We start from the raw sequence: 267,544 nt of genomic DNA, 5'->3' as shown, positions 1-267,544 counted from the left end.
GCCACTGCTGTCACCAAAGAAGCATGCAGAATTGAAATGCATCCATCAGCCCATGATCTCTCAAGCTCTTGGGAGAGGCTGGCTGGAGACCAGCTAAGGCAATACACTATCTGCAGAAAAGCAGCAGCCTTATGTTACAGGAGTGTGACATTCAAAGCTGCTGATTATGGCATTGCTGTAAATGACATACTCAGAGCTTGTCTTCCTATAGTGAAACAAGTATCATTATACTTTTTGTCATCATCCACTGGTGCCCGTTCTCATGAAAATCTTTGTTCTGACAGCTCCACATAAGCTAAGCCAGAGCTAGTCATTTGGCTTGGCATTAAGGACAAGGTGTTCCAACACTAAAATTACTTCCATTTACAGAGTGGTTGTTAGATAGGTAAGTAGCAGGGATTAGACCACATTTGGTAGTGTAAACCCAAAAGTGCCACACTGACAGTGACATTTTCATGAACTACAGATGTTGTGGAGTTAATAAATTCTGCATCAAAAGAAGTGTGACCAGAAAGATGAGGGAGGTGATTCTTCTCCTCTATTCTGCTCTTGTGAGACCCCACCTGGAGTGCTTTGTCCAGTTCTGGTGCCCCCAAGAAGGACATTAAACTGCTGGAGCACGTCCAGAGGAGGGCCACAAAGATGATCAGATGTCTGGAGCACCTCCCTGTGGGGACAGGCTATAAGAGTTGGGGCTGTTCAGCCTGGAGTAAAGAAGGTCCGGGGACACCTTACAGCAGCCTTCCAGTACCTGAAGGGGGCTTACAAGAAAGTTGGGAAGGGATTTTTTACAAGTGCTTGTTGTGATAGGATGAGACTGAATGGATTGAAGCTTGAGGAGGGTAGATTTAGACTAGATATTTGAAAAAATTCTTTACAGTGAGGGTAGTGAGACACTGGAACAGGTGGCCCTGTGGGGTTGTGGAGGTGTTCTGTCCCTGGAGGTGTTCACAGACAGGTTGGATGAGGCCTTGAGCAACCTGGTCTGGAGGAAGGTGTGGCTGCCCACGGCAGGAGGATTTAAACTAGATGACCTTTAAGGTCTCTTCCAACACAAACCATTCTATGACAACAGAATTAATCTAATTCTAAGGAAAGAAGGGGCAAAAACAAACAATGAAAAAACAGGAAATGTCGGAACAAACAGATGAGTCCAAAATACTGGGCAGAACTGGACTAAAACAGAAGCAAAAGGGGGGAAAAAGATCAAACTAAAGCAGTGAAGTGAAACACTAATGCTAAAAAGTTACTCATTTTCATTAGAGGAATACAGATGCTCTTACCATTTGCTGTGGGGGTTTACGCCATTTTTCTTTCACATCCTTTTGCTTGTCAGCAGAAATTCAATAAATAACATAGCTTTTGGGAAGGATATAAAGAGAAGACAAAAATGTCAATACGGAAGTGGTATGACTTCTTAAAGAAAGATGTCACTATAAACAATAATAGAGTGGGTTAAGAAGGTCAATCTTTTCTACTTAATCTTGCCCAAAATAATGCATAACATGACTCTTAAAAAGGAACACACCTAATCCAAATTAAAGAATGTTTCTTTCTCACATATATGATGAATTTGGAGAGCTGATCATGTGTGGGACATGAGTTTTTTAATACATTACCTGCATATATGTCTACCAAAAGCTACTGGTACACTGGCTAAAATAAAATTATGAAGGCTGTCAGTCCTTGTATTCCAGAGTACATTAAGGTTGTTTGGAATGCTGGGGATGGGAGGATATGCTGACAAAAGAGCAGAAGGGGTGGAGTGTATTATATAACATAGCCTCCCACTGAAGCCTTTGGGTGAGTGGGAGAAGGGGACAGGAGCCAAAACCAAAGAATGTAACAGAAAGAAGAACAATCTAAAGCACAAAAGGATATTCTGCTTCCAAACAGTAGTGTAGGTGGCTGGGAGAAAGACAGATAGACGGAAAGAAAGAAAGAGAGAAAGAGAGAAAGAAAGAAAGAAAGAAAGAAAGAAAGAAAGAAAGAAAGAAAGAAAGAAAGAAAGAAAGAAAGAAAGAAAGAAAGAAAGAAAGAAAGAAAGAAAGAAAGAAAGAAAGAAAGAAAAGAAAGAAAGAAAGAAAGAAAGAAAGAAAGAAAGAAAGAAAGAAAGAAAGAAAGAAAGAAAGAAAGAGAGAGAAAGAAAGAAAGAAAGAAAAAGAAAGAAAGAAAGAAAGAAAGAAAGAAAGAAAGAAAGAAAGAAAGAAAGAAAGAAAGAAAGAAAGAAAGAAAGAAAGAAAGAAAGAGAAAGAAAGAAAGAAAGAAAGAAGGAAAGAAAGAGAAAGAAAGAAAGAAAGAAAGAAAGAAAGAAAGAAAAGAAAGAAAGAAGAAAGAAAGAAAGAAAAAGAAAAGAAAGAAAGAAAAGAAAGAAAGAAAGAAAGAAAGAAAGAAAGAAAGAAAGAAAGAAAGAAAGAAAGAAAGAAAAGAAAGAAAGAAAGAAAGAAGAAAGAAAGAAAGAAAGAAAGAAAAGAAAAGAAAGAAAGAAAGAAAGAAAGAAAGAAAGAAAGAAAGAAAGAAAGAAAGAAAGAAAGAAAGAAAGAAAGAAAGAAAGAAAGAAAGAAAGAAAGAAAGAAAGAAAGAAAGAAAGAAAGAAAGAAAGAAAGAAAGAAAGAAAGAGAGAAAAAGGGGAAAAGGAGAAACTGAAAACAGAAAGAATTAGTTTGAGAATAAGACAGTGAACTGGATCTCATGGGATTTATGTTCAACCACAACTTTGCTATGCATTCCTTGTACAACCTTGAGCAAGTGACCTCGAGTGGGCTGAATGTAGGCATCTGGTTACCTAAACACAGGCACCTAATCATGCCCCCAGACAGGTGTTCAACAGCCCCTGGAGGACTGTGGCTGTCACATCTGCCATCTCTTTTGGGAAAAGTGGGATGTTCAAACTGGAGCTAGACTCCTACATGCAGGAATATCTTCCTCAGGCTCTCTCTCTGTTGTTCTCTACATAAAACTGAAACAACACTTTGCTTTCTCTGTTCTTATTCTTGCCTCTCCCATTAGAATTTGAAATATTTTACTGGCAGTTTGAGGCCATATTTGTGTAGTCTTGATCTTGACTGAGGTATCTAGACATTATTACAAGACAATTATTATTTCAAGACAGTGATAGAGATAAAACTATCAATGAGGTAATAAGACCGTGGAACAGTAAAATTAATTGCATTTTCAGTGGGCAATGGAAAAGGCGGGAGAAGTACAACCCTTCAGGGATGAAAGTTACCACATCTCTTTTTTTTTCTCTCAGATCTGCTCCAGGTACATTCTTTTTTTCCACCAAGTCAGGTAGGGACTGTTCATTCCCCCAAATAAACTAACAGAAACACAAGCCCAGTTTTTTTACCTCAGCATGATCAGCTGTAGGTAGAACATCTAGGAAGAAAAAAAGAGAAGGTGCCATTTCAATGAAGGGGAGATGTTTAGGGAATGGACAGGATAGCTTTTAAAAAAAATTATCATCTCTCAAGATAAACCCTGTAATTGAAGTTTTATGAAGAGATTTCACAGGAATAATGTATGCAGGTAACCAGCTACTTCAGGGACATGGTAAGAATAGCAGCATTGTGTTACTGCACATTTAGAAACCAACTCTTGCTCTTCTTTTTTTTCTCAAAAAGTTTCCATAATGCATTGTCCTATGCCATAAATGCAGTAGCAGCTCACTGACGGTGTTGTTCCATTTTGCTGCTTCCTGTATCTCTGAGAAAAACAAGATGATATGGTTTTAAAATATTAATAAAGGAGTAAAGAGAATAAATGTCAAGGTATGACATTCAAAACAAAGTACTAATGAGATAGCAGAAAGTGAAATCTACTTAAATAGTAATACAGACATTGTTATCCTATTTACCAAATGGTATGTGTATGTCCCTTTCAGAACAAAACTCAGGTGGATGGTTCTCTGTAGGATCTTTTCTTCTGTATCATCCAAATAACAATTGTCATCCTTTTACTGGAGACTAATGAAAACATGCATGCAGTAATTATTTCAGTGTGGTTTCAGATGTTTACCTTGATATGATATAAAAATTTCAAATTTTTATTTCAATGCAATTTTTCTTTTTGAAATATTATACCATTCATAACTACTATTATTTACTTATTAAATTCCTGTCTAATTTGCCAGCACTTTTTTGCCAAAGCTGCCAATTTATTTTTTAAACATTTGAAACTACCAACATTTGAAACTACCAACATTTGAAACTACCAACAATTAGTATTTATGCAGTGTGAAATACATATGAAGTGTAGTCTCCCTTTTGATCTTTAATGATTTGGAAGGGGTTTTTTAAACATTTTCCTTGTACCGGTTGTTGTGGGGTTAAAAAAGCCTTAGCATGGCTTCCAGAATGAGGTAATCTTTGTTTGTAAACAAATTTAGTTCCTTGGTTTATCCTGGAAATATATCAGTTCTCATGAATTCTAGAGAGCAGCATCAATGAGTTCAGTTCATAGAAACAGAAATGACAGAATATCAATTAACATTTCCATTACATGTTATATGATCAAAAGCTATTGTTCAAGGCAAAAATGAATTTATCTTAGTATCAGCTGTACAGGTTCCTTTTTGATATATTCACAACGATTTTTTTCTAATAAGCATTTTCCTTGGATTTCCTTTCTATAAGTATCAGAATGATTGTAATATGTAGTACAGACAACCTCAAACCTTGAAAAGTAGTGGTGACTCATCAGAAATAATGTAACAGCTCCCCAAATCATTACCCCTTGGCTTTTAGTCAATTCTGTGCACCTCCACTGTATGTCTGACAACTGTAAAAGCTTCAAAGTGTCCAACATTTGTAGCAAGGCAGTGAAATGTGGCTTCTACTACTGAAATGCCTTGTGGGGGATACCACCATAATCCAAACCCTAATGTCACCAGCACTTTGGTACACATAAGGCAGGAGAGAACATTTCCCTTAAGAAGCTGCAGGCAAGAAGAAAACACAACAGTAGTTTATGATGGTGGGAACTGGAAATTGTCACACTTATGGTGTAAAAACTCATATCAGATACTCATTAAACAACAATATAAAGGGTAATAAAATATCCATTTTGCTGAAACATTTTAATCCTCTGTGTGTGGTGAAAGGAAAAGGGCATGCATCCAGATCTGAGATGTTAATTCCTGGCTGAGGAAGCATTGCTCTGGTTGTTTCTCAGAATTTCATCCTGGAAGTAAAAATGCAAGGCCCTCTTACTTGAACTAAAGAACAGAACTTTCACCATTGATGCAGCAGCAATTTTGAACTGTGTCCAGTTCTGGGCCCCTCAGTTTAGGAAAGATGTTGAATTGCTGGAGCATATCCAGAGAAGGGCAACGACACTGGGGAGAGGCCTTGAGCACAAGCCCTATGAGGAGAGGCTGAGGGAGCTGGGACTGTTTAGCCTGGAGAAGAGAAGGCTCAGGGGTGACCTCATTGCTGTCTACAACTACCTGAAGGGAGGTTGTAGCCAGGAGGGGGTTGGTCTCTTCTCCCAGGCAACCAGCACCAGAACAAGAGGACACAGTCTCAAGCTGCTCCAGGGGAGGTTTAGGCTGGAGGTGAGGAGAAAGTTCTTCACAGAGAGAGTGGTTGGCCATTGGAATGTGCTGCCCAGGGAGGTGGTGGAGTCACCATCCCTGGAGGTGTTCAAGAGGGGATTGGACGTGGCACTTGGTGCCATGGTTTAGATAGTCATGAGGTGTAGGGTGACAGGTTGGACTCGATGATCTTTGAGGTCTCTTCCAGCCTTCTTGATTCTATGATTCTATGATTTTATGAACTTCTCTGTATGGTCTAAGCCACAGAAGGTGTCACAGCTGTAATCAGTGTAGTTTACAGAATTACCTAATCTAGTGTTTTCTGAGAAACTGGCAAAAATACAAACTGTCAGGTTTGTGTCTGGTTCATCTGAGAGCTTTGCAGCTCTACCAGAAGTGACCTGTGGAAGTTATCAGTTACCTGTTATATAGCTGCTAGAAAAGAGAACTCTTCCAGGTATGAAACTTTGCTTCCTAAGGAGTCCCAATGCATTAAAGTGAGTTGAGAGAAGAGCTAGAGGGGGAATTTATAATTTGAAGGCTGCACCCTGAGTATGCTTTTCTGTAAAATAATCTCTTGTTCTCTTTAACTTGCTACCCACCAGCCCTCTCAAAAAGAAAAAACAACAAACAAAACAAAACACAGAACTACTATCTCATGACATTGTCCATATATACCAGGAGCCAAAAGTTCTGCTTCCTGTGGTAAATATCTAAGAATATATATAATAGTCACCACTGGCCAGGCTGGATTAGGTTAGGAAGGTCTTACATCACTGAAGAGGGTCTTCTAGCTTTTACAAAATCTACTGTATTTGCCAGTTAAATAATCTAGTTTGAGAAGGATAGTTATATAAACCAGAAGAATTACATCTTCCATGCTTTCTAAAGGGGAAACAGTAAATAATCGATCCTCACTGATCCCACAAACCTGCCAGATGATGACCTTATTGAGCTGAGTTGTTAGCTAAATCTGTTATTTTTAACTTTTTTGCCTTTGTTTTCATCTTCTGAGGGCAGCTGCAGAAAATATGAGGTAATGCAGGAGCATGTCATCTGGTGCAGATTTAGCCAGTTGTTCTATCATCCAATGACGCACCCCACCCCTCATGGGTTGAAACAGAAACAGATATAATAAAATAAATTAACACTAATCCCCCTGATACTAATAGAAGGTACACAAATTTATCTTCAGCCATGTAGTTGCTTCAATCTGCAGACTCCCAGCAGTGAATGCTAGATGTCAAGCACTGTGAGCACCACAGCTCCAGCAGAAATGAGACACTTACAGCAAAAAGGAGAGTATCTTCACAACAGGAATGGTTACAGATAGTTTGAGAGCAGTATTTAGAAAAAGATAAATCCAAAAGCAGTATGTTACCCCACTAACAAAAGGAAAGAAGTTCCTGGAGACTTTAGGAATATATCTCACAGTTACTCACAATGCTGCTCACAGATTGTGGGAATTCCTCTTTTGTCTGTTTTTATTGGAAAATCCTCCTGAACTGCTTTGCTGATTATAATCCACATGTGTGGAGGGCAAAAACGTGAGAGAAAGAGTCTTGTGCTCTGCAGCTCATCAGTTTTAATTCAGCCAGCTAATTGTGTTTGAATTGTCACCAGACAAAAGCTAGAACCGATAACCATCAGCTGTCTGCTTAAACATGGCCAAGCATGCCCAAAACATGCCCAGACTTGACCCTGCATGGGGTCTGTGCCTGGTAGGACACATTGCTTGGGGGAAGGGCCCATGTGAAATCCACTGATCCACAGGCCTTGGACAGGGAGGTATCTCCTCTGGTTCCCTTCATCCCAGCCTCTCTGTTTCCCCCCATCCCATCTCTCCAGGGTGGGAAGGGGTTTTGGGTGCACTGCCACGATTCAAAACCCTCAAAAGATTGATAAATACACTCTTCTGTTCCATTCTTCAGTTGGGTGAGATTACTGATAAATGACAACGTAGCATACAGGAAATAACTTAACTGAACAACCAGTAAAATAATCCAATTATAACATATCAGGCATGCCATTGAACAGCACAGTACCACAATAGCTTTAAGCCATTTCCCCAAGGTGATGGAAAAAAAAAACCAAACACTGTAAAGGTTACCATAGGGAATACAAGTACATAAAATGTAAAACAACTTAGAGAGCATAATCAGCAAAAGCAACATAACCAGAAAAGTGAATGATTTAACATGAAGAAAAACATACTAAAACAAATATAGGGTGAACAAATTTAGCAGAATTGAATTCTCTCATTATCTTAACACTTGAGATTGGGCCACATGTTGGCACACCAAATATGGACTGTGCTGGGTTGGCACATACCAATCTCATCACACCCCCCCCCCCCCCGATGGGAAAAAGGGCCCAGAAGGCAGAGTTTTTAATTGAGATAAGGACAATTTACTACTCTATTGCAGGCATGTCAGATTACACAAAACATGAAAAATACCTGTGGATGGAATATCAGGTGCCCCATGTGAGCCCTACAAAATTGAAACTGGAAAGCAAATATGCCAAACCCATGCACGTACTTCCAACACATCCAGTACACAAAAGATGAAACACAAATCCATTGGATACCTGCCTCCTTCACTGCTTACTTTTTGCTTTCACTACAGGAAGTCATGCTGGGGACAAGTGTTCCTACTAGTAGATATAACTTCCACTCAAAGTCTGAAACGTTAGTGAGTTTACTGCAAAGAAAAAATGGATAAAATATGCTAAAGAGCTGCAGAACCAGTAGTTCATTAACTGTCCCTCCCTGGAGAACTGTGCGTTGTCCAACCTGAACACTGAATTGAATAAAATCTCCTTCAGAGATGAAGACATGTTAACTACACCTGACCCTTTTGAAGTACAACTTCAGATAAGGAATAGAGTTAGTCCTGCAACCAATCTAAACATTCCCTGACTGTTAAAAGCACAAAATGAAATATGCCTGAGGGATACTGGACATTATGAAGGCACTGGAACAGGAATGCCTTGAGATCCAGTGGCAGACATTTCAGCAGTGTTCTCATCTGAAATCTGTGCCCTTTGGAAGCAAACTACCATTGCATTCCTCTCAGATGTTCACACAATTTACAGATATGCCATAGGACCTAAGAGAGACCTGTGGCCTTTTGAGACAGCATTTGGAGGCCAGGATTTTAAGAGGAATATCTAAGGGCATTCATAATGGCACCAAATACCTACATGCATGCAGCTAATTAAAACCCAAATCAATCATCTCTAGATAAATGAGAGTGGGGCAAAGTCAGACTGCTCTTAAGTGCATCTCAGCCTTTCATTGGATTTCTGGAGAACTAATGCCTTACCATTCCCACTTCTGCTTTGGCAGTGTTCCTTTTCTTGCTGTCATTTGGGATGGTGATGTTAAAGAAAATGATACATGGGCAATGATAAACTGGATGAACAGATCCTGGATGCAACTTTAAAATGTTCCTAGAATAAGCCTATCCCTAAGCATGAGCCTACAATTAGTGAACTTGACCCTTGTTCTGGTAACAACCATTTCTATCTGGAACACTTCTATCTTGAAACAGCAAGCAATTACTTTCTTCTGTACATTTGATTACTCATTTCTCACCAGAACAATAAAACCCAGGTCATTTCCAGTTCTCAGATTATAATTTTGTTTCTGCTGCCAGAGTGTGCCTTGCTTCTGCTTTGTGTATTTGATGTGCAGCTGTGGTAGGAAGCCACAAATAGCAGCACAATGTTTTTTATGAGCTGTGCTGCCAAGGGTAAAAGCACCCTGCAGAGCAGCTATTCTGAGGGAGCCATCCTAGCTGTTTAGAAAGTGGCAAATCATGGAAACAGGTTGTGACGTAAAAAGTGAAAAATTAACTACAAAATTGTTCTTTTTCCTACTTTTCTCATTCAGGAGTGATAGTAGCTTTTTTGGCCAATGTACACAAAAGAAATCAGTACCCTTTCTCACTAGTTTGAGAGGCAGCAATAGGCTGTTCTAGATGCCTTACATATTTATGGAGGCATGAGATGGAAGTGTTTTACCGCATACTGCTGCTTATGCTTTTTACCTGCTGTAACAGGTGAGGCATATGTACAAATAAAGAGCTGTAGGATGCCATAGGATCGACTAAAAGGTTTTTTTTTTTCATCATTAACAAAAAGGGTGGAAACCTGACGTTGTTTAACTGAAGAACCTTATACACTCAGGAGAGGAAGGGAAGCACCCATTAGAATGCATGAATACTGGTACAAAAGTTAAGTATCAAGTAGCACCTACTGTTGGATTTGTTTAAAGACAAAGCTGAACAATGCATTACACAACATTTTTCAATAACAGCCTTGCTGTTACAGTGATGAGGCATTGAGTCCTGCCTCCTGCAAATCCCTGACACAACCACTGATAGATACAGTGGTTGGTTTTGTGCTTAAAGGGTAAATTCATTCTGCCTTCCTGCCTGCACTCCTGGACTTTTGCAAAGGAAGCAAGATGTGCAGGTGGTGAAGGATATCACCCATGACTCATCATGATACAGAATCAGGCTGCCCCTGAGAAGCCCTCCTTGTATATCCACCCCACACTGGCAGCATCAGGCTTTCTGAGGCAATGTAACCACTGCTTGCCACACGTGATAACATGGTCTAGTTGGTTAGAAACCTTCCATCAGCTAGAACATGCAGGTATCTTTTAGTGTAGACATGCTGATAATTTTTGCTTGCCACAAATAGTATTGCCACACCTATTACAACCTAATAATGTTACTGTTTTACTCTTTGCATTTATTCTATCTTGGCTTCATTGTACATTTAGATTAAACATAATGTTTTGTGCACAAATACTTCTGCACATCCCCTGGAACTACACCACCTTGCAGTGCTAAGCTGGTGTGCAAAAGAATGACTATGCTGCTGTGTATTACAATTTCTTGCAAACAATTCTAGCAGAGCTGTACAATGGACTTTGGACCAAGCCTTAGCTCAGTGTTTTGCTCCTTTGTCACATCTATGTGAGGCAGTTATTCACATCAGTAATGTGAATCTCTGCAAGATGCTGATAGCAATACACTTTCATATACTTTGAATTACGACTATATGTGGCAAATGTAGTACTGGTCTTGTTTATGCTTTGCATAGCTTTTAGCTAAAGTACTAACAAACCACTATCATGGTATCGGAGTCCTTGAAACTGTGATCCATGGCTCACAAGCAGTTTTGCAGCTGCTTTGATCAGTAGTTACACTTCCCATTATTACAGCTCAGTAGATCCTGACCGTGTTCCCTCAAATGGAGAGAGAAATTGAATTTAGTTTTACTATACTCTTTTTTCATCCAATTTCTTTAAAATGCACAAAAGTCTTCTAATTCCAAGAACATGGACAGGAATATCTATTTTTGTATCTATGTAAAGTTCTCTCTGAGATATGCAAAAGTAACTAGTCCCCAGCTGTATGGATAGATGCCTAATATCTTTCTCAGAACAATGCTTTGGATAGGATCTGTGTGTTCTAGAAATTAAAATGAATATTATTTAAGATCTGTAACTCTCTCTGCTACCTGGCTTCAAATTGCCACAATTTACTGAGGAAATAAAAAAAAATAAATGTGGCTTCTTCAGCTTTTTTCCCCCCTAACTTTCTCTCATTCAGAGGGAGAAACACAGTCATCACAATCAGTTTGCCCACATCCCCAGATGTAGCAGCATTCTGCCAGGAAACACAATTTCACACTAATTGTAACTGATCTCATAATTCAGATAATAAAATCTCAAGTACTTTAAGGCAACTACTCCAAAAGTATTAGGAACAGGAAGGAAGTAGTGTGATGGGTTATCTGAATGTGCCTCTGATGAAGCTGGTCACTCATAACCATCTTGAAAGGTAGCTTTTTGTTGTTGTTATCACAGAAACACAGAATGTCAGGGGCTGGAAGGGACCTCGAGAAATCACCTAGCCCAACCCCACTGCCAAAGCAGGATCACCTATACCAGGCCACACAGGAACTCATCCAGGTGGGTCTTAAATATCTCCAGAGTGGGAGACTCCACAACCCCCCTGGGCAGCCTGTTCCAGTGTTCTGTCACCCTCAAAGTGAAATGTCAGTGGCACCGCTTACAAAGTAAGGTGAAACCACCATAGGGAAACGAGTTTCTTTACAAGGAGTGAAACTAAATCAATCTAGTTTTGAAACTAAATCAGCCTAGCTTGTAAGTTTTTAATTATGAATAATTTTCTCAGCTCAAATCATGCTTTTTATTAGTGCCTCTTGTTAAATCTATTAGATATTGAGATGATGATTGCAGCACAGAGAGGAAGCAGTTTATCTGCTTTTGTTTGTAAAATAAATGCTTTCAAAGTTCTGTTTATGAATCCTGGAAAAGAAGGGGTTTGATTTTCCCTTGAGAAATGGGTTGAAGCATATTTGTAAATAAGTATCCTTTTCAGATAGAAAAATCATTCTGGCCCTACTGAATGGTTTCAGAGCTGTGCACTCCAGCAGTAATAATACTGTCAGCTTTATTCTCATATTAAATTCACATTTGAGGAGCTGTGGATGATGAATTTCAAATTTCTCTAACCCTTGGTGCTGTTTTCAGATTTTGTGTAAACTAAAGAAAAGCTATTTGCTGAAGGATATCAATAAAGAGTCTGTCAATAAGGGTCTGAGCCTTGGGGAGATATAGTAAAACACTTAAAATAATTATACATATTTATTTGCATTGTATCAATTAATCTATAGGTAGGACAATGACCTTCCTTTAGACTATCTTAAATTAGATATTATAAGCTTCCCTCTTTCTTTTTAGATATGTATATGTACTATGTTGTATATATAGTCCAGAAATCCTCAAAAATAATTTATGTTAGAGTAAATTAAATAAATCAAGAAGACATCTAATTGTCCAAGTCCAGGACAACTAAGACATTGAAGTAACATTTAGAAAAACAGTATCTTTGTCCAGTCATGTGCACATTGATCTCAATGGGGGATGGGAGGGAGGCAATTTCAGTGCCCTGTTTGTCTATACAATGCCTTGAACATTTTATCAGGAAGATGTGCCTAGGGTAGATGAAAGCATGACTACTTCACACAGTGGCCTCGAGCTCTGTGTTTACTTCTGTGGAACGAGCATCAGCATGAAATCCCAATTGATCCAAGTAGGAACTGGCATGGGTAACACAACATTCAGCTCTGGTGAGGAGTCAGAAAAATGAATAAGGGGCAATTTTGGCAAAAAGAGCTCCAAGCACAGAAACAGAGGTTTTACAAAGAAGAAGTTTTATACAGTCTGATGTTTTTTCCCTTTTGTATATTGGCATGGCACTACCAGTATAGAGCTTTCCTAGATCAGCTGGCATATTTACACTTTCTTGAGCATAACTAGTTTATGAAAACAGAGGTAAGATTCTGAGTTTTCCCATTCACCAAGGTAAAGAGAAAGAAAAGACACATATGATTACCTTAAGATCCTGCTCAGCAATGTGTTTCTTCTTGATACAAGCCACAAATTTTCTTAGACTTTTACAATGTCTGTTCAGCTGATCTGCCCATCAGAGATTTCTTGAGAACTGAACAATACAATTTATTATTGGGGAATGAACTTCTCAGCCTTGCTTCACCATAGGAACATGGATGGATCTCAAGTGGGTTCTGTCTAGAGGTTTTACTTTCCTCCTTAGGCCTCTTTCTTTTCCTGATCCTTGGTTGGTGAGGACTCCGTTAGGGAACAGTTAAGCAATCTGGACATCCATAAATCCATGGGTCCTGATGGCATGCACCCATGGGTGCTGAGGGAGCTGGTGGAGGTCATTGCGAGACCACTCTCCACCAACTCTGGTTAAATTGTAGCAGACAGGAGGGGTGCCTTGGTGGCTGGAGGAAGGCAAATGTCACTCCAATCTTCAAAAAGGGTACGAAGGAAGACCCAGGTTAACTATAGACTGGTCAGCCTCACCTCCATCCCCAGAAAGCTAACAGAGCAACTTACCTTTGGTTCTGTCCTTAGGCACATCAAGGACAAAAGGGTCATTAGGAGCAGTCAACACGGTTTTACCAAAAGGAAGTCATGTTTGGCCAACCTGATAGCCTTTTATGAGGACATAACCAGGTGGATAGATGATGATAGAGCATCGGATGTGATTTGTCTTGGTTTCAGTAAAGCATTTGACACAATCTCACACAGCCTCCTTTCAGCTAAACTGAGGAACTGTGGTCTGGATGATCAGGTAGTGAGGTGAATTGAGAACTGGTTGAAGGAAAGAAATCAGAGAGTTGTGATCAATGGAGGCCTGTATCTACAGGGGTCCCTCAGGGGTCTGTACTGGGACCAGTGCTATTGAATATATTCATCAGTTATCTGGATGAGGGAACAGAGAGCACTGTCAGCAAGTTTGCTGATGACACAAAACTGGGTGGAGTGGCTGACACACCAGAAGGTTGCACTGCCATTCAGAGAGACATAGACAGGCTGGAGAGTTGAGTAGGGAGAAATGTAATGAAATTCAACAAGGACAAGTGTAGAGTCTTGCACCTGGGAAAGAGCAACCCCATGTATCAATACAGGTTGGGGACTGACCTGTTGGAGAACAGTGAAGGGGAAAAGGACCTGGGAGTCCTAGTGGATGGGAGGTTGGCCAGGAGCCAGCAATGTGCTCCTGTGGCCAAGAAGGCCAATGCTGTTCTGGGGTGTTTCAGAGTGGGTGTGGCTAGTAGGTTGAGAGAGGTTCTCCTCCTCCTCTACTCTGCCCTGGTAAGGCCACATCTGGAATATTGTGTCTAATTCTGGGCCCCTCAGCTCAAGAAGAACAGGGAACTGCTTGAAAGAGTCGAGCAGAGAGCCACAAAAATGATGAAGGGAGTGGAAACTCTTCCTTATGAAGAGAGACTGAGGGAGCTGGGGCTATTTAGCTTGGAGAGGAGGAGGCTAAGGGATGACCTCATTAATGTTTATAAATATGTAAAGGGTGTCAAGAGGATGGAGTCAGGCTCTTCTTGGTGATGCCCAATGATAAGGACAAGGGGCAATGGGTGGAAGTTGAGGCATAGGAAGTTCCATGGAAACAGAAGGAAACGTTATTTCACTGTGAGGGCGACGGAACACTGGAACAGGCTGCCTGGGTGTGGGCTGTGGAGTCTCCCTCTCTGGAGATATTCAAGACCTACCTGGATGCGTTCCAGTGTGATCTGGTAAAGGTGATCCTGCTCTGGCCAGGGGGTTGGACTAGATGATCTATTGAGGTCCCTTCTGGCCCCAGTTATTCTGAGTGATTCTGCATAACCAAAGCCAACCTCAAGTACTGAGTAAAGCTGAAACACACTCAATTCCCTAAACCTGTCTTAAACATGGTAGCAGCCAGGTTATCTACATGCTACAGATGTAAAGATTCTGCAAAGAGAGTAAATGCTTTCTATTGTACTCCAGGCAACAGGTGATGGAAGCACAGAACCAGTGCACATGCAAATGTGCATTTGTCAATCCCATTAGAAGTCCTTTCTATGCCTAACAAGGAAAATGTTTCAAGAGAAAAGTAATCATAAAAGAAACAAACAAAAAGTTCCTGTATGCTGAAACGTTTCCAAGCAGCACCAAAACTAGGGAACCTTCAGATTAGGTTTCACACTTGAGTACTCAGGTTTGTCACTGGTATATTTGTAGCACTTGCATATCAGAAAAATAAAAGGATTTCCTGTCACATTCATTCAAATTAATGGATAATTGAGGCACTCTAAAAAGCAGTGACATACAGGTATTCTGAGCTAAACTGGTGAAATGCAGCATTCCAGGATTAACATCACCACTGCACAGTAACAATGACAACAAAACTTCTGCATCATAGCTCTTGCTGGGCGTGTTACAACCCAATCTCTCATTCACTCTCCCCATCCTGATTAAAAACAGAAATTAAGCAGCATCAGGACAACAATAACTCAACAATTTGCTCTTGCATTGTGATTTTCTTCTTCTCTGCATTTTAGCAGTAAGTAGACGTTTCTATTATTACCTGGTCTAAGTTCTCCCTGTGTGTGGAGATGTTGCTAATAGCTGATTGTATTCATGAAATTCTAGCAGGGGATATATTTCAGAATACTGCACATCCTGCATTTATTCTTAATCAGGAAGCTCAGCCTCTGCGGAAGTGTGCTGATACATCTCCTTTATTTTTATGTCTGGCACCTTACCAAACAAAACCCCAAACAATTGGCAAGATCTGTCTTTACTAGACTGAGACTTTAACTCCTTCAGAGCCTTGTGTTAAAGAAAGATGAATTCATTTGAATAAAAAAGTGTTTTCATCCTTCATGCTGTACATATGGTGAAATCTGTTAGTGCTCTGAGGGTGGAATAACAAAGTAATGATATTCCTCCTTTCAAATGTAAGCAGGAATTTGAAAATGCAGATATCACCAACCTACTCAAAACATTTCCAAATATGCCAACTAGATCATGAGAACTTCGGTCGCAACACTGCAGCTGATCAGTTTCTCTGTGTCTCTTGTAGTTTATGCTTCCCTAGAGAGACACACATGAAGAGACACCCATCCTGTTCAATATCTTTATTGATGATCTGGATGAGGGGATTGAGTCCATCATCAGTAAATTTGCAGATGACACCAAGCTGGGAGTAGGTGTTGATCTGTTAGAAGGTAGAAGGGCTCTGCAGAGGGACCTTGACAGGCTGGACAGATGGGCAGAGTCCAACAGGATGGCATTCAACCAATCCAAGTGCTGGGTGCTCCACTTTGGCCACAACAACCCCATGCAGAGCTACAGGCTGGGGTCAGAGTGGCTGGAGAGCAGCCAGGCAGAAAGGGACCTGGGGGTACTGGTTGACAGCCGCCTGAACATGAGCCAGCAGTGTGCCCAGGTGGCCAAGAGAGCCAATGGCATCCTGGCCTGCATCAGGCATAGTGTGGCCAGCAGGAGCAGGGAGGTCATTGTACCCCTGTACACAGCACTGGTTAGGCCACACCTTGAGTACTGTGTCCAGTTCTGGGCCCCTCAGTTTAGGAAAGATGTTGAATTGCTGGAGCATGTCCAGAGAAGGGCAACGAGGCTGGTGAGAGGCCTTGAGCACAAGCCCTATGAGGAGAGGCTGAGGGAGCTGGGACTGTTTAGCCTGGAGAAGAGGAGGCTCAGGGGAGACCTCATTGCTGTCTACAACTCCCTGAAGGGAGGTTGTAGCCAGGTGGGGGTTGGTCTCTTCTGCCAGGCAACCAGCAGCAGAACAAGAGGACACAGTCTCAAGCTGTGCCAGGGGAGGTTTAGGCTGGAGGTGAGGAGAAAGTTCTTCACAGAGAGAGTGGTTGGCCATTGGAATGGGCTGCCCAGGGAGGTGGTGGAGTCACCATCCCTGGAGGTGTTCAAGGGGGGATTGGACGTGGCACTTGGTGCCATGGTTTAGATAGTCATGAGGTTTAGGGTGACAGGTTGGACTCGATGATCTTTGAGGTCTCTTCCAGCCTTCTTGATTCTATGATTCTATGATTCTATGATTCTATGATTCTATGAAGTGAGGAACATTATTTCTCTCTCTTTTCAAGTCAGAAGGTATTCAAAGCCCACAAAATTCAAAAGCCACAATGATATTGCATGCCATTGTTAACTAGCAAATTTCTTAAAAGCAAGTGAAAAATTCACTGGGCATATACAGACATGTACCCTGCCTCAGAGTACAGAGTACTGCCTCACAGTATGCAGTGTTGCAAGGGGTCAGAGTAAAAAAAAAACACTTAATTTCTGCTGAACGCAAAGAATATTTCATCAGAGTGAATTTCTTTAGGCTACTGCATGGCTCAATAGGTAACTGGTCTCCAAAGAGAGGCCAAGAGGTAAAAGTGTGCATTAAAATAGAGTCATAGATATTATGCTGAAAAACCTAGAGTCACGTTTATATTTCTCAAACAGTGATCATGAATAGTGGTGGACAGAAGGTTTCTAGGAAAAGATGTTAATAATACATGCTAATTTTTAAGAGTCTCTTTTAAAATTATATAAAAATTCTCTTTTCAAAGCTTGTTTAAATTATATGTAAGTTCCTAGTAAAATGGTTTTGGGAACAGTAACTATCTACAGAATTATACAGGCAACTCAGGAAATGGCCTAGTTAGGATTGTAGTTCAAACTGCATCTCAGCCCTGTAGTGTGTACACTGGTAACTCTACATGTATACACAACTGCATATATCATGCCTTTTAGTGCTGATTCAGAAATTCAAATTGATTGGAAAGTACCTAGGGACTGAGAAGAGGGAAGCTGGAACACAGTGTTATAGTGGTGGCAAATGGGATATTCACTCAGCTGAGAAAATTCAGAAAGGGAATCAAGACTCAGGCTGCCCCAGGAAGAATCCACACAGCTTGCCCTGAGCTCTGCCAGTATTAGACAAAAAAATAATGAGAGTTGTAGGAAGTGACAGCTACTTCCCCTTCCACTTGCTTAGGGCAGCAGAAGATTGCCTTTTGATTAGCTTTATGGTGCCTTTTGATTATTTTTATTATTTTGAATGACTGCCTCTTGATTATCTAATAGTGCTGTTTCCACTGGATGATTTGTCATGCTTCAGTAATGCAGACACCTCCAGTATACATGATGATGCATTGTCCTGAGCAGTTCTTAATGCATGGATTCTGGGGAAGAGAGCAGGGAGAGCATGTAGACAGTGCAAGTGCTTGCACACAGTACAAACCATTAAGTTCCCAGCTGCTTCTAGAACAAAACCACAGCTCTAGATAATTTGTGCTTTGGCTGATAATCTGATTAGTATTTATGGGAATCGCTGTGTAAAGTTACATATGAAGTTTCTTGCCAAATGATCAATTTAATGTTCTGCCCTTAAGGTGCATCAATTGTCTGAATAGTTTCCTCTTTATAGATTTGGGCAATATGAGACTGCATTTTGAGATATTTCTGGCTGGGATCCAATCTAAGATCCACAAACACATTGATTCACAGAAGGAAAAGAAGGGGATGGGGAGATATATGTGGAAGAACAGACCAGATAGTCTATGTCAGATAGATTGAATCAGTCTTCCATTGCCTGCATTAGAGAGACTGTACCAATCAAAGATATGTTTAAGAAATGGCTCTGAATCGCTGAGATATTTCTAAGCTAAAAGGTTGATGAACATCACAGTAATGTAACCAGGAAGATTACACTACTGCAATCTTTATCAACCTTTTAAAATTCTTCTTTAAAACATACTTATGATTGTGTCTACTACTCACCATATTGACACCTGTCAAAACGAACATCAAGCTGTCAAAATGGGGTGGAAGCAGGTTCCCCATCCCATTGTCTTCAAGCATCATTTTCATCCCCTAGTATTTCAGATCAGTTGATCTACTTGGCAACTGTTCCTCAGGATCTGGAGTGCCATTTTAAACAATTTCTCTACCCAAAGTGGAATCACATTCAGAAATGGTGACCTGCTTGCCTGTCCCCACTGAAGATAACTTGTCATCTTCACCCTTCCCCTGTAAGTCTTTATCTCAGTTAAGGCTGGGAAAGTTCTGATCCCCAGTCTGATTTCCTTCATTTGCACAGTGCCCACAGAGCTAAAATAGGAGCAATAAAATTACTGACAAAATAGTAAGAGAAGAAAATAAGCTGATACACACAAAATATTATTAAAGAGAGGAGGCTGTTAAGAGCTGCTAGACCATAAACCAGTTCAGCCAGGTACAGTCATAAACAGACATGTTTTCAGCAAGCTTGCTGATTCTTTAAATAGAAGTATTTTCTATAGATCACATTATTTCAGTGGATTTTGTCAGGAAATCTGCTAGAAATCTGCCTATTTTCCTGCTGTTATTCTTCCCAGATCTAGGGTTCCTGTTCTTGTTGTTGGACATGGGGAGAATGGAAATGTGTGATTTGCGGAGTCCCAAGATCCTGAATGACTTTCTGTGTCTGTGGCTCTACGCTTTTCTTTCCTTTCATAAAAGGAAAGACATCATTTCATGAAGAGATGTTGTTGATGTTGATCTCTGCACAGGACTACCCCAGATTTCACCATAACCCAGCTCCCCATCGGATGGAGAAATTAATTCTTTCATCTCAGTTATCCACTGTATCTCACTTCCAGCTCTTCAAAATTGAGGGGGGTAGGGGAGAAGCATGGTGTGTAACTGCTTAGAAAGATGCAAGTGCACAGCCAATTCACTCAAGAACATTATATTGGTAACAAAGAAAAACCTAAAACAAAAAACCCAAACACACCAGCTGTTGCTAAATGGTATTTTAAAAAACTATACCTTTAAGATACATTTGTGAGGTGCAAATGAGCTATGTGTGATATATAGAACATGCTGCCTGATGTGGTGCCAAGGTTTAAAAAAATCTGCTGATTTCTCCTCCTTCTTTTTTTCCCCTCTAATCCTTCTCATGCTTGTGTTTTGTAGTAGATGAGGTAAAAAGGGTTTTCTACCATCTTAACATATGTAAGTTTGTAATATAATCCATTGTGCAAAAATCTGATGCATTTGGTATTTACACTTGTAAGAGTGAATTTCATGCCAGATATTTTTTTCTCCACAGATATATGCTCCTTTACATCTGTGTTGATGTTGCCTAACTAAAAGAAAGATATCTTGCAGATGAACATGTGTGCTTCTCCTCTGAATTATTGTTTCCACCAGAGCTGCATATCCACCCTCTGCTGGAAACAGAACTGTTTCCACCTTCTGGAAACTGAGCTACCATTAGATTTAATCTTGTGGCACTTTACCCACACTGTGACTCCTAGAAAGAAAGAAATTGCTATAGAATGGAAAGGACAGGAGAATGATAAATAAAAATAAGTTCAATGTCTGTCTTCAGCCAGATAAGCTCAAAGTGAAAAATATATGTTCTTTCAGAAAATACATTACAGCATCATGGGTTCAGCTGGAAAGCAGCCCTGTGGAAAAAGATCTGGGAGTGCTGCTGGATGGCCAGCAGTGTGCCCAGGTGGCCAAGAAGGCTTATGGCATCCTGGCCTGTATCAAAACCAGTGTGTGCAGCAGGAGTAGGGAAGTGATCATGCCCCTGTACTCAGCCCTCTTGAGGCCACAGCTTGAGTACTCTACTCAGTTCCAGGTGTCACAATATAGGAAAGACATTGAGGTCCTGGCGGGTGTCCAGAGATGAGCAACAAGGCTGGTGAGGGGTTTGGAGGGCATGTCACATGAGGAATGGCTGAGGAAACTGGGGTTGTTTAGTATGGAGTAGGGAAGGCTAAGGGGGATCTCATTGCTCTCTACAACTACCTGAAAGGAGGTTGTAGTGAGGCCAGTGCTGGTCTCTTCTCCCAAGTAACTAGTGATAAGATGAGAGGAAATGGGTTTAAGTTGTGCCAGGGGAGATTTAGATTGGATAGAAGGAAAAATTTCTTTACTGAGAGACTGGCAAGGTGTTGGAATTGGCTACCCAGGGAGGAGTTGGAGTCACAGTCCCTGGAGGTGTTCAAGAAGCATGTAGATGTGGGACTTCAGGATATAGTTTAGTGGTCATGGTAGTTGGGTTAAGGTCTTTTCCACCCTTATTCTGTGATTCCATGATCTGTGGGCATGAAATGGCATGAGAGCTGTTGTTACATCTATCTGCAATCAACTGGAGCTAGCAAAACTGGAAGATCTACTTAAATTCTGTGTAGTGATCGTGCATCATCACAGAAGCCTGGAACACTGGAAAAGTTGACATGCTGGGGGAAGAAGACAAAAAAAAAGGGTGCATGTGGGAGGGGTGGCAAATGAGAAAAAAGGAGAAAAAATTAGAAAAGTTGATTTTGATTTACATGTGTTCTTATCCTTTGTTTAGGGTTACACTTCTGAACAGTTGTTAATGACTTTCATGAGTGTAAATCTACTTTCATCTGTTTCTGGAATAGTCTGTCTTGTCTCTCAGTCCAATGAATTTGCTCCTTTGATGACAGCAGAAAATAGCCTCTCACAGAGACTGCAAGTATGTCTGTGCTAATTTCTCCAGGTAACAAGCTCAGTCAAAGACCTTTGAATCCTGTCTCTGAAACTGACAAAAGTTTAGTATTTTGCTACCCTGGTTGCATTACCAATTACAGGTCCATCCTCTAAAACTTGAAAAAGTTCTCAGGGTGAACAAGCAGTTTCATTGCCTTCAGCTAGCAGCTATACTGTGTACAGAAATGCTTTCTGGGCTGTTTTCCTACTCTCAGCCATCTGTTACAATGCCATCCAGGCAGCTGAGAAATCCTTGGGTTTGTTTCATTGATGCATATGTGCCAATATAATAATAATAATAATAATAATAATAATAATAATAGTCGTTGTTGTTGTTATTAGTCTGACAAGGACAGGCTATCATAATTCTCCAAGGGCCACTTCTCCTATTGGAAGTCTCAAGGAAAAGACTGCCAACAACCTGTCTTATTTCCCAGCAAGGCACTTTGGTACCATGGTGATGAATGCAGACAAGATTGAACATTGCTTTGTTATCAGATAAGAAATCAGAATCCTTTCAAGCAAGAAAGGAAATAATAATAATAATAATAATAATAATAATAATAATAATAATAATAATAATAATAATAAAGGTCCATACCATTAAAACATGTAAAAAGTGCAAGAATATCTTTTCATTGTAGTCTGATTGTGGAGCCAAATTAATAGTAATTCTTCTTTTATTTATCTGCCAGGATTACTTCCATAAAATCTATAGTTGCACTTTTGGGAAAAAAAAAATCTTGAAAAGACAACTCTGCAATGGCAGTATAATCAACAACAATGATCACAGAACAGCATTTGATAAAATATCAGTCAAATGGCATTTTGCATGTGCTGTGTCAGTGAAATGCAGCCACCTCTAGAGTAAACCATCTATCCTATTGAGTAGTGCACATGAGTAGCATTGAAGATTGGAGACAACCACCATCATGTATCTATCTGAACAGAAAAGCCTGTGCAGAAGCCATTATTTGAAGATAATAACCTCTGTTGGCCATGGATGGTTTATACCAGTTGTTGGTTAGTTGTAGCATAGATAGAGAGGTTTTCTCATTGGTGCCCTATGCACCTGTGGTCTAGTCAGGCTTTTTAGCTATTTCTCCAGGAAGGCAGGCATCATGGTGGAAGGAAGGATCTACCATCTTTGATGAGATTTGCCTTACAGCTCATATGAATACACTCATGCACTGAATACAATCCACTGGGATTTGAGAAGTGCTTTAAGAATTTTTTCATGCACTCCTCAAGGAGTTTGGAACCTAGTTCATGACATACTAGCTAAAGGGATGCTCTGTAATAGTACCCATAATGCTACTAGGTTTAACACTATGGTAGGACAGAACAAATAGAAGTCAAGCTATAGCTATTCAATTGTAAATTGTAGAAATGAAGGAATTGATCAAATACATAAAAAAAAACCCCAACTATTCAAATGCTTCCTGGAGCAGCCTGGGGACTGTTCAGAGATACTCTGTCAGAAACTCAGGTAAATGGTATAGCACAAGTGAAAAAGAGAACAATAATCACCCTGAACAGAAGATGAAAATAAAAGAAAATAGGAAATAGAAAAGACTCAATAGAAAAGTCAGGTAGGTTACCATTGGAGGGGAGGAAGTCAATACTTAAAAATGGAAATGCTCAAATAAGAGCAAGAATGGTCATGAAGAAGTCTCAATATATTTTAGAGTTCATTATCACTTGCAGAATGTGGCTCTAAGTAAGATAAAACCTTCAACTCATAAATACTGTTAATAAAGTTCTGTACGCTGATAAGCTGGACCTCTGCATTTAGAAGCCAGGTAAAAAGCAAGCCTAGATCAATCAACATACGCTATATGACTGAGCTATCTAGATCTCATACACTATTGACACCTATTTAATCACACAGGGTGACAGACCTAAAAAGAGATGAAAAGAAAAAAAAACAACCCACAAACACATTTTGAGCCAAAAGTAAATGAAAAAGCTGCTGTAGTTCAGATTGGAGGCTGGGGAAGGCATGCTGGAGAGAGAGGCTGTCATTTCCTTTAGGATTACACAGGATTTCTGACTACTGGACTGGACCACCAGATCCAGTTTGCTCTTTCTCTGTGCACACAGGTCTGCTTGGAATGCAAAGGCTAATCCTTGTTTACTCCTGGCTGAAAATCTTAGGGCCTTGACATTCAGCTAGAACCTAAACTTGGTTGTGGACAGGCTGTAGAAGTGGAATGGGGCAGGTGGAAAAACTATGTGTGAAACTAGGCAGAGAGTGGGGGAGGCAGCAGTGGCTGCATGTGTGCAAAGAGTCACACAGGGCGAGTGCCAGAAGGAGCACGTGAGCCACCTCAAGTGTGTTCCTCCAGTTCTGTGAAGGAAGCCTCAACACTTCCCACCCATATGGTGCCTGAGCTAACATTAGAAGCATTTGGTTTGTGTGAAGTACCAGCTCAGGGAAATGTAACAAGACTGCTCCTAACAAATGTGAAACTCCTCATCCACTTGCCCCCTCATGCCATCTGTCCAGGTCTTCACCTGTGTGAGAGTAAGCTGGAAGTAGTTCCCAGGCAACCAGCCTAGTGAAAGCAGAGAGAAATGGGGAGACTGTCCTCAAGAGTCCTTCCAGCATCATTTGGAAAACTGGCATGACAAATGGTGCCCATGCTTTCTGAAACATGCAGTGATACTACTTACTGGAGACCAGTTTTCTGTTACAGTTGCATATAGTTTGGTCAGTCAAGCACTCCTGTGTTCAGAGTAACATCAACATATCAGCTGCAATTGGCAGTTTGATTGGCCTGAAGTCCTGGCCATGTTTCTCTCCTAGGCAGAAACACAATCACCTTGTAAGAATAAATGTGAGGTCTTTACTACAACTTTTTTTCCCTCCCAGCTGTGAGTCTTTTCTGGCATGTTTGCCCCATTCCCTCTTCTTATCTAACTTCAGGGCTCTCAGGAAAAATGTTCTCTTATCAAAATGTTTGTTCACTGCTCAGTGTTGTTTTCAAGTACAGGTTCAGGAGAGCCAGGTATTTTATTTTCTGCTTTCAGCACAAAGAACTGAGACCCAAGCACTAGGCAACAGCCTACACTGAATTCTCCCACTGCATATGCAATGCATGAGCCTGGGATGGAGGTAGAGGTAGTATTTCTTATGCAAGACCCTTAGTTCTGCAGGGTGCATCAGGGTCTCCCCATGGCTGCAGGAGAGAGTATTTTCTCTCTTGCACAAACACTCTGAGCATAGCAGGCTGTGATGTAAACTGGATTTCAGTGAAAGCTGTGAAAATACAGCACAGAAGCTCTTACACTCTTGACAAACTGGACTGAGCTGCATCGGGGTAGCTGGCTGCAGTTCACTTTGTCGTGGTTGACTCCTGGAGACAACTCATTTCTGTGACAGAAATGGCTCTACTTTTTCATAGCTGTAGTAGAGCACTGTTTCATAAGAAGTAACACTCTACCCTGTCCTCTTGTTGCTATAATGGACTATATTTGACTTCAAGACAATTTGGATACAGACAGAAATTGGCATTTTCTGTAAGGATGGTGTACTATTCATAAAGTTTTATACCTCTGGTCAAAACTGTAACAAATTTTTGGATGTAAAAAAGCAAGTTCTCTCTCCAAGTGAGGCACAGAACTAAACTATAGAAAAATCAAGAAATATTTTGTCTAGTTTGAAGCTGTTCTGAGCGTACTGGATCCTGTATTGGATGATACTCATCAACCTTGTTAGAAAGTAAGCTTAGAGATTGCTGCCAAAGGACTGGTACAATGACTGAATCAGTAAGGTTTCTCTGTATTTTGGTCTCCAAGTATAGGACTTAGGCAGACAACAGACTCACAGGAGTATCCCAGACCACTTATTTCCTTCTCAGCTGAGAAGGGGGTCATTGAGAGAGGAGCAACTACTGTAGTTTAGCCTCAGATATGGGCTAAAGGTAGACATGTACAAAGACAAACTTTGGTAGTGGCAGTTGAAAATGTGTTCAATGTGACTTTTAACCAAAGCAAAAAGGGATCATAACTTTACACTGAGAAGTGCTGCCTACTTTTAGAGGACTGGCTCCCCAGTTCGAGAGAACAGAGATCTGCTGGAGAGTCCAACAGAGAGCCATGAGGATGATTAGGGGACTTGAGCATCTCCCCTATGAAGAGACATTGAGAGACCTGGGACTGCTTAGTCTTGAGAAGACTAAGAGGGGATGTCGTCAATGTCTATAAATATGAGGGGTGGTTGTAAAGTGGATGGGGCCAATCTCTTTTCAGTGGTGCACAGTAGTAAGACAAGGAACAATGGATACAAATTTGAACATAAGTTTCACCACAACATGAAGAGAAACTTCTCCACAGTGAGGATGATGGAGTACTGGAACAGGCTGCCCAGAGAGGTTGTGGAGTCTCCTCTGGAGACTTTCAAAACCCACTTGGATGGATTCCTGTGTGGACTACCCCAGGTGATTCTGCTTTTGGCAGGAAGGTTGGACTTGATGATCTCTGGAGGTCCCTTCCAACCTCTAACATTCTGTGATTCTGATTCCTTTCCTGGCTCAGCTAGCATTTATTACTCTGCTGTTAGTCTAGTAGCCTAGACATGTGCGGAAATCCTTAACACAAAACTGGCAACATGTTGTCTGTTATTGCTCCTGTTGCTCTTGAAATGCCTGGCTGCTGCATCTTACACAGGATAGTTTAGGATGTGGTGGCAGAGACAGGATAAATTTCTTCTAGGTCAGAGTCCTGAAAAGAGATTGTTTGCATTGCTCTGATACATAAAATGCCAACAGTTGGTCATCCTAACCACCTGGGCTCTGCCAACTGCATTCAGGATTTGACAACAGTCTGGTGAACTGCTATTCTTCAACTGCAGAATAGTAGTCAGCTGAACTAAAGTAACCAACAGGATTCAAAGCTTTTAAGATGTATTTTAAATATTCAGTCAGATGTACCCTAAAGCATATCTCTAACTTCTTATCAATTACAGGTCATAGCAGTATAAATCCACATGGGTCTCCAAAGTGCAGATTTTCACCAGCAGTTTTATGCAGGTAGCATGGAGGAAGATGACCAGAACTCCCAGCAGATGAAGTCCATTAGCAGAGGATGCCTCAGTTTAATAGATCAGAAGTAACTCTCCAAAATGTATCAAAAAATCTCACTTGACCCTCAGGCATCAGATGTTGCCTGGGCAACGGTCTAACTCCTTTACCTTTCAGGTCTTCTACCTGTCCCCTTCAAGTAGATCTTTGCATGTTGACTTACAGCTTCAGCACAATAAGCTGTTATGATGTCTTACATATTTAACTTACCTATCTCTCTGCTACTCTGCAGGTCATACATTTATTCCTTTCCTAACCCCTGCATTCCAGATAATAGGTACATATTTTTTTCCCCTCTAGCATCACTTGGGTTGCTTTGAGATAACCTAAGTATACAAAACAGAAGAGCTACTTCCAAAAGCAGATGGCAGACATACTCTATCAGCCTTGCCAATTCTTTCATTCTCATTCTGCTGATTCATTCTGCAATGCCTGAAGCAGAATCAGGACCACTTCAATATTCAGCTATTACTGGATGGACAGGACAAGCAGAACCCAAATCTTGTCCAAAACAGAGTAACTTTTCTATGCTTCTTCCCAGCCTTTCTTACTATGGATGCACCACCCTGAGGAAGGGAACAGCATGCCCACTGAATTACAACCATACCAGGAAACTATTGCCTCAGGGTACGTGATCACTGTATCCACAGACTGTCTCTAATCTAGACTTTAATTTCTTTTCATTCTGATCTTAGGACACAGAGCAGGGGAGTTCAGAGCAGGGGAGCACAAGGGCAAGGCTAGGTCATAGCTGGAAACATAGGCCCTTGATGGGAACCATGATCACTTGGAATTTAGGAAACAAAAAAATTGCCTTCAGTTATCCTTAACACAATCTTTATGATTTAGGCTAGGGAGGTAAAAGACTAATCTATAACCCCACAAAGCATATTTAATAAAAATACTCTTGGATGCTTTGGTGTATCTGGTGTTAGCTACAGCTGTGCAGGTCCTGGATACTCTGCAGGGCATTGTTGCACTTGTTCTACGTACCCTTTGCTAGCAATGCTCTCTCAGGACCTGCACAAAGATATTAATAGCAACTAATCTCACAGAAGTTTAGAGCTAATCTTAACTCATGTTAGTGGTGAGTTTTATCTTCTCATCCTGCTGCTATTCTGCATGAACATACTCCCACTTTTTGTAGTCAGCATAACTCTGGGAAAAGCTTTCCTGTGCCCTCTGCTGGTCTTCCAAGACACCCATTTTCAGCTTAGAGTTAAAACTCTTAAGAGTTAAAACCTACATCTATACCTCTCCTCCATTTTCTTCTGACTAAACTACAGTAAGTATAGGACAGAATCATAGGTACATATACAAATTGCCTCGTTCAGTTTCTCTTTGACTTGGCAAACAATTACCAATTCTCTTCTAGCTCTCTTGAATGTCTTTCTGAACTAGATTTTGGGAAATTAGACAATCTTTTCATAAGCAGCAGATTTCTTTGAGCCAAGTCTGCAAAAAGAACAGTAGTTTCCTTTGGTTGCCCTTTCCTGTTGAGGAGAGCCAGCTCCATGCACCTTCAGCCTGAACCTTACGAACCCAAAGTAATTTGTCGTGGACCAGTTATCTCCTTGTTTCTGCCTTCATTGACAAGAGTATTTTAACACCTACCTCTATGATAAACAACTGTAGCAGGTTATATGCAAGACTCTTTCAGGACTATTGCCCTGTACTTAATGTAACTTTCAGATATTCCATGAGTGTTTTGCAAAAAGCTACAGAGCTCTGATGCTCACTGCTAATACTGGTATTCAAAGCCAGAGCAGCAGGCTTCAAGTTCAGATTCTGCTTATGAAGTCTAACCCTTCTATTTCCACATTTTTTGCTCTGTGTGTAAAGACTAACTTGTCTGTGAGTAATCTATGGTTAGCTTAAAAGATAAAAACCAGATACAAATGGCCAGATGCTAAGGCTTGACAAATAAAAGCAGGATACATCCTCAGTGCTAGAAATCCATACTGTAGTTGCAAGTTGGTCTAGGTTAATGGGTGCAGTGATGTCTTAAGACTTACATAATGATACAGCTGAGAGTCTACCTCCTACTTCTAACTCTGAGAATAAAGGCCAAAACCCCAAAGTAAACCCCCCAAAATAAATTGTGAGTTAGATGCAGCTGTGGGTACACAATAGCAGTAACTCTGCCTTACAAGGAAAAAGCAGGTACTTGTTAATCAGCCCAACTTTAGTTTGAGATTTTAGATGTGAACACAACCTTTCTTTAAAATTGTTTCAGTTGTCTCTTCAATCAAATTTATACCTTTTTAAGATGGTAATCACTTGATTTAGAATTTGGTGTCAAATCTATAGCCTGCATTACTCATTAAGTTGTTAAGCAGAAACAGCAAAAAACTTCCAAGGCAAAAGCAAGCAACCAAAAAACCAACAAAAAAACAGTAAAGCAAGGCCCCACAGACAAATCCACACAAGACTACACAGCATACATCTGCACTGTGCAATATGAGTCCTCCTCACCATCCCCAGTGATATTATGCACACACAAATCACCGGAGAGTAAGAAAACATTAAAATTTGTCAATGGAGGCCACTACAAAGGAATCCAAAGCAATCCTGGAATACGGAATTGCAAATTGTACCAGCTGCATCTGCCTTCACAATCGACAAGCGAGTAAGTAGCAATTGTCCTGTGGCACACAGTGTCCAGCACACTGTAACTCAGGGCTTCATGAGCTTGCAAGTGCTTACCTCCTTACATGAAGGCCAGAACTGGCAAGGTCATGGAAGGTTTTAACATCTGCATCAGGACTAACACTGGCACTGCTGCCTTAGCCCTTTAACAACCAGGTTTTCATGACACCTGCCTGTAACAGGGATCTACTGGAGAGGGTCCAACAAAGAGCTACAAGGATGATTAAGGGACTTCAACATTTATCCTATGGAGAAAGACTGAGAGACCTGGGACTGTTTAGTCTGGAGAAAGCTGAGAAGTAGTTCTTTTTAATATGTGTAAGTATCTGAGGGGTGGCTGTCAAGAGGAAGAGGACAAGCTCTTTTCAGTGGCACCCAGTAATAGGACAAGGAATAACGGATATAAGCTAGAACACAGGAAGTTCCACCTCAACATGAGGAGAAACTTCTTAACTGTAAGGGTGATGGAGCATTGGAACAGGCTGCCCAGAGAGGTTGTGGAGTCACCTTCTCTGGAGACTTTAAAAGCCAACCTGGACATGTCCCTGTGTTGCCTGCCCTAGGTGATCCTGCCTTGGCAGGGTGATTGGCCTCTGAAGGTGCCTTCCAACCCCTAACACTCTATGATTCTATGATCTGCTTAAGTGGGAAAGCATGCCTGTATTCCAGACAACACATCTCTTTGGTCACTTTTCTTCAGCAAAATCATCTGGAACACCAGTACCCAATGGGAACAACAAAAGCTCACCAACAGTAACTTCAGAATTTTAATCAGCAAATCTTTAACAAATTATCAGGAATTTGACTGACATTCATGTAAATGTTATGGCACTTTTGAGCAGTTTTTACACAATGAAAATTCATTAAATTCAACATAAGACAACTGCACTCGAAATTGTTAATCCAGCCCTGAGTTGAAGCATTTAGCAAGTACAGTCAACTGAGGGCAGTATTAATCCTGAAGTTATGTTTTCCATCAGAGCATTTTTTCAAATAATTATCACTTAACCTTTCCAGAATCTCTGCTCTCATATTTTCATCTGAACAGTGCCAGCTACAATCTAAACCACCTCACTTAACTTACATCTGGCACCACAAGTGAAAACTTTCAATACACTCCATCTGAAGCTCTTACATCTTCTCTTGGCCTCAAGCATTTTGCAGAATTGGAAAGTGAAGATGTTCAGACAAATGACAATGTCAACTGTCCCACAGAAATAGATGGTGAAAGATGGGCAGCAGGATGATGCATAGATCTTTATTCGTAGCCATGACTACTTTGCCACACATTCTATTTCAGGTATTTTTTAAGTTAGGACAACCGTTATTTCATCAGAGGAGACAAGCTCCCTACTCTTCTTCCCAAGGACAGGAAAGCACACCAGCATACGTATCTTCATTCGATAGGCAGCAAGTCCATTTTAATAGTAGAATCCTCAACCCAGAAATCATTAAATCCTCCTTCCCAACACCAGTTGCATGCAGCTTTCTTGGGAACTCAAAATCTGACTTGTGCTCGGAAATGCATCTGCTTTGTAGCATTGTTACTCATTCCTGTCTTGAGCATCCACTTTGACTTCATTCTCTGCAGGTACTGCATATCACGCTGCTGAGCAAAGGCTGCTCCTTCAGAGAGAGAGGGGGAAAAGGAAGAGGCATAAATGTCTGCAGGCTTACTTACTACTTATAAGCAAACCAGTTTATCTGTCCATGTACATCAACAGTTAGCTGTATATTTTCCTTCCCATTCTGCCACACTTTGCTCCTGGGAAAGGCAAATTACCCTCTACGAACACCCATAACTGATTAAGGGAAAAGGTTGTTTTGTGTGCAGTTTTTTTATTTTCAAAGTGGATATAGATCACTGCTCCCCAACTGAAAAAGTATTCCACCTGTCAAAGAGTGATCTATGTTACATTATTAAATAGCAAAAATAATAGTTTTGACAGGTAGAGAAAAGATTATTATCCTAGAAACCAGCTTCTTAAGAAGTCACCAAATATAACATGCCTGCTAACGAGCTCAAGAGCTTACATAGAAGCTGCAATGGATTTTAGACACAAATTACTTCCTGTAACTTCTTCTGCTTGGATGTCAGGAAATAAAAGGAACTCAGCGGAAGACAAACTACTGCACAAAACCCCATGAATGTGAAACAAATTTGACCTATTTAACTGTGGAGTGATGACATCCTAGAACCTCCTCCTCTGCAAAAATCTCACATTGTCACTTACCTGTTTGACTTGTCCATCCCAAAGCTCTGTACTGCTGCAACACCCGACCCACTGCTTTCTTATTTTTTGCAACAGCCACTGTTCTCGACACACCAAAGCGCTGCTTGTAGTATCTCATTAAAGAACGGTGACCCACTCTTGCACCTGTTCAAAGGAGCCAATACTTTGTTATGCATTATCAAGTCACTTCTGAAATGCAGTCCTTAAACTTATTGTGAAAACTGTGGAAAATCCCTGTGCTGAGACATCCTTTTAAAGGCCCAGAACCTTAAAATCTTTACCACAAACTCAATGTAATTCCTGCAGGAGCTGCTGAACTGCACTCTACCTTAAAGAAAAAAATGGCTAAAAAAACTAGGCTAAAATAAATTGAATTATAACCTCTCCAAGTTGCACTTGAAGAAGATATGGAAACTCTTGGAGTATATCATGTAAGTCACATGTTAATGAAGAGATAAAATCAACAAAGGAACCACCTGCCCCAGTCAATGCATTACATTAATGCTAAAGAAGTTAAACTACTTGGTAGTGATAATAGCAGAAGGTGAGAATAAAACCTCAAAGACGTAAAACCTCAAAAATGTAAAATTACCTTCTCCCTTGCCAAAGGAAAACACTTACCACAATGACCTGTGCTACAGGTAATGGCTGCTGGTAAGAGAAATACAGAGAAAGTAAGTCACAACACAAATTTTATGCCTACCTGAAGGAAGGATCAGCTCCATGGTATCATCATCATAATCCAAATCTCTCTCTGTTGGGCGGTCTCCAGGCATGTCCACATCTTCCCCATCCTTGTGATCAGGGTAACTGCTCCTGTGGAAAATTAGCAGTACACAGCTAGTCAGACATATTACACAAACTGCTACAGCAAGGCTGAAACATTTTCACTCTTGACTTACACTGCTGTGAGACTTTTCCCTAGTACCACTCTGTCCTGAACAGAGGCTGAAGATAAGGACCACCCTTCCTCCACCTGGTTCTACAACTCAGCACAGTTCTGCTGCTGCACATCTAACAGTGACTTAGGATGAGATGCCTCCACTGTGCAGCCCACCAGCTTTGCACAGCTACTAAATGAGCACTCCCAGAGCACCCACTAAATACACCTTGTCATCATAATAGCAAGTATTTGTGAGCAAAATTAACAGAGCCTAGGATACTAGGATAGAGGAAGTTCAACGGGATGCTTCCAAATCACAGCAGTCCTCTTTAACTCCAGCTACTGAAAAAATACAAAATAAAAATCTACAATCCATAATCTACCTGAAAGGTAATAGAAAAGACAGTCATACCCTTTTATGGTCTTTGCTGATACATTGAAATATCAACTATTAAGAAAACACACAAATCAGAATTAAAAAATGCATTTTCATGTATGACTGGTGTTAGTGGTCACAGGAGAGGACACCCAAACACACTGTTATGCTTACCTAGAAAAGTGGTGGACCAGCTATGGAAAATAAGCAACAGAACCAGAAACAGGACCATACTACAGGAATGAATATAGTTTCTCATGTGATATACAACTTCCCCCATCTGTGTTACAAAGAAAAACTTCTTCACCTAAAATCATAGAAGTCTGCAAATTCCAGGGCAGCATCCCCATCTGTGAAGAGTTTGCAGTGGCTTTTATCATTCATGTGAGCCTGTACAGCTTCTGTAGAGTAGAAGGATTTCCCTTTTTCATTGCACCAGATGCAGATTTTCCCAATGCCAACTTTCTCTCCTGCAGAAAACATTGACAATTCTATTGGTCTGAACAGAGTCTCCCTAGTCAAAAACATTTCTGTGATGCAGTCTTCCCAGCCTGCAGGCAGAGACTGAGAAAGAGCCTTGAGCCCTACATTTTCAGAAAAGTCCTGATGTTCCTATGCTCCATCAGGGACAAACCTGCTAAAGATTTCATATGACAAGGTATGGATCATCAAATATTCTCAGGAAAAAAAAAATATTTTCAATATATTTTTCTATCTGATACTCCAAAATTGTTCTTAGACTTTGAAGATATTATTTTTTCTTAGCTTTTGGCTCTTTCACAAGTATGGTAAACCAATGAGATAAATACTTGTGACTCATTAGTAGGACAACACATTTCATATGCGTATTTTAGCAGTTGAGTTTTGTTCTAAATCTTATGTTAGCTGAATGACTTTCTCAACTTAGAAAACTATGCAAGACCTACAGCATATACAACCACACATTTGCTCAGTGTGGTTTTCTCTCGCTCGTCACGAAAGCCTGACCAATATAATGAACTGGACAGCAATCAGATTTCACATTAAAAAACTGAACCAAACCCAAAACATTTAAAGACACATCTAAGTAAAAATAAGCAATAGCATTATATAATTATCCTGATCAAAAAAATCAGAGAACATTTACAGGCATACCCAGGTACTTGATTAGTCCTCTGAGATCCACAAGGTACTCTATGTCTGGAATGAAGAAACTGTGAGCTTTTGTCATATGGGCCACATTTTTCATGAGAGATCTTGAATGGTGGGGACAGAACAAGCAGTCCGTGACTGGTATAGCTCCAAGAACAAGAGTACTTTCAGTTTCTGCTTGCTCCTCCTCTTCTCCCCCACTTTGCATCTCTTCTTCAGAGCCAATGTCTTCATCAGAATCCACATCCTCCCAATCTTTCAAAGAAAGATGAAAAAAACACGTTTATTTATATGATTACTTCTTCCAAGCAAAGCAAATCCCAATTAAGTTAGAAATAGTTATCATAGAAAAGAATGCATTTTCCATTCTTACAGCTAAGTGTCACACAGTCACATCCAGGTGCAAGACTATACCATTGACAGTGTAATGTATTTCTTCATAAGATGCACAGCAAAGCTCAAGTCTGCTCGTAGAAAAGTTGGCAGATCTCATCTTTTACTCTCCATTCTCTCAACTATTAAAACCCTTACTGCTGTTTCAAAGCCCTGAATGTAATTCATTAGAGCACAATAACACAGGCATGGCTGATTAAAAACAATACAACTCTCTCAGAACCACAAAAATACTCAACAGTGAAGGGAAAAAACACTCTTGGTCACACGCACATCTTGACCTAAACAGAGAGGACCAAAGCCAGATGTCACAGATGTGCTATGTTACATGTTAGTATATAGCAAGATATACTAACAATTTAACACATGTACAAGATTGCTGTGGAGCCCATTAATGGAGAGATGAACCAGCAATCTGATTTTACTTCTAGAGGGGATCTAGAAATCTTTCTTAGTGAGTTCAGATCTGGGGCAGTAGCATTTCCCAGTACTCTGTTTCTACAGGCCCCCTTCCAATTGCCATACACAGAGTTTGAGAATAGGGAACATGGTGCTCCCCACTGTTGCAGGCTACCCTGTTGTAGGTATCTAAAGGCCTTTGCTATAGCATACAGTTTAAGAATTTTAAAAACCTGTCACTGAATGAACAAGACTTGTAGAGAACATTCATAGACAAACACTTAAAAGGAAAATTAACATTCAGAAATCCACTGAGATTTTAGCACTAAAATTTATGATTAACACATTAATATATAACAAGTGCCAGCCTGCTCCTTCTTCAGGTGTTAAGATGCAGACTCAGAGGTACATATTTCTTCTGCAGAACAGGTATCCTGAACAACAACTGAAATTTCACCAGCATAAAATTGCTGTAACAGATACAGGCTGGGCAGTGACTGGCTTGAGAGTAGCCCTGAAGAAAGGGACTTGGGGGTGCTGGTGGCTCATGTTGAGTGTGTACTTGCACCCCAGAAAGCCAATCACATCCTGGGCTGCATCAAGAGAAGCATAGCTAGCAGGTCAAGGGAGGTAATTCTCCCCTTCTACTCCACTCTGGTGAGACCCCACCTGGAGTACTGCGTCTAGTTCTGGAGCCCCTATTACAGGAAAGATCTGGATGTGTTAGAGCATGTTCACAGAAGGGTCACAAGGACGATCAGAGAGCTGGAGTACCTCTCTTATGGAGACAGACTGAGAGAGTTGGGGCTATTCAGTCTGGAGAGGAGAAGGCTCTGAGGAGACCCTATTGTGGCCTTCCAGTATCTTGAGGGGGCCTACAAGAAAGCTGGTGAGGGACTTCTTAGGGTGTCAGGTAATGATAGGACTAGGGGGAATGGAGCAAAAATAGAAATGGGTAGATCCAGGTTGGATGTGAGGAAGAAATTCTTCACCATGAGGGTGGTGAGAGACTGGAACAGGTTGCCCAGGGAGGTGGGCAACCTGAAGATTTTTAAGGCCAGGCTGGATGGTAGCTCTGAGCAACCTGATCTAGTGTGAAGTGTCCCTGCCCATGGCAGGTGGGTTGGAACTAGATGAACCTTGAGGTCCCTTCCAACCTTGACAATTCTACGTGTAACAAGACACAATAGTTTCAGTATTGACACTGGCATAGTATGGTTCCACTTCATTCCCACCTGTCTTCTTGCTGGGGTTCAATCACCCCATGCAACTGCTCCCATAGATGCATGTGGAGCTGCACTGTCCAGTACAACACTGAAAGCATCCAGATTACTTCTGCTGTAATTTTTTGTGGGAATTAGTGCTCAACTTTGTGACTATTTATACTCAACCCTTGCAACATTAGTATCTTGTGCAGTTCCAACACTAAGAGAATCCCTTACTGCCCTGGCCCAATCTTCTTTGTTATGCTGCAAATTTAATTAACAGGAAGACCTTTTATGATGGCAAATACTGTGTTACTACAGAAACAGAAAGAGGATTTTACACAGACCTAACCACTACATAGCTTATCCCCAAGCTCTCTCTCATCAGTATGTTTATTGCCTTACCTTCATCCATATCATCTTCTTCCTCTGTTTCCTGTTTGGCCAACTTCTTTGCTTGCTGTTCAAACCACTGTAGTCGTGGAGGTTTTCCTGATCGGTCTCTACTCTGTGATAAGCTGGCATTTCCTGTAGAAACTGGAGAGCTGCTTGCATTGCTAGGAGGTAAAGCTGTCTTCTTTGGAGACGAAGATGGCTGAGGTCTAATGGCTTGCTGAATAGCTGTGTTCATTTCATCTTTGTCTACACTCTCCAGGGCCAGTCCCTTTTCCAGGTTCTTTTCATTTAGTACTTTCACCTTCTTGCTGACAGCTTGAACAGCTTTCTTCTCCAATTCCAGGTGCTTCTTGGACTTCAAGTGATTCTCATAGGCATTGAAGGTGGAGAATCTCTTGCTACAAACTGTGCAGTAAGTGGCAGTGATTTTGTTCTGCTCCTCTGCTACTGCTCTCTGAGCTAGGACTCTCTCTTGGAAATTCTCAGCAGTGACAGGAGGCATGTCAGCAACCTTACGCTTCAGATTGTACCTATGCCAGTCAGTTTTGTAGTGGGCACGCTGAATGTCAGCATCTTTGAAAGCCACGCGGCAAGTGATACAAGTGTAGGTTGCCATTACTAGGGATTGGAAGAAAAACCCCACATTTATAAACAGTAACCACAAAACCCCCCAACCCAAACATCCTGACAGCACCATATATAAGACAACATAAGAGATACAGTTCTCCTACAGATTTATTAAACACCAGCACTAGCAAACAGCATGCTATATACTAGGAGCACAAAAAAAAAACCCGTGACTGAGTGATCAGACATTACTCATACCACAGCAGCACCAGAGCATCCCAGCTCTGAGTCCAGAAAACAAAAGCTATGCTATTTTACTTGAAATACTGTAAGCATCCATTCAGTGCAACAGATGCTTTTGTTAGAGGAAAATGTATTTTCTGCCCATCAAGGGCTCTCGATTGCTCTCTGAAGCATATCCCTCTCACCTGCACAGCTCACTATCCCTTTCCTAGCCTAAGATGACATTTTGCTGCCATAAACCAAGTGATCACAGAATAGGAATGTTATGGGTTGGAAGGGACCACAAAAGAGGTCCTTCTGTCCACCATGAAGTCCAACCACCGTGCCAAAGCAGAATCATTTAAAGTAGGTCACACATCAATGTGTCCCGGCAGGTTTCGAAATGTCTCCAGAGAAGGAGACTCCACAGCCTCTCTGGGCAGCTTGTTCCAGTGTTCTGTCACCCTCACAGTTAAGTTTCCTTACTTCACGTGGAACTTCCTATGCTCCAGCTTGCACGCACTGCCCCTTGTCCTATCAATTAACATCACTGAGAACAGCCTGGATATATCCTCCTGACACTGCCCTTCACATATTTACAAACCTTAATAAAGTCACACCTCAGTCTCCTCTTCTCTAAGCTGAAGAGCCCCAGCTCAGTCTTTCCTCATAAGGGAGATGCTCCACTCCCTTAATCATCTTCGTGACTCTGCTCTGGACTCTTTCAAGCAGTTCCCTGTCCTTCTTGAACTGAGGGGCCCAGAACTGGACACAATATTCCAGATGCGGCTTCAATAGGGCAGAGGGGGAGGAAAACCTCTCTTGACCTACTAGCCACATCCCTTCAAATACACCCCAGGATGCCATTGGCATTGGTAAGACATGGCGCAGACGGCAGCCGCGAGCTTCCAGGCCGCCGCCAGACCTGGCTCAGAGCGGACTCACAAGGAGCCTCCGCCCTGAGGGAAAGCAACCGACAGCCGCAGGCCACGCGGCCCTCCCGCCCCGGATCGGGGCCGGGCCTCGCCCTCCCGGCGGAGCAAAGTCCCCCCAGCCCGGTCCGAACACCGCCCTGCGCGGGAGCCTCCCCGCGCCGCCAAGCCCGCAGGACACCCACTTGCCGCCCGTGAGTCCCTCGCCGACTCCTGCCACTGCCAGTGCCGCGCAGAGGGAAGCGCAGAGGGAAGCCACCGCGCGGCGCCAGTAGGAAGGGGAGCAGGAACACAGGAAGGGGAGCACGAACTCAGGAAACGGAGCAGGAACACAGGAAGGGGAGGGGGAACTCCGAAGTCTGCTTCCGGCAAGGAAGCTCTGCCCGCCGCTTCCGTTCCCAGCCGCCGCGGACGCCTCATACCCCTCCCACCCCGTAAGATGGGGCGCATCGTTTCTGGGCCTGCGGTGGTATCACGGGGGTAGCACTGGCGCTTAGTTCTCTGGCAGCCCCCACCTTGGGTTCCCCTGGAAACTACCCCTCCTTTGGACCGGGCAGTCGCCGTGCTGTGCCTGGAACATAATCTAGCGCTGTCAGGTTCATGGCCGAGAGCAGAGATCAGCTGAGTGCAGGCAAACCTCATGAAGTTTAATAAGGACAAGTGCAGGATCCTACATCTGGGGAGGAATAATAACAGGCACCAGCACAGGTTAGGGGCTGTCCTGGTGGAAAGCAGCTCCATGGAGAAAGACATGGGAGTGCTGGTGGACAGCAAGTTCTCCTTGGAACAACAACGTGCCCTTGTGGCCAAGAGAGCCAATGATATCCTGGGGTGCATCAAGAAAGGTGTGTCCAACGGGTCTAGGGAAGTTCTTCTTCCTCTCTACTCTGCCCTGGTGAGACCACACCTGGAATACTGTGTCCGGTTTTGGGCTTCCCAGTTCAAGAAAGACACAGAACTGCTGGAGAGAATCCAACAGAGAGCCATGAGGATGATTAGGGGACTTGAGCATCTCCCTGATGAAGAGAGACTGAGATCTCTGGGGCTATTTAGTTTTGAGAAGACTGAAAGGGAATCTCATCATTGTGTATAAATATCTGAGAGGTGGGTGTCAAGTGGAGGGGGCCAGGCTCTTTTCAATGGTTCACAGTAATAAGACAAGTAACAATATGTTCAAACTTGAACATAGAAGATTTCACCTCAACATGAGGAGAAACTTCTTTACAGTGAGGGTGACACAGCACTGGAACAGGATGCCCAGAGAGGTTGTGGAGTCTCCTTCTCTGGAGACTTTCAAAACCCACCTGGATGCATTCCTGTGATTCCTAAGTGATCCTGCTTTTGCAGTGGTGTTGGACCTGATGATCTCTTGAGGTCCCTTCCAGCCTCTGATATACTGTGATACTGTGAAATTGTCAGGCAGAAGCACACGTCTGACCGTTAAGGAAGGAAATAATCAAAGGAACATCAGAAACTCGCTAAAGGGGTTTGGTTTTCACGTTGTGAGGGCTTTTTCCCTGACTTTGGGAACAAACCTACAATTAGATATGATGAAAGATAAAAACTAACACATTTATTAAATGGCTTTACAAACAATATAGTAATTCCATGTTTACAAAATAGTAGTCAGGCTAGGTAAAGTGCTGCGAAATATTTTAAAGACAGACATTTTGTAATTTTCCAGTTTCTGGTTAGCCAGCTGGTGCTGTTCCAGACTGCACTGCTCGTGTGCTGAGAACAGACATGGAGGCTACAGGGAATTTGTTCAGAAGGCTTATACAGTCTGGAAAAAGTGCAAAATGAACAAAGAAACAGTAAAACAAGTATTTCTTCAGATTCTATTACTTTCCATTAAAATTATTTTCCGTCCTCTGCATAGAATATTTTTTTCCTGTGAACCAACTGAAGAAGAGTAAGGAGATGTGCAGTACCTACACATGAAAAGCCCTGTGTGCTTTAAATAGGTGCTTTTACACTGGATTTGACACAGGTAAGGCCACTGGTCAAATGGTGAGCACTCCATCTCTCAAATACACTAATGCAAGGAGAAATTTTCCAAGTGCAAAGGACGGAACTGCATCCCACAGGCTCTGTCCTGATACACATTGTTTTCTCTGACAGGGATGCACGAAGGGTGAATGCTTCCAACCGTGCTACTGCAAATACACATTTGCAATTTACTACCAGGTAAGAGCATACCAGATAATGCAAGCAGTACTGATCCCATGGCACAATCATACCTTGTGTTACCCCATGGCATTTTCTCATGCATCCACAGTCAGATCAATGCCCTCTATGCTGCCTGCAGTGCCTTTTGACTAGAAAATGCAAGGAAACAGGCTTTCCACAGGTAAATACTGTTTCAAAGCTACATGCTACCTCATACTTGCTTGTCTTTTCCTGCCTGGGTATTCACAGCTTTGGAAGATACGGAGGTGACAACAGTGCTTGGTAGGAAAGATGCTGTGGACCACTGTGACAGGAATTTTTAAGTAACTTCTATTTTGTGGCTGCTAGTAGAATACAGAAAAATGGATTCTTGAGGGACTTCCAACTAAAGGCAGTGTGGAAAGGATCTTGCAATGGAGAGAAATGTTTTGTGTTTTGCTGTCAAACTGCTCCAGTGGAATGTGTCATGTCTGGGCAAAGCGTTCTTACATGTTTGGGAAGGAAGAGGTAATTCCCTGCAGAAAATTGGGTATCTTTCCACTACCTGAGGAAGAATATTAAATGCTACACAATTACCTTATTTCTGTCACACAGTATTTAGGGGCTTGAATGTAATCAACTACCACCAGAACAGAAAAATAAAATTCTAAAGATGCCTAAATAAGCAATTATGCCCCTAAGCTTTAATTATTTACTTGTTCAAGTTTTGCTTTACTTTAATTTCTGGGGGGAAAAATAATAAAATAAGACTCATACTGGAGAAATATTGATCTATTTTTCTATTTTGAAACCAGAAAATGAATCATTTACAAAAAGTCTGAGAAACCCCTCCAGCTGCTTTTCCTTCTTGATCTAGTCCTTTTATTCTAGAAGAGTGCCCCTGCATTACGTACTTTAAAACCACAAGTATTCTTTATAAAGCAACAATAAAGTGCACGCTGTTGTAATGCCACCATTAACAATCAGCTACTCCATCGCATTAATCTGCTCCAGAAAAGCCTGTGAAGGACTACTCCCCTCCTCCCTCTTCTCCCTGTACCATAGCCTGCTTCCCCTCCTGGCACCAGTATTCCCATACAAGAAAGCACACGTATGTTTGGGTGTCCTACAAAGTTTCATCAGCAACTTGGAATTTGAACTCTTTTAACTGTATAAATTGTCCTAAACATGCAACAAGGAGATGAGGCTTTTAAATCATCTGAGAAATTTAAATGGCCTTTAAACTCATTCATTTCCCAGCAAAAACTCTTTTTTTGTTTTGTTTGTGGGGTTTTTTTGGTTGTTGTTGCTTTGTGTGGAGTTCGTTTTTTGTTTGGTTTGGGGTTTTTTGGGGGGAGGTGTTTGTTTTTTTAGTTTTGTTTTTGTTTGTTTGGGTTTTGGTGGTTTTTTGGTGGTGTTTTTTTTTAATGGGAAGGACAGGCTGGGGGAAGCTCAAAAGGAAACTTAGCAACCAGTGCTGTGGGGAAGTAGTCACGTGGCCACAGTTTTCGAATAATTTCCAGAAACTTGCTTTTCATGTTCACATTTTAAAAGCTGCATCTTGTGGGATCTATATCCAGCATCCATTTACTTCATAATTAATTTATTAATGAAGGCACAGGCTCACTTTTGTACTGGTAAAGGAGAGCAAATACAGTCAATATGCATTACTGACACAAAAGCACAAGTAACAATAAAGCGAGTGTCAAAAATTCTCTGCATCTTTCTTTTTGCCACACTCTTTTTGTCCACCTGCCTATTTTTTTAATCTCAAAAAGAAAAATAAATTAAAATAGAGTTAACTTTATAGACAGGTTTACCTACACATCTATATTAGTGCAAGATTTTTATAATCTGATGCTGTTCTTTTGCAGGGTCCTAGATGACAGTATTCACCTCTTCAAATGCCAGCAAATGGAAAATCAATTGAGCAGTAATAGCAGCTGACATGGTCCCTCACCTTTCTAATGGTGTACATCACATTAAAAAGCCCTAGCATTACTTCTTCCTATTTCTTTGATTCCTGTTGCTTGGTATTGCAATTCAGTTCTGTCAGAGGTGAACAAAAAAGCCCTAGAAAAGGTCAATTAGGTTACCTGCTTACGATCCCATGCCACTTGCTCAGCATGTGTGGAGTTTCAACTGGCAAATAATTTGAACAAGTTCTTTTTTTTTGTTTGTTTCAAATTACATGCCAAGAAGAAGATTCTGAGTGTCTTCTACTACAGATGACCCCACTGAATACTTTCAAGTATCTTAAAATACTCAGCTTGCAACACAACTTTTGTTGCAAGTGATGGCAGCTGTCTTGGGGGGAAAAAAACCCCAAAACCCACAGAATCTTGCATTTGGGAAGTGGCACCTAAAAAAAAAAAATTGTTCTTTTTGGTCTTTTTATTTCTAACCTCTATTCCAAACAGAAACTACCCTCACCTGCTCCCAAAAAGGTTTTTCAATTTATGTGATACAACTCTACAAAAAAATGTGTTGGATGACTTTACATGGGTAATACTGCCAAGGACCAGACTCTATCAAGGAACACAGCAGGTGGTCAGTCAAGTAGCATGCCACTTTACAACTCTACAAATCTAAACCAGGAAAAAACTTGGAAATGCATCACCATATCCAAAATATTTCAATGGTTTTAAATATGAAATCAATTTTTTTATAGTGTTGCACACATATTTAAACTATAGTTGTGTTGGTCAATGTGTTTCATATATAGGAGATGGACTATACATAATGCTAACTGCAGGGATTCATACTTTTCTGTATAATTGAAGGAGGCAAGATTCAGTTAATCTCACTGCAGTCCTCTGATTACTTAACCTCACTCTGTGAATCATTAACTGTTTTACATGGCTGGCAACCAAGAGTAAATAAACTGCCCATGCTGAAAATTTGGCTCAGGACCCCAAAATACATGGTTGGCAAAAAGTTAAAAAAAAACCCCTCCCCCAACTCTTTTGAACAACTGAACTCCAATACTCATCTGCAACCAAACAGTGGATAGATAATTCATTTCCATGCTACTACACTGCGGTATAACTACCAGAAACATTAAGCTATCAGTATCAGCTGATATTTATCCAGTTAATTCACTCTGCGTAAGGGAAATTATTACAACACATCTAAAGGGATAGTTAAAGCTTACAGCTCAGAATTTTCCTTTTTTTTTTTTTGCATTTGATTTTTTTGATGTTTAATTTCTTCTATGTTACCAGCTACAATTTCCAGGTTAATGGTTTCCAAGCAGATTTGAAAGAAAGCCTGAAGACTTTTTCTTCTCCTGGGATTCTGTTTGTTGGCCTTGTGAAAGTCCCAATTCTTTCTCAATCTGCTCAAGCTCAGACTGGTCAAGCAGTTCAAAATCATCAGCTTCCTCTGTGTCTGTCTCCTCACTCAAACTGGGCACTGCATGTGAGGGAGCTTGCTGTGTGGACTGCAACTGCTCTTTGATGGCAGCAGACACTGCAGCTGCGATGACATCCCCAGCAATTCCACTCATTAAGTTAAAGGTTTGGTCACCGGTCAAAGGCAAGGAAAGCCCTCTAGTGGATGGTCTCTCTTTACTCTGTCTAGAAGCATGATCCACCTTGAAATATGTTTGTTCTTTTCTTTGTTTTTTCTGGATAGGCATACTGATGCTTGAGTCATCATCATCATTGGTTCCAGCACCATTTTCTAAAGAAGGAAATTCTGAAAGATCTCGAGTGAAAGCTTCTTCATGATCACTAGGTCGGTCAAAATCTGTTACAGGGTTAACAGAAGGAAACGGTGTTAGCAAACATTAAAGGCTTCCTAAAATAAGCAACAGAATGTAAAAATGCAGTTAGTAAGTGTTCCTTTGAACACATTTATTAATCCATAAACTACTAGTCTTCTGTAATGTGCAGAGGAGCTTTGTGTGACATATAAAATAAAATGATTTTGAGGTCATAAATCTATTATCACAAATCACCTGGTATTAACCTAACTCAGAAGGTTATTGGAGGGAAGTATTTTTTTTAAATAGTATCTATCTGTATATGAAACAACCCTTGCAAATCTTTAGCACAAGTAGTTTGAAATATACCAGCCATGTAAGTCTGAAAAAGTTTATAATATGACAACAGGTCTCTCAATTGTTTTTCTTCACAAGACATATAAATTACAAGTATGTAAGTATGAATGTATTACAGGCTTTTAATGCTCTTACAGAATGATAAAAAAAGAATGTTTCTATGTTTAGATAAAGATACAAAACCAATGTAAAGACTAATTTTTTAATTTTTCCTTTCTTGGCTAATGCTTGTATTAAATGAGAAACATCAAACAGAAACTGTACAGATGATACAGATTGGTGTATGTTTTCCAGAGGATAAAAAGCAGAATGTAAACAAATATTCTGTTTGTAAACAAATCTGTTGTCCTTAGTCTTTATTCAGGCAAAGTGCTAACTGAAAACAGTCTGTAAAAAGTAAGAACTTAAAGACCTGGTCAAGATCAAGATGTGTGCTTGAGAATCTTCTTCTAGTCTTAGTCTTCACATCTAAATTAGGCTCATAGCTGTCTGTCTTCATTAGCATTCAGGCACCAAAACCTAATAATACTTTCTTTAACTGGCTGTTTATTAATTAAAACTTCACTTTTTCTTCCTCAGCTTTTATTTGTATAGATTACCTACAAAAGCATTGGTAATGACATAAAAGGTTTACTTGCTTAAAAGGTCTAATGGAAGAGAGCTCTAAATCTGGCAGGAAAAAAAACAAGCCAAACCAAAACCAACCCAAATACCTTCTGCCCTCAAATTCTCTAATAATTTAAAGGTAACTTACATGACTGCAATTCATTGATGAAACAGATGAAACCATTACATACCATCAGATGTGTCTGTCTGTGGAGAATACCCCTCAGATAAGTTAAAGGTCCCATTATCGGTCCAAGATACTTCCGATACATCTGTGTCAGACACTGACAGCTCTTTGGCAACAACTGTAGGACTAACCTACACATAAAAAAGTCCCATATATGGTATTCTTATATTAGAAAAAAAAAAATCACTACAGGAAGCAAATGCTTAGATACTTAATAAGAAGCCTCTTGCATGCCATAGCAATATAGGTCACCTCTGCAATTACCTTAATTGCAGAAACATGAAAATAGGAGTATACAATACTTAGACGTGAAGCATCCTCTTTGTAATAACTGGAAGCTGTGCTATACCACAGAAGCATAGAATATTCCAGTTATTTATACAGAAAGTAATATCCTACTGTAAAGAAAGCCTGCAAATGCAAAATAAATGTAAATAAATTCATAAAGTTGGATCAAAACCCAGCCCATTATCTAGAAGCCGTCAAAACTAGCTCATTAAAAAAAAAATCATTATCCTTTATGAATGTACTGAACATCAAATTATGTCAGCTACAAATGTATGTCCCATAGGATATGAATTCTAAATTACAATTATACAATGATAATTACTATTTACAATTTTTTTCTCAGAATACAAAAACATCTTCAAACCAATCACTGTCAGAGTTAGGCTCTATAAATTACTGATCAAATACTGCATAAGAATTCCTATAAATCTGATTTTTTTTAATCAACCATGTGTCATAATGGAAAATTCTTTGCCATACAGTCTCTGAGAATATTAAGAGAGAAAGGAGATATTAAGAGTGCTCTCATACATATCAAGAAATGTATTTATAGATAATACACTGGTTTACACTATAATTTTAAAAAATCAGATAAGTGATTACAAAAGACAAATTGTGTAGGTTTTCTACAAACCTTTCCCTTTCATATTTTAATTTGATAAAACTTAACTGCAATTGCACTGTTTCAAGTAAAAATAGCCACCTTTGGTATTAAATTCTAGTTTAATCATTATACAACCAATACAAAATAAACACATTCTTAGTTTAACGGGCCAAAGAAACCATTACCTTGAAGGCGAGGAGTCACAAATGCAGGAAGTTAATTAGTATGAATCTAAAGATGGAGACTATGAAATACTTTTAAAGCATACTGCTTAGTTCAGGAACACAGTCTTTCCTGGGCAGGTTAAAGTCTTCCACAGAAGAACTGAGATAGTAGTCTAGATACCCTCCATTTTCTATATAGATTTTGAAAGCAAGATAAGGCTAACTGAAAAAAAGTCACCTTAGGACACAGAGCTGATATGTCTAATTCACTGTCATCTTCTGTGGGTTTTTTTTCTGCCGTTTCTGAAGGAAAAAATAAAAATTAAAATTTATCTTACTTATGACAATGGACTTCCAGGTTCAGTGTTCTCTGTCACACAGTTTGCATATGATGGTAAACTTTCACCCACTGCTAAAGTTTATAAGTTATGTAATATGCTACTAAGGTGAGGGAAACAAGGCTGACAAAGGGGCTAGATATTTATCAACATATATTATGAAGCAGTGGGAGAGATAATGTCACTCTGAAACGCATTCCAATAGATTTATTTACCTGTATTGTACTTCCTTCAGAAGTCTCTGTTGCACACCATAATCATAGAATCTGTCCTGGCAATATACATCTATCTTTTAAACTACACTGCTGGTATAATGCACAGCTGTAACAGGCATTGCAATTATCCCAGAACATTACTCTTACATGAGAATATACAGTTTTCTGGATAAGTGCGTGTAATTTCCATTTATAAGACCCTTTTTTGCACACAGCTACTCTGTATTCACATCTATATTCAAATATGCATCCTCTAAAGTCTGATAAAATGTTGCTCCTTATTGATGAAAGGAAACATAAATTTATCCTCCTCTCTGTCTCAAAACAATCTCATGAATATTTTAAACCAATATAAGCTGGAAAATATAGCCACATTATTCCTGGCTGTACATTTTTCTAAGTTGCTATTTTCTCTCTTGTGCCAGTACAAGGATTTGTGAACCCACGTAGTGAACCCAAGTGGCAAAGCAAGGCAGGGAACTTGTCTGGGTTAAATTACACTGGAGGGTGGGAAGCAACAAAGCATCTAACACTAACCATTTCCCCAGAGCTGTCTTATGAAATTTATGAAACAATGATCTGATCTCTCTCTGCCAGTTCCACTTAGAAGTAGAACAAGGTAATAAAAAGAAAATTTTCAATGCACTATGCATTATTTCCAACAACTACTGCATTATATATAAAAGAAGGGGGAAAGGCAGATGGTTCCTCTTATTGTGTCTAGGAACAGCACATTGTATGTTGAATGCTTACAAGAAATGCATATTTTAAAGCAGGTATGAAATCTACTGATATAACACTAACTAAAAAGGGTATGCTACCTGCAAGTAATGTGACTACACTACAAACGTTTAATTACCAAAACTGTAGAGCACACAAAAAGCAAAGATAACATTGTTCATATAAATACTTTCTTGAAATAGCTTTATTACTTAATATCTAAAAGTTTCTAGTGTTATAAAGATTTCAGATAAGACTGAAAATTCTGTTATGTAGTTGTTTTGTGTTCTTGAGTGAGTCTCTCCTGGGTAAGTTTGACTTATCTAAACAGAGATAAGCATAGCATACTTACAGCAAGTAGTTTTTAGTTTTTTTTATGAAAACCTACAAGCAGTACATCTAATGAAGTATGAAGAGAATCATCAGTCTTGCCTTATTTCCTTCTGTTTGTTTTCACCATATCCAGTTGTCTGACACACATTGCTACTGCTTACAAAGCTAAGAACGGTAGAGTCACATTTGAAGAAAGAAATACCTTTAAAAGTGGCTTCACAGGACAAACCAAACTGGCTGCAAGGTCAGTCTCTGCATACTAAAGCGCATACTTGGGACTATGCTTAATTACTCACCAGATCTCTCTTTTTTCTTCTGGATGATATATTCCACTAGTCCAAAATCTAACTTCATCAGAACAGTCTTAATTTTGCTGCACACTTTCTGTCCAAATTCATTGCACTTAAGGAAGGGACATAAAAAGGCACACAATACTGTAACAAAAATGAAGACACAGATAAAGTAACTTCTAAGAAGTTACACAATAAAGCTTAAACAATGCATTTGCATAACATTAATTTTACAAAATTGGTTTTATATAAATGCACTATGAAATGCCCATGTCAGACAAGCTGTTAATGTCAAATCCAGAAAATGCCACTTTATTCATAGCAATGAACATCTTTTTTACTTCCAGTAAGGCAACAATTTATGGTCCCTGTAACATTTATTGTTATCTTGATTTAGTCTGATTTTGATATCTCTGCCTGGGAAATATGACAATTCAACTTGTAAGCTGACTTCCATATGAGAAACAGCACTTGTCAGACTCTATGTATGTATGCATATATGTGTATTTGTGGCAGAATCATACAATAGTTTGTATTGGAAGGGAGCTTTAAAGGCCATCTAGTCCAAACCCCCTTGCAGTAAGCAAGGACATCTTTAACTAGATCAGGTTGCTCAGAGCCCCATCCAAGCTGATCTAGAATGTTTGCACAAACGAGGCAACCACCACCTCTCTGGGTAACCTGTGCCAGTGTTTCACCACCATGACTGTAAAAGAATCTACTTTTTCTCTAGTCTGAATCTCCATCTTTTAGTTTAAAACCATTACCCCTTGTTCTGTCACAACAGGTCCTGCTAAAAAGTTTGTCTCCAATCTTAACATTCTCCCTTTAAAAAGGGAAAGTCTGCAATAAGGTCTCGCTAGAGTCTTCTCTTCTCCAGGCTTAACAACCCCAACTCTCTCAGCATTTCTTCATAAGAGAGGTGTTTCAGGTGTTTTCTGTGGCCCTTGTCTGGACTTGCTCCAACAGGTCCATGTCTTTCCTGTGTTGCGGGCTCCAGAGCTGGACACGCTACTCCAGGTGAAGTCTCACCAGAGTGGAGTAGAGGGGCAGAATCACCTCCCTCAACCGACTGGACAGTTTTCTTTTGATGCAGCTCAGACTATGGTTGGTCTTCTGGGCTGCCAGTGAACATTGCTGGTTTGTGTCCAGCTTTTCATCCGCCAGTACCCCAAAGTCCTTCTCCACAGGGCTGCTCTCAATGCCATCCTACCCCAGCCTGTGTTGATACCAGGGATTGGCTTTACTCAGGTGCAGACCTTGCACTTGGCCTTAATGAACCTCATGAGAATCACACGGGCCCAGTTCTCAGACTTTCAAAAGTCCCTTTGGGTGGCATTCAGTCACTCGGGTGTGTTAACCATACCAATCAGCTTGGTGTTATCTGCACACTTGCACTATATATACTCCCTATACATAGACCAAATAAGGAATAAACTACATATGTAAATTGTGATGGGAAGAGAGACTATACTTACACAAGACATAAGAAAGGACAACTCCAGGAATGTAGCTTCCCAAGACAGTGAAAAATGTGCATATACTGCAGACTAGCAGGCAAAACTGGGAAAAACAATGAAGTTGGCCATTAACACTTGACCACTGATCAGATATTTAGATAATTTTGCAAAAGAAAATTTCAGTTTTAAAAAATAAAATTCAGAAATACTTTAACACTTCTGGTGCAAACAAGCATCAAACCATTTTGGCTAATTAGGATGTAACTCCTCTACCATATAAAAATATGCACTTTTTATTTATTTACTGCAAAGTTTTAACAGACTCATGGCTATTGCTCAAATTGATAGAAATTACTTCACCTTCATTACACAAAAAATGCTAAACAGTTGATATGCAAGGAAAAAACAAAATCAGTAACTGAAATATTGCAATGCATATTTGCTGCATGCTTACAAAAGCAAAAAATCCTTTAATTACAGTTCTCTCCCGTTGTTTCATGAAACTGTTTTCTCTTATATGCCAGCAACAATTCTCATGATGCTTGTTTGCTACTCTAGCATTCCAGTTAATGACAAGACTGAGCTGCATTTTCCATATAAAACTTGAAGTTTGGTTTCTGCTGAGACTGACACATACAGTGCATTTTTCACAACTGCACAGTGTTGAGTACGGAATTGATTTGTTGAAAGTTTACAGAAAGAATCCATTTGACTTTGGAGCTGAATTCCAATAAAATAGTTAATTCAAAGGAATTCTGCACATAGCACCAGTTCCTAATTTCCTTGCAATTACAGCAGTAAAATAATTGCATGGCTTAGAGAGTGAGGTCAGGAAAACATGTTCTCAGAATTAGCTTTTCTAAATCAGTACTAGATGTACCTTAACATACAGCTGCTGTGTCATGCTACCACATGACAAAACTAGGGGATTGTGTGTACTGATAGAGCATTTCCTTACCTCAATATACACCTACTTCTTTTAAAAATAATGTTATCATCCTAAGCATACAACTTCATTTTTTCTTTTTTAATAATTTATTCACCTTTGAAATGTATTTCATCCTGGTGTCCATCTGTATTTTCAGTTTAAACACCTAATATTTGAGTGGGGTACTACATAGTTTTTATTTACTAACTTTGAACAGGCTGTTTCCAGGAAAGAACCTGATCTCAAACTTAATTGAGATCAAAAGAGGAGAAAAAGCCTCCTAATCTCCTTTTAAACTGTATTTAGACATAGAACTATAAAAAGGAAATCTACTATTGCCATACTTCCACATTACTTGTATTTTTCTTTGAAATAGAAAGTTGCTTCACTTTTGGCTAGAACTACATCATGATAGTCCTCCTATGTGGAAGGAAGAAACCTTATTCTCACATGCCTCTTCATGAACTGAAGGTTTCCAGGTCAGTCTTTCCAGAAAAAAACAAGCCAACCAAACAAAAAACAAACCCACAACTGTATCTCTATAGAAGAAAAATTATCGCAGTAAAATACGAGGAATTCTCTTCTATCATGAAATACTTGTGCAGCTATTCCTGAAAACTACAGCTCTTTGGAGGAAAATTAAAAAAAAAAAAAAGGTTTATTTAGGAATGGTATGCTTTTTCTGCTTTTTCAAGTTTTTATTAAATTGTGATGTATTAAATTTCCTTTCTTTGGAATGACTGGTGAGGTTGAACCACCTGTGAGGTGGGGGACTGTACTGCTATAAACTTTACTGAGAGTAGTTTTGCTTATTGATAACCTACCAGTGTTCTTCACAGCAAAAAGTTAGCTGAGACTCATAACTGAATGTATCATAATGTGCATTTTGTTTTTCTTTTCTTTGCTTGCTTGTTTTTTTTTTTTTTTAAATCTATCTCACCTTTTTACTGAACAATACTGAACTGTTAGTCTTACTCAGGAGCGCTTACCTTGCCAGGATTTTGTTCCTTGAAGTGGGACATTTCTTGAAGAAATACAAGTAAATTCATAAGTGTTTCTGAAATGCACTGATTTATTCTGGGTCTGTAGTCTTGCCTGGAATCAATGATTTTCCAGCTGAGTAAAACAAAAATACCCAACAAGTTTGTTATAGATGGTAAGAAAGATTAAATTGGTTGAAAACATCACATTGTAAAAGCTACAGCCTCAGCAATGGCTGCTGCTATGCTACAGAAACCTGTGCTTGTTTCCACATATTCTGTACTGGGCTAATCTGATGATTTTTAACAACAACAACAAAACCAACAAACCAAATAAAAAAATTCTACTCAGTAGTAGCAATTCTCAGCCCATGAAAGCAATCATGGAAGAAGTTACTGCTTATTCATCCTGGTCACATGAAAACACTAAGTTCAAGGCAAAGATATCATCTAAATTTAACAACTGAATCCCAAACTTGTTTCTTAAAAAATATACCATACTTTTCATTGCCACGGATGACCACACATATTAATAAATTTAATACTCATAATCCATTTGCTTTTTCTTTTCTATTTTTTTGTCTTCTGCAGACTACAATGATCCGTAGCAGACTTTAATCCACCTTAAAAACAATTAATTGCTCATGAATTCCTGATGTTTAATTTCCTTATGAATTTTAATTTTTACATTATATTGAGAGTACTGTTTTAAAAGATTAGCTTATGGCTGTTCAGGCATTTTAATAAACTTTTTTAAACCTATACTCAAGAATTTGCTGAAAAATATGAGAAAACATAAGTATCTACTTTGGAGCTGATCAGTTTAGACAATATCCAGTTCAAATGATCACATCATATACTTTTCTGGAGTAGATGCATCATCTACAATGAAGATATTTTATGTAACAAAAAATGAAAGGAAAAATATACACAGGCAAGTCAATTCATATCAAACTGCTAAAAAACAGGGGATGTACCACCATGCAAATACTGAGACTCTCAAGTAAATTCTGTACCCATTTTACAAAGTTATTGTTTGCATAATTCACTGCTCAGTACACACAGCTTCGATCACACTGAATACAAGTAAGCCTTAAACAATCCCATAGGGATTTTACTTGGATACATAATCCATTAAATGTCCAATGGACTGCTGCATTAATAGTAAACATTTTCTCATAGGTGAATCAAATTACATAATAAATAAAAACTCAACATTGTGACAAAAAAGAATGCACAAAGGTCGATGTGCAGCATTAAGGATATACCCATAGGCTGTCACATCAAACTGCCACCTGGCTCAGGTGTTACTTTGTTTCCATAAGTGACAGACACAATGGTGTATACTTAAAATTAGAGTACTGCTTTTTAATTTGCTTAACACTTAGCATTTTTCAAAACAGATATGCATCCCAATATACCAAATTCTATCCTAGCAAAATAGTCTTATTTTTCCTAAGAAATATTTTGCAGATCCCTTAGAATTATGTGACAAACTTGCAGGAACCCACAAACCGAAAGTTTGGCTTTTTCACTGAGTGGTTATTTTTTTTTCCTCCCTCATGTTATTGTTACTTTTTCAGTCTATAAAGAATGAGTATACAGTAGTATTTTCATATGAGTTCACATCCCACTTGCATCAAGAACTGCAGCACAGGTCTTACTTACACAACCCAAGGAGATAATAGTTACAAGGAGAAATGGATTTGAATTCTGGAAATTACTTACTTGAAAGTTACATGCATAATTGCACTGGACTACATGAGTTATATTGATTTTTTCCTAAAAGGATAAACTTCTGACTTGCTTCTCTTTGTAGAGCTGGGGCTATATTCTGATACCGCACCGAATCACAGAATGTATCTGGTTGGAAGAGACCTCAAAGATCATCTCGCACTGTAATGTGCAACATACAGTAACAAAGGGATTGTTATAAAAATGGTCAAGTGGCCGAAATTAGGCAGAAGTTCTGATCAATGAATTGTAACAGGAAGTGTAGTCCACACTTTATTATTTTATAACATCAAAAGTAAAGTCTGGGATTACTTTTTTACCTCAGCTTTCCTTTCAGCAATTAATAAGAAAACTAAGCAAACTGCAAGAAACTACATGCACAAACATCTATTTCACTTTCTTTCCCAAAAACAGTAATAAAAAAATAATTCAGTTATATAACCCAAAATATATGTCACTTCTATTTTACTAACTATGATAAAAAGGAGCAAGTGAACTCTGAATTTTAAATCCAATATCTCCTCAAAATCTTTAACATTTTAGCCACATCCCAGACAACATGCCATTTCAGCAAAGTCTAAAGCCACTTTTTCTTACAAGTATAAATTCCTGCTCTACCTCTCCCAAATACACAGGTTAAGAGGATTTGGGATTTATGTTGCTGTGGTGTAACTGCTGCTCACATTTAAAATTGTGGATTTTCACATACTTGTAGCTAAGCCAGGAGCAAGTGGTCTTCTCCCACATACATGATAACTATTTTTATTCTACATAGGAATGTTACATACCTTCTCTTCTGTTGTATTGCAGATAAATTGGTAGGAAGTTTGAAAGCAGCTTTCCTAACAGAATGGCGCTTAAAACCTTCTCCTATTTTCAGTCTCCACAACTTCATTTTTATGAAAAGTCACCAAAAAATTATGGTCAAAAATGCCTACTTAAACACTCATGGAGAAACTTCATCTTTCTTTATGCCTTTATTTAACGACCGTACAGCAACTTCGCCACGAGGTGGTGACACAGCAACACTTAGAGCAAGGTTTGGGAGCCATTTCAGACATAAACAGTAAACGCAAACATGGGGATTCAAATTCAAACTCCTGTATGCATACCGCAGCACAGAGCATGACTTAAAGAAGAACCTGTATTTCAACCGTGATATATAACTGTTTAAAGTTCAAAATTCATAGCATTGTCCTATTCCAACTTTATTGTAGTACAGGATTTTCAATATTTATAGCATTGTAGTAGAGTGTAGTGTGATTTCCTCCTGCATTAAAAAATACTCATAAATGTTTTTCTCCCACTCTTCAAGGAAAATAACCCCAAAACTAGAGTACCTGAAATCTGTAAGATTAGAGTCTCATATCTTGAACTTTTCTAAGACAGAGAAAATGCGACATATTTTCCAGCCATGCATGGCACTGCATGCAGGTGTTTGCCTCTGAAAGTGGGTATAAATAAAAGCATTAAATAACCCATGGAGAACACTGCAGGAACCCAGCCAGACAGATTAGCAATGTTACACAGAACTTTTTGTCTGCCTCCCATCCACAACAGCAATTTCAATTTCCCCCCTTCTCTAATGATTAAAGGCTTGAGAAAAGTAATATACTAGGGTTTTGTTTTATGAGAACTGTAACTCTTAGAGATAGGACTCCCTAAAAAACATTTGTTTCTAGCTTTTGCAAACCATTCTACAGCATTAATAATACATATTTTAAGAGCTGCCTGTTCAATCTAGTGTTGAAAACTACTATTAAAACAGTGCTCTGAATTACTAAAATTCTTTTACAGACTTTACTCCTAGCCTTTACTTAAAATTGCTTAGAATCAAAGAGGAACTTTGTGGAAGCACAAAGAGAAAACAGATATGCCTAATGCTGACTATAGGACAACTGTGGATAGTTGGCTTACTGACTTCAAGTTAATAGCATAAATAAGGGCAGGAAAAAGATGAAAGCATGAACTACAATACTTATGCAAACTCTTTTCAGATATGCTAACCACCAATATAAAGACAATATAGATTTAAGAAGAGGAGATACAATAAGGCACATTGGACACCTAAGGACAATGCAAAACAAACATGCAAATTACACAGAAAAATGGCACATTTGCAGGAAAGGTTCTCTGAAGTTGCTTCTCTTTGTTGTAAATAATGCTTTCTTTTGCCAAGTTGAAAAGATGTTGAAAGTATACGCAACACTGCAGATAAAATGTATTGCAAGATGCTTTGGTCCTGTGGTCCACATGTGATGCATTGACAAATCAAGAAGAGTGGATGGCAGAAGTGGTTTGCTTCAAAACATTACAAACCCACTATTAAGTTTGCTCTGTAAAAAATACATAGCAGCTTCTTGCAGGCCTCATGAAACCACAAGACACCTTTATGAGTTCCACTATAGCCACACTTCTCTATTTTACAAGGTACAACAGGGTCTATTCTGATCTTACACAGCCAGAGGTGTAAGAAAGTCAGCTTGCTGATCTTCAGTGTAACAATCAGAGGCACATGCTGCCTCTTCTTGTCACACCTCCCAGTAACTGCCAACCCTGGTAACATGTGACCCTCCTGTCCCTTTGCTTCGGAGGCCACTTGAGCATCAGTGTTACCCAGAGGCCAGAGGACTGGAACCAGTAGGATCCTGGTGAAGGGGGAGAAAGAAAGAAAGGTGGTACAACTTATAATTGTATGTACACAAAGATAGATGCGTACTCCAGACAAATTAATTTTTCAACGATCACATTTAAAGACAAAAAGGAAAAAAATAAAGCAGATATGTGATGGAGATGATGAATGTGGCGTGCATGACTGTGACATGTCAACAAAGAACACAACTACTTCAGCGGAGTTGCTTACAATACCTTAATAAATTACTTAGATGTGAACTGTAAACAGCTTTTGGGATTGCTCTCCAGGTGTTCCTTTGTGGACATAAGCAGACAGCTCTCACTAAACACCTTCAAAATTTTTTTGTGCACAATTTAGAAAGAATGAAGTTTTATGCTCCCATCACTTACCCTGAGTTTGATATAAAGTACTATACTTCTATTTTAAAACTACTGTCAGTAAGGTTGAAGGTAGTGAGAGAGCACATGAATTACTCATAGCCTTCTGACTACCTACTGCGTAATTTCTAAAATGGAGCAAATACATAAACTGTAGTTGCCTAGTAGCAGTGAAAAAAAAAAAAAAAGAGAGAGAGAGAAAGAAATAAAGCCCACAGTCTCCCACCCCAGATGCTTCAACCCATCACAGTCACAAACTCTGGCCAGAATAGCCAGTGGCATTACATTCTCTAAAATTGACTGATGGTGTCATGCTCTCATTTTGTATCTCGACATCTGTTCAAGCAAAGCCCCGTCACATTTCTCTCAGAAAGGTCAGTAGCTCTCATGTTACTGGTTTAAAGATCTCTTCGTGATGTGCTGGATTTTTTTTTAATTATGTGTACACAGTTTTATATGTATCTTCACGTAGCTATACTACTGAGAGTGACATAGTACACCATGGTGTGGGGGATCTGAAGGATTGCACCTACATAAACAAAGAGTTAGTAATTATAGAGCTTCTAAACCTTCTTGATTTCCCAACTGTATCCAACACTAGAAACCTGTGCAGACTCTGTAATTTTAATGGTAACTTAGAATGCACTAGTCTAGGTGGAAGAGCTGAAAGTTACCTTTCCAAAGATATGTAAATCAAAATAAAAGTAATACGGCTATTTTGTAGTCTTTTATAAAGTACCATCCAGAGCTCATAGAATGATGAAGCCATAAGGGATGAGGATTGCTAAGGATGAACCTCATAGGCAAGCAGAAGTTAAGTATGAAACTTGATAAATGAAATCAAGTGTGTAAACTGTTAGCAAAACCTGATCAAGAAGGTTTACCTTTTCAGAACTCGCACAGGTCTCTCCTGCTAGGAGAGGAATCACCATGGTGCACAAAGGAGTGAGTATAATGATGACCCTTCTTTGAAACAAACATTTTATACCTGAAGACCTATGCCAAAAACATAATTTGAAATTTGTCTTCTAACTTACTCAGGGACAGAGATAAGGGGTATAAAATAGCATTTACATAAAGTTTGTGAAAAAACATTGTAAATGTCTTTTTTTACATTTAAATTTCAGGTGACCACATACTCAAAATGAAAATAATCATCCCTCTATCTTTCCAAAATATAAAACAGTGTAAAAACTACATTTTAAGGGTAAGTGTATTAAAGCACCAATAGCAAAACCTCTAGAATCTACTGTAGAACTGTGTGGTAGAAAACAATGCAATATTGATTAGCCTTATTGCAATGCAATGGGACAAACTGGTGAATGTTATGTGCACTACATTTAAAGACATAATAGCAAGCACCATTGAACTCACAGCATAGCGTCCTAACAACCCATGTGGCCAATTTAAAAGGTGATTATGTAGAACTGTGCTTTATTCTGTGCCACTTCTGCGTACTATGCAATTGTTAGGTATAGTAAAATAATTATATGTGTGTCATGTGGCTATGAATCACTGTGACATCATGTAGAATACTGCTTGCTTCAAAGAGTTCCACAAAATGATTCTGTATCTTTGAAAGAAGGAAGAATCCAAGGCAGCATCCACAAATACACTTCATTCTTTAATTTTAGGGAGAATCTTCATCTGCAACCTTTTTACTACAAACTCTACAAACTTTTCTAATAGAAATCTCTCCAGCTTGTAGATATCTATCTATATGCACTTTATTTCCCACTGCTAATCTACAGGTGCTGTACAGGTTTAGACTTTCACCCACATGTAATACTGGTGACAAACATGCTTTAAGCAATCACATTTCATATCCTAAAGCTTGAACACACTTGGAATATCTAAGATATGCTAAGTTACACAAATTGTGTTTTTAATTTGAAGCTGGATGTTTCCATCTCTTCTATTCAAGTATAAAGTCAGTCATCTTATTTAGGAGCTGCATTGTCTTTCTTTAGCTGATCAGATACGAACAGGTTAACTGCAAATTTTGAAGGTGATTCCAATACACAAGTTCCTCAACAGAGCAGTGTTGAATGGCTGAATGTCCTGCTAAAATAAGTAAAATTTAGGGCACTTCATTGTCCAGCTCCTCTAAGCAGACTCTTCTAAGTAAACGGATAGGTCAGTTCTCAGGGGAAACCCTTCCTCTAACCTATACTACTCTTGTCCAGCTCCTCTGAGAAGAGCACTAGCTACTCCAGTTGGAGGTCATTCAAAACATGAAATATGATCAGATAGTCAAGTGCTATTACTCCAAAGTCATGACTTGGTCATAAGTGTAGACTTTTTTTAATGTCTCTCCTTGCAAGAAAACTAAGTGTTTCAGTGCCACATAAATACTGTCACAGACTTGCTTTCTGTTTAGCAAAAACTATAATGCTATCACTATATGCTGTTGTCCTTTTACCAAGACAACAGCTAGGATGTTCCAGGTCAGCTTCCTATTTGTAATACACTATTTTTGCTTCAAAAGAGTAAGGAAGGCTTATATCAACAGGAACATAAAGTCCTGTTTGCAGAACCTTAAACAACTCTGTTCAGCTGTTGGAAGCAGTTCTTGCAGGTTTATTTTTCTCACATAAAGACAACTCTTATAGCCCCTTTTCACAAAATCAATTAATTTTCCTCCCTCAGCCTCCACATTCTTCAGCTAGGATACTCCTAGTTCAAGGCATTTCAAAGTTAAACAGCTAGGAAAGATGAGCTGAACATTCTTTAATGAGTTAGAGAGCAGCTGCACAAAAAAGGGGCAAATTTGACTTTCAATTGCCAGACAAAGAAGACTTCTAATCTGCAAAAACAAGAAAATCACTTTTTGTGTAATGTTACGAGACAGTTTTAACACTTTCTGTGCAAAATTTCATTCTGACTTTTTTTCAGTGTGTTTTAATGTATTTTGTATGAGCACATGATCACTTTGATGCATTACTGCATTACTGAAAGTTCCTGGCATATGCTAATCACCTATTGCCTACATACATGCACTGAATTTAGTCCTAAAAGGAAATCTAATCCTTTCCACTTTATTAACTAATATTAGCTTGGAAAGCAAATATTCTTATATAATTACAAACATGGTTTGAGTAATTAAATAAAAGGCAGGTTTGACTTTTTAACAGGATGTCCATTTTTTAAAGTTCAAGCACATACTATGAAAGGTCACGCACTGTAGTTCAAAATAATGTAGCTTTTGTTCCCATTATTATTCGAGTCAGAAAAGGTTCCTGTCTAGCAGTTTCGTGTACCAACCTTTTCAGTAACAGGCAGGTGACAGCGGTTAGAACAGAGGCATTCTTGTGATAGAGGAAGTTACATGTTGGTATCTCTTTGAAGCACCTACAGGCACGTGCTTCTATAACTTCAGGACTAAATATTGACAGTATCTTTTCTACACCCTTGACCATCATTAGATTCCAGAGTTGTTAATTTTTGATTTTTTAAAAAAAATCTATTCTATCATCTTACACCAAACTATAGAGGATCTTATGGTAAAGAATTACCAGGGCAATAGGTCATCCCTATGCTAAACTGGTTCCAGTCTTATCTTTGAGCACATCTTTCTTGACTGTTCTTGATTTGGTACCACCCAGGATTACATGACAAAACAAAAAAGAAGATATTAGTTGCTATCTAATGTTCATAACTCAGCTTTTTTAACTAGCTTTACTAAGAAGTACTTGAGTATATATTCCTTTGCATTGTTCTTATGCATTTAAATTGAGACTATGACTAACAAACTATTGACCAATGCTGCCTATTTAACTATGATGCTATAACCTTCATGAAGTACACTTGTGATGCAATATTACATACTTTCTGAAGTAGGACATGAACTTGAGAGGGGACAGGATGTGAGAAGTATTTGTTTGCATCTGAGAAGCAGCTACAAGGAAAACAGTGTGCTGGAACTGATTAGTGTACAAAGCTCATTCTACAGCTTCTACAAAAATACTACTGCCCTCCTTTTTAAATAAATAAATCAGTAGCTTTGATTCAGTGTGCCCTCAAATAATCCCATTTTCTGTACATTAACATTACTACCTCTTCTTATACAATTCTGAAATTAACTGCTCCAATACTGTTCCAGTATTTTACCAGTATGGTTCCCATAGCTCCTCCTTCTGTTCTGTAAAACTTGGACCAAAATATTCTGACCTCCACCAAATCTCATTAAAACTCCTGCAGGAATGCTCTCCATTTATATCTGATTTGTTATCCATATGAAGGCTAAAAGGCAAATTAATTCCAGAAAAAAATCGGAATCTTTTGATTAAACTATTTTCTCAATCCTTTTTGCTCAATAGTAAGCACACAAAAGGCTGAGGGACTTAAGATTAGGGTCAATTAATTTAATGATAGCTTCAGAAATTACAAATAGGAAGAGCAGGCCTATTATTATGCTTTTTCAGACACAATCATCCCTTCTTGTTTAAGAAAAATCTCACAAGCAAAATAAACAACTTTGAGTCACAGAAACCTGAAGTCTAAGAGGTTTAGGTTTAGCATTACTTCTGTTTAACTGCCAATGCTAGCTACAAGCCTCTATAAAGAACCATGAACAAAGGAAGTAAAATATTACAAAGCTTGTATGTTTCGCACAACAGTTGCATCCTTTTACATATTTGCAAACTCTTCTCCCTTCTTTTTATTTTTCCAAATCGTGAAGCATATTCTTTATAAATTTAATTTAAGAAAAATAATTATTATTATGACCTGAAATGTGGCATGCATTTTTGCTGCTTTCTTGTATTAAAAACCATACAATTTAACAAACTGAAGAGCCAGTTAAACATTCTTAAAAGAATAGCAATTAATGCTTTGGTGGCTATCAGTAATGAGTCAACATTCCTTAAAAGAAAAGAAGATGCTACCTGCAACTACAATTACTTTTAAACTATGTCATATATAGGGCACCACTTAGATCCCTGAAAACGGAAATGCGTAGGTGACCCCACCTTCAGAGAGACCCAATTATGCCACTAGGAATCCAATCACCCACACTCAGCCAATTAGGTGACCATACCTGAAAATACTAATCTACAGCAGACAACTAGAAATGTTTTCTGTATCTCATCTATATTGCCACACCACATTGACATACATATTGGAAAAGCATCCACATAAATACACAATTTTGAATCTGACTAGAAGAAATCCAATTAAAAGCCATAATGAATTGCCCACTTCTGATTCTTGCAATTTCTTGTATTTGCCTCTATAGTCTGGCATTTTGTTAATTAGCACTACAAAAAAGGGTCTATTTTCACATACATTTTGCAGTATCAAGTATTTCATTAACATCACTTTAGAGCAAACAGTTTGATTAGCATCAAGACAGTAAAAACTGCAACTATGGAAAGACTACGTGGACAGTACAAAACCTATATTTATAAACTGTCACAGACAAACATCAGTAGCATCCACTTTAAAAATATCTATTTTTAAATCTGTCTATTTAGCTAAATTTAATTAGTGTATTTATTCCATAGGAATGTGCTGGATCACATCTGACAAACTAGTATTTGTGAAATTATTAAACTTCAGATCCAATTACTTATTCTTGTGACTGCTGGTTTTATTAGCTAATGAAGACAAAAGCTAAAGTCCAGAAAGACAGGCATACCTCACAGGGACACAGTGCCCTATCTCATAGTAGTGAGTTACGGTTCTGCCATTAACATGCCTCTGAATAAACTACTTGTGTCTCTGGCATTTTGAGGCTTGTAAGTTGTCCCGTGGCTGGGAAAAGTAAAACCATCCAATATTTTCATCCCTTCAGCTTTACTTTAAGTAATACATAAGAGCTGTACATAAGAGCTGTCTTCTAAAAAGCCTTAGGTTAGGTTTAGCAGCAGATTCCTCAAGAATTAGGTGATGTGTTAAAATACAGAGAAAACTGATCTTAGGCTGAGAACTCAGGAGTGCACACAGATCAATCACACAAAGCCTTGGTCCATACTGTGCTGCATTAGAAGGCCATCACAATCAAGGTACAGTACCTTTCATCTTGTCCCAGATCCTCACTGTCTGGCATTTCAGATGTAAAAAGGAATTATATTTCTTTCTATTAATCTAGATAATCCAGGCAATGATCTTCTAGTCTGGTTTGTGTTTTAGAAGAGAGAGCCCAGGCACCTGTCCTGTTTGCGGCCAAGAAGAGCACTCCTTGCTCAGAGAGCAAATGTTTACAAGACATCCTAAGTGCCTGCTGGTCTTGAATGAAGTTCAGAGTGTTCAACTTTGATTGGCCAAGGCTATAAATAAACAAGTTGTGACTCACCTCATGCACTATGACAGGGCGTTTAGTAGGAAGCAAAGCCAAAAGCAAAATAGGGTTTGTTTTTTTCCTCCTGTCTGTTCATGTGAGGGAAAATCACCACCCAGTCAGTACATTTTATTTTTCTGCTTCCACTGGCAATCTTTGTCAATGTCTCCCTGTTTTCTCAGGGGTGAGTGAACAGCAACCAAGATGACAGGAAGCTAGAGGACACAAACTTTAAAGTAACAAGCTTAAAAGGTACAAGAACAAAGAGCTTACTCTACTGTAAAAAATACCATCTTTTCCCTTGCCACAAGCTGTTAGTCAAAAGCTATCAGAATAAACAGTATTATTCTCCATTGGCTAAATTCACAGATTTAAAAATGCCCTTAGCAATTCTTTTAAAATAAGGAGGATGAGTTTCCAATAAAGATTAATGGCATTGTTTTAAAGTTCTGATTTCAAGCTTGTCTGCCACAAGTCTTAGCTATCATAGGGACACCAGCAAGTGGTACTGGAAAAGCCCTCAAAATGAAAGTATGCCCAAAGAAGGCAGTTTTCTGCCAAAATAGATCAAATGCTTCTGTGAACAGCCTAAGGTAAACTGACACAATTCACTTTCCTCTATGGCTTTTTGCTGCATGCATGACCGGGATTCTGTCACTCTAGCTACACCAGCTACATCTCTATTAATTTTCAACACCCTTGCAATCTAATCTGTGCTGATGACGCTTTGTCATGCAGCCCAAGGCACCAAGGATCTCATATGCACATTGTTCAGCACATTGTTCAGCACTGCTTCTTCACATGGCTTCCATTAAACTGCTTAACCTATTGTTCTTAATATACTTTCAAGCAGATCCAGGAACCTTCACATAGATGTCTTGGGTTTTTTTTCCTAGAATGGACAACCTGGGGATGTCACACCTTAGAAATAATGTATAAAAAAGTAAACAAAGATGGAACAAAAGTATGCCAGATTAAAAAAAAACAACACCCTGTATCTTTCATTTAAGCTGTATTTGGGGTGCTTTGTGTGTAATGTGTCATTTGCAGGAAAGATGCTTAATTTTCAAAACTACAAAGGATTCTTTCTTGTTATTTTAATATAAAAGGCTTCAAAATTACTAATGAAAGCTAGATAAAAACTACAAAAATTCTCCAAATCATAACTATTTCAGTTGCATTATTTATATTTACTATCTAAATTAATATTATCTTAATTTTGAGGAACGATGAGAAAATAAACCAAAACAGGAATGCTGCCTATCTGTAAGTGACAACTTCCTTAACGCTTCTCCCAACACTCCAGTTAGCTCCTTTTTCCTTTCCTTAATCTCAGCTCATCTTCTATATTCATACCTTTCTTCAGACTTTCACAAGACATATTCTTCCTGAAACAGTTTAATCATGCTGGACTTCTTAAAGAAAGGAGGGAGAAGAAAATCAGTCCTATGTCTAAATTATGCAAGTCAACAGATAAATATGCAATAAATGTCCTGTTCTACTAAACAGATGCATTCCATGGTCATCTATACCTTCATATTCCAAGCTAATCTGATACAAATAAATTATTACATAATTTCTGATAGTTATAGATGAAATAATAAGATACGGATTTTCTTCAATCTTATCCTGAAACAATAAAGCTTCTAAATAAAAAAGTAATAAAAAATAAAATGTTTTTCTTGAATGGATTTATTTTCAGATTATAATTCTAAGTCAACTAATTAGGAAAAGAATCAAAAGAAATAACTGAATCTGCACACAGATGCAAAAGCATCAATCAAAATTAAATGTAACATCAAAAATTAAAGCAGGCAAAAGTAAACCCCTTGTGCAGCTTGAGTTGCTTTTGTTTGTTTACATGTAATGTAATATAGTTTTAGCCACATCTATTTACTATGTAAAATTTCTTTAAACAAAATGTTCCTTTTTAATGCACTTGATCAAAGTTAGGAGCTGAAAAGCTTGCTTTATCATGTTGATTCCTGTATTTCTGTTGTAGGGTTCAATGCACTCCAACCTCTTCAAGTATGACTTTGGACTGTTCATTTCTTTGTCACACTCTGCAAGCAATGCCTATTGCTACAGGAGAAAAATGGTTCACTATTTACTTTTACTATTCCTCAGAACTCTTCCCCAGTTCTCAGTGAGGTAAGGTTGGTTTACTTACTTATTGATAAGCAAATCCTATATATTTGGTTCAAATGTGTTTACTAGATGAGTACATAAAGTTTCAAGGACCTGTTAAACTGGAAGTAGAACATTTACAAACCACTCCAATACTCAACAGTGAGTTTCTACTGGTATCACTGCTCATTATTTTTGCAAATTACACTTCAGAACAGCATGAGGGCATAATTAGCCAAACAGCAATCAGATTACAGTATTTTGCTTAGTATCACTATCTAGAAAATTAATCCATCTTTTGATCATTCTGAATTCTTCCACACCTGAGGGAATTAGACCTTGTGCTGGCCCATCTGGAGCCTTCCAGCAGATTGAGCTCCAGCCTTTCACAGCCACATGACATGGAATGATCTCTCCAAATACATTTGAGTAGAATGGCAGCAGGTAAGCAAAAGTACTGTACTGAATTAGGCCAGAGGGCATCTGGCATACTGCATCCAAAAGAGCAGCCTAAAGAAAAATACATTGCTGCCTTCTCCAGATAGTGTTCCAGATTCTAGCTTGTACCTCATGGGTTTCTTGAACCAGCAGTGTCACCTATATTTTTAGCTCGAAGTGAATTTCCACCCTGTGATATCATCTGTAACGTCATGTGGCAAGGACTTCTGCATACTAACTATATACTATTTGAAAAAAAACTAACCAACCAAACCCCTCCCACTTTTGTTCTTTCTGATCTAGTCACTTCAACTAATTTCTAAGAAGTTATCTACTGAAACATGTAGGTGACAGTTATCTCTCTGTAGCTTTTCACAGCTATTTATCATTTTTGCACATCATTATCATATTCTTTTTGATGGGGCTCCAGAACTGAAAAATGGAGCTGCCTAGAAAAGAGCTTGCCTGGTATTAGAATTGCTAAAAACTAGTCTTGAACATTTTCAACATAGAAAACTCAAAATGATTAGAAATGACAGAACTGAGGAAGGAGAAGCTCTTTGCTACCCACACTATTTTTCAGGGACTTCTTAATTCCTTGCTTAGTTGCAGTTAACGCTACAACTTTCTGACTTGCAGCAGACTTTGGTCAATCCTCTCTGTTACTTCTGATTCCTTCTTGCCATCTCTGAGGCCTCAACTCACATAACTAATCCCTGCTCTTGTCAGCAACTCCTTTGCTTAAGCTGCTGTCTTCCAGACTTCCTCAAAAGAAAGAACAATCCCTTCCAGCTTACAGTGAGTTCTTCCCCTTAGCCCTGTTACTTCTGAACGGAATGTGAAAGAACCTGACTTTGTAATCAAAAGGTAAAAGATAGTATTGATACTATTGATCATGTTTTAGAACAAGAGGGTACGACCTCAAGCTGAGACTGGATAGGTTTAGACTGGATATTAGGAAGAAGTTTTTCACAGAAAGAGTGGTCAGGCATTGGAATGTGCAGCCTGGGAAGGTGGTTGAGTCACCAACCCTGGATGTGTTTAAAGGTGGTTTGGATGTGGTGCTTGGGGATATGGTTTAGGGGTGAACCTTGTCAAGCAGGGTTATTGGTTGGACTTGGTGATCCTGAAGGTCTTTTCCAACCTGAATGTTGCTGTGAATCTGTGATGTTTTGCTCTTGGTCAGCTCATTCAGCTTTCAAAGCCCTATTTTGCTTACTTGTTTAATGCACGTAACCTGTTGCATGTCCTCAAACATCCTTGCAGTTCTTTTCCAAACTTTTCCCATGTTTACTATAAACTGACATAAGGTGGGAGAGACCAGAAATGTATACCATTGTTCCTGGTAAGTGTGTACTGTTGATTTATTTATTTTGACCCTTTTAATAAGTTGTTCCTCACTCTCTGTTGGGCCTCATGACATTTTTACAGCTTTTCAGAGGACATGGTCTTCTTTATTTTATTTGGGTAACTTTAAGAATTAATCCATATGTCCATTCATCTCCATTAACCTATTCTTCGACTAAACAGACCTCTTCTAGACCTTTCTCCAAACTTTCTTGATAGCTGGTAAGTAATGACTCTCTTATTTACCATTACATATTGATACCTCAGAAGATGTGCTGGCACAGAGATCACATGCCAGCTTGACATCCTGCTTGATCTTACCAGTGTTGCTCTTGCTGAGTACAGCTTTTTATTGAACATGTATCACAATTATCAAGTAAATGACCTTCTGCCTGAACAGTATAGACATGTATGTGAAATTTTCCTTTTACAGGCAGGCACCAAAGACTTCGGAAGAAATTACCAGCATAAGGGGGAAAATAAAAGCTATATTCTTGCTAGAGACATGAAATTAGCCTCAATCAGTATCTGTGAGAATTGCAAATAGCGTTTGCAATGTTTGAGGTACTCAAATACTGGAGACCCTTAAGGGCTTTAGCAGATGGGTGAAAGGCAGAGTGCTGCCCATGAGAGGTACAAGGAGGATGATCTGGCATTGCATAGTAGATGGTGTACCCCACCCTATCTGCAAGCTTTCAAAGATTTTAATTAGTCATAGACTCATAGAGTGGTTTTGGTTGGAAGTTGTCTGTGGACACTTTAGCTGGTCAACCAGCTCCAGAAACTAATTACAATCACTGCTGGCTTCCATATCTCTCCTCATCTAAAAGGAGAGTAAGATGGTGCTTTCAACATAGAACCCTGTTTTAATTACTGAGTTATGAACAAGTGTCACTTCTGATAACATGGGTGAAATAATAATGAACACCAAACTATACACATAAAGACATTCTAAAACCCCTCAACTAACTCCTAACAAAAAAATTGCACTCCAAAAATAACATCTAGCTCAGTTTGTATTTCCAGAAGGGGTGGAAAGTCTAGCATTTTACTTTGTGTAGATGGTTTATGCTGATATTATTTTCAGCAAGTGCATGTATTTAAAAATTACCATAACTGTCAAAGGCATGTTTAGGATTAAGACTAATTTGAAATGCATGCTTCTGCTACTGAAAAAAAAATCATATTAATAACATATATAAGTCACCCAAAGTGGAATATTTCCCCCTGCTTTTTCAACATAGATAACTGAATACAATCCTCACATTCATGTGTGTACAGGCATGTGTATGTATTTATAAGCACAGACACACGAAAGTGTATGTTTTACTATATTTCATCAGTTTGAAGTGCACACCCAATTTTCCCATGTTTTCAACATTCATATTCACTGAATATTTGTCCCCATTCTTTCTGACTATGTATAGCTGTCTTCAAATTGTAAACATTTTCTATATTTACTTAACTTTGAGATCTCTTCAAACACTAAAAGATACACACAGAAAGCTTGTTTTAGAAAAGAGGAAGCCCTTCCTAACAGCATAAATGAAAAATCATCAAGGTAAGACCTGTTGAACGTGATCAGTTCTTTGCTGGAATACGATAACATTGTAACAGGTATAACCTCAACTTGGTAAGTAGTGTGCTAAAAAAACTTTAAGATACCTATTACACACAAAACATAGTTTTGTATTCATCTGTATCTGAGGCTATGAATGGCAAAAAAAAGACCAACACAAGCAAACAAAACAAGCTCTCAGGAAAATTTTTCTCTCTTTAAGGAATTCTGCATATTATGCAGGACTCTGTTGTACATGGATGAAATAGCTAATTGTTAAAATATTTTTAAAGTCCTAAGCTGAATATTAATAAACAAACAGCATTCAGTTTTGATATAAAAAACGTAACACTGAAAAAGAAAATTGATTTCCATATTCTAAAGGTATTCTTTAAAAATAAAAAAGCCCTCTTTGGTATGTTTTTTGTTTGATTATTGATTAATGTGATAAATATTTTCCAAGGTATACCTGGAAGGGTTTTTATCAAAGTATATGAAACTAAGAAAAAAATTGTATTTATGTGTCCTTTTCAGAAACTTCTTTATGCTTCTAGTTATCATCAGATTAAGGAGTTTTCAGGTAAATTCCCACGTTTTGAGACACTGATTGTAATAAAAAAAACTAATTCATCTAACAAATTAGGACAGAAGTTGCCAAGTTACGCATCCTAGGAAAATTGTCTGCTTACGGTGAACTCACATTGGAAACTCTTTTGTTCCTGTATAGCCCTGACATAAAAATGTCACATAATCATTGTTCAGCACGTTTGGAGTCTTCCTATCAATATGCAAGGCAACAGTCTTACATGCTTTTATCTCCGTTTGTGTTCCAACAAAACATATAACATGCATTCAGATGAAAGTTCTTAAAATTATGTTTAGAATGCTAATTTGTAAATCATACCAGACATGCAAACCTCAAATATTACTGCTCTAATTGATTTTAGTACTCTGATCGATTTTATTACCCTGATCTCATGTCTAAATGCATAAAAACAAGTTCTGATGGTACACAATGACCTTGTAACTTCCATGGAATGTGGTGAGAGCAACAGACTCTCAGTCTAAAATTGGGCAACAGCTATCTCACATACCCTTCTGGGATTTCTCAGACTTTAACATTTATATATAATTTATTAACAATGTATACAAATGCAGAAATAGATGTATTTATTTCAGTCTTTCTGTGTTACTTAACTGAATGGAAAGTCAATGCTTGTAATGCTTTTAACAAGAGCAGTGATACCGAGTCAGCCAAAGGTCCATCTGGCCCTATGCCGTCTCGTCAAGGGTTGCCAGAAGTAAATACCAGGAGATACCTAAGCAACTGAGTAAGAACACAGGAAAATACATAATAATGCCTCCAACAATCTGCAGCTCAAGGACTCTCAATGTCAGAGGTGGTGATTTTTTATTCAATACCCTTCAATTAATTTTTGCCAAAGAATTGTCCTGCAATTTATATTTTTAGTACATATATAGTTCTAACAGTCCTGTGTCAAGGATTTCTAAAGCTTAATTTAATCTTAACTTTAACTCTCAATCTTAACTTTAATCTTAATTTTAACTCAGCCTTCTTCCTGCTATTTTGACGCTGTCTCATGCCAATAGCATAAGAGATATGACATGTTCCTTATGATATGTTAGAGATCTCTGTTATATTTTCCCATAATTATTCCTTTTCTCTTTTGAAAAGTCCTTTCTCATTTATTTGGTCTTTATGTGGAAATAATTCCTTGTATTTCCTCTACCTTGTTGCACTCCTATGAACTTTTTTTTCTCCTCTCTCTTTTTCTGATATTAACAGTAGTTTTAGTCTGTTGATCAATGCTGGTTTTGTATTCATGCATAACTTTACAGTTACCTACACTGAATTTCCTAAGCCATTTTACTGTGAAAGAATCCTGTAAGGATCGTTTGCAATTTTTCATAGTCAGTCCTTGTCTTCATTTCCTTGAGTAATCTGGAACCTCCAGCAGACCTATCTGACCATGACATGTTATAGAGTTTAATATCAACAGACAAAGAAGCAGAGTGGTAAGTAAAATTTAAACCCTGGATTTAAGAGGGCTAATTGTGCCCTCTTCAAGACTCTACTTAGAAATATCCAATGGGCTAGGGCTCTAAAAGTAAGGGGGAGCCAAGAGAGCTAGTTAATATTCAAATATTACCTCCTCCAAGCTCAAGAAAAATGTATTCCCTCGAAAAAAAAAATCAAGTAAGGGAGGAAGAAGACCTGCATGGATAAGTAAGGAGCTCTTAGGAAAGCTCAAAAAGAAAAAAAGAGGTTTACAATATGTAGAAGAAATGTTAGCTCAGTTGGGAGGATTATAGAGATATAACCAGAGAATGTAGAGATGCAACAAGGAAGGCTGAGGCCGTCTTGGAACTGAGTCTTGCCAGGTGTTGAAAGAGAACAAGAAGAGCTTTTTCAAATACATCAATGATAAAAGGAAGAGCAGGCAAAAGGTGGCTCCACTACTGAATGATATGGGAGATACAGTAATTGATGATGCAGAGATGGCAGAGTTGCTGAATGCCATCTTTGCCTCAGTCTTTACTCCTAAAACCAGCCCTCGGGAACCTCAGTCTCTGGAAGAAAGGGAGCAGAACTGGAGGGAAGAGGACACTCCACTGGTCTGTCAGGACTGGGTTAGAGATCTCTTGTACCAACTGAAGACACACAAATCCTGGGCCCTGATGGGATGCATCCATGAGTGCTGAGAGAGCTAGCTGACACTGTTGCTGAACCTCTCTCCATCATTTTTGAAAAGTCATGGAGAACAGGAGAGGTGCCTGATGACTGGAAGAAAGCAAATATGGCTGCAGTCTTCAAATAAGGCAAGAAGGAGGACCCAGGCAACTACAGACCAGACAGCCTCACCTTCATCCCTGGAAAGAGGATGGAGCAGCTCACTCTGGAGATCATCTCTAACCACATGGAAGACAAGAAGGTTATCAGGAGTAGCCAACATGGATTTACCAAGGCTAGATCCTGCTTGACTAATCTGACTGCCTTTATGAAACCATGACCAAATGGGCAGACGAGGCAAAAACCGTGGATGTCACATACCTTGACTTCAGTAAGGTTTTGGATAGTTTCCCATAATATCCTCATAGAAAAGCTCAAGAAATGTGGCATAGATGGCTGGTCCATGAGGTGGATTGAAAACTGGCTCCACAACAGAGTTCAGAGGGTTGTCATCAGTGGCACAGAGTCAACTTGGGGGCCTGTGGCCAGTGGTGTTCCCCAGGGATCAGTACTGGGTCTGGTTTTGTTCAATATCTTCATCAATGACCTGGGTGAGGGGATTGAGAGTACCCTCAGCAAGTTCACTGATGATACAAAACTGGGGGGGTGGCTGATACCCCATCGGGCTGTGCAGCCATCCAACGTGACCTGGACAGGCTGGAGAGCTGAGTGCAGGCAAACCTCATGAAGTTTAATAAGGATGAGTGCAAGGTCCTTCATCTGGGGAGGAATAACAACAGGCACCAGTACAGGTTAGGGGCTGCCCTGCTGGAAAGCTCCATGGAGAAAGACCTTGGAGTCCTCGTGGACAGCAAGTTCTCCATGGGACAACAATGTGCCCTTGTGGCCAAGAGAGCCAATGGTGATACTGTGATCTGTCCTGTTATTCACTGCCTTTTCAGAGTCACTTACATTTATCATAATAGTTCCACCACACACTGCACCAGGACTCATTCTCCAACCTTACATTAACATGAAAACTAGCCATTTAAAAGTTTCATGGCATGGCTGTTCCCTATATTCCACCTGGGCTTTTTATTCATGGAAGGATCTTCTCTCATATTCTGGACTGACTTACTTGGTTTTAGCTAATGCCTTTTGGAAATTCAACTGCACTACATCAATCTCTACTCAGCATTCTGTCACAGTCTTCTGGTCTGAAATTGCTTAACACATTCAAACAAAATTCTAATATTTTAAAGTGTTCTGAAAAATGTTTTACTACTTGGATGTTGCATGTTTTTATATTCATCATTAAATTCTTCTAAGCATTAACTCATGCTGTGAACTGACCTACACTAATGTCATTGGCCACATCAAGGTCAGTGACCTATTAATTATATTCATTATACCACCAATTCTATTAATTATACTACCAATTAATTACACTATCAATCCAAGCACTTGGTAAAAAAAGGCAGAAATTTTGAGAGTACCATTCTGTGAATAGCAAATCTAAGGTAACAAAAGGAAGTGTGTGTCATATGGTACTGTGACCATAAAGTTCTCAAGGTGGACTTGAGAAAACTTCTGTGGTTCTGTGCTATAGTAAATATTTATGTCTGAAAATTTGTATTAAACTGGCCTGCTTGCATGATCATCAGGATTCAAAGAGTGGGGAAGCTTGCAGAGCATGAAAAACATTATAAGCTTATGCTCTATTTTCCTCTCTGTAAACATAAAAGATATGTAGCTTTATAGAGCTGATTTCCTGAAAGATTAATAAACAAAATTAAAGCATGAAATAATTTCAGTCAGTAAACATCCAACATCTGTCACTGACAGAAAAATAAGAAGACTCAAGGAAGAAATAATGTTTCAAAATGGCTGAGCTGCTTTACTCAACTTTATGTCAGAACACCTAGAAGAATATAACATGTTACTCTGCTGGTAGGCTCACGTGCTTCAACAAAACTGTCTGCCAGGGCATTCCTTACTAAATTAGCGACTAATCAGATGTTGTGTTGGGAAACACACCCTCATCTGTTACAACAACACAGGCATCTGCAACATAACAAAACCACAAACAAACAACCCCCCCCCCAAGACTATAGGTTCTCATGCCCTCTGTAAATAATTTCCACTGTGTGTTTTGTAAAGGTCAAAACTCAAGTACCACATAAACTCAACTCTACTTACTCTGATCTTTCTCCTGACTGTCACTCTTCTAAAGACTCCAAGCAATGACATCCTCTTCCTTCCATGGCAATAACTAGTATATATTTATAATTTCTTTGTTTCATTAATCATAAATATTTTGTGATTCTTTTATCAAGTTCTCAACTAAAATTGCTCTTTATTTTTCCTTCTTAGTACTCTCAACTTTCCAATATAGAATTTGAAAATGTGTCAGGAATTAAGTCAATAGGCTGTTAGGAGACAGGCACAGATTTTCTCCTTGTGAAAAACAGCATTTTTACAAAACTGACAATGTAAATTTCTATATTCTGCTGCCCACTGAGGGCATACTGCATATAGAAAATGGCATAGCATAATACAATTGTCAATCTTTCTTCTTGTTGCTGGGATATAAAACAGTACAAAATGTTATTCAAATAATTCACTTTCTCAAACTACATCTAATAGTACAGGAAGGCAAGATTTCTAGCAGAGAAAAGAGATACCGATTCAGTGACTTGGGTTTTAGAACCTAGAAACCTTTGTATCGTCTGCAGAATGACCTTCAAGCTAATTTCATGATGTGAGATCAGTCATAATTGGCCCCAGAACCATCACATATATATGTACATCAGGTGTATATATATATATTCTCATAACCAGATTGATGCTGATTTGTGTGCAATGACAACAAAAAAAAAAATGTGTGACTAGCAATAACTGTGACAAGAAATTGTGGAAACTAGGAGACAAACATCTCTGACAAATGACAGATTTGGATAGTTGGTTCAGTGACTTTTTTGTGTGGAACAAACCCAATCATCTCAAAATATCAGAACCCTCTATTTCTGCCTACAGGAAACTGATAATATAGACCAATATGAAAAGGGGAAAAAGCTATTTGTACTTTCAGGAGAAAGTAATCTTTTTCCTATTCTTGTGTTTGGCATAAGCCATACAATTTGCTTTTCCATGCAGTCTTCAGTGATGTGAAAATACATAATATGGTTAAGCTTGCTACCTGTTTTTATGTAGGTTTTTTTATCAACTTTGATTTGGCTTGTGTTTAAGAAAAGCAATTCCAAAATGAAACAGTCCACTTTTTTTTCCTAATCCTAAAAGCAGTCTCTCTATTTAAAGTAACACTGGGGGCTCCCTGAATGTTATAGTTTATAAATACCCATTAAGATGACAAGTCAAATGACTTCAGGATTGCAAGCTATCTCTCACAGTTGTTCAACTGTTAAAATGGAAAGAGGTAAGAATAGAATAAAAATACCCACGGTGAATGTTACATGTGCAATGGAATAAACAGAGGGAATAGGACATAGGACCATGTTAACATTAATCTTTCCGCTTAAATTTACTCTCTACCAGTATTTTTAAAGGTCAGCTTTGTGAACTTCTTTCCGGATGAGAAATTTGAGGTCTGTCATTCTGTTCAAAGCGATGCACTCACGAGAAGCACAGTCTTCCTCTAATTACGATCTGTCTGGTACCTGCCTCCATGATATTCTGCTGGTTTAGGCATTAAAGGAATTCATGCAAGTCACCTAACTATAGAGGACATTTTAAAACATAAACAAAAGGTGAAAAACATGAATGTTACATTTGCAAGCAGACCAAATTGCTGAGGCAGGCAAATATTCCCCACAGCTCATGGTAATCAGACAGGCTGCTCCTGGACTAGACAGTATGCAATTTATTGTATGGTATAACCCTACAAAGAGTTATGAAAATAATCTTTTGCCTGTATGCGAGTTTTTTGTTCTCCTAATTTGGCTTGGCCTTTCTTACTCTAAAAATGTACTATTGCTTGTTAATCAATTCAAAGATACAATATACAGCTAAGGTCTACATGCCTACATGTTTTACTAGGTCTGCCTAAGCTATTTGAAAACTTTTAACTAGAATATAGCTGTGCTAACTCTGAGAGTTGCCCTAAAAGCATTCTTCAGAAGAAATGGCTTTTTCTAGTGTCCGCTGTCTGCAAAATTGGAATACAGTACCTCCACTGTGAAATACGGAATTGAAGACTGCACTACAACCAGTAAGCTAGTGTCACTTCTAGTGTACTGATCTGCAGCTACATCTACATAGTCACAACTACAAATTGTAAGACATTTCACATGGATTCCCACCATAAATTAGAAAATTCCAGAATATCAAATCCATGTTAAAAAGTCTCTATGGATTAGGTGATGGTGACAGAGGCATGGAGTGACCTGCTCTTCTGTTCAGAATGATGCCTCTGCATCCAAGATTTCTTCTTTCCCTTCAAAAAGCAGTTCATAACTTCGAATCCTTCAAGTGGAAGGCTCTTTATCTAGGATATAAAGGGTCTTTGTCACTTTCTCCCACATAAACTTTATTCCAAGTTTCACTTTCTTATTGAGAAAATACCTGTCAATCACATCCTGAGACAGGTTTTCTTATGACACTCTTTAGGACAGCAGTCAAAATAAGAGTATACCCTTCTACACCCTGCCTCTGAAGCATGCTATTTAAAAGAAACACTTTGTAAATATAAACGAGTAAAAAAAAAAGAAACAGAGCAAGGGCTTTGTTCAGAAAGTGCAGGAGTACTCAGAATTGACAACAATATATAAATTGTGCCTGCCAGTAGCTGACAACTTCCAAGCCACTTTGAAAAATAAACAGGGAAAGAATAACAGATGCTATGATTAGCATGAGAAAACTGATCTGCTCAAAAATGGTCAGAGAACATTTTCTTATATTCAGTATTGTCTCTTCTAATCCTTTGATACTTTCAGTGGGGGTCTTGCACTCCACAACAAGCAAAGATTAATTGCTTGCTTCAAGAGGTGTCCCTGAACGCAGACATAAAAAAATGATCTGAGATGGATGGTACCAGCACAATTCCTCTGCAGCATTTCAGATACAGTTTTTCTAGAGATGTGTTCACAGGCTTGAGAAATCAACTCATGAAGATAGGATAGATAAATACTTTGAGGAAATTTCCTTTCAATTTATGTATGTTTTGTTTCCTCTATAATTAGACTTCTAAAGCTTTAGCTCTGCTGGTAAAAAATACTGGTGCCAATTTTGCTTTATCAGTAAGAAATATGAAAATCTTAAAAAGTGAAGGCCATCTCCAAACTCCCTTACTGAAGTTGGGGAAACCTCTCAAACAGCACACAAGCGTACCGTACAAATCAGCAAATTCTAATGCAGCACTTGCCATACTTGCTTGTCTAAGATGGAATGGTAGATCTAAGAACTTGCTATTGAGATAGTGCAAAGGTGAGAAAGTGACAAGTGCAGTGGAATAACTCCAGAATAACACTAACCATTTGGGCAATTTTCTCTTTCTGAATATCTGTTTCATTCCTCCACTTGCCAGCCCTACAGAATTTTCTATTCACTCTATCCCTTTGTTTTCAATTCCCATAGGCTTCCAGGAGTTTTGTTTTCTTAGTGCTGGAAACAAGCTAAACTAAAAAAACCCCAAACCACCTACAATTCTGCGTGACTTGTATTCAATGTTTATTTAATACTGTGATTAAAAGAAATTTCATCATTACAGGAGCAATAAAACAGTATGTGAGACAACCTAGAGGATGCTAGACATCAATGGGGAGGTTCCATTTTTTTCCCAGTGATGATAGGTTTTACCTGAGATGCCAGCAGACACAAGAGCCATCAGAACTGGATCAGCTCAGAGTTAGAACTTCTTAGGTTGTTTACAACATACAGATTCACCTGGCTGTACTCACATAAACCTTTAACAGAACTACATTTTGGACATAGCAGATCAAGATGTAAAACTTTCATGAATAACTGAACAGTGGCTGCAGTTCCATAATTAAAAAACCTAAAACCCCAAACATAGCAGAGTTGGCTTTACCGTATGTTGAAAACTGAAGAAAAACAGCCTTATGTTTAAATAAAAAATTGCAAACAAAGGCTGTATTTCCATCCTCTCATCCTTAGGAAGCTAACACTTTCAACCCAGTTCCACAGTTAATTTTTACCAATGAGTAACAAAGGAAATTAATTACCAAGTCACTTTTGCACAGGATGCAGAATACTCTGCAGTTTGCAAAGACTACACTTACATGAGGCATTTATTTACCACACCTAATCATTAATGCAGTGACTTCACTTGAATAAAAGTCTTTTAAAACTAGTTTACATAACTATAGCAAAAATATATGTTTCACTGTGCTGGTGCCCAGATTATTTTTTTTTCCAATATGGAGGCAAACCGGCAAAATCATAGAATCAAAGAATCATTTAGGTTGGAAAAGACCTCTAAGATGAGGTCAACAATAATGCTAGGTATGAGTGTGTTTAGAAGCCTTAGCATGAATCTCCTGAGGCTGTTTCATGAAACTACTATTTCTGACTTATTCAAGGAATAATAATTGTTTACCCCCGAGAAATGATTACTAATACCTCCTGTCCATGAGAGATTCATGAGACCAGAAAACAACTGTCAAATCAGACTATGTGAGATGTTCTTCTGTACCATGATATTTTAATTAAATATTTTTATAAACCCAATTTTGTTATCAAAAGAAAAGAAGAAAAAGGTTTTTCCCAGAGGTCCACAATGGCAATCTTCTGAATGACTCCCTAGTGTCCTAATGCTGCAAAACCCAAATACACAATAAGGAAATCTTTCAGAGCTTTCTGAATAGAATAAAACTTTAAAATAATTCCTGATAATTTTGACTACAACTAGCCAATGGGTTAGAGCAAAGGACAGAACTGTGGGACAAATGAAAAGAATAACACACTTGCCAAGTAATTATGCTTTATGAAGTTAAAACTAGAAAAAAAAAAAATAGGACTATCCAAGCAATTTCAGATCAACTGCTCTCACTTGGATACTTGGAGATATGCTACCAAATCAGCAACACAGCTGAGAAGCTGTTAAAGCAGTCAACAAGGATTATTGAGTATCCAAATAAGAAAAAAAAAAAAAGGCATATTTCTTTTTAAAAAGTACATAGCCCATTCTAAAGAAAAGATGGAAAAATACATCTCAGTGGCTGCAATGCTTTGGAAAAGCATCCTATATAACGCTTAAAAGCAAAAGGCAAAAATATGGTTTATATGCAATCCCCAGAAGATAACTTCACATTTAATTGAAAAGCCATACCAAAGGCCAGGTATTGGAAAGTGCCTTGCTATATAAGATTTATATGTCCTTAGCTTTTCATTCAGTAGCTGCACTATTCCTTCAGATGACTGAATGGCAATACCCTGGCAGTAGTGGCAGATACTGTAGAGGATAGAATCAGGGTTCTCTTTTACTTGATACTGGTAAGGCCTTAGTTTGAGCACCATGCTAAGAGCAATACAGGTACTCAAACATGAATGAAAAAATTTTCTGAAAACATTTATAAATGACTCAGTAAATATTACAGAATGACAAAAGCACAGAATGCCAGGTTGGAAGGGACCCCAAAGATGATCTGGTCCAATTTCTAGGTGATAGTGTAGTTTAAACGAGATGGACCAGCACTCTGTGAAGCTCAGTCCAAAACCGACCAATGCAGGGGAATACACTATTTCTCTTGGGTCCAGAGGAGGGCCACAAAAATGATCAGAGGGCTGGAGCATCCTCTCCTGTGAAGAGAGGCTGAAAGAATTGGGGTGTTCAGCCTGGAGAAGAGAAGGATCCAAGGACACCTTATAGTTACATTTCAGTATCTGAAAGGGACCTACAGGAAGGCTGGGAAGGACTGTTTGGAAGGGCTTGTAGCAATAGGACAAGGGGCAACGGTTTTAAATTGCAGCAGGGAAGATTTAGGCTGGAGATAAAGAAGTTTTTTACGAGAGTGATAAAATACTGGAACAGATTGCCTAGGGATGTGGTTGAGGCTCCATCCCTGGGGACACTGAAGATCAGATTTGATGTGGAGGTGTCCCTGCTGACTGCAGGGGTGTTGGACAAGATGACCTTTGAGGGTCCACTCCAACCCAATGCAATCTGTGAATCTGTGAGATTGTTCCAATGTTTAACTGTTCTCATTATGAAAAATTTTCTTCTGGATTCCAGTAGGAACCATGCAGCAGTAACTTGTACCTAATTACCCCTTGGCTTTTCCACATGACTCCTCATAAAAAGGGAGTTTCCATCATCCTGGTAGCCACCTCTCATGTACTGGTCTCCCCTAAGCCTTCTCAGCCTTTTCTCATATGGCAGGTCTGCCATTCTTGTGTTCATTCTCATGGTTCTTTTCTGGGCACTTTCCAACCTGCCCTCATCTTTTTTTGTACAGCAGGGACCAAATCTGCATGCAGTACTCCAGGTGTGGAGTAGAGTGGGACAATGACTTCTTTATCTCTGTTGGTAACGCCCTTGATGCAACCCAGCATCCTGCTGGCCTTTGCCACTGCAGCACACTGTTCACTCATGCTGAGCTTATTATTAACCAAGATCCCCAGGTCCCTCTTCACAGGGCTACTCTCCAGCCTGGTTGATCCTACACTCCTGGGTTATGTATTCCCAGGCGCAGGATCCTACAACTGTTCATGCTGAGCTCTGTAAGGTTCATGCTAGCCTACTCATTCTGCCTGTCCAGGTCTTCCTGGAAGGTGACTCTTTTCTTCTGGAGCATCAGCCTCCCTACTCATTTTGGTGTCATCTGCAAACTTATCAGGGTGCTCTTGCTCTCAATACCCAGATCACTTAGGAAGATAATAAAGAGCATGTGGCCCAATACTGATTCCTGGGGGACCCCACTGACTGTCTGCCAGGCTGAGAAAGAACTATTTATTACCACTCTCTGAGTACAGCCTGTAAGTGAGCTCCCCACCCACCAAAGAGACCATCTGTCTAGGCCCTAACATGGCTGTTCCTCTAGGAGGAGGCTGTGGAGGACTGTGTCAAAAGCCTTGGAGAAGTCCAGGTAGACAATGTCAGCTGCTTGCCCTGCATCTATTGAGCAAGTTATTTTGTCATAGAAGGAAACCAGGTTTGTCCAGCATGATTTCCCCTGGTGAATCCATGTTGGCTTTTTTCAATCACATGTTTCAGCTGTCTTGTGACAGTCCCCAAGAGGATTTGTTCCATGACTTTTTCAGGGATTGAAGTGAAACTAATGGGTCTATAACTACTCGGGTCTTCCTTTGAACCCTTCTTAGAGATAGGGGTGACAATAGCCTTCTTCCAGTCTTCAGGGATGTCTCCTGATCCCCACGAAGTCCAAAAGATCATGCATAGGGGCCTCATAATAACATCAGCAAGCTCTCTTAGCACCCTTGGCTGGATGGTATCCCGGCCCATTGATCCGTATGGATCAAGCTCCAGTAATAGCTGACACACCAACTTTTCCTTCACTGAAAGTGGGTCTGTGTCTGCATCAGCCTGCACTGTTGCTCCCACGGCCTGGTACTCAACAGCTTTGGTAAAGACAAGAAGTGATGAAGGCACTAAGGACCTTTTCAGCACTGTTGGTGACTAGTTCACATCTCCTGTTTAGTAGCGTGCCAATAGTCTGTTTCTGCTTGTTGTTAATGTGTCTGAAGAATCCTTTCTTGAAGTTTTTGACATCTTTGGCCAATTCCAGTTCAAGCTGAGCTTTTGCTTTTCTAACCACAATCTCTGCATGCTCTGGTAATGCCCTTGTAATCTTCAACAGATAATGTTCCACGTTTCCATCTCTGGTACATTTCCCTTTTGGCTCTGAGCAGACCCAGAAGCTCAGAGTTAAGCCATTGTGGTCTGTTGTTCCACATACTTCCCTTGTCTTTAAAGGGGATGAACCTGTTTTTTATGTCTATGTTCTTGTAAAATCCCAGCACTCACTAGGTCCTTTATCCTCCATGGAAGCTTCCCACAAGAACCCTTCCAACTGAGCCCTGAGCACACTGAAGTTTGCTCTTTTAAAATCTAAAACTTTTGTTTTGGAACTAACCTTTAGCATGCTCTGCAGTATCCCAAGTTCCACAACATTGTGATAATTGCAGCTAGGGCTGTCATCAACAGAGGTATTACAAAGCAGCTTTGCTTGGTTAGTGAGGAGCAAGTCCAGCAGTGCTTCTTTCCTGGTTACCACATCTAACATTTGTATGATGAAAGAGTCTTCTAGGCATTCCAGAAATTTGTTGGGTGACAGGTGAACTGCTGTTTCTTGCAGCAAATGTCTGGGTAGTTAAAAGTCTCCCATAAGAATCTGGCTTCCTTAACTGACTCAAGAATTGCCTCATTGGTTGTTTCATCTTGGTTTGGGGGTCTTGGTAACAGATGCCTACTGTAGAGTCCCTTAGAGATGACCCCTCTGATTTTGACCCAGAGGTGTTTGATAGGGCTTCCACAGTTACCACAGTTGACTTCAATACTTTCAAGGTTCTCTTTAGCATAGAGTGCAACTCCACCACCTCTTTTACCCTGCCTGTCGTTACGAAGCAGCCTATAGCCATCAAACATCATCCTCCAGTCGTGTGAGTTGTCCCATCAAGTTTTGGTTATTCCCGTAATATCATAACCTCCTGACTGGGCACAGACCTCCAGTTCCTCTTGTTTGATTCCTGGACTTTGTGCTTTAGCATACATATACTTCAGTGACACAGTTGAGGCAAATTCTCTGCCACTCTGGTTGGCCTGGTTAATTCCCCAATTGGTTGTAGTGGTGATAGTGACTTGAAGATTGCTGTTTTGGATCCCGCCCCCCAAGTCCTTCAGTGTAAAGCCCACTGCACCAGGTTGGACAGCTGGTTGCCACAGATTTCCCTGCCTCTTTTATACAAGTGGATTCCATCCCTTCCTAGCAGGTTGTAGTCCTCATAGAGGGCCTCATTATCATATGACAACAGCCACATAGCCAGAAGTTGATCTGAATTATGTGTCTATTTCTATCTGTCCTGCTGTCCTTGAACTGGTAATATGGAAGAAAAGATGATTTGGGCACCAAGATTCTTCATTTTCTCTCTCAGGGCCTTATAGTCTCTCTTGATTCTGTCTAGGTTTGACCTTACAGTGTCATTCATGCCAACATGAGAGTAACAATGGATAGTAATCTGTGCTTTTGACAAGGTGTGGCACCCTCTCTCTCAACCTAAATTGGGTTGGTCAAATATAACCTTATTGAAAAGAGTTAAAGCAGCCCCAGTAAAATTCTGCTATTTCTTTTTTTCTGCCCTTATTTCCTCAGAAGTTACTCTTTTCTTGCATACAGGTGTGTAATACTTGTTTGGTAGTAGTAAAAGTGCTGAACAATTCCAACATTTTCTCCTCACCTCTTCCATGTAATCTCCATAATGAAAAGTGAATTGAACTCCTGAAAACAAGGATGACAGGAAAACGTCTTGTGATGGCTAAGGCAGAATCACATTGTAACTAAACTACTACAGAACCACAGATAGTAAGCTTGACTTCAAAAGTTTGCAAAGCACTCTATCTGAGAAGAAACTGATGACAGGCAGCATCCATTATTTCTGGCAGATAGAGGAAAAACAGCAGGCCAAAACCCCAAACTATTTCTACCAATGAGATATATAGAATCTGCAAAGGCGGTGCCATCTCCTTCATATCCCTTTCCCTTAAACAAAAGCAGAATCTCAACCAACCAACCATCAAAGATAAGTGTGTATGAAAATGTATTGAACAGACTTCAGCCTTTCTATTGAAGTTTCTATTTTTGTTCCTGTATGGAAATGAAGAGGCAAAATTTTACTGGAATACTCATTTTATCATTTATCAAATATAAAAACAAACTCTGAAAAACATTACTTGAGAAATGAGCTAGTATTCTTGAAATAACTAGCCAGAAAGCAGGAATAAAATTGTGCAACAGAAATACAAAAAACCACAACTGTCAAGAGGTTTCTACAATGCAGACAAGATTTATGCAATCTGCAGGAGGTTTGAGCATTTAAACATGTGGGGTTTTGATTTAGCTAAAACACCACCATGCATATTGCTAGCTATCTGAGTTGTGATTTGCTTGCAAAAAGACAGATAAAATGTGAAGAGATTCACAGAGAATAAAAAATAAAGTCTTGAAGTCACCTTTAAGACCCTTAGTACTCAGCAACACAATCTTGAGATGATTATATATCCATGAAAACATAAATTCAGAGTTCAGTAGAGGTTAAAAAGTCAATGAAGCATTGGGATTAACCATAAAAAGAAGAGAAAGCATTCTTATGACAATGTGTAGTCTTATGCCAATATATATTCCAAGGGTTACCCTGAATGCTGAATGTTCTTCTAATTCTGCAACCCCACACGCACACTGACATAAAGGATACCAGAACTGGAAGAAAAGTGCAGAAAAGCCCAGTGAAAAAGGCTACATATAACTTCTATTTTAGGAGCAATTAAGTAGTCATGAACTCAAAGAACTGCAATAGACACTTATAAAGTCACAGCTTGCTGGAGAATTTTGATAGGGAGTGATTACTCACTATTTCTTCTGACAGAATAAAAGGGTAGAAAGAGGTGAAGAAACTCCTGTATAGCAGTAAACAAACACAAGGCTGTGTTCACAAAGCACACATTTCAGCTGTGGTGATCTGTGCTACACGGTGTTGTGGATAGAAGAAGCTTTTAAGAAGATAAATAATGAGACAAGTTCATGGAAAGTTCACCAAGAATATCTGGAGGGTGGAAAGACACCACTTCAGCTGAAAGCTGCTGGGAAAGTACACCAAACCAAGTCACTCTCCATGATATTCAAAAAGTCATGGCAGTCAGGTGAGGTGCCTGGTGAACGGATGAAGGGAAACATTGCAAAAATGGTAGAAAGAAGGACCTTGGGAACTACCAATGTCAGCCTCACCACTGTGCCTGGGAAGATCATGAAACAGATCCTCCTAGAAGCTAAACCAAGGTACATCAAGGACAAAGAGGTGATTCAAGACAGCCAGCATGGCTTCACCAAGCGCAAGCCCTGCTGACCAACCTAGTGGCCTTCTATGACAGAGTGACTAGACCAGAGGATGAGAGAAGAGCTATGGATATAATCTGGACTTACATGGACTTCTGTAAAGCCTTTGAACTGGTCCCCCACAGCATCCTTCTAAATTGGAAATATGTAGATTCAATAGGTGGGCTGTTTGGTGGATAAATGCATTGGTTGGATGGTTGCATCCAGAGGGTAATGGTCAAAGGGTCAATGTCCAGATGGAGATCATTAATAAGTAGCGTCCCTCAGGAGTCCATACTGGGACAAGTGCTGTTTAGAATCTTCATCAATGACATAGACAATGAGACCATGTGCACCACATAGATCCACTTCAGGTTCGTAAGAAAGCCTGAAGTTTAGGAATAGCTGCACATCTGAATTGCCTTCTGTAACTGCCATGATATTGGTATCTATCTTTAGGCAGAAAACAGACACCTGCACCTTCCCTTTTCAACTCTGCATTACTGCTTCTTCAGTCTCAGGGTGTAATACAACAGCATACTAAAGGATATGCTTTTGGATTATATCAGACATACAATAATTCCTGGTGGTCTGTTTAGAAGAATAATATCTAAAATACACAAACTTTTATTCTGAAAATGGATTGCCTGTAAACCATTTAGAGACTGTTTATTCTGCAAACCAATTAAATGACTTACTCTGCACCAACAAGATGACATAAATTTTTGCCTCTGGACTAAGACAATCCAATGACAAGTAAACAGACTTCACAATTATTGATTGATTTATATGAATAAATTTATTTGAAATTATAATGATCAGTTACTTGTGGTGGCTATTACAGAGATAAAGGGAAACCCCAGCAAGCTTACCTACTTCTAGACAGCACTGGTAAAATGCTGTTCTAAAAGAAAGTTACCTCCTTAACCAACATAGTATTTTTCCCTAATAACCAACTTGACAGAAAACATGAATTCCCAGAAAACACAAAGCAGGATAATCCCACTATAAGAAAAAGTATTTTTAAAATACTTCTATCTCTTACTGTATACTTTAATATAACTCAATCAGAAAATCAATAGAAGTTATTAAAAATTAAAACTGAAAACCAAGAACTAATAGAATAGATGCTAAGATCAAAATAATTCCATTTTGTTTTAATTAGAGGGGAAATAGACTATTTTCATATTCCAGACTAACTATACATAAGAAGATATTAAATAGCCAATGTATTAAAAATAATATACCTACTTGCCAGTGATGGTCCTCCAAAGCTGTGCACCTGAAATTGTGGGAATGTAAGATGAAATATAATGCACTATAACAGAAACAATATTGTTATTCTTTTTCTTTATTCATACGGAATGTTCAAATTTAGGACACAATTACTGAGGAAGCCTCTGTAACAGTCAACACAAGAAGGATATATTAATTTGGACAAACAGTTCTTGAATTGTTTTCTGTAAACATAGCATATGAATTAAAAAATGTAAATGGAAAAAATCCGTATCTTATAACACAGCTTACACTTTTACATACACAAACTGACAGGCACTTTCTACATTCCTTATGTAATAGTCTTGCCATCTAGTGGTTGGCCCTAAGTACAGAGACACTGGGAAGTTTTTTTCTGCTTTTTTGAGTGGGACTTCCTTAATTTCAAGTCACTACCATAAGATATCTAAATGAAGATTTCTAAATGAACTTGATTGTTATTGAACTCTTTGTACTCTGTATTGCCATCAAAGGCAATAGTAAAATTTTAAAAGTTAACTCTAGTAAAATAATCATTCTGTAAGCTGGGAAAAACAGTTCTTTCTGACCTTACCTCTGTGATGTATGGTTAATAATCACAAGCGATGGGAGTAAATCACAAATGAAGACAGAAAGGTATTCTTACTGTCTTAGCTCTGTCTTAATATCGGTATACCTTGGATTTGGTCCATACAAAATTATTAGCAATTACATCTAAAAGAGAATTTATGTAAATCACCACCTTCCAATTTGTGAATATTCAACATTAGTGGTGATTTATACGACGCAGAGCTAAAAAATCAAATTAATATAAGCTTTATAAGTTGGCCTCTGAGCTTGTAATACTCAGAGCAAGGAGCAGAATAGTAATGAAAACTCCAAGGAAGGTAATGACAATGAACCATACTTCAGAAAAAGTGGTAACTGCTGAATAATATGTTTTGGCAGTCATAAATTACATGGTAGTACACCAAAGAGGAATACTTTGCTTCTGTGACACCTATTTCCTGCTTTTGTACTGTGTTCAGGTGACTTTTCAAACACTTTGTATGTGGATTCAACATCAAACAAAAGGTAAAATAAGATACTTTAAATAAAATCTTCTTGACAATGCGAGTTACAGACTGATGACAAGCACTTTGCTAAAGAATTTTCAAGATGGTAATGAAATACAAGACAGGAATTGAAAAAAACCCAAACCAAACAGAGGCCAAGCCAACAAACAAATGCCTTTCAAACATGCCTTTACACAAACTGGAAACAAAACATACATAATGTTGAAAAAAATACTGCTTACTTCCTATTTCAATTGTGCTTAAATAGGTAATTAGATAGGTATTTTTTCAATCTATTTACAAAGTTGACCAATTTATATTTGGTCTCCCAAACTTTCCATCAATTATACGATTAATGTCAGAAGAAGTATAAATATTTAAGAAAACTTTGTATTTTAGAAAATAATGCATTTTCAGAATTAGAAGTTAAGAAACATGAATGACTGCTTACTGATACCAATTACACTCATGCTAAAATGAATCTCTTAATGTCCTTTCTATAAAATACAGCAAAATTTAATTGAAAATGTTAATATGTCCTCATGGATATAGTCTCCCTGAAATGAGCTAATACTTTTACAATAACCATAATATCAAAGTAGGTTTAGTAATGAACTAGCTTAGACTGAAATGCAGGTGTTTAAGCAAGGAACTCTATCAGCATACTGCCTTACCTTTTATCCTTGAGAATACCAAATCCTTTATTATCTGAAGAATTAGCACTCCAAGTACTATGAGAGAAGTTAGATGATACACTCTCCAAGGTGTCAGTGCAACAAACCTAAAATGTCAAGAATTGAAAAAGGTTGAATGTTTTAGATTTATTGGAAGCATATGTAAACCAGTAGCTGCTATTAGTACTGAAAATAAAGAGGAAAATAATAGACCGATATCATGTTAATTAAATTTAGTTTTTCCTCACAACCTTTCCACAGGAAGCAAACTTTGAGAGTCTCATTTAAAGATGCAATTGTTAAACATACGTAGAGTCTGCAGTAGTTTTTTGTCCATATTTTATTTAAGCACAGAGTAAGTACAGAAAATATTTATTGCATAGGAAAATGTCCTTTTCAGAATAATTACAGGTTTATTAACATAAATTTTGTTGGCAAAACACATACAAAAAAGGTTAAATTTTCTTGTGCTTCCTATAGGGCCCATGTTTACACAAGATTTTTTACATACACATTCTTTCAAATGCAAAGATGAGGTAAAACTGTATCATTCAAGGTATAATACTCAAACTTGTCTTCATAATGAGCTTTTGAAAATTTGATTTTTATTACATAAATTTTTCGATCATGTGAAGTCAAACAGACCTAGGCTCAGACATTTACAATCATCTCATGCACTGATGACTTTCCTATCTAGGTATGTTTGGAGATTAACACTTCTATTTGTTTTACTGACAAGTATCTTAAATCACAGAGAAGGAAATGAAAAGAAGAAAAATTCAATTAATTTTTTAAAAAAGGTAGGTCTATTATAGCTTGTTTCAAGCACTTTAGAGACCTGAATACAGATAATGAGGAGAGTATTATCTTTTTTCACAGTAAAAGCAAAACCAATTAATTTTAAAAAGCAGTTGAGGATAGCCAAAACCAACAAGAAGCCACCATTCAATGATAATTCCAACAGAAACTGTATCATACAAAGCTGGAGGTTTACAAGAAACCTCTTGGACTTGAAAGCAGGGCAGCTGGTCACTCAGCTAGTCGCTGCCTCAGCAACAATGAAGAGGAAGGGAGGCAAAAAGGAGTAGCAAGCATGGCCATTGGAGGAAGCCACGAGACACCCTTGTATCACACTTGGATTTTTTAAAGAAAATTGACTTCCAGATGTTTCTAACATGCTCAGGAGGCACTGCAGTGCTGGAAAACTGCTCCAGTATTCCTTGCAATCCTCAAAAAACAGGACTGTAGGAAAGAAAACGTCCATGACACAAATTTTCACATTAAACTCATAATGCTCCATCACCCTGAGCAGACCAGGATATGATTTCCAGTATGAAGAGATAAGCTCACTCCAAAAGCTTTTTATGAATATGGAAAGAGCTTGAGTTATAAGACTATTCTATCACCAAAAATAAACAAACCCAAAAACAAACAACCCCCCCAAAAGTCTGAAATCATTACGTCTGTATAATTTCAGCCAACTCAAGAAAACCAGCAAAGACACTTAGTGAAAAATTATTAAAAGGTGAGCTCTTTCAAAGCTGACCAAGCATAGATCATTAAATTAAAACTCCTGACAACTTTTCATCCTGTTGTTCCACTCTTACTCATGATCCTCAGCAACAAAAATCCTTGATTCTGTTTAAGGATTAAATTCAACTGCACTGAACACTATCTTTGGCCTACTTATTTAACCTATAATGAGGCACGGAGGGAGAGACGTGACACTGTATAAAAATATCAAATGAATTTTTCATACAAGTTCTAGGCGTAAGAAGTTTATAACAAATTCAGCCTTTCAAGATAAGGGGGCTTAACACCATGTCTGTTCTATAGGCAGTGTTTGTGCATTAGTATTTTATAGAAACAAATAGTACACCCTGACTTAGCAATCACCATTGGCCAGTCCTCGGTGGTTTTAAAGAAATACATCAATACTGAAATGTATGTACATGTGCATGTACACACACATTTTACTCATTCTTAAAGGCAAGACCAGATGTTTACTAAGGAGGTGTGGTAGTCTGTCTTTCATAGAATATACAGAGCGCATCTGACCTACTTTATGTTCACAACTAAACCATACTTATACTTTCACTGCAATCACACCTGTCACCTGCTGTTAAAAACAACTGCACCAATGCAGATGAGAATTAGCAAACAAGGATTAATAAATCGCTTCCAACTCATGTCACAGAATCACAGAATGGTAGGGGCTGGAGGGGACCTCAGAAGGTGATTGAGTCCAATCCCCTGCCAGAGCAGGATCACCTAAAGCAGATCACATAGGAACATGTCCAGAGGGCCCTGAAAGTCTCAAGGCACTTCACGACCTCTCTGGGCAGCCTGTTCCAGGGCTCTGCCACTCTCAAAGTTCCTTCTCATGTTCAGATGGAACTTCCTGTGTTCAAATTCATTCCCATTAACTCTTGCCCTGTCACCAGGGACCACTGAGAAGAGTCTGGTCCCATTTTCCTGACACCCACCCCTTAGATATTTGTAAGCATTAACAGGATTGGACCCAGTCCTGACCCCTGGGGGACACCACTAGCCACAGGCCTGCAAATAGACTCTGCCCCACTGACCACAAGTCTCAGAGCTCTTCAGCCAGCTCCCAATCCATCTCACCATCCAATCACCCAGTCTTCACTTGTTACGTTTGGCTGTCAGAATGCTATGGAAGACGGTGTCACAAGCTTTGCTGAAGTCAAGGTTGACCATATCCACTACCCTCCCCTCATCTATTCATCTAGCCATGCCATCATAAAAGGCTATCAGATTGGTCAAGCATGACTTCCCCTTGTTAAATCCACGCTGACTACTCAAGATAAGTCTCTTTTCCTCAACTTTGAGATGGCACCAAGAACAAGATATTCCATCACCTTTCCAGGGATGGGGGTGAGGCTGACCAGCCTATAGTTGTTTGGGTGTTCCTTCTTACTGTTTTTGAAGACTGGAGTTACTCAGGCACCTCTCCTGTTCTCAAGGACTTTTCAAAGATTATGGAGAGTGGCCTAGCAATGACTTCTGCCAGCTCCCTCAGCACTCGCAGGTGCATCCCATGAGGGCTCATGGATTTCTGGATGTTCAGTTTGCTTAATTGCTCTCTAACCCAATCCTCGTCAACTAAGGCAAAAATCCTCCTTTGTCTTGACTTCCTTTTTGTCTGGGACTTCTGAGGGCTGTCTTTCATAGCAGTGAAGTCCAAAGCAGAGGAAGAATTCAGTAACTCCACCTTCTCTGTATGTTCACCGGAGCACCCACTTCATTCAGCAGTGGGCCCACACTTCCTCTGTCTGCTGTCTCCATACTGCAGTTTTTGCTCTACAGATTTGGGGGAAAAAACTTGCAATCTAGATGGAGCAGCTAATGCAGTCACCAAACAAGGGCTCTTTGCTTATTTGGAAAGCTCTGAATTGTTCTGATTGGACTTCTCATGCTATATCATTATTAACTGTCACACTCCTTCCTCTGCTGCTTCAGTAGTTTATTTAGACTGTGCTGTTTGCAAGAGAGACCATCTTGCCATGAATTCACTCACAGCCAGTGTGTCAGCCCTCAGGTGCTCCAGCAATACAGATAAGAAAAGCCATTTGCGAGCAGTATGTCAGAGAGATTTACATTTTTGAAGCCCTTACCAGTTAAAATCTGATAAGGTCATCCTTCTAGATTTTTGGCATATGTTTATCAAAAGCTTATGAAAAGGTTAGTTAGTCCAACACAATGGGATATGAAAACTACTTGTTATGCTAACAGTGGCAGGATTCAAAATTCTTGTAGGAATTATCAACGTGATGCATATCAACCAGACTAACAAAAAGTTTCAGTGGTACTTTTGTTTATTATTACGAGTTATGGCTATTTTCGTCCTTCTTTTTAAGGAATAGTTTACTTAAGAATTTCTAACATGCACATATATATCTGACAAAACTGAAAGGCTCCAGAATGACATCACTGACATAATAAATGTACTACACAAAAATACTGCTGTTTAGTAGAAGAATCAATAGCTATACTTAACAAACTTTTATTCAATAAACAGGCAAAAGTTTAAACAGTGGTGTTTTAATTTAATTTAAGTTTAAATACAAGTGGTGTGGAAGTAAAAAACATTATTTGAGACAATAACAAGATTTGTTCCCTCCTGAAATTCTGCAGTATTTTGTGAGATATGGGTTTTAATTCTTTTTCTAGAAAGCAAAGGTTTAAACAATGTATAGAATTACACAGCAGTTAACAGGACTTTTTACACGATAAATATGTGAATTTACAACTTCTATTCGACTGCTCTTTGATGTAAATGATTTCCTATTAACCTTCTGAAAACATCCAAATGTTTAAGTATTTCATGCATTTGAAATCCAAAACTCAGATTTTTTTGATTTTCCTTTTAATGGATCCTGGTCTGAGCTGAAGTATTTAGATACTTGTGCAAGAATTACTGTGCAAAAATCCTTTCCTATCCCTGTACAAAAAAGTGTAGATAGTTACTGAAGGCAGAACAAGTTATGCATGACTTTTTTGCGGAATCTATTTAGAGAATAGACTTTGGCAGAATTGTATTTACACGGCATTTAATTCAATCTGCATGTCTGAAAGACACACAAAAAAAGTGGTAGACTAGATTTCCTGGGGTAGAGAGGGAAACATATTACATGTAACAAAATACATTTGCATATGTGCTGCCAAAATTTTTAGAATGAACAAAGACTATAAATTCCTTCTAAAAAACCTCAACCACGAGTTGCAGGACAAAAGGCCAAGGCTGCTGGACAATTCTAACTACAGTCACTAAAGTAAGTAACACATAGGATAGGAATTCAAATTGCATAGTCCCTCTACCCCAACTACAAGAAACGATATTTTAAACTTATTTGTAAGTCTAAATAAAAACGAAAGTAATACAATTCTCTAGGCAAAACCAGAAAAATTATCAAAGATAAATTTGCTTATAAATTGGTAGATTTGGAAGTACATTTGTTGTCTGGATAATAGGATCAAGTTGAAAATAAAATATTGCATTGCAAAATTATCTTCAAGTAAATCTCTTAGGGAATGCAGCAGTTAGAATCACATTTCAGTATCTGTGGCTTCTGGATCAGATTTACTACAACCTATTGCATTCAGACAGGTATATAAAATAAAAAATTGAGAAAGTGGAAGTTTAAATCACCTAAACTACAAACCTTCTAAATCTACCATGACATCAAATGCCACTGCTATGTCAGAGAAACCAAGGGATGAAATTTCCATGGAAGTTACAGTAATTTTGAATTGAACACATAACATCAAATGAACTGGCTTCTTTTTTTTTTTTTCTCTCCGAGACAGGCCCAGATGACCTTAATTAACCAGTACTCTGGCAGAGTACAGAAATCTTAATCCCATTTTCTCATACAGTAGCAGCAGCTTGATGTTAAACAATCCACCTCTACCATGTTGCCCTAAATCTTTTCTTTAATGCTCTCATTAGTCCTGTAACATCCACCATGGAGCATAGCATATCCCCCTAAACCTTCCATTGTTCTCAAAATTCTACTTACTATTTGAAAGGCCACATTATTTTGTGTTAATACACAAAGAAATTGTAATTTCTCTCAAGATAACTGCTTTAGACACAATTTCTAACTTTTAGCACAATAAATCCAAGCCACGCTGCAATTTGTCCATTCTCCTTTGTTCGAGATTTCCCTCTTCCGCGAAGTCCTCATCCTGGATTTGGTCCTAATTGTTCAGTAATGCTCACTTTCCCTCAGTTTCTCAACTATCACATTTGATTTCTTTTCTAATTGAGCCTGTTTTCATCTTACGTTTTGAAAAGTGCTGTAAACCATCCAGGTTTTTATGTAACACTGTCTGGCTCTTAAACAATGCCAATTTTCATTTCTGTAAACCAGCATCTCAGTCAAAACTATGCAAACTGTCACTAAAAAGCTGTTGATATAATGGCTTTACTTTTTTTTTCATTTTCTGTTCCACGTTTTTCACCTCCAAAGCCTTCAAAAGTTTTGACAATTTACACATCTAAGAGGAAAAAAAAGGGATTTTGAAACAGTTGAATTACTGTATACCTGGATTAAAGTAATAGGGATAAACCATTTATATATTGCAACTTGCCATTTCAGTAAATGGACTCATAAAAAATCCAGAGCTTTTAAAGTAAAATCAAAAACTGAATTTAGACATTCAATACAATCTATACAGAGTCCCTGTGAATTTCTTACTAATGGCATCTGATTGCATGCTGGTAATGAGGAGCTGGATGCTGTTGGGATGGATAAAAGATCCATGATCCTTGTAGAAGGAGTAACTGAATCACCCTTAGAGAAGGGACCACACACACTGCTGGTGGAAAACAAGCACCAACCTTACAACCTCAAGGCAGTACTGACAAAATACTAATTACCACACCAGTCTCCTAGGTATAAAGCATCACTAGCACAAGAAGACCACCTAATATGGACAAGACCAAGAGGAAAGGAACATTTTATAAGCAGTGGAATTCCTATAGGTCAGGATGCCAGTTCAGGATGCCAGGTTCACTAAGATGTCCTGCTTGATGGAACATTTTCCCAAGGACTGCATTTCCAGTGGTACCTTGGTCAATGTTGACAGCATACAGAAACTTAAAGTCTCTTTTCTCAAACACTTGAAATGGAAAACAATGACATAGCTGCAACAACACATATATAGAATTATAAACAGCTACATAAACGTATCTGCTGCATGCCTAATAGGTCAGTTTGTTTCTTGAAACAAACAATAAAAATTCAGATAACAAGCACACACTGTGTACATACATTGTTCACTAAATGTGTGGAAATCTTGCTTTAGAGTCAAGCTATCCAGCAAGATGTAGTAGTGGCAGCACTTAGTTTGCATGCATACATCTTAAAGAAATACTTATCCCAGTAATATTTCCTTGGCATTATCAATGCCAACTTTTGCAGGGTTGAACTTTAGTGCAGCCTTTATGTTAGAAATCCAACGACATTAAAAGATGGTGCAGTACTGCCTACTCTAAGAAAGTCCTGAAATCATAATCAGGATCTAGTTGCTTTAAGCCTTGTTAAGAAGTCCATAATAATCTGTTACAAATATTTAAAAAAATAAAGAAAACAGAATGAAATTCAACTGGTAAATTTCAGTAGTAAACATCAAAATGCATTTATATACAGAGTTAGAAGATTTTTAATAGAAAGAATGTTACAATTTGATAATATAAAACCACAACACAAAAACAAACCCCAAAAGATATTGTGTCATCAGAGAAGTAGCTGATTCTCAACATCTCCTACTGCAAGTTTACACATGAAGTGTTTTGAATGGCTTACATACAAGAACTAAACTAACTGGAAGGGAAAACACAGCTTACCACAATGAAAGGGATGGGAGGAAGGAACTAGCTCTGCTTTTCCAACATTTAGAAAACTGTAAAATTAAACTTGACCTCCCTTTCCTCCATCTTCCACCAACACTAGGAGAGACTTCACAGACAGTAGGGGCGAACTGTTGTGCCCAGTCCTGAAGCAGCAGCTGAGTCATCACAAACCAGGCTGACCAGATGGATCTCTGTGTTGGGTTTGGCTGAGCTGGAGTTAATTTCCCCCAGAGCATCTTTTGCAGTGCTGTGTTTTGCAGTGATGTAGCTGGGTGTTGACAACACATCAGTGTTTTGGCTACTGCTGAGCCAAGCACCAAAGGCTGGGCTTTTCCAACATTTTCCCCCCCAACAGTTAGGTTGAGGGATGGGCAAGACCTTGGGAAGGGACATATCCAGGCCATCCGACCTAAACTGACCAACAGGGTATTCTATACCATATGATGCCCACTCAGATAGAAAAGCTAAGTAAAAGAAGGAAGTAGGAAGTGGGGGCGCATTTGCTGACAGCTTTTGTCCTCCGGAGCAGCCACTATGCATATTGAAGCCCTGATTCCCGGGAAGTCAGGAAACATTGTCTGCTGATGGGAAGCAGAGAATAACATCCTTGTTTACTCTAGCTTCCATATGTGGCCTTTGCTTTTCATCCTATTAAATTGCTTCTACCTTGACTCACAAGCCTTCGGTTATCTTTTCCCTCTCCCCTGTTCATCTAAGTAGGGGAATGATAGAGCAGTTTTGGTGGTCATAGGGCCCCTAGCCAGGGCCAAACCACCACAATCTCAAATGAGAAAAGGAGAAGCAGCATTATGCTGCAAATACTCACAATGCCAACACCAAAGCAGGGAAATTTGAAACTATATTTAAACAACTTTCATTTTCAGTGTCAGATTTCACACAGAGGACTGCTGGCATCTTTCCTGATGTTCTTCAGTCTCAAATCACAGAACTTTATTGGCCATCATAGCTACTACAATGTACCTCCAAGTTTGTCTCCACCTCTCAACTCTCCCTGACACAGGCAATCCATATAAGCCACCTCTCCTCATAGGCAATCTAAGGAACTGTGAACTGGCTGAAAAAGAAAGCTCAGAGGGTTGTGGTCTGTGGCAGAGTCTAGCTGGAGGTCTGTAACAAGTGGTGTTCCCCAGAGATCAGTCCTGTCCTGTCCAATACATTAAATCAAAGGCCTGGATGAAGGGATAGAGTATACCCTCAGCATGTTTGCTGATGACACGAAACTGGGAGGGGTGGCTGACACGCCAGAGGGCTGGACAGGCTGGGGAGTTGGGCAGAGAATAACCTTACAAAGTTCAGCAAAGGTAAGTGTAGGGTAGCATATCCAGGGAGAAATAACCCTATATATCAGCACAAGGTGGAGGTTGAAATGATGAGAGCAGGTCTGTGGAAAAAGACCTGGGAGTTGTGATGGACAACCGGATGACCATGAGGCAGCACTGTGCCCGTGTTGCCAAGACGGCAAATAATATTCTGGGACACTTTTCAATAAAAGCATGGCAAACAGATCAAGGGAAGTTATCCTCCTCTTTGCCCTGACTTTTGCCTTTCTGACTTGACAGTAAGAAAGTAGGGTGAACTATAATTTTTGATAAAATCACTTACATTATAGGAAATGTTACCCCTGAGGAGTTTCCAATTGGAACACAAGGAGAATTTTTCACAAGTACAATAAGCCACTGGAATAATCTCCCCAAGGAAGTAGTGGAGTCCCCAGCATCATACACCTTTAACATTCAGGACGACAGGGTGCTGGGCCATCTTGTCTAGACTGTGCTTCTCTAAGAAAGGTTGGACCTGATGATCCTTGAAGTCCTTTCCAACCTGGTATTCTATGAACTTCTAATACTGGCCACAAAGCTAGGTGCAAGAAAGACAACCAAAGGAAATTTCCTATAGGCATTATAAAATGCATGCACTGTACACCTTGCTTATGACCAAAGCTGAACAAAAGAAGAGCAAATGGATTGCCCATCGTCTGCTATTCCTTAAGCTACAGAAATCTATTCTGTTAAACCCTGTCCTTGAAAATTTTACCAGTCAGGTTGCAATGAAACATAAAATATTATGATTCTTCCAAATTACAGAAAAAACAGATGATCTCTTAAGTAAGCAGAAAACCAGGGCAAAACCACGTAACCTTCTAAATTCAAGGATTTACCATGGATACCTAAGAGCAAGATGGATAATATAAATGAACATAAATTAGAGATCACACACACAGCTCCTGGGATTAAAGAGGATAAAATTATTTTGAAAATGTTTGCACATATAAACTTTCTTGTGTAACATAAAGATTCAGAAAATTCTCTTTCCATGACCTGAAATTCATTCTTAAATACCATGAATTAGGGTTATAAAGAACAAAGTGGAGTTTGTAATGAATCCACTTCACTTGTTTGCCTCTCACTCGCTTAAGAGGAAAGAAGGTAGTTCTAGCCACAGGAAACACAAATCAGTCTTAGTCTCAACAGTATTATTAGACAGCATCCTAATTCATAAATCACTCTACATGGGCAACCAGGCATACAGCAACATTTCAGATTAGAAAATTTAAAAAAACACAGACATCGCCAAAACCTAAGACTAGGGAAAAGGCCTGAACAAGTTCCAATAGAAAGATAAGGTCGTTCCTAGAAAAATAAATAGAAAAGTGTTTGCAAACACAATCATGAACACATCCCTACCTTAATTTCTGGGACTCATCCAACAAAACTCTGACTAGCAAAACTTCCGTCAAGAAAGTTAACTGGTGTACTTCTCTAGCATTCCTGCCATGCCCACTCCACAAAGTTTCCACTAACTAGGCAAAAAATTTGGAAAAGCACACAAACCCAAAACGAACTCTGAAGTAATAGCCCACGGCAGCTCCGCAGTGCTAACTACCGGCTCAAGGCCTAATTTCACAAGATTTCAAAACTTTGCACAGAACCGCAGGCCCTTTGCTCATTTCATCTGCAAGAAATGCAACTTCTCGGCGAGTTGTGCGGCATCCGCACAGGTCAGCTTTGGTCTGAGGCTCCTCGCTCTTGTGGGAGAAATAGAGGGAGGAGGGGCTGAATGCAGACACAGAGGGTGAAGAACCTGATAAAGCAGATGCACATAGGTATGGGCCGTTCCCTGCCCTGGAGCGGCTGCCAGGGGCAGGGAATGAGACTGAGCAAGTGCAGAGAAAAGCAAGATCTTCCCCACGATGGCGAGGTGGGTCACCTCCTCTCAAAGGGTGGCTGGGGGACCGGGATGGGAAGGGGGCGGGGTGGGGGATACGGAGTAAACGCTCCTCCTGGAAGACGAGCGAAGCGCGGGTAGGAGGGAGGAGACTCCTGTCGCCCGGCGGGACGGCGGCAGGCCGGGCAGGGGCTTCCCTCTCCCGTGGGGAAGGTGGTCCCGACACCCCGCCCCGGCCAAGCTCGCTCACCAGAATAACAGGTTGGCGCAGACGAAGCCGCCCAGGCTGTGGAGGGGCCGCTCCCAGCTCAGTGCGGCCGCGATGCAGCAGCCCACCGTCAGCCCTGTCTCCCCCAGCAGCGCCACCGCGTCTCTGCATGACATCTCCGCCGGCTCCGCATCCTCGGACGTCGCCGCGCCCTGCTCCTCGAGGGCCTCCAGCCGCTCCCGGCAGCCGCCACGATCCCCGGCCGCTTCCAGCTCCAACTCGGGGGGCTGCTCAGACGCCACGCTCGCCATTGCTCAGTGACGGCCACCGAGCTGCCGCTCGGCCGGGCGGAGCTGGGGCGGGCCGGGCTGGGCTGGAAAGAGGTGGGGCAGGGGCGCTGCCCTCTTGGGCAGCACCAGAGGCGAGGTCCCGAGAGCAGACGCCCCCCCACCAGCCGGCGGCGCTGACGTCACTGCGAGCCGCGCACTAGACCCGGGAGGGAGGAAGCGCCCAGCAGGCAGGTGTCACGAGGCAGCGCTTGCGCGTGGCAGGTGCTGGAGACAGCGCGTCGCGGGCGGGGGCGCGCGGGGAGGTGACGTACCGGCCATTCCCCTTGCCGCGGCTGTGGCTGTCGCCTCTCCCTCTCCCTCCCCTCCCACCTCTTCCCCACCTTCATTGTTGCCCCGTCTGTACGGCCTTGAAATAGCAGACGGTGAGGTAGCACTTGCAGTGAGTTAGAGCATGGCTGCCCGTGTCTTGCGGTGAGTGGAGGGACAGCCGGTGTTCACCCAGGTTGCAGAAGTGGCAGGGTAAAAGTGTGGAAGGTTTTGCCTCCCTGCTGAGGAAGGCTGGACAGCTGGTTGCTCCCTCGATTTGGGAAGTGGAGGACGTTGACATCCCAAAAGTGGGGTTGTTTACTTGGCGTAGGACAGCAAATGTACCCAGAGAGGGGAGGTATTTCATTTCTGAGGTTTGCAAGAAACTGGGAGCTAGATGGTATTCCACAGAGCTAGGTCTACTTGTTGACAAAGTTTCACACATTGACACAAGTCTCATTAACATACCCATCCTACCTATCTATTGCTATTCTAATTCTTGAGTGGCTTACACCTTCCTCACCTTCGATTAAAGCAACATCTCCAAAACAACACATGCTCTGAGAGGATTTGCCCTGTAGGCAAGGGGTTTCTCAGCTCAAGGGTGTGTGTTTTTAAGTACTGTAATGAGAAAGGTTCACTCAATCCGGACCATAGGTCTTCACAGTGCTGATGAAAGTTTCTTCTGTTGACAAGTTCTTGTTTCTTTGGCTTTTGGTGTATTTAGTGTCATCTTACAGCCTTTTTTGAAATGGGAATTTGCGGCACAAGCCAGGCATCATCAGTCTTTTGGCTTCTGCTCAAGGATATAGTCCCTAGCAAGGCATGAATTGTTTATACAAAGTAAGGAACTTCACAGCATAAACACCTTGATCAGTGGTCCTTGCTATAACATCAATGCGGTATATTCAACCCCAGCTCAAACAGTGCCACTGTAACCTAGACATTTACTCAAAGTTTCACTTAGATAAGACTACCACTGAGACTCCATCTCCTCGTCATGTATATCCCACAGCCAAGCAACAGTTGCTGGAGGCAGCAGCCCAGGCCATCTCTTCCCCCCACCCCAACCAAAGAAGGACCACGGGGTGGTAATTATCTCTCCTGCTCTCTTTCTCCATTCTCTCCTCCCCTCTCTTGTCCTCTTCTTTCTTTGTTTTGTTTGCTCCATTCTCTCTGTCTTTAATAAATAATCTTGTATTGATATGTGACCTCATTTGCATCTTAATTTCACTCATGGGAATGTTCAAAAGAGGCTTGTCTCCTTCCCAAACTTCTGGATCAAGACAGCATCCCTAGGGGGAAACATCACTCAAGCATCTGTTGCTGAACAGAAACAGCCAAAAATTGGTATCAAAGAACATGCCTCACAGTTTGAGCAGCATCAAATTAAATATTTCTTGTCACAAGAGCAAAGTAACAAAAATCGGAGTACAACTTTGGATTGAGATAAAATAAGAGAAAATATTAATTAAGTTGCAACACTGACTGTGGGTTGCAAGTCTGCTGTCTGTTTTGACCATATGGGAAGGATTACTGTTCTTTCTCTGACTCCACGTACTCTATGTACTGTAAGAATTGTACCTGAGAGGAAACATACAGAACATCATTCCACATTTGCTGACAGTTTTTTCTAATGGACATTTTAATTTTATGCTAATTTGTTATACTACTATGTCTTATCTCAAAGAACCTGGAGCCAGGCAGACCTGCCTGGATAATAAGGCCAGCTAAAAAGTGGTTAAGTGTCATCTGTGAAGGTCAGAGAGCAAAAAGAAAGAGATGGGCACCCCTAGTAACTCCAAACGTGGATAGAAAGGAAGAGCTCTGGAAAGTAGTGGAAGCAAGGATGGAGAAATGTTTTGTTTTACTTCAGTTTTGTACTGATTGATTAAATTTTGCTCTAAAAAGAGTTGGTCAAAACAGGGTGTCCTACCCATCCTGGGAAATAGGCAGCTGTCTCATATGTGTGCAAGGTGCTGCTTATGGTTACTGAGCTCTCCTGGTGTCACTGGATCATCTCTAGATTGTCTGCAGTGGTTGATCATAAATGTTAATTACCTGGGGAGCAGGCGCAGAGGGAAGTTTACCAGTCAGCAGATGTAAAAACAGCATGTTCTCACAAGGAAAAAGAGGTAGGGAGAGGAACAAACATGGAGGAGTTTTTCCTGTACTTATCTTTTTTTTTTTTTTCAGGTCATTGTGGGATGCCATGTTATCTATGCCAAGCTGCTGCTCTAGTGAATACTGTCCATAATTTGCCAAAACCTTCCCCAGATTTGCCAGCAGCAGATTGTTTTCCCTTGCTAGCGTTACTTCAGTAATGTGGTCTGTTCTATCCAGCATGTAAGTCCAACTAACTCTGAACAGTTACAGTAAGCGTGCAAAGAAGCCAGGTTTTCCTTATGTACTTCTAAAGTGACCACAGGGTAATTAGCCCCAGAAAGCACACTGAATTAAAATGTTTAAATTGAGCTTTAACCAAGAGTTGGATAATGGAAATATAATCCTATGGCCTTAAGGAGTAAAACCATGGTGCATTTTAAGCAATCTTCTGTTACCAATATTCCACATTTTTTTTTCCAAAAAACATTTCAGAATCACTGCATGCCCACTGCCCTCCATAATTAATACTCTATGTTGTACTCTTTTCAGTCACAGGAGTTCAAGAATGCCTCCTCAGAAAATGGAGATGGAATCTTGGAGTCGAGGATGATGTTGGGTTTCAGTGGGCAAGGTAGACTGCAGGTATGCAAACTCTTACAGATTTTGATTAAACTTGCTTCCATTTTAGATTAGTGGCCTCTGTTTTCTATACTATGAAGTATGTGAACAGAAATTTATCAAAAGTTCTCCCAGAACAGGTTTTGTAATTTAGCTAATGGAAAAATATGCTTAAAGTATTGATGGATGCCAGCTCTCCTTTCTTCAATGCTGCTTGTTACTGGGCTGGATTCATATGAATGAGTTTACTGAAAGCACTCTGGTATAAACATCAGCGTGACGGAAAAGGTGGATGATTCTTTCCCAACCATTGAAGGTTTAGATTCCTTTTCCAGAAAAGTATTAGTAAATGTGTTGTCTGGCTTTGATCTTTCTGTATTATGATATTTTGCTTGCCAGGGTTTAAAAGGTTTGTGTGCTATTTGTGAATTTGTGTTGGGAAAAACTAGGACTAGCACTCAGTCTGTAGCTGAATGTGTCAGCTGTAATACACAGAATTAGGTTAGGGACTGCAGTTTTGGTGTCAGAGCCTACAATGTAAACAATGGATGAAAACTGAGGAAAAAGCTTTCTAAATTGTCTTCTTGAAAGAGGTTACAATTAATAAAACTTTCTAATGGTTTTGAAATATGTTTAAAAATTCTGATGTCAGGATTCATTTGTTGAATTCAGTTGAGGATTCCACCTCAAAATGCCATAATTTTTCTCCCTGGGTTTTTTTTTTTTTCCTTTAATCTTACTGTCTATTTGCTTAATTTCATCATGTTAATTCGGGAGGAACATCTGATCTGGGAGACATGGGGTCTTACCTTTCTCCCCAAATACACACTCAAAGCACTCTGGTAGTTGGCTATGACATGTTGTCTGTGTGATGCTCAGATGAGTCCTGAACATCTCTGAGAGCTGGAAATTCTCCAGCATGCTCTAGGCAACCTGTTCCAATGTTTGGCCACATTCATTGTAAAGAATATTTTTGTATTATCTAAAAAAAATCTGCAAATATTACCCATTTCCTGTAACTTGTTTGGTTTGCATCTTGTAGGGGAGGACTCTGGCTCCATCTACTCTATGACACATACTAGATAGTTAACAAGTAGGTCCCCATTAACCTTCCATCCTCCAGAGTGGACCAACCCAGATCTCTTACCTTTCCTTTCTGCATCATGTATTGTACAACACTGACCTTTCAGTGGCCCTCTAGACTTCTTCTAGTACGTTGGCATGTCTTGAATTGGATTGCCCCAAACTGGCAAAGTATTCTGTATGTGGTCTCACAAATGGTAGAAGGAGGGAAAGGTAGACAGACACTTCCCTTGTCCTACTAATGACCCATAGATAGTACATGGTTGTTGACTCTGCATTTGGCTGGACTGCTAGGCCCAAAGAGTGGTGGTGAAAGGTGTTAAATCTGGCTGGTGTCCAGTCAGTAGTGGTGTTCCCCAGGGTTCAGTACTCAGGCCTGTTATCTTTAATATCTTTATTAATGATCTGGAGGAGGGTATTGAGTGCACCGTTAGTAAATTTGCAGATGACACCAAGCTGGGTGGTGTGTCAGTCTGCTAGAGGGTAGGGAAGCATTACAGAAGGATCAGGACGGGTTAGACTGGTGATGCATGAGGTTCAGCAAGGCCAAGCGCCAGGTCCTGCACCTGGGTCACAACAACCTCATGGTAAGCTACAGTCTTGGGGATGTGTGGTTGGAAAGCTGCATCTTGGGGGGGGGAACCTCCGGGTATTGGCTGACTATGAGTCAGCATTGTGCCCAGGTGGCCAAGAAAGCCAATGGCATCCTGGTTTATAGTAGAAACACTGTGTCCAGCAGGAACAGGGAGATGATCATTCTCCTGTACTCAGAGCTTGTGAGGCCACACCTTGGGTATTGTGTTCAGTTCTGGGCCTCTCACTATAGGGGTGCTGGAGCATGTCCCAAGAAGGGCAATGAGGCACATGAAGGGCCTGAAGCTTATGACCTGTGTGGAGCATCTGAGGGAGCTGGGATTGTTCAGATCAGAGGAAGCTGAGGGGTGACTTTATTGCTCTCTACAACTACCTGAAGGGAGGTTGGAGCAAGGAAGGGCCAGCCTCTTCATGGTGGTGAGTGACAGGACTAGAGGAAATGGTTACAAGCTGTGCCAGGAGAGGTTTAAACTAGATATTAGGAAATATTTCTTCACTGAAAGTGTTGTCAAACATTGGAATGGAGTGCCCAAGGGTGATGGTGGAGTCACCATCCCTTGAGGTGTTTAAGTGGTATGTGGACCTGGTGCTTGGGGACATAGTTTAGTGGTGACCTTTCAGTGTTGGGTCCAAGGTTGAACTAGATGATCTTGAAGGTCTTTTCCAACCTGTGATCCAGTCATCCTAACTTGTCTCTGCTTTCAGATAGAATTGTGTCTTAGTTGTTCTTCATATGGTGGCTGTTCTGTGACTGTGATCATCCTTGTTTCCCTTCCCTGAACCTTTTGCAGTTCAAAATACACTTCCTGTGCAGTTCTATTCACATCATCACTGCATTTGGAGCAGAAGCAGCTCATGAATTTAAGTAGTTTTGTAGCAATGGCTTTATGCCTTTTAAAATAATTTCTAATGTCTGCCTTTTTTTTTTTTTTTTTTTTCCTAACTGGTGTAAGACACCGAGTTGGTATTTTCCTGTAACTATTAAAACTTCACAATTTTCTCCCTTATGATCAGTTCAGAGCTTGTTATATAGCTGAATCTGGGACTGGGCTTCCCTCCATCCTACCTACCTCACTTTATTGCACAACTGTTCAGTTTCCTAAAGTTATGCATTTCTTTAATCTGCCTTTATCCTCTCTTTTGTGAATAACTTGATGTCATCACTAAACTCTAAGCTTGCTGTTCATCATTTTTCCAGTTCACTATTGAGTAAGTTGAAGAGCACAGAAGCCCTGCAGAACTTCAGTGATGATCTCCTTCCTTTGTTGAGAATGGAGCATTTGCTGTTATTGTCTGTTTCACAATTATTTTTTCACATCAGGTCTTCCTTTCTCATGTGACTGCAGTGGCTTCCTTAAAAGCCTTAGGTGATGAATTTTGCTGAAAGCCTCTTGGAAGTCCAGGTATATCAGTTTGCCCTCATGCACAGGTCTGTCAGAGCACTACGCCAAATTTCTAGGGCAGAGCTTTATTTTACAGAACTTATGCTGCCTCACTCCAGTAGATCATACTACTCTAGATGTCTTTATTACAATATTTACTAATTAGCAAGTAAGAATTTGAGGGATCTAGTTATCTAGGAAAATTCAGAGGCATAATTGACAGTTGGTCTGAGAGAACATTGGTTGCCTTCCAGAAACTCTTTAATTTAGCATCTATATTCTGCTGTTTCTCTTAGCCATCAGCTGTGCTTCCTGCTATTTTGTTACTTTATCAAAGGAAACATCAGATAGCATAATGAACGTGGTTTTGTGATTTGTGTGTCAAACCCAGCCAAGTACGTTTTGTCCCAGGTTAGGTTTTACAAAAAGAACTGTAATCACTGAAGTCTTGTTTGGTATTGATTATGTGGTTTTTTTTTTCTTCTTGTTTCCTTATTTTTACCTATGTGTTTATAAATGTGTGTTTTCCTTCCTTTATCTAAAAATAAAAGACCATTTGTGGGAGAGTTTCCATGTAAAACATCAGTAGGATGGTGCTGTTAAGAATGCTTACACTGCCTCTAATGGCTTTTTAGAATTACAGTCATCTGGAAAATGGAGCACTGGCTGAATGAAGAGACTAGCATTCTGTTCTCTTCTCCCACTGTCCTGCTGTGTGAGAGGAGGACAATTGCTTGCATTTTCCTGATAGACTCAATACTTTTATCTTCCTGACCTGCTCTTTGTCTTCTCTGTTTGATTGAAATCCTTAGAGATGGGAGTGACCTTATATGTGTTTGTGCAGTGCCAAGCATAAGCAGGGTGCAGATTTCCCAGGTATTTTCCCAGTATAACTAATGAAAAAAAAAACATGAGAACTTGTAATTTACAAATCAAAACTGGTTGATTTATAAAATTTTAAGAAAGGTCTGTGCTTTAAAAATCTTGTTAGTGATCTTAAAATGAAATAATTAGTTGCCTGAGGTTATGAGGCTGCGTGGCATAGACATACTTATGCTGGATTGTGGTAGACAAGGTTAGTTGTAGGACAAAATTATAATTTGGTGCTTCTAAAACCAGGTCTGAAAACATGCATATTTAAGGGAAAAACAAATTAAGGAGCATAGCATGCTAAACAAAATTAAAGTTTACCAATTCAGACTTTTCAAAATGCTTTTATGACAAAACACTGAAATGTTTTGCAGCTGTGCAGCTGGAATCTTAATCTGGTTAACCACTCCATGTAGAAGACCAATAAGAATAATGGATTTTTGTGAATCTAATAGAATAGAATCATAGCATCAGTCAGGGTTGGAAGGGACCACAAGGATCATCTAGTTCCAACCCCCCTGCCATGGGCAGGGACACCTCACACTAGATCAGGCTGGCCAGAGCCTCATCCAGCCTGGCCTTAAACACCTCCAGGGATGGGGCCTCAACCACCTCCCTGGACAACCCATTCCAGGCTCTCACCACCCTCATGGGGAAGAACTTCTTCCTCACATCCAGCCTGAATCTCCCCACTTCCAGCTTTATTCCATTCCCCCTAGTCCTATCACTACCTGATATCGAAAAAAGTCCCTCCCCAGCTTTCTTGTAGGCCCCCTTCAGATACTGGAAAGCCACAATAAGGTCACCTCGGAGCCTTCTCTTCTCCAGACTGAACAGCCCCAACTCTCTCAGTCTGTTTTCATATGAGAGGTGCTCCAGCCCTCTGATCATCCTGGTGGCCCTTCTCTGGACACGTTCCAGCATGTCCATATCCCTGTTGTAATGGGGGCTCCAGAACTGGACACAGTACTCCAGGTGGGGTCTCACCAGAGCTGAGCAGAGGGAGAGAATCACCTCCCTTGACCTGCTGGCCACACTTCTCTTGATGCAGCCCAGGATCTGGTTGGCTTTCTGAGCTGCAAGTGCACATTGACAGCTCATGTTGAGCTTCTCGTCCACCAGCACCCCCAAGTCCCTCTCCTCAGGGCTGCTTTCTAGCCACTCACTGCCCAATTATTTTGCCAATGATTTTGGACCTCATTACTATAATCTCTCAGTTATCCAATTATCCAGTTGAATCTATGTAGTAGGGAGTCAATATTAACTTTGAAAGTTTAGCTTTACTCTTCAGTCAACACGTCCTGAGAGCAGGCCAAGCAGGCCAGCAACCTTTTTGGAATTTAGCAGAATTTACAGAACAGGTAAGCTCATGCAGAAGTTGTCATTGGCAAGGAAGAATCAAAATCATTGGGAATCAGCAAATGCATGTATTACCCTTTTGGGCTTTATTTGTACTGAGAGTGATCTAAGCAAAAAGATAATTATTGTGGTAGAACTATGCAATGTCCTAAATATTGTGGAAAGTAATTATAAGCATTTGAACTTATGTTCTAGACACAGGCTATGTATATTAGGATTTGATGTTTGATGCTGTGCTTTGTTTAAAAACTCAAAAAGTTCAAGAGACTGGGAGTGTGATCAGGTCTGCCAAGGAGACATGTGGGTGACTAGCAGCAAAAGAGAAATAAACTTTTATGAGAGAAAAAGGAAGTAATCTAAAAAGTTTGAAAATTGATGATTTAAGATACAGAATATAGGAATTCTTACAAAAATAGGATGGGTAGGAAAGTGGTAAAAAGAGGATTTTTTTTTGTTGTTTTGTTAAGAGGCCTTACTAATATAAATCACTAAAATTAATCTCTGTGTTGGTAGGGATGGGACAGAAATCCTTTTTAAAGTTTCCATTAGCGACATGATAGTAAGAACAGTATTTTGATGTATAGGCAGCAAAAGTAGGTAGGGTAATCATAAGGGAAGGACTGAGTACTCTTAGGAGTAAGAGAAATGCCATGTAACAACACAGAATGAAAAAATAATTTTTGGGAACTGTCATTTGGTTAAACTTGGCCATTTGTGCCCTCCTTTTGTCTAGATTTCCCACACAGAATTAAAGGGCTGTCACTTGAACAGGAGTGGTGAGATTAGGACATACAGGTACAGTATGTTGATAAGGGTTTTAACTTGTTATAAAGCAGTAGTAGGATGTTTACAACACTGTACTGTTCCCACCTCTTTTGATTTTGAAGAAGGTAAACTGCAACAGATGCTGAAAAATGCTGTCACTGATTATGGAGAAGGGAGAAAAGAGAGCTTTTGAGAGAAGTTTACTTTTAAAAAAGTTTTATCTCAAGTAGTCTTGTCAAATAAAGGCTGGAAGATGATGCAATGAATACTTAGAAAATGTATGGGGAGGAGTGGGTAAAATCATACATGAAGGAAACATTCTTGAAATAAAAATATTGTGCTGGAACAGAAACAAATCATCTAGTCATGAATCAACTTTAGACAAGAAATTTTGGAAAAATTTCTACAGAGAAGTTCAGGAACACTCTTCTGAGGAGGGTAATGTGAGCAAGCAGCCCCTGTGCCCAGTATCAATAGCAAGGAGTGACTGTCAGTTAGAAACCTGCAACTTTGGCTTTAAAAGTTTTACTCTTGTTGTCGTTGTTAGTGTCCCCTTTCTGCAGCCTCTCTGATACCTGAAGTATCACTTCCGGTTGGACTAGATGATCTTTCAAGGTCCCTTCCAGCCCCTAACATTCTGTGATTCTGTGATTTTTACGATGCCCAAAGCTAGAGATCCATCTCTGGCATGTCTGAGTAGATGTTGCTCGTCCTAATTACACATCTGGTGGACGGTGAGAATATCAAGAGGACTCCCTCTTGCTTCTCCTACCTCAGCAGCTGTTTTGTGATAAAGACCAGGTAAAATCATAGTGTGGATGGAACTGCACGCTCTATGGCTCACTTCTTTGGATCGCTGCTGCCCTCTTCTGGTTGCTTCCCATGACTGTTGCAAGAAATAGTTTCAGTGTGTTGCACCGTGTCTGTCTGTGATGTGAGAGAGATTCTCAGTGGAGTCTTTCAAGACTAAACTTTATTAGCTGTTTGCTCGTGATGTGAGGCTAACTTGCATTAATAAACCAGTAGTTTGAAAGAAATAGGGTGGAAGGAATGTCCCATGAACCGATTGCAAATGCCCATCCCTACAATCTCACTGGCATTGCAGCTCTGTGTATATGAAATATGATTGTACCACAGCACAGCTGGTTACTGTATTGTATCTGATGAAGTGAAATTCAGTGGGTTTCAAGGGCTGGGCACAATGAAGAATTCATTCTATTCAGGACAGCACTGTCACGTTTGATGAGTACCTCTCTGTATTTACTTCACAGAGATGTAGATCTAGTGCATGTACTGTGACACAGTCTGCCAGTGTGAAAAAAAACTGCCACTGTTCGGTGGAAGCTTCTGTAAAATGGACCCAGGCCAGCATGACTTGCAATCATAGAATCACCTAGTTGGAAAAGACCTTAATTTCGCTGAGCCCAATCATAATGTATTATCTCCCTGCAGACAAATGTCCCTAAGCTCCTCATCCAAACATCTTTTGAGCACCTTCAGGGATGGTGACTCCACCACTTCCCAGGGCAGCCAGTTCCAATGCCTGATGATCCTTTCAGTGAAGAAGGTTTTCCCAGTATCCAAACTAAATCTCCCTGGTGCAACTTGAGTCCATTTCCTCTCATTTTATCACTTGTTACCTGGGAGAAGAGACTGACCCCTGCCTGACAACCTCCTTTCAGGTTGTTGTAGACTGTAGGTCTCTCCTGAGCTGCTTCTTCTCCAGGCTGAACAAACCAGTTTCCTCAGCTGTTCCTCACAGGATTTGTGGTTTTTCTTTCTCACTGGCTCATCTTCCTACACATGGGGATGGCCTATTCTTGTGCCTCCAGGATTTCCTTCTTGAAGACTGTTCACCCTTTCTGGGCTCCTTTGCTTTCCAGGACTGCCTCCCAAGGGACTCTGTCGACCAGCCTTCTAAGCAGGTCAAAGTCTGCCCTCTGGAAGTCCAGGGTGGCAGTCCTGACAGAAGTTATCTTCCACGTGCTCCAGGAACCTCCTATACTGTTTCCTCTCTGTTGTGTTGCATTTCAGCAGATGTCTGGGAAGTTGAAGTTCCCCCCAAAAACAAGGGCTAGTGATTGTGAGATTTCTCCCAGTTGCTTATAGAAAAAATTATCTGTCTCTCCATCCTGGTTGGGCAGCCTATAAGACTCCCACCATAGTATCTGTCTTATTGGCCTTTCCCCTGGTTTTAATCCTTAAGCACTCAACTACATCATCACCTTCATAGAGCTCAAGGCAATCAAAACACTCCCTAACATAAAGGACCCACTGCCTCTCCTTCCTTGCCTATCCCAACTGGAGATCCTGTAGCCATCCATGGCAGCATTCCAGTTATGTGATCTGTCTCACTATGTTGCTGGGATGGCAACTGTATCATAGTTTTCCTGCTGTACAGTGGTTTTCAGGCTCCCCAGAGAAGTTGTGGAGTGTCTTTTCTCTGGAGACTTTCCAGACCCGTCTGGATGTGTTCCTGTGTGACCTACACTAGATTATATGGTGCTGCTCTGGCAAGGGGGGTTGGACTCAAAGATCTGCAGAGGTCCTTTCCAACCCCTAACATCCTGTGATACTGTTTGCTGCCCATGCTGCATGCATTGGTGTACATGCACTTCAGTTGGGCTATTGCTGTAGCACATCCATGTTAGGTGTTTGTACTGCTGCAAACCTGTGTGTACCTGTTACAGCTGTATGCCTCAGAAATGTGGAGCTTGAAAATTAGATTTCTGATGCAACACCTTTTGGGTGAAGCAATTTCCTCTGCATAGCTTGTGTAATTAAATTTATTAGGAAGTCTGGCACTGTGACAAATGTATGTGTATTACAAGGCATGGGGAAAGTGCTAGACTGGATCCTGAGGACACAGACCAGCTTTAAGGCATGCTAAGAAGATGATGTACAATTGTATTTCCATTGCAGTTGCCACTTTATTCCTAGGCTGGACTGCATAGTGTCTGCCCAGGCTCATGCAGCGCTTGCACTGGTGGGGTCCTGAGCCTTTTCTCGCTGTAGCTGTGTTCAACGAGGCAGTCAGAGGGCGCTGGAACCCAACTTGTGCTCCCAGAGGACTGAGAGCGTCAGGGGAAGCGGGTCTCCTGGAGTGGAGCAAACAGCAGCTGCAGGGTCCAGGCCATCCGGAGGGCAGGGATGGGCAGCAGGCAGCTCACTGTGAGCCCAGCAGCCTGGAGATGGGCAACACAGTGGGAATTGCTGCTCCTCATTCTCTCAGAAAATACATTTCAAATGTATTTTCAAATGTTTCAAATCCTGAAAGCCATTACATGTACAAAAAAATTTCCTGATCTCTCTGTGGAGGGACTGGACAGGGCATGATGCTTCTCTTAGAAACCTTTAACTTGTAATACTTATTCCTTTGTGATTGCTGATGCACTCAACCTACAGAGTGTAGCAATTGCAATGCTATGGCCTGTCCAGAGGTACAGATCTACTCTTTCTTTTTTAAGTAGTGGTAAGTTTCTACAGTGTTTTTTTGAAAACACAAACCTTTATTTCAAAACAAAACAAAAAAAAATATGTTCTGTGACAAAAGCTCCTGTCTTCTGATAAACTCAAGTGCTACTGTAACAGACCAGATCATAGGCAGGAGAGAATTTCTGGTTCTAGCAAGAAGTTGCATGTATTATTGGAATAAGGTTTTACTGAAGCAAAATAATTTGCAAGAATAGATAATCTTAACCAATTCTAAAAATATTTTATAGTTTAAGGAAGACTGTTTTCACTTCTAAACCTAGGTACATCCATTATGCAATACTTATTTTGATAAACTGCATTATTTCTTGTGAGTATCAACAATTATGAAATATTTTATTTGCCTCAATAATAGTAACTGAAGTAAGATTTGCATGGCAAGGTTGGTAGAACTGGCATGAATTCAGAGAAGCTCTTAGATGTAGCAACAGGCACTTCTGTGTATTAACTAAGAGCAAACATCCCTCCTAATGTTTGCTAGCATACAGAAGTCTATCACATCCTGAACAAGATTGTCACATTGCATATTCCTGGGTTGTTTTTGCCAGTTAAGGATGATGGTACATCATTGTCTTGTCTTAGCATGTTTACAAACAGCAGATAGACAAAATGAAACTTCTTGCTGTGCTGGATGAAATGTATAAATTGTGTCATTCCAAGGATGCCTTACTAAGAGCAGTCAAGTTCTTTCTTAAACAAATTAGATATGGAAAAAACCCAACATGTTAGTCTCAGATACTCTTGTGTGTGTAGCTGTAAGTATGGTAGTTAACAGTTCTCTCATTTTTCTTGTCTTCCTTAAGTTCCCCTCTGCTGGAAGGGTGAGGACATGAAATTAGTAGTGCTATTTACCAAACTTTTAGGGACTGAGGGTCCCTGCCACAGATGACTAAAAATAATCTGCCAGATGGAAGAGGGTGAAGGTTTTATCACAGCAAGCCTTGTAGTCTGTAAAGACTATGCACACTTAAGAAGGCAGCACATGCTGCCCTGTGCCAGCTGTGCTGGCTGTAAAAACAAGCCTTCTTCCATGAGTGCCACACAAAAAGTGAACTCTTTATTTGCACATTCTTTGTGGAGTGGACTTGCCCAGCAGTCCTTCCGTTCTGTCCTGTTCGTCTAACTGGCACGTATCACATGTTCAAGGGAACCTGCCCCATTACCACAGACAGCACATGCACCTCTCAAAGCAAGAGGTGCTACACTGTGTTTGTTCCTGGCTTGACTCCTGAGAAAACAGATGAAATTAGGGCTTTGTTGCAAGTCCAACTCAGTGTGAAGTAGAAACAGAGCACAGCACATGTATTTTCTTTATTGCTGGACTTTTTTCTTTTCAGTAAGTAGGCATGATTTCTTAAAGGCTGAGGTTTTTAATAACAGTAAGGTTTTTCAGGTTTCTTTTTTTTTTTTTTCCCGTGTGGACAAAAGATACCTTTCATCAAAGTTTTGCCTTATATTACAGTATTTCTGTACAAAAATAGAAGTCCAAAATCAGCTTATTATTAGCTGATATTTCCCAATTTATTTACAGGGTACTGTCAAGAATCTTCATCAGGCAACCTGGTAAGAGAGAGAACTCTCTAATAAAGCAGTTGCATTATTTGAGTTCTCTGGTCAACTCTCAAGAGCTCTGACCTTTGGTGGTCATTCTGGTTTGGAGAGTCTATCCAGAAGTATAAAAGAGTGATGTCTTTAAAAGAAAAGATTACTATTAAAATCTTAAAATGACATTAAGTAATGAACTGACAAGTGTATTTCCATATTAGGGTAATCTATAAATATTCTCAGCTACATCTCTCTTTATAATACAGCAGATACAGAATGCAGACTTCTGCTACTTATATGGTAATACATATTTGCAATAGTAAAATCAATGTATGAAAATTTTGGAATTTACTTGTTAATAAAACTGCTTATAAAGTAACCATACAACTGTAACAACTATAACTCTGAACTATTTAAATGTACAGAAAGACTGTTTACACCATTGCACATACTTACTCCCTTTGCTTCAAAAGACTTGTGAAATACAGAATAAAATTATTCAACTTTTACTGACAACTCAAATATGCATGCACAATGTGCACATCCATGGAAGCAAGGGAAAACAAAATGTTGGCATCCACCAGGAAGGCTGCCAGCAGCTCTCCAAAAAAAACCCCAAACCAACCAAACAAAAAACCCCAACCACGTTCTTCTTCGCTCCCCTCCCCACATGTACACAGGCCAGTAGGTTTGTGCAGAATGGATGAATACAACTTTGTTTTAAGGACAAAAAAAAATCTTCTTGACTGTATCAGCCATTTTAGTTCAATACAAGTTGGGTTTAATATTTTAAGGCACTTAATTATTCCTTGAGTTGTAGTGAGTGGATCAAGTCTTAAGGCATTTGTTACATCAACTGAAGATAATAACGCTTTGGAAAGTTTTGAATGAGCCAACAGTTCTAGCATGTGACTGTTTCAGCTGATTTTCCCCTCCCCACCCTATGATCTTTCTAAAACAATGCTTGAAGATATTTTCCGTGGAAACTGGTTCTTGGTTAGCTTGTCAACAGACAGGATCAGTATCATCAGGTCATTTAGAGGCCAAGCAGCAATGTGTTCTATTTAGAGCACAGTAGAACTGGTTTTGTTTTCACCTGGAGCTGCCCTGACTTCCATGACTACTCACTGATCGAGAGGTGCTGTAGCGTTTTTTCACAATCATGCTGATGTAAGCTTTCATCAGCTTTGCAATGTCAACCACCTGCCAAAAGAGTGTAAAGAGCAAAGTTCCTATTAAGGTGAATGAATTTCTTTAGACCCTAACAATATAAAATTGTTGAGCTTTCAACAAAACTATTGATTAAGCAAAAATACTCAGCATTTCTATCCACCTCATCAGTCTTCCCTTTAGTTTTAGACGGATCTTGACTAAATCTGTGACATCTGCAGCAATTATTTAAATTACTAACTAGCCTGTCTATCATACAAAATTTCTCTTGTTCTTACCTCACTTGTTTCAAAAAGCAGTTCTCTTTCATCCACCACAATCTTGTAGGTGTTGGCAAGTGGTGCACCAAATGACAAGATATGCTCATACTGAAACACCTCCAGAGGCCTTCCTTCCCCACGCTTGTAGACAGAAACTGCATCAGCACTGACTCCAAGCCACAACTCTTGTGGGAATCCCCCTTCTTTACACTAGAGGACAAAAATGCAAATTAACAGCAAAGGGAACAGCAGGAGCCACACCACATATAACCATATGTTCATATTGCTTGTTCTTCTTCGAACATAGCCTACACTTCTCAAATTTGTTTGCAACCCATCAGGATAGTGTTCTGTCCTTCTGTATTGGATGGTTAACGAGTGAATTTAAATAGCTATAGTGCTTGCTAAGGGGAGTATGCTTTTTAATATCAAAAATGTTATTATGTCAGCTGTCTGAGCACTGTGATGATATGTTTATAGTTTTATGTAATGAAATCAGCATCTATAAACTGGAGTTTGAATGTTCAGGAAGTCTTACCTCTACGTCAAAGAGTGTTGAACCATAGCCAGGCCATTCCTTAATCAAAGCCATATACTTTGCCATAGCCTGCTCCTGGTTCATCCTCTGGAGTTTTTTCCATTTATCAATAATACTAGTCCTGGAAGCTGAGATTTCCTCTTTGACCCACATGTCTAACATCTGATCCTCCTCAACCTTCTGTTTGGTGACTGAGCCACTGCGAAAACTCCTCCGCAACGTTCCCTCAAGAAAGCTGGCTCGTTTCTTCTCAGCCTTCTCTGCTGCTGTAAACGTTTTGGTAGATTGTGTAATTCGAGACTTCAGCTTTTGCAGGGGATAGACTTCCTCTATTTCTGGTATGGTGGTATGCAGAGTGTAATCTCCCTGAAGATACTGAAGACGCAAAGCTGCAAGGACCTGGAGGGTTTCTTCAGGAGCAGGATAATGTCCTCTAATCACTGCTTCATGAGCCTGTCAAGGGGTAAAAAAAGCAAACTTTTTCTGTACAAACCAGTCTTTGAAAGGACTAAGAGAGAAATGGGAAGTAGATTTACTACCCGGGAAACCCAGGATCTGAAACAAATGATCCATTAAATAAATAAACTGTAGTAAATCTCTTGGCAGATTTGTTAAACTGGGTAAGACAGGGCTTACCAGAAGAACTGCAAGGCAATTGAAGAACTTAATAAATGGGAATTACTAGTGCAGCTCTTAGTGAACTCACATATGTAAGAGCAACTGATTTACTAAAAAGGAACATAAACTGTAAAGGAGAGAAAATGGGATCTAAACATGTCATTAGAAGGAAGCCATTTATGTTCAAGAGCATGAGGAAGAAATGGCTATCTAGTTCTGCATAGTGGTATCAGTGAAAAAAGACACTTTCAGCCAAAAAAAGCAATCCCTAGGATAGCTTTGCAATAAACCCGACTGAGTAAATCTGATCCCAGATAAAGGCAGAAAAATATTTATATGTTACAGTGGTCTGTAACATCAAGGAAGAGATTTCTGAACCAAGAAGACTCTTTCAAACCCTAGATGTTTGAACACCCATTCGAACCTTTGGAAATATAGAGGAGCTAGGATTATTTTTTTTTCATGTGACACTAGCACAGGAGACAAACATGCCTTATTTCTGAAGATGCAGGCAGTTTAGTAAACACACAGATATAATTTACATCTAAGTAAAAGCTAGTTCACTTAGGTGTATGCTTAGGAGGGAGACAAAATATGCCTTTAAACACGCTTTTTTGCCTGAGTTTACCTGAGTTTGCCTGGTTTACCTGAGATTGTATGCATGCAGAAGAAATGTCTTGTGGAAATGGAAGGGCAGCATTTTAATGAGAAAGCAGAACTAAAAGTTTTTCTCCAGCACCTTATGAATTAAAGAATTCAGACTTTAAAATAATGGATGTTAAAGAACTAAAACTGATGACAAAAAGAAACTTTAATTGGCTGAAAAAAAGTTGATAACTGACATCAAAAGTAGACAATTAGAAAAAGAGAACGGAACTGATGTTAGAATGTAGTAAGTGACTTCTTTAAGGTGCAGCTATAACATTAATCACAAGGGTTGAATGTGCTTTGCAACTAAAATACTATTGGTCTTGGCAAGACACAAAGTATTTGGCTAATCACCAGTCAGCGCAGAATGCTGCATGAAAACAATCTGCTTCAGTCAACGTGCTCGTTTGAGCTGTTGATACGGAAAACTATCTAAATCTCCCTCTTCAACCAGTAATGTGATGTAAAATATCTGGTGCAAAGCTCTCATGGATTTTGTTCTTACTGACTGAATTTAATCCTAAAGCAGAGACATTAACCAGTGCACTCCTCTATATGTAAACAGAATGGCAATGTTTCTAAGCCAAATCGAGTGGCTATACTCTGGAAGGAGACTTTGAGCAGACTTGTGATATAATATGGGGCCTTAAAACCTAAACTGTGAACAAGGGAAAAATATTCTATTACAGTGAAGATGTTGCTGATCTTTTGTAAGGGAAAATGTCTTCATACATACGAAAGTTGAAATATGTCAGTTCCTGATCATGTCAGGCTTGTTCACCAAGAGCCTCAGTATCTCGGCATTGCAAATAACCTTACAAAGAAATCTTCGTCTTGTCTCTACAGCCTTGTAAGAAGCTGTCCACTGGAAGAATTTTTAGCCATTGGCAGTAGAGCAGAAAGGGTGGAAGTCAATGAACAATAATAAATGCCATCAGTGGGAGTTTTTAAGCACCTACAGGACTTCATATAAGAGAAATCCAATTGTGGAGAGAAATCACGCTGTTACAATGGGGTGTACTAGAAGGGGTGTGGTTAGTGGGTTGAGAGAGGTTCTCCTCTCCCTCTACCCTGCCCTGGTGAGGCCGCATCTGGAATATTGTGTCCCATTCTGGGCCCCTCAGTTCAAGAAGGACAGGGAACTGCTTGGAAGAATCCTGTGCAGAGCCACAGAAATGATTAATAGAGTGGAACATCTTTTACAAGGAGAGACTGAGGGAACTGGGGCTATTTAGCTTGGAGAGGAGGAGACGAAGGGGTGACCTCATTAATGTTTATAAATATTTAAAAGGTGAGTGCCAAGAGGATGGAGACAGGCTCTTTTCAGTGATGCCCAATGATAGGACAAGGGGCAATGAGTGGAAGTTGAGGCATAGGAAGTTCCATGGAAATGGGAGGAAAAAATTTTCCACTGTGAGGGTGACAGAACACTGGAAAAGGCTGCCCAGGGCAGTTGAGGAGTCTCCCTCTCTGGAGATATTCAAAAGCCGCCTGGATGAGTTCCTGTGTGCTCTGGTACAAGAGATCCTGCTCTGACAGGGGGGTTGGACTAGATGATCTTCTGAGGTCCTGTCCAACCCCTAACATTCTGTGGTTATGTTTTGCAATATGGCCTCATTCTGAGCTCAGCACATTCATCAAGTAGATTTCTGCTCATTGGAACTGTCTTATGGTTACTGCTGAGACTGGACTGATTTGTTTTATTATGCTGCCTAGGAAATAATAATTTCTGCGAAAAGAAAAAGCTATTGTTTGGTTAGTTCAGTACAGCTGGGTCTCTTAATAATTAATTTGCTTGGCAATTGCACATTTTTCATTTTCTTTCGTGCACTTTCTTAAGAAAACTTTTATAAGAACAAAATTAAAAGTATTATCCTTTCCTTTTTTTTCCCATCTTAGATCTAATTATCCAATTTTTTACCACTATACATAAAACAATGTACAAGTAATACAGAAGTAAGAAAAGTAACACTAGGTAAATCATACATGTTTCAGTTGTGTCAGAATAAGCCTATTTTGACCACTGAATTGCTTTCTTTGCATGTGATGCTTGAATAGTAGTGCATTAGTTAAGTAGAAGCATAATCAAAACTTGCTTGGTACTGCTTAGATCTCTTGCCTCTTTCCTCCTCTTTAAAGGGCCTCAAAATGGAATCTTTGTCCTTTACCTGCTCAAACATAAAGGCAAATTCCACACTATCTTTTGGGACGTTTTCTGTGTCCAGGAAGCAGTAGAGCTTGAAGTAGAACTTCCAGTGCATTTCCCCAGCTTCAGCAGTGGCAGCAAGCCTGCATAGGTTTGTGAAGAGAGACAGATCAGATCTGTGAAGTCAAACTCCTTTCTAAATAGATACCTGAAGAACCTATGCAAGGCATCAGCTGAATTTTGCTTTGTTACACCCACTATCAGTCTGGTATCGTTGACACAAAAATGATCAGGGGGCTGGAACACCTCTCCTATGAGAACATGCTGAGGGAGCTGGGGTTGTTCAGCCTGGAGAGGGCTCTGGGGAGACCTGATAGCAGCCTTCCAGTACTTGAAGAGGGCCTAAAGAAGAATGCAGAGAGACTGTTTACAAAGGCCTGTAGTGATTGGATGAGGGGCAATAGTTTTAAATTAGAGGAGAGCAGATTTAGATTGGATATTAGGAACAAGTTCTTTACCATGGAGGTGGTGGAACACTGGAACAGGTTGCCCAGGGAGGTAGTTGAGGCCCCATCCCTGGAGATATTCAAGGTCAGGCTCAACAAGACTCTGAGCAACATGATCTAGTGGAGAATGTCCCTGTTCACTGCACAGGGGTTGGACTAAATGACCTTTGGAGGTCCCTTTCCACCCCAAACCATTCCATGATTCTATGACAGAAGCTTCTGATTTTCATCAGTATACCCAACTGATGTCATTTGGAGAGGGCTATATATTGAAAGAGAGAGAGAGGCATTTAGAGCCTCCAGCAAAACCAAGGACTTAAAGTTATTGACTGAGTTCTCAGTCCACTGTTTCTAAGCTATATTCACTTGATAAACTTTCATTGATGGCTCAGTCAGGTGTTGATAAAAGCAACATTATTAAGTCCTGATATAAAGTGTAATTGCACAACACTTTAGACATTATTTTTCTTTCCCTATTATTACATGGGTAAAGCAGACTGATTGCCATGCATATAATATATGGATGACAAACGTATTTAGGCTCATATTACATTTTCTTACTACACTGCTTTCAATTTTACTGCAAAGAAAAATGTTGTGAGTGGCACTGTGGGGATTTCCACGTGAAGTTAGGCAATGTGTAGTTGGAATGGCCATGACACTGCCTAGAGTTCAGTTCTCTCAGTACTGGAGTGGCTACAGTGGTGAAAATTTTGTAGCAGTGAAAATGAAAACATGGAAATAGCAATGAGAAAAGTTACTCTACTGGTGTCAAGACAGAGGAAAACCAAACACAAGTGAATAGGTGGCTTATTAATTCATTGAAGAAAAAAATAAAGATGCTTTTGTTCCAGAAATGGCTATGTGTGTAATTCAGCTGCATCATCACAAACAAGGAGGAGAAAGAGAAAATTCAGCATTATTGACAACGGAAATTTATTTAATTGCTACTCCTGAGGAGCGGTGAGAGAGAAGAGGTACACTCACTTTTCAAACTTTGCCAAGACATCAGCCACAATGGTTCTGCTTTCAATTGCTTTATCAGTAGTTCCATTGTATTCAAACAAAGCAAACATATTTCTGCTGTCCTCCATGGCCAAGCCACGAATTAACTTTTCAACCACCTAATGAAGAAGAGCAAATGAAAAAAATACATAGCATGGAAAAGCTTACACCACAGAGTAAGAAAAACAATTAGAACAAATTAAGAGCCAGGTTTTACATTAAGCTAAAAATGTTACTAATGTTCTCATCAACAGCATTAACTGTTCTCAATTCCAATTTAATTTTTCTACTAAATAACATTAATTCTTTCAGAATATATATGTGCTAACCCCTGCATTTCATCAACCCAGCAAGAGTCTTCCTGTTTTAAGAAATAACTTGCTTCTCATACACACCAATATCTGCTGAAGTTATTTCAATAATGTCTCTACTGAACTGCTTAGTTTTTCCTGTAAGAAAAAACTATAGCTGAGTAATCCTCTGTGGAATATAAGCATCTTTTATAGCAGGGATTTCTTCAGAACACGGTGCAGAGGTTGAAGGACAGTCCTATAAGCCTTCCCTTCCCTGAAAGGAGAGATGCCCAGGCACTTCCAAAGTTTAATGCTACTACTGTCTAAAACTGGCATGTAGAGACACACACTGATTTTGTGCCAAAGCCATACTGTCACCACTTCTCACCTCTCCAGCTGTAGTGTGCGAGTTGATTGTAATCTTACAGGAGCCCCCACCATGGCAATAAACTGTGGAAGTCATTTCCTGCCTGTCAATCAGAGCTTCTATTTCATCCCGTGATGGCACAAACTCTCTGCATTTGGTTTTCTTCAGAGATTCATAAGTAAAAAGTGCATATTTCTCCATTTCAGTTCCTGGAAACTGGTCACGAACCCTGTGAGACAAATACTACTACTTTAAGCTGCCAGACAAGCTCAAAGGTTTATCTTCATTGTCAAGGACAGTGTTCTAACTTGTGATTTACTGTGGGATAACTTAACATAATAATTTTGTTCTACAAACCTAGGAGAAAGAAAAAACTCAACTACTGTTACAGCATTAACTGCAGGAATCTTGTAATGACTCAAATTTGACAGCAAGGTAACCATGAAAATCTTCTAGTAATCAACTCTCCTTTTTGTCAGTAACAGTTTTTGAATGAAGACCAAACTGCACTAAGGTACTACAGAAAAAAAGCAGTCAAACATATCTGATGGTTCAGTTTTGTGGTAGTGTCACTTAGGATACTTGATTTCTATTCCTGATTTTCTTAAAGATTCTGTTCATCAGTTAGTATTAACTTTAATGAACTCAACTCTTAATTATTGAAAACTGCTGAATTCAGAAAGCTTTCAGTACAGAGTGTTTCTATAATATTGTCAGTGATTAAGTCTGAGCTTCTTAGAGCTACTAAGGTTTAATTTCTGTGGAAAAGGTACAGTGACTAGTCATCTACAAAGTGTAAAAGATTACAGAAATGTTGTAAGATGATTATGTGTCTATAATATTGAAAGCAACCTGCAAATGTTATATCTGCAAATGTTGTGTCAGCAAATGTTGTATCAGATACAATTTTTTTAAGTAGGAGGCCAGTTTCTGAGCTGAGTCAAATGGAGAACGTGAATCAGTGTTGGAATTTTTCATTTTATATGAATGATCTTTCACACATCTTGCTTTGGTTGAGAGGTGTATTTCTGATACAAGCATTTTAAGAGTATTTAAAAAATAATTAAATTTAGCACAGTAATGGATAAAGTCGACGCTGTAGCTCAAGTACAGTCAAGACTTAAATTATTGAGAAATTTGCTGTTGGTGGACTAACTTTCCTAATGACACAACCTGCATTCTGCTGCACCACAGCAAGAGGAACTCCACATTCTGGTTAATGCTGAGCTGTTGACAATGATTTATTATTTTTCAAATTGTCACTAATATCTTAAAATTAGGTTTGCAAACAGACATGTTTACCTCAAACACATCTTCAAATATGATAATGTTCTTTTATGTGAATGATGCATACCTAAGGTAAGCAGGACAAAGAATTTTAACAGGTTGACTTGGACAGCTGAGAATGGGACCTGCGTATGTGGGATGCAAGTCACTGAAGCAAGTTTATACAATTACAGAAAGCCCCACCTTCCTAAACATTAACAAATTGTGCATTTGGTTTCATGGATTTTGCTTGATTCTTCAAATGAGAATAATTCTACCCAGATCAGTTCACACTCCCTTTTCCTACAACATTTTCTTTTTAGATTTCATTGTTTGGTATAACCAGTTCAGTAAGTGATGCACCTTGAAGTCTCACTTCAACATAATCTAAACATTGTTACAAGTTGTAGTGAAGAAAACAGTGAAGAAACTTCTTTTCTTTCTTTATTAGTCAAAACTTCTCACCTTTTGAGATGGAACTTGAGATATTTGAGGATGCTGCGACTTGGAAGAAATGTGCAACTCATGCAGGTGAGTATTTGCCAACTGTACAGGTTCCCCACGCTCCCGGGGTTAGGCACTTTATTGGTCTGCTTGATGAGCTGACAGTAGAGCTCATCTCGAAGAGGTCGTAAATCATGTCCTGTTTGGAGGATACCTTGGATTATAGGGATGGGATCAGACATAGATTCCAGCTGCTGTAAAGAATTAAATATCTTGATGGCTTCATCCTGCAGAGTTGTGTAGCCTTTGTCTTTCAGCACTACAAAAGGAAAATAGGGAGGAAGGTGCTTAGACTGAGATATGAAAGAGAAGGCAGTCAGGTTTAATGTAGAAATTGCTTAATGCTATTCTGTGGCTCTTATGCAGGATATTAGAATGTTATCTTTTCAGTTTCAAATGTATGATGCAAACTCATTTTATGAGCTAATTTGCTATTGGAATTTGTTCTGAATTTAATGGTCAGATGGTAAGTGAGGTAAAGCATGGCTGCCTTATGGAAAGTTCCAAAGATACATGTCATCACTTGTCTACAACAGTAGTATTTCAATTAAACCCAAATAATACTACCAGACTAAATCATTGCCATGATACTTCAAATTGCTTTTTCAGTGCTGGAAAAGGTGGTGATTGTTTTTGTACTACAGATTCTTCAACATGGGCTAACAACTTTTACAATCTACTTAAAAGAACCGTGCAGTACTTGTGTTCAAGAGATGAAAGAGATTGCTCTGATGACTGAATCAGCTAAGCCTACTAACCATCAAAGCATTAAACTGTACAGATATGTTACGAAGTTCCTAAGCTGACATTATGCTGTTACAGAACGTAACTAAAACAGCTGCAAGTCAAGGCAGTAAATGAGCATCAGTCCATCTGTGGAGCTACATTTACTATGGGAAGACTTTGGCAAGACTGCTGCCTCAGAGGGAGATAGCTGCTCCTATCCATGGGTAATAGCAACCATCTTGCACTCCTGCAAGGGACAACCAACTTAAGGGCCAAGAAGAACAGAACTGGGGCTTGCCACTGTGCAGGAGGAGTGGGAAAAGAAGGGAAAGGTTTCTTCTAGGATTTGATCTCCTTGTCATTTTAGGATGGTATCACTTGAGTGAACCATTCATTCAAAACAGACTTTTAGGTGAGTGAGTAAACCAAGGACATTAAAAGACCTTATTACGCCTCTTTCAGGAGTAAACAAAACATTACTTTTTAAAATCATATCCACTCAAATGTTTTTTCCCATAAGTAATGATTCTTACCATAACTGATGAAACTTAGACTTGTTAACTGGAAGCTGTGGCTACTGCATCTCCCCACATGGTATAGGATGCAACAGTGATTTGAAAAGAGTAAGTTTTAATGAGATGGAATGAATTTGGTTAGTTGCTTATTTCAGTGCAAGGCTTTTCAAACTCAGTCGTCTTAGTTTTGTTGCTGAGGGTAACAAACTTTTATTACAGCAACAATGGCAGCCTTCCCTTCTGTAAAACACATGCAGGAACAGCACAAGCCTATGGCCCTATGCTGGACAAACTGCTATTCTCTGCTTCTAGAAGAGAACAAGGAAACTTACCTATTTGCATTAGAAATATATTTTGCCTACTGTTACTCCACTATAGCCCATTGACTAAAAAGTCCCATCTTCTGGTTTAGTCTTCCATATGGAATCTTTTCTATGACTGAAAAACTTACAGTTTAGATTGATGTCCCCGTATGGCAGTGGTAGTAATGGTGAGTGCAACGGATGATGAGTGTAACGGAGGATAGGATTTCTCTTATAAATCTGTTCAACCACATCAGTATTCAGGCAGTTTTCCTGTTGGGGTAAGAAAAAAGCAGGATTTGGGGACCAGCATTAACAATAATGTAATGCTTTGTGCCTTTAGGAAGCCTGTAAAAGCATTAAGTCATCTGTGTTACCAAAACTAATTGGTGCTAAATCCAGTTGTGGGTACTGGGGCTACTATAGTACAATGTGGGCTACAAATGGTCAGTATTTATGTGCTGACCTCAGACCTTGCATAAACTTACTCTATCTGTGCAGTAAAAACCAAAACACAGCAGAGCTGCAGGAGACAAAAATGAAGTTTCATAAATTTTTTTGAAGTGTGTTTTCATTTTACACTTATTTTTAACTCTGCTATTTCAAAACTGGAATGAAAACATCTGTATTTAAATTTTATTTCAGTTTTTTCTTCAGCACAACTCCAGTTAGAATTTACCATAACGAAATAGTCAAAAAACCTACTGCTGTATCCTGATACACCCACTCTGATATGTAACTACTGTTCTTTCTTAGACCAAGCATGACAGATTTGTGACCACTGTATTCTATCATTCCTGAATTTCCACAAGTATCTACTGCTCTGAAGAACAGTGTTCATAGTCTTAAAATTTAGGACTCAGTATTTTTTCTCCATGAGAGAAGAGGTGGCACTCTCTAAGGGAAAAGGTTAGTAGCAGTTCCCCTATCTTGCCTACTTTTTTTGTCTCTTCAAGGAATCATCATTCTCTCCTCTGAAAGCACACTAGCGAAAATCTTCAGAAAGACATTCTCTGGCCATGCATGCAATGTCCCAAACAGAACCATAAAGCAGGAATCATTAACAGAATCTCTCTCTCATCAAGCAAAGACTGAGATGCTTAGACCACACTACCATAGAACAAGAAAAGAACCATAAAGAAAAAAAAAACCACAAGAACTGCCTAGCACATCCTGGTGTGCTGCTTGCTGTGAGCACTGCTAATCAGGTCTGCTAACTCATGAACCTGCACACTGCACTCTACTGCCAGGTATAACAATGTCTCTCAAGTTACACAAACCAGTGGAAAAAAATTATCCCTCTTTCCCTCCAAGCTGCACTTCATACTTTACTCAGAGCTTAACGAAGAAATTCCTTTTATCAGGTCAGTGAAGACATTCAGGTTCCACAATTTCAATTCATGTCACTGTGTGATTAGAACTTCATTATCTGCTTTATTACCCAATACGGTAAAGCCAACATAAAAAAACCCAGTAAGCAACCATTCCTTCCCATACCACACTTTCCTCTTTGTGCTTACCTTAATATCCTGAATAAGTTGCTGGGTTGGAGTATCAATGGGTGCTTTTGTGTCAATCACGTTCTGGACGGCGCTTGACCAGCGGGTTGCCTCATTAAGCAGTTTTGTGTAGAGACGGTAACAATGCTTGCGTCCGTAGACAGTTACATTCCAATAACCTAGCACAACAGTAAAAACTATTAATCATAGAAACTTTATCTATAAAAAAATACCTCAACTGTATCTGAAAACAGCTGTAGCCCTATCAGACTCAGTGCTGCATTCTGAATCATGCTCACAGTTCTTCAGAATCTAAGGAGTTGTACAATTAAGTATCTTAATACAGATACTATTGTATCTCTCCTTTAAAAAAATCTTAATACAGATACTATTGTATCTCTCCTTTAAAAAAATCTAGGACTAATCTCAGAGTACAATCATGCAGCCTCCCCTTTTATCCAGTACTCATGGTAAAAGTGACCATAAGACAACACTATGGAATACTGCTAGCTTCTTCTAGCTTGTGAGCCATACTTCCCCAGTCCAGTAACAGGAAAATCTGAGACAGTCTGGCTTTGTATGTGAGAGTCTTTCATTGCCTGTGGCAAATGTACAAAGAGGTATAAAGCATGAACAACATCTTCTGTTAAAAAGTCATTAATTTCACACCAGTGAAGTGGCAAATATGATAGGAAGAGCATTTCTGTTCAAATTCTCTCTCTGCATCGTGGTATAGGCTTTTTATGAAACAGATCCAATTAAAGAAAATCTTTCTCATCTTTCACTAATGAAAGCCTCTTTGGAGTGTCAGTGAGCTCAATGAAATTATATAGGACTGTCAACAGCTTGATTCTCATTTGCAAACAGTCACTTCTGTGTTGAAAACCAGTTTTGAAAATGCATGGGGGAGCTGACTCAGTTGTAGTATGTAGGTTAGCACAAACTGGGCTATTAATCTTCATCTCCCTATAGTTGCTTCACCAATGTTAGTTCTCACAGTTCCTCAGTACATGAAATAATGTATGAGAATGCTACCCATATGTCTTTCTCCAGGTCTTTGATGTGTAAGCCCAGGAGTTCACACCAACTCAGCAGCAGTTTTCAGTCTGTGATAACTTGAATGCTGGTCACAACAAATTTTACTCCTGTATACATTATTACTTCTGTTTTTCCCCAAGTAATTCCCTGTAAAATTCCTCAGTGACTTAGGAACCTAATTTGTTCATCAAACTGCAAACATAATAATCCATTTAAAATACACTTATGCATTTTTTTGCATTACTAGGTAGTAGGACAGAAGGCACAAGAACAAAAAATTACCTGTCTCTTTGAAGATTTTTTCATCGGGTGGGACCACTGAGCAGAGGCTGTTCAGGACCAGTGTACCCAATTTCAAAGCATTTTTCTCTGAACTCTTGTAGTAGTCCAATGAATTGTGTGTCAAAACAAACCAACGCTTCTTTAGTTTTAATGTTGACATCTTTGGGTTGTTCTTTACTTCCTTGTGTAGCCATCCTGTTACAGACACAATGTGAATTACAGATTTTTTAATTTTAAACAGAATTGGACAAAATTGTTGCTGAAAGTTAGTTGTACACTGGTCATCAACAACAAAAATACAATGTGAATTGTTTAGGCCACATACTAAATGCTGAGGTGTCGAGAAATGATGAAGAGAGAGAAATGATGAAGATGGAATAAAATTAATATGAAAAGTTTTAAGCTTTTGTGCTTACCTTCAAAAATTCACAAAATTTGCAGAACCACTTTTGCCATAATTAATTTTTTTTTCCTAATGGCATAGGAGAAGCATAATTTCAGCTGTACAAAGATGAGGTTCCACCATGCTGGCCTAATACCCAGCCTGTATTGTGGGAACAACCTCTTTGAAGCTTAATGGATCATATTTACTTTGTTACTGCCCCACTTAGCTCTTACCCCGCACAATGAATTCTTGTCCCTCTACTCTGGTGTCCCCTTTTGACCTTTGGAGCAGTGTTATCCAGTGATGCATCTCTTCAGGAGTGTCAGCATTACAGTGAAGAACACGATTAGCAGTGATGATCACAAATGAATTGGGCCTATGAAAATAAATGAAGATTGAAAAAGCCTTTACAATCAACATACCTACTGTTTACCTCACTCACCATAACCATCACTGTCCATTGTTTGCATTTTCTATTCAAATACTGTCCACCTTTAATGCACTTACTTCATCACCACTAAACCTAAAAAGAATTAAGTATTTGAAAAGACTCAGATTGGATTCACACCAAAATGCTGGGGCTCTCAATGGTGGGAAAGTTTACATTAAATTGCAACCTTTCCTATCTCAAAATAAATCATTGGTGAGAAAACCCTCCAATTCTTAATCAGCTCTGGATGTGAATCAGACCTCTATTTCAGGGTCTGATCTATTTAGAGTGTCTGCTTCAGTAGCTACATTAGCTAAAACCAGCTACAATTTACAAAGGTCTGTAGTGAAGCAGCGTGTGAACACAGATTCTTTTATTTTTAATGCAGTGCATTAAATTTGCAGAGAGTACAATCTATTTTTAATGAGAGTCTGGCTTTTACCCAATCCTACATGCAGATGCACTGAAGCATGAAGAACTAGCTCATGTGAACTGTGCTGATGGCTCCCTGGATTAGAGATGCAGGTTCTTCAGCTTACAAATGCTTGCTTTAACCCTTTACCATTAATTTATTCATCCTGGAACACACACAGATTTTTAAGAACTGTATCAGGTTTAGAAAATGGACAAGTTGCAATCCGGGCGACCTCATGCACAAGAAGCTCTTTACAGTTCTTGCAAGATGGTAACTAGGTAGAACCAGTGCAAAATTTTTTCAAGAGGATGGAGATGTTCACCCAAATATGGTATCATTCTCCAAAATCATGTGTGCCATGTAAAGGCTAAATGGATGACAGGATAAAGAAAAAGGTAAATAAAACTGTTAGGAGGAAAAATCAGAAAACTCTGTGAATGGAGGTTACAGTAAATGAAGCAACATGAGAAGTAAGTTATTTTAAAAGGTAGATATCTAAGAGTTCTCTACAGCTAGTGTTGACCAGTGCCATAGAAGAGGGTAAAGAAGTGAGGAGAATTCAATATTTTGGTCTCCCTCACTGTGGTACTGAAGTGCTACATTATTCAGGAAGAATGGTGGATAAGGAAACAAGTAGGCATATAACCTGAAGAATTTTGTGGACTGTGTTTGAAAATGTGTGAAGCTCCAGGCGGCAAGCACACACATGGAGCTGGATAATGGGATATACACAACAGAAGCTACAGATGAGCTGTAGCAAGAGAACTGAAAAAGGAGACAGCTCAGCTATAACCTAAGGCAAACCGAGCCTTAGGTTATGGTCAACAGTAGCTGACCTTCCAGGCTCCCCTCCTCTTCTCCTCAGTTTAGGAAAATGATGGAAGCTCCATTCTTGGCATTCTTTCTAAAAACAGATTGAAAGGGCTCTCTGCTCAGCTTCTCTTTTGAGCTTGCAACACTGGGTTCATATGCATGAAGAGAAAATAATGTATTGCCTTTATTAGTCAAATTTGTTTCCTAATTGAAAAACCATCACTGATGTTGACTTAGAGAAGTAAATAATAAATTACAAGAAAAAAAATCTGTGAAAAATGCTTACCAGAGAAAGGTGTTTCTAATTTAAAAATTTGAAAGCTCTGCATATTTGTGTTGCTTTGTTTATGAAGCCTAGGCTTATAATCACTGTTAGTTGTGGTATCTACATCTTGCAGGCCAAGGACAAACCAGTAACTTAAATCCAGCTGTTTCACACATACACAATGAGGAGACTGGCATGAAGTTTTATAGTACAAACAATACCTCACAGGGAGTAACCTTATAGCCAGAGTCATGGCCTGAACCCAGATTACTTTTTATCCCCCAAAACACTCTTATTACTTCAAGAATTAAGAATACCCTGACAGGGTTTTTTTGTTTGTTTGTTTGTTTTTGTTTCTTTAATGCAGCATTTTTAGTCTGGGAAATAATTCTCACCCCTGTAGAATCTAACATTCTTGCATGCGAAGCTGAACAGAAAAATGTTAAAATTAATCTGTCTGCCAATTATACTGCTAAAAAACTCAAAACCAAGTTGCTTTTTTTTTTTTTTTTTGAGGAAGATCACTTGTATAAACGAAAGAAATATTTTATCTTCTATTTTTGGACCACTTTAGAAACTGAACAATTCATACATGAAGCAGTGTCAGGGAAGTTCGTGAAGCCCCCATAAAAGCCACATTCCTATTCCATGTTTGAACATGCGGTGTTTAGTACTATGAAAAGGCAGGCAAGAGTGAGTCACTTCAGTGCATGGCTGGTGAGCAGAATTATCGAGCACCCTATTTTGGCTAGAGAAAGGAGAAAAATAAAGTCACCAGGCATGGTTCTGACTTACCTATCTGGATTGTCAGCAGCACAGACAGAATCAATTAGTCCTACATCAAGTGTACCCTATAAACAAAGATCCAACCAGAAAAGGAAGACATTTACTATTAAATTACTCACAGACTCTGAGAGTCTTCTCAGAGACAGGTAAAAGCAGCAGCTTTGGTCAAGTAAAATTAACTGCAGATTTGGGCATCAGTTTCTCTTAACCATTAAAACTGCTGAGGGGAAAACTAAGAGACTTGGATAAACAGGTCCAGTAAAAGATTAGCTAGGATGGAAGCGGCTCAAAAGCTGCTCTGATTTTTCTCTGCTTCCAAACCTGCTTCAATGTTTACCTAAAGTGCCATTGCAATATACACAGCATCCTCTCAGAACAAATGTCTGAAGCCATTAAGCAGAAGTTTTAGTTCCCTTTGCTTGATATTAGGTTCCAAATGTATCCCCTCTATTCCCAGGGTACATTGTACAGAATGATAAATGCAGGATCAGAGAAATCTCAAATTTACAACTCTTCAGTTTTTAATTTTCTCATTAACTGTATCTTTGGAAAATTTCAAATTCATGCATACACTGTGGTGTGATAGAGAATTGACCAGAAAAAAATAGCCCCAAAAGTAACATTCATTTTTCATCAAGGTGAATGATGGGAAAGGAATCCAAACTCAAACTCTGTTCTTGTCTAGCTACAGGATCAAGAACATGGAGCTTCTAGCCAGCATCACAGCTATCACCAGTTGTGACTCTAAGAAGCTGTGGCCACCACAATGCCACTGCTTTCTAAAAAAGATGGCTTTAGAAAATTCTTCAGATTTAGACTTACCACAGCATTCTGTGGATTTGCCTGCTCATCATGCATCTCTCGGATCTCTTGCTCTGTGGACGCATGGACTTGACTCAGTACACTAAACCACTGGCTGTAGAGAGAAAGGCAGCAGCCTAAGTAAAATGTTGCTTCTGCACAAGCCTTCTGTTACCTTTGTTCTGTAGAGATCTAGCAGGTTCTGCAGGTTTTTAAAACTGCTTAAGACTCCTTTTGTCAACATGCATGAAAGCAGCAAAGCTTTATGTCAGTTTAAATAACACTGAGTATAAGCAAGCCCATCTAGATCTCCCATCCAAGCTCAGGTCATAACCCTTCTTCCCAAAGACAAATACCTTGTACAAAAAGTGGCATTTCTGAAGAACTGGCAGTAAGCACACTGAAACATCTGAATGCTTGGACAGTATTTATAACACATTCCAAACATTTCATCTGGAAAAAGAATAAATGACCAGCTGCACACAGTCTTTAATGGGAAACCCAACCTTCAGATTATAAATTCTGCTGCACTGATGGCACAACCGGTAATAGTGTCTTACAATGATACTCCTGCAAAGGCCACCCAAGTCCACCAAATCCTCTGCTGAAGTACAACCGAGAGAGGAAAAACAGTAAAATCCCCAAGCATACACCTCTACTTTTTTGTTCCCTATGTAGCATTGGAAAATCCAACTGCTGGAAGGACCAGCGAAGTCGAACCAGAGCCAGCTGGTGCCACTCCACTAGCCTTGTATATATCTGCAATAGGGAAAGTGTCAGAGAAGTTTCCAGTACTTCAGCTCCTAAGTGCTGAGCAGCAATTGCAGAAAGATTTAATTCCAACCACACCTTCTGCTTCTGGGAAATCTCAACCTTCCTAACACTTGTATATGATAAAGCTCAACTGCTCTAAGCAATCCCATTGAAATCTGAGGGCAGAGCTTGGCCTGTTTGACAGGTTCCTGAATGCCATTCTCTGAGATAGGAATTTGCTATTCTAATGAAAACCTCCCGGGGCTAAGTTTTCAAAGGGCTCAAAAGCCCAGCCTTTAAAACAGACTCCTTACTTTTCTGCTGAGGCTCTGCCACCACCACCACGAGGTTGAGTTAAAAAGCCACAGAACTACTGCATTAAACATAAAGCTATCATTTCTGCACTCGCTTATAGTCACAGATTTTAAGGCTGGGACACTTAAAGTGCTGCCTCCTTAACTGCAGCATTCAGAAGCCAACAGCTCCCCATAATACAGACATCTGGAAACCAAACTGCCAAAATAGCTTGAGAAAGCAGATGTAGTGGTCAAACAGTATCTCTGCTGTCACATCCTCCTTACTTTCTAACAGTTTATGCTCTCATTAGAAACAATACAAGACATGAAGATAAATGAACATTTAGAGTGTCTGACTATAAAGAAGATGAGAACATACTCATTTCTGGATCACTTAGGTCTTGAAACCAGGCTTCCTGCACATCTGTCATCTCGGTTTCAACAGTAACTTCTGGATGGTGTGTTATGTGTGCTATACATGATGATAGTACATAGTGTCTCCTCCTCCATGTTTAAGAAAAAAAGTGCTGCATGACCACAGTCTGTACTCTGGTAATTTCTTACTGGCACCTAGGCATGTACACAAGTCTGATAGGAGAGACTTGACTTCATTTTAAAATACACTTACATGTTACAAGAATCTTAACTAGAACTGCTGGAAAGCTCTTAAGTTATTTCAAGAGTAATTTTAAGCATGCCAAGAAAAAAAAATGGTTCTACATTTGTAAGCATTGCTAAGTTTATAAAATTGTTTCAGTTGGAAAAGACCTTTAAGATGGTTGAAGTCCAACCATTATACTTAAGGTCCTGTGATACAGGAAGCTATACCTTTAAAAATAATAGAACATGAAGCAACAGTCAAGGCTTCAGAGCAAAGTAGCTCAAGTGATGTTGACATAGGCATCCTGTATTCTGGCCTTGAGGCAGCAAGACACTGGGTAATAAGCTTTGATTATTGAGTTTACTTTATTAAAATGCTTGATTTTTACAGGCAAAGATATTATTACCTTGCAGGAACTGTAGTCTGGGGATTTATTTTTAAAGATGTGCTACAACTGATTGGACAAGTAAAGCTTGCTCCTCACCCACCAGCCTCTCCTAACAATCTGATATGGACCTCTTAGCAACAAAAGCAAGACCATTTTTAAATCAGCAGAAAGGGAACACTCTATTGCATACTCTTCTTATTCATGAACACCCTTTCACCCTACAATTCAGTGAACACATTACAACTTTTATCTAAAAAAAAATAAAAAAATTAGGCTCAGCTTTGGCAAACAGATCCCAACCATAAAGTACAGGACTTTATTTCAGGCAGTTTACTGGCTCTTAAACATTGATGCAATCTATGCAGCAAAACAGAGAACAGCAATGCACAAGACATGCATCAATGGGTGATGACTGCTTCTCTAAAGACCTACTGTATTTCATAAGGTTTCTAGTAATGAATAGGTAACAGCTAAATTCTCTGCAAATTTTCACTCTTCCAAGTAATGTTCTGCCACAAAATTTTCTTCTCAGCAGGCCTTTTGAAAAAGTGTTAAGTACGACATGTTTAACAGCCTAAATATTTTATAACAGTGGGAAAACAAATTGATGACAAGCACTAGTCAAAATTACATAGAGGTGAAAACAAGAAAGAAAAAAATATAAATAAAAAGGCCTGATGATTTTCATACCTTGCATCCTCAGGAGACTCAGCAATTAAGTGGTAGGTTCTATCACCCATTATTAAATCAATACCGTTTTCTTTGCCTGTATTATCAACAATCTCTCTGAAAAAAAGAAGATGCCAAGATTGACAATTATCAAGATTTTGAAAATTCTGTTCTGCTGAGAGGCTCACAGACTACTGATAATTAAATAGCAGTCAGCCTTCACAGGGTTCATTTACAAGACTCACGATGTGATTTATCAGCCAGTATTAATTCACCAAACTATAGTAGCTGTATTTTCTAATTACATATTTTCAAACTATTATGAATGTCACTATATTGACTATTCTGTTATTTTTTTAACAAGAACTAAAGGAAAAGCATTATTAAACCTCAAGAAGGGCAATGTACCGGTAGAGAAATGGATGCATTTCTGAACTGATGACATACCCAAGTAATTTTTGAAGTGGTAAAAAAAAAAAAAGAGCTCTTGAAGATTTTAAAGAAAAGCAAATAAAGTATGGTTCAGTGACTCTATGTGGTTGTTAAGTCAGCATAAAACAGTTGCAAACACCACTTCCAGAAGAAGTTGAGCACCCATCTGCTGAAAGATTACATCTCTCTATTTTGTAGTTTGGCCTTTTAAGAATCAACATATGAAAAAGTCAAGAACCACGAAGCACAAGATTTTTAAGGAGAAATTTAAGTATTATATTAGGTTTTGCTGAAGCTTAAAAAAGTCAACTTGATTTCTGTTTTGCTACTTTAATTTCTTTGAAGCTTACTATTTCCTTAACTAGCTATATTTCCTAATCAGCTTTTATAAATCTCTATTCTATAAACAACACATGCAAGCTCTGCTTATCAGACTCATGAGGACCATTTAACTGCTATGAAAACAAAAAAACTAATTCTGGCCTGCTTTCTTTAGTTTGGTTTTGTTCCCTCCCAATAGCACTGTCCAGGAACATAAGCCCTATTCTGTGTTGCAAATGAATTGGCCTAGATTTGTTTAATTTGAAGGGGGTCCCTAATATGGAGTGGTGAAATATTTAAGTTGCATGGTATGTTAGGAATGTGCTCGGTGAATATTAAAGTTACCTAGAAAATCTATTGCTTACTTCTTATGACATACAGCTCTTTAAATGAAAGTACCCCTTCTTTTAGCTGTCTTATGCACAAATAGTTATTGATTGAACCTCCAGCTCAAGTTAGATTCAACAAACTTCACCCAAGAATTGTAAAAGTACTTTCAGCAAAGAATTTTATACAGCACCATCAGTGAAAGACTGTGGTGACAACAACAACAACAAAAAATTTAAACATATTAGAAAATATACTAAATAAATTCTATGGTACATTAGACAGAGTAATTTTCAACAACATGAAAAATAAATGGTAGGAACTGCAGGCTACATTCAGTCATTTACTTGACAGCCAGCAACCCAGTTGTTTTTCAAGACTTAGTCAGGATGTTCACTGAAACTATTTACTTTGTCATGCTTGAAATCAGACTCAAGCCAGGACTTCCAAAGCAAAGATTAATCTAAGATTTCAATTTAGTTTAAGTATTGTGTTAAATTAACAAAAGAAAATGGATAGTTGCAGATTACAAGGAGCTGAGTGGAATCATATGTCACAGTCATTGGTAGTCTAATTTTCAAATTAGTTAGATAATCCAGATGTTCATAAAGCATCCTGAAAGAAAAATATCATCCCTTAGAAAATTTACTTTGATGTGTGCTTCAGGAAGCATAGAATTCTAGGGCATAAGGAACATTACTTAGCAAAACCTAATTTACTAAGTTTAGTAATTCTGGTTTTTCAAAATGAATACATGCATTTTAAAGACTTTTCTATCAGTACTACAATTATTTCAAACCTGAAAAAAACTGTAAATGCATATGGGAGACACAGCTTTGACCCATGTTGATTTCAATATATTCAAGGCCTATTAACTCCACCCTATGCATTCTAGGTTTGTCTGCAGCTGTGGACTTGGCTACGTGCCACAAATTGCCTTGGGAATCATTACAGCCTAAATAGGGCCTCTAGTCTGGGAGAAAGCATAGATGAGTTGATTATAGCAGCAGTTTTCTGAAGTATTTGGCACTGGCTTAGCTCTGGAGCACCCTGTAGACTTAAGAGAGAGCCAGGTGAGGACATCTGCTCTCATTACCTTCATCACACGCTCATGCCTGAATTAACATAATATGAAGGCAAGGCACTCAACATCTTCCCAGATCAAGCCTCACGTAGAAGGAACCATGTCTAACATAAAAACATATAAACTTACTTGGCTGTTCGGACATCAATGGCGCCCTTTAGCTTTTCTTCACTGTCATTTTCAAAGTACATCAACCTGGACTGTCTGAGAACAAACCATCGTTTCTTCCAGTTCCTTCTGGAAAGCGTAGATGATCCACCCCCCTTTTTGTGAAGCCAACCCTGCTTAAGTGCTTCCTGCTTGGAACGAAACCACAAGAAGGTCTCATCTTTCAGGACACACCAGCGTCGCTTCCATGTGTTTATTAAGCCACCTGGCAAGAAAGACAGATGTGGGTTTATACATAGTTAAGAGAAACAACTATAATACATAAACCACAAGCTGTGACCCAACCAGAGCTGGAAGATGCTGACCATCAATGCCGCAGTTACACTGAGCTTCTCCTGTAAGCTAAGAAACCAAAGATCTCATTTTTGTATATCCTTAAGGCTACCAATATTGTTAACAATCTAAAGACCCTTGAATAATAATTTATAATGCATCTTTATATAATAACATCATATATGTTATACATACAGTTATATATACTTGCACGTTACATATATATCATAACTAATACATTATTTAAAAGTCATATGGCATATGAGAACCAGATCTTTAATAATATTTTCAATGTATGTCAATGATAACCTAAGAAAAGTTTAGTGTTAAACTCCTCTCTCTCTCCAGGTTAGTAGGAAGCAACAACCAACTCAAAACTTGAAAAAGCTAGAGTAGAAATACAGCAATGTGAGCTCAGTCATACCAAAGTGTGACTACATGGTAGGCAATACACTGTGCACTGTATTTACATCACAGACATAAAAATCCTAACCAAACCAATGTAATCCTGTCATTCCACAAAAAACTTATTGCTAACTCTGTCAGAAATAATGCCATGCTGCTGATGACTGCATTATTTTCCATGCAAACATAGCTGGGTGCACATTCATCACTCTTCCAATTCCAGGAAAATAAGTTATGATACAGTGATGGGTCTCATACATTATTATCTCATAAATTATGATTTACTATCAATCATCAAAAGCTAAAATCAAGAATCTTAACCAGAGAACTCCTGTTCTTTCAGAGTCCGTCAGGCCCCTTTGCTGTACAACCTTCTGTGACTTTCGGGTCCAAAATGAAAGTCGATTGAGGTCAGTAAAACTGATCTGCAATATGGAATGCTGTTTCTATGAAAAGAGTTTGGGAGCATGTATCAGCTTTCCCCAAAATTTGGTAAAACTTGTGAGTTATTTTCTTACATTTATACCAGACATTGCATTATTTACAAGACAGCAAAGATGTAAAATGAAACAGAAGCAGCTCAAAATGATGATGCTCCTTTGCTGAGAGGAAAAGACAATGCTAGACGTAAGCCACTGCAAGTAACTTAATTTGAAAGCAGATCAAATTAAGTTACTTTTCCATCACCCTTTAAAAAATAAGAAGCTGTATATACTATACGTTAAAATAAGAAGCTATACCTTAACTCTCCAGAAACTGGAATGCAAGGCATAATAAATATTTCTGGTTACTTTGTGTATTTAGCAAATTCTGATTGATCCAGTACCTTTCATGTACAGAAAGCTGTGAAAGTAGGGCAAGCTGACACAGCTATAGACTGAATCCCTCCGGTAGGAAAGTTCATCATCTGTATCAAACCTGGAATCAAAATCTTCTTCACTGTCTTCAAACTACAGAAGAAACAAAGTAAAGGTGACATGATCTCTCAGGAAAGAGTTGAGACAAAACTGGTTTAGAAGTCTTCTGCTATAGCTTTCTAAGGTGTATTGTAAGGACATTATTTCTCATTGGTTTTCATCCAGCTAACAAAGGAAGGAGTGCAGTTTGATCTTAACTGTTTGATTACACACTACCCCTAATGTCATGTAATGAATCTATTGAAACAGCTTTGCAGCTGCTCAGGAAGTTATCCCTGTGCAGGAGCCTGGCCAGGGTATGTCCGGCCTCCCTGCATCATTGAAGTGCTGTGGATAACAGTTAAGAAAAGTCTTGAAAAAGAAACATATTCCCCAAGCTCTGGTTATAGCTTTCCTCCAGCCTCACTCTGAATTATCAGAATTCTGTACTGACAAACATCTAGAATGAGTTCCCAACAGCTCAAAATGTTTTCCTCTTAGGCCAGTAATGTCAACTCATCCAAATGGCTCTTGGATTGCTTTTCATTACCTCTACTGTAATAAGATATTTTAGTGTGAACATTCTCTTTCTGTCTCACAGAAGTATTTTCTGAGTGGTAGAAGAAATCATATTCTTCCAAAAAAATATCTGTGGGAGTAAATCCCACAGTGAAGGGCACTGAAAAGAGCTCCTCTGTATGAGTGTCCACCTCAATTATTTTAACATTTGCCATCATGTGAAATTTACTCTCCAAGTAATCTCAAAATACATTTGGCACTTCAGGCACTGTTGCAAGCAGCTTATTTCTCGATACTGTTTCAACCTACCTGCATAACTGAATCTGGTTTTGCTGAAACCAATTTCTCACCATGCTACCCCAACTCCAAATGCACAGAGAAAAATTTTGCTTAGGAATTACACAACCAAGGCCATGCTCTGAGCTCTTTGCCAAATAATGTACAGTTCTGCATGAAAATTGATAGAACCATATCCCTGCATAAGCCTAGAACTGCAAGCATCATTGGACCTATGCACTGACCCCAGCAGCATCTAGATGGCAACAGACAACTCTGTCCATATACAGTTTAAGCAAGTTGAACTAAAGACAGACATAATTAAGAACATCTACAGTGACTCTGTGGCTGCAAAGTGGTAAAAAAAAAAAAATCATAAAGCATGCAACAGTTATTAGATAATAAAAACAATGATACTTACAGAAGACTGAGCTCCTTCAGAGCTAAATCGGTATGCTCCAGAACTATTGTACGTCCCCACCGAGTATCGGTAGTCTGGTGACCACTGGCTACTGTGTGAGTTAGAGAAGGTCACACTGCTACCAGAAGTAATAGCACCATCTTCATAATCGTCTTGGTCATAATCATAGTCTCCATCAGGAGAAATAAGTTCAACAGAATTTGGGGGTCTACAGGATACATTTTCTGGCATGCAGTATGTGGATTCACCACTTGAAGAATTGTGGAGACTGACTGTATCATGGGTAGGAGGTATAAGCATGGTGTTGCTGGCAGCAGGAATTGTTGGCACCACAGTATCATTCATATAGGGATCCTCCTCTGAGGAATCATCGCTTGTTCTGATGCCACTGGTCCTTTGATCAGAATGGCCATGCTCACTTGGGTTGGGTGAATCCTTAAATGCATCATCATCAGCTTCAAAGCCCTCATCTACCTCCTCCTCAGGATATGGCTGGCTGAAGTTAAAATTGGGCTTTTCACTGCAAGCATTTCCAGTCTGTTCAGTCAGCTCAGCAGGATACCCATTGCCCACAGAGAGAGACTTCTCAATGTTTCGGACACATTCATCGATCTCATCAAAGTTCAGAGATTCCAGGAACTCCTGGGCTGCTCGACATGCTTCATCCTCAAGCCGCCGGAGTTCCTCATCTCGAAGCTGCTGCAGTCTCTGTAATGAAGCCTCTGTTAAGGACAGCTCCTGCTGCTTCTTCACGCGCTGCAGGTCTTCAATTTCTTTTTCTAGACGTAAGATTTCTTCCACCTGCCTGCTTTCTTTCTGCTTTTCCACCTTTTGTTTCAGCTCTGCCTCCTTTTGAGCTTTCTGAATGGCAGCCAGTTCCTGCTTCTTTCTCTCTTCTTCAGCCTTCATGTGATATAAAAAAAAAAAAGGTAAAATAACATAAAACAAAATACCATGAACTCCCTCAATGCAATATTCCTTTAAAAAGTTTGTAAAGCACTATATTCCTACTATGCTATTCATTTAAAAGGACCCTTATGCCTAGATCAGAAAGAAAAGGAAATCAAAAGAAAAATGAAAGCATGATTACATTTGCTCACAGACACCGGAACGCTCAAGTATATGCAGAAAGTTCAGTCTTTGGCAGAATTTAAATGGAGCATGAGGTGAAATCTCCATGCAAACAACTGTATCAAATTTCCTTTGGCTTTATCTGCCAGCTCCTGTAATAAGTTTAGTTTAAATGGCACAGATGCCTTCTATTTTTTTTAATGGTTGGGTTGAGATACTCTAATAAATGGGAAGGCTGAAAACATTAAAAATACCATTTACCTGCTGGGCAAGACGCTCTGCCTCTTGCCTTTGTCTTTCCCTGAAAGTGAGGGAAGAAAATAAGTTAATAAAACCAAGGTCAGCAGAAGCTCATCACATACCTCAGCTAGGCAATAGCTCAACTTACTGAGCTCATCTGCCACATGGAAAAGGCAGTCAAAAATAAGGTCACCAATGGTACATCTGCAAATATGAAACTACCATAACAGCTACATGCACCTTTTTAGTGATAGAAGGAAAGGTTTCCAAAATCATTTGATCAAGAATATCTTGAAATAAAGGGTATTCAGACAAAAACCTAATAGGTCACAGATAGGAGTGATGTAAGCCAGCATATTGCACCTTTCTTCCTCCTTTCTTCTTTCCTCCTCTAGTCTCCACTTCTCCTCTAGTCTCTCCCTGTAAACACGACGAGCAAGCTGGCCTCGCCACTGCTTCTGAAGGATTATGGCTGCTTTCTTCAGGCACAGGAACTTTTTTCTACTGCTGAAGGCTCTGTAGTTCTTCTGTAGCACAACCACATAGTAGAGAATCTTTCTGTATCGCTTTCTGGGAGAGAAAGAAAAAAGAAAAAAAGGTCAAAATTTTAAGGAAAAAAGGAAGCAATGAGCAGTTGCAAAAGGTCCTTGACATGGTGACCTGCAATAATGAGGCCATGATAGTAAACGAATTTATTATTTCTAGTTCTGTGGTGGTTTCCTCATTTTCATTCACATTCTCCTCCCTTTCAGAGGAAAGAAATTAATTTCTTTGACAGCGCTGTCTGTGTCTTCACTAAAGAAATGCACATTACCTGTCTTACATGTTCATATGCCCCCGAGAAAGAGATGCTAAAAGGACAGGTCTGTGTGCACACATGCCAAGAAGGAATATATGTGGATAGTCATCCTACATCTCTGAAAGGAAAGAGCATGAACACCAAGATAGCTCTGTCATCAGAAAAGGAGCACAGTTTTTAAGCAACATACTGGTCAAAAAATAAGGATGTGACTAATACAGGCATGAAGAAAAATTACCTCATTATGCAAACAAGTTTCTTTAAACTGTCCTCAACTGATTTGGAGAAAAAAAGAGAAATAAACAAATGGGATGAGCGACTCCACCTTGTACATTATGCATGAAGCCAGGTAAACAAATGAAACATTCATCAGTTACCTAGTATCATAGCTTTTTAAGAACCAACCTGTTTAGTCTCATCTGTCTTCTCCTTTCTTACAAAGCAAAGACAAGTCTGACTCTCAGCTGGTAACTTGGGGCAGCCCCATGACCTGCCATCCAGCTGGAGTTCCTACCATGGATCTAATGCCGTGATACAATTATATGGTTACTGACTGACTTCCAAACTTCCATTCATTATATTAAGACAATTCAAAATCCATTTTGTTTTATTCATTGGTCTGGCAAAGACACCAGCTAGTATTTTCAAAAGCCACTTACAGGATTTGGATGCCTGGTCCCTAAGAGAAGTTATGAATTGTGAGAAGGATTTAACTCCATGATGCCTTGCCCATTTATTCCAAAGTCTGATTATGAATATTCTCATCTAGTCACTTACCGGGCTGCATAACCTAAGATGTGTGCTCGGATAATCATTGCTGCCTTGGTGACTTCCACCTCTCGCTGTTTTTCCAACTTATGTTCCAGGGACTCCCGAAGAAACACCTACACAAGAAAACATCTGGCTGTAACAATTAGCAGAGAGCACCATATATAAAGGATAGCCAAAGTGCTGCCAATGTCAGTTTGGGCAGCAAGCCTCAGCTTTGAATTCATAAACAAACATAACATGTTTCTCTTAAAAGCTAACACCTGCAGATGATCCTCTAACTTTGGATTTCACTGGGAAATTTCACTGATTCTGTGTCTGTGTGATTACACTAATGGACACTGTAACTTGTAGCAGGACTTTCCAAACAGCAACATCATTACTCTATTAATTAAACAGCCTTTCCCACTCACAGAGACCAAAGAATTTGTAGGACTTAGCATGAGCTTCCTGATTTGAGGGACAGAAATACTCCCTGATAATTTAGCTGTTTCACAGTAACATCAAGCTCCACAACCTCTTACAAGCCTCTTTGCCTCAAATGACATTGCTATAAGCCTGCAGAAGTAAGCAGAAATGAAAGTGGTTTCATATTCAGGGTGACTCAACTGGATTTTCCTGCTGTTTACATGGGGACACATCTGCCAGGGCCAGACATTGCACTATAGCTGTCTGCCCTCCCTGCAAACAGATCATGCCCTAGGCTCTCAATCCCAGCACTAACCTGCATCATTTACCTGGGCTGCCTAGTGCCTCTTGGAGGCAACTTTAGCACATGGCATTGACATATATTGAGCTAATCCAACTGTTTCTCCAGCCAAGCAGAGGCAAAGGGCATGCAGCTTCCCTCTTCCACTTGCCTTGACGTCTGCTCTTTACTGCACACTCACAGAGTGGTGAGCTATCTGCTGCCAGTGCTTTTGCCAGGTGTCCTTGACTTTTCCATTTTGAAGGCTAAATCTGCTTGTATCAGCTATAGGTGGCAATAGCCTGGCATGCTGCTGCCTAAGACATGAGCAGCTGGAAATAACTCAGTCAGTGACACTTTGATTAACCATGATGAGAGCCAGGCTGGACACCACAACATTGCAATGAGGAAAGTGCACTACTCTAAAAGCAGGAATGCTTCCTTGAAGCGTTTTGGATTTTTCTGGCTGTGAACCAACCAACCAACCAACAAACAAAAAACCCCAAGAAAACAACATGAAGAACACAAACAAAATAACCCCAATGAACAAACAATAACAACAACAATGAAGAAAAACATGGACTTTTGGGGGTCTTCAAATAGAAAAAAGATAGATTTTTCCTTTGTGTTTATGGAGAAATGAAGCCCGCCCACCATGAAAGCTACAGCAGCTTTCCTCCTCAAGAAAGGCACAGTTTTGAGTTTTGGATGTAGCTAGAAAGAGACTACATTTTACCACCATAGATCACAGAATACCTCAAAGTTCCCGTATCCAAGTTGCACTGGGCAACTCTTTCTATAGAACATTTTTACTCATTGAAAAAGCCTTTTCTTCCACTCATTGGAAAACCTTTCTTTGCTCTACACACACTGGCTTTAAAAACACAGCAAAATTCTGCTTTAGAAAGGCATACAGCTACTTCTTAAAATAAAAATGGATGTTATGCACATATTAAGCCCAGCCATTAGTCTTGTCTGAGCCATTGCAGCTTGAGATGTAAAAGACATGAAAATATCACACTGAAGCTAAATCATGGCAATGTTGTTACTACCCCTTTTAAGTAACACAGGGAAAATAGTGCCCATGTTCAGCCTGAAACCAGTGTTCTCTTGTTCTCTTCTACAATAAGCTCTTTATGAAGATTCTTACAAATGCGCAGGCAGCTCCTGGCTGGGATGAGCCCAGGCCCCAGTAAGGGAACTTACAACAGAGCTCTGGCTCTTGCCAAGGTCTTGATGAGCAGCTGGTTAAAACAATTTCGGGTTCTGACAAATATATGTCCCTAAAATACCAAAGTACTGTCCAGGGTCCATGCATAAATACAGTTAGTATACTACAGCTGAAAGTGTAATGAGAAGCACTGCCTAGTTCTGCGCTGAACATTGCCACTGTATTATTTTGTAAGCCATAGTCTACAAAACTAGGATGAAAAGTGACTTCAATTTTCATCAGAGCACTTCAGATTCTCTCTCTTACAATAACTGTAAAATCAACAACTGATTTAATCAACTGATTAAATCAACTTTCTCAATATCATCTGCAAGACTCCTTAAGTGTGCAGAGGCATGAAGAAACACCTTCAAAACCATGCTGTTGTGGGGAGAAGAGGATGAGGAAGAAGGGTGTTTCACACAGAAATCTATCAGATTTTACAAAATATTTTTGCTAACCTTATGGCAATGAGACAGTTTTTTCACAATTTAACAAATGACATTAAGACTGACAATAACACATATTTTGATCAATTCACATAATCCATCAGACTTTACTTCTGGATCTGATTTTCATTCTCTCTCCACTACAGAAGCCCTGGGAATGCTAGCTCAAGTTACCCAGAGGAAAAAGGGAAAGCCATCTGCAGAGGTCTGGAGAATGATCCTTGGCAGCAAAGACCTTGTGTATGTAATCCACTCTCTAGTCCTTTGCACGAGGAATTTTTAATGCTTAGGAAATCTCAAAGCCTGCAGTGGGGAATCTTCTCCTGAGTACACAATGCTTTTACCTAATTTGTTAAGTCCAAGAGCACAAATCTGCAAGGAAGAAAGCTCTGCACACAGCTGTTGTTCAAAATCAAACTTGAGAAAGAAACATGTAAAACCACCTAGACTGGTTTACTTCTCAAAACCAATTCTATTATTTTAATTGAAATAATTTTGGTTTTGTTTTTTTTTTTTGAAAGAGAAAGAAGTTGTGAGCAAAGTTCAGGTTATCCTGTGGGACACATATTGAGGTCCAATGTACCTCTGAAAAAGACTCAGACTAGGATGGCAAAGACACTTAGAGCTCAACTCTGCCACATAAACCTCAGATAAAATTCTTCTTGAGCAGGTTATCATGCAGGTGGGTTTACTTGTATGAGTTCAGCTTCCTGCAGAACAAAAGTGTTACCTCACATGCTGCTAAAAATTATAAAATCCAACTACCACAGATCCACAGAGTACATTGGGTTGAAGAGACCCTCAAAGGTGTTCTTTGTCTAACCCTCCTGCAGTGAGCAGGCACACCTCCAACTACATCAGGCTGCTCAAGGCCGCATCGAGGCTTATCTTGAATATCTCTAGGGATGGGGCCTCAACCACATCCCTGGATAACCTGTTCCAGTATTTTACTGCTCTCATTGTAAAGAACTTCCTCTTTATGACCATCCTAAATATCCTACTCCAGTTTAAAAACATTGCCCCTTGTCCTGTCACTACATGCCCTTCTAAACAGTCCTTCCCCAGCCATGTTTTAAGCTCTGTTCCTCACCAGCACTACCACTTGTGAGCAGTGGCAGAAAATTCAAGTGGGCTCTTTTTCCATGGGTGAAATCACCAGTCAGTGTCTAAATGCCTCAGACAGCTAATGACTCAGCACAACCATTAATTGTTGCTATAAGGGTTTCAAGAGCACCAATTAGGTATGCACAGTTTCTTTTAAGTCCAGAAGTAATTACCATTACATCTCCACAGCTGTGCAGTCCAAATCCTGTTCCTTCAGCTTTGTATAAGCACCAGCTCCACAATACACACAGATTATTTTACCTTGTTTTTCCCAAGCTGCCACTCAGTGCTTGTGTTGTCATACAGATGAAGCAGGACGGCACATTTCTCATTTAAATCTTCAGGCAGAGTTAGGTTTCTCATGAGAACTTTATACCTAGCAACCAAGAATTATTGATCACCTCATGTAAGAGACAAGTTCTGATTTTGCAATACGATTTTCTTGTAATAACAATCTAGTAAGATTTTCACTTTATTACTCAACATGACAATGTTGATTTAATACTCATGAGTCACATCTGAAGTGCACAAGTCAGTGTGCTTACCTTTTATAAAAGTCTTGAAATGGCCTTCGGACAGGAAAACCAGCCCTCCGGATCCTGACTGTCTCCAACATCCCAGAATAGCGCAGCTGGTTAAGCACCACTGTCTGATCAAACTGGTCTGGCATCTAGAATGAACAGGTTCAAAACAAGAATTTCAATAGCAATGGTTAGAGATCCTGTCAGAGGAAATAAACACAGGGGAAATGACAGGAATCTGAAATGCTCAAAGGCTAAAAATGGGCTACTGTGTCTTAAAGAACATCAGCAGTTTTGAGCATATAAAAATATATCTACAGGATGGAAATTAAGGGGTAATTAGACAATATCATTTCCATGGACATGGCATTTAGAGCCATTTAATCCAATCATCTCTCTTTCCATTTCATGTATGGAATGCAGGCCATTGCTGTGCAGAAAGAAACATGAGAAAGAAACACAGGCAGCTAACAGGTCAGCAGCTACAAGCTTGACTGTTTTGTTCAGCAACTCAATTTACAGTCCCTGTAGATGATCCCTAATGTTGAAGATAGACAAATACAGTGGCGTGATACCATTTTAGAAGAAAAAAAAAAAAACCCAGAGGGGCAGAAAAGATTTAATTTTTAGTGCACTGACAATTTATCTACTACAGACAGGGATGGAAGTTTGCCAGTGGCATCTCAAATTTTAAAGTTGTATTTCAAAGAGTTTCTATTCTGAACAGCAGATATATTTTCATCTGTAAACAGAAAGACACACCCCACCCCCCGTTTCTGAAATGTTTCCCTTAGTTTGCATCCAGTTCTTTCAGCATCACTTTTCATTTAGAAAACAGATCATGCTAAAGCCATTCAGTCATGAAAACCTGAGAATACTGATGAGTGTCTTCCTGCCCTTGGGAAGCTCAGGAATCCTCTCACCCCAGCTTTGAGGTAAATGAGCCAGAGCCACACAATGCTACTCAAGATAGCACTAATTGCTGCCTTGCAAAATGCTAGCAACCTTGATACATATGGTGTTATTTCACCATATGTAAACACAGCTTTTAATTTGTCAGACCAAACATCCACTTTTCCCCACCAGCTGACCCTCCAGTACAGTAATTTTGCAGGGCCGGAATACTTAGTGCTTAGGATTTTGTAAGAAGTTGTTTAGAAGGTGGGATCTCACAGATATAGTTAATAATTTATATGGCATCTTAAGTTCTTCATCTGATAGAAATGACAGCAAGATCAAACCATGAACAACTGTAAATCAGAGGATTGTCTTGGTACTTATTCACTAGCTTTAAGCATGCCTCTTGTTCAACTTAGCAACAAATGACTCCTCCAAATTTTAACTTATCAAAAGTACGTTCAGGAAAGCACACTCAAACGTTCATTTAAAATATCCAGTCTAAACTATTTCATCAGCACATTCATCCATAAAATAAAACACTTTGTGCCAGTGATGATACCTGTAAGCTGTTCCTTAAGTAGCTTCAAAAATACCTGACAGATTAGTTTCTGCCTCCCTCCTTTAAAAGGCAAAACGCCTAAACCAAAATGGTTTTTCCCCTTTCATTAGTTTCTTTTCTGGAGCAGAGGTGGGAGACTCCTCTGTAGATGCAGAAGCCTTCTGCACAAAGCTGTCAGAGCTGCACAGGTAAACAATTCCCCAGCACTCACCATTCCTCCAACAGTGAAAGACTTTTGAACCACTTTGGTACAGGAAAAATATCCTATTTCATAAGCAAAAATACCACAACCTGGCCCTTCCCCCACAGCCAATAGTACTGCAAAAAATGAAAACAATTTGTGTTTTAAAAAGTTGCTAGTCACCATGGTGAGCCCTGCCCTGTGCCTGGGGTAATTACCAGTGAGTGCTAGCAGGACCTGATCTGGTCAAAGCAGGTGGACAGGGGCTACAGAGAAAATCTGTCACCCAGCAGCTGCTTGCTGCCTTTGCTTTCCCTCTGGGTGCTTTGCATCCCAGGGAGACTCAGGAGCTACATTAACTCCACACCACTCTGACTGTTAATGTCTCTGTTACTAATGTTCTTTAATATTTTATTTCCATACCCACGTGTAGAAAAATATTAACAAAAAATGCCTCTGCAAATGATGCAAACAAACTCCTCTTTATCAACAATGTGTTTCACTTGGCTTTTGCCAAATTACTACCAGTAAAATATTTTAGGGAACTCATAGTATGAATGCTTACAATAAAAGCATTGATAGTATCATGGCTTTTACTGCCAACAGTATTTTCCATATGTGCCCACGCCAGGGCAGTCAGATGTACTAGGAACTAACCTTGCAAAACTGCCCTTGGAATATCTGTGTACACACCTGCCTTTCTCTGTGCAGGTGGCTGATGAGGCCCAACAGGAAAGTGAGGGAATAAACACAGGTGCACACACAAATCCGAAAGAGAACTATATTCACTTTTTTTGCCTCACCTACCCCAAGGCTGATGATTGCCACAAATAGACACAGGTTAATATAATTTTTTTTCTTTAACATTACACTTTCGTTTAATCCTTCTACCCTACCCATACTCATTGGCTTAAAAGGTGATGTTCTTCACAAGCCTTGCAAACAAAACTACTTTTGGTGCATTCAGGTGGGGAGGCAGATGCATGGATCAGAGTAGAGACACACCAAACAAGGTAAAATTTTTGTGATGTGACAGATGTCTCTGCCTCTCAAAAGGCAGGCTGTGCTTATGCAAGAAGGCTCCTCCTGCTTTGAAAGCCAGATGGCTGCTGCACCACCTAATCCTGTTATTGCTACCCTTTTTCTGTTTCACCTAAGAAGTAAAAAATCAGCCACATGCCTGGCTTGAATGTTTGTGCTACTTTTTAAAAACCCTTTCTCTTTCCATCCTTGTTTTGAGTTGCAGAGGATGAAGAAACATTTTCATGACATTTTTCATGCAACTGCCCCTCTTCTCCACTCTGGTTAGACTCTACCCAGAATACAGTGTTCAGCTCTGTAGACTTCAGCACAGGAAAGACATGGATCTGTTGGAGAGAGACCAGAGAAGGGCCCCAAAAACTAAGAGGGATGGAACACCTCTTCTATGAAGAAAGGCTGAAAGAGTTGAAGCTGTTCAGCCCGGAGAAGAGAAGGCTCTGAGGAGACCTTGTAACAGCCTTCCAGTACTTAAAGTTTAAGAAAGATGGAGATAAACTTTTTAGCAGGGCCTGTTATGACAGGAAAAGAGGTAATGGTTTTAAACTGTGAGGGTAGACTTACATTAGATACAAGGAAGACACTTTTTATAATGAGGGTGGTGAAACTGGCCAAGGTTTCCCAGAGAGATGGTAGATTCGCCTTCTCCAGAAACATTCCAAGTCTGGTTGGATGGGCCTTTGAGCAACCTGGTCTAGTTGAAGTTGGACTAGATGACCTTTAAAGGCCCCTTCCAACTCTAAGCTTTCTATAATTCTCCGATTCTAACTCTGATACTACTACTACTTCTAACTAAGAAGTTAGAAACAGCTCTGCTCTGTCACCAGAAGCTGGGATTGTCACAGAATCACCTAACTTCATATTACCTGCATTTTTAAAGAAAAGCATGAAACACTGCAGTAGATGTTCACATGGTATCAAAGCAGGGCAACATGAAGACCATCACAATTTTAATTAATTAAGCCTACTCCTTCACTTTATATTGCTAATTATTTTTACTCATAGACATAGGAGGGCTTTTAAATTGGAAGGTCAAATCTTGCCCTGGAATTACATCTGCAACAAGTGTGGCTGCTTTGATTAAACTGGGGGTGGTGGTAAGAGATGTGCCAAACTCATCTCTTACACTTTTCAATATGGAGTACCAGAAGATACCCTCCCATCACAGCAGTTCCCGCAACTTTTCAGTGCCTAGCAATGAAAAGAGTTACAGTCAGAGAGAGCAGGAGCTGAAATTCTAACACTAAGATGCACCCAGGATTTCCTACATCTAATGAAAATGACCAGAAATTACATACAGTCCTGCACATGGCACGGCATCCAGCATATCACACTAGAATTTGGTGATGATACACTGCAGCTCAGCCTCAATCCTATAAACACTTCCTAGAATCACAGAATGACAGAATGGTCTGGGTTGGAAGGGACCTCCAAGGGTCATCTAGTCCAACCTCCTCTGCAGAAAGCAGGGCCATCCTCAACTAGATCCAGTTGATCTCTTGAATCATCTCCAGGGATAGGGCTTCAACTACCTCCCTGGCAACCTGTTCCAGTGTTCCACTACCCTCATGGGAAAGAACTTTTTCCTAACATCCAATCTAAATCTACATGTATCTAGTTTGAAACCATTGCCCCTCCTCCTAAGCACTACAGGCTTTTGTAAACAGTCTCTCTCCATCCTTTTTGTAGGCTCTCTTCAGGTACTGGAAGGCTGTTATTAGGTCTCCCCAGAGCCTTCTCTTCTCCAGGCTGAACCACCCCAGCTCCCTCAGTTTGTCTTCATAGCAGAGGTGTTCCAACCCCATGATCATTTTCTTGGCCCTCCTCTGGACCCAGTCCATGAGGCCCATGTCCTTCCTGTGTTGAGGGCTCCAGAGTTGGACGCAGCCCTCCAGGTGAGGTCTCACCAGCGCAGAGGAAAGTGGCAGAATCACCTCACTCGATCTGCTGGCCACACATCTTTTGATGCAAACCAGGATGTGACGGGCCCTCTGGGCTGCAAGCACACACTGTCTGCTCATGTCCAGCTTCTCATCCATCAGCATCCCAAGACCTTTTCTGCATGGCTGCTTTCTATCACCTCAGACAGGGATAACCTTCAACAGGACTCCTTGCACTTAAAAAAACAATTGCATGGGCATTTACTGAACCAGAGTGCAAGTACTTTATATATTTCACTATAAAAATGCAGACACTTCTAAGATAATGATGACTATCTCTATATGAATAATGCTCAGTGCAACACTAAGGAGTTAAAATAGTATAAACTCTCCATGCAAAGGGTTACCTATGCCACTGATTGCTCAGTCTTGTATCTTTATTGGTGCTCCTTCAGATTTCCAGTGGGATGCAATGTAACTTTCAGATTTAAACTGAAGCAACACTGGAAAGAAGTGGACCCTGGGGTCAGTTAAATTCTCACCAGTGTTGTTGCAAAAACTGGACTTGTTTCACAAATGTATACTTGGGAAAAAATGGTATTCTGTAGGAAAATGTCAAACAACAGAACCAAAACTGATTTTAAAACAATATGTCTTCCAAAGTAAAAAATTAAGGTCAAATTTATAAAAAAAGGTGGCAACAGAAAAGGAATTCAACTGATAGCTTAAAAAATTATCTGAGACATGCAATCCACTTCAAGTTGATACTCAATTTTTCAATAGATAGTTCACTTTTATCAAGGAATGGCAGCAGAAGTTTTTGAGGCACGAGTGCTGTTGCAATATAACCATGTTCTTCCTCCGCTTTATAGTGAACTTGTTTTCACATCCAAATCTGTAGTGGTATTTCTTCAGAAACAGTGGGATTATTAAGCAAGATCATTCTGAGACAGTGCTTGTGGTCTTCAGATCTCAGTCACCAGCTCCACAACTCAAAATCAGTCCCAGGCATTCCTCCCAGATAAATGTGAAAAGCACAAATAAATTAACTTCTAACATATAGTCTAGCTGAATTGATACAAAAATTTCTGCATGCCCATTATTCACCTTTTTTTAAAATCACCTTATGCACAGCAATTCTTACACATACATACTGCTCAGCCACCTTTACTCATGCTAAGGTTTCAAGCCAGTAAGCTGAAAGAAATGAAACTCCTGCACCCACAATAGGAAAATTCACTGTAAAGCCAGGATAGACTTGAGCTGCACCATTATGTTGGTCACCTTGCTAACTCCAACAAATCATTTCACCTCCTGCTCTTCTAGCCATCATTACTGCAGTCACTTGCACTGTAAGCTTTGAAAGCATCAGCTTATTCAACAGTTTCAACCTCAGAATTGTTGCACTTCCAGCACAAGGAGCATTAAAACCTGTGCACATCCTCCCAAGGCCCTCGAGCATCAGGTCCCACTGACCTAAGGGCAAGCATACTTCAAAGAAAGAGTCTTCTCCAGCATGCAGCCAGCTGCTCCTGGATCAGGTTCAGGCCTCAACACAGATGCCTGTTTTTTTAAAGACATTCCCTCACTGTTCCACGGTATTTGTGACCACAGAAAAACACCATAAGAATATAGCAGAATTAAAACAAAGAACACACCACAGCTAAAATCTTTATTTGGTATTTCTACCACATGGCCCTGGCAAGTCAAGGAATATTTGGATAAACCTGAAATAACAGTTGAGTATTTTGCATGTCCAAAGTTCCAGCCTTTACCCACACACCCACCCCAAACCTGATAAAAAGCCTTTAAAAATTACTAAGTTACTAGAAAAAGAACATGGGTGTACTGCAACAGCACTCGTGCCTCAAAAACTTCTGCAGCAAATTCCAGCACAATTTTCACTGCAAACTCAGTAATGATATGCTGGCTCTTGCATACAATCTCTAGAGGTTTAAATACGACAGTCCTGCATTTACAGAATTGGCTGATCTTCTCTACAACTCCAGCTACTGCATCTGGCCTGCATGACTGATCTATCAGCTCTGAGTACTTCAGAGAAGACACAGACTTCAGAATTAGCCACCCTTATGCCACAGGTTAGAGTTGCCTGTGCTAAAAATAATACTCCTCTATAATTTTAGAGTTCTACTGTAGAGTTCTACTGTACCAAAACAGACAAAGGAGATTCAAAAAATGCATGTGAAAATGCTTTTGTATTTACATTGTTTGTCACCCAGCTTACTTTACAAGTGAGAGCACCTCAAGGGCATTTTTAAGACAGCATTCCATTTCAGAGCTACAAAGAAGTACATTACCACAGTGCCCATTTGCACTGATGTTTAAAGAATTCAGCTAGGTGAAGACACTGCCAAGTTAGATCCACCTACTAAGATGTTGTAGTCATATTTCAGGTCCCTCCTGTCTGTATACATATATATATAGCGAAGATAAGAGCTGGAAGTATCGTCCTTGTAGGAGAAAAGATGTTCAAAATTATTCTGACCAGCTTGCTGCAATTTCATGCTTTTGTCAACAATAATCAATAACCTCACAATCTTGCAGCTATTTATCTACTTTTTATTAGTCATTGTCACTGTACACTTGCATTTTAGAGTAATCTTCTCTTTGGTTTGTATGGACTAAATGCTGCCCCTGAGTAAACACACAACAGCCTCTTTGTGAACCTTCCTTCCTGAAGGCATACAGAATTTCTTCTGAAGTAAGACAGTTTGTCTACTGCCCGCAGAAGTCCAGACGAATGCTACCTCTGCAAAATGACATTGTTATTTCTTACACACTGGTTAAAAGCTCATGGAATAGGAGTGAAATAGTTAAAGGCACAGGCTTGAATATTGGAGATACTTAAGTTTCCGAAATGCATGTGTGGAGCTACGTTACCACATGAATTTTCAGCTGAAATGAGCCCTTTTTGTTTGAATACAGTATTCTGGGAATCCATTGAAATGCACAGCAAGTGAATAGGCTGACTGTCCTGCAACAGCAACTGCAGGACCATCCATGTGAGACAGGCAATTATGAGCATTTGGAAAAAGAGGGGATAAGGTTTGAAGCTGCTTTGACAGGGTCTCAACATACTGAGAGAGGATGAGGATCACAGCATGGACCCCAGCTGGAACTTTCATGGACCCTCCTTCTCCACCTGTGACTAACATGTTGCCATTTCATCTGAGGTCATCCTCACTAAAGCTTCCAGTCCCCAGAGATGAAACCCCAATCTGGCCTCATTCTCCCTACATTATGAATGGTCAGCAGGCTTCTCCTGAAGAAAATCAATCAGACTGCCTTATAGCCATAGACATACCATGAAGAAACATGCTGTGGTACTAATTGCAAAGACAGCTGCCCTTCCTTACCAACTCCATGTCAATATGGCCAACACCAATGTTGCAGTCACTCAATACAATGGTCACTGAAACAACTGCACATACTGCTTTGTGTCTGCTCTATACAGACCAGTTGCAAATGCTAAAACTCTGACCCTCCATGTCAGCAACAACATCACATAACTTACATGAACTGACACCCCACCCTTATTTTTCTTTTCATTTTTCTTCTGTACTTTCATTCTCCCATGCCAGGCTTTTCAGTCACATTTCACAAGTTTGGTTTCTTTGTTATTTGACAATTTATTGTCAGGCTGTGCATATAAATCCATTTCTATACTTAAAAGCAGTAAGTCATGTTTTAGGATGGTTCCTCTAACATGATTTCTTCAGAAAATGGTATTTAGTATCACACATTTATTCCTGAAAGATATGAAGTTTCATCAAGTGATAGAAAATGAAGATGAAAATACTTGAGAAAACCTGTTCAAGATCAATTTCATCTTGCATGGCCAAAATCTGACATAGCTGGAAAACTCTTCTTGTAACCATTCATGTAAGAATCTAATCCCATGTACTTCTAATACCTAATGTAGTGTTACTACAAGTAATCTCACACTTGAATATGTGAAACCCTCCATGTAGCTGGTTCTTACCAAAAAACCAACACAGTATCACTTCAGGAGTACATCCTGAAATAGTAGTGCAGATAAATTTCATCCACATTATCACAACTCTTCTTTGCTTTCCCTGGTGACAAAAAACTGCACAACCATTTTCCCCTGCAGCTCCATACAGGGTAGAGAGAAGACACATGGATATTCCCTTGTCTGCTCTGTTGCAGGCAAGTAGAAAGGAGATGGAAGAACCTCACTTCCAGCCACAAAAGCTTGCAGTGCATGGGTGGAAGGAGCCAACATCACACTCCCCATTAGGACAAGAGACATCAACTCATAGAGCAAAGGGAGAGCAGAATACGACTCTAAATCCAAATCTCACATTATTCTTTGCTTCAGTCCTGGGTACCCACCTGCTGCTTCTCCAGATTTGGTCACACTCTATTCCTTTAGGACTGCATGCCTGAATGCCATTTATATCTTGATATGCTTCTAGTTTGGGGCACTATTTTAAAGAGAATATTAAAAATTCTCCAATATTTCAGAAGTTAGTTTAGTGATCTGTGGGCTAAGCTGAGTTCCTCAGCTATGTAACTGCTCTGAGATGTTGTGTCCAACTTTGGAATACAATAAAGAAGACCACTACACTGGAAACTATTTAGTTAAAAAATGCAACAATAAAGATCTGAGTTAAAAAAAACAGTAAGGGACTTCAAGAAAAGCCTTGAAAAGCTCATCAATGAGAAAGCTGAGAAGCTTTGATAGTAATCTGTGAGTAGCTATACCAAGAGCATACATTCAACATTCTCTAATATACATCAGATAAAGAAATAAAAAAGCATGAGAATTAAAGCAAGGCATAGCTAAACCAGAAGGCACACCTGTTTCTCATTGAGTATATTTTTGGGAAGAACTTACCATGGTAGGTACCCATTTAAAGCCACCGGACAGTTCAAAGAAAACGAGGTGTTCTCTTCCTTCTAGTAGATCCTAATGGTTTCCTGAGTTTGCCACAAAGCAAGGCAAATTAAAGATCTAACTATTTCCTCTTCAGCACTCCAGTTGTGGAAAAATACTACTCTTATTCATTTATAGAATCATAGAATTGTCAGGGTTAGAAGGGACCTCAAGGATCCAGAAGGGACCTCTAGTTCCAACCCCCCCTGCCATGGGCAGGAACACTTTCCACTAGATAAGGTTACCCAGAGTCACATCCAACCTGGCATTAAAAACCTCCAGGAATGGGACTTCCACCACCTCCTTGGATAACCTCTTCCAGTGTCTCACCATCCTTATGGTGAAGAACTTCTTCCTAACATCTAATCTAAATCCACCCTTCTCTAGCTTGGATCCATTCCCCCTAGTCCTATCACTACCTGACACCCTAAAAGTCTCTTACCAGCTTTCTTGTAGGCCCCCTTCAGATACTGGAAGGCCACAATAACATCTCCAGACTGAATAATCACAACTCTTTTCAGCCTTTCTCCATAGGAGAGGTGCTCCAGCCCTCTGATCACCCTCATGGCCATTCTTTGGACACGTTCCATCATGTCCAGATTTTTCTTATAATAGGGGCTCCAGAACTGGATGCAGTACTCCAGGTGGGGTCTCACAAGAGCAGTGTAGAGGGGGAGAAATGTCTCCCTCAGCCTGGTGGCCACACTTCTCTTGATGCAGCCCAGGATGTGATTGGGTTTCCAGGCTGCAAGCACACACTGGTGGCTCATATTGAGCTTGTCATCCACCAGCACCCCAAATCCTTTTCTTCAAGGCTGCTCTCAAGCCAGTCCCTGCCCAGCCTATATCAATGCTTGGGATTGCCCCAACCCAGATGCAGGACTCTACACTTGGTCTTGTTGAACTTCATGAGGTTGTCATGGGCCCACCTCTCCAGCCTGTCAAGATCCCTCTGGATGGATCCCTTTCCCTCCAGCAGATCTGCTGCACCACCATAACCTGGTGTCATTGGTGAACTTGCTGAGGGTGCACTCCATGCCACTTTCCACATCACTGACGATGATAAACAAGACTGGTCCCAGTACTGACCCCTGAGGGACTCCACTTGTCACTGGCCTCCACTTGGACAAGGACATTACTCTTTGGGTGCAGCTGTCAAGCCAATTCTTTATCCACCGAGCGGTCCATCCATCAAACCCATATTTTACCAGCTTGGAGACCAGGATGTTGTGTGGACTTGGAAAAGCTCAGTGTTGACTTCTGTAATCTTTGTTATTGGGACTCCAAAAGACTGACTGCACCAGGGCAGAATAAGACACAGAGCTACTGGCCTGAAGCACACAGTGGAATCGAGAATCATCTTTCCCACATGCAAGCTTTGCTTTGGCAGCAAGCAAGTTCATTACATATGCAAGTATTTAGTGGTGGTCTAGTAAGGGAAGTTTGGTTGAGATTTTATTATGGATGCCTGCACAGACACAGACTGAAGTACTATAGACTAGCTTAGATTAAGTCGTTAGGAAGCCTTTACATGTTCACCATCAAATAATACAGCATTCCTCCACATTAATAGCTCTAATCATTAAAAATGGGAAAAACCCTACAGCAAAAATGAATAATGCCTCTGCAAACTACAAGGTTTAAAACAGTAAAATCTACATTATTTAAGTGTGGAATGTTTGTGTTTTTTGTATGGCCATGGAGGACCAGCAACTTTCAACCAAAAAGTCAAAATCAGATTCAAGCAACATTAAAAAGCTGGCACTTGATCACACCCTTTTTTTAATATTGAGGCCACAAGCAGTTTCTCCTCCAACACATTTCACCCCTGCACACAGTTTATTCCCTCACTGGCTCATAAAAGATGCCTACAAAGCACAAAGCTGATGTAATGTGCAGAACTGCTGCTCAGTGCTTTCTCAAGCAAGGAAATGTTCCAGTGCAATTCCTACACCAAAAAAGAAAAAGAAAAAAAAAAAAAAGGAACAAAAGATGATTTTATAAAATTATCTCCTAAGGAATCCTTTCTCCTCTTCTTTCTGTATTGAGACTTTTGTTTGAAGGCAGTAATGGGAAATCAGCCAGGCTTAAATCATAGCCAGTATCTGACATGTGTAAATCAGAAATGCCACAAAATATTCAGCTGAACAGCTTTGGGTTGCTAGGACACCAGAGGTCGGGCAGTCCTGAAAGGGCAGATTATTCCCATCCCATCCGGGCTGCTGCCTCCAGGCTACTGTCTGCAAGGGTGCCATGACCCAGCCTTCCTGAAACACTCCTCTTGTCTGGCTCCCCCAGGACCCCACACCAACCCCTGCCAAAATGACCAGCACACAGGACCCTCTGCTCCAAAAAAGCCCCATCAGGCTGTCCAAAGCTTTTGTTGTTTGCCATCATTATCAACTGCTTGCTTCAACCTGGAGAGCCCAGGACACCAGGAGTCTGCCTAAAAGCTATACTGCAAGCAGACTTGCAATGGGTACTTGAAGATCTGCTTTAAGTTTTAAAAGTATGAGACAATGGATAACACTGCAGTTACTTTGTAAGTCTAGAAAGGGGAAATTCAGTCTTGCAGAAAGAGTTGGGGACTCCTGTAACTACAGCTGACAGCAAGAGTTGTATGGTAGCCCAGATAAATGACCCAGTTCATTAGCTGATATCATGTAATCAGTATGTTAATTACTTCTATATCTTACATGTCACAGATAGGGTCAGTCTAACTTTGGCATTTTTCTTAGAATTTGCACTTGGGTCACAACAACCCCAAGCAATGCTACAGGCCTGGGGAAGCGTGGCTGGAAATCTGCCTGGCAGAAAGGGACTCGGGCGTTCTAATCGACAAGCAGCTGAATATGAGCAAGCAGTGTGCCCAGGTGGCCAAGAAAGCCAATGGCATCCTGGCTTGTATCGGAAATGCTGTGTCCAGCTGGAGTAGGGAGGTGATTGTCCCCTTGTACTCAGCTCTGGTGAGGCCACACCTCGAGTATTGTGTCCAGTTTGGGGCACCTCAATACAGGAGAGATGTGGAGGTGCTGGAGTGAGTGCAGAGGAGGGCAACAAAGCTGGTGAAGGGCCTGGAAAATAAACCTTATGAGGAGCTACTGAAGGAGCTGGGGCTGTTTAGTTTGGAAAAGAGGAGGCTGAGGGGAGACCTCATCACTCTGTATGACTACCTGAAAGGACGCTGTGGAGAGCTTGGTGCTGGTCTCTTTTCTCAGGTAATTAGTGACAGAACAAGAGGGAACAGCCTAAAGATACGACTGGGTAGGTTTAGACTGGCATCAGGAAAAAAAAACTCACAGAAAGAGTGGTCAGGCATTGGAATGTGCTGCCCAGGGAGGTGGTTGAGTCACCAACCCTGTGTTTAAAGGTTGTTTGGATGTGGTGCTTGGCAATATGGTTTAAGGATGAACCTTGCAGAGTAGGGTTATGGGTTGGACTTGGTGATCCTTAGGGTCTTTTCCAACCTGAATGTTTCTGTGATCATTAATGTAAAAAGAAGACCAGGGAAGGTGTAGGCCCCCTCAGAAAGGAAACAGGTGAACTGGTGACAAGTGATATGGAGAAGGCTGAGGTTCTCAATGACTTCTTTACCTCAGTCTTCACTGGCAAGGGCTCCAACCACACTCCTGGGATCACAGAAGATAATGGCAAGGGCTGGAAGAAGGAACTGCCCGTTGTGAGTGAAGATCAGGTATGTGGCCATCTGAAGAACCTGAAAGTGTTCAGGTCCATGGGACCCGATGGGATAGATCTACGAGTACTGAGGGAACTGGTGGATGAGGTCACTAAACTGCTCTCTATTATATCCCAAAAGTCATGGCAGTCTGGGGAAGTCCCCACTGACTGGAAAAGGGGAAACATAAGCCCCATTTTCAAAAAGGGAAAAAAGGATGATTCAGGGAACTATAGGCCAGTCAGTCTCGCTTCTGTGCCCAATAAGATCATGGAACAGATTCTCCTGGAGGCACTGCTGAGGCAGAAGAATAATGAAGAAGTGATTGGATACAATCAACACAGTTTTACCAAGGGCAAATAGTGCTTGACAAACCTGGCGGCCTTCTATGACAAGGTCACAACATCAATAGATGAGGGACAAGCAACTGTCATCGTTTACCTGGACCTGAGCAAAGCTTCACCACTTCCCTGCACACAACATCCTGGTCTCCAAGATGGTAAAATATGGGTTTGATGGATGGACCACGAGATGGATAAAGAACTGGCTTGATGGCTGCACCCAAAGAGTGGCTGTCTATGGATCCATGTCCAAGTGGAGGCCAGTGACAAGGGGAATTCTTCAGGGATCAGTACTGGGACCAGTTTTGTTTATCATCGTCAGTGATGTGGAGAGTGGCATGGAGTGCACCCTCAGCAAGTTCACCAATGACACCAGGTTATGGTGGTGCAGCAGACACGCTGGAGGGAAGAGATCCATCCAGAGGGATCTTGACAGGCTGGAGAGGTGGGCCCATGACAACCTCATGAAGTTCAACAAGACCAAGTGTAGAGTCCTGCATCTGGGTCAGGATAATACCAAGCATTGATATAGGCTGGGCAAGGACTGGCTTGAGAGCAGCCCTGAAGAAAAGGATTTGGGGTGCTGGTGGATGAGAAACTCATATGAGCCATCAGTGTGTGCTTGCAGCCTGGAAACCCAATCACATCCTGGGCTGCATCAAGAGAAGTGTGGCCACCAGGCTGAGGGAGACATTTCTCCCCCTCTACACTGCTCTTGTGAGACCCCACCTGGAGTACTGCATCCAGTTCTGGAGCCCCTATTATAAGAAAAAAAAATATATATATATGGATGTGCTGGAATGTGTCCAGAGTAGGGCTGTAAGGATAAGCAGAGGGGTGAACGACCTTTCCTATGGAGACAGATTGAGACAGCTGGGGTTATTCAGTCTGGAGAAGACTCTGAGGAGACCTTATTGTGGCCTTCCAGTATCTGAAGGGGGTCTACAAGAAAGTTGGTGAGGGATTTTTTAGGATGTTGGATAGTGATAGGACTAGGGGGAATGGATCCAAGCTAGAGGAGGGGAGATTTAGATTAGATGTTAGGAACAACTTCTTCACCATAAGGGTGGTGAGACACTGGAACAGGTTGCCCAGGGAGGTGGTGGAAGCCCCATCCCTGGAAGTTTTTAAGGCTAGGTTGGATGTGACTCTGGGCAACCTGATCTCATGAAACATGTCCCTGCCCATGGCAGGGGGGTTGGAACTGGATGATCTTCGAAGTCCCTTCCAACCCTGGCAATATGATTCTGTGAATAAATTAACTTTGCTTTATTAGCGTTGTGCAGAGTTATCCAAAATGGACAGCAAGAAAGAAATCTGCCTTAACACCTATATGGTTCTCAAGCTGCTAACAGATTCAACTACACACACACATGCACAGTGAGAAAAAAAGAACGAATTATGAAACAGTAAAATTACATCAGGACTCAATTAATTTAATATTCCACCACCTTCTGAGTGATGCAGTTGTGATGGTGCTACTCATTTCCACAAAGCCTGCAGAATTTACAGTAAGGGACGCACTGGTCAATGATGGCCTTTCTTCGCTTCTAAGGCAAGTTCCATCTTCTCTGAGTTTGCTTTTAAGATGATGCTGTGGAGAATGGTTTTACAATCTGCTGTGTCACATTTAAATAGCAGTATGGCTCTTCCTGCCCCAGAAGTGGATTCTTTTCCTACCTCTTTTCCACTTTCTGATCATGATGAAAAGACACTGTTAAGACCCCATGATTGGTTAGATGCATTTTTACTGCTGACATACCAGCACTAACTATGTTCTCCTGAGACTGGCCAGCAGCATGGACTCCATGCCACTGGAGCAAGCCTTCCTTCCTCCTCTGCACAGGCCACTTGCAACTTTAGGCTGGGTACAAAACTGTAAGGGAGCAGCACATATGCCTTACTCCTCTTGAAAGCTGTGTGACAAGAGGCATCATGGCTCCAGGTACTCTGTTATGCACCAGTCAGCACACCTAAAACAGCATAAAAGCAGTAATAACTTAAGCAAAGGATTTAGATGTGTGCTCAGAGCTAATCAAGGCCAATGAGAGGTACACGCCCTTTAAGAACACGAGTTGATTTCAGATGCACTGGGATGTGCACACCAGTGATCACAGGGAAATGACAGTTTTGCATAGCTGAAAGCCATTTTTCCCCTGAGAAGTTCCTAGCCCAGGCTTGAATATACAACAAAACATAATCCCTCATGTTTGAGTCAGAAAGAGGCACTGAAGACAGAATCAGCTTCCCCAAATCGGACTTTATTTGCTATGTGAATTATCTGCTTACATTTAAAACTTTTTCACTAAACCACTTTTAAAAAGAAATAATCACTTCTCCATTTGAAAGATTACTTAATTTATGAGGCTGAACTCTCTTTTTGGCTAAATATGCACAAATGATGTGGCTGGTAGGCTGCAGATGGATACATTCATCCTTTTCATGCTGAATCTGGGACAGCCATTCATTTGAGAAAGCCAGTATCACAAAGGATTTGGAGATTTTTGTCTTTCTGAAAGTGGGTATCTTCTCTCAACCAATCTACTTTATCTCTGCTCGACTATTAATGTTTTGAGACCCACAAAAGCCCCTGCTTACCACATACTTAGATCCAGAGAAAGTAACCTTCAAAACGCCAGAATTGATCTTATCATGTAAAAAATGGAAATACAAGGCAGCACTAGGAGTTGGGTGACAAACTTCCCTTTTCTACAACAAACATTGCAGAATGCTCACAGGTGTGTGTGACAATCCAAGGTGGCAGCCAGAACTAAAAACTTCCCAAATGTGTCCCAAATGATTTACATGGTGCCATGGGCTTCTTGGCTCACCAGCAGCTTCACAGGCTTGAACGCTTACCCTGTGCTTGGGACAGAACAACATAACTAACACTGCCCACAAAGCCTGAGGAGTTGTGGGGCTACCACCTTCCCAGCAAAGTTCCTGTGAGTAGCACCAGCTGCCCAGCTCCCTGTTGCCTTAACATGGAATGGATGTCGGGTTGTGGAGGAGACAAACTAAACCCAGCAACCTCAAACCTCATCATAGGTTAGCCAGAAACTTCCTGTAGCTTAGGCTGGCTGCTGTCACAGAATTCCAAATCAGCTGATGTCATGAAACCTGGATTTTACAGCTGGTACATTCCACTTCATACAACAGAAACCACAACTCTACTTCTGTAATTCTAACAGTGAAATAATGGCATTGTTAGGAACTTAGTGCCTTGCCTAAGAACAGGCTTATGAACTGCTTAAACCCAACAAAAAAGGTAAATCCTGAGTGCAAGTTAGGCAACAAAGACAAAATTCTTTGATGCACTTTCATCACATATTTCATATTTAAACTCTCATCTTGCAAGATGACAACAGATGTTCTGAAGTGTATTTTGTCCTTACAAATACATCACAGTGAGGTTTTCCCCTATGAAATCTTTGCTTCTTTACTGCATCCTATGACTAAATTAAGAAACACACACATACACACACACACACATATATACACACACACCAGCTGAAGAGAAAAAAAGGTTAGCAACTCACCAAAGTCTACTCTTAAACAATACTACCAGTAATCTAGTTGTATTGGGGGAAAAAAAATCATTGTTGTTATGCTTCCATTTACATTACAGGTTACAAATTCATTTTTCTGAATAAGACAACAAATGAGAAACAAATCCTATCTTTTGAGAAACTAAGCAGTTTTAGTAAATGAAATACTAAATCATATGGTTGATGGTCCACACAATAGAAATACCTCTATTTTGACCTTCTACCACTGTTACCACTAGGGGATTAAAAGGACACAACGTCAGTAAGAAAAGAACAACTAAAAGAACCCCATTTTACCAGTCCCATTGGCACTTTCTCAGATCCTATCTCCTCCATCTAGATTTGCAAGGCAAATCTTCTTGAGATCAGACTAAAACTCCCATAGACTTCAATGATGCAGGATCAAACTCATTCCTTTCAAAACAGGTTCTCTCAAGCAATTTTATCCTAATTTTCTACCCTGTGGCTGAATTATAATGTTTGCAGAGGCAAGCTCTTTAAGTGGGAAAGCAAGAAGTAAAATGCAGATCCCAGAAGCAATCAGTAGTGAAGAACAGAGCTATTCTACCTGCCTGGTTGGGTGGTTTCATTGGAGGCAGAAGCAGGGAGTTGACACAGCAAACAAAGTCAAAATACACTGCTATTACTCCAATTATTATTTGCAGGCTTATTCCCTTTCCTGTATTTCTATGGCAAAAACAATTGCTGTCACAAATGTGCCCCATCAATTTCTTCCAGGTAAACTACAAGATTAATTTAGACTTATGGGTGCTGCAGATATCTCCCTAGACTCCCCTCCCCCCCAAACACACTTGTCCCTGGTGTCACTTTCTTACCATATAATCAGAACAAAACTACAGCCATGCCTTATGTCTCCATAAATTACAGGAATACTCCGGTCCTAAACTTTACATAGCTGGTTTTTTTTCTGAATCTACACCTCAGACTGCTGAAGAACAGAAACACCTTTCTCCAGAAAACAGCCCATCACTACAACACAGGTCTTCCCCCTGCTCTACACGTACAGCTCTACTTCTGACTTCTCTGCTCTGTGAGCAATCATCCTTTTAACTTTAAAACAGAGCATGATTTATTAAAGCAGACTGCTTGGCAGCAAAGCTCTCCGGGCATTCAAACACATCATCAGGCCAGTAAATTTAGTAGTTTTTTCATAATCTTGATGCTGCATGTATCTCTGAAAGAAAATAAAAGCCCAGAAACACTTCCAGTACAGCTTGCTCAGCTGAACTCCACTTTCTTTTTCTACACGTCCACAGCAACTCCAAGTATGCAAGATTAAAATTATTAAACAACCTGTGTGAATTAAACCACTTACCTTTTAAAGGCTTTTTCACCCTTCAGCGTTCGTCCATAGTGAAAAACTGAATCTTTAGCAGCTGCAGCTATGCACACACAGAGAACAGGGCTTTCTTCAGCTCACTGGTATTTCAAGTCTTTCATGTGATATCTTTGGCTGTACTTGCTTAATTCATTCCTGCTGCTACTCAAAGGAAGTCAAGCCTAGCGAGGGCTGGCTCTACAGCAATCACTGCAGATATTCCTGACTAACAGGACATGAGGACTAATCTCACCTTATAGGCATCAAGAATGTAAATAACCAACAAATTCCTAAACCTTCAGAGATAAAACGCACAAAATGCCTTAAGACACAGTTTAGCAAGGGAGTTATGAGCATCAAAGTTTTTGCTAGAGAACAATACCCTGTACCCTAGCAATGCTTTCTGGAGCTCTAAGGATGTCTATTTGTCATGGACTGTGCATATTCCCTGGGAGCAGTTACCATGAGAACACAGCAAACAGGATTTGAATGTAAATTGCCATTAAGACATGGGGAGATTTTTTTTTTTTTAGTTAAAGAAGAAAACTTCCAAAGCCTGATGAAGTACACACTTTTTCTGTGCGTACATTTGCATGACAATGCTTGCAATTCAAATACTTGGTGGAGTGCATGAGAAGGAAAAAAAGTTCTCTCATCAGTATTTATATAAAGCAAATACTTCAGACTTGGGATCAGTAACTGCAGTTGTACAAATGCCCATCCATGTCACACAGTCACATATGAAGAAATTCATAAAACACACAAAAAAATCAGGTGGCACAAAAAGCAGAATTATTACAATGCCTGAAATCAGCTGGAGGTGGTAAGACCCTCTACTACTGACAAATCAATAGCCAGAGCAGTCAGTATTCTTCTGATTTCTAAATACTACACTGAAGTACGTAGCAAGTGTTGCACTTAAAAAATATCTCACTCCCAGGCATTTTATTTTTCCCCAGAATTGTTCTGGCACTTTGCTGTTTGGGTCATGTCCTCCCAAACCCCTCCTAAAGCAGCATCTGTTCCCGATGCACCCCCCCGCCTGCTCACAAGAGCACGCTGCCAGAGTTACTATCTGCGATCCAAAAATTACTCCTATCATTGGTAAAACACAGTCCTACCAAACCATCTTTCTGGAAAACTTGTGCAAGTACATGCTGCAAACCATACAAAAATCTTTTTGCCTTCACTGCCTGGAGTTTGATGCAATATTTACAGCACAGCATCTGCTCCCTTCCTGGCAGCTCCCATCTCTATCCCCAGCCTTACATATCTCAATTTTAAAGTCTTTACACCACTCACTGAAAGACAAACATTTAACAAAGGGGTGCCTAGTCAGCCCTGCTTAGTAAACAACAAACCTTGATGAAGAAGGAGGACATGCCTGTCTGGGTGATTGCCTGGAGAGTGGAATGACCTACTTCAGCCCAGGAAGCAGCAACACTCTCAGATGGGGACAAAGAGACAACCCAGTGGCTCCCAGGCAGCATAAACAACACACTGCAGCCCAGCAGTGATGGGAGTGATATTTTGTAGGTGACAAAGATGACAAGCACTGCCTGTGTAGCACAGAACAGCTTGCAGGAATCATGTTCTTTTAGCCAGGGATGCTGCTTCATATATAACATTACTGCTGGCACTATGTGAGCAGGAGCAATTGCTTTCCTCACACCCACTTTCCTTATCATTTTTACCTAAGGAGTCTTCTAGTGCCTGATCTAATTACTTAAGGGATGTGCCAGAAATGATGCAGCTGGGACATACTCCACAAGTCTTGATTTGAAGCTATGTAATTCTGCAAAACTCAAGGCAAAAAGATCCAGGTACCTGAATTAAGCAGCGTTGGCCAGGATGATGCCACACCTTATGACAGTGCCTTCCTGATTACAAACAATGAACTTTATGAACTAATTAAAGGGGTACAGATAAATAGTTTGTATTTGGTCCTGTGCACTTGCTGGCCTGTGAGACTGGGCCAACATGCTGTGTTTTTTGGGAAATGGTTGCTCTTCTCCCAAAGGATGAGCCTGAACAGCAGCTCCCTGACCCTTGCTACTCCAGGAAGTCTGATTCATGCTCAGGACTTACGGCTTTTCTTCCTGCAGAAGTAGAGACAACAGGAACTGGCAGTCAGAAAGCCATCTTAAAACAAGTATTTTATTGAAACCACTGAGATTAAAGAGAGATTTTTTTAAAACGAGCAATAAGGATTTCTTAATATATGGGCATTTTACACAGCTATAAATGAATACTACTAGACTTTAACTTCTTGCAGATAGCACTGCACATATGGACCTATAATCTATTCCCTTTAAAGTATGACAGAGTAGCTATTAACATAATGATCACACTTTCAAGTCCCATTTTCTTATGAATGGCAAGTCTAATTTATCCTGTGATCTGCTATCTCCCAGTACCAGAGAACACTGCAGATTCTCTACTGAAGGGCTATTCAACTATATAAGTAAACCATTAAGACATCTCCACTTTGGGCCCAAAACTTTAGCTTTTAACTGCTGGGCTCTGCATCTTGAAAAGCCCACAAAGACAGCTACTCCCCAGTAAGGAGACCAAGAGTCTGCCGATCATGTGATGTTGGTGTATAAAGCCCATGCTTGGTGTACAACTGCAGTAGGCTGTACATGGAAGTTTGAAGCTGGCTCACTTCGTTAATGATTTTTTTTTTTTTAATAAAGACCTTTAAAAGTGAGGTTTTATCCAGATGCTTACCAATCCTCTGCTGAAGGTATAGTAGAACATCCTTGAAGCTCACAAATTCAAAGCAGAACATGCAACATCTTTCCAGGCTTTATGCCAGTGCTATGTAGTGATATTACACTCTCACTGTCCTTATCTGTATTTCTGAGAAAAACCCTCTCTATAAGGCAAACTCAGTAATTCATAGTCCTATCTCAATATGACAATACTGCAATTCCAGATTGACAACTAGTTCACATACAGTGTTCCCTGAACTTGTACCTGTTCCATACCCTGCAAACAATCATCCTCACAGACCAGGCCAAGCTGTTCTCTCATTGTTACTGTGTACCATGCTCCTCAGCTATACTTCTAACTGGTGTTTAGGTTGGTATCATGCTATATTTAACATTTCTAATGATTCTGAGCTACTTTATGCACACAAATTTAATTCAGACGCCAAGCAAAGTATGTTTGCATCTTATTTCATATCAGGGGACATAACGCTTGCTCTTCCGGGATGTCTCATGGCTATTAATGACCTGTGCCCCAAAGCACACTGCAGCTGCCAATAGCCATACCTTGATCCCTTAAATGGCTCTGGCCTCAGAAGCTATATTAGCAATCTTATTGCCTTAATAGCAATTTTCCCAAAATGAATACGGAGCACGATAGGATTCCTAAGCAGCAGCAAGCCTCACAGAATTTATTACAGACCTTTTTCTACCAGTCTTTGTTTGAATTGCAAAGTTATTACTAGTCTCACTTTTCTGTCGTTCCCTGTAGCCTCTACCCTGCAGTAAGTTTACAATATAGGTTCAATTTTGTCTCATTTCCTTACCTTACCTAATGAAATTTAAAGATGAGAAAATTAATATAAAAAGCATGCAGAGAAACATAGTTGCCCCTTCAGAGCTCACAAGCTCCTGTGAAGGCAGCCTTTATCTTGCCAGCAGCAAGACCATCATTACAACAAAAGAGAATGAGACAGACAACAAATGAGCAGGCAAAAAAAGAGTGACATTCCTGCTACATCAAATATTTCACATCAGCTCTAATGAAGCCACTATTTTGCCCATCAGGACCACATTGGACTTAGATTTGTAACTCAAGAGAAGTGGCTGCACCCACTTATCTAAGTGCATGAGATAACAGGTACATCTGAACCTGCCCAGAACTGGGAATTACAGAAGCAAGCTGTAATAATGAGTTTTAAGAGACCAGCAGAGCAGAAGGCATGCAGATGCTGGAGGTGGGTGCCACTTGCAAAAAGTATGATAATATATTTTCTGAAGAAAATTCCTAAATAGAGAACTTGAGCCACTCTGCCTGAGGCTGGCTGGCTCCTCCTGACCAAGAGGAGAATTCTGCTTCTGAAACAGCTGGCATAGGAAATTCGGATCTTGTATTTACACCCTGAACTATCTTCTGAGCAGCACCAAGGCTTAGCAACTGTATTAATAGAATCAAGCTGAAAGAAACATTCAGCTCATGGCTAGCCTGTTTTAAAGAGACAGGCTGTTTTGCTGCATTTGGGTGGGGGTTTTGTTGGGTTTGGTTGTTTTCTCTTTGGGCGGGAGGTGGTGTTTGTTGTTGTTTGGGGTTTTGTATCATTGTTGGGTTTTGTTTGTTGGTTTGTTTGTTTCTTTGTTTAATTTCGAATGCACAAAAAAGCATAGATGGAGATCAGAAAAGGTAAGGTCTCAGAGAAGAATCATTACCGAATAGAACAGGAGGCAGGAAAAGAAACATGAGATTAAGAAACAGAGAAAGGTGTGTCAAAGTTCAAAAGGATTAAATGATTTGCAGTTTTGCAAGCTGCACTGAAGATAAGGAGAGCTGTGGAGAAAGACCCTTCATTAGCAGAAAATACTCGTTAAGCATATCAAGTGGGAAATTTTCCACTTTATGGCTAGTTCAGAACGGACTGAAAACTGTGAAAACAGATACACTGATTGTTCAGGGGTTTCCCAAAGATTAATAGGTCCTCTCTTATGTCTGAGGCCTGCTTGCTGAAATGTCTTGTGACAAAAGGCCATGCACCCTGTGTGCTCCCCTTAGGAAAAAGGGGAGTGTAAATCCTGCTTTGATATGTAAATGTTCAGTGGTTTACTGCATATGCTAAATTGGTTTTGCTTTCCACTGTCACATGATCAAAAAATTATTTTTTAAACAACCAAAACCATCAAATAATTACTATAAATTATCACATCTCTTATGTAAAACGAATGTATTTTAATATCTAGAAGAACAGAAGAAGCACTGTCGGCTGCACATTCTGCTTCTGAATTTGTCATCCATCTGCTCAACCTCATTCACCTACAAAATTCAAACATATTTCCAGTGTAAAATAGGGTCCTGAGCACCACCAGCTCCTACCCATCAGAGTTACAAAGGATGCTCACCAACAGGTGTGTCATATATTCTTACACAACCCAGGGAGCAACAGGCAGCTTGAGGGCTTTGCTCCTCTGGTCCTCCTTCAGCTCTCTCCTTGCTGAGCCTCTCTGGGTCCAGCTCACCTTCAACACTACGTATTATAAAAAATCAATTAAAACACCTCTCTTTTACACAATTTGTTATTTGCAAGCACAGTTTCAGTAGTTTTGGAAGAGTGACATTTTAATATTCCATCTCACCATCACTGTGAGTAAAAACTATGGACTGAAAACACAGAGCAATTGCTCAGTCAGAAGACTTATACTTTCTCTCAGTCCCAGTTTCTCCATTTCAGTGGCTTGACTATTTCAGCAGTTATGTTTCTAGTCATCCCTGGTAGTCCATGCACAGCTAACTTGTCTCTAAGCTGTGCTGGCTTGGAGCTATGCCAACTGACTCACCTTCATCTGTCTAACTGAAAAGACACAACAAGTTTTATGACAGGATAAACTATGAAATGTTTAACACGATGTGCAGCCACAGAATCCTTTTGACATACAGAGGAGTCAAATGCCATTCATGGGCCTGGCTCTGTACCTGCACAGAAGCAACAGCAACAATGTTGTAAGAATAGCACCAAAGATCACTGCGTCACGGAGGGGAACAAAAAGCAGGGCACATCAGACAAAGCTTAAATCAGTGAATCTCTAAAATGTATTTTTAGAACACTTCCTTGAGTGAAAAGTGCCACTGACAAGTATTATATATGGCTTTTCTTCTCATTTTCCATCAAGCCTTCTACTGAGTAAGTTACACCAGCCAAACTGCGTGACCCTTTTCTCTATTCTTGGTCTTCAAATATGATTTCTTATTTGCTAAAGCCATTGAATCAAGTTAAATTTGCAACCAAATTAAGGCAACTAGAAACCAATGACAAACATTTCAATGTAAAATTTCAGTGACTTTTTAACATACTTTGAAAAAGATTGTTACATGATTTCCCAATCTGTTCCTGCATGCACTCCTGCAACTAGATGTGGTTTCCCAAGATTGAGGCTGTCTCAAGCTCCTTCTGCTTGCACAGCTGCTAATTCTGCAAGATCTTTGGTTTAATGATAGTAAAATATATGCAGAGATACAGTAGCATATGCCAAATTTGTCAGGGATGAAGCATTCTAGTGGGAAGACTAGTAGAGCCACAAGTGCTTTCCTTGCTATTGAAATACAACAAGGGCCTGGTTCTTGCATTGATCATAGCAAATCCTTCTGACTTTAGCACTGTGGAGATAATCCTTACAGATGAAAAAGGACAAATGAGGAGAAATCTTACATTCCAGTTTCAGCATGTGGGCTTTATAAGAGTGATGGAGCTTCCAGGCAGAAATGGGAGCAGAGAACAAACCAAGTTTTTCAAAACTGCTGTCCTTCAGTGATCAGTGGGTTTGCTGCTCACAGGCTCATGGACCCCAGGTGCCAGCCAAGGCGCTTCCATCCATGTAGGTCTGACTACCTGGTAGCTGCACATCTTAGAGGATCAAACACTTCAGGATACAGAAAGCAGGTCTTACCCGCTTCCAGGCTGTTTCCTCTTGCTAAGGTGCCCACACTTTGCATGCTACACCACACATCACAAGTACCAGTGCAACAACAGAGCCAACAGTGAAAAAAAGCATGCACAACTGAGGATGTACAATAAACTGCACATCTGCCAGGTTTGATGTCCTGAATAATCAGATATCCCAGAAAACATGCAAAACTGGATTTATAGGAAACTCACCTATTTCTAAGTTGCTGTGTAAAAACCATAAACCAGATTCATTAGCACCTCTGTCTTATGCATTTTTCACCATAACCAGATCATACCTGAATAATGGTCTATAAAACCAAAACCAGATGCAACAAACTCAGAATATTAACTGCTGTAATTACTATACCATTACTGCTTCATTTCTAGAGAACCCTCCAACATGCCTAAATGAGTCTTGACATTGCTTTTTATTATCTGTGACTCAAAAGACAAATTGACACAGTCAGCCTTAGTTTCCAAGTTTGTTTTAAAAATAATTCTGTAACAGAATTGAACAACCACTATGAAGACACTTTAAATTGTACTTGAATTGAAAGACTAAGAGTCTGATGACAAGAGAGTAAGTCATTCACATCAGTTTTGCTATATGTACCACCATTCACTGCCTCCAGCAATTTAAACCAAACTTTTCAATTTTGACATTTCTTTCCTAAAAAGACTCTCACAGAGTTGTCAAATGTGCAGTGCAACCTTCTGCCTTCTTTTTATAACCATCCTTAAAGCAAGTCATTTATCAAAGTTGGGAGCAATGACTATTAAGGGTGCCCAAAGACGTGGCCGACATGTAAAGGGAAAATCAAAAGCCTTTCCTAATGCCTTCACCTTCTGAAGCCCTTTACAAAGTCAGTGAGGAATGCTAACCTCTGCTTCACACACTGCTAAATAACCAGACAAGCAGTGAAAGATTAGGCTTGAGACATATATGAAAGATAAGGGTAATGTAAATCTTACCTTCTGCACATTTGGTTTGATGCACCGAACAAAGAAAGGATTTGAAGAACTCAGTGTTGCCATTAAGGAATGAAGTGATTCCTAAAACACAGAGCAAAAGAAGATGGCACTTCACAAGCTGACTTTCTGTACAAATAACAAAACCCAGCAAAAACTCTTGCAGCTTAGCACTGCACACAACATCTAACTGCAACATCTAGTGGTACACACCAGAAATTACTGCACCATCTAAGCTCTTGCTCTGAAACATCCAGAATAATAGATGCATGTCTGTTTCTTCCACCAACCTTTCTGATCAAAACTGTCGTCACCATTTTACGGTGAAGAACATATACATTTGATATGAAGAAAACTTCATAAGGAAACACCAAAACTTGAGCAAGGCAAAAGGAAGACTAAGGGTTCTAAAGTGAAACTGAAATACCCACAAAATCAAACTCCCCCTTTTTATTTCAACTACCCTATACCCACTCATTTTTCCATTTTCCCCTGTATCAGCAGCACAGGGAGTTCCTCTCTCCGGTGCAGCCTCAACCTTACTTAATAAAAGTGCTCTCTGATAATAAATGTAAGTCAGGAGGACAGAAAAAATATCAAAAATTTCTGAAAACTGAGTTACTTTACAATACAGCAGACACTGTTTTATCTCTACTAGATTATAAAACACTTCTCCTGAAATTAAACAGAAATTGAGTAAAGAACAGTGGTAAAGAAAACATGTTATTGAAAGGCAATGCACTAAGCAGACAGTTTCACAGTAATTTCATGTGATAGTTAATTCCATCTAACAATAAAAAGATTATAAGGTTCAGCTAAGTAAAATATAGCAGAAAACACGTTTTTTTTCTAGTTTTAGAACTCTGAATGACCCAATACAAATTAGACCATCAGTTGTCTGAACCTCAACCTGGAGATAAAAATCACAAAAACCCCTCAGCCCTTTTATGATTATTACCTTAATTACACATCCACACCTTTCCTGCCTCAGTCGTCATTCTGTATCTTATTCAAACTTGCCTCATTCTGTATCATTAAATATGATAAACCATTTTAAACTGAAGTCTTGCATTTACTTGGCAGAGATACTAATGAATGTATAGAAGAACCTAGGCTCTGAAGAGCTCAGAAGACTAGCAATGATAATGCTTCACTTCTCAAAGAGTGCCAGGCAGTGGAGAGGCTACAGAGCAGGCTGCTAAGAAGACAGAAAATTCACTTTTTAAAGGAGCAACACCATGTGCCCTGCCTTATATTTTGGAGTGAAACTGCCAATGGCACAATGTTACAACAAATTCTTGCTCTAATCTGCAAAACAAGGACTTTCTTGATGATTAAACATGACGTGATAAAGACAACAGGCAGAGTTGTGGCTGTATACAAGAGCTGGTACGGAGCAAAAGGAGCAAATGCTGAAGTGATTTGGAGCATAAATGACAGTTCATTTGCCTTTGCCAGCCTACAGTCCAGGAGTCTGGGGGCAGCAAACAATAAACATCCAGAAGATAAAAAGACAAATATTTTTCTGTAAAGACAAATATTTACAGCTTCAAAAAGTAAAGGCTTCATCTAGAGTAAACCTGTGTGAGCATTACACTATTTATGGACAAATAAGCCATTTCTCTCAATGCAGGCTACTACCAGAAAAGTTGGCCAGTCTGAACAGAAATAATGTAACCCATAATTATTAATATTAAATAATTTAACCATTCACATTTATCTGTGGTACAGATGGCCAGATTCTGCACTGTGCTGCATGCCTCTAAGTCATTGTCAGGCTATGAGCTAACCTCCAGTTTGCCCTGCAATAGTCTGAACAGCAATAGGCTGAAACAGATGGTATCTAACCTCAGCTATTCTGTGCACCCCCAGGCCCACATTAGGCAGGCTGTCAAATGAAAATAAGGGTTAGTCAACTTATCATGAGACTAAAACTGTGAAGGCAAAGTTCATCGTTTGAAATGAGATGGACTAATTCCTGGAAGCCTTTAAAACATGGAAAAAAACCCCAACCTAACCCACTCTTTGGTGATGGCATGATGTGAAGGTCAATTCGTTGCAAAGCAGACCAGCTATTTAATAGTCCATTACTGCAGCTTTAAATAAGAGGCAACAATGTTTGGATTTAATGTTTTACCACACTTTGTTGTCCAGGGGCTCTTACAGAGAAGAGGAGGAACTCTACATTGTGTTCTGCCTTGCAAAGTGGGAGTAAAAATATGGTGAAATTTTATACAGTAACATCTTAAAATGTCTGCTTTGCACAGGTACAAATGACTACATGGAAACAATACCCTCTGCTATCCTAGAGAGTTAGTAAATATCACCTCACCATAAGAAGTAGGTATTGCCTGAGACAAGAGATGATAGCACAAAAGCAAGCTGTCCAGGGAATATAACATTAGCATTGTTTAATAAAAAACATAGTGTGTGCCCCAGCATACACTCCTTGCTGTTCTTTCCAACACTTAGCAATAGTCTATTATGATGAAATCTGCCCTCAAGGGGTTTGAGTCTGCTCCTTTTTAAAAAAAAAAAAAAAAAAGTGAGTGAACACTGCAAACATATATTAACGCAAACATAATGAAAGACAACTAATCCAGACTTGTATTCCAACAATTTAGTGAAGGGCTTGTGCCAATTTTTCTCTTTTAAATAATTTGCAGATAGACTTTATGCTAGATTTCTGTACAGTGGCATACTTGAAGGGAGGGCTATAAAGCTTCATAAAAAGGTGTTTATTAAAAATGCTTTCCAAACTTTTAGTTAAAAAGCAAGGCAACACCTTAATGAAGTATTTATTCAGTACTTATTTTTCTCAGCATACAAGCACTGCTGTAAGGCTTTGTGTGATTTTCTGGTTGGTTTTAGATTAGAGAGAACAATCAGGATGAGAAAGACCAACTTCATATATGAGCTTTAAAATCAGCACAAATAAGCAAGTGGAAAGCAACTGCAGATGGTGTGATGTGGAAGATAGTGTCTGCTTGAAGCTAGAGACTATAGCCTATTGGTTAATAAAGTGCAGTTTCATAGAAGAGACAGCAATGCTGAAGTTTTCTTTATTTTAACCTATAATTGTTCTTTACCAAACAGGTTTTATTTAACAGAGATGACACATAACTAACCTTGAACTGCAGACTGACAGTGGGTTTTCGGTGCTTGCTTCCACATTTAAGAGTGTCTTGGTTGTTGCGACTTGAAACATGTTCAAATAGATCATAGATGAAATCAAGACTGAAATGGGAAAGAAAAAGAACACCTCTAAAATATATTTTAACAGACTATGAGGTTTGTCACCACAGAACACAAAGAATACACTGGATCTTAGAAAGCAGCTACTCCATCCAGAAAAAGGTTATTGATTTTATTCACGATCTTTAATAAGCAGTAGATTTTGCCTTTGCAGACTTTAATGCAGGGCAGAAGAAAAACACCAAAGCAAAGCAAAACATAACAAGGAGTTTCTTCTCTGCTTCCAACACACGGATAAGGAAAGAAAGCGTGAAGTCCTAGAGTAGTCCTTACTGCATTTTATTCCACTCATTCAACCAAAACTCCAGCTGACTGTAATAGCAACTGTACCTGAATAAAGACTAAAAACCAAGACTTCCAGCCTATTTGGGACCATAACATGAAATAACCACCCACATGAACCATGCTTTCAGATACCAGCTGCGTATGATGTTTTCTGCTCTGTCAGTTGGGTATCTTCCATGTACCACTTCTACAGAAATACAGACCTTTTAACTTGAGTTCTAGACAGATGCTGGGACAAGAGCAAAACCAGGCCCAGCAGCTTTAACTTTTTAATTGACAGATGTTATGTCAGATATGTCATGAAACCAGAACAAACAACATAGAGAGGGAAATGCCTTTTAACAGTTTCCACTGCACAGAAGGGCTTAAGGGATTTACAAACAAACAACTTGCATGGAAAAGCAGGATGAGTGGAGAGCAGCAGCTGAGACAGCAACACCAGGGCTCAGCTTTCTCCTCTTCTGTCACCCTTCTGCGTCTCCTGGAGTCTTAACCATATGTTTACAGAAAGGGACATGGTACCTACTACTGAGACCTTACACAGCAGAACGACAGGAAGCGTGTAGGTACCAAAGGCATCCAAGCTTAGACTTGCAGTAACCTAAATCTTTACAGAAATTCTCCCTTTGAAGCAATGACCATATGACAGTTTTCACTGTGGTAGGTCCCTCACATTAAACTCTCAACCAAATTAGCGAATGCTAGAAATAAAAACAAATTAAACTGTATGTGAAGCAAAAAAATCACACAAGCATGCTGCCTACAAGACACCCCCGAAACAGTTAAAAACCATCTCTAGCTTTCATCATCCTTACTCACCACTGAACAGCAACTGAGCTCTCTAGCAAAACTGTGGACTGAGCAGGGATGAGGTATGCTACAATGAGGGGAAAGCCAACTTTGTCAGAAGTGATTACAGTCAGACCTGCTTACAGGCACCTCTGATATTTCTTCTGTATTTCAACTCTATCAAGGTTTGATGCTACAAAAAAATCTAACATATTCAATCCCTGGCAGAATTAGGTGATATAATACCCCTTAACATTATACCCTGAACAAAAATCATAGCAATGTACCTGCTTTCACGTAACAAATTCAGGAGATCATCTCTGAATGTATCTCTGTTCTTCTCCAAAATCCCCCTGACATCATACTGGACCTAGAAGGAAAGAAAACTGATTCAAACACCAAGTCAAGCAGTCAGGCAGCTCTCACAAGAGCAGTACTGTAAAAAGCGTGAGGGAACAGAGTGTTTTAGCTAATTTTGAGCAGCCTCAAGGTAAAATTAAGCTAATGAAAACTCCGTTTGGAATAATTTCAGCAAATAAAGAAAATTACCTCCCCAGCGTAGTGCTTCACTCCGAAGTTGTGAACAGCAACTCTTGGTTTTACATAAAAAGGGTTGTTCTAATTGGGGGAGAAAGAAAAGATAAAAATATGGGGTGGAGGGGAAATGGATGGATGATGACAGTCAGGGACTGGAATGATACAAAGGGTCACATTATCCTCTCTACCCAGATCTAAACAAACCATTGTCTTCCAGTGACCTCCCCAGAGGATTAGCACTCCAAAAGCAAATAACGAACTTATAATGATAATAGGATTTGTCAGTCTGGGCTGCTTCAAATACAGTAATAACAGATTTATAGTATATAAAAAGGCATTATACTAAACCTGAGCCCCATCTGGTAGAACCATCTATATAAGGCACTGTGAAAAAGAAGGCTCTGTCTTAAACTGGTAGTTACGAAAATTCATGGATATGCTTGTGTCCCACAAATTCTCAAAAATAATTCTAGGACCAAAACTAAAATTATCAATGATCAGGACAGGAAGCTGCTACCTTTCAGTAAATTAAATCCAGGTGAATACTTCACTAAATTAAGGAAAACTGAACATCAAAATAATTGGAGCTACTGCAGGCTGTCTGAGCTTTAAGAGCAGAATTTGGTTTATTCACCAATATGGAAACATTTGTGAGAAAGATACATTCTTCCAGATAACTGACTCAGTCTTGACAGCAAATGATGTGGATTGCTATGAAAGTAGGATTATGTCCAAAACAGCCTCTACAAATGCACCCATATATATGAACCATGAATTTCTAAAGAAGCTAAGAGACCTTCCATAACTTGCACAGAAAACATGAGCAAAGCATCACATACAGCATGCTGGGCATTCAACTTCTCCAGCAAAGTGGAGTCCGTAGCCTGAGGAAAGTGACTCTCTTCATTGATGAGTGCCAGCAGCCCCAGTTTCTAGAACAGCAAGAAGAGACAAAAAATTAATTTCTGCACAGATGGTTGCAGGTGTCCCCAGTTCAGAAAAATCATCAAGTTCTCGATGTTGTTTTGTGTCGAGGCATGAAACCACCCATACATGACTAAAATCTCACCTTCATAGAGAAATGCAGTCCTGTTTTTCTGACAACACTTCTTTTGAAGCATACAACATATGATACATGGCCAAAATAAAATAAAAAATACCAGAAGAAGCAAGTTTTCAGGTACATACAATGACATTACCACAAAATGTATCCCCCATCTTCCAAGATCTCAGTTTAAGTGACTCCTGATCATTGGAGGAGTTTGTATACACAGCCTTTCAAAAATTTTTCATGCATAAAATGATCTACTTAGTTGATCTTACTTTAGCACCCACAGTTTGAATCATCTCCAGATATGGCTTTTATTTATAATCATACACTGTTAGAAGTTGCTACAATAAAAGACACATGTATTGATTTTATAATCTATAATCCATGCATAGAAATAATCTGATTAAAAGTTCATTATTAAAACACCCAAGATCCACCAGTCTACTTGGTTGTTCTTTTTGTTGGTGATTAAAGACATATCTCAGAACAAAAAAGTAGAAACAGGTATCAATATCAAATACTTTATTACCTTTTCAATAAGATCCAAGCACTCTCCATTGTCTTTCCAGTCAATATCTTCCCAAATTAGTCCTTCCCTAAGGAAAATAAGGAATGCCTTTTTATTGACAACACCATCAAAATTATTTCAAGTATAGAAACAGGAGGAGCTGGTACATTTATCTTGCAAGTAACAGGAAGATCAACTTGCTTTCAAAAAATACAGATCCTGACAGATTTTTGAAGGAAGCTAAGGTAGCTGGCAACACATATTTCAAGTGAATACTGATATTTTCAAAATTCTTTCAAATTCCATTTTATCTCTTACCTGCTATACTCCAGTTGCTCCAAGGAAAAGATGTGCTTGTTGAAATATTCCTGCAGCTTTTCATTTGCATAGTTAATATTGAACTGCTCAAAACGATTTACCTAAAGGGACAAGAAATTAAAAAAAAATGTGTATACTCCAAGTATTTTTCTTTGCAAAGAAGGAACTGGTTTAAGTCATAACATGTTTAATAACCAAATTTCAGTGAAGATCAAAAAAGATATGTACCAGGAAGCATAAATATCATACAATCTATTTGAACAAACTTTTGAAACTTACATCAAAGTTTTCAAATCCAAATATGTCCAAAATTCCAATGGACTTGAAGTCCTCCTTGCTCTTGATCCTGCTGTTGATTTTCTTAATGACCCAAGCAAAACACTGAGAATAAAGTGCCATAGCCATAGAATCTCTGCTGTCTATTGCCTGTGTTAAAGTAGGAATAAACAACACATCAATCACCACTAATACTGATAACTTAATAGATTTTGCTGGTCGATGTCCTTAGCACAGCATAAAGCAATGCATAATGAAGTTCAACAAGGCCAAGTGCAAGGTCCTGCAACTGTGTCTGGACAATTCCAAGCACAAATATAGGCTGGGCAAGGAACATCTTGAGAGAAGCCTTGAGGAGAAGGACTTGGGTGTATCAGTTGCAAAAAACTCAACATTAGCCAGCAATATGTGCCTGCAGCCCAGAAAGCCAACTAAATCCTGGGCTCCATCAAAAGAAGTGTGACCAGCAGGACAAGTGAGATGACTCTCCCCTTCTACTCTGCTCTCATGAGACCCCAACAGCAGTACTGTGTCAAGTGCTGGCTACCCCAGCATGAGGGACATAGAACTGCTGGAGTGGGCCCAGAGGGCCATGAAGATGATGAGAGGGTTGGAGCACCTCCCTGTGGGGATAGGCTGCAAGAGCTGGCACCGTTCAGCCTGGAGAAGAGAAGGCTCCGGGGAGATCTTATTGTGGTCTTCCAGTACCTGAAGGGGTCCTACAAGAAAGCTGGGGAGCTTGTAGTGATAGGACGAGGGGGAATGGCTTTAATTTGGAAGAGAGTAGATTTAGAGTGGGTATTAGGAAGAAATTCTTTACAGTATGGGCAGTGAGACACTGGAACAGGTTGCCCAGGGAAGTTGTGGAAGCCTCCTCCCCAGAAGTGTTCAACGCCAAGGTGGACAGGGCCTTGAGCAACATGGTCTAGTTGAAGGTGTCCCTGTCTATGTCAGGGGGATTGAACCATGATGTCTTTAAAGTCCCTTCCAACCCAAACCATTCTGTGAATCTGAATACAAGCAGGTTTGGATTCCTATGTACCTTGGCAGTAATTGTATTAACACTTACAGAGCATACAACAGCTCCACACCTAAGTGGATTTAAAATCATAATCATAGAATCATTTTGATTAGAAAAAGCCTTTAGGATCAAGTCCAACCATCATGTACTCTACCATGTCTGGTGTTAAACCAGACCTTAAGCACCACACCTATTCGTATTTTAAACACCTCCAGAAAGGGGGATTCATCCTTAAAGAGCCTGCTGCAGTGTTTGAGAACACTTTCAGTGAAGAAGTTTCTTCTTATATCCAAACCAAACCTCTCCTGGTGTAACTTGAAGCTATTCTCTCTCATCCTATCACTTGTTACTAGGGAGAAGAGACCGACACCCTCCTCACTACAACCTCCTCTTATGTTACTACATTTCAAGGACAAAGTATTCAAATAATAGGAAATGATAAACTTAAGGCATGGAGAAAGGAAAAAGAAGGTTAGGAAATAACATCTTAATTCACCCCTTTCTAGTGCTAAGTGTAATGTTATGTACACCTATTTCTAATCCCCTTCTCCAAAAAAAAAACAACATTTCTTCTAGAAGTTTTAAAAACCATACACCTCACACAAATGTCCATAATGACAAATATTAGCCTAAATTGATTAGAATTAAAGAAAAAAAAAATTAACAGACCCTAACAACATGTCAAAACTGAGATGCTTTACCTGTTGTATACTAAGAGGTGTTAGGATTTCTTCTCCCCTGAGTATCATTGATCTCTGTGTCAATGCTTCAGTTAGCTGTGCGGAGTCCAACCCCAGTAGTTCAGCAGATCTACCCAGAGCTGGCAGTTTAAAGAGACAAATACAAATATGCCCTTAAATATATAAAGTTATGAAACCAATTTCTATTATTGTTAGATGCTTCTAAAATGATGGGGATTAGAGACAAAAACACAACTAGAAACTCTGGGATATATTTTTGCTGCTTATAAAAAGCCACAGGTATCATAAATAGGCACAACTGAAGGAATTTAACAATAGAAATTAATCACCAGGAAGTCACAAATACTTATTTTCCCCTTAATGTTACATGTCAAGGATTCAAACAATCTGTTCAAACAATCTATTGCTTACACTAACATATTTTGCCAGATATACATAACAGCAATTCAGTCTTTGTTCACATGAATGCATTTCAGCTACTCTGATGATGAAGATAAAGAAAATGAGTGATTTTTTTTCTCACATGCAGTTTTACAATACTGTGATATAGAAACCAGTATTTAATGCTACTTTTTATTGCTGTATTTGAACAAACATTTAAAATACAGCCTTCTCACCTGTTTTAAAGGACACCTGAGCCCCACCAGCAGTGATGAACTCAACATTTCCTAGATGTAAAATTCCAGCCAACAGCCTCAAAATTTCTTGCACTTCCTCCTTGCTGAACTGCATAACTTCCATTGCAGTCTGGAATGAGATGTGAGCTTCTTCAGTAACATGCACACTGACTCAATAATGGAAATAAGGACAAACTGTGTTGTCAGGCCTTAGAAAAGCAAGTCAGGACTAACAAAGGGCTGGCAGGAGTTAATTCTTTTGGTTTCATCCAAAATCAAATATGCTGCAAGACACAACAAGGACATCTTGGTACCTATTACTATCACCCTGGTTTTAAGAGATCCCCTTTACTGCTGTAAGGAGGCCATAACTTGCTTTGAAATTCTTCACTGAAATTGTATAAATATTGAAATGCTCTACTGAGTTGTGCATTAGACACAATTTCACTAATTTGCATTAGTAACCAATAACCTCTGTTTTTACCAAATTTTGCCAATTAGAATTGTAGATAACAAGGCATGGGGGAGTAAGCACAGCAACACATAAAAGTTGCTAATCTGCTGTCTCAGCAATGGAGAATTCTGAGTAGGTCTTCTGCAGAATGCTCTGGGCAGACCATGAAGCCCAAACACGTATCTTACTACTGTGGTTTCACAGCAGAACTGTGCAAGAAAAACAGATCTATATAAAAATGCAATATGGCAATGAATCCACAACTAGAAGCAGAGAAGAGATAGTGGTCAAAGGTTTATTTTGTATAGAAGACCTTTCACAACAAGAACTGCAAGAAGGCATCAGCACTAGAAGTTTATTTACATGTTCATGATGCAGTTCCTCTCTGCCTGCTACAAGGAGTTTCACTTAAGTAACATTGCTGTGACTTAAATCATAACAGAAATAGGGAAAGGAGATGACTAGAAATAGGAAAAGAGGCAAGGGCAAACTGAGGGTGAACTGAGGAGTTTCTGCCCACCTCCTGCTCTGAGAATGCAGCCTGGCAGCCTCAGCCCCTGCTGCAAGGCTGCCCACACTGCAGGCTACAGCTAATAGGATTGGATGTAAGATATAAAGCCATTCAGAGGAAGACTCACCCAGGATGTGTTTTTTAATGTATGTTTAAATTTTCTTAAACTCTATTGTGCAAGCTACTTTATACAACTGGATTTCCCACTTACAACTTAAAGCCCAGGTACTTCACTCTACTTGTGCTGCACTACAGACTCTACCCAGTAGATGCTACATGAACTGGGAAAGGTTCAAGATGGAAAAAACAGTGGAAACAGACATAGGTGTAATACAAAAGCAGGTAAGGGCATAGACGTCTAAATGCCTTAGTATCTTCCCAAGTGATATTCTTTTAATTACAAATGCAATAATTTCACAAAATTATAGCACGCTCTGAAATGATACAGTAAAAATTAAATATTGGAGAGAAGGTAAAAATGTGCCCAAAATGACAGGCCCTGTCAGATTAGTGCCTCAATGTGAGAGCTGCATTTCCTGGTCAGCACAAGAAGGCTTTGTCCCCTGCTCCGTGAATGGACCCCAGGCATGTGATCCTCCAGCATTTTCAAAGCATAAAGAACAAGGGAAACAACTCACAATGACTTCCTTGAAAGAATCTTTGTCACTGATTGTCTTATCCACTATACATCCAGACTGATTCAGGTAGTGGTAGTTCTCCGGCACAGATAAGTAAAGAGCATCTAATAAGGAGAGAAAAGAGGACGAATGAAAGAAAAACAAAAAACAAACCCAAAAGCACTCCACAAATTACTATGTCAGAGTTAAATAATTCACAATTTATTTGCTCAGAAATTATGATGATGCACAAACCAGAGCTTTACAGTAAAATCAGCCGTGGGGGTTTATTTTGCTGCGTTTTGCTTTATTTAGCTGCACGATGGACTTAACTACACTTTTTAGCACACAAAGACAGCAGGCCCAAAGGGAGATGCTGAGACAGCTTTAAGCAATTCTACATGTATAAAACTGTAATTTCTTTTGTTCAGTGGATTTATTCTTTATGAGAGAGGATTACAGGAACCAGAATTATTTCTCTTTGTTCCTTTGGAATTACTCAGTACCAACAAAAATATTCAGCTTGAACAGAATGAGGCATATTTGTCCCAAAGTAATTTTCTCAGGGCCACAGCAGAAGCTGGGAGAAGAATTACTGGCAGCTCAGTGACATTCCTCAACTAAGCAGGTTGCTTTATCAAGTTGAGCTCAAATCCATACTCACTGAATTCCAGCTGAATAAATAACCTGTTTCACTGCTGTGGTTAGTGGGTATCTGCAGTTAAATTTTCCACTGCTGTTACCACAGCTGCTGACTGCTAGCAGAAACCCACTACAGTTGTGCGACTTATGCTTTGCCACTCACCTTTTTCTCTCTCTTCTATCCCTGCCAGCAGAGCATAGAATATATGATAATTTCTTTCCCCTGGGTTTTGTCTAACTACACGATTCTGTCAAAATAAAAAATAGTTTCCACTTAAGCAATCATTTTTAAGGAGAATTCTTTTTTATCCACAATTCCAATGAAAATATTAAATCAGGTAAAATTAACTGAGCAAAAGCAAACATCGACTTACTTTTTCCAATAAATCTATAATCAGGAGGAAAAACTTCAGTCAAGGAATAAAGTAAAAAGCAATTAAAGCACAAGCTATTTATAATTTTTGTTCTTTTACTTGAGACAATAAGGAAAAGCATTGTGGTCTTTTCTTGTAACATGTGCACTACTGCAACAAGATGAATAAAGTAACAATGATAATATCACAGCAGTTCTAATGACAGTATGTTCCCACACCACCTTCTCCTCCAACATATTAAAACCGGACTTGTCATGTTTAGGATTTTAAACAACATCTGCCTCCTTTACTTCTTCTTTTCCCTAGAGCCTGAAACAGCTTTAAGGATAAAATCTGTCCCACTGCAAAAGCAACTTATATTCAAAACACTAGATAGGATCCCCTCAGTATATTCCTCACCCCAGCACCTCTAGTGCTCTGGTAGAGCTGGCTCATAGTCCAATTTTGCCAAATGAATGACAAATCAAAGAATTTGACACACCCAGAATCTGCTTTTTCAAGTACTTTTTCGAAAAAGTAATAAGCTTATTTTTGGATATAATAAATGAGAGAAATAGCTGACAGTTGAAGTTATCCCCAGAAACTCAGGTTTTTAGCTCACTCCATAGGAACATGCACACAAGCCATGCCAGCAGTACCAATACAAAATCCTGGTCTTTCAAGAGCATACAAATCCTACCAGGACACAAATGTTTGCGTACATGTGCACAAACTGCAGAATTTTGTGTTACTTCTTCCCTTTCCCACTTATATTAGCTCAATTTAATTATGTATCTTTCAGGATGGAGTGAAAGGACAGACAAGGGTGAGCCACTTCTCTTTCAGCCCTCCACAGAGGAGGTATGTGGGGGCTGCCCCCAAAAAGGGGTAAAATCACCAAATGAGGATACAATCTAGAATTCTTCCTCCCTGAATGTTTCCTTTCTGACAGATGTTCAGCTGAATAAACTTCCCAAAGCGACTGGAGTTGTTGTTGTAAACAGTCTTTGCATTGCCAAAAGCTTCCATAATTGGGCTGTGAAAATACAAAACACCAACAAGAGTGTTAGCGGGTGACCAGCATGCCAACAGTTTTACATGGGACTGACAAAACAAACAGCACTATGAAAAGCTCACTTTTGACACTCTCCTCAGCCACAGCCTACATCTTCAGTGTGATCCTCAACTAATTAACAATGATCATCTCAATTTTCTGTCAAAAGGTGCAAGCATTCAAGCAACAGGAAGAGCAAATATTAAACTGCTCAGCAGCTTCATCTGCAACTGCTCAGAAGATGCACACAATTGTCACTGCAGTACTCAAATTGCAGAAATAAGAAAACTCAGCCCACGCAAGTTGCTAGAGTGATGCAGGGAAAATAGTCCTTGGCCTGAGTCAATTCAAGATACAGCAGGCAAAAAAAGATGAAGCATGATGAACAAAAGTAGTAGCATCTCAAACTGTCTTGGTTTTTAAACAGTTTAGAATGAGGCATTATTTCATTTGAACACTGAGAGATCTTTATGTTGCTTCTGTGGAATGTGCCCAATTTTTCTGATACATTTACTCACCTGTTTCACCAATTCTCCTTTATCCTCTCTTTTCTCAGCACGCTTCTACCACTCACACACTTCCCCATGCTGTGTCTTGTTCTACCTTACCCTCACAGGCTATACAAACCAAACCAACAGTTTCTCCCTCCTATCACCCATTTCCCTCGTTATGATGAGTTGAATTCAGCCCCAAATAAAAACGAAAGCCACCACAAAAGCACTGTTCATTTCAAAACTCTGAATCTTTTTGCTTCATTAAGATAAACCACTGTGCTTTCAGCTCTCTAGAAAATCCAGGTAATTTTGTTTAATGGAATATGTCTCCTTTTCCAATATTCATTTTATCATTCAGTAAATGCACCCACATCTTTACTTACATTGCAAGCTCTTATTTCAATCACTGGGCTTATGCCTTCTGGAAGAAAGAATACCTGTGTTGTACTGAAAAACCTAGTACCTGCTCTCAAGAATAGCTTGCTCCACACAGGAGGTCTTCTCTCTGCAGGATAGCTCCAGTGAATGTTGGCTCATTGCAGACAAGAACTTCAGAATCAGCTTAGTGCTTTCTGTCTTACCAGCACCACTTTCACCACTGAAAGAAGAAGAAGAAGAAAAGTGTCTGCACAGTTCCAACTGCCAAAAGAAAAGCCCTCTGTCTCTGGCCAGCCTTGCAAACTCTACATAATCAGGATTGCAGTGATGAGAAATTATATTCAAAAAACAGCAGAATATCCCTTTAAGATTGATAAATGTGACATTTAACACATGATGCAGACTACCTATAGACTTCATACAACTGTTCAGAAACTGTTTCAAGGCATTGATTGCATAAGGACGTATACAAAACCCATGAGGCAGTGAAAAGCTCTCTAAATACAAACAACTGTCCAACAATTCTCACTAACATGCAAAAACAAAGTTAGAGCACAGGCACAAGAATGGTGAAGAACAAAGTCCAGAATATGAATTAAGATGGGAAAGTTTAGGATTATGCTGCAGCGATTTAAGTAAAGAGGGAGCCTTACTGTGAGGAGGACGAAGTGAGAGAGACACATCAATGTGTACTATAACACACAAAAGCCACTTGTACAATTAATATTGATAATCTTAGTGAGCTACATATTCTTTAAACAAATTTTTAAAATGCTCATGAAAATAAACCAGATTCACATCAGTTCAAAATACACAATTTTCACCTCTCGTCATCCTTAGGGAAGCTAAACCTCTTATCTTCACCCACAGCATAACTAAGCTATTTGATAATGCTAAATTGACATTTTGAAACCAAACTGTTAATAAGCATTCTTGCTGATAACAAATAAAATAAAAAATGCTCAATTTCTCTTCAAAACCAACACCCGAAAAAGGGAAGGTATAAATTTGGCTCACTTTCCCAACATAATTTCCCTTCAATTATATAGCCTTATAATTGAAAATACCCACCGAGCCATTAAGAAATATAACTTACTGTTAAAGTTTGTCTACTTTGCTTACTTTTCATTTGAAGTCAGAGCATTATATCCTAAACTGCAGCCTAATCCCTGGCTTTCCTAATTCTTAATTGAGATGTGCCTAATTCCACTTTTCTCCCAAGGAAAGGAGGAACACTTTGGTCTTTTCCTTGCAAGCTTAGTTTATCTGACAGTCTTTGTTGTGCTATTGATGAATAGGGACCCTGGTAATTTTAGGTAAGGGCACAGTATACTGATACTTTCTAGTAAATAGCAAAGAAGAAAGGTACAGGCCAAGAAAGCAGCACAGCATTTTCCTGCAAAACAACGCTGCTCCTGCTCCATTGTTCTACAAAGAATTTCTACTAATAGTTTTGAAAGAGCTTCACAAACCCCTGCGCTATCTTTATCTAGTGAAAAAAATCCATGAAGCGATCACGTCTTGTCTTGACTGAATTCTTACTTTCTGAGTAGTGTATAGCTCACAGCAGTTATATTGGTGCCATGGGGGAAGTCAGCTCTCTCACTGACACCATCTTTCTTCTGCCCCCACTCTGCCCTATGCTCTGGAGCATGTGTATTTCTCTGGAAGCTGAAGGCCACCCCACCATGGATCAAGAGCCATTTTACAAGTGAGATGTTCAAGGCTCATAGAAAACTGTTTCTTATCTCTGGTACAGTTGGCATTATGCACAGCTATAGGCTCTTGATTTTTTTCTTAGACCAGGAGAGGCTTAAAACCGGGTGAGGCTGCCCAGTGTCCTGCCTCTGACACTTGTCAAATGGAGATGGCCCAGGGAAGACATGCAATACTTTCTTTTTGTGTTCTTATAGCTTCTACAAAGAGGGTTGCTACAAAGAGGGTTCCTGCTCTAAAACTGGATTATTTGTGTCTTGTAACCCTCCATGGATTTCTCTCTCATGAGTTTCTAGACCTACTTCCTTAAAAACCACATAAACACAGAATTTTGTTTAGTATCTGTCTCCTATTAGTTTTATTTGATGTCCCCTAGTTCTCAACAACTACTTGAAAGCCAACAACGTCCTCTCTTCACTGTACATTTTATGGATAGCCCCCCAATTCGAGTTGCCCATCTCCATTAGCCATTCCCACATAAGGAGCCATGCTACACATTTAAATCCTCCTTTTTGTTCTCCTCTGAACCACCTCCAGTTTCACAAAGTCCTTCTGGATGCCAAGCAAGGCGGAAAAATGCAAAATACTCAAAATACGAGTGCAGGATGGATTTACCCAATGTTCTCTATTCATTTACTCATAACCATTCTATTCTATTCAGTTTCACAGTCACTACTGAGCACCAAGTGGATGGATTCCTGGAGCCTTCTAGCATGACAGTAACATCTCTCCATGGTGTTGCTCAGCTTGAGACTCATAATTTTATGTGCATCAAGTTGGCTCTGCATTTTTCCATTACAAAATGCCCTATAAAAAACAGTTACTATTAATAAAGTGAAAGTCAAGAACAAGTAAACTAAACTTTTAAAAGATGTTTATTTAACACTGTGTTAAGTGGGATCAAATTTTCAGACTCTTTAGAAAGCCTATGGCTACAAGAAGTTGCCAAGGGCAGTAAAAGGATGAATTTTTTAGTGCGCAGCTGACCTTTCCATCCCATAAGTTGAAGTGCCCAGATCATTCCACATCACTACATTCAGTACTGTGAATATATTATGTGACAGCAACCCACAAGGCCTACACTTAGGAGGCCTTTAAACTTTCTTCATGACTTGTTCTATGCAGGGCATCTTGCTAAGGTCACAGCAGCCTGGACTCTGGACTGTTGCCACTCCTCATTCTGAAGGACATAACGTGAGTGAGGCAGTACCAGTACTTCTCTGTACCACTTCTCAGTTCTGTCTCTTGGCTTTAAAACCCCAAAGACAAATATTACCAGGTGGATAGATGATGGTCTGCCACAGCATTCTTGCAGCTAACCTGAGGCAGTGTGGTCTGGATGATCAGGTAGTGAGGTAGATTGTGAACCAGTTGAAGGAAAGAAGTCAGAGAGTTGTGGTCAATGGGATGGAGTCTAGTTGAAGGCCTGTATCTAGTGGGGTCCCTCAAGGGTCAGTACTGGGACCAGTACTATTCAACATATTCATCGACAACTTGGATGAGGGCACAGAGTGCAGCACCTTTGCTGATGACACAAAACTGGGTGGAGTGGCTGACACACCAGAGGGTTGTGCTGCCAATTAGGGAGACTTAGACAGGCTGGAGAGCTGAGCAGGGAAAAATGTAATTAAATTCAACAAGAAAGTGTAGAGTCTTGCACCTAGAAAAGAACAACCCTGTATATCAGTATAGGTTGGGGATTGAGCTGGTGGAGGGCAGTGAAGGGGAAAAGGACCTGGGGGTCCTAGTGGATGGAAGGTTGACCATGAGCCAACAATGTGCTCTTGTGGCCAAGAAGGCCAATGCCATTCTGGGGTGTATTAGAAGAGGTGTGGTTAGTAGGTCAAGAGGTTCTTCTTCCCCTCTACTCTGCCCTGGTGAGGCAGCATGAGGAATATTGTGTCCAGTTCTGGGCCCCTCAGTTCAAGAAGGATCTCAGGGAACTGCTTAAAAGAGTTCAGTGCAGAGCCACAAAAACGATGAAGGGAATGGAACATCTTCCTTATGAGGAGAGACTGAGGGAGCTGGGGCTATTTAGTTTGGAGAGGAGACTAAGGGGTGACCTCATTAATATTTATCAATATGCCAAGAGGATGAAGCCAGCCTCTTCTCGGTGATGTCCAACGGCAGGACAAGGGGTGATGGGTGGAAGCTGAGGCATGGGAAGTTCCATGTAAACATGAGGAAACTTTTTTCACTGTGAGGATGACAGAATACTGGAACAGGCTGCCCAGGGCGGTTGTGGAGTCTCCCTCTCTGGAGATATTCAAGACCTGCCTGGATGTGTTCCTGTGTGATGTGGTATAGGTGATCCTGCTCTGGCAGGAGTAGATGATCTTTCAAGGCCCTTTCCAATCCCTAACATTCTCTGATTCTGTAGTACTCAGACAAAACAGATCCCTTCATCATATGCTCATGTGAGCTTGGTGTATCAGTGTCACAAGAACATCTTCCCATCAGAAGTCTGAGTTCTCATCCAAAGAGTACTTTGTTTCACATTGATTTTTCAAACCAAGCAACAAGAACAATGTCAGGACATCAGATAACAGAGAGAACAAACTGGTATCAGACTGTGATTTCTCATTCATGGCACAGACTTAAGTGTCATTCAAGGTGACTGTTGCTACTCCTCTGACTGCTTTACACTTTTTTCTGAGTGTGTTACGGTGGATAAATGGCTACTAAATCAGAAAAAAATCTGTTTTCCTATGCATGGACTAGACCCATCTCAAACAGAGCACTAACAAAAAAATCCCCTTGAAGACAATTTCCTGTTCTTACAATGAAGGGGTGGAAGTTTGAACTTGGTTCCAACTTGTGAACATCAGCTAATTATAGGGGAACTCAGTCCCTTCCCTACATCAGAATAATTGGCTGTTCGGCTATTACTGGAGAAAGATGGATTCCGTTCATGCACCTGCTAAGGCACTCAACTGAAAAATCAGACTTTATTACTTGTTATTATTTTAGTATATTCGTTGTAGCACCAAATTTAACTGTGGTGAGCTTTTTAGTTTGTTGTTTTTTGTTTGTTTTTTAAATGAATGTAGACTCCGCAGTAAGGTTCAGATCAACATGAATCTGAGCATTTATTGCTGCAGATATTTTTGTCTACATTAAACCTCAAGTTCAACAGCTAGAGAAACAGTTTTTAGCCTGGGAGAGCGAAAATATAATTTCACAAGTGTGCAAATACTCTAATGCACAGGTTGTGCACAGCTTCTTTAATGTATCCATTTGCTGACATTTTAGGTTGCCAAATCATTTGTATGCAGCATTTTCATGAATCAAAATAAGCCTGTGTAACAATGACTGATAAACAAGCTTCTTCATATGACTCCAGTATCTCTTCTGTATTTCCTTTGTTTTTACTTCTGGTCTGTGTAGTTGTAACTGGAAAAATGGTCTCACACTTGCATTACATTTTGAGTCACTACTGACGATAGCTTCAAATGCAGATTCTTGTCTTAAGGCACTCATCTTACCCTACCCAGACAAATATCCCAAGCATTTCAAAAGAGTAGAAGCTTTTTCACAGGTTTTTTGATCTAATGCCTTAAGAAAATGACTCCCAGACAAAGCTGAGCTAATGCTGGGTGCCAGCAGGTGGCACTTCAAGTCCAGAGAAACTGTGGGGCGGTTCCAACTTGATACTGAGATTTTTGATCCCAAAATTAGGAGCAGGTGAAACTGTGTATCAGAATGTGAACCCTACATGGACAATTCACTCATTTTAATGGGATGAAGCTGTTTATTGTGTTTTTGTGATGCAACAGAATTTTTTATATTAAATACAAGACCTGCAGATTTGCCTGAATTCAAACACTGCAGTGCTCCACTTGAAGAAACCCTGACTGTGACTCGTTGCAACATCTAATTCTAAGCCAATAAAAGATTCACGAATGACCAAGATGCCAAATTTGATGAGCACACTGTTGTATGTCCCCTTTTGATGCCCCAAACTAAATACACGGTGACAAGAACTTTCCCAAACCTTATGAGGGTCACTGAAAACCTTCAGTAATTTTATGAAGCCCCACTCTGAGGGGCTTTACAGCCACAGCAGATAATACTGTTTTAGGAAAGCAGATTTTACTTTTTCTTTTTTTTTTTTTTTTTAAAGTTAACTGCATGTTCTCTCAATTTCTGTAGAAGCAAGATACCCTTATAAGGTTGTATTATGGCACTTGCCTGAAACACTGAACTTAAAAATTGCTTTAATTCATAACCACAGTAACAATTTTAAAAGGGACCACTAATGCAGAACTTCTCCATAGAATGGCTCATCTCTACTAAACCACATGGTTTACAGAACAAGGACTGTTGGAGGCTCCTCTGGAACATCAGACTTCTGCTTATGTCCTTTTTAGGACACAGCCTACTTTTCTCTTGGCAGCTTGTGGGGAACTGGAAAGAAAGGTAAAATACTCAGGCTAGCATAGAATGGCATTAAGAAAAACACTAACAGCCATCTGCTAGGCACCAGAAATTATTTCAGTCCCCAAAACTTGAGTAGATGGGCTGTTTGCAAGCACTTGGCATCAGAATGTGAATTTGTGACTCCAGACTAGAAATTTTCATGACAAAGATCTCTGTGCATGTCACTGGGACTCAGTTTTTATGCACAGCACTACGTATTTAAAAATAAAAGGGAGAAATACAGTCGAAGAAAGCTGAAGAACACAGTCAGCCCACCTCATCTTTGTGGTACTGCCAGGAAGAACCTGCCTAGAAGTGAGGGCAGGTACAGATAGCAACAGATGAAAGCAGCAGAAAGCTATTAAAATGCTGTCCTTATTTAAGACAGCCTACTCTCACAAGCAAGCTTCCCACACAGATCAGGAGGGGAAAGAAGCACAAAAAGTCCTGGGTTCAAATAAAGAGAGTTTAATGAAAATAATACAATGTACAATTACCTTGGCCTATTTCACAAAAAAGCACAGCACAAGCAGAAGCAGCAGCAGAAGTCAGTGATAAAACAAGACTCTCAGCCCTCAAGCCTGTAGCTGGCCCAGCAGAAAATACCAACACCCCAAAAAATGGAAACTGGAAGCAGCACCCGGAAACAGGAGCCTCTCATGTTCTCTTTTGAGGTGATGGACCTCCTGGGACAGTTCCTTCATAGCTGAAACACAGGCTTACAGAGAGGAAAAGAAACCTTCCTCATATTGCTGGATCCTGCTAGTCATTTCGTCCATCCCAGCAAAAGCAGAGGCAGCAGCAGAATACAATGAAAAAAACCACCCTCCCCCCCAAGCCCACAGCTTGTCCAGTAGACAAAAAACAACACCCCATAAAATAGAAACTGGAAGCTGCAACTAGAAACAGGAAGCCTCTCATTACAATCTGAACTTCAAGTCCCACAATACTTTGATCTGTCCAGCACCTTCATTTTAAAGCTGGTATGACATCAGCACGGTATTGAATACTCATGAGCAGATTAATTGGGCAGAATTAAGTAGCTGAAATGTGGAGGTTTTTCTCTTTGCTTTTCATATTTAATGTATTTCTCAGGACTGGTGGGTCATATTTCCTTCTCAATACAGGGTTCAGAGTATAGTGGTGACAAACCACTGAGTTGTGCAGGTATGTTTAAACTGGTGGGTAAAGCACTTAGGGTAATACTAGGCAGGTGAGTAGCAAAAAATGCACAAAAATACAATATATAATTTTTTTTCACTAAATAAAATTATAAGATGCTTAAGAAAAATCAAAATTTTGTTAGAAATCCACTGAATAATACAGAGCCAGCTCAGAACTCCCTCCTGATGTTCTGACGGTTTAAAAGCCTGCTTTCCTTTGGAGTTCTCTTCTCCATGTGGCCCAAAGCTAGGCTCTTAAATCACCTTGGTAGGCTCACTGGCAGGGCTAATCAAAGCAGCAGCAGCAGCAGCAGCAGCAGCTGTTGACATTTACCTGATGAGGATGCACTGGTTGTCATGGCGCTTCCAGAGGCAGCGGTAGCACTCATTCGCCACAGCAAAGATATGAGGTGAAATCTCTCCCATGTGGTGCTTGCTGTACTGCTCCATGGCGGTGCAGTCGTACAGTCCCGGGATGCTCTTGTAAGGGTTCACAGAGGCAACTATCGAACCAATGTAGGTCTGCAAACACACAGCCCCCCCCAGAGCTGTTATTACACACAGGATGAAACAGATTAACATTCTTCCCACCAAAAAGACAACAAATACATGCTTGCAAAAGTCTATCAGTCCTTTGGATGAAGGAGGATAGTATTTTCCCCTGGTTTCTTCCTTGCAATAAAAGCAACAGAAGGGTGACAATTATTTCCACCTCTGTGCTGTTGGCATGCTTACTCCACCAACAGCACAGCTCAGCTGTATGAATCCCTGCCTTAACACCACTTAGAGCAGCACAGTATTGCCTGTCAGCACTGGTCTACAGACACTTCTAACATGTTCCTTAGGGACTTAATAAACTTACTAAAACCTTGATTGTGTCCCAAGTATTGGTGCAAAAGTCTGTATTTCCATGTAGCATAACCGATCCTTTTCTGCTACTCATTTTAAAAACATAAGTATCAAGACATGGTAGACACTAGCACTATTATATAGCATACACCGTAATAAAAGCACACAAACTGATGAGTGTTCCCAAAACAATGAGTTTCTGCAATTTAATTTATTACTGGTGTGATGCACAATGCCAGCTGATAAGGCATGCATTCTATCCAACTGCAATGAGAAAGCACATGAGTTGAAACCACCCAGGTAGCAGCTTGTGTCCATTGCCTTAACTCACTGGCTGTGGTAGCATCATCATCTGCAATAGTCTACTTTCAATGCTGTTCATTTGCTCGGTTACTCTCTTCAATATATCTTCCAAACAAAAACAAATTAAGTGAGGTAAGAGCTTAACATTTCCAGTACATTTCTGGGGCATGTGAAATTAAATGATACATCATGTGTGTGGTATTACTGCTGTGATACTAATATTATTTCATTAGCACTGGTTCAGGCTGCTCAGGGGCTCCCTACCTCACTTCTCTTCAGGGACTGATAGACTGAGGGATGACCTCTTTGCTCTCTACAACTAACTAAAAGGAAGTTGTAGTGAGGTGGGGGTCAGTCGCTTCTTTCTAGTATCAGGTGATAGAATGAGAGGAAATGGCTTCAAGTTGTGCCAAGGAAGGTTTAGGTTGGATATTAGGAAAAACTTCTTCATGGAAAGGGTGGTCAGGCACTGGAACAGGCTGCCCAGGGAGGTGGTGGAGCTGCCATCTCAGGAGGTGTTCAAGAAACATGTGAACATGGCACTCTGGGACATGGCTTAATGGCCATGGTGGTCTTAGGTTGGATTTGATGATCTTAAAGGTTTCTTTCAACCAAAATAATTCTGTGTCTGTTGTTACACACAAGAAGCTGGCATCTGGCTTCCACAGCCCTGCTACAGATTTGCAAAGAGCCAGGCTGCAAAGCATTCAGTCCTGTAACATGGTCCCTGTGTACAGACAGATGTTTCACCTGCAGTCAACCCTTTCGTGGCCAACAGGAACAAGCTGTGAGCATGACTGACAGCACGAGTGGGGCTCTCTTCACCTCCACTGCACTCTACCCAGGAAGGTCCAGATAAGGTAAACAGCATCTCTCACACCACAGAAACACAGCCCTGTGTGCTCCTCCTGCAACCACCCACTTCTCCAGCAAGCCACTGTGGGGGCACTTACTGAGACCCAGGGACCATCAGCTCCCCCACGGTTTTATTTCTTTCCTGTCAATCTCATCCACAGTATTTGAATTCCATATCCACCTGCCTGCCTGTTCTTCTCCTTAATTGAAGTGTAATTAATCGTTGTGTATCAGCTCTCCTTTCTCATTGTTACCTTGCAGTTACATTCTCCATTATTCACCTGTTCGTCCTCCATCAGGCCCAGCATAAGTAGCAGCTTTAAGCTTTTGCTAAAGGGAACCACAGCAGTGTCCTTGAAATTATGACACTTTAATTAGCTGTGAGAAGAATATTCCTCTCCACTGCAATTCAAATACCTTCTACAGAGCTGTGAACTTTCAATCTGTATGTTTTGTAAGAATCCCCAGGCTGTGCAGTAGCTCAGAAGGTTTCATCTAGAAGAAAGACACCATTTCAACAGACGATCATATTGCAGGGCAATTACAGCATTGAGACAACAGCCTAATTTCTTGGGATCACCCCTTCTTGAGTTATAAATAAATAACTAATGAGGTAGTCTCTGAGAACAAACTTCCCCAGTTTGATACATATTTCAGCAGAGATTGCACAGTCAACAATTTAAGTTTTTTTTTTCTTAAATTACACTAATAAAATGCAAGCATGAGCAATCAGATAGACTGCTACAGATCTTCCTCTTTATTACAGTCTGACTAAAATGTAAGAACTTGAGGCACATCATCACAACAGATGCCATGGCAAAGCAGCAAATAAAAAAATCCCCATGATACTATCTAACTTTCTAACTGCAAGCCTCCATTTCATAGCTTCTGTTTGATAAAGTACCTGACTGGACATCATCACATTCCCTGATCTTCCTCTGATAAAGCACTGGCAACTCTGCACCACCACCAGCTACAGCACAACTTCTCTTGTTCTCCTACTTCAAACAGTAAATATCTTAGGAGATGACAGCAGCCCACTTCTGCACAGGCTCAGTTAACACAAGGCAGTCTTTCACATCATTTAAGCATTGTGTTTAAAAATTCTATAAACACTTCCAGAATACTAGCCATTACTAGAAAAAAGAAAAGATTATTATTAAATGAAATCAGCTGTCATTATTGCCTCAAAATTCAGGTAAACTATTATAGAGAAACAGGTAATGTGCTATGTCAGTGAAAGAAACTTGGTGAAAAGCAGAAGCAATACTGGCAAAAACAATTCCTAAAGCACCTCATGTGGTAACGCTTAGGATGTGTTACTATTTTAAAAATTCCTGCTCTCTCTCCTTTTCTTTCAGCAAGAACATGAAGAACCACACCCTCTACTGAAATAGCTCTGCTTTTGTGGTTCATGTCTTCTGGTGCTTAGAGTACATACTACTTTTTTGCAGAACAAGTTAAATGTGTGCACAAATTGCCACCAAATTATGATACAAGACAGAACAAACTCAGGCCCTCCCAAAACAAGTTCCTTATCCTAAGGCAAGATCATAAAAACGCTACCTTCACAGACGTAGTGGATCAGATTTATCACTTACCAACAGTAATAATCCAACCCAGAAGCAGCCACAACTAGGACTCTGCACAAACCAGCTAGGACTTTGCTGGCCCAAATGGAAGTCCACTTTAACGCAAGGTAGTTCAGTAAGGTATCAGTAAGTTGAAGGAGCACTGTTATTAAAAGCTATTCACATTACTAAAAAGGTTCCCATTGAAAATAAAAAGAATTTTCCCAAGGCCTTTGTGAATTTCTCTAGGGATAATCAACGACAGCCTGATGAGACCCACCCACAGGTCCCAAGGGAACTGACCAAACCATCGTCCATCATATTTGAAAGGTCGTGGCAGGCTGGTGAAGCTCCTGCTGACTGGAAAAGGAGAATCCCCTTCTTCAAAAAGGGAAAAGGGGAAGACTCTGGAAACTATAGGCCACTCAGTCTCACCTCTGTACCTACCAAGATCTTGGTGCACATCCTCCTGGAGGCTTTGCTAAGGCATATGGAAAATTCAGAAGAGGTGACTGATGGTAACCAACATGGCTTCACCACAGGCAAATCATGACTGATGAATTTGGTGGCCTTTTATAATGAAGTTACAGCACCAGTGGGTAAGGGAAGAGCAACTGATGTCATCTACCTGGACTTGTGTAAACTGTTTGACACTGTCCCACATGACATCCTGGTAACCAAACTGGGAAAACATGGATTTGAGGGGTGGTCCACTCGCTGGGAAAGGACTTAGCTAGATGGCTGCACACAGAGAGTTGCAGTCAAGGGCTCAGCGTTCACATGGAAACCACTGATGAGTGGTGTCTCTCGGGGGTCAGTTCTGGGACCAGTGCTGTTCAACATCTTTGTCAGCAATACGGACAGTGGAATTGAGTGCACCCTCAGCAAGACTGTGGATGACACCAAGCTGTGTGGCTTGCTTGACATGATGGAGGGAAGGGATGACATCCAGAAGGACCCTGATAGGCGTAAAAGGTGGGCCCAAGGCAACCTCATGAAGTTCAACAAGGCCAAGTGCAAGGTCCTGCACCTGGGTCTGGACAATCCCAAGCACAAGCATGGCTTGAGAGTAGCCTTGAGGAGAAGGAGGTACCAGTTGCCAAAAAAATCATCATGAGCCAGCAATATGTGCTTGCTGCCCAGAAGGCCAACCTGGGCTGCATCAAAAGAAGTGTGACAAGCAGGACAAGTGAGGTGACTCTCCCCCTCTAATCTGCTCTCATGAAACTCCACCCAGAGTACTGCATTCAATTCTGGTGCTCCCAACATAAGAAGGACATAGAACTGTTGGAAAGAGTCCAGAGGAGAGATATGAAGATGATCAGAGGGCTCAACTATAGGGTCAGGCTGTGAGAGCTGGCACTGTTCAGCCTGGAGAAGAGAAGGCTCCGGGGAGATCTTATAATGGCCTTCCAGTACCTGAAGAGGGCCTACAAGAAAGCTGTGGAGGGACTTTTTACAAGAGCTTGTAGTGATAGGACTAGGGGGAATGGCTTTAAGCTGGAAGAGGGTAGATTTAGACTGGGTATTAGGAAGAAATTCTTTACAGTAAGGGAAGTGAGACACTGGAAGAGGTTGCCCAAGGAGGTTATGGGTGCCCCCTCAATGGAGGTGTTCAAAGCCACGTTAGACAGGGATTTGAGCAACCTGGCCTAGTGGAAGGTGCCCCTGTCCATGGCAGGGGTATTTGAACTAGATGATCTTTAAGGTCCCGTCCAACCCAAACCATTCCATGCTTCTAAGATCTGCTGCAAGAATAATTGCTTCTGCCTTGGTACCTCCATAAAACACAAAGTCAGAGACTTGAGGCACAGCACAACTTGCACCCACAGGAAGAAGAGCATCACTTCACCACCTCCCTGTTCAAAGGGCTCTGATTTCTCTCCCCTTGAGGACTGGAGGGCAGATTTTCTGGTTTTGCAAGTACCTTAGCAGCAAGTTAAACTGGTATAAAGACACAGAAAAAAATGCAGGGCTGTTAAGTGCATTGTCTTCTGAATTCTGAACGCTATTTCTGCACCAGGCATCCTCATATGGAAAATTAAAGCAGTTGACACTCAGAAGGAGGATCTCTAAATTATTTTAGTGTGCTAACATTGCAAGTCAGCCATTTGGATGAAATTTCAGAAAAGGTATTTTCATATAAGAATGTCAGTTCCACTTTGCTTGAAGGAGAGTTAATTATATTTTGACTTTGTTCTTGTGGTTTCTAATCTGATTAGCGCAGTCAATAATTACTTTTTTTAATGAAAGCACTGCAAAGCAGTTATGAGTAGGAAAAATGTTCATACACCTGCCAGAACACTCACACACAGACTGGATTTTCTGAAGACTCCTGTTTAAGTAGTTTGAGGGGTATTTCACAGGAATACTGTGTAAAGCTCCTATCACAAGTCTAACTTCTTAAATCCCTGCCTGTGAACACAACAGTTTACTGTTACACGACCAACCCAACAACTTCAGACAGAACTGCACACAAACTCTTGAATTACTTTGTTACAGACTAAACCTGAAACAGCTTGTTGTGAGATAACAGCTAATGTATTTATTTAACTTCAAGAATAAGTGAAAGCTAAGTTATTCAGTCTGAATCCCAGTGTAGCCCTTTGATTACCATATTAAAAGGTCAGGCTCCTTTCCCAATTTCACATTTTTACTGAAATTTTATACTGATAATGTGCTTTCCAAAACATGTTCAGTCATGAACCACAGATATTCCTGCTCCTCCTTTTAGCACAAAAAGAAGTAAGATTGCTTGCTGATCCCCTAAGAAGACTTTCCAAATTGTTAGTCCAAGCCTTGTCATAGCCAGTAAGGTGATGGCATTGCAAGAGTTAAAACGAAAGGTATACTTGAGAAAGGTAGTTATTTTTCAGCAGTCCTAGGAGTGTTTTTTTGTTTTGCTTGTTGCTTTCTGAGAGCAATCAGCTTTGAATCTGCATCTTGAAATCACCCCAGACTTCTTCAAACATTCAAAAACAATTACTTCTTTAACAAGGTTCAAGAGCTCACAAAGATTTCTGAATCCCACAGAAAACTTACAACGGTCAGAGCAGTCCTAACATGAGAAGGGTTTTAAATTTATTTATTTATTAACAAAGACAGTTTACTTCAGTTAGATGCCAAACAAATGTAAATTATATAAAAAATTGTATTGGTTAAAATACACTTTTCCAAGTTAACTTAAAATTCCAAAAAACACATTTGCAATAGATGAACGAAATACAGTTTGAAATGGCTGTTTCCATGTAGAAGACAATTTGACCAAAAGAGAGGAAAGTAGAGTAAGAAATTTGCCCTACAACATTATTTTCAGGTTCTCTACACAGAAAAAGCAATGAAAAAGGAAACTGTCCTAATGCAAGATCCCATCATTAACCCTATAAACCAAACATACTAAACTAGCAGGACCACCTTGCTCTCACTCTTTTCCCTTTTGTAGATGCTTTGAGCCTATCTTTTCAAGTTTACTCCATATCCAGCAACAATTCACCTTCCATTCCCCTTTTAAGTCAAACTTCTGCATCTCCACAGTAATTCTTCTGTTTCTGACGGTCCTTTACTAACTTATGTGTTTTACCCAAGCTGCTGCTTCTCATGTAATGTCATCAATTTTATCCCATGCTCTTTTTCCCATGACCTCCTTTCACCCTCTACATTAAGGTACCCCACTGTACTTCCCAGACTTCTAGCATCTGAGACACCCCATTCCTCCTCCCTTCTTACATACACACACACAAAAATACATAGTGGATAAAAAGGTGGTGGGGAGAGGGAGGGTAGCAAAAAAGACTACTTTCAGGCTTTGCATATCTCATCCTACAGGGAGGGTGGATAACAAAGGCAAGAGCAGGCTGGAGGACTCTGTTAAAGAGTATTATGTGCTTTTCCTAAAACAAGCCTTTGATCAACAATCACAACAGAAACTAAAACCCCTTATGCTATTAAACAGGCACAAGGAGAATTCATTCCTCAATTTCTATCATTGTGTTTCTTCAATAACACCAAAAATCCACATATTCTTTGCAACCTGTTACTAAAAATGTTACAACTGACTACAGAATTAAGGTGTGTGATACAGGTACATATAATAAAAAACAGTACTTTGTCCAACTCTTTCAAGAGCACTGTCAAAACTTTCTGCTTTGGGACAGGAAAGATCTGTCTCATTACAGAAACAAAAGCATGTTTACAGATGTCTCAAAAACATTTGAGTTGTTTCTGTGCAAGTCCTGACTTTCCTGGACTCACTTAAGGAATTGATTCTGTGTCTGAAAAGGAAGGGTATAAAAAAATCCAAACCAACAACTGGGTATTAACAAGTATTATTTTCTGGGCATACCCTCAATACACGAGAAATTGGCTGACTAAGAAACTACTTATAGATTAAATATATTGAGCACTGTTCCACACAGCTTGCACATCCTCTCACACCTTTAAATTATGACAGCTACAGTAACATTACACCACCAGTGCTTTCACAGACTATGGAAAGGGAGAGAACATTTGAAAGACCACAAAACAGCTGTCAAACTTCATTATGTTTTCAACACCAAATTTCAAGGTGTCAGGATTCAAAACCTGGGGACACAAGAGTTCTCTCCACACCGCAGATACAGCCTCCATCATGTCCAGTTTTCACAGGTAAAGAGACCAACAGTAATGATGACTGAGTTTAATCTGAAGCAACAATAATTATGCCAATCACCATTAAAAAAAAAAAAAAGAGAGAAAGATGGATGAGCCATATTTTGGTGTGCTTTTTTGGGAGGCAACAGAAAGAGCAAGGGTATGCCATAAACAGGATGATAATTAAGATCCTTGTTCTTGGTAGGACCTTGATTTATCCTCTCTGTGGTAAGCATACCCCATCTTTCAGTTAGCCTCATGCTAATTTCAGTGGGACAGAATCCAGCTGTCTCTCTAAATTACAAGCTAAAATGCCTAAAGCCAAGCTCCTTTCTTAAAAACCATAATCAAAGTGAAGTACTGAACTACAAGTTTAGATGTTTTCAAGCCTTTTCTAAGATGGAAAGATCATACTCTATAATCATCCTTACATGCTTGGACTTCTGCAGCCCTCATGATGTTTGATGACTCCTGGTATGTTTCCAACTGGCCAAATTTACATCAGCTGTGTTTTTTTTCTTATCTCTAAGTTCCTTGTCAACATGCACAATATTATGACCCCTAAACTGTCATCTTTTCTTCTCAAGAGCAATTGTAGAATTGATTGCAAATTCAGCTGTTTGTAAACATACAGGCCACACTACAAATGCAATAGTTGGTTGTCACAGGGGAAGACATTCAGAAGGGATCCAGCATACAACAGAGAATGTCACTAAGAAGAGCAAGTGCCAGGCCATAGGTTTAGCTAGTTGAATCTACTGATGAATATTCAACAACATGCTGCCAGCATGCCAGCTTCAAAATTAAAGTGTGAAAGTGCTGGCTGGAGCAAAGCATCATGAAGCTTGAAGTTCAAGTTGTAACACGATAGGCTTCATGTTCCAGTTGCTGCTTCTCGTTCTGGGGTGTTGTTTTTTAGTGCTGGGGTGGTTGCTGCATGTTTGGGATGGGGGGGAAACTGGTTGATTGCTGGCTTCTGCTGCTGCCTCTGCTTTTCTGCAAAAACAGGCTAAGATAATTGTACAGTGTATAATCTCATTGAACTCCTTATCTGCATCCAGGGTTGTTTTTTGGTGTTTGTTTTTCTGTGTTACTTTCCCTTCCTTCTTGCAGGTGCAGGGGGCTCCACTTGGAAGGCAGACTGTTAAACCAGGACAGTCTATTTCTGATGCCCCAACGTGTGGCACAAAAAACAGTCAATTTTGGTAAGCCAGCCAGGAGAAAAAAGGCTTGAAATAACAAGCAGCAAGATAACAAGAGGATTCAATTAAGTCTTGTCAAAAGAATTTTGTATTTAGTTGTTGTGGGTTTTTTTCCTGTACTATGTTTGCTGTGTTGACGCATTTGCTTTCTGGGGGCAGTTGGGGCTTAATGTACTGCAGCTTGTCAAAAGACCTTATGCACTTGTGCTTGATGTGCTCTTGCTGGTACTGCTTATCACCACACTTCAACAGATTAATGCTATGATGTGTCTGTGCTGGTTACTGGCGTATTTATGAGTTGGTTACTGCACTGGCCACTTGGTGTAGATGTAATCTCACCCAATTGATGGGCCACAGCTTTTCCACAGCGGTGCAGGTCTTTCTCAAGAACGCCACTTGGAGATCTGCCCCAAGGTTGGATAACTATGAGTGGCAGGGTGTGTGGGCAAGTACCTAGGGTGATTGTCACCTCTGATTACTTGGAATTTCATCCTCAAACAAGCACAAAATCCTGACAAAGTGGTGAAAAAAAGTGGAAAAAAGTATGCTGTCAGCCCAGAGGTTCCTGACAGGCAGAAATCACTACGATGTGTTGTGATCCGGCTCATACCTACCAAGGCCTTCTCATTACTGTTGTCAAGAGCAAGAGAAGGTTTCTGATCATACAGGGAGACAAGCAGTCACTGTGGCTACTCAAATCACAACAGCAGGCATGGCAGCTGCTCCAGAAAACCAGCCTACACCAGTATCGGTTGCCCCTGTATGGAAGAAGAAATATACAAGGAAAGGAGTTCATCTGGCAAAGGATGAGTCAGGGCTATCACAGGAACAAAAGGAAAAGCCAGGGGTAGTCACTGGGTCTTTATCTCTGGCATTGAGAGACAGCCAAGAGCAAACGGTGGATGAAATGACTAGCAGGATCCAGCAATATGAGGAAGGTCTCTTTTCCTTTGTACAGTGTTTCACCTGTGAAGGAACTGCCCCAGGTGGTCAAGAGAATCCAAGAGAACGTCCTATTCCTCACGTGTATGGTCCTGTATTTCATCTATTTGGAGCAGACACTTCCCTGTCCAAGAGAGAGAATCTGGGAGGTACACACCATGCTGTTCCCTGTGGTTCTACTTATGTGACCATGGGGAGGACATGAGGAAGTGGGATGGAAAACCTACTTCAGTCCTAGCTGTGCAAGTGTGTGAGCTACAAGGAAATTCTCCCCAGAAGAACACTGCCCCAGTTTGTTTCCAGTGGAAAGTCACCCAAAGAGAGCAGACAAATTGATACTGCTTCTGACCCTCTTGAAAAGATTTCCAAAGCACCTTCATCAAATGCAGGTGATTCCAGTGAGAATTAGAGGGACCCTGTCTCCAACCAGATGAGGGAGAGGAACAATTGGGTTTACTGGACTATATGGATCCAATGGCTTGGCAAGTTGAACCCACAAGAGTGTAAAGCTTTAGTAGATGCAGGCACGCAGTGTACTCTGATGCCATCAAACTATGAGGAGTGGAATCCATCTGCATTTTTGGTGTGACAGGGGGATCCCAACTGCTGGAAGTGTGAGAAACTGAGCACCATAACTTTAACCATGGTTTGCTTTCACTTGGAGGGGTGGAAGGAAAGGGGTTTTTTGTTCTTTTCCCTCCTGTCTTAGAGGCAGGGAAGCTCCACGTGGAAGGCAGACTATTAACCGTGGACAGCCACCAGGCAGCTGCCTACATCCAAGACCCACCTGATAAATGTTCTCTTTGTCGTTGCTTCTGAGAAGTGTCTTCTCAGACATGTGTACACTACTTAGCTGCACTTTCCCATGTGCTTCAGTCCATGATTTAAGTGCAGCTGTCTCTTCTACCAAATACTTCCCTGATGGCCTTTTTCCCTTCCTGTGCTGAGCACAGATCAAATCCAAGCCATAAGGGACAAAAGCATTTACAAAGCCAGACTTCATGCTTGTTTTCACTGGTACAATTCATAAGAGAATTTTGGAATAATTGTGGGATTTTTTAAATTTATTTTTAATATGTGAATTCAGATGGTCCAAGGCAACTGCTAGGCATACCCTATTAGATGCACCCTTGTCTGTTATGTTGACCCTTCAATCTAGCTAAAGTGCCCTTAAGCTTCCCTTGGTACAAGAATAATAACACTGTACTCTTCCCAAGGACCTCCAAGGACAAAGGCTATGCTACCTCTTCATGAAAAGAGTGGCATTGTGCAACTCAGCTACCTTAACTTCTAAACCAAGTGAATCCTTCCACTCCCTATGGCTTCAACCTTGCACATTCACAAAGTCCTTGTTCTAGGCAGCTAAATGAACCTGCCTAGATCTATTTCTTAAGGGTTAAAAACTGAGTACTGGTCATCTTAGCTGCCAACAGTGTACAGGGGCAGTCACATCTTTCAGCTTAACTCCACAGAAAGATCAGGGATTGTGAAAGACATGCACAAAACTCTTCACAGGTTAAGAAATACACCCACACCCTAATCTCATCTTATTTTCCTATCAATTTTCTTCTACTGATCAGAATGCTTCATGTAGATGGAGATTAAAAGTTCCTGAAAAAAAACCCAAACAGATGGGAAATATGAAAACAATATAAAGAAAAGCTGATAAAAGAGGATTGTTACAACCAAAGGTAAAAAACAGAATAACAGACAATAATTTTGATGTCAGATAGACAGCTTCCCTTATTTAATAATTTCAGATGTTTCTGACAGTTTTTCTGCTGTATAAAAAAGGCCAAAGTCTCCCTGTTTTTATTGCTTTTTGACTAATACAATACAACCTCTGCCATGTAGCAGTCCTATCTACTGGACATCAGGATAATGATCTTTTGTGCATTGTCTATTTACATAAACAGTTATGGAAGAGTATCTCTCTTCACCATTGCCAAGTGGAGAGAGGAAGTGACCTCCTGAACAAAACCCTCCTGATTTATCAGAATGAGACACTGATTTTTGTCATTTTCAGTGCTGTGATACAGCATGTGAATCTGAGTTTGCACATCACACTGTAGCAATCTATGTGTACAATTGCACAGCTTAACTCCAAGTGATCTCTAGCTCACATCACAAAAGCCCCCACAAGAAGCAGAAACTCCATAGCTCAGCTTGCCACTTCAAATGGCACGTGGCTACACACTAGTTCTTCCTTCTGCTTTGTTATTGCACAGTGCTCAAATGAGCCTTTCAAAGCTGTCTGAAGGTCTAGCTGACCCTCCAGCAAGGAGAATTAAAAAAAAAAAAAACCAATAGAAGTCTTCTTCCTTCCTATAGATTAATCTTGGGAAGATGAGGGGGTTTTTCACAGAAATCATGCAAATGAAAAAGTTGGTAGATGATATACCAAAAAAGCAGTCTCTGCAACACTGAAGAAATATTTTTATTATAAACTCTGGAGATCTGTTTCAGTCTGCTTGTGAGTACTTTACATACCAATATCCAGATTTCCATAACTTCCATGATCCCTTAATATTTTAAGGCTTCCTCTTTTTTTTTTTTTTCCCAGAGGAGAGCATTTTAATTGCATTTTAACAGAGCATGAAAACAGAAACTGAAAGCCAGAACAGCCAGGTAGTTTGCTGGATGACATCGAACTGCTGCCAAACAGCCATAGGTCTAGAAATCAGCACTGAGATAGTAAAAAGTATTAGTAGTCAAAAATCTGATAATGGAACTTTTAGACTTCCTTTTAAAAGGAAATATTGACAGACATCAAAAAGAGATAGCTGGAACTGCTAGAGAGAAATGGATGACATCTTTTAAAATAGTAACAGCCTGGCTATGAATTAATTGTCCATTTATAAAGGTAAACAACAGCGATAAAAGTAATTTAATTCATTCTCAAATGCATTTTCTGTGGCCTTTCTAGTATTAAACTGTTGAAGTATGTGAATAAGGCAGTTGGACAGTGCAGCACAAGCAATACATTTTGTGCAGCTTCCTTTGCAGTCAAAGACTAACTTGTGCAAAGAAAACATTTGCTAGCAGCAGACAAGCAGCTTAAGTTTCAGAGTCCAAATTTCTGCCCTCCTTTAAATGCCTTTCAGGACTGGGCGCAACAAAACTTACAGAAAGGAGTCAAATCTTACCTGCAAGTGAGGCAAAGCTGCCCACAGAAGCGTTTGGTACCATTTGCAAAAGGGACTAAACAGCCCTAAGGTGCCGTCAGTATTTAACACAAACTAGTGAAAAATCTTCCTTCTGATTCTGCACTCTGGTCTACTTTCTGTTTTCAGCCCACAGATTGAGCAGTGACATTCAATAAAGAATTGGAAGAAAAAAAAAAAAAAAAAACAAGCCTTCCTATCTAAGAAGACATTAGCAATAAAATACCAGCACCAATGGCAAAACTTGCACAAGATGATCTATTTCTGCTTTGCAGTTTTCAAAACTCAGGGAAGTCGACAGAAATTGACCCTGTTTGACCATATATGTATTTTTTATTCTTCTACCAACAAACCCAATGAGAAGAAAACTACCGGTACAGAGCACACAGAAAGAATGATTTATAAAAATGTTTTAATAAAACTCCTTTGTCACCCCATCTGTTTCACTGAAACAGTCCACTGATGATGGAGGGCAAGCTCCCTAATGCAACAGTAGGTTACCAACAAGTACCTAATGTGCTGCTAACTGCAATGCATTTGTGCAGCCTTTGCCTTCGTGGTAGTGTACTCAATCACACAGATCTTTCTGAGCAGCTCCCTTCTTACTGGTATCACCTTGATCACAATATCTCAGTCCAAAATATATGCTAATATCTGAAAATATGCACCCTCTAAACCCCCAGTATTTTCATCTGGGGGGGAAAAGTTCAGGCAAATGTTCTTTACGGTTGTTGTTATTATTATTAGCAGTGCCACAAGTTCCACCACAATTCCTCTATGGAAAATTCGTAAGTTGGTTAACCAATCAATTGCATTTGTTTACTTCCCATATCATTACAGCTATATTCTACTTCAAATATGTATTATAAAAAGGAAAACAAATTAAAAAATAATGATAATTTGCCTTTGACAGATAATTGTTGATATATGTAGCTGATCATCCTTTAGAAATAGCAATCACCAGAAATAAATTCCACTAGATTTCCAGTTAAAAGCCTGTTGTGTTTATATAGATCTTTGTCTGCTGCTCTCTAGTAACAGATGTGAAGCAGAAGCTGTAATTAATGCTTGGAGACAGGAACTCATTTTGAACTACATTTTGAAAACATTATCTTATGTGAGTAAGCATAGCATGCTAATTATGGAGGTTAGTAGCTATGTGTAGATATTTGTCATGCACTCTTATTAATCACATTGTCTGCTCTCAGCACCTGCACTAAAGCAGATGGCAGAGAGAATTTTCCCCATCTTCCCAGTATCATAAGAAGGCGTGAAAAAACCTGTGATTCATCAGCACACTTTAAAATTTTCTTTATTGTAAAAGCAGAGCAATTAAATAAACAGCAGTTTCCTCAGTGACCATAGAGCAGTTCACACTAACCAGTTACTTGCCGTGGAGAGGAACTGTGCAACCAGAGCTGGGCTGCTGACAGGACCAGAATAAATGTAGGCTGAGGAGATAGTGTAATAACTAAGAATTTGATCTAAATGTACATGCACAATATTTATATATGTTTTATGGTACTAATTAATGACAGAATTTGTGCATACCATTGTTTGGTTTTCTTAGTCAGTGACCCAGACTTACTTATACCATGGAGTACAAAAGAACAAAGACCAAGGGTGCTGAGCTGCTCAGGATGGTGCATGGGTCCTTAAATCATATTCTTTTCAGGTTTGGGGTTTGCAGGGAGTGCAGAAGCTTTTCCTTTTAAGAAATCAGTCATAGTTTTTGTTTTCATAAGTAAAGACGTTGGGGCTATTGTCTTCTGCTGATCTTCCTTTGTCTGCCTCCAGGTACAATTTGTGTCAATGGTAGAGGCCATCTGAACAGGAGTGCTTTCAAATGTATGAATTATGTCTGTCTGTATTTTAATTAACCATGACTTTAGTATGCCCTGCTGTTTCCTCATTATAACATGCAGCAACACTTGCTTCACACTGACCATCATAACATGGCATGGAGCAACTGCACTGAATCTGAAATGAGTTTCACTGTCCTTAGGAAAAAAAAAAGAATATGCAAAACCCTAGACAAATAAGGCACAGAAAACAACTGACCTAGATACTAAAGTGTCTGTGTCTGTAAACAGAATCTGAACACCCCCGACACACACCCCGACAGTGATTATTGATTAATACTGCACAAACATCAACTACTGCCTCAGGGAACCTTTATGACTTTGAGAGAGATAAATTAACTAATTACTCCAAGTTTAACAAACTGAAACTGAACATGCTGGTAAAGTAAATAAAGACAAACAGACTTAAAATTCAATGCATGAATAACTGAATATGTCTTTTAAGAACGGATAACTGAGTATTCAGTGTCATGAGGTGGTTAGGAGCTCTGCATGCAACTTTTTCAGAGATGAAAAAACTTTTCCCATTTAACACTTCAAAAAAAAAAAAAAAGTTGCTTCCTAATTCAAGTTGTTTGATGTTTGTTGCTACAGCTGAAGAAAGAAAGGAAGCCAGTTGTGAAAACTGAGCTCATAATTACCATCATCCTCCAAGCTCTGTTGTGGATGTGGTTGGTACAGCACTGTAAGTCTATGTGGCTGGTATAGAAGTTTTTATATACAAACCCCATAAATGGTTATAATCATTAGTAGGCAAGCTGCAGTCCTAATTTGAAAGTGTGCAAAAATAGGTTATGTTCTCTTTCACTCTTCCTGGCCACCACACCCATCTGATGGACTACCTGGAGGCTACTCTCCCCATGACAGGAGGGTGACCAAGGAACTGCCATGTCACATCTGACTCCACACAGCATGCCTCTCTGGGCATAGCCACACGTTCTCCACTTAAACAAGGACAGGCAAAGTGTCACATCACAACCACTTCAGTCAGCAATGGGCCTACTTGGAACTTCAGAGTTTAATTCAAAAGGAAATAACTAATCAGATATGTTTTGAAATGGGTGTATTGCTTGAACTCAAGCAAACAAGGGTGGATCTGACAGCGAAAAACTCTGTAATGACCTGCACAATGCATACTACAGTTATTTCCAACCTGCTTCTCACCTCAGCAAAAGCTGCTCTCTAATCCTCTGGTCTGCTCTTCTGAAATTTGCTCCCTTGCATCAGTAACTAACCACTGGCCACAGAGACAAGACAACCACACCTCATCCCAGACCCAACTCAAACACTGTAATTTGTGTGTCTTGCAGCACACTCCATGTGGTGTGGTTTATGGTGTCCTTTCCAAGGCTAAGTCAGTCTCCTTTGCAACGTGTACTTAACTAAAAGCAAACCAGAATCAACAGCTTCGGGAACAACTTGCCTTTGAACAGTGACAAGAACAGCTGCTGCAGCACTTTACCCCTCCATATCACATGCCCCTTGCTGGCCCTCCTTAAGAAGCAACAAAATCCCTCATTCACCTTCACAAAAGGCTCCCTTTTTGAACATGGGCACCTTCCACTTTTAGTATTAGTGTTTATCTTTCCATATTTTGTCACACACCAGCCTAGAACACAAGCCAGCCTGAGCATCCGAAGAGAAGCACTAAACCTTGCATGCTGATGTCCAGAAGCTGGACCTCCATATCATGTTTTCACTGATGGAGCAAAATGGAGAAGGAAGTAGCAATGAAAATCCCTGCACTATATGATCACTGCCATCCTAACTTTGGTCATTTCCTGGACAATAAAAATGGTGACAGCCCAAAAGCAAACTTCTAGCTAAATGCAGCATTAACCAAGAAATCTGACAAAAAAAAAAAAAAAAAAAAGAGATAGAAGACAGCTGTAAGCAAGGGGTTGTGCATTCCATACTTCTCACAGCACAAAAAGGGAAACCATGTACTCTTCGTACTGGGTCCGGTCCTGATCAACATCTTCATCATGACATTGATGAGGGGACAGAGAGTCTGCTCAGCAGGTTTGCTGATGATACCAAACTGGGAGGCTTGGCTGATACGCTGAAGGCTGTGCAGCCATTCAGTGAGACTTGGACAGACTGAAGAGCTGGGCAGAGAGGAACCTAATGAGGTTCAACAAGGATAAGTGCAGAGTCCTGCATCTGGGAAAGAATAATAAACTGCACCAATACAGGTTAGGAGGTGATCTGCTAGAGAACAGCCTCGTGGAGAAGGACCTGGGAGTCCTGGTGGATAACAACTTATCCATGGGTCAGCAATGTGCCCTTGTGGCCAAGAAGGCCAAGGGAATCCTGGGGTGCATTAAGAGGAATGTATCCGGCAGGTAGAGGGAGATTCTCCTCCCCCTCTACTCTGCCCTGGTGAGACCTCACCTGGAATATTGTGTCCAGTTTTCGTCTCCTCAGTTCAAGAGGGGCAGGGATCTGCTGGAGAAAGTCCAATGGAGAGCTACCAGGATAATCAAGGGCCTGAAGCATGTGCCTTATGAAGAAAGGCTGAGAGATGTGGAGATTTTTAGTCTGGAGAGGAGATGACTAATGATCTAATAAATGAATATAAATATCTGAGGGCTGGGTGTCAAGAAGGAAGGGACAGGCTCTTCTCACTTGCGCCCTGTGATAGGACAAGGGGCAATGGATGTAAAGTACAGCACAGGAAGTTCCGTCTCAACATGAGGAAGAACTTCTTTACTGTAAGAGTCACAGAGCACTGGAACAGGCTCCCCAGAGAGGTTGTGAAGTCTCCTTCTCTGGAGACCTTCAAGACTCATCTGGATGTGTTACTATGCAAACTGTGCTCAATTATATGGTCCAGCGCTGGCAGGGGGGTCGGGCTTGAAGATCTCCAGAGGTCCCTTCCAACCCCTAATATCCTGTGATCCTGTGGTTTGGGTTGAAAGGGACCTTAAAGATCACCTGGTTTCAATTTCCCTTCCATGGGCTTGGACATCTTCCACTAGATCAGCTTGCTCACAGCCCCATCCAACCCGGCCTTGAACGCTTCCAGGCATGGGGCACCCACAGCCTCTCTGGGCAACTTGTTTCAGCACCTCACTTCTCTCATAGTGAAAAATTTCTTCCTTACATCTGTTCTAAATGCACCCTCTTTCAGTTTAAAGCCACTACCCCTTGTCCTATCACTACATGCCCTTGTACAAAGTCCCTCTCCAGCTTTCTCATAAGGCCCCATTTAGGTATGGGAAGGCTCCGATATGGAAATTCAGGTAAAAAGTATCAGAAGACAATGTCAGCAGACTTGACACTGATACAAAAAGATGGTTGCACATAGGCAAGCCTTTTGTCATTCACCTTCCTCCTAACAGCACCAATTCAGCTAAGAGCCTCACCTCATAAACTGTAGAGCCAGGCATCATTCAGACTATGAACATAATCTGCATACCAAATAAATTGTCTTTCCTCTCAAGGAAATGGCAAGAAATACAGAAAATCCTCTGCTGAACCTTTATGGCAGCAGTAAGGAAAGTCACAGATATCAACAGCAAGTATCTTTAGAGTATTAATTAGGAAATAGTGAAGAGTTTAGGAATGATTACATGACAAAAATTTTATCAAGTAAAATAAAATTAAATTGAACTCAAACATCTGAAGATACTTACTTAAATGCTCATTGCTGGAGAAACAGCTTCTTGGATACAGACACACAGTAGTTAACAGTGGAAGATTTACATAAACACTCTTCCTCAGAAAGCAATTTAAAAACGTTTCTTTTAATTGTTTCTTCTGTATTTTTCAAAGTATAGACACTTCACATTACAATTTAGTATACTTTGTGCATGTGTGAAGAAGCAAGCCTCAAAACTTACATCCTAATTAAGTGCATTCCTTGCTTCCCAGTCTCACTGACTGAGGAAGTGAGGAAAGAAACAAATAGCTCCTAGATTCAAGAACCACACTAATACTAACACTATACTACAGGCATATAACTCAAAACCACAATAATACTAACACTAATGCTACAAGCATATAACTCAATAAAATGCCAGCATACACCTTTGCATACTATTCCCCATTAGCTCAGGATATGGACAACATAGTGCACAGAGCTGAAGTAAAGAGGACCCTGTAAGCTAGAAGTCAGGACACAGAATTACATACTGGCTTATATTTGGGAATGGCAAGAAGTCTTCCAGTGGGATGATCAGATCCCTAAGTTCAGATTGAAGAGGTGCACATGCCTTCCTGATTTACCGTTACCAGACAACAGACAGATACTGCCAAGATACCAAGGTAGATACAAGAGACAGAATGTGTACTACAATGACGGAACAATTCCTGACCAAATGAGATGACGTTTTGGAGGGTTGGGAGAAGGCAAATAAACAACGTGGAAAGTTTTGATTGCTTCTGGTGTGGACTTCAGTGGCTTCTACTGTCCTGGACAAGAACTAGTCCAGTCCAAAAGCAGGACCAGGAACCTAATTTGAAAGACGTTGGAGTGCTGGTGGACAGCAAGTTCTCCATGGAACAACAATGTGCTCTTGTGGCCAAGAGAGCCAATGGGATCCTGGGATGTATCAAGAAAGGCGTTGTGCTGGTTTGAGGCCAGCCAGAACATCTCTTGCCCCGAAAGGGACAAAAGAATGACACACACAAACGGATTGGAGAGTGATGGAAAAAGTTTAAATGGAAAAACTAATTGGTGAAGCTACAGAAAACTACAAACTACAAAGCATAGTGGAAAAGAACATCCTAAAGCATACAGAACCCCCTCACAGAATTCCCAAAAGCTTCCCTTCCTCTCACCTGAGGGTCTACCCAATCCCTCAGGGCTCTTCCTTTCCCCCCCTCCTACTGCTAGGCAAGTCTCAGGCTGGCCAGGTCTGAGACTGCCCCCCCCTCCATTCTCCTCCTGGCATTAGGCCTAGACAGGCCTAAGAGGCCTTGAGGATACTCCCCCGGCATTACCCGATAAGAGAGGACATCTCCCATGGGAGCAGAGAGGGAAGAAAGAGGAAGAGGATGACTCTGCAGATGGCCTTATAGGGCGCAGGATTTATGGGTAGAAATACACCGTTTCCTGTGTCCACCCCTCTGGGTGGGCACCCAGGACACCAGAGGTGTATCTCATGTAGCAGTGGCAGGGGGCATCCAGCCTAAACTGCCACAGGTGTGTCCAGCAGGTCTAGGGAAGTTCTTCTACCTCTCTACTCTGCCCTGGTAAGACCACACCTGGAATACTGTGTCCAGTTTTGGGCTCCCCAGTTCAAGAGAGACAGAGACCTGCTGGAGAGAATCCAACCAAGAGCCATGAGCATGATTAGGGGATTTGAGCATCTCACCTATGAAGAGAGACTGAGATCCCTGGGGCTGTTTAATCTTGATAAGAGAAGGATGAGAGGGGATCTGATCAATGTCTATAAATATCTTAGGGGTGGGTGTCAGGAGGAGGGGGCCAGGCTCTTTTCAGTGGTTCACAGTGATAAGACAAGGAACAATGGGTTCAAACTAGAACATAGAAGATTTCACCTCACCATGAGGAGAAACTTCTTTACAGTGAGGGTGACAGAGCACTGGAACAGGCTCTCCAGGAGGGTTGTGGAGTCTTCTTCTCTGGAGACTTTCAAAACCCACCTGGATGCATTCCTGTGCGGACTATCCTAAGTGATCCTGCTCTGGCAGGGGGGTTGGACCTGATGATCTCTTGAGGTCCCTTCCAACCTCTGATATACTGTGAGACTGTGATAATTTCTTCAGTTGCAAGTGGGCCTTCAACAAAGCTACACTACATGCACCTTTCTATCTGTTGTTTTTTTTTTAACCTCACACATTATGTCAGATTTGCAGAGATCAGCCTCTGAGACCAGCCAAGATCAGCATCTGGAGCCAAACCCTCCCCACAGCAGTTGGGCAGAGCTCAGCAGATGTGGTCTTTTTTCTCCCCAAAGCCAGGTTCCATGTGGGAAGTGGAGCTATCCCCCTCACCAAAGTAGCCACTCTGGAGAGAGAGGCCAGTGAGGCATGGGCAGAGCTGCAGCCTCAGGAGCCCAGGGATCACAGAACCCTGCATACCAAACAAGGTCGAACATGAGGGGGTGTGATGAGTCATCTGGGCATGTTGTGGCAGTTTGCATGGTTAGTCACAAGGGCAGGAACAGCTATGGCTGCAATGGCAGACAAAAGCTGTTGGCAAAAGAAACGTGGCAACCCAGAGAGTGGTCCCACAAAAACAGGTAGATGTCCAGGCCCCTGGCTGCAGGGAGTGCCCAAGCCTTTCACTTGCAATGGCAGACGGCAGAGGCAACACCTGCATTCACTGCAAAGAGGTAAACTGTCTACTGGCTGAAAGGGGAGGCCAAAAGGCTGAGGACTATTAAGGAAGTGTGAAAGGGTGACAGACTGGTGGAGCCAGAATCTGCCTTCCTTGAAACAGTTCCAACTGGTGCAGAGAGCTAAGGATGCAGAGGGCTCCCCATCCTCTCTCCAGCTCGCTGCATGGGCTGACTTAGAGGATAGGGAACAATGGTGACAAGTTCCTGAAAGGTGCAGTAGGCATGTCACCTCAGTACCTATCCCAGCTCCAGAGGTGCCCTTGCAAAAAAGATACAGTGCTATGCAGGGAGAGTCAAATACCAGAGAGGATGAAGATTCACCTAACTCAGTGGAGCTGCCAGTACTAAGTCAGACCAAGCCTTATTATCAAAACTGCCTCAGTAAAGAAAAAGTGTCTGTAAGACACCAAGCCTGGTAGCAACAGGGGGAAAAGGATCCTGGGACAAAAGGGGGAAAAGGATCCTGGGACAAGAATTAGCAGGTCTTATAGAGAGACTTTAAACTAGATTCATAGGGAAATGGGGATGAAACAAGGCTTGCCAGAGAAGAGCCTGGACATGGCATACCAGTGCTAGGACCTACCCCCAGGAATCCCAGACTCTGGAAGTAAGAGAGAAAGCCTGGAAGAAGGAGGAGTCTACACTGGTCAGTGAGGACTGGGTTAGAGATCATTTGAGTAAGCTGAGCATACATAAATTCATGGGTCCCAATGGGATGCACAAATAAGTGCCAAGAGAGATGGCTGATATTGTTGCTCTACCACTCTCCATCATCTTTGAAAGATGATGGGGAATGGGAGAGGTGCCTAAGGGCTGGAGGAAAGCCAGTGTCACTCCAGTCTTCAAAAATAGTAAGAAGGTGGACCTAGGAAACTACAGACCAAACAGCCTGGTCTGCCAGCCAGACACCTCCATCCCTGGAAAGGTGATGGAGCAGCTCATTCCAGAGGTCACCTCTAGGCACAAGGAAGAAAATAAGGTTATCAGGAGCAGCCAACATGGATTTACCAAGGGCAAGTCATGCTTGACTAATCTGATAGCCTTCTACAATGGTGTGACTGAATTGGTGGATGCAAGGAGAGCAGTGGATGCTGTCTTCCTTGACTTTAGTAAGGCTTTTGACACTGTCTCCCATAACATCCTCAAGGAAAAGCTCAGGAAGTATGGCTTAGAAGAGAGGATGGTGAGATGCACTGAAACTGGCTAAACAACAGAGTCCAGAGGGTTGTGATCAACTGCACAGGCTCTAGCTGGAGACCTGTAGCTAGTGGTGTTCCCAGGGATCACTGCTGGGTCCAGTCTTGTTCAACATATTCATCAATGATGGAGTGTACCCTCAAAAAATTTGCCAGTGATATAAAACTGGAAAGAGTGGCTGACACACCAGAAGGCTCTGCTGCCACTGAGAGGCTTGGACAGACTATACAGCTAGGCAAATACGAACCTAATGAAGTTCAGCAAGTGTAGAGTCCTGCACCTGGGGAGGAATAACACCATGCACCAGTACTGGTTAGGGGTTGACCTGCTAGAGAATACCTCTGCAGAGAAGGAGCTTGGAGTCCTGGTCGATAAGAAGTTATCCATGGGACACAAATGTGCCCTGAAGGCCAAGGCGACCAATAGTATACTTGGATGCATTAAGAAGAGTGTGTCCAGCAGACTGAGGGAGGTTCTCCTCCCCCTCTACTCAGCCCTAGCTAGGCCACATCTGGAATATTGTGCCCAGTTTTGGGCTCCCCAGTTCTTGAACCACTGGAAAGAGTTCAACGCAGGGCTAGAAGGGTGATTAGGGGACTGAAGCAGCTCTCTTATGAGGAAAGAACGAGAGACCTGGGGCTGTTTGGAGAAGATTGAGAGGGGACCTTATCAATGTCTACCAATATCTGAAGGGTGGCTGTCATGTGGATAGAGCCAGTCTCTTTTCAGTGATACCCAGGGATAGGAAGAGGGGCAATGGATGTAAACTCAATCACAGGGAATTGCATCTCAACATAAGAAAAAAATTTCTTTCCAGTGAAGGTGACAGCACTGGACAGGCTGCCCAGAGAGGTTGTGGAGTCTCCTTCTCTAGACATCTTCAAAACCCACCTGGATGTGTTCCTTTGTGACCTGCCTTAAGCGGTTCTGCTTTGCAGGGGTGTGGGACTCAATGATCTATGGATGTCCCTTCCAACCCCAAGCATTCTACAATATTACAAAATACTGTTGAACTGTTCAATTGAAGAGTTAGAGAGATTTTGGTTTGGCATGGTTCTTTTTGCAATGACAGCATCTTCTCCTACAACATATGCTCATATATGTATGAAGTTTCATACAATTACTCAAGCTATTTAATTGTCTTTTCTTGAAGTTTCTGTTCCTGGAGCCCTGTCCTGATAAAATACTATCACTGGCACAACGTGAGCAGGGTGCCAATGAGGAGAACAGCAAGGCTTTCCTATGGATTTCAAAACACTTCTATTTTTTTTTTCAACCAGCTTTTTGATCATTTTCCAGGCAAGGCAGTCTCTGAAGAGTAAGCAGTAAAACTACAGAAACTGAAGGGACAATGAGTACTCAGCAGAAACTGAAGATCTGTCATCACTAATAGTACACAAACCTGTTTCTCTAGAAACATACATGGCACTGAACACCAAGTACTAGAATACCCTACACTTGCCTCGACAAGCTAAGAAATAAGCTAGGACATGTTGCTTGAGAATAAGGCCATTCTTTGCCTCTTCAAAAAAATCACCTCCTTTCACACACATGCTTTTTAAAAAGGGGAAGTGTCCTCCATCTGAGTACACATAATGGCTCAGAACACTTTTTTTTTTTTTTAATTTTAACACACATTGAGTAATATATTATAAACTAATAACACTGGTGGAAAGCTAAACTCTTACCCAGTACCTATTTTCCCCTGCACATGTATGATATATGCTATTCATTTTTTGTTTACTGATTTTTCTGAACCACAGAATGATTCATTTGTTTTGAGGTAAAAGAAAAACCAAACAAAAACCCCCAAAACATAAAAAACTAATGCAAAGACTTTTGTAAAGAGATCTACCTCAAAATTTAGGATTCTCTGTACTTGCCACTTGAAAGGTAATGTGCAAAGGAACAAAATTTCCTGGCACCTTTTTTTTTTTTTGCTTGTTGTTATAAATAAACTTCCAAATACAGGGAAAGTTTATTTTGACATTAGGAGATGTTCATGTTTAAAAATAAAGAAGCCAAACTTAATGGGTGAAGCTTGGAACAAGGCATGTATATAGACAAATCAAGGGCCCAGAGAGGTGATGTAAAAATTATTTATGTTCTGCAATTATTAATTAAAAAATTAATAAACAAGCAAACAGAAACACCAGCCACTGAACTACTGAAAAGTGAAATTTCACAATCTGTAACAGCCACTAATATTCCTTGTATCATTCTCACATTTAGTGTAGCTTCAGAATCAGGAAATATTTGCATCTAGTCAGTTCAAGATTGACAACAATATTTAAAGAGCAGGAAAATCTGATCACAAATACCTTCATTACAGAGATGTGTTGACCAGTTCCTAGTTTTTGAAGCTCGTAACTGCCTGTTCTCATACATGCCAGACTCCTACTACATGTATTTAATGGCAATCATCTTGGCAATGGTAATACCATTCCCTCTCTACTACAATAGAAAAGGGGAAGCAGATCAAAATCAGATCTTGGCCTGATGTGATCTCAAATGGCATTCACAGACTAAATCCCACCACATCCTCTCTGGTGACATACACAGCATGTGCTGCTGGGACAGAGAGTCTAAAGAAGAGAAAAAGGAGAGGCCTTTATACGACCCTGTCACTGGAAGTATAAAAGCTTAGGTAGCATGCCCATTTTTCCAAGAGATTGCTTGGCCAGCCCTGAGCTACTTTCTCCTTCCATTATTGTTTGTGAGAAGTCACTAGATCATGCACGCTTCTGCTCTGTGTGGATACACAGAGAACTGGAGAACATCAAGAGATGAAATACTATAGAACAGCACTTACACATTCAAAAACATTCTGTCTGGGTAATTTTCTTAATTTTAGAAGAAACTTACATATATTTTATCTTGCTGATATCTCTGGAATAAGTTGTGCATAATGGAGCCCTCATGGAGATCTACAAGTGCTGCCATGTCTTCCACGCTCTCTGTGCTTGTTTGATGCATAGGTGTTACTTTTTGGTGTGTGATGGTGCTCTGTTTATAAGTGAATACCTGAAAGAGGAGAAATAAACAAAATATAATAGTCAGAGCACACATTCATAAATTCCTGAGAACGGAAATTTCATACCCATTCATTTTTCCTATCCAGTTTATCAGTGTGCAGACTTCTAAAATATAATAGCCTGCCAGTCATACCTTCCAAAGCTACTCTGACAAAACGGAAGAACCAAATACGTACATAGGGGTCATACAAAACTAGCACATACTGACAACGCACCGAGGACTATAAGGTCTTTTCCTTTATAAGGTTAAATGTAATCTTGTTTCACTCTGCACTTCTGCTAGACTTTATTAGGGGAAAAATAAACCAATCAATAACTTCCCACAAAAAATCCAAAACCAATCAAACAAACCCCCACCCCTCAGAGTAACCCCCACGTATACTCAAATTACTCTGGGAGGAAAGCAACAAAGTAAAATTATTGCTCCAACAGGCTGCAAGTGTTTAAATGTTTAATCTTAAATTCACTTAACTATTTCCACTCAATTCTATAGTCAGGACTGCTATTGGATTAGGTCATTATTCCTAACGTAAGTACATGTTATGTTCAGGTGTTGCATCCATTTGGAAATGAAGAGGCAAAACAATTTCTACTGAATGGACTTTTGAGACAAATTTCTGAAACCTGTTCCAAACAGATGGTAAAAGGTCAAAAAGTCACAATTAAACAGTCAGAAAGCACTTCCACATACCTCCTGTAAAACTATCACAGATATGGTCAGAAGATATACACATCCCCAATCTGGTTAAGTTTTTATGAATACAAATGCCATCACTAAAGAGTGTAAAAAGACAGCTTTGCAATTAAGCTTCTCATTTCCTTTTAATTTACATCTTGGCATGCCATCCTCATAGACATATGTCTGCATCTCACAGCCAATGCTACTCAGGCAGTACTAGTGGGCACTAACAGCACCATTCCAGAGTAAGAAAGCCAAGCATGGGTTCAATGCAAATACTTTAATGATGTGGAGCATTAAAAACAAACAAACAAACACCAAAATCAACAACACCAGAAAACCAAAAAACAAATTTCCAAAATCCTGTGAAATTGTATTTATAAAGCAGACAGAAGAAGCACCATCACTAGCAGTTGCATCAGCACAAAGCATAATGACAGGCTAGGTGAGAAGGAGATCCAGGAAACAAATTTCTAACACGGGCTGGAAGACAGCACAGATGGAAACAGGATGAGTAATAAACCATCATACAGTTTATGGAGATCCAGAGCATCCAAAGTATAATTCCTAACTAGGGCAAAAAAAAAAAAAGACATGGAAAGATCTGAGCCTTATTATATAGTAAAGAGTCATCAAGATGACAGGACAGGGCAGAGATGCTGGCCAGGATGGAAATGATGCAAGTGATCCAGATAGCTGACAGACAGAACAGAACAAATGTGAACAGCATGAATCGATAGCAAAACTATTCCTAGTCAGAAGAATCATGACGAAAAACCTAAGGGTCATACTGTCAATAAAAATATTGTAAGCCAGAAGATTTGAAAATAAAAGGGATTTAAGGAAAGCAAATCCTAGAAAAGCAAGAAACTTAATAGAAGCCATGTACCAACTTGGAATTAAACTAGAAAACCAGGTAAGAGAATTAGGAAACCAAAAAGGGACCGCACAAGTCCTGTGCATGCATCACATGTGACCATGGAAAGGAAAAAAACCATCACAGGAGAAGAATCTTCAAATTTGTGGTTTCTGTTCTTTGATACATGGTGCACAGGTTAGTAAGGTAGGCAGAACACCCCATACATCATTAAGAACATTTATTAACATTAAGGAATTCATAAAAATGCACTAAGAAAAACAACGTGATGACCGACTTGTACATGGCAGGACTCTTGAAGATGGTCTCTACTGATTCATCCTTCCCACTCAAATTCACTCTTTTCCTCAGGCTGGTTGTTCTCATGTTTCCAGCTCTCCCACACATTGCTGCATTGTTTGGGTGAAGAAATGGCTCTGTGAGCTGACTCAGAGACAGGCCTGTGCCAGCCAGAAAACACACCAAGCAGTCAAAATGGTTGCCACAGATCAGAAAGCAAAAGGACCTCTTCCTCGATGCTGGGGAGTTACTTTACCTTTACCACAACCATATATCCCTCATATTTCCTAAACGCACTGTAAAATGTGGTCAGAATCATCTAATAAGATCAAAGTCACCAGACAGGGCAGTAGGAGGATCACACGTGCAGCCCTCATTTCCTTAAAACAGGCTTTTCGCAGTCCTGCTGCTCAAGCCCTGAAAGGACTGCTTTGTTTTAATTTCATCTTGACTCATGCCTTTAGTAGAACAAGGGCATGAAAAAGCTACCTTGAACTTTACTTTAGAAAATTGTGAACTTTAATTAGAAAATCATGTTATGAAATATTACTGCAGTTGAATTCCTCAGGAAATAGGAACCAGGAGCCTTTCTGCAGGGTCAGCATGCAGAAGAGGAAGATGAACAACTTGGCTCCCGAAACTCAAGAGGAGCCTATTGGCAGAGTGCAGGAGCGCCATCATCAAAGATCTTGATGGCATTTCTGGATGGTCAAGTAAAAGATGCAGGAAACTTGAAATTATATTTAAGACCAGCCTAAATGAGAATTCAGCAAAAACATCTTTCCTCTGAAGATAAATGGTCCAAGATAACAAACATGCTGAATACATGGAAACTATAAAGGAAGCCCTAAAGAGACAACATGCAAAATAAGAACACTCCAAGTTATAATGGGAGTGAAAATTAGAGGCTGAGATAGGAAGGAACAATGCAGAGAAAAACAAAAAGAACAAGACAAAACAGAGAGCTCTGCTAAACAACAGAATAAAGCATTTCACTGGGAGCAGAGAATACCACTTCAAAACCACTCTACTGTCCCTACCACAGACTACTAGTGCCATGATGAACACACCACAAACAAAGACAAATGAGGAAGAAACTTGAAAAGCCAGAGGACCACTACTACCAACTTCCCCAGGTTAACAGAGGGGAAAAGCTGCAGCAGGAAATCTAGTGTTAAAAAACAAACAAAACAACAAAACCTAGGAGGGAACTATTAGATGCTGAAATGTTAACAGCTTACTGAAATGGACAATTCATAGCAAAGGGCTGGAGGAACACTCTTCAGTGTCAGTCTTGAAGAAGAAAGCAAGTATGACTAAAACAAAGTAATCATATGCTACTGAGTCAGATTTCTTACTCTAGTCAAAAAGGAAAAACAGGCAAGTAAAGACAGGAATATTTGAATGAACATTAAAAATAAAGTGACATGCAGAAACTGTAAAAAAAAAAAAAACAACATATTGGTGTGGTTTTGACAGCCTGTTTCAAAGCTTGGATGATACAAATCTATGTCCTGATTCACATATGTTCAAAAATCAACAGGATTAGTTACTCAATGTTATTCTTTCCAGAACTGTGCAAAATTCATCAGTCTTACTGTGAGGGGGACATACCCAGAGCAGTGTCAAGGTCCATGTGCTCAACAACCTTGTGTGATGGTTTGAAACTGTCTTTTTAATTTTTTCCTTGCAAAGTTCAGAACAGAGAAAGTGAAAGAGTGTAGATAAGTCACTATTGGGTGTAAGAAAGCAAAATAACGATTGTTCTAAACGCTTCCATTGGATAGATAGAAATGTTTAAGAACTATTACCCAAAACAAAGTGGGGCACTCTGCACATTCTGCGTTCAGCAGTGGGGGCAGTTGCTGGGCTGTCTGGCTGCTGTTTTCTTCTTCTCTTCTGGCAGAAGATAACACGTACTGACCTTGGCAGCTAAGATAACAACTTTCTACTTAACTAACTCTGCTTTTCTGTCCCGGAGGGTCCGGGGGGGAAGCTCCTGGGAGAGAGGTCCCTTTGGGAAGGGTCTCCTTTGCGGGGAAGCAAAGGGAGATTGGTTGTGCTTTTCTGTTGATTGTATATATTTGTACATATTCATTGCATTTCATCATAGATTGTAGATTCTGCTTGTAAATACAGCTTTCATTCGCTTCCAGACTGAGCTAGCCTGGTTATTGTCGGTGGGGGGGGGGAATTTCAGCTCACACTGACACACCTTGCTACTCACAGCACTTGCCATATCTACTTTATGACACAATGTCAAGGCCTGGAGACTGAGAATGAGATCTATACTCATACTTCCTAAAAATATTGCTCAAATGAGAAAGAAGGACAAGTAGAGAAAATTAATTCACTGTCTCACAACATTAGTCTTGGACATGGGACCAAAAAAAGAAACTCGAGTGAAGTTCTTGGCAGCATACCAGCACATGGGCATGACTGCATGGCATACACAGAACATGCTCCCATGTCACCCTCTGGAACTCAATCCAGATCCCCAGCTGCTGCTGCAGGATGCACCTTCTCTCTGTAAATGATGCCAGTTGGATGCTCTCTAATGCACTCTAGAAAGTTGGAGCACTTGCAACAAAACCCACCAAGATTAAAGTTGAGACTGCAGATAAGCGCTACATAAGTGGATTTTTGGTGGTTAATGTTTTGTGAAGAGGTTTGTTCATTAATAAATAAAAGACCCTATTTAGAAAACCAGCAATACCTAAATCACATACTAAGCCAAAGAAATATAATGAAAATAATGGCTTTACCAAAGAAATAAATACTTTTCTTTGTTCATAAATACCATACCTATTAATAGAAACTGCTGCATGAGCAACCCAACATTGTACTGCAAAATGTGCAAGTATCTGTTAGACAAATCTTTGGAATTGGTTCAGAATTTTTTTGTATGCCATGCAATTTGGAATAACTAGTAATTTCCACTTTCAAATCAACTAGGGAGCATGTAAAGAAAACAACCCATCAACAAACCAGGAATTTGAGGCATGACTGATCCTTTTAAAAAAACATGAAAAGTGTCAGCATAAAAATTTTAATACTGTCCACTTATTTATGTTGAAAATTACACTTCTATCTTTTGCAATTAGAGGAAAAAAAAAAGAAAAAAAAATAGATATTTCAAGCATTCTGTTAAAGGAGAATATCACAAAACAATGTCAAATTACTTTTCTGCATTGAGTTACCCCTAAGCTCAAGATCTAATGGAAGTTATATTTTAACAAATTATTTAATCTGTAAAACAATTTATTAATACCAGGAAAGAATGTCAGAGTGGGCCCTAAATGATAGGCACAAACGTGCCTTTTCTTTCAGTGCATCATTTTGTGACATGATGCCAAGTGACAAAAATCTCTGCTTGAATAAAGTCATTAAATGGTATCAAGAGATTTCACAACAGCTGAGTCAAGTGAGTTTAGGAGAATGCTAAATTAGTGCTTAGGTAAAGTACAAAACAAACAAACAAACAAAAATAAATATCCAGAAAATCCACACTTCTCATGAAAGGTACAAGTCACACTTGGGCCTCTCAGTCTGGGCAGAGCAGAACTGAAGCTTTCAGGCTGTTTCTCACAAAGAGGTTTGGTGTCAGACGCTGACAATCCGTAGTGGATGGCAGGAAAGCAGAAGGTACTCCTAAAGTTTTCTGATCAACGATTCAGTATTTAAATTACGACAATCTTCATCATTATAGTGAGATTTCAGTGAGAGTTTTATTTAAAGACACAAATAGGCTTGCCTGCATCTTGGAAGCAAGATTCTGAATCCGCTCTCTCAAAAAACGTGCAAGATTGTCTACTGAATAGTAGTTCATGTACCACGAGTATTTTACCATAGCCCTTCTATACAGTGGCCAAAACCCTTACCCCTCCCAAACACAACTCCCAGTCAGTGAGGGTTCAGGTCTCCTTCTTTAACTCAAAGACTGAGATTTGTATCAGAGGAAAAGAATGGCAATGGCACTGGCTCTAGATGGGACAAGAGGCCTGCCCATGGCCTTGATCTGGGCCATCAGTTTTTCACCCAGTCAGATGCGATCAGCTTTCACTGTCGATAACACATGCCAGATGTGGTAGCATTAGGAAAAATTCTGGACATTATGAGAAGTTTTTTCATGGAAAGAGCAGTCAGGCATTGGAATGGTGGAGTCACCAACCCTAGATGTGTTTAAAGGTCGTTTGGATGTGGTGCTTGGGGATATGGGTTAGGGGTGAACCTTGTAGAGTAGGGTTATGGGTTGGACTTGGTGATCCTGAGGGTCTTTTCCAACCTGAATGTTTCTGTGATTCTGTGATCTGACCAATGCCAAGTACTGCATGCTGCGGTGCTCGAGAACAGTTATGCGGCTTAGCATGTCCCTGGTTAACAATGTTATTGCGATATATCAAAAGGGATTTTTTGGTAAGGGTAACAGAAAAGGAGGAATGAACCTCCCTCTGCTGCCTTTTTCTATGTAAGAAAAGTTTTTATCAATGCTAGGTGTACTTCAACAACTGCAGGGCCTTACAGAAGATAATGCTAACATTCATAAATGGAAAGCAGATATATCAAAGTCTCATTACACATTTTATTTAAATAAAGTTGTTCAAATTCATATAACCAGAGGGATAATGTAAAATTTGATAGTTTAATTCAGTAAGGCAGGGTAAGCAAAAGCAAAGAGGTTATCTGAGAGACAGGTTTACAAATAAAATAAAAAAATTCAATGAATCAACTGAATTGTTTTCTTTAATGCCTATGATATTAGTGAACCAACTGCAAAGGCTTTCTGGCCAGCCAACAGCTCACCAGAAAGCAAAGCTAATTATGACCCAAAAGGTGAAGCCTACAGCCTTCCTGCCATTGCCCAGGGACTGCTCTATGTGAGTTTTTCACATAGTTAATCCCAACCGCTACAGCGATGCCTATGAAAATCCACACAACTCAATAGCAGCTCCAAGAAGACTTGGTTTGTTCCACTGAAGATGTCACTGCCCTGAGTTTTCCATGGCATCGTTTTGCTTATGGTCACTGACCTCACAGCAGAGATAAGCACAGCTCAGCAACATACACAGGACTGTACAGAGAAACATCCACTTAAAAGTTAAGTTATTTGGTTTTCTGGTTTTTGGTTTTTTTTCATTCACTGCTGTTGGTCTGAACTGAGGATCATCATTTGTGTTTCCCTTATGTTTAGAAGTTAAAAGAATGCAATAAATCTTACAAAGTGTCTTTATACATGAGTCTAAGCAGAAAGAGGCCTTGGGCTCACATTACAAGCTGTGGAATGCAGTGTTCCAAGGAGAAAAATTAATCACGGCAAGCCCAAGGACTCAGCGATTAAAAACGAAAATAAAAGTATGGCAGTTTACTCTTTTTCTTCCTGAAGAGTTCTACCATCTAAGCAGCTACTTAAAATATAGGTCAGGGAGGCTCTTTTAAAAATCCAAAGTAATTCAAGACCGAATGTTTAGCAATTAACTACCAACATTTTTAATTCTACAGTTAATCATGACGAAAGTGTGACCGCAGCAATGTTTCTGTCCAATACAGTACTATTTCTCTGTAGTAGCTAACGCTAGACATCCATTCCATTGTCCCAAGACAATCTCTCAGGCAACATGATGCAGGAAGGCCCAGGGCTTACTTTGATCAATATAATTTAATCTTATTCAAATCAACATAACCCCCCCCACAATGAAGTTTCTTATTTACTAAACTATGGGGAAAAAAACAATTTTATGTAAGGTATTTATTGATGTCAAAAAAATATACTAAACTGATATTGTTACTACTGTGACTCACACTGGCCTTTTCTTCAAGCATCACATACACACATGAACCATGCATGAGTTTATTTCCCACTGACTTTGAAAAATTCTCCCCCATTTACCCTGGGCATCACCCCACTCCCCAGCCTCCCATTTAATCTTCACCTCTAATGGCACTGTCCATTTTGCATATTACTGTACCTACCAAATCAGTTGAGTAACACACAATGTTTAAATTTTGTATAACCCTCTATTTTGTCACCTGCTCACCTCAGTTCCAACCATTTTCAGTCTTCATTCCTTCTCCTGACAAACCATCCTCTTTCAAACCCATGCCCTCAGCCCCCCTTTCATAACAGCTCTCAGACTTGCTGGGACCTGGAACATCAGGGTTAACAGCTGCTCCTCAGTTCAAGTTCTGCAAGCCTGTTCTGATGCTGTCCCACACCCTCTCCCCAGCCTCCAGTGGCAACCACACCAGCAATGGCTTGCAGCATCTTGCCAGAACAGCTTTCCCACTACAACACTCAGGTTGTCACACACATGAAAAATCCCCTCTTTGCTCTGGAGCACCATGTTGTGGAGAAGCACGCTGCCAGGATGATAACCCTGGTCATCACTGCAGCAAACTGAATTGCATCTCTTTATTCCCTCTGTGTTGACCACTGTCAATAAGCTTCAAATTAATTCAATAATGATTAACAATTCCCACTAACATCGATTCCACAAGAAGTATTTCAGACCAGTTTACGTCACAGATCAACTTTCTTTCATTTGCAGTCGAGCTCATCATCAAGTATGCATAAGCATCCAATTACAGGTTCAGTGCTTATGACCCTTCAATTGGGCTTGCCTACACATACAACAAAGAAATTTAAATTAACATGTTGGTTTTAACTAGATTATAGTATAGCCTCTAGGTAGTCTATGCTAATTCTTACAAGAAAAAAAAAAATACATTTTTAATTTAACTTTCTTTGGAAGTGATATTGTATAGTCTACATTTATAAAATCATAGAATTGTTCTGGTTGGGACAATCTAAGATCACTGAGTCCAGCCACTGACCTAACAACACTATGACCATTAAGTCATGTCCCAAAGTGCCATGTCTACACATTTTTGAGCCCCTGAAGACATTGCAAAACTCATTTTCTTAAAAGTCAACCCACCTACAAATGCTATGACTGTGGTACTGTAAAAAATGTGAAATATTCCTGGCGTGTCACCAGCACTTGCTTCAGCATGGAAATGTGCCCCTTTCTATCTGTGAACCGAGAAGTGATGAGACTGCAGCTGCCCAGGCTTTCCCAGAACACCAAATTAAGTAGTCTAAGAGCAAGGACATGGGAGATGTACCACAAGATGGGCCTCTGGCTCCCTGCCAGGCAGCTGGTCAACAGCAAGGTCTCAACTGGAAGCCAGCTTTGAATATGCAACAAGCCAGGGAAGAGGCTGCCAAACTGTAGGGCACTGTGGAGAGCAAATCCTGGCATGTAGCATATAGCAGAGATATGGAGGAAGGTCTGGGCCCATGATTCTGAGAGGTTCAGTCCTCCATCTGGCTTGCAACACCCCAGCAAAGGCACCCCCAAGTCAGACTTAATGTAAGCAGCACCCGGTAAAGATATTTAAGAGAAATACTCCTCCTGCTTTCAGTGTTTATCACCTTAATCAGCTCCAAGAACAAGGGGTTTAAAGTGAGGTTTCCTTTTCTCAGAAAGAAGACAAAAACACTAGAAACCACACCAAAACACCCTCACCCTTTATCCTTAATTTTCTACATGGAACGTGCATCTATGGGCAATGTCAGGCACTGAAAGCATTAGATCAGCTATGAACGTGAGTTAGAGCTCAAGTGAAACTCTCAATTGCAAACTCATATTTATCCAGTGTTTCACATGAGATATTCATATGGCTATTACAAATTGACTGAACAAGACTGAATTTTAATAAAATGTTCCACTATAAACCACTGGAACGATTCTGTTCAATAAGCAGCTGTGGTAGTTTTAGGCTGTACCTTTAAAATGTCCCACAGATCTTAAACAGAAAGTGGTAAAACATAAATAAATCACTATTGGGTGTAAAAAGGAAAATAATGATAATTCTGAATGATTCCATTGGACAGATACCTACCATAAGAATTAGTTTCATACACAATTTCTCTCTCCTTTGGCCTCCTCGCTCTGAGAGACACTAACTTTGTGCTTCTGCTGACTTCTGTTGACCTTGACTGCATTGTTTTGGCTAAAGCTAATAAAACAACTCTGCTCTTTTCTCTTGTCCCTTTGTGTCCAGGGGTGTAGGGAGAGGGGCAGGGAGTGGGAAGCTATTAGCTCCCCTGGTTTTTGGCCCATGGGGTTCTTGTGCTGTTTATAAATTGTAAATACCTGTAAATATTGTAAATACTTTATATTTTGTACATATTCATTGCATTTCATTGTAGAGTGTCGTTGTGCTTGTAAATACAGCTTCATTCGCCTCCAGCTGGGCTGGGCTGGCAAATTTAATGTTGGGGGGGGAATTTTCAACCCTCCACAGCAGCCTACAAATTATACCAGCGTTTTTGAAGAATAAAGCAATCAATCTCAAGATATCACAAAAATCACAAACAACAAAACCAAAACAAAACAACAAAATCTAAACCAACCAACCAAAAAAAAACAAAACACAAAACAAAACAAAACAAAACAAACCAGCAAAACAAAACAAAACAAACTCCCACCCTGCAAATAGGTGACTGGACGTGAGGAAGACGTTCTTCACCATGAGAATAGTGAGACCCTGGTTGTCCAGGGAGGCAGTTGAGGCCCCATCCCTGGAGGTGTTTAAGGCCAGGCTGGATGAGGCTCTGGCCAGGCTGATCTAGTGTGAGGTGTCCCTGCCCATGGCAGGGGGGTTGGAACTAGATGATGCTTGTGGTCCCTTCCAACCCTGACTGATTCTATGATTCTATGAAAGGACTGCCTCTGAGTCTAGAACAGGAGCAGCCTGTGTGCAGTTGCCACAGTAATGAAATCACAAGGGAAGTCATGTTTGACCAACCTAATAGCCTTTCATGAGGACATAACCAGGCGGATAGATGATGGTAGAGCAGTGGATGTGGGTTATCTTGACTTCAGTAAAGCATTTGACACAATCTCACACAGCCTCCTTTCAGCTAAACTAAGGAAGTGTGGTCTGGATGATCAGGTAGTGAAGTGGATTGGGAACTGGTGGAAGGGAAGAAGTCAGAGAGTTGTGGTTAATGGAGGCCTGTATCTAGAGGGGTCCCTCAGGGGCCTGTACTGGGACCAATGCTATTCAATATGTTCATCAATGATGTGGATGAGGGAACAGAGAGCACTGTCAGCAAATTTGCTGATGACACAAAACTGGGTGGAGTGGCTGACACTGGAAGGTTGTACTGCCCTTCAGCAAGACTTAGGCTGGAGAGTTGAGTAGGGAGAAATGTAATGAAATTCAACAAGGGCAAGTGTAGAGTCTTGCACCCGGGAAAGAGCAACCCCATGTATCAGTATAGGGTGGGGACTGACCTGGTGGGAAACAGTGAAAGGGAAAAGGACCTGCAGGTCCTAGTGGATGGAAGGTTGAGCAAGAGCCAGCAATGTGCTCTTGTGGCCAAGAAGGACAACGCCATTCTGGGGTGTATTAGAAGGTGTGTGGTTAGTAGGTAGAGAGAGGTTCTCCTCCTCCTCTACTCTGCCCTGTGTCCAGTTCTGCACCCTTCAGTTCAAGGACAGGGAACTGCTTTAAACACTCCAGCACAGAGATGCAAAGATGATTAAGGGAGTGAAACATCTCCCTTACAAGGAGAGACTGAGGGAGCTGGGGCTATTTAGTTTGAAGAGGAGGAGACTAAGGGGTGACCTCATTAAAGTTTATCAATATAAACTTTAATTAAAGACATGACAACTTGCAGCTGCAAGGCTTCAAATATATGCAATCTCAGCTTTCAGATCTCCTGACAACATTTAACAATAAAACTGTTATAAATGATGTTTCAATTTTAATTTCTTCAAGCCTTAGCATGGTTTCTCTTACTATATGCACTGCACACCTCACAGCAGCAATATTTGATTGTACTCAAAGCATGTTTTAATCCAACACCTTTTGTCACAACAGCAGCGCTCTGCCTCAGTGAGATTGTCCAGCCTTAGTTTAAAAATCACCTTTTATAGCTTTCCATATTGACAGGTTTCTGGAGAAGCAGAATAGGTGAAAGATTAATATGACAGTGAACTGGCAGAGCTCTGAAATGATCTTTGAGGGATTCATTTGATGCAAGTCTGGTGAAATTTAGATAGGTGAGTAGCATCCTCTTTGCTTGTTTAGAAGAAAAAATTCAAAATTTTAGTTTCTTTTGCTTTTATGTTGCCAGAATTAAAATTCTATCACTAACTGCCTTGTAAAGACAAGCCAAAATATTACCTGACTGGCAACCTGCACTCCATGCTCCTACCTATACCCTTACCACTACCTACAGTTGCTTTAATACAAAAAATGGGCACTGGAAACAAGTGTTTCTAATATTGAGGAAACATCCTAACTTGAACAATATTCCCTCACTCAAGCTCTCCAGAAGGGCTCTTCATTAAGCCAGTGTTTACTAACAGTTTGTTGTTTTTTTTCTTGCAGGATGTCTGCAATATGTTTGCACACAGACGTATTGTTATCAAGAGAGTCAAGGGCATGTTTTATTCTATTCACAGCACAAAAATTACTCACTAAAGAAATCCTTGAACAAGGTAGCTGTTTATTTGGGTCCTCTTCCCCTAAAATTGTAGGTGTATAATGGTACTTACATGGGGTGAGAGGTAGAAAGGGGAGGAACTCAAACCCTGAATACAGTAAGCTCCTAAGGATGTCTACATATGAAAACAAATATGTACATGATGACACATAACACACAATGGAGAATGTTCAAAGAACAATTACAGGTAGGTGAACTTAAAACACAGCATTTCCTCCAGACTTAAACATACAATACAGTTTCTATCGTAGCCTTGTTTAAAAAGGCTATGCTATTTCAAAGTTAACTTTTACCATGCATGGTGATCTTGAAATAATTCATCAGCCTTCCAGGAAAGGGGTAACCAAGGAGAACACTGCAAGGCCCTCCACAACTATAGCAATTAATTCAGTAAAACAGCAATCAAGATTTTATAGAGCTCTGAGTGAAGATAACTGGAAGATGACCTTAGACAAGAGCAGAAAGAGGTGACCACTCCTTACCTACTGGTTCTGACATGCAGAGGTAATTATAGTGCAGACAGTTACAAAACAGCCCTCAGCAGGTCTCCAAAGATTCCTTTTTAACCTATCCAAATTAGTGCTGGGCCCCACAACACCATAGTTTTCTCTGCCCAAAAATGTACCTCAAATACCAACAAGTATTTTATTTTTGCTAATACGGAAACACTGACAAAAAAAAAAAAAAAAGTAGATACAGGTAGTTTATTCACACTACAAACTAGTGAGTGCCATTCATAAGGCACTGTATAACCATTGGCATGAAGAGCACAATGCAGGGACAGAAGGCTCTTTAGCCATACTTCATAGTCTAGGCTGGAGCCAAATCTCAGGTGGCTCAACACAGCATGAGTAGTTTTCTCTAAACAAAGTGTGTCAACCAGTGCAGTGTGTAAATATAGTATATATGGTCCAGAAACACAGGAGAGTCTGTGTGCAGAACCAGCCTGGACCTGAGGGGAATCAATCTTTCACTCTACTTTGCTATAAATCTCCCCAGCTCCATCAGTAAGCTCACTGCAGTCTGTGGCAGCACCAAAAGCAGACAAGACCATGATAGAAGGCAGCATCATGCAGCACATTGGAAAAGTTCCCTGTCTTTGCCACAGTGCAGCTGAGATGGAGAGAAGCAGCACAGCTTCAGCTCTGCACTGCAATGAGCCACTTTTCCTGGTGTCCAGGAGACTGTAAAAAGCAACACCATGGTGCTCGGTGCTGGCTCTGTGGTTAGATAAGGCTACACTGCTCTTCCCACCATGTACCGAATGAGCCTGGGGTGTCTCACACTGTTTCTTCCAGAAGGTAGGGAGTTGGCTGTGAACCAGATTTCTAGCTTCAGTCTAAAAATGAAAAACTAAGACATCCAAGCTTCCATGTGTGCTGCAAAGGAGCCTGCCAGTGTATGATTTACTAACAAGATGCCTGCCCAAGTCTGCAAATCCTCTAAAATAATTCTGCAGTAATCCCTCCCAAAGGACACTGCTCTTGCATGATGTGGTAGCAGGACCATGGCAAAGGACTCTGTGTCTGCAGACATAAGGAACAAGGGATGCTGCCTCCCTGCCAGTAGACAACCACAGGTCACCCTGCACTAGCCCCAGAAGGGATGGTTTCCTTCGGCTGTTACCATTGCTCAGATGCCTTGGCAGAAACAGTAGATGGCAGGTGAAAAGTGGGGGATGGGAATGAAGTTGGAGTAATTCTGCATTTCTAAACAGTAAGCAAAAAGTAGTGGTTTTTTTAATAATATATTCTGAGGAGGTTTCATCATCAAGGTCAGAATAAACCTCATTACATTCAAAGAGCACAAAATTGCTTTATTGTAAGGTCTTACAGAGTGTGTATTTCCCTTAGATTCTTTGTTTTCTCCAGGACTCATACGGTTAGACAACAGCAGCAGGCTCCAGCAGACAACCAGCAGCAGCTCCTGGTCAGTTGGTGATGCTGCATATGTTAGCCTATTGCAGCAGGGTCTTGTTTCACTCCCTTCAACCCTGAGGTCCTCCAAAAAAGCCACTGAGGGACTTTGCTAGCTGTGGCGCAAAGCAAATTAAAGCTTCAGGACACTTAGGGCTTTCACATTTGTTCATGCAATAACATGCCCACCAACGTTTTATGACATTGAACTGCCATGGAGAGCCACAACCATTATCAGCAAGGAAATCTGAAACTCATTAAATCAGCATAATTGGGACTGTCTCTCTACCATCACCACCCTCCTGCGCTGTTAGCAGCAGTAGAAGAGCTTGATGCAATTAAAAATGAGACTGGTTTGGACAAGTATGAAACAGGGCTGCACGTATCTTAAGATAGCATCCAAGCAGATTAAGTGTTTTTCATCACAATTGTGAAACCCAGATCCACACCCTAAGAGTCCCACTGGCTCCAGTCAGGTGAGATCCCTTGTTCATACAGCTGAAGTTGGAGGAACGGTTCCTGAAGCACCATACCAGACTTTGCCAAGTCAGAGGAGCCACAGTACCAGTGACCATTTATGATACTTCAGATTTTCCTGTTACGGCTACTTTTTTTTTTTTTTAATCTGCTTTTTTGTGGTGGATGTCACAGAAGTGAAGTTCTCCAGACCTCCTCTGACCAAGAACTGCTCTGATTTTGCTCTGTCAGCAAAACCAGCTGAATATGCTACAATGGTTCAATCATCATGTAACTACAGTGAAGAAAAAGGCAAATAGTGGTATAAGAAGAAATTATAGAATGGCTTAGGTTGGAAGGAAAGAAAGAAGACAGGCATATCAAATAATTAAGAAACTCTATTTTATCTTGTTTCAAAAAGGTGAAAAATGAGAGGGAAGGTAGGCTTGAAATGTGTAAAGTCAGAAATTTAAGATTTTTATGCATTTGTCTGGACTACGAGAAAAATAGAAACTGCTTAGTCACAAGCAGCATGCCACAGTCATCATCTATTTTGCACTGAACAGAAATATTAGTCACACTGATTATACAGTATCCTAATTACTTAGGTTTTCTCAAATGCATGTTAGCAAATTTGATTATTATTCAAAGGTTATAGTTAAGTATGCCAAAGGGAGCTCCTTCTTTGACTGAAAGCTTTTTAGGCAAAAACCTACTTCTTTGCTATAAAAATTTACAGTGTCTGGTGAAAAGAAAAGACCTCTTTGAGATACTGAAGTACAAATATGAAAACACTACTGCATTTTAATATGTGTGGTTTGGTAGAAAACAGTATTATATTCTTTTGCTTGGTATGTCACAAGGAGAAAGAATATAGCAGGCCCAGAAGGCATAAGAAATTATTTTAAAAGAGCTTTTCTTCTGGCTCTCTTACATCCAGCCCAAGTTCCCCTTTTTTACATCCTTAAGATAATACTGCATGTATTACTGTTAATGTTCTGTTACCATGCAAGTAAGAATATTTTTTCATTGCACTTGTGAAGTGCCTGTGGATATTAAATATGAAACCTTAAGACTTTTTTAAAAACAAACAACAACAACAAAAAAAAACAACCAGAAAAACACAAACCCCACTAAAGAATAAAAAAAAAAAAACACAAAATAAAAGCCATAAACGAATCAAACAGGTAAAAGCTTTGAGTATGTCCAGTTCTGGGTATACTCCTGTAGTAGACTTCTTTTTCTTAAACGATAAATAAATGGCACTGCTAAAACTGCCTGGGAGACTGGAGCACTCATCAGCCATTGCAGGGCATGAATCGGCTGGTATGGGGCAGATGGAGTGGTCAAGAGATGGCCTTTCAAAGCCACATCCTAAGTCCTATTGTACGACATGGATATTACTTTGACATGTGTGAGAACATGCATTGTATACCAACAACAAAAAGAAATTGCCTTGGACTGCAAAAATTTGTTAGACCATTGTGTAAGTTACTCCCATAAAATCAGCATATGAACTGTCTGATCTGCATTGGAACTATGAATCTCCCTGCTTTGCAAGCAGCAAAAGAGCCAATTTAACACATAAGATGGTGGCCTGCTTATTAAAATGTGAGTCTCTAATTTAATTTTCCACAGCTAACCTGTGCTTACATTTGAAAGCTGTATTTGCGTTACACACATTTATGTGTATGTTTGATGATTAAGGGAGTGAAACAGCTTCCTTATGAGGAGAGACTGAGGGAGCTGGGGCTATTTGGTTTAGAGAGGAGGAGACTAAGGGGTGACCTCATTAATGTTTATCAATATGTAAAGGGTGAGTGCCAAGAGGATGGAGCCAGGCTCTTCTTAGTGGTGTCCAATGACAGAACAAGGGGCAATGGGTGGAAGCTGAGGTATAGGAAGTTCCATGGAAACACGAGGAAAACATTTTTCACTGTGAGGGTGATAGAACACTGGCACAGGCTGCCCAGGATAGTTGTGGAGTCTCCCTCTCTGGAGATACTCAAAACCTGCCTGGATTGATCTGGTATAGGTGATCCTGCTTTGGCAGGACTAGATCATCTTCTGAGGTCCCTTCCAACCCCTAACATTCTGTGATTATGTGATATTGGAGAAGCCCAATTATAACTGGTTCCAATGATACAAGCAAAGTGCAATTCCTAGCATCCTTTTCCCAGCCCCCCCCCCCACCCCCCCCCCCACCCCGTAAGGTCAATACTTCAGTAGTTGTGTCAAAATTATGAAGGAAGCAGCCAAAAAATGTGTCTTATATTCAGAGAACACCTAAAACACACTCAGCTAATTACATTCACAATCTTTTCAGGGGTGCAGACCTCCTATTAACATACCTACTAGCTATTCCTGGTATTGCAGGCAATTACAGAACATAGTCCTTAATGCTCAGAAACTAGGGAGGTCTAGTCCTGGATTCTGAACTGCAGGACACTGGAAAGGGCACAGATTGCCTGTCTTCTTACATCCCTCTCCCTCTAAACCTAAAATTCACTGTAAATAGCCTGCACAGTTCTTTATGTTGCTCATTATGACTTCTGGTGGAATGCAAGGTGTGCAAGGACTTATATTTAATTTTTCATCATTTTAGGGTGAGAGGAAGGACAGCAACAGCCACTTCAAGGAATGTAGAAGAAAAAACAACAAACAACTACATGATTTTGTAATATGTAACTTACAAGCTGATGTGTATATTTGCTGTACTGCAGCAGGTTAGAGCAAACTATGACTTTGAAAAGCCCTCCTACAGATAAACCAGCATCAGATCAGAAGAAAAAGGACACAATATACATTCTGCTTTGCTATCCAGGGCACTAGCTAAAGTCTGCTTACTCTAAGAGTAATTAACACAATCCAAGCGAATTCTGCCCCCTCTGCTTTCTCATGTGTATGCATCAGAAATGAGACCTAGGCTTAGATTCACTGACCAAATCCAGTGACCTAGTTCTACATGTGAACTCTCCTCTGCTGTGAGAATATGATGACTTTTGCTACATGTATCTTCACCCTGGCAGATTAAATCGTAAGCTTCTAGAAACTATGGCATGTTTGAATCCGACAGGCAATAATTATGAATTTGGAGAGATTAATATGATCTTTGAGTCTGAGCAGCTGTATAATACTGAAAAGAGATGTACCTAGAGTCAGCTTCTATTTAGCAAAGTCTCACCCTGAAATATTGCAGATCTCCTTCCCCCTAAAATGTCTTGCATTTATTAACATGTTTGGATAGTACCATCTGTTATGCACTGTATTATTGTTATGCATTGTATTATTAGATTAATTAGATTATTAAAGTAATTATGCATCATGATTATGATATCTCATGTTATATTAAACTCTCATTTTATCTCTTTATCTCAACCCTGAGTTGTGTTGGGGGAGCAGGCAGGTTCGCCCTTGAGCTAAACCATTACAACTAGCAGTAGAAACTCTCCTGCAGGCAAAGACATTTCTTGTACAAGATTTATGGCTCCCAAGTCTTGTCCCAATGATTATTAAAAGCCTGGCTTTAATGATAGTCTGTGTTGTATTCAGCCTCACTCATCCTCATGCCCAGAGTCATAAAGCCCATGGCATGATAATGCACCACAGTGTACAGGAGGCAGGGAAGCTGTTGGTGGTGGTGCGAAAAGAACACAGGATCAGCATAACTGGACAGTCACAAATAGCTGGTGGTACAGAGGTACCACCTAATACCCACGTTCAAGTATGGCCACAGAACTACAGCTCAGCTTAGTATCAAGGCAATCACAAAAACCCATCCTCACCAACAAAGGAGGACTGAAAAAGCTGTAAAAGAGTGAAGTGCATTTGTAGGCACCACCCTGCAAGGCTGGCTCTCACTACATCAACAGAAGCAGCACAGGTGGACTCTAAAAAAAACCATCATCTCTTCTCAAACTTGGAATGCTCAGGATTAAAGGCCAGACTTGCACTTTCAAGTAAGTGGTTGCACTTGCCGCAGCTAGGACAAAAAGGTGCAAGTAAACCCAGACACAAAGAACAAAAATGTGCATCACATTAACAGGATAACTATGCATAGGCATCTCCAATAAGTGTTTTATTTGGAGTCATTTTATTGCTTTAAACTCTGCCTGAATGTGTGAAACTGGCGTATAAAAAGACAATTCAACAGTGTGTCACGTTTCCCATTAACAAGAAAGCAATGGTGCTCAATGACTTCAGATTTGCAGTGCCCAACATTATCTTAACAGATTATTAAAAAAAAAAGTAACATGGCATAAGGCTTTAGTAACGAAGTATAGAGCTGACTCACCATCAGGTGACTCATAATTAGTGACCAACTAAAATGTGAAAATGCTGTGAATCTACCAAAAAAAAGAAAAACCAAACAAACCAACAAACCACAAAATCCCAACTCTACATTTGCATGATAAGCTCTTTCATCATCAAAACACATCAGCACTAAGGGAAAGACATGGACTTGATGGAGCGCATCCAGAAGAGGGCCAGGAAACGATCAGGGGGCTAGAACACCTCTCCTATGGGGACAGGCTGAGGGAGCTGGGGTTGTTCAGACCTAATAGAAGCCTTCCAGAAATAAGAGGGTCTACAGGAAAGCTGGAAAGGGACTGTTTTCAAAGGCCTGTACTGATAGGACAAGGGGCAATGGTTTTAAATTAGAGAATAGTAGATTTAGATTGGATGTTAGGAACAAGTTCTTTACCATGAGGGTGGTAGAACACTGGAATGCATTGCCCAGGGAGGTAGTTGAGGCCCCATCCCTGGAGATATTCAAGGTCAGGCTCAACAAACAGGCTCTGAGCAAACTGATCTAGTGGAGGATGTCCCTGCCCACCTCTTTACCATGAGGGTGGTAGAACACTGGAATGCATTGCCCAGGGAGGTAGTTGAGGCCCCATCCCTGGAGATATTCAAGGTCAGGCTCAACAAACAGGCTCTGAGCAAACTGATCTAGTGGAGGATGTCCCTGCCCACTGAAGGGGTGTTGCACTATATGACCTTAGGAGGTCCCTTCCAACCCAAACCATCCTATGATTCTGTGATGAAATGGAAGTTAAATGCAAAGTCTTGTCAAGCTGGTGATCTAAAAGATGTTTTGAACCATTGGGAAAGACATTCCCCTGGAGCACAATGCAACATGCAGGTGCTTCAAATAGGATACCAACCACAGGGAACGGAGATTTCATAGTTCAAGCTATTGAGGCACACACACAGGGACTTGCCACAGAGTAAAGGCACAGGACAGGCTCCCAAAACACAAGGGAGTTTTAAATGATAGCAAGCCACTGCCATCTCTGGTTCAAGATCACAAAAATAACATTGCTGAGACAAGCTCAAACAAGTGCTCCCCATAACTGCTGCTGGATCATAGGGCAAAGAAGCACATTCTGACCAGCCACAAGTGTTTACTTCCAGTGGGAAGAGGCTTTCAGAAGTGCAGATCCTGGCTACACCAGCAGCTACATTCAACAAGCTGTGCTAACATCAAATACACAACTTTCACTCAATCTGGATGATCAACCTCACAAATCTCAGACTAAATCCAACACACTGGGAAGGCAATGGCAGTCTCTGGCTCAATCCAACATGTACAGGTGGAAATGCAGCAGAGGTCTGGCTGCTAAACTTATCAGGAGCTGAAAATTTACTCTCAGTGTGTAATAGGATGTATTTGTTAGCATTTTCTGTGAGGAAAAATGCTTACAATTCCATGATTATCATCTTGTTTCTGACTATTTGCAGTTAAGAAAAGCTGCAACACTTCTTGGGCAGAACGTAAAAGCAAAGAGCAGACTCTGGAGATGGTTTGGTTGGTTTGTTTTTAGTCCACAGACCAATTTTCAAACACCAAGCAAGAGGCAGATTACAAGCCTTTTAATACTAAATTTCCAGTCTCAGAAACTAAGTTTTCCATGAACTCAGAGACCAAAACTCAGACACTTACCACAATTATGTCGTTCAAAGGACTAGTAACAGATTCAAGGCTTTTTTTTCCAAACCTCTTCATAAACATGTTCAATAATGAACTTCCAAAACTACATCTAATAATAAAATTCACTGCTCCTTTTATCTCATTATCCAGTCCTCTTACTGTGCTTGCTCCTTTTAATGGACAGACCAAGTATTAGCTTGATATCTTACCATACCAAGTTTTCAGCTGAGCTTAGCAATATACACCTCTAAGAACAGATAAGATCTGTATTAATTTGCTATTAAATGCATAAAGCTAAAGAATTTTCTTTGCCTTGCATCTGAGAGATAGTAAAAGTATACCTTTCTTATCTGACATGCTCTAAGTTCTGCATGCAGATGCAACTGATAAGATTAATTCAATGAAGGCCAAAATTCAGTTATCATAAAAGAAGTGAAATTAGTATATCCATTTGCAGGAACAAAAATAAAACAATCAGAAAGAAGTGCTCCAGGAATACTACAATTGTTGCATAATAAACTAATTTTTTAATACCTGAAGTTATTAATAGCACATTTTGACAATAAATTTAAATTATAGGACACAACTGTTCCAAATATGTCTTGCTGAGGAAAATTAATAAAAAAGTAAGTAAATAAATAATCATTAAAAAAAAACTTTATTAAGTCTTCCAGACTCTATTCCCAAGGCCTTCCACCTTCAGACAGGAGTAAGCCAGGTGTGAATTTAGATAAAGCACCATAAAAGATAAAGTGGAAGGAAACTAGAAGCAGTACTGACAGATCATGGATGTCACACCACTCCAGCTGACTCCAAATTCAGCAGACATGTCAGGACATTACCTGATGCTTTGCTGCTGGCAAACCTGTGTTAACATAGACACTAAACAATGTTTCTTGGTAGACTGCTGGGATTTTTCTTTAACAGAAATTAGGATTACTCCTTAAGTTTCACAACTGGAAACTAGTGGACAGCATTCATGCACTGATGTCTCAGTCATCGCATACCATGCAGTGCCCTCAGCTGAAGGCAACAGTCAGAACCTGCCATCCACCTAAATGCTGGAGAAGGTTAAAATCTCAAGCACAAAAAGCCTGGTACTCTCTTCTGAAGCTAAAGAACCCCTCTCCTGCATGTCCACAGGAGCAAGAGCCAGCTTCTCTGACCATCTGTATTCCATACAGTGTACAGTAAGTTCTCTTAAAGGAAAATGCCCAAGGGGGAACTTGTTCATTACAAAGGCAGCTGATGCCAGGGGCAGCTGCAGGGGCCCCAGATGCCTGAGCTGATACAGCTCACTTTACCCAACTGCCACACAGGAAGAGGCTGGCCCAAACCTGCCATGAGTTTACCAGCTGAGCTGGTAGTAGGGGTTCCTCACTTCTGCCATTTGCCTTTATGCATTACTTGGTAGAATAATATAACAAATGGAGAGAGCATCTGCATGTCACTGCTCTGAAGTAAACATAAAGCAACAGTAGCTATTGCACACACTTACTTGCATTTTAAGCATCCAAATCTTTTCAGATATTGAAAAAGAATCACTACAGTAATTTTCTGAATTCCTGCCTACCTCAAGGACAAGCCTGAGCTTGTCAGTAGCAATCAACATCATTTTAAAGAAGTCTATCAGCCACCACAAAATTTGTTTATTGAAATTAGCTGTGGGGCTGGGGATAACTTTGGTTTATCTGGTGCGGTAATTAGCAAAGACAAAGCCCTACACTCAAACTATTAAATAAAGTGCTTGACTCAGCAAGACCTAAGGTTCTAAAACCCACCAATTCACTGCCTGACCTTGAAGAAGTCCATCACCTCATCATAAATCTGCTGGCCCAGCTGAGAAACTAGATGAAAGCAGGACTTACTTGCACAATGCATGCTGTGTCACGTTTGGATTTTTGTTAAATAAATATAATGCTGACTCAAAATAAAACTGAAGAATTAAGCAATGTAGGATTTTCTACATACAAAGCACTTTGTACTGTACAAAAATGGAGCACTTCACCAAGTAGGGGTAAAGAGATATAAATATTTACACATGTACTGCAAAGAGCTGTTACTCATTCTAGGGATGCATACACTGGTAGCTGTATAATTCAAGAACTACATCACTTAAGGTGCCTTTACTAAACAGAAATAACATGCTAGTCTCCAGGCAGCATGCACTGCACTAAGACAGGTAAAGGAAACGCAGAGACTAAAGAGCCAGTTCCTGAAAGACTGGATACTAAACTAGGTTCAACAAAACAGAGATCTGATAAATTGCAAGTGCTCGGAACTTAATTACAGGAGGAGATGACGCCTGCTAGGTTAGGATCTAGATTTTTCTTTTCCCGTCGCCTCACAAAGTCTTTCTAAAGACCTGGAACTGGTATTTTGAACTTGGACTGGTATTTTGGACTGGTTAGTAAACCTGGAAGGAAAGAAAGTAGTTATTTCTCCTTATGCAACTTACTCAATTGCCCCTCAAAGTTCATGCAAAGATCAGGATAAGGAGGGATGTTTCTGTCAGTAACTTGGCTGCTTCAGTTGTGTCTTGGTGCTAATACAGGACCTGCTACTTTACATACCTCCACACCTGAGCTCCTACAGAGGACGCTGTTTTCAGACTATTATTTCTACTATGGTAGTTGGTGGTATACAAGTCCAAATGCAAATTAAAAATTGATGTAAAAATCTGTGCTATGTAAGGGAATGAGGTTGACAGGATTCCCTTTCACATAGCAAAGTCTGGTTCCATTGACTCATTGGTACTAATTGTTCAAGATCACAACACAAAAGTGATTGAAGTCTGGAACTTGATTCCAAAGGTTTTACAAGCATCAGTGTGGTCATGGCTGCCCCTAGTTTGATAATCAGTTGCCCATTTCTAATCAGCCAGTTCTTTACATTTTCAAACACAGAGGAAGCATTACTTGTAATTGCAACCCCAATGCACATCTGATAAGCTGCTTAGTATTTACATAGCATCCACACCGAAACTGGTAAGTACATCATGTTGCACATGGGTTCAAAGTCATGCAAAAAATGTATGACTGGAGAGCATTTTCAGCAAGTCTGAATCTTTGTGGTGTCTGAATCTTTGTCTACTTCAAGCTGCCTAATCTGCTCTAACGACATCTGCTACAGCAAACAGTTTGCCCAGCTTGCAGAGTCATATTGAAGGATTTTGTATTTAAACAGCATTGACTTAAGTAGCAACACTCAAGGACTCTTCAAAGTGCAACTGCAGAGCTTATCAACACAAGGTGAATACTGCTCTACCTACTGTGTTTTCTTTAGCTGAGGTCCAGAGTCTTGTTTTAGTTTAGCACCAGCATGATATCGTAACTGAAAAATCAAGACTTTGAAAATTTTGACAGCCACTGCTGTCCAGTATCTCTTCTACAGAAATGGACATGCATGTAATGCAGTCAACACATTCAAAGTTCAGTGTTTTTGGGAAGCAGTACAAGAAAGCATCTGTGTGAGCATCTAAACACATTTCCCCACTTCATCATCTACACAGTACATGTACACGTGACTTCATACTTTCTAGAAGAGCTGTATCAACCCATTAGTGGCATTAAGATGCTGCATTACATTGCAATACTATTTGATACATACATTGTGGGCATTGATACATACACTGGGTTTGAGATTTAACAGGTACCAGCAACCGATTTGGAGCAATTGAATGTACACAGCACTGTCTGGTCTGATCTGTTAATAATACCACAAAACTGGAATACAAGGCAAGTATTTTAAAAAATGACCAGGGAAATAACCCAGAGGAAAACTTAAGGTGACACTTCAGAAAATGCAGATCCCTATCAGCCTTCTGCTTCTTGGCCTCCCCTTTTGCCTGCTGCACAGGATTTGCTGTATGCAGGCCATGCTCACTACAAGGGTTTTGTTCACATACAAACTCGGTGCAGCAGGCACATTCTCCTTAGAAGTACGTTCATATGCTGGACTTCCCAAGCCCTTGTCACGCTTCTGTTGCTTTTCTGATCATGCAGAAATACTGCTCCCTTTTCCCCCCAACAGAGGACACGTGAAAAACATTAACATATCTTAAATACCTAGCAGACCTTCAAGTATCCTTGTCAGAACTTTACATGCCCTGGGCAAATCTTGTGGTGACAGAAACTCTGTGTAATTGCATTTAAGCCAATAATGATGCATAGATAACACCAGTGAAGTCTGGTCATTAGATTTCAAACATATATTAAATGCCTGCCTGAAAGAAGCATTAATAATGGAACAGTTATTTACTTCTAATTAGAAATCCTTGCTGATGACAGTGAAAATAATGCGTTTTCAAGAGAAAAGTAAACATCAATTAAAAAAACCATATCATTATTTTCATTGTAGGCTTGTGGCACTTCTAGCTATTAATATTGCTCCCCAAATCTGCTTTCCTTAGCTTACAATTCTGCTACACTTGGAAAGTTTCAGCTGAAGCATTCAATGTCAGGTACACATGAATACATACATTATCAAATTAGCATATTTTATCACCGAAGGCAAAACAGTATTTTGTCTAGTTCAGGCCTACAATAAATTCTGATAAATTGATATGTGAACATTTTACCAAGACCATTCTTTGGAGAAGGTAAGTCTAACTCAAAGAGGGAACAAATTGTTTCCAAAGGGGAAAGATTTTATCTTTCTTGTACAAGTCACCTGATTGAGAAAGGTACAAATCACTGGAAAGCTCACAAATCAGTGAGTGTTCAGCAAAGCCTCAGACATTTAGCAGCTAAACACCTTGGGAAAGCCTGTCTGCCCTTGGTGTGCTCTAGCCGCGGATGAGTGAGACTCCCCCCTGTGTTTCCCCCATGCCACTCTGAGATGATGCTACCTATGCTAACCCAGACCAAAGTGCAAAAGGAGGACAAGAAGAATATTTGACCCTTGTGCTACTCATGAGCTGATGAGGTTTTATGCTGCTCTTAGGTTTGCTGAGTCTACCCTTGTGGTTTGGCTTTGACTGGGGGCCAGATGCCCACAAGAGCCACTCTGTCACTCTGCTTCTTAGACAGACAGGAGAAAGGGAAAGTATAACAAAGAGGCCCATGAGTCAAGATAGAAGCAGTTCAATAAGGCAAAAGCAAAGGCTGCACACACAAGCAAGAGCAAACAAAAATATTCTGTACTTCCATTAGCAGACAATGTCCAGCAGCTTCCCAGGAAGCAGGGCTTCAATACATGTAGCAGTTACTCCTCAGGACAAACTAGAGAGCCCCAGCTCCAGAGAGCTACCAGCCCTGATAGGGAGTGCACCAACATGTGTGAATGTGCACTTTTAATTCAGAGAGGAAAGCAGATGAAAATGGAAGCCGGATCAAAAGGCTGAATGAGCAAGGACGCATTACAGAACATGAAGCTGGAGACCAAACAAAACCAAGAAATGTGCAGAAGCCTATACATGGAGCAGAGGACAAGGGACAGAAAGGAGGCATCAAAAAGAAGGAAAAACAAAACAACAAAAAAAAAACCACAGAAAAGAAGGGACTTTTAGGGTATTTGGTACAAGCACCTTTTATTTCCATCTTCATATATACTCATCCCTGTAACCCACAAAATCCCGAAGGTGCTGAAAGCAGACTAATGGTGCTTCCCGTGATACCAGTTCCTCTTCCAACTGCAGACAGGCAGTACATTGCTTTTCCTATAGTGCAAAAAAGAGACCCTGTAGCATTTCCTAACTTTCTAGGGTTTAACTTTGTAGCACAGTGGGTTTTTTCAACATATATTTTATGATTCTCCTTAGTTAAGTCATCTTGGATAGATAAATCTCCTTAAAACATCTTTCGGCTCTTTCATGTGTATGCTAAACAGGACATGGCTTGTTCTACAAAACAAAGTGTGCTGGATGAGGAAGAGGCATATGACCCATGGTAACATTTTCTTCCCCTGGTTTAGCAAACATAAAAGCCTCACTATGAAAAAAGCACTTCAAGTTCCTTTTGCAACTAATATTGACAGAGTTTATCACCACATTGCAGAAATGCTTTAGGGGAAATCTCGCTCTGATAGAGTTCTCATGAGAAAGCTTGATGCTGTCAAACAATAAATTCCTTTAAAATGTTCAAGAACACAGAGGTTACACAGCTCCTAAGGTGCAATGACACATTTTATCCCATCGGCAAGTTCCTGCGTTCCCTGCAAAAAGAACCTGGATATTCTGCAAGAAGTATTGCATCTTTCAAATGGAGAGTATTTTGGGCATCAAGGCTTGAAAGTAATCTGGCATTGAAGCTCCAATCTGACTGCACAGATTGAGTTTGTTTAATTTGCACAGTGAAAGGTATCTGCAGAAGCAAAGGATCACCCTTCATTTCTGTATTTCTTACGAACCAATGCCTCAAGAACTACTTGAGTGACCACAGAGGAAAGATCAAGCAGACTTTTCATCTACATTACTGGCTCTGCACAAATGCACCACAGCCTTCCCCAGAGGACCTGCCAGTGGACTCTGTATACTTCCCTACACATTAATCACCCCACCCTGCAAAACCTGCTAGCCAACATGGGCCAGAATGACCAGCACACCTACACACCTGTCAGATGTCGCTTGACCTGAAATAGCAATGTAAGAGGATTTTTGATAGCTCATGCCCCTGAGCCCTGCCCTCCGTCCCTGATGGAGCAGCTGGATGAGACGTGGCTCTGCCAAACAGCAGCTCCCAGGCAAGCAGCTGTCATGGAAGGAGGGTAACGTCTTCTCACAACTCTCAATACCTTTTATAACGGTTGCTCACGCACCCACACTACCATTTTCTCATAAGCTTTAATTGTGTAAAAATCACATCCTTAATTACCCAGTTATTTCTTTGATTTTTAAACTTTAAAAAATGATAAGGAATAGTAAGATAAATAATCTACAATAATGAAGAAATTAGGGTACTCTATACTATTTGGGTTTTGCTCAGCTCTTAATGGGGATAATTTTACGCACAAGTTGATGGAAATATTTTACATGCAAAAATCTCAGTGTTCATTCAGCATTTATCTGGTGGATGAACAAAGACCAAACCAGACCAAAAATAGACCAAACAGTTCTCTGCAACAGACCAGTTCCCTGTTGCAGAGAAAAAGATCCTAGCATGTAATTAGACCAAACCTAAACCACGTGTTTCTAGAAACACCAGTAACACAGAACAATTAGAACAGTCCCGCATCCAAGGGAATTTAGGAACATGAGAACAACTGGAACCACAATCTTGCTCATCACAGTACTACAAGACTTGTCACCATCATCACTGTTTAACGGCATAATGCAGACTCAGCTTCTTCCTAGGCTTTGTGAATAGCTGAACTGTGTTCCCTCTCAAAAGAAATTAATATGGCTGCCTGTGTATGTCTGCTTTAATCTAAAGCAAAAGCAGTTTTCCTACCTTTAGTACAAAAAATACCAAAAAAGCACAGATGGTTTGGATTGTCTTTGCAGAAAGCAAGAGAGAAGACAGACATCTCAACTGTTTATGTAGCGCAACCCATTACATGGCCACAGCAAACCATGGTGGAACACAGTAAGTACCTCTTTGTCAGCATCTCAGATACAAGCTGCTTTCAGTCAGGCTTTACATAAAGCATCAAGCAACCCTCTGATCACAGACAAATGCTTTTGTTCATACAGGTTTAATTTATACTGTTAGTACAACACTTAACAACAACTGCACTAATGTCAAACAAATTAATTTCAGCAAAGCTAAAGCAAACAGCACCATTTTGTTTAGGTAACACAGAACAAAATTCTTGATAACCCAACATTAAAGAAGTTATTTATGACCGTTGTTTAGCCCTCCTGCCCCCATCATTTGTGCATTAGAAAATTTCCGGCTGCTCCCTGACAAAAAGTGGCTAAGTATTGGCAGCCAGAAAGTTCATTTTTCAGGAATACCATAGCCAAGTTGGTTTGGCAGGCAAGGGAAGGTAGGAGTAGGAGGGTGTTAATTGTTGTTTTGTTACTTGTGGGTTTTTTTTGTTGGTTTTTTTTTTTTTTTCCAGGTTGAGAGGTGGGGTGGTTTTTCGTTTTACTATTCAACCATTCTTTTATCAATCTCAGTCCAGAATTAAAGCTTCTTTCTTTCTGGAATAAATCAAACTGATTGTGGCTTTGGCAGAAAGGCAAATAACAGGAAAAAGGTAAGGACAGCACATGCGCAACATATCTAAGTACTTAGAATCACAGAATCATAGAATCAGTCAGGGTTGGAAGGGACCACAAGGATCATCCAGTTCCAACCTCCCTGCCATGGGATCACTAGATCAGGCTGGCCAGAGCCTCATCCAGCCTGGCTGCAAACACATCCAGGGATGGGGCCTCAACCACCTCCCTGGACAACCCATTCCAGGCTCTCACCACCCTCATGGGGAAGAACTTCTTCCTCACGTCCAGCCTGAATCTCCCCACTTTCAGCTTTATTCCATTCTCCCTAGTCCTGTCACTACCTGATATCCTAAAAAGTCCCTCTCCAGCTTTCTTGTAGGCCCCCTTCAGACACTGGAAGGCCACAATAAGGTCACCTCGGAGCCTTCTCTTCTCCAGACTGAACAGCCCCAACTCTTTCAGTCTGTCCTCACAGGAGAGGTGCTCCAGCCCTCTGATCATCCCGGTGGCCCTTCTCTGGACACGTTCCAGCATGTCCATATCCCTCTTGTAATAGGGGCTCCAGAACTGGACACAGTACTCCAGGTGGGGTCTCACCAGAGCTGAGTAGAGGGGGAGAATCACCTCCCTTGACCTGCTGGCCACACTTCTCTTGATGCAGCCCAGGATCTGGTTGGCTTTCTGAGCTGCAAGTGCACATTGACAGCTCACGTTGAGCTTCTCGTCCACCAGCACCCCCAAGTCCCTCTCTTCAGGGCTGCTTTCCAGCCACTCACTGCCCAGCCTGTATTTGTGCTTGGGATTGCCTCGACCCAGATGCAGGACCTTGCACTTGGTCTTGTTGAACCTCGTGAGGTTGGCTTGTGCCCACCTCTCCAGTCTGTCAAGGTCCCTGAGAATCTGCTCTGTATTTTTTATGTAATGAATACACAGTAGTTCAGTGAAAAACACACGCAAAGAGATTCTCACCTATTATCCTCTAACAAATGTTCAGAAAATAGTAGTCAGAAAAAAATACCACTTTTAATATAAGGCAGATTAAAAGACAAGCAGAATTAGGTCCTGAATCAGGACCAGAAAAAAAATCAGAAAAAAAAATCCAAATTATTCAATTTATGAGTACTTCCACTCGGACCAGTGAGCAAATAGCATGCTTAAAAGTGACATTTGGATTTTGAAGCAGTATTGCATTAAGGAAAATGCTACAAGGCCCTATGGTTGCATTAAATCCATATTAGGCATGGGAAAGCTTCTGTGCATGGTAGTTACGCTCCATTAAATACTTCACAGGAGGGACATGACAACACAACTCAGGGGGACTGCAGGACATGTGTAGACTTGCAGGACACATATGGCCTCTGCAGTCACATACGGTCTTTGTAGTCTCACTTGGTTTACGGAAAACCTCTTTCTGAAGAGCACAGGATGAAGAAGAAAGTATGGGTGACTGGGGCATGGCCTTCCCTCCTTGAGTTTCTTCCTTTCAGGCAATGCCCCACAGGCTGAGGTCCCACATATCACCTCCTCAAGCCCAGCAGTGCTTGGGACAGCACAAGTATGGGCCATGTGAGGTGGGGAGGACAGTGGCTGCTCCTGGCAGCCAGCTTACATCTGTCAGGAGCTCTGCTTATAGGCTTGTCAACAGATGCTTGTAGCAAGAGTTGCTGAACTTTGGCATCCTACATAAGGATGTAAACACTTCTTCACAGAAGATAAATCCCAAGTACTAAAAGGCGCTCCAGCTGACTTCTGGCCCTCCCTAAATACACTTCATTCCCCAAACCCAAAATTCCCATATGCAACCCTTAAAACAACAGCAGTAAAAGAAGACCCAAAATACAAAAACACCCTCAAGAAGTAAACATGTAAACAGCACCAAGCTTTGTTAAGTATACTACAAGTAATCAGAAGATTTATAAAGAGCAAGCCAAATATAACTAACTACAGAAAAAAGTTAGCTTTACAGTCTTCAGACAAATGGAATTTGATTTCCTGGAGTAAATCTGCTGAATTTGGCATTGATGCTGTGCCCCAAAGGTGGAAGACCTGATGCCCAAAACACGCACAAGATATCCAACAGTCAATAGTGAGGGCTTTTCATAAGCACCATTAAATTAAAAAGTCTGAAAGTCTTCAAAAGTAAAGTTTGCAGAAAAAGATTAACACTAAGAGCAGCCAAGATCAAAGTGCACTGCATATATTTGTGGACTTTCTTAAGAGGCTGTATATATAAGGGAGCACACAAAGGGCTTCTTTAAAATGTGCCCTTGCAAGGGTGTATTTCACAGGTAATAGATATTGAATTCAAAGAAAAGTAAAAAAACCCCTACTGCTTGGAATTATTGTTGAGTCTTCACATGGAAGAGCTAAAAGCAAGTATGATGATTTTTAATGATAACTAAGAAAATCCTTGTCCAGAAGGATTCACTTCTCCAATGCCTTTGAACCAGCAAACACAGCATTTACTAATAAAACAGTCCTACTGACTTCAGTAACTTAAGCCAAGTAACTTCAGTGGCGTTATTCATGCCCTGTGAATATGAACGGAAGACTCTTGTTTAAAACGACTCCTCACAGTAGCAAAGGCTAGCACGAGAGCCCCAAGCAAGGGTGAGAAAGGACACAAGGCAAAGAAAAGAGTCCTTATGAGAAGTGCTTAACCACTGCCTGAAGGTCTGGGATTTTTTTTTTCTTTTAAACCAAAAAAGCAGAAAACATGAATTCTCCTGCTATAATCGCCTACCATATTCCCACTGCTAACTCACAAAAAATAAAAGGAACCCCCAAACCAAGCAAAGAAGAAAAAACAAATAAAGCTCAGGTCAAACTATCCTGAATGAAGTCATGATGAGAAAGTCTCCCAGCCTTCAAATCAAGGGGGGGAGGGGAAAGGGAGGGGGACAGCAGAAGGGAAGTTGAAAACCTTCATGGAAAACACACTTGAGCCGTGTTTAACAAAGTACATCTCTACCCTTCCAGTTCTTCAGATAAAGAAATGGCCCAGAAGAGCCACATTAAGTAAAACACACAGGAAAAACTACTTTTGTTGTTGACCAGGTGTCTCTGATTTGAAGCTAAGGATATGAATTTATTTTACACCAAGGGTGGCAAGATATTGGCAGGGGTTGTCCGGGAAATGGTAGATGCCCGATGCCTGGAAACATTCCAGATCAGGTTGGCCAGGCTCTCAGCAACCTGATCTAGTTGAATATGTCCTTGATGACCGCAGGGTGGTTGGACTGGATGACCTTTAAAGGTCCCTTCCAACCCAAAGAATTCTGTGATATTGAGCAGCACTATTTGCTGACATAATACCATGCTGTGAAGGACTTCTTTGTAAAGGAATGTCAAGAAAGCTGGTTTAACTGACAAAGATTTTACTCTTGAAATATGACATCCGTTTTTAAAAAACTTAATTTGGGGGGGCTATTATTATTCAGCTGCTTTTATTTACAACATATTTAAAAGTTCCTCTCTGAACTAAGCAGCTAAGCAATTAAGTATCCTGAAACTTCAGTCAGACTCAGGACAGCTTGCAGCAATTGCTTCAATTTCTGCTGCTCTGTGGATAAGTGTCTTCAGAGCAGATTTCTCCTACATGCACACACACACATTATGTCGTATATTTATATAATTTTTTCCTTGCAAGGGGAAGAGGATTACTAAAAATGTGTGCTATTAGGTGTTGTGCTCAAAGGCTTAAAGATGGTGCTACTTACACAAACCACCATGATTACACTGAAAAAATAAAAATGAGGAGACATATGCTGGCTATACATTTATTGACAGTGTTTTTATGCATTATTTGGGTGTACAAATGGAACAGAAAGCAGAGTGTCCTCATTAGGAAAAAGATACTCTTGAAATTAAATACCATGCAACTTAAACAGCTCTTCTGAAAGGTTTCACTCCTGCAAGCTGTTTCTATTTGCTACCTAAGGTCAGTTTGAAATGTGCCTGTGAAAGTCAAGACCCCAATGAAGTCCTCTTTCATGTAAAAGGAAAAGCTGTATTTTATCTGAAATGAAGCACTGATTACTGAACAGACACAAGTAATTTTGAACAATGCACACAGGGACAGCAGGGCTTTTAGCATTTTATTTAAACATTCACTTGAGTAGTTTATGAGCTCACAGAACTTCATGAAAAAGTTATAGAATATGACTATGAGGAAATGACAGCTTTACTGTAAAGAAAACCCTTAAGGAAGAAATCATTTTAACCCTAAAAATAGAGGCAGAAAAAATACACTTCAACAAGGAAAAAAAAAAATAACTGTATTGTCATCTTATGTATGTGTCTATAGATACAAGGAAGAATTAGGACTTCAGATCTGAGTATTTGTAGACTTCACTGACATACCTTATATGTATACTCACAGAGAGGATGTTTCCAAAACAGGAGCCCAGGCTCCTTCATCAGCAATGTAAACACTAACAGAACAAAAACAAACCAACCAGTCAACCCACTGACAACTAGTAAATGAGTACAGCATCCTCTCTTCTAAAAAGCATCCGCTTATAAAGAGAAAAATATTTACAGTCTTCATTGTCTGCTCATCACAGCTTCTTGAGTCATGGCAGACCCTTTGTTTTGAAGGCCAGCCCGCAGAAGACTTGAGATGCACTCCAGAGCCAGCTGCAGCCCAGCCTCATGAACACATGCTGAGAAGAATTCTACATCTTTCTTCTTCCACTACTTTATCATAGGCTGGGGTGATGAAACATCCCTGATGTACTCTGCCCCTCCCTGTACTTAATGAGGCTTCCATCTATGTCTGTAAAGCGCCACACTTTTTTCCATAAAGAGTTAAGATTGCTTCATAGCTATTTGCTCAGGAAAAACCAAACCTACAATCTGAAAATCCCGTTTTTAGTATACCATAACTTGTCACCTGTATCAGATATTCCATACAGCCTATCAAATCACCTAGTTTTATAATTACCTGACAACAATAATTAACTAACAAAGTGCTTAACATCCAGGCAACATGAATATTCCAAGAGCAAATATAACACTATGTGATCATCAAGAAGAGATTCAATATCTGGAAGTGGGGAGATTCAGGCTGGATGTGAGGAAGAAGTTCTTCACCATGAGAGTGGTGAGAGCCTGGAATGGGTTGTCCACGGAGGTGATTGGGACCCCATCCCTGGAGGTGTTTAAGGCCAGGCTGGATGAGGCTCTGGTCAGCCTGATCTAGTGTGAAGTGTCCCTGCCCATGGCAGGGGGGTTGGAACTAGATGATCCTTGTGGTCCCTTCCAATCCTGATTGATTCTATGATTCTATATGCAGTTAAAATATTGAAAGCTCATAGTATAGTCTCTCAAGGGTATTGGCACTGGGTAGGATTACCTACAACAAACACCCTGTCAGCATGCAGCTGTATGCCACCACAGGCTTTTGTGACGTTTTTATTTCCACCTCTATGAACAAAACAAAAATAAGAAATTAAGTAATGCACTACACTATGCTAGTTTGTCATTAGGTGTGAACACGAGTTCTCATGTCAGTGAACTAACACACACAACAGCCTTCCCACCCTGCAACCCAAATGTAACAGTGATGCTTTAATGTGATGGATCCTTCTTTTCTTCAGCTTCAAAGAACCAGCAGAGGAAACAAGTCTCAGTTTCTCCACTTCATTAGACAGCATGTTTCAGTAGGACAGGTCCAAATATACAACCTCTCCGATCTGAACAATACTAAATGCACAATTTAACATGTGACCCACCGAAAACACATGAGCACCTAAGTGGCCTTCTTGGCTCACTGAGAGGAGTTTGAACCTAAGTAGCAGTTGCACTCTGTGGATATCTTTTCCTCATACCACGTGTATTTGTGCCACCAATCCAACTTATCTGGTAACCTGGCACAGGTGCAAAGGATCACAGAATGGTTTTCTTTGGAAGGGACCTTTAAAGGTCATCTAGTCCAACTCCCCTGCCATGGGCAGGGGCATCTTTAACTAGATCGGGTTGCTCAGAGCCCTATTCAACCTGACCTGGAATGTTTCCAGGCCCCATCCTGTTCAATATCTTTATTGATGATCTGGATGAGGGGATTGAGTCCATCATCAGTAAATTTGCAGATGACACCAAGCTGGGAGCAAGGTGTTGATCTGTTAGAAGGTAGAAGGGCTCTGCAGAGGGACTTTGACAGGCTGGTCAGATGGGCAGAGTCCAACATGATGGCATTCAACAAATCCAAGTGCCGGGTGCTGCACTTTGGCCACAACAACCCCATGCAGAGCTACAGGCTGGGGTCAGAGTGGCTGGAGAGCAGCCAGGCAGAAAGGGACCTGGGGGTACTGGTTGACAGGCGCCTGAACATGAGCCAGCAGTGTGCCCAGGTGGCCAAGAGAGCCAATGGCATCCTGGCCTGCATCAGGCATAGTTTGGCCAGCAGGAGCAGGGAGGTCATTGTACCCCTGTACACAGCACTGGTTAGGCCACACCTTGAGTACTGTGTCCAGTTCTGGGCCTCTCAGTTTAGGAAAGATGTTGAATTGCTGGAGCATGTCCAGAGAAGGGCAACGAGGCTGGTGAGAGGCCTTGAGCACAAGCCCTATGAGGAGAGGCTGAGGGAGCTGGGACTGTTTAGCCTGGAGAAGAGGAGGCTCAGGGGTGACCTCATTGCTGTCTACAACTACCTGAAGGGAGGTTGTAGCCAGGAGGGTTTTGGTCTCTTCTCCCAGGCAACCAGCAGCAGAACAAGAGGACACAGTCTCAAGCTGCGCCAGGGGAGGTTTAGGCTGGAGGTGAGGAGAAAGTTCTTCACAGAGAGAGTGGTTGGCCATTGGAATGGGCTGCCCAGGGAGGTGGTGGAGTCACCATCCCTGGAGGTGTTCAAGAGGGGATTGGACGTGGCACTTGGTGCCATGGTTTAGATAGTCATGAGGTTTAGGGTGACAGGTTGGACTCGATGATCTTTGAGGTCTCTTCCAGCCTTCTTGATTCTATGATTCTATTCTATGATAAGGCATCTCTGGGGAAGCCATTCCAGTGTTTCACCACCCCCATTGGACAAAAATGTCCTCCTTGTATCTACTCTAAATCTACCCTCTTTTATTATTATTATACATTGTCCTATTGCAACAGGTCCTGCTAAAAAGTACATCCTTATCTTTATTATAAGCCCCCTTTAAGTATTCAACACCAAAATAAGGTCTCCCTGGAGTCTTCTCTTCTCCAGTCTGAACAATCCCAACTCTCTCAGTCTCTCCTCACAGAAGAGGTGTTCCAGCCCTCAGATCATTTTTGTGGCCTTCCTCCCATTCCAACAGGTTCATGTCTTTCCTGTGCTGAAGGTTCCAGGTGGGGTCTCACCACAGCAGATCAGAACAACAGAATCACTTCCCTCAGTCTGCTGCTCACACTTCTTTTGATGCAGCTTAGGATATGGCTAGCCTTTTGGTCTGCAAGTGCACTTGGCCAACTCATGTTCAGCTTTTCAAGTCCTCTGCAAGGTGGCTCTCAATCTCTTCATCTTCCAGCCTATATTGACAGTGAGGTTTGCCGTCTAATGGCATTCAGGTCATACAAAATGATTATTTTATTTGCAGACCCTAGGGTTTTAGTTTCCCCTGTGCCTTTCCCTTAGGGAGAACAGCTCCTTTTCCACAGTGGCAAAAAGGAGAGAACAGAGAAGGAATGCCCATACCTGACCATAGTCTGTCTGAAACACGATGACTCCTTCTGCACAGGAATGAACAGTACTGGGATAGTGCTGATTGTTCTCTCGCAGCCAGACACGAGACCCCTACAATAAACACAACAGAGTTATAGAAGGCATAAATGGGAGAAAAAAAATAAAATCACTCAGTACTTTTCTCCAGAAATATTTATTAAGTAAAAATGAGAGAAAGCTAGAGCAAAATCTAAATAAGCAAGCGAAAGAAATAATCTCTCAAGTATTTGTTGGTTTCTGCTCATATGCCAAACACAGGAGAATACTTTAGTGGAAGTTCCTAAATGCTGGCAAAAGCAGCTGGAGCAAATTCTCTGAGTCATGTGCCTCACGTCAATACACAGAATTACAAAGTGGTGTTTGAATTTATATGGTTTAAAAGATCCTCCTCAAAGCCAGCTGGCTCCCTACCTGTTGATGTTCAACCTCTGTTAAGCACTCACAGCATTTCCCCCACCATCGACTTTCATCTTTTTTCCAAATCACTTTGCCCTTTATACCACTCTCCTCTCTTGGTTACACAACAACACAGAGGACTTAAAAACAAACAAAATAAAATTATTAGGAAGTAAGGTTACAAAGAAAAGACATTTGCTTATTAGAGATGAGGAGGCAACTAAGACACTATCAGTGAGACACTTAAGTCAGTCTAGTAAGACAATGTAGGCATAAACTACTTTAATTTTCACCTGGCTGGTAGATCCAACATCAAGAAAGCTGTAATATCCAGCACTGAGAACAAGGGAGGAAGATGTGGGAGGAGGAACCACAGCTGATGCTTTGGTTGCAGCAAACCCCATCCCCTTAATGATACCCAACAGAGCAGAAGGCTATCAGACTCCATCACTTCTCTGTGAACCCTGTGCCAATATTTGGTCACCCTCAGTAAAAAAAGTGTTCTCTGATGTTCAATGGGAACATCCTGTTCCCATATTCATTTATGCCCACTGTCTCCAGTCTTGTCACTGGGAACCACCAAGAAAAGCCTGGCTTCTTCCTCTTTGCCACCATTCTCCAGGTATTTATACACATGGAGGAGACCACCCTTGAGCCTTTTCCCAGGCTGAACAGTCACAGCTCTCTTAGCCTTGGCTCATAGGAGAGACGCTCCAGTCCCTTCATCATCTTTGTAGTCCTTCATTGGACCCTATCAAGTATGGCCATGTCCCTCCTGTACTAGGGAGCCTATAGCTGGACAGAGCATTCTAGGTGTGGCCTCACCAGTGCTGAGCAGAGGAAAAAGATCACCTCCCTCAACCTGCTGGCAACCCTTTTCTAATGCATCCAGCAGAAATACCTATAGAAACCTCATGAAATGCAATACTCCTGAGTTAACATAAAACACCAGAAGAACCATCAGTCCAGGAAACAAAGCCAATCAATCTGACAACCACTGTTCTTATAATGGTAGGTGTTGCAAGAGACCTCTAGAGATCAGCAAGCCCAAACCCTCTGCCATAGCAGGATTCATTTTTTAATATATTCTTGCTACTAGTGGGACTACTCTTGCATAAAATGGAAGGACCACAAGGTTGTTCAACTTATAGAAATTTTTTTACTTCACTGGGCTTTTCTATCTCAATCTCATAATCCCATGGGTTCAAGGCATAACAAAGTTCCCTTCACACAGTACTAAACCATAGCTTCATTTACAAGTTGTGAGATTTAATGATGATAGCTACTGACAGCACCAAACTCTGGAGACCTGATGGCTAGAGGCATGTTCTACAGTCACCCACAAGCAGCAAAAGACATTTGGCCCCAGACTTCCCATCACCCAGAGAAATGCTTTCACTGGTCTGCTGCTGGGCTTTCATCCCCTTCTCCTAGATGAATTCAATCCATCTCAATGCACACACAGGAAAAAAAAAAAAAAACCACCCAGAAAAAAAAAAACAAGCTATTTGTCAAAAGGCAGTGAAGTTCTCCAAGTGCTTCAGGACAACCAAGTCTCTGTTGTTCCACTGGTTTAAATCGCCTAAATCTCCAAGCTTGAGTAACATGAAGTTTAGGTTTTCAAGGACAATGAAAAGCTTATAAACATTAAGCTGAAACACAAACTGGCAAACCCTCAGCATTCAAAACAGCCTCTCACAAGGAGGAGAAAATTAAATCTGCAGATTTTTTTCCGTCTATGAAGGGGCCTTTGCTTAGTTGGGCTAGTACTAAAATAAGCTTTTTAAAAGACAAAAAAGGGTTTGATGTAAGCAAATGCACACTGTTAGGGGTCAATAGCTGCTATTCAGGGGAGGCTGGAACAATGCAGTTCTCAAAGCCCAAGGCACCTGAAATGCAAATACAACGTGTTCTCTGGCAAGGTACCTAAACAATACCATATCTGTCCACCGGCTGGGTGCACCTCAAGGCCTTTCCACCTAGGGGAGGGGAAAAAAAAAAAAAAGTCTTGGCAATAGAGACCTTACCAGCTACGCAAGTTACAATCAACTCCTCCATCCAGCTACCTCTGTAACTGGGCTACAGTCCCTCTGCAATGCATCAGCTATGTGCAAGCGACAGTTCTGAGGACAAAATCTTCACCAGAAGTAAATTTATGGACCAGATCTGCTGTACAGGACCTGCCTGACGAAGGACTTCACTCAAAACACATGGCAGAACCTTATACTGATTTGAACCTGATTTGGTGGAAGAAGCCTACTAACTTGGGTTACTCCAGAGCTCTCTGATGTGCCACCCCCCTGAAATGGGGCAAATAAAGACACGAAGCACTTACTAAAATCCAAAAGTTTTTATTTCCATGAAGTGAGGTTGTAAAAATACTTGGAATAGCATTTGCAGAAGAAGGGCTGTGTGCCATGACTTCCATTGCAATTAAGTTCTCTCAGCTCCAAAAGGGAAAGAGAAGAGGTCTGCAAATCTTGCAGCTGTAAGACCACCTATAAAGGTCCCTAGTCCTTCTGTTTCACAGATTTTGCTGCTGAAAATGTAAGCTTTCCTCTGTACTTTGTTTTTGGAGACTATAAAAATCAGTGAAAATACTTCAGTTTACATGCCCAAAAGCATGTGCCTGGCCAGACTACTCAGTGGCAAACTCATGAAGTTCACTGGAAACTGGATATCCATCACCAATTTCAACTCAAACTGTTCAGCCTCTTAAGCAGAAGACCTGATATACTCTTCCATACCTAAGTCCAGGAAAACAAACAAGTAGTGATGGTCATTTGTCTGATATATTACTCTAAGTCAGAGTACTGATCTAAATTTCCTTCTTGGCAGTGTCTGGCTTCCCCAGTGCACCTTTTCTGCACTCATGATCAAAAGGCTTCCGCAACAGTTGTGTGTCAGTAGTGACTGAAAACTCCTACAAAAGTCTATGTACACTACTACCACACAACATACAAAAGGGAAATGAGCAAATACTCCAGAAATCACTCCAAGACAGTGCCACTAATAGGCTCCATTTCTCTCTGTCAGCCTGCCTTCCCTCTGCCAATAGTGGGAAATGGACAGTTTTCATCCAGGGATGGTGGAGTGGGAAGGGATGAATAAAGTTATGGAGAAGGACTAGATGAACCTTAAGTCTCTTTAGACAGTGAGAGAAAGAACAGCTTTGGAAGGTATTTAGAGCATGCAAATTACATTTCAGTACCTTAAAAACCTCACCTTCATCAACAGACTACACACTTAAATGTAAGTACATACTTAATCCAGATGAATGTGTAAAATTCTTTTTCAAAACATTTATAGCACTAATCACAATTTCCTCAGAGCACAGGAGTAAATTACTAACATCTTTCTCTCCACAAATTTAGTTCTGCCTCCTGAAAAATACCACTTCACTGTTTTAAAGCAGAACAAAGCTACAAAGATGTTTCCATGGGATATAAGGTCAGTCTAGGAGGGGTTAGTTTCCTGCAGAAAAAAAAATCCTTGAAAACTAGATGTTTCTGTTGCCTGTTCATCCCCCACACCAGATCAAAGCACCCACTCTCCCACTCCTGTGCAACAGCTGCTGATTAACCTTGGATAGCCACCTTCTCCTCATTTCAGTAATTCAAGATAGCGCAGTGTCAATGGGCCATACTACTCTAAAAATAACAAACTGGATTAAAATATATATTATTACTACAACTCACTTGAGAAATAATCAGAATAAATTTGTACCTTCCTCAGGCCTTTGCAAGCATTAATACTTCTTACAAGACTGCTACTTCATATAATGTGGCCTTTTGAATTAAAAAAAAAGAAATCCAAAATACTTTAATTTACAACACAGCACACAGAAATCACCCTCTATGTGCAGGTGGAAAAGCCTCAACTTCTTCTGCTGAGTACATGCTGCTAACAGACCCTGCTCAAAAGCCAAAAAGCAATTGCTCTTGTCTGCTAGAGAAAACATGACTGCCAGCTCCTGAGGTTTCCACATCACTAGGAAACAAAATCTTTATCATATCCTCAAAAGCAAATCTGGCACTAGGATGCTATCAGGCCTTTTCTAGTGAGTTACCAATATTGGTACACTCTGAATCATGACTTTCATGAGAAAGATTCATGCATTACATTTTGACAAGTTTTGCAGAATAGCTTTTGAGACTGATCGACTTCGACGATGGCATCACGGCTGAAAAAATATGACAATTCAAGAATTTGGTATGTGTATTATCAGTTGCAGTCAGTTCAGTCAGAGGAAAATGTATTGTAACCTGCATCTATTTAACAGATCTGCAGTTTCAGGGCCTGTTGTACATCATCATCATTGGGTATCACAGATTCACACATCACATGACACTGCCTCCACCACTCTCACCTACACACCTTCACTTGTGGGACGAGGGGGGAATTTTAATCTGTTAAAATTCAATAAGGAAGGTAACCAATTAAAAAAGACAACACATAGGTGAGAAGGAAAACAAGTGAGGAGATGTAAGGGACACTGTACATGGTCTGACTCATGTTCAGTCCACGCAGAGCAAAGCAGTGGCAGCCATTAGGTTCTGTGGCTGTGCACTAGCCTGAGGCAGACAGGGGGTTTCATGGAGCCGGGGAAGCCTGACGGAGAGCAGAGCGACCTGGCAGGAGCAGGCAGCTCTCCGTGTGTAGCGTGGCAAATAGTGCAAAGGATGCACAGGGAGGGGGCCACTTTGAAGGAGGGCTCTCCACTGAGTGACACAAAGCGATCATAACACCCCCTGCACAGCAGCAGGGTGCACAGCCTCACTAACCCCAGAGGCAGAATGGTGAGCACTCGTCAGAGAGAAAAGGCTGCAGCTCCAGCTAGGACGTCTGCACCATCTGTGCCGGTGGTGACTGATGTCTCCACACAGGCGAAGCTGCTGGAGAAAGAGGCTGCCGTGCAGACCAAAGGCTGTGGGAAGCTCCTTACTCCTGGGGCAGGGATAGGTGGTGAACAAAATGTGTGCCAAGCTAGGGGACCTCCTGCAGAAGGCAGCTGAGATGCAGGAGATGGTGAAAAGGCTGCAGAGCATCAGGGAGGTGAAAAGGGAGATACAACTGGATCCACAAACAGTCTGTAGGTAACCCACAGCCTGTGATCAATCAACCAAATGCTCGCATACAAGACCGTAACAAAAGAGCGAAGACATCAATGCAAGGGAGTGGAAGCTGGTAAATGCAAGAAGCAGCAAGAGGAAGAAACCTCCCTCAAAGCCTCAAAATTTGCTGAGGGTACACTCAATCCCCTCATCCAGGTCGTTGATAAAGATACTAAACAAAATTGGACTTAGTACTGGTCCCTAGGGAGCACCACTGGCCACAGGCCTCCCAGTTGACTCTGTGCCACCAATCACAACCCTCTGATAACTGTTGTTGAACCAATTTTCAGTCCACCTCACAGAACAATCATCTATGCCACATTTCCTGAGCTTTTCTACAAGGATGTTATTAGAGATAGTATCAAAAGCCTTGCTGAAGTCAAGCTATATGACATCCACAGCTCTTCCTTTATCTACCCATTTGGTCATGGTTTCATAGAAGGCTATCAGATTAGTCAAGAAAGATCTCCCCTTGGTAAATCCATGTTGGCTACTCCTGATGACCCTCTTTTCTTCCATTTGCTACCATCTTCCTCTTGGCTTTACTGCATGAGCAGAATACAAAGCAAAGGCCATGGGAACTGACTCATGAGCACCAGCCACATGGTCCAGGAGACTGACCACTGTGAAACAAGCTTTAATTTGAGACTAAACTTGAAAGACATTTCTCACTGACTATCTGCAAAGCCCATGAAGAGTCTTGTTTGCAAAATGGGAACTCTTGTTTTCAAAGACTTCTGTTCAGTCTCATTTCAGAACATTATTTTAGGAGGAGTATCTTTGAGTACTTTAAAGCCAAGTTAGTGAAAATAGAAGACGGAGGGGGAAAAAAAAGCCAAAACACATAAACCAACAACAACAAAAAAATCAAAACATTCCTTTAACACGAGTCCTCAGGAGAGCCATTTACCACTTACTTTCATGAGATATGGATCTGTTAGGCTTGTCAGTCAAGGAACTGTTCCACTCTTAACACTATTCTGCATGCACCTTGATGTTGACTTTTAGAAGAAAATCTAACATGGAAGAACTCTACAGTACTACTTTTTTTCACAGGTACTAGTTCTGCTACCCAAGCTTTGTCCAGGGGGGCATTATACTGGTTCAGCCTCATCTGAATTTGCAATGAAGATGAAGTTTCTGATCTAAATACATTTTCTATCATTGACCACTCTTTACTGGCAATTGATTTTGTTCTGGTAGTAATTATCAAAGCCTTCTGTGAAGAAGCATCACTAATAAAATGCCAGTTTAGTTTTTTGGTTTTGTTTTGTTTTTTCCAATCTCATTTGCCAAGCTACATGGAATTTGCCTAATAAACACCAGAACTCTTTCCTAACTTTGTCCAACTACTATATGCTACATGTCAACGGGACCCTGCATATTGGTAAACATCTGTAGAATGAGGACATTTTATGGTTAACACCTAATGGAATACAGAAACGAGGAGAAAAAAGATAACGCTAGACGGTAGGTAAATTAGGATATGTCATAGGACTCATTCAGTAGCACTTCCAACAACCATTTCAGCCTTGTCTTTCTGAAGGTCCATCTGGCCAGTCTGACTCCACATTGAGGAAGAATAAATCCCAGTTACACTGTGACCACAAATAATCAAAAGGTTGGGGTGCACCAGGCTTAGCAGATGGAGCCTAAGTCTTCTATTCCCAATAAGCCATAGCAAGTCACTCAGCAGCTTTCACCAATAGCACCTTTTTCATATACCCTATTAAAATTCAGGGGCAACATCCTGTTCAGTATCTTTACTGATGATCTGGATGAGGGGATTGAGTCCATCATCAGTAATGTCACCAAGTTGGGAGCAGGTGTTGATCTGCTAGAGGGCTCTGCAGAGGGAGCTTGACAGGCTGGACAGACGGTCAGAGTCCAACGGCATGAGATTTAACACATCTAAGTGCCAGGCTCTATACATTGGCCACAACAACCCCATGCAGCACTACAGGCTGGGGTCAGAGTGGCTGGAGAGCGGCCAGGAGGAAAGGAACCTGGAGGTAGTGGTTGACAGTAGGATGAACATGAGCCAGCAGTGTGCCCAGGTGGCCAAGGCCAATGGCATCCTGGCCTGTATCAGGCATAGTGTGGCCAGCAGGATCAGGGAAGTCATTCTGCCCCTGTACTCAGCACTGGTTAGGCCACACCTTGAGTACTGTGTCCAGGTCTGGGCTCCTCAGTTTAAGAAAGATGTTGAGTTGCTCAAATGTGTCCAGAGAAGGGCAACAAAGCTGGTAAAGGGTCTGGAGCACAAGCCCTGTGAGGAGAGGCTGAGGGAGTTGGGATTGTTTAGCTTGGAGAAGAGGAAACTCAGGGGAGACCTTATTGCTCAATACAACTACCTGAAGTGAGGTTGTAGCCAGGTGGAGGTTGGTCTTTTCTCCCAGGCAACCAGTGACAGAATGAGAGGACACAGTCTCAAACTGCGCCAGGGGAGGTTTAGGCTTTCTCCACAGAAAGAGTGATTGGCCATTGGAACAGGCTACCTGGTGGTAGCACACAGCAATAAAATGCATGTCTTAGAAAGAAAGCAAGCAGACAACAGTATTTTAATTAGATCACATTAAATCACTCACAAGCCACTAAGTAAGATGTATTATAGTACTACACAGAAAGGGGTGAGCAAGTTCCCTGGAGTTATGGGAACTTCAACCAACAGGACAGAAGTAAGCAACTGAAGGAGGTGCTTTCAAGAGGATCAGAAGCAGTATCCATTTGTCTCCTCTTCCGGGATATTTCCACTGGAAACTGGGGCTGTGTTCTTCTAGGGAGAATTTCCTTGGAATTCACAGACTCACACAGCTAGGACTGAAGGGGGTTTTCCACCCCACTTCCTCATGTTCTCCCTATTGTCATGTAAGTAAAACCATAGGGTACACCATCGTGTACCTCTCAGATTCTCTCTTAAAGAGGGAAGCACCTGCTCCTAATAGCTGAAACACAGGACCATACAAGCGGGGATTAGGACATGCTCTCTTTGAGTTCATGAACCTCCCAGAACAGTTCCTCCACAGCTGAAACTCAAGCCTACACAGAGGAAGAGAGACTTCCCTCACATTGATAGAGCAGGATAGACATTTTACCCACTGTTTGTCCTTGGCCATCCTCCAAGGCCAGGGATAAAGACCAAGTGACCTCCTCCTCTTGTTCCTGTGATAACCCTGATTCATTCATCCTGATCCTTTGCAAGACAAACTGTTTTCCTTGTATGTTTCTTTTTCTATACAGGGGCAACTGATACTGGCACAGTCTGGTTCTCTGATGCAGCTTCCATGCCTGATGATGGGGTCCAAGTAGCCACAGTGTATGCCAGTCTTCCCAGAGGTCCAGAGACCTTCTCTTGCCCCTGAGCATACTGAACAGTGATGAGAAGGGTTCAATAGGCATGAGCCAGGCCCCAGCACATCACAGTGATTTGTCTCTTGGGAATTTCTGGGTTGACAACATACTTTTCCCAAATATTTTACCAGTTTGTTAAACAAAACACCAGACACATACACTGTCCTAGGCACTTGCCCATACTCTTCCACAAACCCTGCCACTCATTATCCAGCCTCTGGGTAGACATCCAGGCGGTATTCTTGGGAAAGGCCTCTATTACTCTGGAGAAGCCCTGGCCAATCAATTGGCTAAGATTACAGCTAAAGCGAGTGGCTAGTGGAATAGCCATATCATAACATGACAGTAGCCAGTAAAGCAATATGATAGCATTAGTCCAATCCACCATAATAAGCACATAGAGTACAAGTGCACAAGGTTTTATGTAACATAACCCAGGTTGGGCTGCAGCATATCGGCCCCAGCCATCCCTGGAAAGCAAATGCATCAACATGCATCAACACACTCCTGAAAACAAATAAACAAACAAAACGTACACACATTTAGTGTTATTTAGTTCCTCATTATCTCAACTTTTCCAGGCTCCACATCGTGGGCAGCAAAATTGACTGTCCTGGTTTAAGACAGTCTACTCAACAAGACTCAGTCCCACCATCAAGAGCAAGTAAAACACACAAAAAGCCCCGTGGGCTGAGAGAAGGAGAGTTTAATGAAAGCAATACAATATATAAATACTGTATACAGCATAGAAGCAGCAGCCACAAAAGCACCACAGCAGCAGAAGCAAGCCAGCTACAAAATCACCTCCCAACCCTCCCAAAGCCCGTAGCCAGCCAAGTGGAAGAAAACAACACACCAAAACCAGAAGCAATGCCCAGAAACAGGAAGCCTGGCATCAGCATGGTATTAAATGCCATTAGCTGGTTCAGCTCACTGAACCCATGCCAGATGGGCACTTCTCTTGGATCTGGAGCAGGTAGGATGACTAGCTGTCAGCTCTTCCCATCGTCTCCAGCGATCACCACCTTCTCCTTCCCAGGTCAGAAACTCAAGAAAAACTCCCAGCAAATTTTAATACTGAGCTGTGAACTGAGATGCAAAGCATGGAAGATTAGATCACTGTTGTATTTGAAAAAGGACCTCCACACCTCCTTGAAATAGAAAATGCATCAAACTGTGAAGGATAAAAACCTATAACCTTGAATATTTATTATTCAGTTAAAAATCAATTTCCTTTGTAAATAACTCATAAAAAAGGATATCATCTATCAACCTTGAAACAAATGTCAAAGTGTGAGTAAATATGAAATATCTTCTCCTCAGTTACTTCTCAAACCTGTGATCAAATGTTTTTAAACTAAACTCAATTGCAGCAGGCACTTGAAAACACCTAATTCACTTCCCCCACACAGGGAATGAGGAAAATTAGGTGGCAGCAGTGGAAGAGAAATTTAATCGAGTCCAGTATGTGTCTCTCAGCTGTTGAATGGTGTGAGCAGGAGACTGTCAATCAAGGCTAATCTCTGCTTTCCCAGAGGCTAAGTGACACCGAAGTAGGCTGCACCGCTGGTGTTTTGCACTACTGCAATACATACACAACGTGCAACTTAGTAGAAAAGAAAGACTGAGATCCATACTGAAGGCAGATTTAGCAATGAAGATTATACTTTAGGTAAAGTTAGAAAGTCATGCAGAGAAATGGCACCAGTTCCTGCAGGCACTTGGAAAAGTTGTGAACTTTTATCAGCTCTAAACTTCTCTGAGACAAGATGAAACTTTGCAAGGTTTCCTCTTGCAAAGCCCCATCACTGCTGATGAATACCAATGGTATGCAGCAGTCGCAAGGTAAAAAGGAGGCCTGAAACACTGCATTCATTATATTCGACCCCTCAAGGTCAGAACACTCTGAAAAGCAATCTCCTGCTTTTGCTGAGTCCACTTCCTGACCAGATATGTTTCCTCCTGGTAACACTGCTCTTATTAGCATCTCTGTTTTGATTTTTCTGTACTTGCATAACTATAAAATGAGGCATTTACAGAGCAAGTCACCTGAGTCATCAGAGCAATTTTTTTTTTTTTACTGGGATTCTTCCCATGTATACCACATCTAATAAAAAGTGACTCCTTTTAAGTTCATTCACTACTATACTGCTAGACAGAAACACCTCTAGGAGAAAGGCATTTTGGTCTGCTTCTGCCTTCTGTTGCCCATTTTCCTTCATTTTTCCCCCTTTGCAATCTCCATTGGTTTGTTTTACATTCAGTCTCCATGCATAGTTTCTTTTCTCTTGAGCTTCCAACCATAGGAGATAGGACTGGGGTGGGAGGTCAGTCTCTTCTCCCTGGTATCAGGTAATAGAATGGCAGGAAATGGCCTAAAACTGTGCCAGAGGAGGTTAAGGTTGGATATTCTTTTCTGCAAGAGTGGTCAAGCATTGGAACAGGCTGCCCAGAGAGACAGTGGAGTCACCATCCCTGGAGGTTTTCAAGAAATGTGTGGACATAGCACTTTGGGATATAATTTAGTGGCCATGGGGGTGTTAGGTTGATGGTTGGACTTGATCTTAGAGGGCTTTTCCAACCAAGACAATGCAATGATACAATACAATGATTCAAAATCCAGAAACTGCGCAGGTATTTATATCAACAAAACTTTCTCTTCCCTTGTCATAGATACTTTCATGCCATACACTGGATATCCTGCATACCCTATAATTTCATAATGCTTCCCATCTCTCATCTAGAGATGAATCCCCAAAGCAAGTCACACAAAGCAGCTCACAGGTTCCTTGGACATAGAACAACACACTTTTCCTCATGGACTGTAGCACCTTTACAAAGAAGCTTGAAATCTGTGCTCCTCCTTTCAACAAAAAGGAGTGGCACGTTTCCTCACTTGCAGGCACACCTAGAGATCTGACACACTCCCATTCTGCGTCCTTATTTTCATGACAGGGATGAACATTTCCTGCATCTCTCTAGTGTTGATTTATTCAACTCTGTCTTTTTCATCAGCGCATGTTTACATGAGCTGGTAATGAGTTAGCACGAAAAATGACTACCTCAACCTAGCATTTGTGGCTGGAGCAAAAAAAAAAAGCAGAAATACAGAGCAGTTGTTTCTGTAATTTTTTTTGCATGCACGCCTGTTTTACTGTACTGCAGGTTGACAGAAGATTTCATCCAAAATTAAACCACAAAGCAATTAGAAGAGCTTAACCAAACAGAAGCCATTTAATGCATTAATAATCTGACAAAATGGGCATTTATCCCAGAGGTAAATGAAGAGTACAAGGAAATGCATCTGGGCTGAGTCTCTGTTCTAGATGGCCTATGTCCAGTATACAAAAGCATAATGAAAACAGGGTTGAACAGCTGCATGCTTCTCAGCAGGCAAAGAACTTTCCCAGCCAAGCGATTTTCACTATACACTGTAATCTCTTGGAGTTGCACCATTCCTGTAACAAGGTGGGAATCTCATGCACTGAAGCTCTTCCCATTAGCCAAGGGGATTAGCTCAATCAAGAAGTGAAGCGTCACTGCAGCAATGGGGAGCTTTCTCCCCAGGATCAGATCTGAAAACAAACCACACAGTCTACTACCAAAATGATCTACTCAGAGACACTAAAGTTAATTTTTTTGGGCAACATCCAGGGAGGAGATCCTGTTTCCGTCACACAAAGACCTGACACCTGTGACTAGCAGCCCCATCTCCCCCAACCAAGAGTTCTCATAAGCACCAGCTGTGAGGAGCTGAGCTTCCCCAGATTAGAAAAACTGATGTGAGATGAGAAAGACCTGGCAAGAACACAGCTGCTTTCAGACAGAGATTTTAAAAATTGAACCCCAGCAGATTTTAAGGCTGGAGAAAATAATGAAATTATGCTGGAGATGTAGGGGGTATGAAATGCATTTGCATGTGAAGTACAACTATACTTATGGAGAGCTCAGGATGTGCCTTCAGACAGGAGATGCTCAGGAGCAGGTACCTCTTCCCACTCTGGCCATCTTGTCTTCAAGAAGTTATGTTTCTAAATACACTATCCAATACCATAAGGCTACCCACAGCCTATCAGGCAATAGATGGACAACATATGTAGACCATGCAGCAACATAAGTCTGACAAAAGCATGCTTTCCTCCAACAGCTCTAGCTGGTTTACACACCCCTGCTCACCTCACCCTGCCACTCGAAAGGTTATGCTAGAAGCCGAGTCAATACACTGAATGGAAAGCTTTCATAAGCCACCCCTGGTGACCCTAAAGCCCAGGGAACCATAACTTTTCTTTTAGCTACCTCTGAAAGTATATCTTACTCAGGAGCACAAACTTTTACGCAGCAATTTGTTTTATTTAGCAATGAATTAAGTCAACCAACTCTTCTGTAAACATCAGCCCAGACAATTCCATAAACATCTGCTTCCCACAATATGGTGCAGTTTCCCAGTCTGAAACCTGGGAAGACTTTATAGGCTTGCTATCACAAGGATGTGCTTTAAATTATTTATAAACAAGGTGACTGCACAGTAAGTTCAAGTCAAATTAGCAGGGTAACTATATTAAAATCCATGTGTAACACTCAAAATGAAGTATTAGTGATTCTTCCTTACCCAGAGAGGTGCTTTTTCTCAAATAATACTAGAAAGAACCCTAAAAATAGGAAAGTTAAAAACCAACAGCAAACCCCAAAGGATATGAACTTCACAGTATTCAAATGCCTGCACAAGCTCAGACTGGGAATTTTCCATAACTGCTTGACATAGTGCTACTAAAACATATTTGATCTTGCTTACTCATAATCAGATTTTTATGGCACTAAAATGAATAGAAATGTCTTTGTCTGCCTAAACATAGCCAGTCTCTTATTACTTTTAATACTAGTAACAAATTCACTCATGTTACCACTATTTGGTGGGTTTGTGTGGTGGTGTTTTCTGCTTAAGGAACTCTTTATGTAAAATGTCCTAAAAACTGCTGAAAAAATTAATTCTTTCACAAATGCTGAAGCATGAAAGTGTGCAAAACCAAGCATTATTGGCAAATCATGAAGGAACAGAAGAGGCCTCAAGAAGGTCTCCTCCATCAAAAAGAACACAGGCTTGACTTGAACCGCTGTGAAGGAGGTGTGCAGACAAGAACAAGAAGCACTTCTTCAGCCCATACCTCCTTTGTGAAAATTGCTCAAACTTGGTCTCCCAGTGGGGGGAGGTGTTCCTATTCCTGTACTACTCTCAGAAGGGCCATTTTAAAAAGAAGTG

At 40.4% G+C, this 267,544-nt stretch overlaps 3 protein-coding genes across 3 annotated transcripts; all 3 read right to left on the bottom strand.

Annotated features, from left to right (window-relative positions):
• Window positions 1-30,011: 30,011 nt before the first annotated feature.
• On the bottom strand, window positions 30,012-38,148 carry ZNF622 (zinc finger protein 622). Its single transcript, XM_054381684.1, has 7 exons — window positions 38,124-38,148; window positions 36,227-36,835; window positions 33,828-34,079; window positions 33,001-33,163; window positions 32,138-32,250; window positions 31,435-31,578; window positions 30,012-30,826 (listed from the first exon to the last, which is right to left on the bottom strand). The coding sequence occupies exons 2-7, from the start codon at window positions 36,831-36,833 to the stop codon at window positions 30,699-30,701; spliced, it is 1,407 nt and encodes a 468-aa protein (XP_054237659.1). The 5' UTR covers window positions 36,834-36,835; window positions 38,124-38,148; the 3' UTR covers window positions 30,012-30,698.
• Window positions 38,149-43,324: 5,176 nt separating this feature from the next.
• On the bottom strand, window positions 43,325-97,541 carry RETREG1 (reticulophagy regulator 1). The gene is made up of 9 exons (XM_054381976.1): window positions 97,273-97,541; window positions 86,456-86,562; window positions 84,724-84,754; window positions 51,272-51,398; window positions 49,373-49,457; window positions 47,901-48,038; window positions 46,237-46,301; window positions 44,947-45,073; window positions 43,325-43,836 (listed from the first exon to the last, which is right to left on the bottom strand). The coding sequence occupies exons 1-9, from the start codon at window positions 97,539-97,541 to the stop codon at window positions 43,325-43,327; spliced, it is 1,461 nt and encodes a 486-aa protein (XP_054237951.1).
• A 15,191-nt stretch (window positions 97,542-112,732) lies between these two features.
• MYO10 (myosin X) lies at window positions 112,733-259,959 on the bottom strand. Its single transcript, XM_054381938.1, has 41 exons — window positions 259,939-259,959; window positions 253,400-253,498; window positions 216,802-216,960; window positions 191,386-191,573; window positions 183,839-183,973; window positions 182,739-182,863; window positions 181,849-181,862; window positions 181,638-181,722; window positions 180,854-180,957; window positions 179,251-179,380; window positions 178,634-178,752; window positions 176,915-177,061; window positions 176,636-176,736; window positions 176,339-176,405; window positions 175,598-175,690; window positions 174,771-174,839; window positions 174,509-174,591; window positions 173,021-173,129; window positions 169,896-169,976; window positions 143,922-144,046; window positions 143,638-143,752; window positions 139,935-140,041; window positions 138,722-138,928; window positions 138,380-138,419; window positions 137,048-137,950; window positions 135,762-135,885; window positions 134,219-134,462; window positions 131,947-132,042; window positions 129,240-129,333; window positions 128,427-128,482; window positions 125,942-126,084; window positions 125,324-125,518; window positions 124,025-124,182; window positions 122,654-122,777; window positions 120,923-121,220; window positions 119,213-119,420; window positions 118,514-118,650; window positions 117,043-117,163; window positions 113,609-114,061; window positions 113,089-113,280; window positions 112,733-112,843 (listed from the first exon to the last, which is right to left on the bottom strand). Exons 1-41 carry the CDS (start codon window positions 259,957-259,959, stop codon window positions 112,733-112,735), a joined length of 6,180 nt encoding a protein of 2,059 aa, XP_054237913.1.
• Between the last annotated feature and the right edge of the window lie 7,585 nt (window positions 259,960-267,544).

Source organism: Indicator indicator, chromosome 6 (genome assembly GCF_027791375.1).
Source record: "Indicator indicator isolate 239-I01 chromosome 6, UM_Iind_1.1, whole genome shotgun sequence".
NCBI classification, from domain to species: domain Eukaryota; kingdom Metazoa; phylum Chordata; class Aves; order Piciformes; family Indicatoridae; genus Indicator; species Indicator indicator.
The sequence above is the reverse complement of the archived record's forward strand: the minus strand, read 5'-3'. Positions and strand labels throughout refer to the sequence as shown.

Excerpts from the sequence above, each read along its gene's own strand:
- ZNF622 (XM_054381684.1), bottom strand. The coding sequence starts at position 36,833 with ATGGCAACCTACACTTGTATCACTTGCCGCGTGGCTTTCAAAGATGCT. Across the intron at positions 33,164-33,827 it reads AGGACTAATCAAGTACCTGG|GAGAGAAAGTTGGCATTGGG; the intron begins GTATGCCTGTAA and ends TGTTTTCTGCAG. Across the intron at positions 31,579-32,137 it reads GGAGCTGATCCTTCCTTCAG|GTGCAAGAGTGGGTCACCGT; the intron begins GTAGGCATAAAA and ends TCCTTTGAACAG.
- RETREG1 (XM_054381976.1), bottom strand. The coding sequence starts at position 97,541 with ATGGCGAGCGTGGCGTCTGAGCAGCCCCCCGAGTTGGAGCTGGAAGCG. Across the intron at positions 51,399-84,723 it reads TGGAGGACCATCACTGGCAA|CTGGAAAATCATTGATTCCA; the intron begins GTAGGTATATTA and ends TGTTTTACTCAG. Across the intron at positions 46,302-47,900 it reads GAAGAAAAAAGAGAGATCTG|AAACGGCAGAAAAAAAACCC; the intron begins GTGAGTAATTAA and ends TTTTTCCTTCAG.
- MYO10 (XM_054381938.1), bottom strand. The coding sequence starts at position 259,959 with ATGTTAGATTTTCTTCTAAAA. Across the intron at positions 138,929-139,934 it reads ATCTTAGGTTATGCAGCCCG|AAAGCGATACAGAAAGATTC; the intron begins GTAAGTGACTAG and ends TTTCTCTCCCAG. Across the intron at positions 118,651-119,212 it reads CGCACACTACAGCTGGAGAG|GTGGTTGAAAAGTTAATTCG; the intron begins GTGAGAAGTGGT and ends CTTCTTCATTAG.